The following is a 243,793-nucleotide window of genomic DNA, read 5'->3' as shown; positions in this document are numbered from 1 at the left end:
CCGGCACGAATCCAGGACTCCAAACAGGGACCAAGAGGCACTGAGGACAGGCCTGGCCTGTGCTGCCAGCTCCCGGTACTTCAGCTCTGCCTCCACAGCCAGCGCTGCCCAGGGAGGCACCTGCCTTCCAGCCCTGCAGCCTCAGGAACAAGGATGTGGGATGTTCACACCTTACACCCCATCTCTAAGGCACCACACACTCCTGATCGGGGGGAGACAGAGGAGCTTTCACTCGCATTAGCAGGAAAGACGAAACGGCGTGAGCGTGTTTGTTTTTTTCCCCTCGGCAGGTTTTGGCTCCCACGTCCGCCATGAGGAGAGGTCAGATTCATTCTCACCCTGTTTTCTGGGAAGAACTTTCTAACTCACTCGGGACATTTTCTTGACCCCACTAAGCTGTTTCAGCTCCACAGAACACACAACCAACAACCAACCACAAGAGTGATAGCTTCTTTTTTTAGAAACTGTAATAAGATGTCGAACTTTATTGTAAACCATTTTACAGTGTAAGTACATCATCTTCCCTTTCACTTCAAAAATGTGTTTCTGTGACTCATAACACCACAAATTGAACCACCTCCACTGGGAGGCCATGGTTTGCTCACATAGGTCTGACTCCTAACAAACTTCATGAAAAGAGAAACCAAATTAAAACAACCCACCCACCCCCTCAGGAGCTCAAAGGCCCTCCCCCAAGCAAAGCTCCTTGGAGCTACCAATGTTTTGCAGGGTAAAACAGACAGCTCTCTGCTCCTCGCTGGAAGTGTGTGACACTTCTAAAGGCCAGCCTTGCACCCTCCAGGGTGGCTGCTCTGGCTGATGGTAAGTTCCCAGAGTCATCAATGTTCACCTGGCTGCAAAACGGCCAGTGGATTGCCGTCTGGAGGGCAGAGTGAGATGCTGACACCTGCTGCTCCCTCCAGGCTCCTGGGGCAGCCTTCAGTCGGGGACTCTGGGCTGCAGCCTCTAGGCCCACGCTGCCAAGGGGAAGAAACAATTTGAATTTGAACCTTTACATATATTCCCTTTACAGGCATGGTCAACATTAACCCATGACTCCTTGTTGCCAGGAAGAGGCACAATTTAAAGCTTGAGGCTGGAGGCCACCAGCGTGCCTGAAGGCTAATTAGTGGGACTTCACATGGTAGGCCTTTGGACTGAACAGACCAAGAAGCCACTGTTGCCGGGGATCTCATCAACATTCCTCCTTGCTACTGACAACATCCACTGGCAGCCAAAGGGAAAATGGGCAATGGTGGTCTCCTTCATTCAGACGGTAGATGTGACAATTCTACTTCATCAGGTTACTTCCATCAGTTACAAGAAACTTGTTCCTGGCCTTGCCTTACAAGTTTCTATGAAAGGTGGCATGGGGTCCACCTTTGTCTGAGATCCAAATTCAGACAAACCAGATGGACAGCGCACAACATCCAGCTGGTGTTCTGTGGCGTCTCAAACATGACAACGCTTGTCTTAGGGCAGGTGAAGGGCTGCACCTCATAAGGCACCTTGGAGCAGTTGGAGAGAAAGCTTACCCCAGGGAGGGAGGCCAGCCGGGAATTAAGTCCTGGCCATGGCCCACCGTACCTACTATCTCGGGACAGTGCACCACAGAAAAGAACTCAGTAACCACAGGAGGCACTCCTGGGGGATACAAACTTTGTGCGTGTGAGTGTGCACAGAGGGTAAGGCCAAGCATGCCAACGATGCCCTGTATAACTAGACTCTGGTCAATGTCCATGCCCTAGGTAGCCAGCTACCACACAACTGCCACTCAGAGACTAAACTCCTTTGAAAATCAGGATACAGGGAGAAACCACCACTTGCGCACTACCTTAGTCCCCAAAACCTACTGCCCAGCAGGCACTGGGATAAGCAGATCATCTGGGATCTGTATAACCCAGTCTCTATCCTTCACAGCCTGTGTGTCTCCTGCCCACTGTTGCTAGTTTGGAAACATCAGGATCTGAAGACTGAAAGAAAAGCTCAGATTCTGGGCTCAGTGAGGTGCAGGAAACAGCTGTGACCACAGGTTATTAAAAACGAAAGGCAACGGGAGGACAAAGTAAGGCGAGTCAGCAATGCCTACCACCTACCAGGACCAGAGTCGGGCCTGGTCTTCCCAGTGCAGAGCTGCCCACTAACATAGCTGAAGGTTGGAGAGGGAAGAGCATGGGATGAGAATAGGGTGAAGGGACAGTGGAGATGGGCTGCAATCTCACCTTCCTCTCCTGTGGCCACTGGCACCCACCCAAGCAGAATCGCCGCCCATGGCAGTTCAGGTCCAGGTTCCTCTGGCCCTCCTGCTTCTGGACTCTTAGAGAATGACAGCTGAGAAGTCCTCTCCAAAGTTTGTGCCCTTACGACCCACACAGGTGGGACTGCAGGAGGCAGAGGATAGACCCAGGATGCCTGGTTTAACACTGTGGCTCACATGTCACAATTCAGACCCAACCTGCTTGACTGAAATACATTGTTATGTAGGTCTAAAAGGAAGGTTCTGGGTGGTGTGGGCTCCCTGCACTGATCTCACTTTCAGCTCGCAACTTCGCCATGAAGTTCTCTATTCCTAAACTTTCCGGCCAACCCTGGGCTGGGACAAAACACCGGGCTGCTTTGCCTTGCTGCTCCCACAGCAGGCAAGTACCTGGGTCAGCCCATTCCACTGCCGGGCAGCAGACTCCCAAAGCCACCGGGCCTATGCTCATTCTGAGGAGTGGGGGCCACAAGTTTAGAAAGAAGCACTTCGTCCTGCCTGTGGATGCAGACAGCGAGCTCACTCACCTCCACCTGCCCCGCCCCATGCCCAGCCACCCTGCTGCTCTGGAGGATGTAAACAACAGGATCTCATGGTCAGACAGGCGTTCTCTAGACTGCTGCATAAGACGAGTAGAGCAACACTAAGCTGACAGGCACGGGGTAGCCTGAGAGGATGCTCCCAGAGGTGGGTCCAGAGTCTGGCTCTGAAGTTTGCACCATGGGAGGCGGGGAGGCCAAGACTGCGCTTTAAACTTCAGATGTGGAGGTTCTGAAGAGATGCAGGGGACAAACAGGAGTGGCCTTGGAGTCTCAATTTCTCTGGACACAATATCCTCTTATGCTCCCTTTTCAGTCACATTTCACCAAGACTCTAACTTGCCAGCTGAAGTAAGTGCCAAGTGCTGCTGGGCTCTGGGCAGAGCCTGTTTCACCCTCACAGGCCCTGGATCCACATTTGGACCAGCTGCCTCCTGCTCAGGCCTGACCTCTACAGAACCACTGACTGGGTTTGCTGATTTCAGATAAGGGCCCACCTCCCTTCCTACTGGAATTATTTACCGCATCGGATCGCAGATTACCTAACGATATTCCAAATAAAAAAACTCCCAACTTTTTCCTCCCACCAGTTCACGTCCCATGAAAGGCAAACAAACCCATTTCTTTGGGGGTAAAAAAGAGCTTTTAAATACAATAGTATGAAAATATAACTTAAACATATAAAAGTCAACAGCATACGGAAGACTTAAAAATCTATGTTTTGCCCATTAGTCCCATAGGAAATAAACACATACTCAAAAAACGTTAACACTGTGACAGCTCATAAAACCAGCCATAGAAATCAATAGTTACAAAAGCCATTTCGAGTAAGAAAGTGTCACAGCTCCAACTTGGTCAATGAGTAACTCAGCCCCCAAACATTTTCCATCTTCACACTCCCCGCTGAAGCCCTGACGAGAAGCTCCACCCACGGTCCACGTGCAGGTAAGTCCTCAGCCTCAAGGCCACACGGCAAGACGCGGGACAGGGCTTCCGGGTCCCTCGCAACACCACCGGGACGACAACACAAACAGAACGCCTCGCTTGCATATTTGGTCAGTGTTTGTAGTGCAACTGAGAGGGGACCTCCAGCTGCCACGTGGAGCCGGCGGCCCCCCCTCCCCGGGTCACAGTATCTGGGAGCGGCCGAGGCCGCGGGAGGAGCGGAGGTAGAAGAGGGGCAGAGAGAGGAGGGGAGGGAAGACGCGGCCGAGCGACCCTCGGCTGACCGGTGGCCGGCCGCGGGCCCCCACCCGATCCTGGCTTGGGAATGCATCATACAGGCAGCCCGAAGCGGTGCTTCTTTTTCTTCGCAGGCTTCAGGGGCGTCAGTCTCCGGAGGTCCTCCTCCACGTCCGACTCCTCCATCTCGTCATCGGCTGAGATCAGGATCTGAGTGGTGGACAGGCATGGCCCTGAGTCACCGCCAGCGATGCCCTCTTCACCTGGCCACCCTGGACCCCCGTCTAGAACGCCAACCTGGCCAGGAGGCCTCAAGTGTCAAGTTGATTAACAGAGGGAGATGGGGAGGTCCCCCTTTACAGAGTGAGACGAGCTGTCCCTCGCCCGACCTTGTTTACACCACGTGCACCCCCACAGGTGCTAACACCAGTGCTGAGTGGACATGCCTCGCTGCTCCTGCTTCTCCATACAACCTCCGGCTGGGACCGAACCACCATCAGAGCAAACTTTGCATTAGGTCACACTGGCCAAAAAAGCCCAGTGTTGGCAATATGGAGTCCCAGGTCCTTGAAATTGGTTCAAATATAGCACAAGAGTACTGAAAAGTCCCTTTTTGAAAGGAAAACACCTGTGGGGCACACACAGCAGGGCCATTTCAGAGTGGCTGCTATGAGCCAACCTCACAAATTTCTGAAGACAAACAGGAGCCCTCTGCTCTTCTGAGCCCCTAGAACAACACAGCCACACAGCTAGGGCACCTGGAGCAGACAACATTCACTGCCCACCTGCCTGGCTGCTCAGGACTCAGAGCATCGGGGAAGGATGGGGACAGCCCAGGCCAAGATGGAGAGACCCAGAGCACAGCTGTACAGGGGAAGCTTATCCTCCTCCAGGGCAGGGTGCTCTCACTACCCTCCCTGCAGGGCTTCCTGCCCCCAGTCCTGGTCCCCTGATCGAACACTCTCTCTGGCTCCCTATAACCTGTACAAACGCATGCCCATTCCTTGCTCTGGATCACAAACCACCTAGCCCAGTTAGCTCAGATCTTGGCCTATAACCCACTTCCTGTCATGCTATCCTACCCTCCGGAATACATGCTACTCTGGCCACAGTGAATTTCACATTATTACCCAAACACCAAACCACAGGACCATGATGCCTCAGGAGCAGCTGCTTCTGCCTAAAACGCTGTTTGTCCTTCACAACATTCACCATGTTCTTACAACCCGACAGGCTGGCCTCATCAAGATTTGAGGGGACGCCTAGAGAAGAGGCGACTTCCCTGGTGGCTCAGACGATAAAGCGTCTGTCTACAATGTGGGAGACCTGGGTTCGATCCCTGGGTTGGGAAGTTCCCTGGAGAAGGAAATGGCAACCCACTCCAGTACTCTTGCCTAGAAAATCCCATGGATGGAGGAGCCTGGTGTCCATGGGGTCACAAAGAATCAGACACGACTGAGCGACTTCACTTTCAGCTAGAGAAGAGGCAGGCTTCCCCGATGTCTTCCACCTAGGTGGTTTTCAAAGCACTCTCCAGGATGCCCCAAGGGGCTAAACCAACTGTTTCAAGTTCTCACAGGGTTTTGTCAAAGCCTCAATCTCAAAATGGGCTTCCTTTGTGGCTCAGCTGGTAAAGAATCTGCCTGCAATGCGGGAAACCTGGGTTTGATCCCTGGGTTGGGAAGATCCCCTGGAGAAGGGAAAGGCTACCAACTCCAGTATTCTGGCCTGGAGAATCCCATGGACTATGTAGTCCGTGGGGTCACAAAGAGTTGGACACGACTGAGCGACTTTCACTTCACTTCACTTCAATCTCAAAATATATCACTGCCTGCTAAGATGGGCTATGCAGGCTGGCTGTCACCTCATCCACAAGTGTGAAGGCCTCTCCGAGAAGACATCCTCAGCCATTTCTGTCACCCACACCCATAGTGCCATGCACCTACGGGCCTGCCTTGGACATACAACCTTGTCTCCTGGCTCCTATTTATGGCCACCAATCTCCCTGAGGTCCAAATGTTTCAACTTAGGAAACCTGAAAATAAGGGGAGATGAGGTTCTCCCTGGGAGGCCTAGCTACCCCCACAGAAGTTTCCAGTCAGTTTAGCCAACACTTCCCTTGCTCTGGAGAGATGGGCAGGGATTCAAACGCCTTGATGCTTAAAGGACAACCACGCCCACTAGTCCTTGCCAGCTTCCCTGGAACAGTGCCTCTCCTCCCTTTCCTGTCTTGCTCCACCGATGGAGGGGCTGCTGGAAAAGGGCCACCCCTCACCAGACGCTTCAGCTCCCAGCCTGAGGAAGGACCAGGGGACAGCAGGAATGGGTCCCAGCTGGACGGGAGCTGTCAGCTTCCTCTCCCTCCCACTAGTGGGGCTGTGACTCAGCATTCAAGAGACGGCCACATTCGAACAGAGCAGACCCTTCCTGGGTCAGTGGCACGAGGGCTTAGCCCTACCTCAGACTCTGACTCCTCATGGGACGCGGCCCTTCGGTAGCGGACCTTGCTCCCGTTCCTTGAGTCCTGGTTGGCTCCTCTTTCTTCTAGCTTAGCTTTCGTCCTTCCCTTTCTCATGAGGAAATTGTCCACTACCCAAAACATCAGAGCCTATGGGAAGAAAAATGCAGGTCACTTTGGGATAACACACTTATGAAAGCAAAGGCAAGCAGCTCCCACACCCATCCTCCTCAGACCCGTTCCAGATCACAGCATTAAGAACTGGGGAGAGGAAGATATCATGCAGGCCCTTGCTCCCTCTCAGAAGTGAAGGAAGAGACTTCCAATCCCTGCGCCCTCTAAGAGTTTTGCTGCAAGGGGTTCTTGCTGATGACTGATGCACTCGGCAGAGCAGGGCCTGAGCCAAGGTCTCTGGACTCCTGGTAGGGGATCCTCCCCTGAGCGGAGTCGCTGGTCGGCACACCTACCACATCTGTCAGCCCCAGGTTCCTTTGCCATTTCTTTTCTTATTTCCTAATTTCTAGCCAGTGTGCTTGTGAGTTTTTCTAGGAGCCCTGCAGTCAGGAAGTTTCTCTAGGAGCCCTGCGGTCAGGAAGTTTCTCTAGGAGCCCTGAGGTCAGGAAAATTCCTGACAGTCTTCATTCCTAACGGTCTTAATCTAGAAGTCACTGTTACATATGTGGCAGTTCCCTGGTAGGGAGGGCACGACAAAGATCCCAGGACCCTCCACTTTGCACAGAGGCCCCGGAGCAGGATCTGCATGTTGAGGAAGTAATTCGGATGTTTCTAGGTCTGGGGTGGGGATGAGAGTTGGCAAATACTTGCATGGAGGCACCCAAGTGCTAGAAGGTGTTTTCTCTGTCAGAATTTTGAAAGGAACACGGGAAGGCATGGAGCAAACAGAGGTTATGAAATGCAATAAGGCACTGACATTGACAAAGAAGGGGACGATCAGCATGACGATGGCCAGCTTCAAGTCTGGGTTTTCAATGGGATTCAACAGGGCCACCTGTAAAGAGAAGCAGACTTAGTGAGGTTGGGGGAAGACCACAAAGATAGTTTCCGGGGGGGTGGGGAGCGGTAGGGAAATGGCCCATGAGGCCCTGAGAGGAGGCTTTGCTAAGACACTTCCCTCAGAGCCCTGATGAGAACCGCACCTCACACCCAGGGCCACACAGTCCCCAGACTTGACTGCCAACAAGGGACCCCTTTGGAGCCCACTAGGAGCAGGTAATCCTTGAGTAGCTTTCCCTTGCTGTGGAAGTGAGAAGTGTAGGGGGACTGGAGGCTGAAGCACTTTACAAAGCTGGCACAGGGTAGAGTGTGGGCTTCAGCAAGTTGGAAAGAGTGAGGCTGGTGGACAGTCATCACAGATACTAGCAATGAGGCGCCGACCACTTTCTAATGGAAATCCTGCACCCCAACCACCTCCTCAACAACAGCTCCCAAAAGCCTTAGTTTATTTTTTTAAAAAATAAAACTCGGCCACAAATAAAACCAAAGATCTGAGCTACTTTGGCTGGTTTCCTGTGGGCAGTGGAGTCTTATCTGCACAGCCCTGGGGCCAGAGGGCAGTGTTAGGAACCACAGGAACATATGACCAACCACTGCCTTTGCCACCAAAAGGCTTGATTAAACCACTGGCCAAGAGAGGTGAATGAGGAGGCACCTGCGGATGCAGAGAACATCTGCTGACAACACTTAACAGTTACCTGATGACGCAGGCAACTGCAGGGCAGGGACTGTATCTTCATGGGCTTTACATATGTCCAAGGCTTAATCTAGAGCAGATGTGTATAAGGGAGGTAGAAGGATGCTATATGAAAAAGTGACAAGTTACTGCTCTTGATACGTGGCCAGGAGCTGCCCCATCAGACCAAATCCAGGTACCTTCATGTAGTTAAAAAGAAAACCAATTTGGTTTCCCAACAGGGCTAGGGTGGGGATTGGGGAAGGGGGGAATACTGTCTTCCTTGACATCTCAAGGAGTTGGTAAAGAACGGAACAAGAGGCAAACCTTCTTCCACTGAAGTATTAGGAGGACGATGAAAACGACAGATTTTTCAAAAATCATGATCACGATGTAAAGGGCACATTGTCCAACCCAGGCTCCACACTGCAGAGGGTCTCCTGCAGGGAGAGAGGGCTTGGTCACTGAGTCGCCTCCACCCCCATCACCCACAGCTCCCATGAGCCCTGATCCCCGCCTCCAACCCACGAGCTCCTAAATGAGCCCTCCAGAGCTCCAAGAATCAGCTTGTCTTAAACAAACAAAAATCAGAGAATTCCTAATTTGGAGATACCAAAGTGGCCTTTCTTTCAGAGACTCTAAGATATAATTACAAGGCACTAAAGTTAGTAAGTGTCCATTGCTGGGGCTGAGAAAAGCTGGCTCTTTTTGTCCACTGGCAGCAGAAGCTGTGTTAAGCAAGACTGCTATTATTATCCATTGTTGATGTTTCCAGCGGCTGTGGTGCTATCCATCCTCTCCCCATCCATGAACGGGCTATGGTTTCTGAATCAGGAAGGCAGTAAACAACCTCTTTGTTTGCCTCTCACCCCTATCCCACTTCCGCCGCCATTCCCCACTCCCCCTCACTTTTCTGCTGCCCTTAGCCCTGCAAGTAAGAAACCTGACTCTGGGGGGTATTCAGATTCTGTCTAGGGGCACCCCAAAACACCTTGGACTGGGGACAAGGAAACAAAGAGAGAAGCCCCCCAGGTAAGGAGGCTGTGACAAACGTCTGTCTGTGATCCCGTCAGTCACTGTGCTTGAGAAACGGAAGAGGCCAGCAGTCCGTACTGGGGGACACTTGGCCCCTCAAGCGCCTCCAGAATGATTCAAAAGGGACTTGATGAAGGGTGGAGGACCCCTCCAGTGAACATCCTCCATCTTCAGTGACAGGGAGAACCCATGAGATGGGTCCCTGGGGAGCCACACACCTTCAGCGCAGGAGACCCGAGGCAGGAGGCGGGGAGGGGGGTGTGCCCCAGCCACTCGGGAAGCCCTGCTGGAGCTGCTTGATCACGGTGGCCAGGAGGGGGCTGGACAGTAACTTCAGGGGAGACAAAGGCCCTGATCCAGGCCCCCCGAGGGGTCTCTGGCTTCTGTTTCCACAGTGTCCGCAGAAATCCCTGTCTGGGGGTGGGTGCCAGCAGTCCCCAGGCCAACCCGCTGTGCTTGGTGGAGCCCCAGGGGAAGCCTTCCATAGCCGTAATGGATACAACCCCAGGTCATTCCCTTTTCTGGAAAATCTCGGGAGAAGTGCACAGAAAACATGCAGAAAGACCTCAGTGCGTCTCCTGCGGTGTCCTATTTACTCTCACTTCTGGGTAAGACACATCTGAGCCAAAAAGCCATTTCAGAAGCGCAATCTCTCCTAGATTTTTACTGGAGTTTTGTAATCCTTTCGGTAAACTATCTGACGTTATTGAGGAAAGTTCTCAAAAACAGCAGCTCAAAATACTTGGCTAAAAACTGTTCAATGAAATGGGGGACGGTCAGACAGAGCACTGGTAGGACAGACGAATGAAGTGAGACTAGTGTGTTTAAAAGTCAACAAGACAAGTGGCAACAAATTTAATATCAAACAAAAATCTGCTTGCATCATGCTCACCCCATTTGCTCTAAGTCTTAATGGCAACAGAAGAAGAAAATGCTTTTCCTCCTGTTGTCCTCACACTACACCCTGAATTTCACTGCTGAGTTTCAGAGTCACCCCCCTTAGCTGCAGCTGCCTTTTTTTCCTTCAATGTAGATGCTTGAATAAGAAAGTTTTAAAGCAAAAAAAGAAAAGTCACATGTGACCCCACTGTCACAGACCATGTCCCCTGAGCATCCAGCACATAGCCACATAACCACCAGCACACGCGCTGGTTTTTCTGATTTGTTTTATCTGAGAGTCTTTCTGGCATTCCCCACAGCCTCATCTTTCAAGGAGAGACAAGCCAGGCATTCTCGTGTGCCCTGCTTTTTATTACCACACTGGACACCCTCAGGTACTTGGGTGTTTTTGCTAGATTATTTCCTCAGGATAAATCATGGGAACGGGACCAAAAGGATGGAACTCATCTGTATGTAGAGAGGCTTCCAGAGGGAGGACTGGGACAGAGGCTGGTAGCAAAGCCCAAGCAACAGGTGCCTGAGAGACACAGACCGCTTCCAGGAATTCTGTCTAGGGAAGAGCAGCCTAGTCTTCAGACTGCGGACACCACCTCTCCCTGTACCTTGCCTTATCCCTCAGGGCTGCGTGGTCTATTCCCCACATCCCATGTTTTTCTTAGTAAGTTCACCTTCTTTTCTAGGGACCACAGGAATACCCAGAAAACAAGCCCCTCTCCTTCACTAGCCTAAGAAGAGAGCTCTGAGCCCTACTTGGAACTACTGCCTCAAGTGGACAGGCCAGTTAACAGGTACAGTAGGGAGAATAATGTCCACACCCTAACCCCCAGAACCTGAGATTATGCAACTACTGTGCAGAGGGGAGTTGAGGCTGCAAGTGCAATAACAGTGGCTAACCTAAGATGGGGAGAGCATCCTGGCCTATCCAGGTGGCCCAGTAATCACAAGGGCACTTAAGAGTGGAGAAGGTGTGAAAGGCCAGAGAGATATAATATGAGAAGAACTCAACCAGCAGTTGTGTGTATGTATGATCAGTTGCTCAGTCGTGTCCAACTCTTTGTGACCCCATGGACTCTAGCCAGCCAGTGTCCTCTGTCCATGGGATTTTCCAGGTAAGAATACTGGAGTGGGTTACCATTTCCTACTCCAGGGGATCTTCCTGATCCAGTTATCGAACTCAGGTCTCCTGCATTGCAGGAGGATTCTTTACCACTGTGCCACTTGGAAGCACTCAACCTGTGGTTACTGGCCCTGAAAATGAATGAAGTGGCTACAAGCTAAGAAATACAGTCACTGTCCAGAATCTGGATAAGGCCAGGAAACGGGTTCTCCTTGTAGAGACTCCAGAAGGAACTAGTCCTGCTGACAATCTGGCTTTAGTCCATGAGACCCTTTGTCAGACTTCTCCACTACAGACTGTAAAATAATATATTTGTGCTGTTTTAAGCCAATAATTTTGTAGTAATTTGTTACAGCAGCAAAAGAAAACATGCTAAAGCTGAAACTCCAGTACTTTGGCCACCTCATGCGAAGACTTGACTCATTGGAAAAGACTCTGATGCTGGGAGGGATTGGGGGCAGGAGGAGAAGGGGACGACAGAGGATGAGATGGCTGGATGGCATCACTGACTCGATGGATGTGAGTCTGAGTGAACTCTGGGAGTTGGTGATGGACAGGGAGGCCTGGCGTGCTGTGATTCATGGGGTCGCAAAGAGTCGGACACGACTGAGTGACTGAACTGAACTGAAGCCAATAATTTTGCAGTAATTTGTTACAGCAGCAAAAGAAAACAATAACAACAGGAACCAGGTAACTGAGAATAGCCACTATCCTTCCTCTGCCTGGGCAGGGAGGACCCAGATGCTCCTCGATAAATGGCAGCTTCACCTGGAAACACCCTGGCTTGAGGACTCTGGTTCCCAAAGGCGCAGGGGGTGGGATGACCCAAGGGCAGGGGTTGGGCATGTGGGTAGAGGAAGGTGGCACAGAAACAAGAGGCTCAAACAACCACTGCCACCTTCTTTCCATCTCTCTTAGGGATGCAAACAGAACACACTGGGAACAGGTGCAACCATAATGGCCCCCGTGTCGGGACCTGGCCTGGTGTCCACTCCCAGGCCACTGAGCAGCATGACTGGGTATGAGCAGCTCTCCCTAGCGCCGCTCAGCTACAGCTGACTTGAGAGTCCTGGCTTCCAGGAGGGATCTTAACAGCAGAGACGATCAGCAGAGCACTGTTCCTGGAGCTGGTGGGAAGATCGGGTATCCCCGTGTAGCAGCCAAGAGGCCCTCCAAGCTGTGCACTGCCTGGGTGAGCGTCACTCAACCCCTGTGGGTGCCCATCCTATAAATGAGGATGACGCCACTTTGGTCCATGTGCGCGTGGTCCACTTCTGTCCTCCATTCTAAGGAATCAATGATTTGGAGCTTCTCCACAGGGAAGACCCCGAGCCACAGGGGCACCCGCTGTGTGTCGGACACTATCTTAAGTCAGTGACTCATCAGGCGTCAAGTAACAAGGCTAAGAAAAGCCCTCCCCTGAGCTCACCTCCCGTCAATGGAGACAAACAATTACTTAAGATTTCTAGAAATACCCCAGGCACTCACGGCCAGCTCCACGAACTGGCTCTCCCTTTAAATGCCAGTCTCTTGTGGGTCCTCCCCATCTTGGCCCATGTGCCCCACACGACAAAGGCTCCACTGATGCCGTGCCCATGAATGGGAGCTCCTGGCCACAGACAGCAGGGCCCCCTGTGAAGGTGGGAGAGAGGTGGATCCCCAGAGCGGGGCAAGGATCAAAGAAGCCCCTCTTACCAGCAGCCCCTGAAGCCACATCCAGCTCTTTCTCTGGGGGTAGTAAGTAAAAGGTACCCCGTGTGCACTTGGAGCCAGCATGAGGGCAGCTTCCTACCAACACTGTATCCCCACGGTCTGACAAGATGGAGTGGGTCAACACTGTGCCAGTATCCACAGGCCACCTGTTCTAGGCTCTGTCTCTGTGAGGGAGGATGCCCCTACTGTCCCTGGCGACTGTACCTGCGGGATACCAGGTCGGGGGCCAACCCACGGTCAGGTGATGACAAGGTGAATTGGCCCTGGGGTTGGGGATAGACACTCCAGTCCTGACCTTGTGAGCTCCAGTAGTGGAATGGCCCAGTGACAGGACAAGTATGGACATGTAGCAGAAAAAAGAGCAGCTCCCAAACTGAGAGCCACCCCTGTCTCTCCAGCAAGGCAGGCCAGTGGGAAGCATGGCGGAGGAAGGTGGCCTTACAGCCCCACAGGTAGGGCTGCTGGTGCCCTCTGCTGGAGGAAGGCCCTGCCCCCTCCCTGTCTTGAGGGTGAACCCTATGGCTCCTGCCAGCAAGGCTGGGGACTTGGCAGTGAAGCAGGCACCTACCCACCTGCCTCACATAGGAGGATGGAGCTCAGGCTCCAGAACCAGCCTTTCCACCACACAGAGGACACAGCCACCGCTCCTGAACCTTCTCCAACCCAGCGGCCTGGAGGGCTGTACAGGGTAAGGAGCAGAGCCCCTCCAGGACGACCCCTCTACACCCCCGTCCGGTGTCCGTGCTACATTACCGTATTCGCCAAAACGCAGGGACTCCCACTGCTGCCATTCCACCAGGACGCTGACGGCGCGCACACCCACGTAGATGAGGAGCATGCCCACGGTGGCATCCAGGAGGAAGTTGATGAGGTACCTGTGAGGAGAGGACACGGCGCACCATCAGGAAGCACCACCTGGGGAGCAGCCACCAGGGAGCCAGGCCTCATGTGCTTCCTGGGTCAAGGTCAAGGCTGGGGACCCGGGCTTGTCTGGCCCTGCTCTGGGAGGGGGAGCCTCCATGCGGGGGAGGCTGTAGGGGTCACTTCAGGGAGCCCAGGAAGGCCTCCTACCCTAGGACAGTGCCCTGCTCAAGGAAGGTGGGAGAGCGACAAGAGACTCAAAAGACCTCAAGTATTCCTGCCAAACAGAGACTGGGAGAGAGTGACTGGGAGCAGCCACGAGGCTGGTAGGAAAATAGAACTTAATCGATAAAAATAGTTTGTTCCACGACTGCTCACTCCGTGAAGGCCCAGCCCTCCCAAGGCCCTGAGACAGGGCTGCTGCACAGAGCAGGGTAGGAAATGGCCTCTAGGGTTTCTCAGACCAGAAAGGTCAAGGCCATGTGCCCTCGCTCATCCCTATGCTTCAGGGCCTGCCACGGAGGCAAGCCCTAGCGAACACCTACGGAAAGGGCAAGATGATGCAGGAAGCAGAGAAGGTCAGAAGACCACGCCCACCCTGACCTCTTGTTCTTGTGGGCTCTGCTTCTATCTGTCCGACACACACCTCTTCCCTCACTTGGCCCCTTGCCCACTAGCCCTCCCCTGAGGGCCCCGAACACAGGCCCCAGCTCTCTAGACAGAACAGGAGACAAGCAGTCATGGCGTCAGGTGCCCTCCTGGATGCCACATAGCTTGGAAACCCCCAGAGAAGCTGCAGATACTACAGACTAACTGCGGCATTTCCAAGTTGAGAGGCTTGAGATACTTACGCAGCCCCACGCCCCTGCCCCAAGGCCTGGCCTCAATAACACGTGCAGTACTCTGAAACCCAAGGGAGCACATTGGAACCAGTGCCCTGGGGCGGCGGGAGAACCAGAGGGAGGGGACAACGGCCTTTTCCTCCTGCCTGCCTTTCCTCTTTAAAATCACAAGGGGTCACTCTCAGACCAGAGACTAGAGACGGCATATTGACTGCTTCCCAAGCAGTTTGTCCAAGGTCACACTGAGCTCTGGCCCTAGGCTAACGCTGCCCTCATGCTTAGACCACACTGGTTTCAAGCGGTTCTGACATCTGGGACCCATCCTGAAAATATCAAGAGTACTTGACACAGATGTATGTATTATTTCATTCATTCCCTCACCAACACTGATTCCAGCCTACTGTGTACCAGACCTTGGGAACACAGACAGGAAGCTCTAGACCCTCCCCTCAACACAGGCGAGACTGGCAGCCAACAGGGTATCCTGTGGGCCTCAGACCAGACTGGCTGGGTTCAAATTCCCACTCCATCACCCTTGAGCTGTGTGAACTCGATTAAGTTATAAAAATCTCTCTGCTTCAATTCTCTAACTGTAAACTGAGGATAATCAAAATATCCATATTGCAGGGCTGTTATGAGGATCCAATGAGTCAATATAGGTGAACAGAGTCTGCCACATAGTAGGTGTTACACAGATGTCTGTTAGAATGCTAGCCCCTGAGATATCACAAGGACCAAACTCCCACCCAGAACAGTACCCCCAGCACAGGGAACCCTTGTTGCCATCGGGAGCCTCGTCCTCCTTTGTTTTTAAGTTCTCCTCTCCCTGAACTGACTGGTTTCCCTTGTAGATATGCAAAAACCCAAGATGGCCGAGGTCCAGCCCAACTCTTCCCCCATCTATGAAGAGTCACAGGGCAAAGCAAGAATGGCAGGGCTGGAACAGATCCCACTCTGGCACTCACTCTTCCACAGGCCAGGTGCGTGCTCTCCTGCTCTGCCTGCCCAGTCTCTCCCCAACAGCTCCTCGAGCAACTGCTGGAGCTCCACATCTTTCCTAAGCTCTAACGACAATATCCTCTGATTGATAAGTGCCCCAGTGGCTTACAATGGTGCCTGTACCCATCACCTCATGAAACCTTCGCACTGATCCTGGGGATCTGGATGAAGAAACAGAGAAGTTGAGCCACCTTTCGACAGTGTGGCTTCCCAGCCAAGGGCTCTTTCCACAACACCTAACTCCATTTTGGGCCTCTCCTCCTCTGGCTGAGCACCTGAGATTTGTCAGCAGCTAACATCCCCTTCTCCATCCTGGCTGTGATTCAGTTTGTCAACGACCCACAATGACCACAGTGGGACCAGGAGATAGGGTTCCTCACCCCAAGGCCTCCAGGGTGAGCAGCTGGCTCTCAGTGTATCTCAGCCAACCAAGATGGTTTACCAGAGGATGACACAAGCTTGCTGCTGGGCTCGGGGACTGGAAGGACCAGGCCTTTTCCTAACCAACTCCCCTACAGATGATCCCCCTTCCAGTCCCCTGCTTTGGGACTACACCCAAACAGATGAGAACCTATACAGGTCTTCAGGAAAAACCCTGGGGAGGGAAGACTTTACAACTTCCTTCTGAGCCTGGACTTGGACTAAATCTCAGAATTGCATACTGTCACCAAACAAGAGAAGCTTAAAGGAATCTTCTAGTCAAGATGGTCTTAAATATATGCTAAATCTTTTGGCAAGGGACTCACCAGCCCTCCAGCCTGCTCTTCCTCAGAGGCACGGCAGGGCAGGGCTGGGGGGCATTCCAGGCAGAGGGCAGTGCAAGCAAAGGCACAGAGGAAGGAGACAGCTGGTGGGCTTGAGGACCACCAGGAGCAGACCAGCATGGCTGGCGCACCAAGTCTGAGCAAGAAAGGCAGCAGATGGAGCCAGGATAAGGCAGGGGAGCGACCTTTTCCATTCCATAGCACTGTTTGAGTGTTGTTAGCAAAGAGGTCAGGTGACGTGGCCCAACTGGGGCTTCAGGCAGATGACTCTGGGGGTTGTGTGGAAGGCACATTGACTGCACTGACGAGGCAGAACCACTCATGGACTTCAGGTCAGTGAGGTCAATGGTGGTCAACAATGGCTCTGACCCCGAGTGGCTGACATGACAGAGAAGCCCCTGTGTGTCTTGTCTCAGCACAGTCACTCCTTCCAAGCTGCTGTGCAAGGGCTGCTTGGAAATTGGGAGACATGAGGGCACTAGAAGGCCAAGGGACAGAACTTAGGTTGATAAGCAGAAAGCCAGTGCACAGGGCCACCATCACTGGGCAAAACCCTAACACCCAGCATGCACACAACGATCTCTCAGAGGGGAACAGGGGATGAAGGAGAGTTGCCCTCTCCCCAAGCCAGAGGGAACATGACCGGCAGCAGACGGAAAGGCATGGAGGGCCAGGCGATGTTCATAGTCAAATACAGTCCACTTACAGTGAACAAGGGTCCTCTTCGTTGAGATCTGCTAGGTATACATTTGCAAAATGGATGAACAGCATTCCTATGGCTTGTTTGGAAGTGTCTAAAAACCTGTACAAAACAGAATCAGCACTTGTTATCACTCTGACATGAGGGTAATATCCAATTTGGGGGAAACGTTAAGTCTGAAATAAGACAAAGCTGCTGGGGAGACCCCCAACCTTCCTTCCAATGACTAGTCCCCTCCTCTGGGGGCGCTAGTACTAACTAGGGCTTGGCCTTTCAGCTATCTTTCAAAACCACCAGTATCAGTGCAGCCCTGAAAGGCCGCTGACTGATAACAGATTTAAACACACAAAACACATTTAAAATATGTGTCTCTATCTTTTCATTTTTGTTACTTCAAAACAAAATGCTCGATCACAGCTTTGGATGAGGTCCAAGGTGCTTCTACTTTAAAGAGCCCCCAACTGATTTCATGCACAAACTCAATGACATGTGAGCTTAACAAGACTTGGATGAATCCGTACTGCTGCCAGAACCCTGAGCCACCTTCAGATGCTGCAGCTTAAACAATGGGTGGGACCCAGGTGGACATGTGTTCCTGTGAAGGGTCTGAGGATAGATATTTTAGGCTGTGAGAGTCATCGTACTCTGCATGACTATGCACTCTGCTGCTGCAGCGCAAGGGCAGCCAGGGTCACTAGCACCCCACTGACATTTTACTTGTGGAGACAGACAGTGGCCAGGTTGAGGCTGTGGGCTATAACTTGCCAATCCCGGCCTAGAGGAGAGGAGTTTTAGAAAAGAAAAAACAAGTTCTGTAGTCTCTGGGACACATGGCAGGAGCATGGTGGAGACAACATGGGCCCTCAGTCTCTCTTCAACCATGAGCACTTGGAGACCACTTGCAGTCCATGGCTGAGGGACCTCTGGATTGCGGCCGCTTCTCTCGGCCTTCTAGGCTGGGCCTTCAGAACTGGGCAGGCCACTGATGGGATGATGGGCATGGGACTCAGGGCTGGAATGGACCTTAGAGATTATCCAGACCAACCCTGCTACTGAGGCTTGAAAACCATTTCCTAAAATCATGGTAAAGTAGGAGCTGCCAAAGGGGACCATGTGGAAAACTCAGCTCCAGGTTCCCCCAGGCCCCCTGCCCAAGATAAATACTCAAGACTTGAGAGAAGATTATCAACATTCAGAAACAATGTATTGAAGATCAATCAAGAGTACGGCTAAAATGTTATTAAAGGGCCTTCACCATAGAGATTTCTCACAAGTTTCCTTCGGAGGGAAAGTTGCTATGGTTAGGATAGGCGCAAGAACGACAGCTTCTTGAGGGCATCATGTTGTCCTGAGGAGCTGCCTGTTGCCTTGTGAGGAATTTAGTTTTTTTGGAGTTTTGTCTTTGGAGGCTATGTCTGAGTATCTCACCAGCATATTTAGAAGGAAAAACTGCTGCCACAAAGTCATCCTAGGACTAAGAAAGACTATAGTTTTGATGCGAGGAGTATGTACACTGTACATTTGACTCATCTCCACGTTTAGATTACTTTTTTGCTTACACATAGCGAATTCAAGGATTTAACACAGTCCGTCGACAGGAAGAAGTAACTAACAAAGCCTGCAGTGTGGACGGACACATCTGTGTCATCTTCCATTTCCTAAAACTGGACAGCAGAGTGATGACAGAAGCACCACCATCTGGCTGTCACTAACCCTATCGTGGGCTCAACACTTACCTGGAGAAACAAAAGTACTATCATATTATACACAGCTCATGACGATAAACCGGACTAATGGATTTCAACACTTTATGCTACGTATAACTGGTCACATTCCACGCCCCCTCCCTCAAAAAAACTCAAAATAGTCAAAAGTATTCTAGGAATGAGTTAATATTTAAATACCCACCATATCCTCCATGGTCGTCTTTCATGCTTTGGTTCTCTGAAGCGTTTGACTAAAGGAAAAAAAAAGAGCAAATACTCAGTAGCTTGCCACAGTGATAAGGAAGCAAAGTGCATTTAATAAGCTGGGGATCCTCAGCACACTCAGTGTTCACATCACTGAGTCAGGGTACTTGCTCAGGCTTCCCTGGTGGCTCAGATGGTAAAGAATCTGCCTGCAATGCAGCAGACATGGGTTCGAACCCTGGGTCAGGAATATCCAGTGGAGAAGGGAATGGCAACCTACTCCAGTATTCTTGCCTGGAGAATTCCACGGACAGAGAAGCCTGACAGACTATAGTCCGTGGGGTCAAAAGGAGTCATGACTGAGTGATTAACACTTTAATACAGCAGGTAACCAGGAAGACAGGCTGAGCAGGAGCTAGAGAGGGAAGGGTCCTCAGTGCCAGGCCATGGAGCTTGGAATGAGTTCTGAGGAAAGGAAAACCTAAGGGAGAGAGCTAAACAGAGGCATAGACACAGAAAGACACAGAGGTGGAAAACCACCTCTGAATGGTGTAGATGGTGGGTTTCCGAGGGCAGGATGGACAAAGCAAAGCCCCAGGCAATAGGCAGGGGCCCTCCCAGCCCAGGACAGTGGGGGTGGTGTGCTCATTCACCAACAGCCTGACCACGATGGATGACAAAGGGCTCCCCAGACTGACATCTTGACCTCAGGCGGGTCTGCAGACACAACCGCTTATACAGACGGAAGCAAAAATGTTCTAAGTGTCCTGTCCTCCGCTGAAGCCTCAGGCAGACTATTTCCACAATGACTCTACTAAAACAAACAATGCAAGTGCCATGTGTGTGGGGTTTTCCTATACCAAGTACTGAGGAAGAAATAGACACGATGGTAGCAGGCAAGAATCGACTTCTGGCAGAGTCCCAGACTGCAATGAGGATGCACGAAGAGGAAGGAGGCAGCGAGGGAGAAACTGGTGCCGAATCAATAAGCCCTACTTCTCTAAATAAATACAGCCAGCCCCCAGTGTGCAAAGCAAGGACTACCTATCCACATAAAAGAAACTTCTGGTGTTTTTAGAGACATTTTGATAGACCAAAAAGCAAGTGAAATTGTGAGGAGCTCTGTCACCCCACTGACACATCTCAGATCTAAAACATCAACAAGGCCACAAAATCTGGAGTTTGAGGGAGGCCCAGAGGTTCCGTGAGCAACCTCCCGGCTCACTGAAGGGCTGGGGGCTCAGGAAAGAGAGGTGGACGGAGCTGGGCCAGGACAAGCTGTCTAGAGGGAAGGCCCACAGGCAGGGCTGGGGTACCTCCTGCTCATTTGCTTGGCTCCTCAGGGGAATCGGTCCCTAATAGCATAAAATAAGGGATGTTAAAACAACAAAAGAGAACACCCTCATTCTTGGGAGACATATGCTGAAGTACCAGAATGGGTGCAATTTACCTTCAAGTGGTTTAGGGGGAAATTATGTTATATATATTAATTATATATAATAGATACATTATAAATGGTATAATTTATAATGTGGAAGCCCTACATTATAATTATATATAATAAATAAAACAAATGTAAGTGATGATTCTATAGTAAGTATTTGTAATTCTATTGATATATAAAAAATAAAGAGAAAAAATAAATAAATAAAGAGAAGCAAATACCATGTTATGGGCCAAACTGTATTCCTCCTCTCACATGCCCAATTCTTGTGAAGAAGTCCTAACCTCCAGAACCCCAGAATGTGACTATTTGCAGATGGGACCTTAAAAGAGATAATAAAGGTAAGACGAGGTCACATGGGTGGGCCGTAATCCACCATGTCTGGTATCCTTAGAAGGAAAGGAGATATGGACACGCACAGACTGACAGGTGACCGTGAGAGGACACGGTGAGAAGACGGCTACCTTCAAGCCAAGGAGAGAGGCCTCGGGAGAAACGAAGCTGGCCAACATCTTGGCCTGAACTTTCACCCTCCAGAACTGTGAAGAAAAATGTTTGTTGTTTAATGCGCCCATTCTGTGGTAGTTTGTTCTGGCAGTCTTAGAACACCAACACATAGGGCAACACAGTAACTGGTAAACCTAGAGGAAGGACACTTCGGTACTCATGAAATCGTTAGACATTTTCCATGAGTCTAACATTTTCTGAAATAAAAAGTTGGGAGGAAAACACACTCTAGAAGAATGAACCAGTGCCTGCATTCAGAGGGCAATCTGGCATTAACTACCAAAACTGTTGATGCCCACAGTCCCTTAACCTGCAGTGCTTGGCCAGGTACATGCTGTACAAGTCTTACTGCAGCATGTGCCAAGATGCATAGGTCTTCACTGAAATACTGCCGTAACAAAAACCCAGGAAGAAGCCAACACCATCAATAAGGGGTCGAGTATATACATCACAGTACGACACAAAACCAGGCAGTTGCTAGAAACAAGGTATGTCTACATGGATTAATATGGAAAGAATAACAAATTATATTAACAAATAACAGAAGAGTATGCCTACCATGATTCTGTTTATATCCATGTTTTAAAAATATACATTTATGCTGATATAACACATGGGTTGCTTTTTTCCCCTAGGGTTAATGTTAAGTGACTGTTAACAAGGGCTCCCTTTGATGAAAGGAATTATGGATCAGGGAGTAGACTTTTTATATCATTCTGAATGGCTTAACACTCTTCCATGTTCATACTGCTTTCATTAAAAAAAAAAAAAAAGACAACCCTATCACAGACTTGTATTAATGCAGCAAAATGGGGAAAAGTGATGTGACTCATAGCTAGGTTCTGTGACAACAAAAGGGAGAGGAAGAGTATACGCAGGCCATCCATGCCTAGGAACAGTCTCACCCAGGAGCGCCCTCGGTGGGACGTACAGTGCATTCAGATTCTCCTGCTTTCTCTCTCTCCCTCTCCACCCCATTTCCCTAGAATATATCAGAGTCTAAAATACATGTATTTTAGACTCTGATATATTTAAGTAAATGAAGAAACATTAAGAAAGCTACTGCAGATCTAATTTGGACAAGAACAGAAGAACCCGTTCACCCATCCCTGTTTTATTGAGGGGCCTGCCATGTGAGAGGGCCAGTTGGCAGGAGATGAAATAAATAAAAATTTCCATCTTCCTTACACTCTAGTGGGGATAGAGGAGTAAACACACAGCATGTCAGATAGCAACAATAGAGAGCAGGAAAGAGGCAAAGGGCCTCTGAAGCGGGTGTGCAGGTGCGGCTGAGGAGGCCCAGCAGGTAAGCATCGCTCTCTGAGAATCACCCGTGTCTGCGAAAGAGCCATCAGGCAGAGGGCTGAGGCCAGGGACTGCAGGAGGTACAGGACACGAGGTCAGGTCTCCCAGGGTGAAGGCTCCCCTCTGCCCACAGTGACCAGTGGGCAGGAGCAGGGCAGCACGGCTGTGGCCCACAGTTCAACAGGCTCAGCCCCTGCTGTGCTGTGCTGAGCAGGGAGAGCAGGCAAAGACCATTATGAGAACCCAGGATGAGGCAGTGGTGGCATGGCCTGCTGGTAGCAGGAGAGGACGAGAGGCGGTGGGCTCCTGGCTGTTTATCTTCAACACTGAGCCGACAGGGTGGGGGGTGGGGGTGGCATGAGAGGAAGAAAACAGTCCAGGATGACTCCAGAGCTGGGAACTTACATGGTTCCACTGCACTTCTGGTTTCGGTTTGGGGGTGGTGAGAAATGGAAAACTGGGGAGACACATTTCTCTACAGGGAAGAGACAAAGAACTGCCTCTGAGTCCCTGATGGACGGTGAGAAAGGTAACCAGTCTCATGGACACAGACCTGCCTCCCACAGGGGTCTGGCAGCTGCCCCCTCAGAAGCTCCACAGAGTTTCTCAGGGACAGCCCTGGGACAATCCATCTTTTCTCAATTCCTAGTGCTCCTGCAGGATGGAGAAAACTCAGAGGGAGCAAGAGGCCAAAGCAGCATGCAATTCATCCTTTCCAGCATATCCACCAATATCCCCTGAGGCTGGAGGGCTAGTGGAGGGGAAGCAGGCAAACCTGAAGGGTAGGTCAAGCCCCTGATAAGAAGTGACACTGGAGTTGGAACCCAAGGTTGACAGAGCAGCACCTAACAGAGACCTTCGTGCGACAAGGGGCCATCAGGACACAGAGCCCTCACGGGCTCCCAAGCAGGCTGTCTTGCCTTTAAGCACACATATCCTGAAGACAGGCATGGGGCCCCATCTCCAGAAAAGCAGTAGGGGCCAAGAGCCAGAGAGATGGGCTGTGAGTCCTGTCTCTGCTACCAGTCATGTGACTTTACGTAAAAGGAAAAAGTTGAAGGGGGGCTGCTATGATCCAGGTTGATCCTCAATATCTGTGAATGTGACCTTACTTGGAAAAAGGGTCTTTGCAACCATAATTAAGTTAAAGATCTTGAGAAGAGATAATCCTGGATTATGCAGGGGGCCCTAAATCTGATTACAAGTACTCTTATGACAGAGGAGAAGATGGTCTTGTGAAGACAGGAGCCTGGAAACTTCGGAAGCCACCACAAGTGGAAGAGGCAAGGATTCTCCCCTAGAGGGGGTTGTGGTCCTGCCAACACACTGATTCTGACTTTGGGCTTCTAGGACTGTGAGACAATAAGTTTCTGTTACGTTAAGCCAAGAAGTTTGTGATTATTTGTTACGGCATTCCTAGAAAACTAACAAAGCAATTTTTAAACTTTTTCTCTTTCTTTTTTTGGCCATGCTGCATGGCTTGCTGGATCTTAGTTCCCCAATCAGGGATTGAACCTGGGGCCTTGGCAGTGAAAGAGTGGAATTCCCCTTACTTCTTAAAAAAAATTCAGATTTCAAAACACTCCCTTCCATCTGAAATCCCACTCCATTTCCCTTCTCAGGGCCAACCCCTGTCACCTGGGTCCTGTGGGTTCTTCCAAAGACGTGCTAGGTGAGAAGAAGATGGACAGATGTCTCTTTAAAGAGAGAGACAGATGGTCTCAGACTTCATAGAGTCAGATCCTCACGGCGCTCATTGAAAAGCACCCTGGAGCTTCACCTACTGTACACGTGGCTCCATCTCTTAGATTAGAAGTGATGTGGTATCCCCTGGCGTGGCTGTGTCATCTCTGAGTCTATTCTACAAGCACCACTGCAGCGAATGTCCAAGCCATGCGCTGTCTCTGCCTGTGTGGGTTCACTCCTAGGGGTGAACTTGTTGCGTCAAAGCTTATGTACAACTGACTCTGTCATACTGCCCTCCAGAGAGGCTACAGCAACTCATACAAGTGCCCATTTCCCCACAGCCCTGCCTGCACTGTGTATTATGAAACTTTTTGCTTTGACAGTGTGGTCACTGGAAGGCAGCCCCAGCATGGCTGCAGGGTGCACTCATGAGGGCACATGGGCTCCCAGGCATGCTCAAGTGGGGCTGGCAAGACTCCCACCTGCCCGCCTCTCTGCCCACCTGCTCTGCGCTTCAGCTCACACCCTCCCCTGAGAGGACCAGGGCACAGTGGTCACGCTTTAAAGTCTCATGCTTTTGGTGCCACACAACTGGAAGGCGGCAGGGGTGAGGGGATTCTGCCTGTTCACACAGGCAGCCTCGTCACTGCTCATGTAATGCTGTCATGTGGTTTCGCACACAGCTTTCTGAGTCAGCACCTAGAAGACACGGACTAGGCACCCCCTTTCCCCACCCTCCTTGGAGCCTTGCCCAGCTGATGCTCCAAGGACTCACCGGGTGCAGGAAGAGAGCTAGGATTCTATACAGGGCGTTTCATGTCACAGGAAGACATATGAGGTGGCACTAAAAGTCAAACCACAAGAATTGGAAGGGAAATAATTTCCACAGAGCAGCTATAGCTCTACTTAGAAACCGAGTAGTAAAAAGTACAACCATTTTGAAATTAAACCACACAATTTAAGAGAGATGTGTGGTCCAAGCCGGGCACAGCCTGAGTGAAGGAGAGTGAGAGGCATGTAAGGGGCAGTAAGAGGCTCCTGACTGCCAGGGGAAGAGAAAGCAGGGTTCAAGGCTGAACGACAATGGGGCAACCTGGGCTTCTGCAGACATGGTTCCCAGGAGGTGGCATTCCCCTGTGCCCCTCTTTATCTCATGGTACTTCCCAAACCAGCACGATGAGGGTATAAAATCACCCCTTGCTGTGAACACAGTACAGAAAGAGGCTCATGAACGGGGCAGGGTTCTTGGCAGAGAGCTTCTCTTGGCCAGGAAAATCCACTGAGGCAATTCAATTACAAAATAAAACATGTGGAATGTGTGTATTTTTATGACTGAAGTCATACTCTTAAAGCTGGAAGGTGATCACAGACCACAAAGTGACCACTTGAGGGTCTGGCATTTCACAAAGTGATACAACAGAAGACATCCTGGGCAGCGCCGTGTCACAGGCTATGGAAATCAGAGTCACAGGCTCTTCACTGGGACCACAAAATCACCAGTCCCTATGTGAGACCCTGGACCTCTGTGAGCAGGCTTCTACCCTCTGGGGTGGGGGAGCTCCAGAGACTGTGAGCTCATGCTTTCTTGTTCTTTCCTGGGGGCAAACACTCTCCTTCCAGTGACCTGAAGCCAGGAAAAAAATCCATAATTTTGAAGCCTTCTACCCAGTGACAGGCTGCTGACCAGGATGACACCTCTGACGGCCTCATTTCTCAAACTGTACCATGGCCTAGGGCCTCATGCGACACAGGCTTCCTGTCAAAGGTAACCGACTGTTTACTGGGACAAACAGCAAGCAGCCTCATCCCCAACTCCACAGCAAGCCCAGCAGCAAGGCAGGCCCACCAGTGCCAGCTGGGGATTGCTGAATAAACTAGGCAGTTTGAACTCTGAGTCACAGCCAGAAGGGTCCTGGTGGGGCCAACACCCTCAGCATAAAGGGTGAGGAAAATGGTGGGGGGAAGAGGTGATGTGTCCCAGATCACCAGGTCCTTAGCAGTGGAGCCGGGGTGAAATACAAGCCACCTAAGACAGGTGGCTCTTCAGTAACCTCAAACCAACTGCTGGTTCTAAGTGCCCAGGACCCCAATCCCAAAGGACAGAAACCCCTGGGGGTGGGGTGAGTAAATCCACCCTCACCAGCAGTCAAGGAAGAGCCCAGAAGTATGTCTGGACTTTCTCTAAATTATAAAAGATCACCCCAACAACTGAGCCTCTTTAACACCCCTTAGTGGTGTGAAAACCCCAAATGTACTCAGTGTCTTCTGGGCAGGGAGAAAAGTCCAGGAAGACACTGAGGAAGTCTGCTGTTTACCAGCCCCCCAACCCCCCTGGACCCTCTCTTTCTAAGGAAATCCCTTTGCTAGCATGTAGACTGCGTTATCAGCCTCCCCTGCAGCTGGGTGTGGCTGAGTGACCAAGTGCTAGTCTAGGACAGTTTAGTGGAGGTAATGGAATTCCAGCTGAGCTATTTCAAATCCTAAAAGATGATGCTGTGAAAGTGCTGCACTCAATATGCCAGCAAATTTGGAAAACTCAGCAGTGGCGACAGGCCTGGAAAAGTTCAGTTTTCATTCCAATCCCAAATGAAACAATGCCAAAGAATGCTCAAACTACTACACAATTGCATTCATCTCACACGCTAGCAAAGTAATGCTCAAAATTCTCCAAGCCAGGCTTCAACAGTATGTGAACCGTGAAATTCCAGATGTTCAAGCTGGATTTAGAAAAAGCAGAGGAACCAGAGATCAAATTGCCAACATCCGCTGGATCATCGAAAAAGAGAGTTTCAGAAAAACATCTATTTCTGCTTTACTGACTATGCCAAAGCCTTTGGCTGTGTGGATCACAACAAACTGTGGAAAATTCTGAAAGAGATGGGAATACCAGACCACCTGACCTGCCTCTTGAGAAATCTGTATGCAGGTCAGGAAGCAACAGTTAGAACTGGACATGGGACAACAGACTGGTTCCAAATCAGGAAAGGAGTACGTCCAGGCTGTATATCGTCACCCTGCTATTTTAACTTATATGCAGAGTACATCATGAGAAACGCTGAGCTGGAAGAAGCACAAGCTGGAATCAAGACTGCTGGGAGAAATATCAATAACCTCAGATATGCAGATGACACCATCCTTATGGCAGAAAGTGAAGAGGAACTAAAAAGCCTCTTGATGAAAGTAAAAGAGAAGAGTGAAAAAGTTGGCTTAAAGCCAACATTCAGAAAACTAAGATCATGGCATCTGGTCCCATCATGTCATAGCAAATAGATGGGGAAACAGTGACTATTTTTTTGAGCTCCAAAATCACTGCAGATGGTGACTGCAGCCATGAAATCAGAAGACGCTTACTCCTTGGAAGAAAAACTATGACCAACCTAGACAGCATATTAAAAAGCAGAGACACTACTTTGTCAACAAAGGTCTGCCTGGTCAAAGCTATGGTTTTTCAAAAAAAAAAAAAAGCTATGGTTTTTCCAGTGGTCATGTATGGATGTGAGTGTTGGACTATAAAGAAAGCTGAGTGCTGAAGAATTGATGCTTTTGAACTGTGGTGTTGGAGGAGACTCTTGAGAGTCCCTTGGACTAAAAGGAGATCCATCCAGTCCATCCTAAAGGAAATCAGTCCTGAATATTCATTGGAAGGACTGATGCTGAAGCTAAAACTCCAATACTTTGGTCACCTGATGGGAAGAACTGACTCATTTGAAAAGACCTTGATGCTGGGAAAGATTGAAGGTAGGAGAAGAAGGGGATGACAGAGGATGAGATGGTTGGATGGCAACATCGACCCAATGCACACGTGTTTCGGTAAACTTCAGGAGTTGGTGATGGACAGGGAGGCCTGGTGTGCTGCAGTCCACGGAGTCACAGACTCAGACACGAGTGAGCGACTGAACTGAACTGAACTGTGCCACCTTTCAAGGAGAAATGAAGAGGCAGGTGATTCTTACAGCAAGGAACTAAAGGCAGTCCATTCGGGGGCAAGTAACCTGAAATCTAGTCTCTGCTTTATTAAAAGTTTTAATATATGAAGCAAGTCACTTAACTCCTCTGGGTCTGAGCGTCCTCTGTTGTCGACTTCATAGGATCGACGTGAAAACAAAACAGCTGCAGTGGGCGAGTGGCGTGGCTGCCTCACTGCTACCTGCATCAGGCATTCAGTCCAGGGTTTCACATCACTACTTATCATCTTCGCGACAACGGTGAAGTGTATTATTCACATTTGACAGGTAAGGTCAGAGGGTCTGCTGAAGGTCCAAAGTGGCACAACCAGGGTGTGCGTCTACACCTGCCTCACTCCAGAGCCCATCTCCTGAGGACGCTGAATCCAAGACAACACTGGTTCTGGCAGGGCTGGACCACAAGGGCAGAGAGGGCCCTGGAGGCTCCCTGAGGTCAAGGACCATCTCCTGCCATCAATGTGTCCTTCTGACTCTGGTCCTCTTCCCATAAACACCCCCACACTGTGGCTGGAGTGAGCTGAGATGCCACGCCTTGCTTAAAACTTTCCAGAGTCCACCCTATCCCCCTCCCCTCAGGGAACACAACTGACTTTTCAAGCTGGTAACACCAGGTCCCCATGGTATGGCATCTCCCAACCTAGCTATTGCTCACACAGTCCCTTTGGTGTGGGAGGGCCCCCATATTTCTTCTCCTGGATAACTCTAAGATTTAGTTCAGACCACTCTAAGACATGCCTCCTTTGTAACTGAGCTAAGCCTCCTTCCTCCCTCTGGCTCCCCAAAGTCTCCTATGAACACCCTCAGATTAACACTTCACATGCAATGCTAAGGATCTGTTTCTCTCTCTCACTAGACAGTTAGTTAAGGAGGCAGACACCTCCTTAACTCATTTGTGTTTACATCCTCGCAGCCAGCCCAGCACCTAGAAGGAAGCAGGCACTGACCTGAACAGACGGAGCGGAACACACCGGGCTCTGTCATGGGCCAGAGGAAGTGACGGCTTAGCACTCAGCGTGCAAGCTCTGGGCTCAAAACCTCATGCCGGCAACTTAGGTGGGGCCAGAGAAAGCTCTTAACCTTCCTGGCCCTCAATCTGCCCCTCTATAAAATGGAAGAAATTGCAGCATTCACCTCACTAGAGCATTAGCAAGACAGTATTTAAAGCTGCTCTGTACTTAGCAGGTAGTGAGCACGTTGCAACAAGAAGGAGCAGAGGCACCACGGTCAGACGAAGATGTGCCTTCAGGTGCAGGCCCACCTGCGCACAGCAAGAAAGCACTCCTCCGCCTGCAAGCTGTGAATGCAGGGCCTCCCTAAAGTCTTTCTTTCCTCTTTTAGATAATAGATCATTGTGATAAGTTTGGAAACTAGAGAAAGTGAAATGACCTAAAATGCCATCATCTAAATAAAACTAAGATCATTAGCCATTGCATCACTGTACTTCCGGTTTCAAATCTCCTTCTGGCCTGCACTTCCCATGTGGGACCAGAACAAAGCTACAGCGGCTGCGGTTCCCTGGTCCACCAGCCTCCATCAGCCCCACAGGATGGCCACTGGAAGAACTCTCCAGACTTTGGTGCTCTGAAAGGTGAGCACCAAACAGCGGTGACAGGGACACCCTGCACAGAGCAGCAGGGCACAGCTCAGGATGGAGCAGCCCACAGACAGGCAGGGTTGGGCCTCCCGCCTCACCACAGACAGGCAGGGAACACAGGACATGCTCAGGAAACACCGAAGGACTGTCAGGAAAGAGGACTCCAGACCAACTTGAAAGGCTTTGAAGGTTACCGGGGAAAAGTCAAGTCTGGTTCTTGTCAAGACATCTCATGCTGCTCTTGGCTAAGGATGGGAAATGCACCGTGAAATCAACTAGGGGCTGCTGCAGAATTTCTTCTAGAGTTAGAGTGAGGAAAGAATTTGAATTGACACATCGCTGACTGATTCAAGCAACACCCTGGAATGAGACCCCCGTCATCACACTGTGACTCAGGAGGAAAAGCAGGTCAATGCGTCTGTCCCAAGGGCTGGCTGAGCAGGCGGTTGCAGTGAGGAGCACCATGGTCAGAGTTCAGCTGGGGGTGCTCACCCCACAGAGTGAGAGGCCTCTGATGAACTTGCATCCTCTCACCCAGAACCACTGCCAAGAGATGGGAGGGCAAGGGGACTGAGTGTCTTTTCAGTGATCCCGAGGGCCGCTGCCCTCTTCCCACAGCAGGCTCGCTGGGCCTCTGTGCAGCCCCTCCCCGAGCTGTCTACTCGGAACACAGGGCCTCAGGTCCTGGGTCTCTCTCAGTCCCCAAGCAACCTTACAGACTTACCTGCTTTACACCCCCACTCCTTCCACTGTCACTTGGGGAAGCAATACAGTCAACTTCTGCTGCCTCCCATCATATAGGGAGTGACTTGTAGGTGCCCTCATATACTCAAAATCCAGATATTTTAGGGGTGGAATTTCAGGTTGATGGAAGAGATATCTTTGAAAAGAGATCTTTTTAACAGCCCTCAGAAATCACACCCCAGGGGTGAACCCCAGCACCCCTTCAATCACATGATTCACAGAGAGGAGGCTGAATCAGCTGGGCCCAGTCAAGAACCCAGACTGGATCTGATCACTAAGACCAGTGAGCACCTTGTCAGAGCAGAAACCAATGCAAATGCTGCTGGGGGCCTGCAGAGCCTGCTGCTGCTGCTAAGTTGCTTCAGTTGTGTCCGACTCTGTGTGACCCCATAGATGGCAGCCCACCAGGATCCCCTGTCCCTGGGATTCTCAAGGCAAGAACACTGGAGTGGGTTGCCATTTCCTTCTCCAATGCATGCAAGTGAAAAGTGAAAGTGAAGTCACTCAGTCGTGTCCGACTTCTAGCGACCCCATGGACTGCAGCCTACCAGGCTCCTCCGTCCATGCAGGCTTGAGCCAAAGTTAACCTGCCCATGGCTGTGGGTTTCACAACCACCACTCCTGCCCCACCTCCTAGCCTTTACCTGGGACACAGGTGGCAAAGCAGCAGCTCCAAAGGCCACCAGCAATGTCTCTTTCTACATGTCCCACTTGAAAGTCACACTATTTTCCACAATAAGACTATTGCAGGGACTTCCCCGGTGGTCCAGTGGCTGGGACTCTGCACTTGAGCAACAAGGGGCCCCAGTTAAATTCCTGGTGGGGGAACTAGATCCCACATGCCGCAGCTAAAGATCCCACGTGCCGCAACAAAGACTGAAGATCACCCGTGCTGAAACAAGATTCCACGCAGACAATAAATTAATTAATTAAAAAAAAAAAGACTATTGTTTGTTGGTCTGTCCATCCATCCATCCATCCATCCTCCACAGAGCTCTTTGTGGAAGTCTCATAAATATATATAGTTAAACATAAAATTATGCCACTCTTCACCTAAAACTCCCATGGCAAACAAATCTGCCAAAAGTCAACTTTATACCTTAGAGCTGTGTACTTTAAAAGAATTTTAAAAACAACAAAACAAACACAAAGCCTTCCCACAGCAGAAGAATAAAACGCAGACTCCTTCTCAAGGCCCAGGGAATACATGACTCATGGCTCCACCTGACCTCCTCCCCTCATCCCCTCTGGCCATTCTGGCCTTCTCGCTACATACCACACTCACCAGGCTCCATCTTGCCACAGCTGTATTTTCAAAATATCTGGAACTCTCTTTGCCCAGTTTGCTCCCAGCTGGCCAAGTGTCAGTGCCCTCTCTTCCCAGTTTCCCGGTCCCCTCCTCGGAAGCCCCTGTTGGCCATCTCACCTGAGATGTGCACATCCTGTATTGCTCCTGTCCTTCAATCTCACGTTCCTGTTCCATTCTCTTCACAGCACTAATAGCTCTCATCTCAGAAATTCTTAGCGTTCTCCTGACTACTGTTGTTTTTTCTCCCAACTAGAAAGTAAGCTCTGTAAGACCAGGACCTTCTGCTCTGTTTATCCTCACATTTTTAGCACCCTGGCTAAAATGGTGCCTGGCTCCTAACAGGTTGCTACACAATATTTGTTGAACAAAGGAGTTCATCCAGTCTGTCACTTAAGACATAGTTATTGAGGACTGTCCAGGTTTCTATTTTTAATTCAGTAAGTTCCAAGAATTTGCACAATGAGTTCTTCCAGAGGACTAGTTTATAAACCATTAGTCCTGAAACAGGACCAAAATTGCTAAGCTTTTTCTTTGGCTTTGGACAAAGTAATCTGCCAGCAAGACTGCCAGAGGACACTACCCCTAAGCTTTCTTCCTTCTAACTAACCATGAAGCAGGATGAACCGGCCCGTCAAGGCCTCATATTTGGTCTTAGACCAAGAACCAGACACTCTGGGTTTGAAATCAGTTTAAGTGCTCATGAACACCTTTTGTAAGGACCCTTAACTCTTACTGGACTCTTACAAACAAAGCCTAGGTTCTACGCTATCTACCTTTAATCCTCCCAAGCAGTGGTTCTGCCAAAGGTTGAGAGAAAAGCGAGAGAATAAACTGTCTAGCAAATAAAAATGCTTAACCTTCTAAACATGGGGCCGCATTAGAAGCACAGCTTCCCTGGGATCAGGGTGGCTGTGCCATCTGCTAATGCTGATGATCTCGGCAGGGGTGGGAGAGTTCCATGGGGAACCACTGGATGGAAAGAAATGCCAACGGCTGATAAGCCCACAAGAAGATATGCAACCCAATAAGGCCGATTTTTAAAATGCATATTAATTATTCTTGCCCCAATTAGCAAAGATTGAAACATTTAGTGAGGATATTAGGACTCAGTTAAAGAGCAGAAAAAGTAAAGTAAATGGTACAATCACTAGGGAAATGTGGGGAAATGGAACTCTACTCTGTGAGCCAGTGTCCCTGGGAAGGTCTAGGGAAATCAGAGATTTGCTGTGACTGCACTGCTAACCAGATTTCTTGGCCAGGTACATTTATGAACTTCATTTAATCTCCTAGTGGACAAAGATGTGTGTTGTTTTCTATCAATTCACAGATCACTTACAAAGTTACAGCAGATGTTTTGGTAATTTCTGCTTTGATTTTAAATATTTATACACTGCGGCCCAGAAAATACACTTCTAGGATTTTCTTTTATAGCTACACTCACACTAATATCCAAAACCCTGTGCGAGAATGTATTGCCGTTTTGTCTGCAAGAGTGTAAGACTTAAGTGGTAAACGTCTATCAACAGGGGAGGGGTTACATGTAAGTTATACAATGGAATACAACAGTTAAAAAGTGAGGCAGAGATGGAACACTTGCAATGAATGAATTTTATGCTATGTAAATCACGCCACAATACAATTTCTAGTGGAGGTGATGGAATTCCAGCAGAGCTATTTCTAATCCTAAAAGATGATGCTGTGAAAGTACTGCACTCAATATGTCAGCAAATTTGGAAAACTCAGCAGTGACCACAGGGCTGGAAAAGGTCAGTCTTCATTCTAATCCCAAAGAATGGCAACACCAAGGAACGTTCAAGCTACTGCATAATTGCACTCATTTTACATGCAAGCAAGGTAATGCTCAAAATCCTTCAAGCGAGGCTTCAACAACTGGGCCCTGTACTATGCCTCCATTTTTCCTGAGATCTCATAAACTGTGCCTGGCCTTTCTGATCAGGAGCTGGTGTTGGCAAGCCTATTTCAAGTTAGAAACTGCATGATCAAGGCATGGTGATTCTCTGGGGTTGGTTTATGTTCTTCTAGACCTCTAGAGATGCCAAAGAATGTACAGACTATCATACATTTGTGCTCATTTTGCAAGCTAGTAAGGCTGTGCTCAAAATCCTTCAAGTTAGGCTTCTGTAGTACACAAACTGAGAACTTCCAGGTGTACAAGCTGGGTTGAGAAAAGGTAGAGGAACCACAGATCAAATTGCCAACATTCGGTGGATCATAGAGAAAGAAAGCAAGGGAAATACAGGAAAACATCTACTTCTGCTTCATTAACTACACTAAAACCTTTGACTTTGTGGATCACAAAAAAATGTGGAAAATCATGAAAGAGATGGGAATACCAGACCACTTTACCTGTCTCCTAAGAAACCTGTATGCAGGTCAAGAAGCAACAGTTAGAACCAGACATGGAACAACGGATGGGTTGCAAATTGGGAAACGACGTCAAGGCTGTATATTGTCACCCTGCTTATTTAACTTATATGCAGAGCACATCATGCGAAATGCTGGGCTGGATGATGCAGAAGCTGGAATCAAGACTGCCAGGAGAAATATCAACAACCTCAGATATGCAGATGATACCACTCTAATGGCAGAAAGCGAAAAGGAACTGAAGAGCCTCCTGATGAGGATGGAAGAGAAGAGTGAAAAAGCTGGCTTAAAACTCAGCATTCCAAAAACTAAGATCATGGCATCCAGACCCATCACTTCATGGCAAACAGATGGGGAAAAAGTGGAAGCAGTGACAGATTTTATTTTCTTGGGTTCTAAAATCACTGTGGATCATGACTGCAGCCTTGAAATTAAAAGATGCTTGTTCATTGGAAGAAAAGCTATGACAAACCTAGACAGTGTATTAAAAAGCAGAGGCATCACTTTGCTGACAAAGGTCTCTATAGTCAAAGCTATTGTTTTTCCAGCAGTCATGTATAGATGTGAGAACTGCACCATAAAGACAGCTGAGGCCAAAGAATTGATGCTTTTGAACTATGGTGCTGGAGAAGACCCTTGAGAGTCCCTTAAATAGCAAGGAGATTCAATCAGTCAATCCTAAAGGAAATCAACCCTGCATACTCATTGGAAGGACTGATGCTGAAGCTGAAGCTCCAATACTTTGGCCATCTGTGCAAAGAGCGGACTCAATGGAAAAGACCCTGACGCTGGGAAAGACTGAGGGCAGGAGGAGACAGAGGGGGGCGACAGAGGATAAAGATGGTTGGATGGTGTCACTGACTCAATGGACATGAGTTGAACAAACCCCAGAAGATGGTGAAGGACAGAGAAGCCTGGGGGAAAAAAGCAGTGACCATAATAGCAATGTGTCCTGTAAACCTGTTTTTATTTTAAAATTATATATACATATAGAAATTTGAAGGCGCACAATAAACTGTTACCATGGGTAGCTTTCTAGAGGATGGAATTGTAGGAAACTTCTGTTTTTTATACTACAAATTTCCATACTGTTTTCTTTACTTGTTTACAAAGAACATGTATTACTTTGTGATAAGAAAACAAAAAAAGGTCTAAAAACAACTGAGAAAAAAGCTTCTGTTACCAATAACAGTAATTTAAAAACAACAATAATACAATTTTGCATATTAGGTAATTTATAGCCTTCCTCAAACCCAACTTGTTCAGAAAATTTCCTTCTGACAGAAAAGCTTCCAGCTGGCAGGGCTTACTAGAGATGGGAAATATGTCACTTCAGTCCATTTAGTCCACTTCAACCAGGGGCAAGATCACTACTGCACTATTTACCATCCCTGGTGGATGATATGTGTCCCTGTGCTCCTGTGAGCCAGGCCAGGGCTCCCCTCACATCTGATGCTTACATGCATAAGTTAAAATAAAATGTTTATCGTATACATATACATTTTACAGGATTTCCCAGATTCTCTGCCTTTTAAAAATTAACCAATGAATAGCAATTCTGACTGTGCTGGAGAAGAGGCTTTTGACTGCATTAAAAGGACTGCACCTCATGGCTAATCAAAGAGAAAAAGGTGTGGCCCCAGAATCCGAATTTCTCAGAGGGAACATCTGCAGCCTGGGTCCAGTCCCACCAGGGAAGATGACCACTGGCCCATCATTGTTGGCACGGAAAGTTGTTTCAACACTGCCTCTGACAGTTGGAGGAGACACCCGCTTGCCCAACTGCTCAGTGATGAGCTGCAGACTACAGAGTGGGTGGGTTTTCATCCTTGTAATCCAAGGCTCCAAAATGATTCCAGCTGCTTAGGTGGTCCAAACGTGGCAGAGAACAGAGTATATAATGGATATACAGGGACGCTGTGTTCACATTTTGGGCCTGGAAGGAGAGGGTACAGGTACAGCTATACATCCACTCATGGAGAGTTAAACACAGAAGCTGAGGACGTGGCTCATTCAACCTTAAGAATCTCACTAGGAGGAAAACCCCAGTGTACTGTTTCACTCAAAGATGACTCCACTCGCCCTCTGGCCTTCTGCAGGTCAGATACGCTCAGGCCATTCCCTAGCAGTGGTGAAGTGGCCACCTGGCCCCCACCTCCCTCATCCAGCAGCCCCTGTGAACAGTTTGGAAGCTATGTGAGGGCGACTGGCCCAGGACAGGTTTACACCCCAAAGGGTCTCCAACCAAACCCCATCTCATCTTTGAAGAAAACAGCCTCGTCTACTAAACCCAACACGCGAGGCTTATTCACATGAGTTCCTACAAGTGTTTCTGGGAAAGCCTCATCAGGAATGGTATCATCATGGTCATCGTCAGAATACTAAAAAGAAAGTGAAGTCGCTCAGTCATGTCCGACTCTTTGCAACCCTATGGACTGTAGCCTACCAGGCTCCTCCATCCGTGGAATTTTCCAGGCAAGAATACTGGAGTGGGTTGCCATTTCCTTCTCCAGGGGATCTTTCCAACCCAGGGATCGAATCCGGGTCTCCCACATTGCAGACAGATGCTTTACCATCTGAGCCACCATGGACTGAAGGCGTGGGCTATGCCAACTGAACCATTTCTCACATCTACCCTGGAAGGACAGTATTATCCTATGTTTTAGATAAAGAAACTGAATCTCAGTGCAGTTAAGGAACTTGCTGAAATCTCACAGGCGACAAGCGGCAATCAGGTCCAGAATCCAGGCCACTGCTGACCTGTACCCCCACAAAACAAGCTCCAGCATCAGGACTGACTGGGCTTGGCCCCTTGGTATTAAATGCAAAGCTTGTGAAACACAAACCTCTATGTGTAATCCAGACAGCATTAACAAGTCAAGAACAGCCTCCAAAAAGAGTCTGCTCAGAAAATTTAAGAATAGGTAGAAAAATCATTCAAGAACTTTGTTCTATACTGATGGTAGCTAATAGTGCATATATTTATAATTCAAGCATTATCCAAAATTTCAAGGCTTACAGTTAAGAAGTCAACTCAAGTCTTAATGCAAGTGGAAACTGAGATTGGCTGACAAAGTTCATTGGTACAGAGAGGCCACAACAGGCCTCCTCTGACAAGCACTGTCCAAGGTTGGTTGCTCCTGCCACTGCTTGGCCTCCCACAGCACAGCCCCAGCAGCTACAGCTGGGAGTGGGAAAGCCCCAGGTCCCCTAGTGTGCGCAACATCGCTTCACCATCCCCACGGCCCTGCACCCCCTCCCCATGGCTCTGTGTTCCCCGGCTGTCAGCACCAAGTGGCACAGTTAGGAAGATATGTTCATAGACCAGAGAGGCTCCCAACGCCCAGGCAAGTGAGAGGCAGCACCGCTTTGTGACAGCACCACACATTTGCCCAGCAGAGGACTCTCCTCTGGAATGCACTGGGGCTACACCTTCTAACTTTATCGATGGAAGTGAACTGATAAGCACCCTGAGCAGAGAAATTAATAGAAGATCAGCACTTCTCTTGATACCACAGTTATAAACCAACGCTGAAGACCTTTTCCCTAGCTTCTCAACTCAGGGCAGCTGGCACGGAATCTTCTCTTTTTCAACAACATATGTTGTGTAACCAACAAGAGTCTGAGCAGAACGGAAGCAACAGAGTTCATTTTCTTAGTCCCAAAGTCTGGGAATCAGGTGTCAGAGCAGCAGAGAGCAGCTGAGGAAGCCTTAAATTTACAATAATAACCTGAATCCAAGGAGCCTTGGGACCATAAATAGAGAATTCATCCGTCTCCTATGAACTAACATATCTGTAAGTCCTCAGTGGCTGGCAGCACAAATCCCATCTAGAGAAGTCTGACAGATGCTTCAGGCACCTTGGGTTTCTCTCACAGCTATCTTCACCTCTTCCCCACTTGGGAACAACAGGTGGCCTGGGTAAAAGGATGGCGTGATAAATGAGAAGAGTGTATGCTAGTGAAGGGGGAGAGACAACATCAGTATACCAAACCCTCAGCACAGGGAGTGCCAGGCCACCCTAGGAAAGGCAAGTGTGGATCAAAGTTGTTGTTCAGTTATTCAGTCGTATCTGACTCATTGCCCATGGACTGCAGTGCGCCAGGCTTCTCTTTCACTAGCTCCTGGAGTTTGCTCAAACTCATGTTCATTGAGTTGGTGATGCCATCCAACCATCTCATTCTCTGTTTCCCTGTTCTCCTCCTGCCTTCAATCTTTCTCAGCATCAGGGTCTTTTCCAATGAGTCAGCTCTTCCCATCAGGTGGCCAAACTATTGGAGTTTCAGCTTCAGCAGCAGACCTTCCAATGAATATTTAGGATTCCTTTAGGACTGACTGGTTTGATCTCCTTACTGTCCAAGGGGCTCTCACAAGTCTTCTCCAGCACCAATTCAAAGGCATCAGTTCTTCAGCACTCAGTCTTCTTTATGATCCAGCTCTCGCATCCATATATGACTGCTGGAAAAACCATAGCTTTGACTACACAGACCTTTGTTGGCAAAGTGATGTCTCTGCTTTTTATGCTGCCTCTGCTTAATATGCTGTCTAGGTTTGTCATAACTTTCCTTCCAAGGAACAAGCATCTTTTAATTTCAAGGCTGCAGTCATAGTCCGCAGTGATTTTGGAACCCAAGAAAATAAAATCTGTCACTGCTTCCACTTTTTCCCCATCTGTTTGCCATGAAGTGATGGGTCTGGATGCCATGATCTTAGTTTTTGGAATGCTGAGTTTTAAGCCAGCTTTTTCACTCTTCTCTTTCATCCTCATCAGGAGGCTCTTCAGTTCCTTTTCGCTTTCTGCCATGAGAGTGGTGTCATCTGCATATCTGAGGTTGTTGATATTTCTCCTGGCAGTCTTGATTCCAGCTTCTGCATCATCCAGCCCAGCATTTCGCATGATGTGCTCTGCATATAAGTTAAATAAGCAGGGTGACAATATACAGCCTTGACGTCGTTTCCCAATTTGCAACCCATCCGTTGTTCCATGTCTGGTTCTAACTGTTGCTTCTTGACCTGCATACAGGTTTCTTAGGAGACAGGTAAAGTGGTCTGGTATTCCCATCTCTTTCATGATTTTCCACATTTTTTTGTGATCCACAAAGTCAAAGGTTTTAGTGTAGTTAATGAAGCAGAAGTAGATGTTTTCCTGTATTTCCCTTGCTTTCTTTCTCTATGATCCACCGAATGTTGGCAATTTGATCTGTGGTTCCTCTGCCTTTTCTAAACCCCATCTGGAAGTTCTTGGTTTGTGTACTGCTGAAGCCTAACTTGAAGGATTTTGAGCACAGCCTTACTAGCTTGCAAAATGAGCACAAATGTATGATAGTCTGTACATTCTTTGGCATCTCTAGAGGTCTAGAAGAACATAAACCAACCCCAGAGAATCACCATGCCTTGATCATGCAGTTTCTAACTTGAAATAGGCCTACCAACGCCAGTTCCTGATCAGAAAGGCCAGGCACAGTTTATGAGACCTTGGGAAAAATGGAGGCACAGTTTGGGCCTGACTACCTGTCCTCAGACAGCCCAACAATAGTGCTAGGAACATGGTTCCTCTGGGCTTGCTCCTCAACCAAGCTACCGGCAGGAGACTGAGCTAGGTGTCTCACCACACCTGACCCTGTGCAAGAAGAGCTAGAGGCTGACCTCTGATGTGGGTATTTAAGCACAGAACCCAGTCACTTGCTGAGGAAATGACCAAACAATGTGACCCAAGAACCAGGAAAGTGCCAACTGTGCCCAAGTACCTTCAGGGGCAAGGGAAGAGCAGGTGGCTTGGGAGAGACTGAGCACTCAGGGCAGCGAGCAAAAATTCTATACAAAGACTCTATGGAACAAAGCTCTGTACTATATACAAGCTAGAACTTGAGCACTTCCTTTCACTTAGCATTGAGATAACAGCCCCTTTTTAAAAGATGGAGAAAAAGAAAGATCCATCAACTGACTCCTTACAAAAAAGGAGCTGAGAAGTCTGAAAACATGTAGCAAGTCACCTGCACAGGATGAGCAGGCTCCATTTAAAAGATTAGCCCCTATTTGACTCCCACACATAACTCAAAGGCTCATTATATAGCAAATTAGTCTGAAATTCATCCTGTATCAACAATCTATATGGAACGCAGAAGTTCCAATTTCCTACCAGTTAAAATACAAGCAATGAGCAAAGAGGCTGGCTTGCTAAAGGTGAGGCAAACATAAGAATGTGAGCAGATCTCATTGTACAGATACTACGTTCTTTACAAACTGAAGGTATGTGGCAACCCTGTGTCGAACAAGTCTATCGGTGCCATTTTTCCAAGATTTGCTCCACTTCATGTTTCTGCGTCACATTTTGGTAATTCTCTTGATATTTCATATTTTAAAATTATTATTATATTTATTATGGTGACTTGTGATCAGTGACCTTTGATTTCACTGTTGCACCTGTTTTGGGGCACTACAAGCAGCACCCATATAAGATGGCAAACTAAATCCATAAATACAGTAGCTTCTGACGACTCCACCAACCAGCCATTCTCCTCCCTCTCTCCCTATCCCAAGGTCACAAAGACTTTCTCTTATGTTTTCTTCTAGAAGTGCTATAGTTTTCACTTCTACAATACATCTAGATCTGTGGTGCATTTCTACTCAATTTTTGTATATGGTATCAAGGCTTGTTTTTAAGTCATGTACCCTTTCTCTAGGGCTAAATAGGGCATGCTTTTTTTGAGGTCTCTACTGAACGCCCCCAGTGTTCAACAACGTCTCTCACTCTAACTGGAAAGAAAAACCTCCTGTCTTAAATAGTCCGGCTCATAGCTTCCCAGCAGTTCCTTGCTCTGCCTTTGAATTTTCACCTGCGCACACAGAGACTAACATCTATCAATAGAAAAGGACTTATGGGGACCTCTGAACAAATGTCTTGAGCTTTTCCTCTATGTAGCTCTTTTTTCTCCATATTGTCCCTGAAAATTCCAGCTGCTCTGGCTTCCTCAACTTTGTCTTCTCAACTCAGCAAGGCTGCTGGGCTCTGTTTGGGTTGTTCCTCGCTACTTTGAGACCTGGAAACTGCCTCCAGGAGAAAGCTGAGGGGGAGAACCAGAGGCTCACTTCATTATTTCCTTTCCCTCATGGTTCCTGAGCTACCCAATGTCCAATTTCTGCAAATAGTTGTTTCATATAGTATTTTGGTCTGTTTTCTGATTGCTTACCAAAATATAAGACGAGTTGTATACTGGTAGTCCCCTCACTGGCTAAAGCCTCTTCATCCACTGTTGCACAACTCAAGTGTTAAATTTATCCACATAAGATTCCTCTGGCTTCAATGATATGCCCTCTTGGATTTCAATCTCAAGAAGAAAAGCCTTTGGATTTTTCCTGGTCCATCTATCATGCCTAGAAAAAATAACTGCAATGATGCTCGCAGGGAAAAACCAAGCCTATGAGGGACAATGGGAACCAAATGATGTTGAAGAACTCCATACACAGAAGACATGGGAAGCCCAGAGGCTGGAGGAGCAGTGTCCCTGTGCCACGAACTGCATGGGAACACTGCACACTCACAGTGGGAAGCCCCACTGCTGGAGTAAGACCCACCAGGTCTGAATTCCAGTACCCCACCTGGTGACTGCCTTGCTGCTGCTGCTGCTAAGTCGCTTCAGTTGTGTTCGACTCTGTGCGACCCCATAGACGGCAGCCCACCAGGCTCCCCGTCCCTGGGATTCTATAGGCAAGAATACTGGAGTGGATTGCCATTTCCTTCTCCAATGCATGAAAGTGAAAAGTGAAAGTGAAAGTGAAGTCGTGTCCTACCCTCAGGGACCCCATGGACTGCAGCCTTCCAGGCTCCTCCATCCATGGGATTTTCCAGGCAAGAGTACTGGAGTGGGGTGCCATTGCCTTCTCCGACTGCCTTATCGTTAGATAATTCACTAGTTTCTCCAGGTATAAAATAGGGCATACATGAGTACCCACCTTATGTGGTTTTGTGAGAAGAAAATGAGTAAGGTATGTACTAGGGCTTGGCACATAATGAACAACCTATAAATGTGACTCAGTATTGCCACCAGGACTCTAACTGGCCAAAGCACCTTCAGAGCCTGTGGCACTTACCTCCCACCCAGGGGAGGCTTTACAAGAAAGACTGAAAACAGACCCTATATTTACATGGTCTCAAAGTATCTCACCACAATTTACTTAATTTACAAGCGGAAAATGTTACCTTCACAGTGGAGAGATCCGGAGGAACCACCTCACCCAAGGTGTCAGGTGTTGCCTTATTCCAATGCTGGGATAAACCAGCATCAGGTGCCAGAGGGTTTGATACACTGAGGAAGTCACAGAAATCCTTGGGGAATATTCCCTCCAAAAAACACATAACCTGGATGTAATCTTGAGAAAACATCAGACAAACCTAATCTAGGCCATTCTATAAAGTCACTGGCCTATACTCCTCAAAAGTACCAAGGCTAAGAAGATAAAGAAAGGCTAAGGAATGATTCCAGACTAGAGATGTGACAACTGAATCCAAAGTATGACTCTGGACCAGGGAAAAATAGCTATAAAGACAGTGTTCAGGCAATTTATAAAATCTGAATATGGACTGTGAATTGTTAATAGCATACTAATGTTACATTTCTCCAGCACTGACAAATTGTACCACAATTCTAAAAAAGAACATCTGTGTTTTTCTTAGAAAATGCATTCTAAACCATGTGGTGATTAGAGAAGAAAAAAATCTCAGTCTCCCCACCTCCTAGCTCTCTCTCTGACCAGATCCCAGTAGGGGACAAGTTTCGCCTTGGCCTTGAGCACCCAGCCAGGGCACCAGCACCTGCTTGGCAGCCAAGTCAGTCCAGCTCAGCTAGTGCCACGCAGAGACCTAACATGTACAGTACAGACTTATGTCCTGCAACTTCAAAGGAGAGCAGTATGGGCTAAGGTCAGGGAGCACCTATTAGAAGATGCAGAGAATGTGGCAAGGTGGAAGGAAGGAGAAAAGCATTTAGGGGAAAGAGGACTGTGAGTAAAGGGATGAAGCAGGAATGGGTCTGGCAGGTGTGGGGGCTGAGAGAAGAGCAGCAGGTGGCACTTTGCTGCAGCCCAGTGTTTGCTATCACGGCTGTGGTCCTTGGCCTGGACTACAGTGCAGACAGTGGTGGCTGGAATGTCTGCAGCACAGAAAGAGCTCAGAAAACAAAGATGGAGAAACAGGTCCAGGAGCCTGGCTGTCCTTCAAGATGTTACCTTAGTCCCAGGCAAAGGAGGACCCATAGTATAACACCACTGGCAGCCATGGCCAGTGGGAGCAAGAATCCAGGAGTTCCTGGTATGGTTCAACGGTTACCTGCTTTGAACAGGGTCAGACAGTGGCCTCTGGCCTCAGCTCTCCTCACCGTCACACCTCACATCACCACAGACCAAAATTCAGCCTGAGACATGTCCATGCTGGCCAGGCCTGAGAAGCTCCACTGCTGGGAGAACAAGAGCATTACAAAACAGCTGCACGCAGGACACTGCTCCATCTGCAGCAGTGGCCCTTGAACTCAGGCAGGTCCTTAGCAAGACTACAGTGCTCGTTGGACATTTCCTCGGAGAGTCTGACCTATTTGGCGTATTAGCAAATTATTTACCTAAACACACGGTGAGAAAAACAAATCACTATGTAATCTGCTAAGCCAGCTGAGGGGCAACTGAACATTCCTGTTTACTCTAATTTCAGGTAACAGAATTGGAATTTTTTTTTTTGCTAGTAACTGATGAGATGTCTTACAGAGAATCTGGGGACAAAATTATAAAAGCAGGCCTCTTGCCAGGAAAAAATACATGCATTTACGTCTCCCTACACTATGTCTTCAGGACTCCAATACCCACCCTCACCACCAGCCAGAGGTGCAGCAGAGCTGGAAATAGCAGATCTGCGGTCCTCAAGCCTGCTACCTGGAAACCACAGAAGCAAAGGCACGGCAGGCAGGAGCAGCACATTTGTGCTGCAAGGCATTCAAGGGAGCAATGAGTGAGTCTCCATTCCATGCGTGACCTCGATGGAACCACTTACAAATACTTTAGACCCAAACTTGCTGCCCAGATAGAAAACCTGTGCTCGTGCTCTGAGCCTGCCTGGGCCAAGACGCTCCCAGTGCATGTGGGGTTGGCAAGAGGTGCGTGTACGCTGCCAAGGTTCATCTCTTCCTGCAGGACTGCAGCCTGGCTTGTGTCATTTAATCCAGGTGTTGTGACCACCTCACCTCTCTGTCATTTTCATGTTATTAAGCAAAAAAGTCTTCTAAGAAAACAGAAAAGCCTGTGAAGAACACTGATGAGCTAAGATGTTGGATAAGTCCATGGACTAGAATATAAGCTGGGACTGGGAGGTGGGGGGTAAAGCATTTTGAGAAAGGTAAACATGTAAAAAACGTATGTGTCCCAAATAGAGAAAAGGCATTAGAGTTCTTGACACCTATCACTTGTTAATAGCAAAAGCCACAAACACTCAACATCAAGTCTTTACAAAGAATTTTAGAGCCAAGAAAACACTAGTTGAGCAACCCAGCCAGCTGAGCAACCCTTCCTCCGCCAAGGCCCTAAGTCACACCACACCCGAGGGCAGGCTGAGTCTTGCCAGCTCCTGCATCCTCTACCAGAAAAGCAGCTTGAGTGGAACCCGACTACGGCGCAAGACACCCTTTAGAATGAAGAGGATGCTCTAAATCAAAGGAAACACAGGGGAGGCCATGTCGCATCGACGGGGCTACAGTTAACTCTGGTGAGAAGCTTTTTCCTAATAGGCAAGCAGGTGATTTCAGGGGCTGGTGATCCCACTGCACCAGTGCAGGAGTTCCAGCATGTACTGAAGACTAGAATTCTCACAGGAGAGGTTTGTTAGCAAAGCCTAAGGTCACCACAGCCTGGGGCCCCACTCAGAGGGGCTAGAAGTTCCCAGGACTGGCCTACCCTCTGGGTCTCTGAGATCACCCCTGACAGCTGTCCACAACTGAGCCTGAACCAAAAATCCAGGGGTGAAGCATCTCCACTCTGTCTATCTGTGTGGAGTGCAGTGGACAGTCTACAGAAGCCAGTTACCAATAAGGAACTGTTTCCCTTATTAGGTAAAAGCAGTGTCTCCAGAGCCATGCGGCCTGCCTCTACCACTCACAGGCTGTGTGACCTTGGGCAGGTTACTTAACCTCCCGGTGACTCAGTTTCCTTACCTATGAGATGGAGACAATATCAGCACCCACCTCTCAAGATGACTGTGAGAACTAATCGGGTTAATTCACGATGCCTGGCACCGAGCAGGCCCAGCAGGTCTGCCCACATCATCGCAACACCTATCTCAGAAGGCACTGCCAACAGAACAGAGGGTTGGGAGAAGGTCACTAGGTCCTGTTTCTTCTCCTACAGCTCCAAAGACACAAACAGCAGACCTTCCCTGGGGGGACCCCATGAGATCTAAAAGGAATGTGATGAAACTGCTTTAAAGGTTCTCAAAGAAACAATCCAAAAGGAGCCTGAGGTGAATGCAGAACCTGACTTGCCACCCAATGATTTAATTCAAGACCCTTTTTAAGTGTAAGCTGTAGAAAATAGGCCTGAAAATGAAAAAAAAAAAGGCAGCTCTCTGGAACCCCTCCAAACGCACTGCCTCGTTTTCTGGGAGCCTCTGCCCCCACTATCTCCAGCCCCCAGAACCTATGGCCACGCCCGTGATCTCCTATCTGGACCTTGTTCTCACCATTCCCTGTGTATCCAGAGCCCCTCACCTCTCCTTCACCTTCAGTGTTGGGACCAAGCAGGTCTTCCTCAGGGACACTTCCCAAGGTCTCCTGGCAGAAACTCTCATCCCTCCTCTCAAGCCTGTTCAAACGTCAATAGCCCTCTTCACGCTGCACTGGGATGACCCACCAGGGCTCCCACAGTCCACTCCAGCTGTGAGCCCCTCAGGGACAGGGGACTAGGTCTCAGCTCTTCTTTGTCAAGGCAGCACCCAACACCACTCCTGGCACCCAGGTCTTTATTTAACAGATCCATTCTACTAGGGTCCACAGAGAGTCTGCTGAGTAATCCACAAACTGAACAAATGTAGTTAACAGGGGCAATTTTGCCCCCCACGGGTCAATGGCAGTATCTGGAGATATTTTGGGGCTGTCACAATGGGGTGGCGGTGGGGGAGCTACTGGCATCCAGTGGATTGAGGCTGGAGAGGCTGTTAAACATCCTACAATGCAGAGAACAGCCCCCCAAACCAAGAATTACCTGGCACAAGGTATCAATGGTGTCAAGTTGAAAAACCCTGGGTTAGATGGATAAATTCTGAGTAGTAGCATGAACTAAAACAGGTGTACAGACCACTTCTACATAACACGAAGAAAAGGATAACTCTTAAGGGTCATCCCCAACTCTTGTGATTATTAACTATTCTCCTTATAGTCATACAGCACCAGGGAAACAAATTCTGTGAAACCTTGAGGTTACCTGAAATCACCAATGGCCCTGGAAATCCCTCCTCACCAGTCACAGAATGGACTCATGTTCGGCTCCCCTGGGTCTCCGGGAGGCTGTGCCTCAGACGCTAGACCCTGATCCCAGGGTGGGCTCGCTATCCCAGCACAGCCAGGGAAACCCTTCACAAAGGCCCAGGCCAGAAAAGCAAACATAAGATGTAACTCAAATGTACATGAAAGGACTGGTAGGTCATTTCAAATTTACATGCTTCATGTTATCAACAGCCACAAAACAGTCCAAAGTTCCATATAATACTCTGGACATTAAGAAGAATTATTAAGAAAGAAACTCGGAATTATCCCAACAGGAAAAAAGAATGAGGTGAAGTAGACAGGGAAAGAGTAATTAGAAGCGTGCCTGTGGAAAGAAGGCAGGGGAAGTGGCTGAGAACTACTCGGGCCTGAGGGACCTGGCTCACATCTCAGCTCTGTACCTATGGACAGGGGCCCAGTGCTCCACACTTCACCTGCTCACTGTCCTTGGTTGCGAAGGGAAAACAACCAAGGTTCCTGTGCAGCACGTTAAGAGCTGAGCACAAAAGCCAGCACACTAGGGGCTCAGGAAAGAGCCAGCTGCAGGAATGCAGGCTCCAGTGGCCAGTGCCACCACCTGCTACCATGAGACCTGGGGCGATGAAGTCAGGGACTCTGACCTTGTCACCTGTAAATGGGCTGTCCCAATCCACCCACTGCCCACTCACGGCCCACGTGAGACTCCACAGGCAGAAACTCAAGAAGAAGAAGGAAGGAGATTATTACTTACACCAAAGCTACCCAGTCTGGATGCACGCTAACTTGCAACGAGCAATCACTGTGTTGGCTGGGTTACAATTTTTCACTACTGGTTCGTTCAGGTTTTACTACTAAAAGTTTGTTCAGGTTTTTCTGTATGCTCTTACAGGAAAAACTGAATGAATTTTTTGGCTGAACTGATTTCACACCGTTTAAAAGAGGGCTAAAGGTAAAGATGTTGAGTAAACAAGACAGAAAGGAAAATGTTTAACCTGATTCAGAAAACAAGTTATTTCAGCACTTGTGAGATGTTCTTAACTGAACTCTGAATGAGAACACTGTAATAACAATGAGGATTATGATACCCCCTCCCACTACAAAGGGCCCAACATGTGCCTGGCACTGATCCAGCTTCCTTACACACACTCTTTCTAATCCCCACGTTCCCAGAAAAATCATCCATCCCATCTTGCTGGGGAAGAAACCAAAGCTTCGAGATATATGTGGGCTGCTCAAGGGCAGTGAAAGTGAGTCACTCTGTCATGTCAACTCTGCGATCCAGGCCAGAACACTGGAGTGGGGAGCCTTTCCCTTCTCTGGGGATCTTCCCAACCCAGGGATCGAACCCAGGTCTCCTGCATTGCAGGCAGATTCTTTACCAACTGAGCCATCAGGGAAGCCCATAAAGACAGATTAAAAGAGGAGAATCCTGCAGAGAGGAGAATCCAGGGATCAAACCCAGGTCTCCTGCACTGCAGGCGGATTCTTTACCAGCTGAGCCACAAGGTTCCCTGATAGCTCAGTTGATAAAGAATCCACCTGCAATGCAGGAGACCCCAGTTTGATTCCTGGGTTGGGGAAATCAACTGCAGAAGAGATAGACAACCCACTCCAGTATTCTTAGGCTTTCCCTGTGGCTCAGCTGGTAAAGAATCCGCCCACAATGTGGGAGATCTGGGTTCGATCCATGGGTTGGGAAGATCCCCTGGAGAAGGGAAAAACTACCCACACCAGTATTCTGGCCCAGAGAATTCCATGGACTGTACAGTCCATGGGGTCTCAAAGAGTTGGACATGACTGAGCCACTTTCCCTTTTTCACTTCAAGGGCAGTATGTGGCAGAGGCAGGCATGAAAGCCACGTCAGATGGATTCCAGAGCCAGGGATCCTGCTATTTTTAACTATTTGTAAAATTTCTTCAACAGGAGACTTCATGGAAGTACTAAACTAATTGCAAAGGATTTTAAACAGCTCATTAAAGCAGCAGAGGCTTGACAGGCCCCTATAGGGCAACACGAAAAACAGAGGTATTTAAAAGGCTAAAAAGATGCATTTCATTACAACTCAGATTATCCCCTAATTCAGACAACTCCCTTTTGCCCCAATTTTACTCCAAACTGGTGAAGTTTCATTATAAATAAAAGAGTAGGGCTTCCCTGGTGGCTCAATGGTAAAGAATCTGCCTGTCAAGGCAGGAGACATGGGCTGGATCCCAGGTCTGGGAAGATCATACATACCTCAGAGCAACTAAGCTGGTGTGCCACAACTATTGAGCCTGTGCTCTAGAGGCCAGGTGCCGAAACTATTGAGCCCATGTGTCACAACTACTGAAGCCCGTGCTCCCTAGAGCCCAGGCTCTGCAACAAGAGAAGCCACGGCAATGAGAAGCCTAAGCACCACAACTAGAGAGTAACCCCTGCTTCCTGCAACTAGAGAAAAGCCCACACAGCAATGCAGATCATCATGGCCAAAAAAAATAAATAAATTTTTAAAAGGAGTAGATCACCATTATTGATAAATGCTACCAGATGAATCAGCATTTAGAAAACCAAAAACTTTCTAAAAATAATGACCCCCCCCACCCCTCAAAAGAAGCCCTCATCTTCCTTGATGCTAATGTTGGCCACACTTCTTTCCCCCTTGGATACAATACCAGCCTGTGACAGAATGCTCTTCCTGTGCCTTGGCTGACACTCCAGGTGCGGGGGAGCGGGGAACAGAAAGCGACATTATCGAGAGCGTGTTGGGTGACAGGCCCAGAGATGGCACCTTCACACATGAGCTTCAGCACCATTCTAGCCATCACTGAATTTCATTATTTTACCAGAAGTGAAGTGACCGGGGAACAGGATATCCACAAGATCTCTAAGCATTACCGCCACAGAGATAATATACTAACTGCAAAGGGGACAATGTACCCTACAAGGGAGGGAGCTAGAAACACGCCCTCTATGCCCAGTAACCTTATCACTAACCATGGGACTGCCTGATGTCATGTGTTGCCTGGTACCATGTAACATGAAGCATACAGCACTGCTCACACAGTGTTCTTGCTGCAAAGAAAAGTCATCATAAGCTAATGGTCCCACCACACCAAACTCAGGAAAAATAGGGGTCCAGGAAACCCCCCAAACACCTCAATGAGGTAACACCCAGACAACTCCAGAAGATGGGGTGCCATACACAACTGGCCAGGACTCTTCCAAAGGCAATGCAGTAAACAACAACAGAAAATTCATGTGTGTGTGTGTGTGTGTGTGTGTGTGTGTGTACGCATGCACACGTATAGGGGAGATTCTTTCAGCCTAAAAGTGACTTAAAATCATAACCAGGGACTTCACTGGTGGTCAAGTGGTTAAGAATCCACCTTGCAATGCAAGGGACACGGGTTCAATCCCTGGTAAGGGAACTAAGATTCTACATGCCTTGGAGCAACTAAGCCGGCAGCCAAATAAATGAATATTAAAAAAAAAACCCAAAACATAACCAGATGCAATGTGTGGACCTTGATCAGATCAGAGTTTTTGCAAAATCCCAGCTATAAGAGACCTGTGACAATGGAGGAATTTTTGTGTGTTTGTGTGAATACAGATTGGCTATTAGATGATCTTACAGGGTTATAAATTTTCACAGGTGTGATCATGAAACTGTGGTTATGAAGGCAACTGTCCTTATTTTTAGGAGACTCAACTGAAGCTTTTAGGGATAAAGTGTAATGCTGGCTTCAAGTTATTGTTAAATGTATCACCCCCTTTTCCCCAAAAACGTATAAAGAGATACAGTAAATGTGGCAAAAGGTGAACAATTTCTGAATCTGGGTGGAGGGCAGATATGCATTCATTGCATTATTGTCTTTTCTGTATATCTGACATTTTTTAAGATAAATATTGGAAAGGAGTGGGGAGGGGTGATCCCAGGGGAAGGCTGTCCCAACATGCGTATATCTGTACAGAACACACAGGGGGGTCAGCTTACTGCTTGACAGAATGGCAGGGACTCTTATGTGAGATCAAGATTTCAAAGCTGGGTAGACTAGTCTGTGATGTTACTTTGGACCTCAGGAAAAAAGCTATAATTTCTCAACGCCAGCAGTGTCCTCATAAAACACTGACACCTTCTCCTAACTGGCTAGTGCCCAAATCTGTCACATGAAAATAGGCAGGTAGGTTTATCCAAACTCTATAAATGCTTTTGTTAAAAGAGCAATCCTGTCTACACTTCAGCCAGGATTCTCATGGTGCACAGTGAAGGAGGCTTGAGTGGGCTTTGCACTTACAGGTCCTGAGAGTAAATAACCCTAGTGCCAACATACACATTGGTCAATAACGACCTTCAGCTGATGGCTGGGCCACTTGCTTGGGCCAGAACACACAAGGCAGCCCCAGAACTGCTCAGCTCTGCTGTGACTTAATTAAATCACAGACCATAGGTAAAGTCACCAAAACAAGAGGAACTGCTTAGCAGGTAGAGCATGGCAAAGGTCCCTCGTTTAAAGCAATTCCTTCTACTTCTACACCCAAGGCATTTCAGAAACACATCAGAAAACCCAGAGGGGGAAGGCCCTTTAAAAGCTTGTCTCTGAGTTTGTTGGGCTTTCCTTGCACACAGAAGGTACCTTCTCTGAAGCCTCTGGAAAGCTCACTACCTGAACAAGGGGATGCTGACACTGGCACACGCCTGTGGATGGTGGCTTGTATGTTTATGTAGCTTAAAGAATCAGCTATACGTATCAACTATCACATCAACTCCCAACTGCCTGGCCTGAGATGCCTGAAAAGCCCTACAGTGAGCCACGCGTCAGCATGAGAAATCCCCATGAGAATCAAAATCCTCTCCTGAGATATAAGAGGGTGTTCCTTCAGGTAAAAAACACAGCAAGTTGTAAATCGAGAAAAAAAGTGATTTGGGGGGTAGAAAAAGAAACATAGAAACAGTGGTCTGACAGTTCACTGAAATCAGGATGTGAAGGGATTGAAAACATTACAGCAAGGCAACTAGAGACTGAAAAGGAGAGAAAAAGTACCAAACATATACAGTCCAAGATTTGCTGCAAGACTTATGAAGGCCAGGTAACCATACTGTATACAGCCTGTCTAGCAGAGAAATAGGTCCATCCTATAGAACAAAGCTGATCCAACAGGAAAACAGAATAGCACCAGCCCTCAAAACTGGGAAGTTGTCAGAAGTGTCTTGAGTTCACCACACAGGAGGAAAGCACCAGGGGAAAATGATTGAACTCCAAAGAGGACAGGGGCTGTTAGTTTTGACTGCTGAGGACAGACGACTGGTATTAAAAATATGCTTGGGGACTTCCTGGGTGGTCCAGTGGTTGGAACTCTGCCCTTCCACTGCAGAGGGCACAGGTTTCATCCCTGTGCAGGTAACTAGGATCCCACATGTTGAATGGTGCCCCCTCTCCCTCCAAAAAAGAGAGATGAACTATATTTGAAGAAACTAATAATGAAATTGATAAAGAATGAGGTGGCCTCATCTCAACAAACCCAGACCTCCCTCAAAGGGTTACAAGATGAGCAGTCTTGTGGGAGCCTGGCACTCCTGACAGCAGCTGTGCTAGATTGAGGAACAGGTCTTGTGACCAGGAAGACAGCCAAACCCAAGCAGGAGAACCTCCTTGAGACCATCTCTTTCCCCTTCCTTTTCCCCAGCAAAGTTCATTTCAAAATGTAAAGCAGCTTCTAAATGACTCTTCCTACCTCTGCAAAATGGAAAAGCCCTACAGTTCTATTTCAATAGAACCAACAAGTTTAAGAGAGAAGAAAAGTACTTCCCTGTACTGGTCCTGGCCAGTGGGACTCTCCTCGGCCTGCTGTCTGTTTCTAGGTGGGGGGAAAAAGGCTCTCGATTCATGTCCATGCCTGTGTCCAGGGCACTCACAGCTCGAGCCTTTCCAACTCTTCTCCTCATTACCCCTACTCATCATTGTCCCAAGACCTACTACCCACTGCCACAAAGTTCCTCCATGTCTAGCTCACACTGAGCAAAAAAACCCCTACTTCTAGTCCTGCCTTTGCATTCGGAATATACCAACCACAGTGAGATGTGCACTTGTGCTCACACTGAAGATTAAGTACAGAAGTGTTTGTGTCCCTGAAGACTCACAGGGATAGTACTGTCACTCTGAACTTTCAACCTGGCACACTTCTCAGCTGTGAGCAACTGTGCCCTGTCATAATCACATTTCCCTCTCTGAATCACAAGTATCAAACCCCAGGGAATAAGCGGGGCCGTCAGTATCAATCAAACCCATGAAAACAGCCAGGGCTATGCTAAGAAAGGTTAGGGAACAAACCTAAGCCTAGAGTTCCAGCTGGAGGAGAGAGATTTGGGGAGAGGAGCGCAGACCCACACACAAAGTCTCGAACACATACACATACAGTTCATGCACTCAAGTCAGCAGCTGGTTTTGGCTAAGTCGTCACATATTATTACTGTGGGAACAAGTGGGTATTTGTTCAGCGGGGAAAATATAGCAAAGCAACTAGAGATTGAAAAGGAGAGAAAATGTAGCAAACATATACAATCCAGGACTTGCTGCTAGACTTATGATGGTCAGGCAACCAGAAAAAAGTAGTGTCCAAGAACAGCCTCTTCAGGGTTACTTAAAGCCTGGAAGAATTCACCCAAATAAGGAAGGCCTGCATCATAAACAAGCAAAGCTGCAACACCAGCAACTGGACTCCACAAGACACACACGGCTGCAGGCTCCTTCCCAGATGCTGAGGAGCACAGTTTTTGCAGGAACTTCCCATTCTACACACGTGAGTATAGTGGGGAAGTTTTGAGAAGTCATTTCGGAATGAATACCTCTGTAAAAAATAGTTATAACCCTTCCCTTCCCTGAAATGCAATCACACTTTAATAAAAGGAAGGACGTGCACTAAGGAAACATAACCCGTCACCAGTGGTACACTTGACAACAAGTTGGAACTTGCGGTTTTCCAGAGGGCCTATCTGGGACCACCTTCCTCATCATCAAACTCTCCAGGAAGGGCCCCTGATGATTTAGCACAGAAATTCTAAGACCTCCTCAGACCCTCTGAGGCTGCTTCTCTATTAAGTTTCTAAAGTTGCCCAAGTCTCACAGAAAGGAAGAATACTTGAAACAAACAAAAGTGGGCTGGGAAAGGGAACAGTCAGGGGAGACTTGAGATGCAACTTGATTAGGAAAGCTTGGGACAGAGATGGAAGAGGTGAGCCCGTTCAGGCAAAGGAGAGGAAAAAAAAGGAGATGCGGGGAAGGCAGTATGGGTGGGTCCTGCTCCAACCAAAACAGAAAATTAGGCTGAGGGAGAAGGGGAGATGGGGTAGGCAGTACTGGGAACGGAACGCACGAGCTAACAAGTCCGGTATTGCAAGGTGACAGGACAGGATTTACATGCAAACGGGAGATAGTAAATCCTGACGTAAAGGTGAAGAAAAAACAAAAAACTCAGTATCAGACTGGGGGATGGGGATTCAAAGTGTGAAGAGGAGGCTAAGAAGAGACTTTAAGAGGGGGCTGAAAGGAATATGCCACCTGCGGGTCATGGCCGTAGGCTGTCAAGTGAGGTAGCTTTAATTCGCGATGATACGGTTGCAGGGGGACATCTCAGAAGAGAGGCGTGCGTGGTGTGAAGAGAGGAGGAGTGACCCCTGACTAGAGGCTGACGCGATAAGATGAAGAACTCAGGACCCTGGGTCTGGGGCCAGAGCTCCCCGTTGTCTGGGAATGTCCAGCCTGGGCTCGCGCGAGTAAGGAACCTTCGTCAAAGGGCCCAAGGCCTGAACTCCTCAGACAGGAGGGTCCCGGAGGCCGGTGGGCCAGAAGCTTGAGGCGCAAGGCCTCAGGAAGGGCGGGGGTCCCGGACTCACGCATCAACGTGCTGAAGGCCACGACGCCGAGCAGCCCCTGCAGGAAGATGCCGAAACTGTGCATGAGCGCGCCGCTCTCGCAGCGGCCCGCTCCGGACGCGACTGTGGAGGGCGGCCCTCCCGTCAGTGAGTGGCTCGAGTTCCCGGCAGGGCCCTGCATAGCGGGCCTGGCGAGGGGCGCTGGGCGCCGCCGCCCGCCCGCCCGCCGGGCCTCCCAACCTGCTGGGGCCACGCCACCGAGCCCAGAGCCCCAAGTCCGAGCCCGGAGCCGGTACCTCAGCCCCGCGGCCGACTCAGCGCCGCGCGTAACGTGACGTCCGAGACCGCAGCTCCTGATTGGCCAGACCCGGCGTGGAGGCGGGCCTTGGCCGCTCCCGCTCTACCTCTCGAAGGGCGGGGCTCCGGTCGGCGAGGGGGGCGGTGTCTTGGGTCCTCACCACAGGTAGGACGGACCAGGTGAGGCGGGCTGCTCAAACCGGATTGAGAGTCCCACCCTGGACCCCGAGCTCCTGGTCCTGAGGGCAGAAGCAGGGAATTGCTATTGCTAAGTCACTTCAGTCGTGTCCGACTCTGTGTGACCCCATAGACGGCAGCCCACCAGGCTTCCCCATCCCTGGGATTCTCCAGGCAAGAACACTGGAGTGGGTTGCCATTTCCTTCTCCAATGCATGAAAGTGAAAAGTGAAAGTGAAGCCGCTCAGTTATGTTCGACCCTCAGCGACCCCATGGACTGCAGCCTTCCAGGCTCCTCCAACCACGGGCTTTTCCAGGCAAGAGTACTGGAGTGCGGTGCCATTGCCTTCTCCGAAGATCTAAAATCTTTTTTCCCCTCCAAGATAAACCCCTCACCCCTGAAGAATTTGTGAAAAAATAGTTCTGAATTCCTTCCTCAGATTCCGATTCAGTTGTTCTGAGAGGTAGCCAATAATCTGCATTTCGGCAAGCAGCATGGATTATTCTGAGGCAGGTCGTTGAGGAAAACTGATATTCAACCCACACGTTCGGCGTCCTACCTTTCTTGTTAGTACCAATATACTGGCCAAAGGTTGATCTTTTAAGATTATTTGGGGGGGGGGGGTGACGTGGACTGTTTTTTAAGTCTTTATTTAATGTTTTACAATATCGCTTGTTTTATGTTTTGGGTTTTTGGCCAGGAGGCGTGTGGTATCTTAGCTCCCCGACCAAGGATGGAACCTGTACCCCCTACATTGGAAGGTGAAGTGTTGACCACTGGAGAGTCAGGGAAGTCCCCAAGAGGCATAGCTTAAATTCATCAGTCAGGCCCCAATCCATTTTTTCCCCCATAAACATAATTTACATAGTCACTTTCAATCCAACTGCCTTCATATAGAAATATATGGGGTATATACTGTAAACATGTGAATATATCCCCATCTTGTTAATTTTGAACGTGATTCATAAAAGAAAACCAGGTTGCTGGTATTTTCAGTCTCCAGAGCCTCCCTCCACATAAACACATTTATTCTTATTCAACTCTGACTCCTTGGAACTTGCTCTCTTCCTCACCTAGGACCTCTAGCCCCCATTCTGTCATCTACCCTTCTCAGTCACATCTACCCTCTCAGTCACCTCTGGCTTTTCTCCAGACATCTCTTGGTGTTCTTAGGTCCCTGATCAGGATTGCATCCACTTAATGCCAATGTACACAGTATTATTCCAGTAGACATTGGGGTACATTTGTTGAACAATAAAAATCAAATCTAGGGAAATTTTCCCTTAAGATAGCCATCAAGAAATTTCAATTAAAAAAAAATCCAATTACATAAAACATTAAATGCTATCCAAAAGCTTTCTTGGTTAATAGGAATACTAACTTGATTATCTGGGGAACACAAATGCTAATTGGTTCCTTAGAAGCAATTCTCCAGCCCTTCTCTTAAAAAATGTACTTCCACACCTCTGTGCCTATACATAGCATTCTAGCTATACGGAACAGTTTCCTTTTCCCTGCGTCACGAACTGCTACCCATGCTTCATGCATCCAGATTACTTTGTGTGTGCTGGCTGCTCCACGGGAACTTTTCAGACTGCTAAATTTTTAGCAGTCTAGACTGCTAGACGGCTGTACACACCTCTCTCTTCCAGCTGAGTGTGAGCCTCTTGAGGGCAGGAACTGATTTTTATTCACACTTTTGAATCCAGTATAGTGCCTGGCACAGACAGCATGCAACAAAATGCTTTTTAAATTAAACTGATTTTTAATTTATAAAATTTAAAACTCTCCACAAGTATTGACCATGGGAAAATACAGAAAATTAAGAAAATAAACAGGTAAGGAAAAATTGCATTACCGTTGTCTTAAGTCTACGAAGGTCCCTTATGGGTATGTATGCTCAAGGTACAGTTCATGTTCAGAGAGAACCAAACAGTAGGATGTGAACTTAGAGCAGAAGAGACTGCAGCTGGGCATTTCAAGGAGATTACTGATCGCTTGAAGACACAGCTCAAGGGAAATTGCACAGAGAGCTGAAAAACGCACTTTTTGACAAAGCAGTGCTCTGCACATCCAGATGTGGAGGAATCCCAAGGCCAGTTGCTGCTGTACCAAGGCAAAAGTAAAGACCAACAAACAGTCTTCAGAGATCAGGAGCAGAGTCCCCAGTGACAGGAGCAAGCTCACTCTGGGAAATTCTACTCTCCCTATCTTTTCTGAACTGCAGTTAAAAAGCACCCAAATCCAGAGGGGAAAGGATCAGACGGCAGGAGAGACGGGGAGAATTCTGCAAAGGTTAATTTTATTGAAGCACGAACTTTCTCCTCCATTCAGAGATGATTCTCTGAGGTCCCACTGCAAAGTTCTGAAGGATTTACTCTGGTCAAACGCCTTCCTTGCTGTCAAAGGAAGTTAAATATATACCTTAAGACCTGTTTTAATTTTCTGACGACGACTTAAAACTGTCGTAATATACCACACATTTATATACACTTATTCACAAACCCCCCCCCCCCAAAAAACCCCACTGAGCAAAATATTCATCCAAAATAGTTATTTCTTAATCCCTTGAAGTTATACCATCAAATTTGATGGGAGTTATTTTAATAGGTATTCTTCCGCATATTTCTTAAATGTACTTTATCCTCAATGCATAACTTTTAAATTTAAGAGAAAAACAGCAAGAAGGAAGGACACAATGCAATATACATTTCATTTTGTTCCAAAGAAGCAGCTTAAAAAAAAGAAAAAAAAAAAAAAAAGGACAATATCCATTAAACAAACTGCATCAATTCCAATGAGTTAGTGTTAGAAAGAGGCCTAAGGACAGTGCTGGAACCAGCTGGAAGTCCCACCCTGGCAGGCCTCTGATTGTCTTCAGAGAGTATTCAACCAAAAAAAAAAGAAGAGGAGGAAAATAAACAAACACTTTAAAATCTCAAGAGAAACAGTCAAAGTCCACTTCCCTAGAGATTTCTTGCAAAAGAAGATAAGGAACTGCCCAGTTTTAACTATGTCTTAACTCTGTTATCTTCCTCAGTCATCTGCTTTGTGACTGGATTTGCCCCATGAAGCCTACCCTCATTCTTTCAACACTATTTGCACACATCCATTCTTCCTAGCTAGGCATAGTTAGATTAACTAAAACATGTAAAAACCCTTAGGAATGAGTTCCCACACATCTTGTGAACAGGCACACCTATTAGAAATGGTATTAAAGCTACATTTCACTAGTGAGTGTCATCCTTTGCCTCCCGAGAGCTCTGGGTCCCAGTTTTGCTGCTGGAGTTAAAGACGTGTCCAACAAGGCTGTGGCTTGTTTCCCTTTGAAGACAGTCCTTTGTGATAGGTCCTAGCACCAGGACAGACCCAAATGGTGTATCAAGTCAGAAGTGACAAAATGGAATGGAGTTTTAAGCCCTACTTCTCCATTCCTCCAACCCCTACTCCTGGTTTTGCTGGTTCTTGCAAAAATATTAAGACTTCTGAAATAGAAGAATGAAGAAAATTGACCTCCAGTGCACTTAGGGCCCATCAGCTTCTATACCTTCACCCCTAAGGCTCCCCTTAGAAACAGAACTACCTGTGAAAACTGAAACAGGTACAGAGGAAATCCCAGGCAAGCAGGCTTGGAACCAGATCCATCTGGACTGCGCTGGACTTTAGAACTTTTCTTCCAAAACTCCAAGTCCACAGGAGGCTCATTTAGATAAATTCAAATTTCTCAAGTATGCACATCCTCACACAATGGGAGAGAATCATAAAAATTCACTAGCAAAACACTGTAAAGTGAATAAAATCAAGGAAGAATTACACTTGCATGAAAGTGATTGATTTCTTTTGTTTTGCAGGAGCCTCTGTCCTACAGGGTTTCTGAGCCAGCATCATGACTATGACACATGCTTATTTACACTGGACCCAAAGACCAAAGACATTCAAATTTTTAAAGGGGGTACACAGTCCCCATTAAGATTTATACTTCATTTGTTAGTGCTGCCTTCTCCATCTTCAAAAGGCCAACTGATAACATTGAACACTTCTGAACTTCCACGTACATACACAACTACACAAAATCCCCAATATACACCACTGAAGTTCAAACCTGGTGTGTGTTTCCACTGTCAAGGCTATGCTCCTAACAACTCTCTCAGAGCATCTGTGGGCATCAATCAAACCAGCACACGGTGTCTTACAGCAAAGTCTTTGGTGATAGGTGCCAAGTATATGTAAGTGCCTATGATAGTTTTCCCAATGTCCCCATTTAGTTAAATCTCACCTACAGTTCCCTGATGTTCTGTGTGTGCCCCAGAGATACTTTTTGGCTTGAGGGAGGGGATGGTTCTGAATACTATCTAACCTGAGCCCTCCTAAAGCTTTCACTCTGTATTCAGGTGCTGTATTAGGGACAATTGGGATGAGAACAAATAAAATGTATTCAAGTCCTCAGGAAGCTTTGGTCCAATGCCCTTTCTCTCACAGTGAGAATAATTTTGCTTTCAGGAGAAGAAATATATAAACGTCAAGTTCTGAACTGGCATTCCACGTCTGCCTCTATCATAATTCAATAAATATTTACCCATGAAGCCCAACTCTTCCAGAGGTTGGTAACTACCTTTTTCTGACCTCATGTATGCTGGGTGCCACCTACATCACTAAAGAAAGGCAGACAGGACAAAAGTATCCTCCCACTCTATTAGTGCATTTCCTGCATTAGCCACCTCAATTCTGCTTCAACTGAGAGAGATGGAGGTAGGTAGTTTACAAATAAAAAATAGCATGAGTTCCCAGAAGCCCACCAAGTAAAGTCACAATGTCATAGCAAATCTTCACGGGTGGTAAAAGGTCTCCCTAACACAGTGACACTACAATAAGAGGTCTATGTTGGTTAATCAACTTCAAAGTCCAGAAGTATGATATAATCCATTCACCTGTTTCCAAGCTTGTCAACTCAGGATCAAAAATTGATGCTGGAAAACTTTCTGACTTTAGGGAGGCTATTGAGCCAGCTAAAGGTGAAATTTAAATAAATGCAGTCCCTCATAATGTACCTCTCACAAATTTAAGAGGTTGGTATCTTTAAAAAACAAAGTTCACATACCTATGGGCAATACACAAACATCTTACCGAACATGGTGAGCTATTATCAGGTTTAACATCTGTTTTAGAATCAAAAGAATCAGACGATCACTGCTGTCCAGTCCAGCCCCAGCAACATTGAGGCAAATGGAGTTTAACTGTATACTTTAAAAGCCCTTTTTATACTTTGAAGTGAAAGTCACTCAGTCATGTCCAACTCTTTGCCACCCCACAGACTATACAGTTCATGGAATTCCCCTGGCCAGAATACTGGAGTGGGTTGCCTTTTCCTTCTCCAAGAGACCTTCTCAATCCAGGGATCAAACCCAGGTCTCTCACATTGCGGGCGGATTCTTTACCAGCTGCGCCACAAGGGAAGCCCAAGAATACTGGAGTGGGTAGCCTATCCCTTCTCCAGTGGATCTTCCCGACACAGGAATTGAACCGGGGTCTCCTGCATTGCAGGCAGATTCTTTACCAACTGAGCTATCAGGGAAGCTTTTCCTACTTTAAAATTCCCAAATAATTATCCTCTCTTATGTGATATCTGGGAGGAGGGGCTGGGGGTATATCATGCTTCTTTACTGTAGTTGCCTGATAAACTATTATCTTGGTATGAGAATGCAAAACAATATTAACGAAAACCCTACTGACTTGTCCAGTTTAAAGTCAGCTTCTCTGTAGGAGAAAGCTGAGCTTGATTAATCATGGTGTAAACAGACAAGCTGGCTAGGGTCTGACTCTGATCAGAGACTGTACTTAGGTCCGTGCATTTCATCTTTCAGGGGCTCTGCCCTCTCACTTGTGAAGGGAGGTGTTTTAAATTCTATGGTTTCTGAAGAGGTCAAAAGAGAGATAATATATTCATTGTTACATTACATTTGGTAAATTCTCTCTTAGAAAATAAATACCACTTTCCTAAATAAGACAACAATGTTAATCAATTCCAGACTTTTCTATTCCAGTGATCTACTTCAAGGAACTCCTTGCCATAGTGTGTTGACTGCTACGCTCTCAGAAAATATTATGCAAGATACCTGCTCCCCAAACTTGATCTACTTAAGACTAATTGTTCCCAAGCATCCTACATATGCTTCTCTTGCAGTGGCACAGAATCAATCAAAACTTTAAAAACTGGATCTCCCAATACATTCAAACAGATTAATTTTACTTAAATCTTCTTTCCAGGTATAGCTGGTAGTAACCTAAGCAAAGAGTTGATGCTTTAATATAGGGTTTGGTTGGAGGGCTTGAACTCAAGTGGTTCATAAATTATCCAATAAAGAGAAGAGTCAGACTACAAAATGTTTGCCAAGGTCCAAAAAAAAAGGTGGAACAGCAGGGAAGAAAAGGAAAAAAAATCACAATCAGTTTAAATTTGTAACAAAATTACCTTATATTTGTATAACTGTTTAGAATTTACCCAGTTTGTCGTTTTAAAACATTTTCAAATCTTGAAGAGGAATGATTAGGTTATAAATTTGTAGGTAACTAGGATAATTAAAAAAAATAAAAACCATTCAGCAAAGCAAACCATTTAAAAGAAGCAACCTATGTATGTATCTTTCCTCATTCCTCATGGCAGAAACAGTACAGTAAATGCTATTCTTCTATTACAGCCAACAGCCAGTGCAATCATAAGTGAAAATTTTTCTGTTTAATGTCAAGTTGAGCTGGGTCAAAAGAAACAGTTAAAAGGAAACTGAGTTTTTGAGTGGGAACTGACTGTAGAATACATTCAATTTAAAGGTTCGATCAAAGAAAATGTAAATGTGACTTGTCAAAGATGTTTCTAGAATCCTTAACCATCTCTCAATCTTTATCCGGCCACTAAGAACATACTGTGACAGAAACTTGATGTTCTGCATCACTTCCCCCCTCCCCCAAAACGTATTTTCTCTTTTGTGCTTCTATACTATCTGTCTAGAGACACTGAGAAAAATGGGGAAATGGGCTTTACTGTGGGTCCAGGAAACACCTACTGATTTTTACCCAAGGTAAGGACTCTCAAAATGAAAGTTGGACAAACAACTGTAGAGAAAAGTAAATACAAAATAAAAGCTATGGAAGTCCCTCTGAGAACTAGTGGGGAGAGAGCAATTCAACTTAAAACAGCAACAGTCTTTGAGATATTACTTGAAACAGGCAGCCCAACCGAGGTTAGGATGGAAAGCGATGACAGTAGAGTTCTTAGATCAGTCAGTTAAGGAACTGGTGTGAGTGCCACACATTACTCTTAAGAAAGAAAACAGTGTCTTTTCCTCCAACTTCTGTCATAGTTTTAGTGTTCATGTAGAAATGGCATCATTTAAAAAAACCTCAGACAGGGCTACGAGCTCAATTATCAACAGAGGTAGTAAACAAAGGAACTCCTAAGAATAGATTTTAAAATGGATCAAAGTGTGACTGTACATTCAAAACCCTAGAGCCACATAATCATCCCCAAAATGAACCGTTTTAATTTAAAAAAGCTTTAAAACACATGACAATGAAGCACTGACGTGCCTGAGGCACAGTCCCAAATCAGTGCCGACTTAAAGCTATGTCCTCTCTTCCAAGAAAGAGAAAGCAGAGAACAAAGTTCCATCTACAATGGGAAGGAACAGAGAGAACAAAAAGAAAATCAAAAGGGTGCTTGCCAGCAGCCTTGATTATTCTTCGTTTCCAGGCCACACCAGTGGAAATGCTTATTCTTCTTTATATGAGTCTTTTCTTCACAATCTTTTTTTTTAAATTGCAATCTGATGAACAAGAGATGCCCACATTTTCACTGGTGGGAGAGCCACTTTTGTGCAGTTTTTGCTTCCTCAGCGTGGGTCCTCCTTCCCTGAAAGTGCAAAGAGAGCAAGCCGACACCTGCAGGCCCAGAGCCCTGGGACTATTTCAGCTCCACTTGTAGAGCAGGGCGAAGGATTTGCTGCATTTTGTGCTTCAAAGATACAGCCTACTTTGGTTGTCCTTCTCAGTTGGCAAACTGTTCATAAAAAGCGAACTTGATCCTCTCTATGTGATGGCAAAGTTTGATAGCAGGGCCCAGTTTTAAGTCCATGCACTCTTGAACAGTGGGAAGAGTAAGGAGCAATAGGGCCTGCCCATCAATTTCCTGTTAAAGCATAAAATACAAATTATCTGTGATTGCACATGAATGGCAACTCAACCATGACAGCCCTGGTTCACTTGGTTTTGTCAAAATCAGGGTCCCTGTGCTTTTCATTATTTGCTTTTAAATACCTCTCATGGTCCTCTTGGAGAAGGCAATGGCACCCCACTCCAGTACTCTTGCCTGGAAAATCCCATGGACGGAGGAGCCTGGTAGGCTGCAGTCCATGAGGTTGCTAAGAGTCGGACACAACTGAGCGACTTCACTTTCACTTTTCACTTGCATGCATTGGAGAAAGAAATGGCAACCCACTCCAGTGTTCTTGCCTGGAGAATCCCAGGGACGGGGGAGCCTGGTGGGCTGCCGTCTATGGGGTCGCACAGAGTCGACACGACTGAAGCGACTTAGCAGCAGCAGCAGCAGCAGCAGCATGGTCCTCTATACTAATGAATCTTCAGAATGAATAATAGAAGTTTTACCACAGGTAAGAATCTATTCTGTTCTGCAGAAATCCAGTAAACTAACTAGCCTTGTAATTGACAACTAAATGTGTCGAAAGAATCATCTTTTTAGAGGAACTTTCCTAAATCTGAAAGAAAATATTACCTATAAACTACAATGTTTTCCTGAGTTGGTGATGGACAGGGAGGCCTGGTGTGCTGCGATTCATGGGGTCGCAAAGAGTCGGACACGACTGAGCGACTGAACTGAACTGAACTGAGAAGATTTTCAAAGATGTTCAGTTGTGAATCTCCTCAATTATCAAAACAAAATTTATTTCACTGTTTGAGGTCACAGACTATTTCTGTTAGATCCTAACATATTATAGATGTTATTTATTTTTTAAAACAAGCAAATTGTTATTTTGGCATAAGAGGATAATTAAGTATAGCATGCTTGATTTTAAGTTATTTAATGGAGGATGCAAACAAATTCTTAGGAAAAATAAGACTGCAGTAACAATCTGCTTCAACTGTGAAGGAAGTCAGATAAATAACTTTTTATCACGTTTCTACTCCTAAACAGGGAAATAATTTTTTATGTTTGGATAGAAGTATTTTTCCTAAGACTTGTAAATAAATTGCTATTGCTATTGTATCCACAGTCCTTTGCTAAAGAGACGCATTACTAAAAACTAAAGGTCTCTGTGATACCTGGTCTAGGAATATTCTTGCTAACGGAGCACAGTCTGTGGATCGGATGAACCGCACAACGTCCGCCACACTCCACTTCAGGGGGTTACTGTCCAGGTGAAGCCTTTCAGCAACTTCAATCCTTATTTCCTTCATTTCCCACAACAAAAGCAAAACAAATGGTGTTAGAGCTACTTCATTCTAAGAAAGTCTCTACAGAAAGTCATAACCCTTTAAAAGGCAGAATTCAAAGTGCTTTTAGGACATGATTTCTCCCAGCAAATATGCAAAAGGTCCACACACATTAGGCACTGAGAAACTGTTTGTCTTTTATAATAAGAACTATCAATGGACAAGAATGTATCTCAAAGTTTCAATATAAATAATGTGGATAATTTAACAGTGGAAAATAGTTTTAAAATCTTCCATTTGTTCCTTGGTTTATTTTAGCTCACAGTCTGTCAGGGTGCAGAAGTGAATGGGCTGGTATTTCCAATAAGAGAAGGCTTATCTAAATTATCAGGAGAAATCATTGTTAACCACTTCTGTTCAAAGACTATATTTTACAAGCAATCCAAGTTTAAAACACTAACAACTTCCATTCTCATAATGTGCGTATGTGTTATATAATATGCATATATGAATCTACCAACAAAATGGTTTAACAGGAGCCAAAAAGATAAATACTTTATTTCTATAAAACCATATATATCATAAAAAATATCAAAAAGACAGTTTTCCCTAAACTAAATGACTAATAGACTGCTAATAAACTACCAATGAAACTTCTGTAACTTAAAATAAGCTGTCATTCTGAAGGACTTTCCTCCTGATAAGGGTTATTATTATTTGATCTCCAAATAATCCTTGAAATGCAAGGAAATCTGAATTTGGGATCTTTTAAAAAGAGACTCAGGAAATTCAACTGACTCCATATTGAAGTAAGTGTAATGCCAATATCATTCACCATTAGATTGTCAAGGGAAATTGTCAAGAGAGAAAAAAGAACACTGTAGTTTTAAAATGGGTACCTTTGGTGAAGGAGGTTTATTCTCATCATCAGAAAATGAAAAAGTGCGAAGTTCTCTTTTTCTTCTCTGTCTGTCTGGAGGCAGTGATGTAGATATCTCACTTTGGGTGGGGGAGGAGGAGCATGATTTTTTTTCTGACATTTCTGACTCTTCCTGGAGCTCATCCTGCTGCTCAGATGTACTGCCTTCACTTAGGGAATCGTCATCCCCTTCATCTGGGTCCTCCTCATCTTCACCCCCACTTCCCTAGAGGACAAGGGGAGACGTGTCACTGAAATTCCAGACAAATCAGTTCCTGGACCACAAAACCATCTTCCTTGGCTAGAGATTCGAATTTAAAAAAGACCTGCAGATATTCTTTCTGTTTGAACTGTAAAGCAGGGATCTCTTGGCTTAAAGACATTACTGGTGTATCACAGATCTCGTACCTGGGGAGAGCCTGCTGGTGTATTATCAACAGACGCAGAGGAGCGCTTCTTCTTATGAACAAAAACATTTTTTCGCCTCTTTCTCCTCTTACTCGCTTTTTTCAGGGCACATGCTAAGTTACTATGCCCACCAGGTGGTCTCCCAATTCTTTTATTTTTCTTCTTTCCGTAGTAGTGTGCTAAATGTGTATGACAAAGAAAAATGAAGTAGTTTTATTATTTTTGTGTACCTCAAACCACAAGAGATTCTACTATCATAGCACAAAATGGATAGAGTATTTAAGGTTAAATTCCATATAATGGAATAATCTTAACTGTGTAGATTCTGAATGCATAGTTCAATTAGTAACTGTCAAATGCATAAACCTAGATAATCCTATCAAGATGTAAAATATCCCCATCAATGGAGAAAGTTCCCATTGTCACTCCCTCATCAGTCCCCCTCACCAGAAGTAACCATGTCTAATTTCCCTCACTATAGGTTAGTTTTGCCTCATCTAAGGAATCATTCAGTAAGTACTTTTTCCAACAAGGCTCCTTTTCACTCAGCAGAATGTTTCTGAGTTGCATTTATGTTGTATGTGTGAGACGTTCATTTCTTTTCTTTTTTTTTTTATTTATTTTATTTTTATACTTTACATAATTGTATTAGTTTTGCCAAATATCAAAATGAATCCGCCACAGGTATACATGTGTTCCCCATTCTGAACCCTCCTCCCTCCTCCCTCCCCATACCATCCCTCTGGGTCGTCCCAGTGCACTAGCCCCAAGCATCCAGTATCGTGCTTCGAACCTGGACTGGAAATTTCTTCATATTGATGAATAGCATGCTATTGTGTGAATGTACTGGCTTATCTATTCTCCTGCCGACGGGCACCTGGCTGTTTCCAAGTTTTGGCAATTATTAGATTGCAGTGAACATTCTTGTACAAGGCTTTTAGTGGGCAGGTTTTCATTTTCCTTGGGTCAATACCTAGGAATGGAATTGCTGGATCATATGGTAGACATAGAAGAAACTGCCAAGTTTTCCAAGAGGGTTATATAATTTTACACTCCTACCAGCAACGTTCGAGAGATCGAGCTGCTCGGTTCACTGCTGCTGCTCAGTTCACTGCTGCCAATGTGTGGGACTGTCAGTCTTTTTTCATTTCAGCCAATCTAGTGGATACATAGTAATTTTTCATCATAGTTTAAACCTGCATTTCCCTGACAGCTAACGCTACTGGGCACATTTTCACGTGCTTTTGGCCACTTTTTTGGTGAAGTGCCTATTCAAGTCTTTTATTCACTTTTTAAAACAGTTTTCTCTGCTTATTTCATTTTTTAAAATTGAGATGTAATTCATATAACATAAAACCCACCATTTGTAAGTGTACATATTCAGTGGTTTTTAGACACAGATAAATCCACCACCACTAATTTCAGATTAATTCCTTTTTATTTATCTTATTTTTAAATTGAGATAAAATCACATGACAACTAAACATATAAATACATACAATTGAGTCCTGTTAATGTAGTCACAATGTTGTACAACTACCAGCTTTCTCCAGTTTTAAAACTTCTCCTTTTAGTGAGTTGTGAGTTTTAGTATATTCTGGAGACAAGTTCTCTGCTGGATGTGCGTACTAAGAACCTTTTCCCCTCTGTGCCGTTCAGGGATGCCAAAACAAACAAACAATGAGGTTTTTTCTTCAAGACTGTGCACTGTCTTTTCCTTTTATAAATACTATCATTAAAAGAACAAAAGGTTTAACTTTGTAGTGTTGAATGTATTAGTTTTTCCTTCAGGTTAGTTAGTGAATTCTGTGTCCTCTCTAAGCAACTTTTACCTAGCTCAAAATCTTGAGGTACTTTTCTTGTTTTCTTCTAGAAGCTTTATAGTTTTAGTTTTACAAGAGGTCTATGACATACCTTGAATTAATTTTTGTCTATAGTGAGGTGGAACCAAGGAGTTTTGTTTTTGCCTTTTCAATTTAGATGTCCAACTGTACCAGTGCCATTTGTTGAAAGAAATTCCTTTCCCATTAGTCATTTTTGTTGAAAATCTTGTAGCTACACGTTTGTCTCTCTTTCTGGACCCTCTATTCTGTCCCATCACTCGATTTGACTATTCTTTCATCAATACTACACTCTTGATTTCTATAGTTTATGGTAAAACTTGAAGTCAGAATAAGTCCTCCAACTTTATTCTTGTCAGAATTGTTATGACTATTTTTAGGTCCTCTGTATTTTCATATGAATTATAGAATGTAAAAATACTTCAAAAAATAACACATATATAGTTTAACTCTGAGCTATACATTAAAGTAATATCAAAATATAATGTAATTTTTCTAAATGAATACTAGAGAATATAAATCCATTTGATATTACTTAAATTACTAATTGGGAAAAATTATAAGGACTCCTAAAGTCTAGGCTAATTTCAATTATCTCATTGTGAAAAATAAATTCAGACAAAAAGTGTAACATAATCCAAATAATACCGAAGGCTCAAATTGGTGTGCTTAAAACATGTGCTTATATGAACAGTACATTTCACTTAGCTCCTAATCATTGCAATCTGCCTAACTAAGTACTGAATCTGACACAACAGTAATAAGCTAGACAAACCCCACTCTTAAGAAGTTTACATTCCAATAAATGTAAGTGGAAACAAGAAGGTGAGACTCTTATATGATTTTGTGATTCATATACTGATTAGAAAACCTGTCATGCTAAATATGGACCTCGGATAAGCAGCATCACCAGCATCTGGGATCTTGTTGGAAATGCAGACACTTAGGCCCCAGATACACCCTGAAGAATCAGAATCTCCACTTCACCAAGATCCTTAGGTGATTTGCCCACATGTAAAATTAAAGACGCACAAAATTAGAGTGCCTTAAGAGAAATCTTCAAGTTTAACAGGGTAAAATCCACCTCTATATTAATTCTCCTAAGTATACCAGGGCTTATAGGATTTAAGGAAAAGTAGGATCAGAATTTTGTCTCTGGGTACAATGCCTTGACAAGACTCCAAATTAAGATCTTCATTTTGGGGACCTCCTGGTGGTCTATGGGGTCACACAGAGTCAGACACGACTGAAGCGACTTAGCAGCAGCAGCAGCAGCAGCAGCAGCAGCTGGTGGTCCAGTGGCTAAGACTCAGAGCTCCCAATGCAGGGGGCCTGGGTTTGATCCCTGGTCAGAGAACTAGATCCTGCATGCTACAACTAAAGATCCTGTGTGCCACAGCTAAGATCCCGTGCAGCAAAATAAATCAATATTTTAAAATTTTCATTCTGTGTGATTTTTTCTTTTTGCAGCTTCACAAGGGAAAAGATAAGCAATGAGAGGTAGCAGGTGTTGTTACAACACACTCCTGCCTCTTCCCTCGAAGTCTGCATGGCTGGCTGCTTCCTTCAGGTTGTTATCTGCCAGGAAGTCTTCCTTGGCCACCTGTATGAACAACATCCCAACTGCTAGCCTTCCTCACTCTCCTGCTTTGCTTCATTTTTCTCCATAGCACTTCTGCTTTTTCACTTGTTTACTATCTGTATCCCACATTAAGATGTAAACTCAATGAGAAGGAATTTTTTTCTTTACATTTGTATCCCAGTGCTAGAACAGTAGTGGCACACAGTGGACACATAAATAGTTGCAGACTGTAAAAACGGATTATATATCCTATTAAAGGCAAAAGCTAACTTATACACCGTTTGTACATAAAAGTTGGCAAACTAGGGCCCATAGTCCACATGTGGCCATGGCCTGTTTTGGTTTACATTTTTAAAAGTGTTCTTTTAAAAAATGAAAATAAAACAGAAAAAGAATATGCAAAAGCATATTCTTCCCCACATCCATGCCACACAGAGTCTTTGTCCAGCTGCAGCTCCCGAAGGACATGACTGGGTTTATAAGCTGCGTTGATCAGTAAAGTGAGGACCTGAGCTCCATTTTTAAAGCAGAAATTTGGGTTGGGAAGGAGACAAGTAGAACATTAGAACCTTGCTATTCCCTAGAATGTCACCTAGGTGATTTAAGTCTAGTCATATTAAAATATGCAAAATATAGCCTAAAATATTATCTGGCCCTTTATACAGGATGTTTGTGTCCCTCAGCTATATCTGAATATCTGCAAAATTAAAAGTTTGCAGGAGATGAGGTATGGTCAGCTGCTATTAGTGAACAAATCTGAAAAAGTTGACTCACTATACTTAGTCTTTGTAAGAACAGAACAGTTCTCAGAACACTTATCCAGAACCATTCGTGGACCGAAGAGGTTAGGACAGCACTCCAGTTTGATACAGGTTTGCCGGCAGAATTCAGTCACCCGATCTGCTGTTTTCACTATCTCGACAGTAGCTCGATAGCTCTTTCCTTTGTATCTGCCATTGGAAGACATCAGACACCAAATATATTGGGCAAGTGATTCCACAGAGAAAAATCAAGTATATTAACAGACCTGAAAAATATTTTTGCTTCTTAGAGTATTATATGTCCCTTACAGTTTGAGGATTCTGAAAACAATGAGAAATTTATATTGTACTTAAATTTATAATCTAGTAAGCTGTGACAGCTAAAAGCTGAGTTTTTTAAATTAGCAAAATAAAGTTCCTGCTTTCTGTTTCTAAGTTTCAGGTCTTCAAATAATAACTTCTACACTACTAAAAAAACAGTGACTCTTACTGAGTCTTCCTTGATCCTGAAGCAGTGATACATGGGTATGAGCCACAGACCAATAAAACCAGCCAACTGCCCTACCCCCCCATCCATGACAAAATCAGGTCAGAAAACAAAAGCAAATGTTTACAAACTTTCACAGTAACTTGCCAAAGTAATTTTATGGCTCTTAAACCTGATAACAAAAAAGCTGTTCTTGCATTTTATATCTTCTAAATTCCTTATTTCCTGTAACTCACTTTTACTATATTTTATAATAGGATTGGCTCACAATAGGATGTCAACTTAAACAAAGAAAACAAAGCTGGTCCTTTACCACAGAGCTGAGGAAGGACTGCCCCAGGGAACAGAAGCACCCTAACTTTTTCTGCGGAAACACCCGTTGAGGATGAGTGAGAAAAAAGGGCGGAGGCGCCTACTCACTTGGCCTTGAGGACCTCCCCACATCCATGCCACACAGAGTCTTTGTCCAGCTGCAGCTCCCGAAGGACACGGCTGGGTTTATAGGCTGCATTGATCAGTAAAGTGAGGACCTGTGCTCCATTTTTAAGGCAGAAATTTGGGTTGGGAAAAAGCAAAGCAGACCATTAGAACCTTCCTATCCCCTAGAATGTCACCTAGGTGATTAAGTCTAGTCATATTAATTAATAAGCATTAACAAAATAATAGTACTGAAGATATGACAGTTGACCATAGTTGCAAGTAAGACAGTAATGAGACCCTCTTAAATATTCTAAACATTATGGTCAGAAAGGAATAGGCGCAACAAACCAAGAATTACTCTTAGCATATGCTTCCCAATCCTTTACCAGTCATGAGACACACAGAAGCTTCAGCCTCTCCAGACACAGCCTCGCCACCCTAAGGCCTGAAAGGTTTGATAACCTCACATCTGTTGCCTGGAGTGTGGCACGCTGGTGGGGAAGCACAAGCCCAGCAGGTATGTATGTAACTCTGTCATGGTCCCAGGTTAACGCCACACAGCCTCTCAGGCTTAGACACCTCTCATGGTCATGCATGAGGACCATGTGGGCTCTAACAGAAGACTTTTCTACAGTGACAGAGATGAACTGCCACGTGAAGAACTGCTCAACTGAATGTTCCCTATGGAGCAAAAAATATTCACATGCCTGGTTCATTGTTCAAGACACGAGAAATGTGAGTCACTTTTGATAAAACCTGAAGGTGTCACATCTATGGCATGCTGATCCTTGTCTAAATGAGTCTATGAGACAGCTGTGAAATTTCTTTAAGTTCTTATACTCTAGGCAGGAACCTTACCTCTCTGAGGACCAGGACACAGTTCCCGGGTCCCACACACTGAGGCAGCTCAGCGATCCTTCCTTTGTTAAGATATGGCCCTGAGAAGCAACGGTGGTTGAAGTATATCTTTGGACAGCAATATTTTCCATTAATCACAACTGAGAAATGAAGAAAAACAAATATTCAGAACAGAATGCTACCCTACGCTTCTAAAGCAAGATTACTGAAGAAAAAACCAGTATATCCACTATTATATAAAGTCAGGACTTATTTTGAAGCTTCACATGCAGTCTAAGTGTGAAATACCTTATACTTAACAAAAAGTATATTATAGGGCTATCACTCTGCTGAAATTGAATATCCTGATTTACTGCAGATTAACTCCTGGTTAGTGCAATATTGTTCCAGAGCCCCATGCTTCTATCACTACAGGAAGTGGAGGATTTACTTTGAGAACTCATGATAATTTCTGAAGACCAACTACTCAACAATCAGTTCTAGAATATTTCTAGACAGTGATGGTGAATATCCAGAACTACGGTTTGTCCCTTAAAACCACTGAACTATCCCAGGGACGGGGGAGCCTGGTGGGCTGCCGTCTATGGGGTCACACAGAGTCAGACACGACTGAAGTGACTTAGCACCAGTACACTGGCAGCCTCTGATGATGCAGGAGCCCTCCCATCACTGGGATTCTTCAGAGGGCTAAAAGCATGCTGCAACCCCATCTCTAAATTCTTCAGGTATTGTGGGGTGTAACTGGGCCTAGAGAACCCTCTGTTCAACTATTTTTTGTATGAATACTGTACTCCAATATAATGTTTTTTTAACCCCTCATATTGAGTAGTTGGCAATTCAGCTACTAAATATAAAAAAAAATTCAAAAACACTATAACATCTACTTTCAGACAACGCAAAGAGAAGCTCTTCTGATGACAGCCTTGTTAACCCAAAGGAAAAGTGTATGTAAACTGTCCAGTTTTTAAAAAATATTTATTTGTTTATATGGCTGCACTGCACCTTTGTTGCAGAATGCAGGATCTCTTTTAAGTTGCACATGTGAACTCCTAGTTGCACCATGTGGGATCTAGTTCGCTGACCAGGGACTGAACCCAGGCCCCTTGCGTTGGAAGCCCAGAGTCTTAGCCACTGGACCACTAGGAAAGTCCCTTGCCCAGTGCCGACAGCACCCAGCAGGACATAGTGTTCACACTCTAATTAAGAACACAGTCTTTTATTTATTTAGTTAGTTAATTTATTCGTAGGCCACGCTGCATGACTTGCAGGATTCTTCGTTTCTCAACCAGGGATTGAACCTGGGGCCACAGCAGTGAAAGCATGGAGTACTATCCACTGGACCACCAGGAAATTCCCAAAAACTCAGTCTTAGCACATGTAGGGGCCCACTTTTCCATTTGATCTCTGTCACCCAGGTCCCCTCTGGGGATGCACCCTGCTCCTGGAAATGCTGGCAGTTTACAGCTCTCAGCTGTGAGTCTATCCTGGAATCACCCTCAGTCTAGAACTGCCCCTCAGGAGGAGAGAGCTACCTGGCCCAAGGCCCCACCCCCTGTGAGGTGGGGAGGGAGGAAGAGCTCACTTCCATAGCTGACCACTGAGGGAACACTAGGGTATGGCCACCACACCTCTGCTAGCAACACTCAGCGGCTGCACCAGCTCCAGGGCTCCCTGTGGGGCTGGAAAGGAATGCTATTACAACTGCACTGTGCCTCAACTTCTCCCTCTGCCCAGTCCTGTGTCCTTCAAGTCTTCCCAGAAGCGTTCCCAAAAGCACTCCCCTGAAACTCCTACATGCAAATATCAATCTCAGGCTCTGCTTCCAAGGTAACTTGACCTACAACAAAACCCAAAGCAAAAAGACTTTGGCTATGATCACATGAGATATTAATATCTTAATTCTGTGGTTTTAGTGGGCATTAGAATGGTCAGTAATACAACAAAAATAAAGAAATGCACAGCCCTGATCCTCCATGATGTTACAAAAAGGCAGTGGGTAGAAGAGACAAAAGTGCAAGTTTTGAACTTGAGAAATATGAGTTCCCTTTCTCACCCTTTTACTATAAGCTGTGTGACCTCTCTGTGCTTTGGTTTCTTTCTGAGGCATTCACTGAATACCACCCAAAAGCTTAAGGTGTGCTAAAACACAGAGCCAAGATGCTACGTGTCATACAACCAGCAAGAGGGAGCCAAGGAGTCCTGGTCAACAGCTTGGCCTCCAACAAGGAGCCCTGTCTCATTTAACAGGTATTGCCTACAGGATGTTTTTCAGTGTTGCTGTCTGTCTGTCTGTTTTTGCAAAATATAGACAAAATATAGTGTGTATATCATATAAAGGTTTTAAAGAAAAATAAACATCTATCTTTCAACCACCCAGTTTAAAAAAAGAGCACAATCTGGAGAGCCTCAGGTTCTTTATGAAACTCAGGGATAATATATTGACCTCCAGAGCCTTTAACACTGCCAAGTGATCAGTAAATAACAGCTAAAATATTATAAACACACAGAAATACTAGCCTAAAGATAATTAGTAAACTGAGTATATCTTAAGACAGTTGTAACTCTTTAAAATCACAATTAAGAGATCCCTCTATGAAGCTACTCCAATAAACTTAAGTTATTTTTAGATAAAGTCCACTACAGGAAATTAAAGGTCATCTTTTCCTAAGACTGTCTGAACTTATACCTGAGTCTGTGGAGCTCAGCTCCTGATTCTTCAGACCCTCATGGACAGTCCTTGAGGATGGTATTCTGCATCAAGAAAAAGCAACAAAATGTAATGAGATAGTCTTTAAGGTCAATAAAATGTGAGGATTACTTTCCTTCAAATCTAAGAAGAAAGCAAATGTGGCAGACTGCAAAATCTGTAGCAAAAAGTGCTTCCTTGATCATACTTTTTTTAAAAAAAGCAATTGTTTTAAAAGCTATTTATATGTTCTAAGGGGAAAACAACAGTATGTAGACAGTGCTGTGATACTGCACATTCAAACGAACTTGCATTTATGTGAGCAGCAAACTACAGACTGCCTTGTGGGCCTCTCAAAACACAAGTAAACTGCAGATGATCTCTGCTTGACAGTGGTTTCACTTTATGATATTTCAACTTAATGAAGGTGCAAGAGCAATATGCATTCAGCAGAAACTATACTTTGACTTTTGATCTTTTCCCTGGCTAATGTTATGCGGGATGATCCACGATCCTGGGCAGCAAACCGTCAGCCAGGAGATCACAAGGTAAACAATCAATACACTTAAAACCATTCTGTTCTTTGCTTTCAGTAGAGCAGTCAATATATTAGTTGGGTGTTCCTTGTGGCGGATGATTCTTCCACCCTGGAGGCTAATATAAGTGTCCTGAGCATGTTTAAGTTAGGCAAAGCTACGATGTTTGGTAGGTTAAGGATGTAAAATGCATTTTTCAACTTATGATATTTTCAACTTACATTAGCTTTTTTGGGACATGATCCCAGTATAAGCTGAGGAAGATCTGTACTCATTTTTTTTTTAACAGATGAAGAACAGAAACATTTTTATGTTTCCTTCTTCTATTTAACATACTTTTTATTACTTACTGTTTTTCTGGTTGAACCACTGCAATTTTTCTCTGTTTGTGTACTGTACAAAGAAAAAAAAATCCATAAATAAATGTCAAGAAAAATACAAAGACAAAGGAAAGTTACATATGCATTAAGCTAATATTTGCTTACAGCTGACCCTTGAACAACATGAGTTTGAACTGCACGGGTCTCCTTATACAGGAACTTTTTCAACAGTAATTACTGTAGTACTGCACCATCTGAGGTTGGCCGGTTCCTCAGACGCAAAACTGCAGAGACAGAGGGCCAACTATGGGACATGTACAGCTACAGATTTTGGTATCCATGGCAGATCCTGGGACCAATCCCCTGTGTATACTGAGGGACAACTACACACAGTTTACTGGTCTTTAGTATATTCAGAGAGTTGGGCAATGATTACCACAATTGATTTGAGAATATTTTTATTATCTCAAAAAGAAACCTGGTACCCCATAGCAATCACCTCTTTATTTACCACCCCTGAGCCCTAGGCAACTACCAATCTACTTTTCCTCTCTCTAGATTTGCCTGTTCCTATAAATGGAATCATACAACGTGTGCTCTTTTGTGACTGGCTTTTACTTAGCATAATGTTCTCAGACTTCATCCACATTCTGGTGTGTATTAATACCTCATTCCTTTATATTTCAGACTACTCCACATTATGGAGATATAACATTTGTTTATCCATGCTTGAGCTGATGGACATTTGGACTGTTTCCAGCATGAACATTTGTGTACACGTTTTTCTGTGGATATATGTTTTCATTTCTCATGAGTATATAACTATATTTAATACTCTGAGGATCTGCCAGGCTGTTATCCAAAGCAGCTATACAATTTTATATCCTCTGGATATAAAATGAAGCTAGCTGGCCTAGGGAGGCATAAAAATATTACTTTGGCTTTCTGTATAAAGACATATCAATACGTATTTCTAGTATTTGCTACTTAAGTATACACAGAACTAGGTTTTAAAAACAGGTGACCTTTGAACAATGCAGGGGGTTAGAGTGCCAACCCCCATGCACTCAAAGATCCATGTATAAATTTACATTCCAGTCTCTGCAGGTGCAGTTCTTCACCCATAGATTCAACCAGCCAGGGCTCATGCAGTACTGACGTATATATTTATTGAAAAAACCATGTATAAGTAGACCCACACAGTTTAAATTCGTACTGTTCAAGGGTCAACTGTACTTTAAAGGAGGTTATTTTATGGTATACAAATACCTTTCAATATTTAAAAGTAAGGGGCAGGAACACTTTAGAGTTAGGTTACTAAACATGGGCACTTGCCTCTTGCTCAATCTCTTCCTCTCACAGTTGTTGGCTCTGATGGAAGCCAACTGCTGTGCTGTGAGCGTCCCCATGAAGCAACCCAAATGGGAAGAAACTAAGCCTCCAACTGACAGCCAGCAAGGAACAGAGGCCCTCAGCCTCGCAGCCCACAAGGAAATGAATTCTTGCCCACAAACATCTGAGTAAACTTGGAAGCACACCCTCCCCCAGTTGGGCCTTGAGATGACAAGAGCCCTCCTGACACCCTGAAATGTGGCCTCACCGGAGACTCGATGCTGAGGTCCCAGCAAAGTTGTGTCAGATTCCTAACCCATAGAAACTGTGAGATAATAAATGTTTTGTTGCAATGAATAATTTCCTAGGCAGGAACGGATAACCAGAATATAATTTTATTGTTCTCTCAAATGTCCAGATTCATCCTACTTGATAACAGCCAAACAACATACTATTTAACAATCAAACCTTCAACCCAGAAGTAGACAGTTACCTCGTGCTCGGCGAGGAGTGCTAAGGGGATGGCCATTGGTTTCACACCAGCCCAAAGGAAATATATCCATTGATTCCACATTCACAATAAATTCAGGTATGGGCTTCTTAGAACCTGTTTAGATTTAAAAAACAATTTTAAGACCACTGAATAGTTTCTTCATAAACTACTTCCTAGACAGTGTTCTAGTAGACAGTATCCAGTGTTCTACTGTTGCAAAGGACACAAAGTTTCTTTAGCAAGTTTCCTTTACAAAAGTCATACTTCTGCCCAGGTGGCATAGTGGTAAAGAATCCGCCTGCCAATGCAGGAGACACAAGCCCTTGGGTCGGGAAGAGTTACTGCAGTCGGCAGGAAATGGTAACCTGCCTCAGTATTCTTACCTAGAAAAGTCCATGGATAGAGGAGCCTGGTGGGCTACAGTCCATAGACTGGCAAAGAGTCAGACACGGCAGAGCAAATACACACATACTTTTTCATGTGCAACAAACATTTATAAAAGAGTAAACTGTCCCCCAATAATGATCAAAACGGGCAGTCAATGTACAGGGTGACCCTTAGTTAGGGAACAGCAAATAAGCTAGTAGAACTACTAGTAATATGCAGATGGTAGACAAATATGGTAGTGAATTCCATGAAATAACTGGAAAATAAAAGGCAAAAGTTATAGTTCTACTCATTTAAAAAACATCAGTTCTGGTACTCAGGCACAAGCCAGGAGGTAGAAAAGGTAGCTCAAATCAGAAACTGATAAAGACAAGTTGCTCAGAAGGGGCTGCATAAACATGTATACCTAATATGGTTCTTGATCCCTGTGTTAAACACTAACTCTGCAAACTGGGAACAACATAAGAACCGAGTCTGGCTATCCGGGTTGAATAATAATAATAAAAAAAAAATCCAGGCCAAACATAGTTAGTTGTAGAGATGAGTACTCATATACTACTTTCTGTTCACAAACCAGTTCCATCACTGAGTATTACTTTTAGTATAATATATCTTGTCAATTTCACATACTTTTTGGTACTTCTAGTTGGGGACAACCAAAGTATAATCTCTTGAATAAGCTGGTTATTAATGCTCAAGCTCATATATTTTGGTCATATCAAAATATATATTGTTTAATCTATATTTTCCCCTTCAAGAAAACAGGGGACCCTATAAGTGAAGGCTTTTATTCAAATTCATTTCCTAAAATTTGAAGGTCAAGGACAGGAAGACAACTTTTTAGGTCTTAAATTATAAATTAGAAGTCTCTGAACAAGAACCTTATTTAGTTAATCAATTAAGTTGAACAAGTCACATTACAGGGGTAAACAGGAAGGCAACGAAGAGTGTTCAGAGGAAGGCTTCTCAGGGGAGCTGACACTCACCCTCTAGCTGGAGCCACAGGTAGGAGCCTCTCACTGCAGTAATGGTGGCAACACACACTTCTTCAGGGAGAAGAGGGTTCACTGCCTCAAGCTTCATGTTCTCCTTAAATTCATGCTCAGAAATTGACTAGAAAATAAATTCATCAAATAACATACTCAATATTCACTCATGTGCTCATCTGAGAGATCTTTCCAAGTAACATTTAATCCCAGAGTAACTCCTCTATTCCACACCCCAGGATAACTGTCCCTTCCCCTCCCTAAAGAAGATGAGACTTATCCTCTAGGCAGTAAAACATCAGATCCCTGGGCAGGAGGACACAGGAACAGTTGAGGGTGTGCATGCTGTCCAAAACAGGGATTACCATACGGAATGCCAGGAGGCCCAGCCTCTGCCTCTATGTGCCATGCAATGGACTCAAAGAGACTTCTTATGTTAATATGACAAGCACAAGAAGGAACACATAAAGATATGGATTTAGCTTTCTCCAACAAATGGCCAGCCAGATCCTTCCCAACTGGGTAGTTCAAGATGGACAAGTGCTACCTACATGCTCAGAGCTTCCAATCAGCCTTTTCTTTTAGTCCCGATTTCTTAAATATAATGAAACAAATCCTACCGAGGAATTAACAGGTATCTAAAGATAATAAAGCTAGAGACAAAAACAGATAAAATAAGCAACTTGGAGAAACCAGATTATGCAAGAAGAATCATCACAAAAAAAGCAGGAGTAATTAACATCCTCTGAAAGATAAGAAACATTGCCACATCTTTAAAATAAGAATAGCATGTTATTAAAAACAAATATTCAGAGATAAGAAATAGGTTTTAAAAGTTAAAAATGTGATATCAGAGCTTCCCTAGTGGCTCAGTGATAAAGAATCCAGCTGCCAAAGCAGGAGACACAGGTTTGATCTCTGGTCTGGGAAAATCCCACAAACTGAGGAGCAACTAAGCCCATACACCACAACTATTAAGCCTTTGCTCTAGAACCCGAGAGCTGCAACTACCGACCATGTGTGCCCTGCAACAAGAGAAGTCACCACAACGAGAAACCTGTGCACGCAATAGAGAGCAGCCCCCACTTGCTGCATCGAGAGACAAGCCCATGCAACCCACCGAACACAGCCAAAAAGAAACTATTTTTTAAAATGTGATATCAAAAATTAAAAACTCAAAACAAGAGTTGAAACATAAAGTTTAGGAAATCTTCCAGAAAGCAAGGGAAAAAAGTCCTAAGAAGTAGGAAAGGTGCTGGGGAGGGGGCAGGCGGTGTGGGGGATTAGAGGCCTGATCCAGAGGGCCAACAAAATGAGAAATTTCAGAAGGAAAAAAGAGAAAGAGAAAAGGAATCAAAGAAGAGATTCAAGACAGCTTCCCAGCACAGAGAGGCAAAGGTCCAGAGAGAATCCGCTCTCCACGCACCAGCACATGGGTGAAGATGGGCCAAGCCATGGTTTCACATTGAAATGTAGTGACAAAAGAGATTCTATAATCTTCCAGGGACAGAGCAAAAGGCAGGTCATATATGAGAGACCAAGAATAAGAATGTCTTTTAACTTCTCAATACCAACACTGTAAGGTAGAAAACTTATTTAACTTACATTCAGAGTACATCATGAGAAATGCTGGACTGGATGAACCAAAGCTGTGATCAAGATTGCCAGGAGAAATATCAATAACCTCAGATATGCAGATGACACCACCCTTATGGCAGAAAGTGAAGAAGAACTAAAGAGCCTCTTGATGAAAGTGAAAGAGGAGAGTGAAAAAGTTGGCTTAAAACTCAACATTCAGAAAACTAAGATCATGGCATCCAGTCCCATCACTTCATGGCAAATAAATGGAAACAGTGACAGACTTTATTTTGGGGGGCTCCAAAAAGACTGCAGATGGTGACTACAGCCATAAAATTAAAAGATGCTTGCTCCTTGGAAGTAAAGTTATGACCAACCTAGACAGCATATTAAAAAGCACGGACATTATTTTGCCAACAAAGGTCTAGTCAAAGCTGTGTTTTTTCCAGTAGTCATGTATGGATGTGAGAGTTGGACTATAAATAAAGAAAGCTGAGTGCCAAAGAATTGATGTTTTTGAACTGTGGTGTTGGAGGAGACTTCTGAGAGTCCCTTGGACAGCAAGGAGATCAAACCAGTCCATCCTAAAGGAAATCAGTCCTGAATATTCATTAGAAGGACTGATGCTGAAGCTGAAACTCCATTACATTGGCCACCTGATGCAAAGAACTGACTCATCTGGAAAGACCCTGATGCTGGGAAATATTGAAGGCAGGAGGAGAAGGGGACAACAGAGGATGAGATGGTTGGATGGCATCACCGACTCAATGGACATGAGTTTGAGTAGGCTCCAGGAGTTGGTGACGGACATGGAAGCCTGGGGTGCTGCAGTTCACAGGGTCACAAAGAGTCGGACACGACTGAGCGACTGAACTGAACTGAAGGCAGAAAACAATTGATGCTTTCAAAATTCTACAATGAAATAACTTTCAGCCTAAAATTCCACACTGAGCCAAATGATGAGTCAAGTTAGCTGAGTGAAGATATTTTCAAACACAAAATGTCTACTAAAATTTATGTCTCTTGCATTGCATTTCAGGAAGCTTTTGAAAGACAGACTCCATCAAAAACAAGGGAGTAAACCAAAAAAAGGAGGCCATGAGATATACAAAACAGGAATTTCAAGTCCAAAGAAAAGGGAGAGGCAATTCCTTGGGACACAGAGAAGAGCAGTTTCCAGAATTAAAACTACACAGCAAGCCAAGAGAGTAACCTGTCTAGAAAGGGGTTGCTAAGAGGGGTGTCTCTTTAAAAAAAAATTTAAAAATGACAGATTTCCTGATGTGCAAACAGTTTTGAGAATCTACTGAATGGTGTGGGAAAAGGTAGTTTTATAACAAAGAAACAAAGAAAATTAAGCTATGAAAAACAAGGCAGTTATTAACTTGAGGACAAATTAAAAGAGAAAGCAATCATAAAATAATGCACTACTCATCAGGTGGGAAAGAGTGAAGGCAAAAGGAGAAGAGGGTGGCAGAGGATGAGACAGTTAGATAGCATCACCAATTCAATGGACAGGAATTTGAGCAAGCTCCGGGATGGCAAAGGACAGTGAAGCCTGGGATGCCGCAGTCTATGCAGGTGGCAGGGAGTTGGACTTGGTGACTGAACAACAACAATCTGTGAGTAACACTTAAATGTCCATGGTAACATAAATACTCAAATTCAGACTTAACCAAAAATTGTAAAATCACCCTAATAGGAAGAAGAAACAGGAAAGACAGAGGAGAAAAGTAGTAAAATAGCCAGATTACTCATTTATCATAATATAGAATCAAGAGACACATCTAAAATTAACTCAAAAGACAGCAGTGTATTATAAATAAAGAACTATAAATATGAGAATAACAGTGAGAAGAATAGGAAGTAAATACTTCTGGGAAGGGAAGCCATGGAAAGTTGGATAGAGTAAGAAATTACTGTTTTATGTCCTAAGCTTTTCACTGTTACTTGCCCTTGTTAACCATGAGTAAGTTTAACAATTTTCACCCCTTAATATTTCAACATATTTTCATATTTAATGGACTATCAAAATTAATCATAAACTAAAATTTTAAATTCATATAATTTCAGCTAATAAAAAAATAAACCAGTAAAACTGTTAAGCTAATTAAATTAACAAATTAACTTCTGCAGTAAATGAACTTTTCCTTGGACCATTTTATTACAAGCAACAAGAGGCTTTTCTGGGTTGCATGAGAGAACTGGCTTCAGAGTAAACATCACTACAGCGCAGGAAGGCAGCAGTCCCCCACAGCCCCGGAGCAGTGGCCCTGTGGGCACGGGATTCTCACCGGAGGGAAGCACCTCTGGGGAGCAGCTTCAGCACCACACTGTTTGAGGTAGTCGGCCCAGTCAAAGTCCTGGCCCTGGTAGCCTAGGCAGGGACAAAAGAGCAATGACTCACACTTCACGTGCTAGCCTGGCTTTACCTCTCTGCTGGTATCCACCCACGACTTGTAATTTCGCTAATTTGAGGACTTGATCATTTTAGAGGAAAAAACATCCTATCAAATCTAAAGTATTATTGATTTTTATAAAATAGAGCAACTCTGGAGAGAATTTTCAACTTTCACACTTCAAATCAAGCATTTATTTGAGCAGTATTTATGATTAGTTGTTGACAATTTAACAAAAGATTTTAAAACAGTTATGACTGAATTTGATCTGTGCTAATAATTCCAGTCTCATTATCCTTCTATTACGACTTAGGCGCTAAAGGAAAAGAGATAGCAAACAACCTACAGCACTGGTTAAATCAATGAAGACTTCTTTCATAAAGTTATTTCCTAAAACGTGTCGTAGCTACTACTAATACTCTCAACAGTTTCCTTTTCTACAAAATCTCAATGTTCCCATAACCTGAGTCATGAATTCATTTCACAAAAAAAAACTGAGCTTAATTCCTCGCTTCAGTCTACAGGGTTCTTGGCAGAAGCCCCTCTAAACCAACACCCTGACGGCACTGGCTCTGTGCCAGGAGCTGACTGAGCCCTGCTGCCCCGCTGGGTCTCTGCTTCTCTCTGGTCCCCGGAGTTCAGTGCCCCACAGGCACAGAGCAGGCTATAAGACTGCTCCAGCCTACAATGTGCAGCCAGCTCCTCTGCCCAGGTTCAGACTGGCACCGTATTTTCTCTGCCTCCACTTCAACTCCTGACAGTAAATCACCTGCCATTTTGAATTCAAAACCCACTACTTTCCTTCTATTTATAAAGACAGCTGCATTGTCTATAAAAATGCTGAGAGCGCTGATATCTTTAATACAAATGTTTTATCTTCTCACAAAAGACGGCAGACAGGATAAGGAATTTGGGGTGTTCAGAGCATTCACGCAAAGAACTTGCTCCTGAAGGTGTGTACCCCACCCCTTCCATCCTCACCAGGCAGGCACCCCCACTGTCTGGTCACTGATGAGGGAGACCCAGGGGGCTTCTGCTACTGTTTTCCCCTATTTGCTCATCGCAGGAACTGTCGTTCTCACTTTTGTTTCTCCAGTGACTAGTCCAAGGCCTGGCTCAACGCAAACATTCCACAAATGTTTGTTGGATAAATGAAGGCTGAACGGAAGACAAAGGTTCACAGTCTGTGACTCTTGTGAACAGAAAAGAACACTCCCAGTCCAGTGTTCCAGCAGTCACCATTTGGAAAGTGAAGATACATTTTACCAAGGACTTGCCAATAAAGTATAATACATCGCCAGTCAAATAATCTGACTTGCTGATATAAAAATCAGATAAACATATTATACTTCCAGATACTCTAAATTAAAATTTTTATTTCAGCTCAAATAAGTCATATTTAGTAGCCTTAATTAAAGGGTCAAAGGTTAAACTTTGCAAGGCTGCAAACATGAGGAAAATGAGCTGCTACTTTCCTACTTACAGCCTGAGTTCTACTCTTGACCAAAATCCTCCCTCTGAAGTCCAAAGCATCTCCCTTTAAGAGGAGGTCCAGAAACCGAACAGTCATCAATCCACCTCCTCACTCTGGCTCTCAGGCTGTTTCTTGTAAGCCAGCTCCCAAAGCTCATTGCATCCTACCCTCACCCCTACTGCCTCCCGACAGACACAGATGGAGGTTGCATGGAATCCTAGGTTGTCATGAAGATATTTATCTAAGTAGTAGGACATACTTTCCTAGTTTTCAAGCTTAATTTATGGGCTTCCCAGGTGGCTCAGTGGTAAAGAATCTGCTTGGCAAGCAAGAGACATGGGCTCAAACCCTGGGTCAGGAAGATCCCCTGGAGTAAAATGGCAAACTTTTATTCTTGCCTGGGAAATCCCATGGACAGAGGAGCCTGAGGGGCTACAGTCCACAGGCTTGCAGAGTCAACACAACTGAGCGACTAAGCATAGCACAGCAGCACAAGCTTAATTTGTAATATTTAAATATGTAGAAACTGGAATCTAGGTCTTTGTTTATACTTGTCTTGTGCCCCCAAACCACTAAGGACTGGACTGGGTGTGAGGAGGCGGGGGGACAAAAGATCCAGGTAAAGCCACCTGATAAATCTCATTTATCTCATAAATCTCATGATAAATCTCATTCCCAAGCAAACAAATGAGAAAAGAATGAATACACACCAGGAGGGGGGCTGATGTGTAAACCATTCTTCAGACTCCACTGCACAGGGAAAATACCAGGGCTGTCGGTGTGACACACGAAGGATCGCTGCCCACGATTCTCCAGTCGCAAATCATCCATTTCCACCAGAAAATACTTTTCATCAAAAACCTGTATGTATAATTTAACACACAAAATAGATAAACTTTTTTTGTGTACATATATACATACGTGTGCACATACACACATGCCATTTCTTTGGTGTAGCTAATAAACATGTTATAAAAGTTCGTAGCCACATTAATAGTGACGTTAAGTCTGTTTTAATACTACTACTAAGCACTCAATAAATCTTATCTTTATGTCAGTATTGTTTTAATCAAATGCTTTTCATGTAATATTAATTCAGTTTTAATCTTTCTAACAATCTAATGAGGTACCATTATCAATCCTATTTTGCAGAAAAGAAAACTGAGTTTAAAAAAGTTAGTAACTTGCACCATGTTACACAGACGGGTAGAAACAGAGCTTAGATTTAAATCCAAGTGTGTGAGCTGTGAACAAAACTTCGTTCAGACTTAGAGAGGAGTCAGCTACACTAGTTTATTAGATCAGATCCTAGCCTAGTTTCAAATACCAAAAAGAAGGTTTTATGAACCTCCCCTAGCTCCTTACCACCTACCATTCAGACTCCAGAAAGGACTTTCTGGCCCCATTGCAGGTTCAAGATCCCTTCTTGTTCTAAGAATTATCCTCTTCTGAGACAAGGAAAATTCAAATCTCAATAGGTCAGATGATTCAGCTTCCAAGTAACCACTCCTCTTGTCACACCTGACTTTTGGTTCTACTCTCAGTAAACGGACTTCTGCTCTACTCCTAAAACAAAATTCTCTGCCTTATGCATCAGTTCTCATAACCAGTAACTGGGCCTGTTACCATCACAGACAACCCGCCCTGTTCTTGTGCATACTCCTAACCAGAGCCTGTTTTCGTTAGTCTTCCAAAAGATTAAAAGTCTACGTCTGGAATCCATGGCTGGAACAACTCTACTTTCAATCTTGTGACACTAAAACCACTGTTTTCCACACACCTGTTCACCCAATGAGCCTGGCACCTAGTTGGACATTGATGACACTGCCTGCCTCCAAACTTTTCAGATACCATGGGCTACCTCCTGGTTAGATCTCCTCTAGTTATGGAGGACTGCCATAGGACACAGCTACGACTGCCCCCAAAGAATGTGCACCCCACTCCTCTGGTACCCAGGCTTTGGTTAACTGGGGCAACCAAGCTCTGAAAAAGGAATGCACCACAAAGAGTTGGACATTAGAAACGTAAGATGTGCACAGAACTAATTCTAACCTCACAGCTTAGGAGAAACAATGGATTGGATTAGCAGAGTCTAACGATCAAAACACCACCAATTTCCTAAAACAGCCACCCTAACAAGAATTCTTACCAAGATAGTTGCCTCCATTTTACCTTAACAACTGTAGCAGGAGAGATGCCAAAAGGAGACCAGGGGTCCACAGCTTCTAATTTCATATTTACAGAGAATGAGTGAGTGCCGATCACTCGCTTGTCCTGAAATGCAAAGGCCAAGAGGAAATAAAATATAGTATTTTCACATTTACTTTACGCTAACATATAGCTGAATACTACTCATTTTTTAAATTTTTTATTTACTTGCTTTTGGTTGTACTGGGTCTTGTTGCTGCCTACAGGCTTTCTCTAGCGGGGGCTACTCCTTGTTGTGGTGTGTGGGCTTCTCACTGTGGTAACTTCTTGTTATAGAGCATAGGCTCTAGGAACACAGGCCTCAGTAGTTCTAACATGCAGGCTCATTAGTTGTGGCTCCTGGGCTCTAGACTACAGGCTCAGTACTTGCAGTGCACAAGCTTGGTTGCTCCATGGCATGTGGGATCTTTCCAGAACAGGGATTGCACGCTTGTCTCCTGCATTGGCAGGTGGATTCTTATCCACTGCATCACCAGGGAAGTCCTGAAAACTACTCTTAATTAAAATAATGAAACTGTCCAGCTTCTATTAAATAATCTAGTCCTGTAATTATCTTCCTAGCCTAGAAAAAACTATTCAGGAAAAAAAGAAAACCAAAGGGAGCAAGCACTCCTACTCACTACATTTGGAACACAAGGACCATCCACAGAAAACAACAAGCTTATTTTAATACAAGTTAGGGCTATGTAGTTTAAAAGCAGAAGAGAAAAGACTCAGAATGCTTTAAGAGCATTCGGGAGAAAACCTAGACTACCTTCAGGTAAAAAGGAAGGATGATCATCACTCCAGCCTTGAAACCTCTTCGTCTCCTTCAGTCATCACAGCGCTCTCACTGACACCAGGGGTTATTTCACACTTTGCAGCTTCCTCATATTGCTGTACTCTACTGTGAGAAGACAAGTCCCTATCTACCACATTTTTGTTTTTACCTTAAACAAATAAGATGGTAATGGCTCTTCCTCCTCTTTGACTTTGGCCAAGATCTCTTGCCACTCAGCTTCATTTTTCAGATGTCTGATGGCTTTAGTTAAAACAAGACAGGATGCTTTAAGTGATCTGAGAACTTACAAATTTTATAACTGCTCTGAAATCATTCACATAAACAAAAAAGTCACTTTCCCCTGGGAAAAGGGAGGGGTTCAAGCCCACTTATACCATCTTTACTCAGAGCAGTCCTACTTAAACTTCAGTACCTTGTGTCCTCTGTTCAGAACCTGGGTAGTAGTTGAGTAAAAACACCTATCATGAGACCATAAGGATTACTCCAGTCCACAAAATAATACAACATCCAAATTGCGGTATATAATAATGAATGCGAGTGATTTCAACATTAACTCCTATTTTAATATTTTTTTTTAAAGTTTTTTATTTTTTTAAACTGGAATATCTTTAATCAATAATCCGCTTTGAACTCAAGACCTGTCCTACTCCTACGTCTATTTGAATGCTACTTAGAGAACTTTTCTTCAGTTTTGGTAAGGGGTCAGTATAACTTAGGGCAGAAGTCAGTAAAAGCTGGGGCAGAAGGTGTATCAGTATGTGTGGCAAATTACTAAGGCAACAAAGCTCCCCCCTCCAAAAAAAAAAAAAAGGCATTTACATATTCCATATACATTTGCAATACTTCTATTATGCAAATCAACAAAGGCTTTTGTAACATGCAGAATAATGTATTTTTCAGTCTCATTGATATTAATAAACAATAATGCCCAATATTAAAAGAAAAATGTTATATTGCTCCTCACCTGATGGGGGTTGAAGCTCATACCCTTGTTGAGCAGCCCAACCAACGTGATGAAGAAACGGATCCAAGTAATACAACCAATGTTCAACATTATCAGAACCCTCAAGTCCTTCATAACGCAGCTTCAGCCTTCCCCCAATGTTGTCTACCACAGTAACAATCCAAGTACTTAAAGAGTCCTGGAAAGCTTGACATTCCAGCCTGGAACCTGGAGCAATGAGATCTAAAGGATTCCTCCCGTTACGGAGCTACAGGTAAAAAAGCAAAATGATTTTATGAGAGGTAACATAATATTTTTAAAAGTCAAGTTTTAAATGAACTCAAACTAGCTTTTATATTCTTATCCATTCAAAGCTAGGGACACTGAACCGCCTAATATTAGACAAGTCTGTATAGTATTATTTCTGGTGATGTGAAAATATCTACCTTAAAGAAAATTTACTATAAAGCAATAGAACTATTCTAAAAGATTTCTATCTCTAGGACTATGCTACATAGTTTCATCTAGAAAGAATTTTTAAAATATCATCATTACTTAAGTCTTTGTAAAAGCCAAGTATGATCATCATTAAAAAAAAAAATCAAACATGACAAAAGTAAAAATCACCCACAACCCACCTCCAGGAAAGAACACGATAAATGCTTTGGCAAACACTCTGTGAGAATAGGTTTTTTACACCCAAGTCAACATCCATCCATGTCTTATCTTTTTCTCTCTCTTGTATTTTTTGAAAACTATATATTGTTTTTCAGTGTGTTTGTATCACTTAATATTTTATAGCTATCTTTCTATTACAGCACATACAAATCTTCCTCATTCTTTTAATCTGCTTTACTGATATTCTCTATTATACTTGGGCAGTAGTTTATCCACTTACATACTGATGGGATTTCAGTTATTTCTGATGTTTTACTCATTTCACAACAATGCTCTTACGAATAATAGAGTAAGTGTTTTGAATACACTCAACGAAAGGAAAAGTTTAATTCTCATTCTTTAGATATACTACTAAAAACTAGAAAAAAGAAATAAAAAAGGGTGATTTCAATATATCATGTCATCATTTCTTAATGTTCAAACTTAATTTTTTTCCTCCTAAGAACTGTTCTATGATAATTACATATTTATATATGTGCAAAAGAACACATGAACAAATAAAGGCACACATTCACAACTAAAGATAAAAATGGCTGAATCAAAGTCATTACAGAGCAGATTAATTCATTTATTCATATGTTACTGAGTGGTGAGCCAGACCCTGACTAAACGTAATTAAATGTGTCAGAGTACAGGCACACCTCTGAGATATTGCAGGTTCAGTTCCAGACTACAGCAATAAAGTAAATATAGAAATAAAGTGAACCAAACTAATTTTTTGGCTTCCTGGTATATATAAAAATTAAGTTTGTACTATAGTTAGTCTATTAAGTATGCAACAGCATTATGTCTAAAAAAACAATGCATAAACTTTAATTTAAAAATACAGAACAAAAAACTTAATACAATAGTTACATCAAAGATCACTGATTAGAGATCATACAAATATAATAATAATGAAAAAGTTTGAAACATTGTGAGAATTACCAAAATGTAATACAGAAACACAAAGTAAGCAAACACTGCTGGAAAAATAGTGCCAACAGACTTGCTCAAAGAAGGGTTGCCACAGAGCTTCAATTTGTAAAAACTGCAGTATCTGTAAAGCACAGTAAAGTGAAGCACAATAAATTGAGGTATGCGTGTATAAAATATAAAGATCACCTAGAAACAAATTCAACAATCAAGCTTAAAAGGGGAATTGTGAATGGATCACAGAATCAAATATATAAGAGTTAGAACTATAAAACATTCAGAATATAGGAGCAAACCTTTATGACCTTGAGTTAAGCAAAGCCTTCTTAAAGATTAAGACAAAAAAAGATAAATTGGATTACATCGAAATAAACTTTTGTTCTACAAACAATATCTTCAAGAAAGTGAAAAAACAATCTACAAAACAGGATAAAACATTTTAAAAATCATATATCTTGATCTAGACTTGTAATTTGAATTTATAAGTAACCCTTACAAGCCAATAATAAAAAGATAAATAGCCCAATTTTAAAATGAGCAGATACTTCTCCAAAAAAGAAGCACATAGAAGATTTTCAATATTACCAGTCATTAGGGAAATGCAACTCAAAGTGAGAAGCCATTTTACACACAATAGGACAGCTATAGCCAAAAACAGAACAACAGGTGTTGGTAAGGATGTAAAGACATTGGAACCTTCATAAACCACATTTCACATATGCTACAAACAATTTTGCTGGTATAACAGAGACAAAATGTAAATTAGAAACATCATAACCAATAAATTCATTTCACAAAAATAAGATTATCTATATTCACCAAAAAGCCCAAAAGCTACACTAATTTAAAAGAACTGCTGAAAGTAGGTAGGTAGTGCTGCAGGATCTTCTGGGAAAAAGAAAAGGGGTCTCTCAAGTCACCTGGTGTGGGAGTTACACATGTCCACACCAAAAGATTCAACCCTGGCTCAGTCCCAAGTGAGAGCTGAAAAAGGCCACATTTCCAAGCTGCGTGAAAGAATCTGGAAAACTATAGCGTTTTATGTGTTTGCAACCAATTAAAAAACATTCTAGGCTCTGAGCAAGCCACCAGTTTACAACCTCTGAGGTTAAGTTTACACCCTTAAGACCTACACCTGGGTTTGTAGTAGTAATGCTGAACTGACTCAGAGTGGTAAATAAGCAAGCCATTTTAAGATTCCCTGAAGAGGAACATTAGTTTTCCATCCTGATTCTGGAAGCAATAATACTCACGCCCTCTAGCAGTGGAACAGGAGGACTACATGCTCCGGTCAGGGTCTGCCGTAGAAACTCATCCCAGTCAGACACTTTATCTCTGATGCCTAGATGACGGAATCATACTGTCAGCCACGAAACACAAAGAAAGTAAACCACACAGAATACAGAAAACTAACTCTGTGAAAATGGTTTAGAGGTGCATTTAACTTTTTAATATGTAAGAGCCCAACATATTGATTCTTTGAGAGCTTAAAAATAATACTCCTGTAGATATGAGTTACTTCCTGGTTAGTTTTATCCAAAAAAAAAGGAGAACGGGCCCAACTCACTGTAAGTATCACTGTCAGTATAATGTTATTCAAAAATAAGCTACTTTTTTATTGTGGAAATTTTCAAACATACCGAAAAGTAGAGAAAATAATATAATGAATCCCCATGTATGGTAGTTTCAACAACTGCCTTTTATCCTTGTTCCCTTCATCCTATTCCGTTCTTTCTCCACAGGTAACTTTCCCCACAGGGACATACATTTAAATTACTGTATTTGAAAATCATTGAAATAGTTTTTCTATTTTGGGTAGTTAATTCACAAGCTCCAAACACAGATTTATTTGCATTTTTTAAAACTTTTTTTCACAAGTTATATAGAATATTTACATGGTTCAAAATTCAATTCTACAAAGTAAGTTACATTCAGAAAATCTGGCTTTTGTCTTTGTCCCCTTCATCCTATTCCCTCCTTTTCCTATAGGTAACTTTTTAAAATGGTGTGTTCCTTACTGCTATTCAACCATTGTTCAATTAAAAAAAGTATTCCTTCATTTTTAAAAAATGAAATTCACACACACATTCATATATCTTCTTCCTCCCTCATTCAATATGGATTTTTCTTTATTCATGTAACAAAGCATCTGGAGACCACTCCTTTGATGTATGTAGATAGACTGTTTCTTTTTCTTAATGACTGTACCTTCTGTCACTATGAAGTAGTCTTCTTTGGAAAGATGATATATATTGTTATACACACACAACAGAATATTACTCAGTTATAACAAAGAATGAAATAATGCCATCTGTAGCAACATGGTGGACCAAGAGATTAATCATGCTAAGTGACATAAGTCAAAGACAAATATCATATGATATCACTTTTACGTGGAATCTAAAAAATGGATACAAATGAACTTATTTACAAAACAGAAACAGACTCACAGACATAGAAAACAAACTTACAGTTATCAAAGGGGAGGGAGAGGGATAAATTAGGAGTTTGAGATTAACAGATATACATGAGCACACACAAAACAGAGAAACAACGAGGATCCACTGTACAGCACAGGGAACTATATTCAGTATCTTGCAATAACCTATATGGAAAAGAACCTAAAAAAGAATTTATATAATATGTATAACTGAATCACTCTGCTGAATACTTGAAACCAACACAACATTGTAAATCAACTATACTTCAATTAGAAAAATAACAATAAAATACCCTTCTTTGTCTCTTACAGTGCTTTCTGATCTGAATTCCACCTTTGTCAGATATCAAGACTGAGACTCCTGCTTTCTATTTGCACCTGGTCTACGTATCTTTGTCCATCCTTTTCTGTTTATTCTTTCAGAATATCTCCATTTACGTATGTTTCCTGTAATAGCACAGAAGTGGGTTTTACTTTGTGAGCCAACCTGAATTGTCTACTTTTAATAGAAGAGAAAGCCCATTAATTTATATATAATTTATTTATAAACATAATTTATTTACATTATCAAAGATATGGCCTCAATGCTGACTTATTGTTTAATATTACATAAATTACCTGTGTGGATCTATAGTCTTTCACTATGTGATATATTTTATTTAAATATATACTTTTTCTTTTTAAAATCTATCTTTTGGCACTTAGAAAAGTCTGTGGTTCTTTTTTCCTTCTGGTTATCTTTATACTATATCTTTATGTAACAATTCTAGTCCTCTTTAATTTTAGACTATTTTCTATTTCTTTTTTTTAACAAACAACGTTAAGTTAGCAATAACCTCCTTTTTCTCCTCTCTTTCAGCATCTCATTTCACTTAACAGCATTTTACTCCCAGTTCACACACGAAAGGTAATCAGTTAAATTATTAGGCAATAACCCCATTTTCAAAGAGGGAGGGAGGATGAATAAGCTTATACCACCATTCACCTGTTCTCTCCACTGTGGTCCCGTGTTTTTTACAGCTATACTGTATTTATGTTGTCTCTCTTATAACCATCTTTTAGCTTTAAATTCTATAGCCATATATACATTTCAGTTCAATTCAGTCGCTCAGTCGTGTCCGACTCTTTGCAACCCCATGAATCGCAGCACGCCAGGCCTCCCTGTCCATCACCAACTCCCGGAGTTCACTCAAACTCACGTCCATCGAGTTGGTGATGACATCCAGCCATCTCACCCTCTGTCGTCCCCTTCTCCTCCTGCCCCCAATCCCTCTCAGCATCAGGGTCTTTTCCAATGAGTCAACTCTTCACATGAGGTGACCAAAGTATTGGAGTTTCAGCTTTAGCATCAGTCCTTCCAATGAACACCCAGGACTTATCTCCTTTAGAATGGACTGGTTGAATCTCCTTGCAGTCCAAGGGACTCTCAAGAGTCATTTAGGGTTTCACTAACCATTGTCACACTAACATTTCTTCATTTGTTTGATTTTCTGTGGCTCATTCTCTAGTGGATTTCTTTGGAAGGGCTCATGGGAACAATATTCCCTGGGTCTCTACATATTCCTAACATGTGGCCTTTACACCTGAAGCTCAGTTTGGCTAAACATAAAATCTTGGCCTTGTATATTCTTTTACTGAATTTCTTAAATATGTTACCCTGTCATCTTTTGGCATAAAGCATGTTGTCGATCAGTCTGGTGACAATCTTGTTTTCTTAACTTTTCAAGAAACTTAAGTGTTTTTTGCCTAAATGATCAAGGGATCCATTTCTGCTTTAGAGTTTAATACACACCTTGATGTAGCTGTTCTCATTTGATTTCTCCATGTACATAGTGAAACCTTTCAATATGTATTTTTACATCCTATTTGATTTCCATAGTTTTCTTAAATTATAGTTTACAGTATTTTATTATTTCATTGCTTTGGTTCTTATCTTCAGGGACGTCTATTTTTGCCAACCTATATTATTTTCTCCAAGTCCTTTTTAATTCTTTTAATTAAAATTTTTTCTTCTTTTTCCTCTTCTCTTTCTGTTCCATTGCTCATGCTTGAGTCACTCCTGTTTTCATCTTAGTCTTCATTTCAACTATTTTTAAACTTCTAGTTCTTGTCTAACTTCTATTTTTTTTTTTCCAAATCTTCCTTTTCTCTAGTCAGTTCATTTTCTAATTTTTATAAATTTTATTTATGGTTTTCTCACTGCTCTATTGTAGTTACTATTTTCTTTTATCCTGTTTTGAAATGTTTTTGTCTGATACAGTGTTCACCTCTTTTGTGATTATGTTTCTCTGGAAGGATTTTATTCTTCCTTTTTGCCTTTTTTAAAAAATTATAACTTGACCTTGTATGAGACTTGACAGAAATCATTTCCTGTTGTTCATGTTTAAATGAGGTGATTTTGCTATACTCTTGAGATAGTGGGCCAGGTAACTTCATGTCTCCAGAACTTTCTCTTACATTGTTTTTTCACAGAATGTTAATGATCAGCTAGAAGCCCACAAAAACCCCAGGACTCTAAACACTCAGATCTTCATTTGTAAATATCATCCTTTAAAATACAAAAAAAAAAAAAAGAAAATCACCAGGGATTCCTAGAGAAATGGCTGATTTCAGGGTTGAGGCAGGGGAAAGTTTCCTGAATAAGAAACTATTCAAAGAATAATGGGAACATAGCAAGGGACACATCTGCCAGCTTGAAGAGGTGTCCACTGGCCAAATCTAGGACAGTGTGATCATCAAAATAAATAATGACAGCAAGGATCATAATCCACTGAGTAAGACTCATGAGTCTACACTGACATATATACATAAATACAGATGCATACACAAACGCATGTGTGTAAACAGGAGAAAAGGGAAAGCCCTTTCTGTAGTAGAAAGCCAATTATGAAATGTAGAAGGAATTAGAAAAAAACACTCGCTAAGCATTAGTAGTAACTGTTTCAGATAAAAATTACCAATGGATGCCAAAAATAGTGGGTGATGTTTAAAGACTAAAGAGATATTTACATAATTTTAAGGTATCTGCCCACAAGATACTAATTAAAAATGGTAAAAGTAATTTTACAGTGGAAAAATTTAGAATATATCAACTTAAGTGATGAAAGTTAATATCACAAGTTAGTGACCGGACAAATTAACAGCATGTTGTCTCCTAACATCATGCACCAGAAGGACACAGCATTACTTCTGCATTTTTTCCTACCAAATGTCCACAGTCTGAATGTAAGTAAACATCAGACAAACCTAAATTGTGACACATGCTAAAAAATAATTGGCCTATACTCCTCAAAAATGTCAACATCAAGGAAGACAAAGAAAGGTTAAGGAAACTAAAAAGATGACAGCCAAATATACTGAAATCTTGGACAAGGAAAAGATACGGGGAATAATGAATGTTTTGGATCCAAGACATAATGAACATTAGTGGGAAAACTGGCCCGTAACTTTCAAAGATGTCAAAGTCATGGAAGACTTTGGAACAAAAGACTAAGGAACTGCCCCAGATTAAAGGAATCTTTAGGAGACATGATAAATGAATGTAACAAATGACTTGGGATTTTCTTTTACTATAGGAACATTTTACTATAAAAACATTATTGATGAAAACAGAACAAGCTCTATAGATTAAACAACAGTATTATATCAAAGCTAATTTCCTGATTTTATTATTTTACTGTGTTCATCAATGTCCATTTTTAGAGGTGTATTCTCAAGAGTAAAAAGGAAAAAAAATAAAAAAGGCATTGTGTCTACAAGTGACTCTCAATGGTTCATTAAAAAGATACGTGTGTGTGTGTGTGTGTGTGAGTGAGAGAGAGAGAGAGAGAGAGAGAGAAAAGAGAGAGACAAAGACAGAGAGGGAAGAAAGGAGGATAAAGTAAATGTGGTACAATACCAACATTTGGGGAAAGCTGACAATAAGGCCCCAAGAATTTTCTATATTTTTGCAAATCTGAAATATTTCTGTAAATCTAAAATTATCAATATAACAAAATAAGAAGCTGGAAGAAAAGCATATGAGGTCTAAATTTTCTTAAGGCCATCTCTTTCCTTTTTCCATGTTTATATGACTCTTCTCTTCCTTTTGTCCTATTGTCTCTGTCCTGCTTAATTTGGATTCTACTCCCAGTAGGGCTCTTTCCTCAAAGGGAGCTTCAGCTGGTTTACTTTAAAAGCTCACAGGTCCCAGACTGTCTGAAGGTAATAGGAGGGAGGACAGTAAAATCAGAAAGAGAAACAACCTGGCCCAATGTACTCTAAGACAGCCAGACCTACAAGTTAAACTCAGAGAGCCTCACACACCCACAGGATGGTAAACAACTGATGCTCCCTATGAATGTCATAAAAGATTGAGGCTTATAAGGAGCACAGAAAATAATTTTTTCTAATGGAAATTTATATTATTCCTTATAAATATTCTCATTCAAAATACTAACCCAAAGAAGTTAGGAAGACTAATGTGCTTAGGAGATGTGAAAATCTTAAGACTGTGGACAGCCTAAATTTTCCTATATCAATACCACATCACATCTGGATATGACGTATCGCCATTACCTTCTGGGGCTTCGAGGGTCTTTTTATTCTGTTCACACCACCCAATGGGATAGAGGTCAGCTTTCCTGATGTCACACCAGAAGTCTGCTCTGCGATCCTCCCCGTAGCCATCGTAGCGGAGGAGGAGCAGCTGCTCACAGGTGGTAATGATGGTGGCAACCCAGTAGGTTTCAGGGTCAGTTTTCACAGCCACCTCCAGTTTCATCCCAGGAGCAAATCCATTTTGCAAACGTGTGTCCACCTGAACAGAGACATGTTATTAACCACCAGAAAAACATCTAATGAGTACTTCTTTGGCCAACATTCTTTAAGACTTACCATTCTAAAGCACTAAATGCAATAAAATCTTCTCAAGGGAAATCTGAGAAATTTCAGTTCTAACTCACAGGAGTAATCCAAACAAAAAAGGGACTAGCAATGCTGTTCGGTCCCATCAACCCTGAAGGAGCTTTAAGAGAAGTCAGTATTCCACGAAAGCTGTCTATCATGATTATAGAATATGCTTTCTATTAAATATACAGACCACTGAATGTTCACCATTTTAACAACCTTCAACACATTAAGATTTCAAGAGTGATTTCTTAATCATTCAAAAGAAGAAAATTCATGAAGCTAGAAAAAGTAAAGGACAAACAGAAGTTATATTGATAATAAATATGTATAATACATACCATACAGAGGGAGCCATATTTCCCAGTTTCCCTGAAACAGTCTGTGTTTACACCTGTTATCTCTGAATAATAACTAATAATGCCTCCTCTCTCTCTCAAAAGTGCCCTAATTTAAATGACAAATTATATAGTCACAAACGTTGCAGTCTGCAATTCTGAAAATCCTGTACGTATGTACTAAATAATGAGAGCCAGGTTTCTTACTGTGGGACAAAGAAGTGCATAAACCAAAATGCATAAATTCAAGTTAATCACGAGAAAAACCAAAGCCCAACTAAGAAACCTAAAACATTTAGGTTGGTGAAAAAGTAATTGCAGTTTTGGACCATGAATTTTAAATCATTATAACTAGGTTCAAACATATCTTTATTAATCAAAATAGGAATCATTAGAATCAACACATTTTTGCCAATGAGAAATAAGTTTGCTTATTCCTGTAGCACAAAAATCCATGCTTTGGGATTCAACAAACTCTTGGAAAGCATTTTCTGCCTCCTGCTGGTTGTAGAAGCATTTCCCCTGCAAAAAGTTGTCAAGATGTTTCAAGAAGTGGTAGTCGGTTGGCAAGCGGTCAGGTGAGTATGGCAGATGAGGCAAAATCTTCATAGCCCAATGCTAGTTGTGCGACGCGTGGTCAGGTGTTGTTGTGGAGGAGAATTTGTCCCATTCTGTTGACCAACACTAGTTGCAAGCATTGCAGTTTTCTGTGCAGTTCAGTTCAGTTGCTCAGTCGTGTTCGACCCTTGTGAGTCTTCAGTGCATCTCATCAACTGGCTGAGCATACTTCTCAGATGTAATGGTTTTGCCAGGATTCAGAAAGCTGTAATGATCAGACAGGCAGCAGTTCACCAAACAGTGACCATCACCTTTCTTGGGTGCAAGTTTGGATTTGGGAAGTGCTTTGGAGCTTCTCCTCAGTCCAGTCACTGCGTTGGTCATCACCGGTTGTCATATAAAATCCATTTTTCATCACACGTCACAATCCAATCAAGAAGTGGTTCACTATTGCATAGAATAAGAGAAGATGACACTTCAAAATGACGGTATTTTGATTTGTGGTCATCTCATGAGGTACCCACTTATCAAGCTTTTTCACCTTTCCAATTTGCTTCAAATGCCAAACGAATACAGAATGGTCAACATTGAAGTCCTCGGCAATTTCTTCTGTAGTTTTAAGAGGATGAGCTTTGATGATCCTCTCAATTGGTCATTGTCAACTTCCGATGGCCAGTCACTGAGGAGAGCAGTGGCTTAAAGCTCCTCATCTTTAAGGGTCTCATCTCCTTTGCAAAACTTCTTGAATCACTACTGCAATATACATTCGTTAGCAGTTTCTGGGCCAAATGTGTTGTTGATGTTGTGAGTTGTCTCCACCGCTTTATGACCCATTTTGAACTCGAATAAGAAAACTGCTCGAATCTGCCTTTCATCTAACATCATTTCCCTAGTTTAAAATGAATATAAAATAAACAGCAAATAATAAGTCACTAGCAAAAAAATATAAAGTGAGAAATGTGTATTAAAATGATGGTGTAACATAACCACATTAATAAAAGAATGTATTCTGATATCAAACAGCCAAGTTCAACAATGCAAGACCGCAATTATTTTTGTACCAACACAACTGAGCAACTTCACTTTAATTTTTCACTTTCATGCATTGGAGAAGGAAATGGCAACCCACTCCAGTGTTCTTGCCTGGAGAATCCCAGGGACGGGGGAGCTTGGCAGGCTGCCGTCTATGGGGTCGCACAGAGTCGGACACGACTGAAGTGACTTAGCTTAACTTAGCTTAATAACTAGTATATGATTTGCACTTCAAAAGTATCCACACCATGAAAGACAGAGAGAATGAGGAACTGTCATGCATTGGAGGAGCCCATGGAAACACAACAACTAAGTACAATGTGGCCATCATAACCACTGGGAAGTGAGGGGGCTTCTGCAAACGAGAAGCCAGAAAGGGAAAGTATACATCCTGTGTAAAACTTCATTTTTATTCTAATCACTAACCTGCTGTATTCCTGAAAGGTAATCACTATCCTAAATTATAACACTACAGTTTAACACTGCCTGTGTTTCAGCACTATGTGGGCAAAATTATGCAGTATGAATGCTTTTCTTGCCCAACACTGCTTATGAGATTCATTTGTGCTGTTGCACATAACAGTACTTGATCTCTTTTCACTCCTGTATAATGTTCCATTATACACATACGTCATAATTTATCCATTCTAATTCTTCTAGGAGAAGGCACTCTGGATAGTTCACAGTTTTGGAAGACTACTAATAACACTGTCATGATTATAAGAATAGATCCGTATGTCACTTGATGCATACCTACATGAGTTCTTAAAAAGATACGTCCAAGCTGTTTCCCAAAGTGGTTGCACCAATGTACTCTCCCAATAGCGTACAAGAAATCTTCTTGCTCCAACATTCTAACCAATATTACTGTATTTTCAGCTTTTTTCATTTTAACCATCTTGAAGCATGTATTATATTATCTTGCTGTGATTTTAATTTGTATTATTATTTATAGACTTGAGAATGTTTATATTTTATTAGCCACTTAAGACTTCTTCTGGGGAATGCCTAAATTTTTTGCCAACTTTTGACTCAGTATTCTAGATATCAGTTTGCTAATTACTTGTATTACAAATATCATTTTCTTGATAGTGTTGTCTGATAAATAGAAGTCATTAATTGCAATATACTCTGATCCATCAATATTTTTCCATTAAAAGGTTAATTAATTTTCTGTATTTTTAAACAAATTCTCCCTATCCCGAGAGGTCATAAGATATATCAATACTACTATATTATTTTCTAGAAGCCTTTCATATTGAGAACTAATATCCACCCTGAATTAATCTCTATCTGTGGTCTTAGATTGAGGTCAGGTTTTACTTATTTGAATCAGTTTGTCAATTTCTACCTAATTTTTTTTGGTGTTTGATTTGAGTTGCAGTAAATCTACAGATTTGTTTGGGAAGAACTGACATCTTTAAAACAATGAGTCTTCCATTATATGAACAAGGCATATTCCTTCATTTTAAGTTATTTCAATAAAGATTTGTGTCTCTTTGCAAATATCTGTTACATTTGATGTTTTTTATGTTATTGTAAATCACATCTTTCAGCTTCCATTTTTGTCTGTTACTAGTATATAGAAATATAATCTTTTTTTATATCTGTCTTGTATTTAAAAATCTTGCAAAAATTACTCATTAATTCTAATATAGTTGTACATTATTTTATATATTATTCATCTGCAAATAATGATTTTTTCCCCTTCCTTCTCAATTTTTAAACATTTTAATTGTTTTTCTTACCTTATTGTATTGGTTAGATCCTCCAATACAATTATCAAATAGGAATCATGTTAACCAGCATAATTTTTGTCTTCTTCCATAATAAAAAGAAATATGAATCATATTACTATTAATAGTTTTCTGTAGATTTTGTATATATACACATCATCAAATTAAGGACATTCTCATCTATAGATTGCTAAGAATTTTATCATAAGTGGATATGGAATTTTATCAATAATTTTCTTTATATATTGTGATAATAGTAAAAATTTTCTCCTTTACTCTACTACTATGGTGAATTATGCTGGTTTATTTTCAAATGTTAAGCTATCCTGCATTCCTGGAAAAAATCAACTTGTTATTAATCTATTATCCTTTTTAAATACAGGTACATTCAGTTTGGTATACAAAGTTTACTTTGTATGAAGCTATTTTTGCATCAGTCATTGTAAGTGACACATCTCTGTAATTTTCTCTTCTTGAATTATTAGGTTTGGTATCAAGATTGTGCTGATGTCTAAACAAACTGGTACCCTACAATTAATATAGGATCGAATGACTAGACAGAAAGGAAACAGAAGACTTAAACAAGATTATAAATCAACGAGACCTAATAGATGTAAAGAGAACACTACTCAGCAACAGGAGAATGCACATTCCTCTCAAATGAACATGGAACATTCTCCAGGACTGACCATATCAGGACAAAAATAAAAAATCATACAAAGTAACTTTTCTGATCACAATGGAATAAAACTTGAACTCAGTTACACAAGGAAAACTAAAAAATTCACAAATATGTGCATATTAAACACAGCTAGCCAACAGATCAAAAAAGAAATCACAAAGGAAATTAGAAAATTCTTTGAGACAAGTTATAACAAAAATTGGGCTTCCCCAATGGCTCAGATGGTAAAGAATCTGCCTGCAATATGGGAGAGAAGAAAGCAGCATCATAAAATACATCCAAAGCGTTCTGTTCTTCTTAACAAGACTAACCCTCAAGAAAAACTATTTCACTAGGTCCTAACCAACTACAGTGAACAGAACCTTACTGATCTAAGGTAAGGAAAATACCCAACTCCAGCCCCCTCTAGCCTCCAAAATAGGGGAAAGAATACACACAACTCAGGCTCACTAAAACACTGAGACCAAATCACAGGACTAGAGAATGCTTTTGCTCCCCTCGTACCTTACCACCACATTAAGAGGGCTCCTGTACAAAAGGTGAGGCAAAATAAACGACAGCAAAGTACCTTTTAGCCTCTCAACCCACAGCTAAAACGAACAGTAAAATCAGCCTAACTTTTATCTGGATAAACAGAAAACAATGAAAACTCATTTATTTCTTTTTTTTTTTACTCAGTATATTATTAACATATCCAGCTTTCAACAAAAACTTACAGAGCTACTGCAAGACAAAAAACACAGTTTGAATAGACAGAGCAGATATTAGAACCAAGCTCAGATATGGCAGAGATGTTATCATATCAGGAATTTAAAACTGATCCATACGATAAGGTCTCTAAATGAAAAAAGATCAAATGAAAAAAGATTTTCATTTTTTCTAAATGAAAAAGGATCAGGCAGTCAAGCAATATAGTCACCACTTACATGTTTAAAAGACCCGTAGGGAACTGCTGTGGACCCTGTCTCTTCTAGATAGTCTTCCCAGCTTAACTCCACTTCTTCCACTCCAGATCCAGCATCTGGAATTAAAACAAAACAACACAAAACAGGCAAGACCCAATTAGAGAAAACTCAAGATATAAAAATATAAACTTAGTAAACCTAACTTACAACTTACTTCACAAGTTAATTTACTTTACATCCAGGATAACTAAGTTTTCTTTTTAAATAGCAGTTTCCCTTAATGCACTGATTTGGGCTCCCCTGGGGGTTCAGAGATCCCCTTGGACTGCAAGGAGATCCAACCAGTCCATTCTGAAGGAGATCAGCCCTGGGATTTCTTTGGAAGGAATGATGCTAAAGCTGAAACTCCAGTACTTTGGCCACCTCATGCTAAGAGTTGACTCATTGGAAAAGACTCTGATGCTGGGAGGGATTGGGGGCAGGAGGAGAAGGGGACGACAGAGGATGAGATGGCTGGATGGCATCACCGACTCGATGGACGTGAGTCTGAGTGAACTCCGGGAGTTGGTGATGGACAGGGAGGCCTGGCGTGCTGCGATTCATGGGGTCGCAAAGAGTCAGACACAACTGAGCAACTGATCTGATCTGGGGGTTCAGATGGTAAAGAATCTGCCTGCAATGTGGGAGACCAGGGTTTGATCCCCGGGTTGGGAAGATCCCCTGGGGAAGAGAATGGCTACCCACTCTGGTATTCTTGTCTGGAGAATTCCATGGACAGAGGAGCCAGGTGGACTACAGTCCATGGGATCCTAAAGAGTTGGACATGACTGAGCAATTAACACTTTTATTTCCACTTAATGCACTGATTATGAATGAATCTCAACACCATAGAGTGTGACATGCTCTCTCCTGCTAGGATCCATTTGGGATTCGCCTAAATGGATCATATAAAGCTGGTGAGAGTGTAACTATTATAATAACTCTGGACCGTAAGTTGGTATCTAATTGCCAAGTATTTGAGATCTTTAATAGGCCTGTCAAACTTAAATTTTCAATCTCTTCTTCCTTAGTGTCCTCAAATTGAGTAAAAGATACCACTGGCTGATATTTTGGCTCAACCCAAAAACTGTGGAGTTATTCTTACTTTTTTCTCTTTCTTTCAATCTTACATTCAATTAATCAGAAAATTCTGTAGGTACTATCTTTAAAAATACCCCAAGTCTAATCACTTCCCACCATTTCTACTGCTCTAAGTGCAAGGTCTAACAACAATACCTTTCACCTTTTAATCATGCAATAAACCTAAAATCTCTGGGAGACTACAAAGGCCCTATATGATCTGACTCCTAGCTCCTGACCTTGCCACTGCATCCCCAACCAGCCTCTTGCTTGCTCACTGCACTCAAAGAACACTGAGGTTTGTTTGTTTGTTTACTTTCTAACCACGTTCTCTCCTCAAAGCCCCTAGGTTAGTTATTACCTCAGCTTAGGCTCATTCCCCTGTGTCATTCACAGCTTTACTTCATTCAGCCTCTACTCAAACACCTCTTCAGAAAGACCTTCCAGCAACCAGAAAGGCCTTCCATCAGTGCACATCTAAAGTAGAAGCCCCCAGCCTCTGCTTTCATTATCTTCAAGGCATTCATTCCTACCTCAAAGTATACCTTATGTCTTTTTATCTTCCCCACTCGACAACAAACTCTATGAAGACAGCAACGTTGTTTTGGAAAATGCTCTATTTCTGTCATAGCAGAGACTCAGCACATTTTTGCTGAGGGAGCAAAGATTCAAACACTTCATTGTAACCCAATCACCCCAATTCACATAAGCTGCTTAGAAGCAGGGCTTTATTCAGACTCGTTCCCACTGCCCATGCCTAACACTACCAGGTCTACGATAAACAGCTGCTGAATGAGTACACCCTTGGGGAGTCTATGTGTCACACAGACACAAGGAGGCAAGCAAACACAGGGACGCTCACCACAGTACTGTTTCTAACAGCAACAGACAGAAGCAATCAGTAGGAGAACAGATACATGATGGCAATCCTACAATGGAGCACTACTATGTAACAGCTGAAATGAATGAACGGATTGACATATAAATCTCAAAAAGAAAAAAAAAAAAAATCACATCAAGTAAAAAAAAAAAGCAGGTGCAGAATAAAAAGTACAAGATATAATTTAAGCCTCAAAACAAAACTCTGCAATATAATGTTTATAAATAACTGCATTTCAATAACCTTTGGGGATGGAGGGAAGCAAAGAAGGTTAGAAGAAAAGTAAGAGAGACTTAAACTGTATTATGTTTTATTAATTTAAAAAAATGGAACACATGAAAATGTGTTCAACATCATTCAGTTCAGTTGCTCAGTCGTGTCTGACTCTTTGCGACCCCATGAACCGCAGCACACCAGGCTTCCCTGTTCATCACCAACTCCCAGAGTCCACCCAAACCCATGTCCACTGACTCAGTGATGCCATCCAACCATCTCATCCTCTGTTGTCCCCTTCTCCTCCTGCCCTCAATCTTTCCCAGCATCAGGGTCTTTTCAAAGGAGTCAGCTCTTCACATCAGGTAGCCAAAGTATTGAAGTTTCAGCTTCAACATCAGTCCTACCAATGAACACCCAGGACTGATCTTCAATATCATTAAAGGCAAATCAAAACCACAAAGAGACACCACCTCATACTCATTAGGATGGCTATTATCAAAAAGCAGAAAATAAGCTTTGGCAAGGAAATGAGAAATTGGAATCTTTGTGCATTGCTGGTCTTGGAATAGAAAATGGTATAGTCAGTGTGGAAAATTTTTTGGTGGTTCCTCAAAACATTTTAAATATAATTACCATATGATCCAGCAATTTCACTTCTGGGTATATATCCGAAAGAATTGATAACAGGGACTCAAACAGGTATCTGTACATGAATGTTTAGAGCAGCAATACTCACAACAGCCAAAAGGTGGAAGTAACTGACCCAGGTATCCATCAACAAATGAATGGATAAACAAAATGTGGTATATGCATACAATGGAATATTATTCAGTCACAAAAAGGAAGGAAATTCTGAGACAGGCTACAAAATGTAGATGAACTATGAGAACATTACACTAAATAAGTCAAGCACAAAAGATCAAATATTGTATGTTTCCACTTACTTGAGGTAGAGTAGTCAAATTCATAGAGACAGAAACAAGAATGGGAGTTTCCAAGGACTGGGGGGGAGAGGGGAATGTGGAGTTAGTGTTTAATGGGTACAGAGTTCCAGTACAGGAAGATAAAAAAGTTTTGGAGATGGTGGTGTTAATGGTTGCACAACAATGTGAATGACCAGTATACCTGGTAAAAATGGTAAATTTTATGTTATGGATAATATACCACAATTTAAAAACATGAAAACAAATTTGGACAAAGTTAATTTATTATTTATTAATTTTAAATTCTGTATGGTAGGTACAGAAGTATTCCTTATATGTTTTCCATTCATTTCTATGTATTTGAAATTTTTCACTAGAAATAAAACAAATCAATAAAGATTTTATTGGGAGCATCCTGGAAGCATGAGTCAATAGAAAGCCAACTTCCATCACTAGAACATAACAAGGCTAGACAATTTGTATTCATGGTCCTTGGCAAGAACCCTAGCCCCTCAAGCAGCATGCTAATTAAAAAATAAATAAATAAACAGGAGCAATAAAAGCAACGAATTAAAGGACTAAAATCTCCCATACATCAAAAAAACTACCTAAAAACTGAGAAAAAACAAGACTAATTAATGATCTGATAAAAAAAATGAGCAAAATACATGAAAAGAGAATTTTTTGAATTGCAAATAGTCCTTAAACATATGGAAAGAGGTACAAAGTTACTCATTTTAAAAGAATGCAAATGAAAACTACACTGAGATATCAGATTGGAAAAAATTCTAAAAGTTTGACAACACACTTCATGGTGAGGCAAGTAATTAGGCAGGTAAAGTATAATGATACAACCCTGGTGAAAGGGGTTGTATTTTTGTTGGCAACAGCTAACAAAATTACATATGTATTTACCTTCTGATCCAGCAATCCCACTTCTAGGAATCTATCCCAAAGATATGCTGGCAAAAATACAAAAAGACGTATGTACAAGGCTATTCATTGTAGTACTATATATGTAATACCAAGACTGGAATTAATCCAAATGTCCATCAGTAAGGAACTGGGTGAATAAAATATAGTATATACATCCAACATTATACAGCTGTAAAAAGGAATGAGAACGATTTCCACATACTGATGTGGAATAATCCTCAGTACATATTAAGTCAAACAGCAAAACATAGAGCAGTTTTTCTTGTAGCTCTAATTTTTGCATAGGGTCAAAGAGATATGAATATATATGCAAATGCTCACATCTATCTTTTTACATTTTAAAAAATGAACAACAGGATAAAATGTAATAAACCTCTTTATATATGGAGAAGAATAAAAAGCATGAATTCTATCAACCTGAAAGTGGGAATGTTGTTATAAATATAATTTATATTTATAATTACGTATATTCTTTACACAATTTAGAAACATATTTAAATTAAAAATTCTAAAAACTGAAAATGAACTTAAACAAACACGCCTAATGGTTGGTGGAAAAACCACAAAGAAAACAGAATCCCTTTAAGTCATTATTAAAATACAGAATTCTGACTGCAAACCTGAGTGGAATATATTTAAAGACAAAACAATGAAATCTTAAACCACACACTACTATTCTATTGATATCTGGAATGTTGGTATTCTTGTTGTGAGAAAATTATATGAATATTATATAAATAAATAAGTTTAAATAAGGATAAAACAATTTAAACAAGTTTAAATGAGGATAAAAACAAATAAGTGATGATATTAAAGATTACAAAACAACACATTTTCAAAAGAAAAGATATAAAAATCAAAGAAAGAAAATCCCTGTAATTTTATAAAATTATTTATGAAATTATATAAAATTTATACAATTTTATAAAATTATAAATATCATATGAAGCCATCTGATTTTCTTTTCTCTTCAAAAGATGTGTATTTTGGGACTTTGCTGGCAGTCCAATGCTTGAGACTCCACACTTCCACTGCAGGGGGCTCAGGTTCGATCCCTAGTCATAGAACTAGGATCCCCCACATCGTGCATCAAACAAAAAAAATGATGTGTATTTTCCAGCTATGTTTATGGATGAGACCTAGAAGAAATGGCAAGCTACTATCAATGAGCACCCCAGCATCTGGGCTGTAGATTATAAACATCATGCTGCTGCTGCTGCTGCTAAGTCGCTTCAGTCGTGTCCGACTCTGTGTTACCCCACAGACGGCAGCCCACCAGGCTCCCCTGTCCCTGGGACTCTCCAGGCAAGAACACTGGAGTGGGTTGCCATTTCCTTCTCCAATGCATGAAAGTGGAAAGTGAAAGTGAAGTTGCTCAGTTGTGTCCGACTTAGCGACCCCATGGACTGCAGCCTACCAGGCTCCTCCGTCCATGGGATTTTCCAGGCAAGAGTACTGACTGGAGTGAGGTACCACTGCCTTCTCCGATAAACATCATATCCACTTAAAAAAAAAAAAAAGAGCTTCTCAGAGAAATGTCAGATTGCAAAGTTGGGGCAGGAAATGTACCGGAGGAACCTTGGAATCTTACTATGCCAGAAAGCAAGGACTAAAACTATCAGAGATATAATGACATCACATCCAAAGAACACAGGAACCAATCTGAAACAACTCTCACTGCTTGAGAATGGAATAATTTGATCATCAAATGAATGATGACAGCAACGGATTTAAATTCACACGTAATATATATACTGTATGAGTTAATGACAACATTTAAAACAAAAGAAAACAAATCAACTTCCTAAATAGCAAAGTGAATACCTTACTCTTTCAGAAAAGCAGCAAAAATACTGGCTAAACAATGAAACTTGACCATTTCAAAGTTCTGAAATTAACTGAAGGGGAAAAAAAAAAACAAAAAACCCCAAACTGAAAAGCATCTATTCAAGACAAGTTATTGAACCTCTGTCAGAAGAGTGGGATTGTGGCACTTTAAGTTGGACCTATTCCCATCTCTCATTCCTCCTCAGCTAAAAAAAGAAATTTTAGAACTGAAAATATAACCAAAAAAAAAAAAAAACCCTCCATAGATAAGCTCTATAAGCAGAATGGGGAGAACAAAGAATCACTAAAATTAAAGAGCAATAGAAAACACTTCAATTTAAACAACACAGAGAAAAAAATGAAAAGAGCCTCATAAAGCTGTGCAACAATAACAAAGATTTAACAAAAGTGTCTTCAGAGTTCCAAAAGAAGAGAAAGAACAAGGCAGTAAAAGTCCTAGAAGAAATAATGGCTGAAAATGTTTCAAATTTGTCAAAAGACATGAGCCTACAATTTTAAAAAGCTGAGAAAACCCCAAACAAGATAAACCCAAGGAAATCTGTCCACAGACACACAGAGTCAAATTGCTGAAAATGAAAGACACTAAATCTTGAAAGCAGCAAGAGAAACAGTACCTCTTCTAAGGGAAGTGACCAGAGACAGGGAAACTAATAATTTTATCACCAACCGACCTACACTAGAAAAATGGCTAAAGGAAATTCTATAAACAGAAGTGAAATGCTAGTAAAAGGAATCTTGGAAAATCAGGAATTAATAAAGAACAAAAAATAAAAATAGTGGAAAACATTATTATGAAACATTTTCCTTCTTCTCTTGAATTTTCTAAACTATATTTGACAGCTGAAGCCAAAAAAAAAATTTTTTTTTTGGCCATACCAGAAGGCATGTGGGATCTTAGTTCCCTGACCAGGGATGGAACCTGTAACACCCTGCATTGGAAGTGCAGTCTTAACCACTGAACAGCCAGGAAAGTTCCCCTAAATTTTAACAATATCTAATCTGGTTCTCAAAATATGTAGAGAAATATTTAAGACAAGTTTTATTATAAATAAGAGTAGGTAAGGAGATATAAAAAGCAGGTAAAATTTCTACACTTCACTCTAACAAAATGATAACATCAGCAGAATGGGATATGTTGCTTGCTATGCTAAGTCACTTCAGTTGTGTCCGACTCTGTGTGACCCCATAGACAGCAGCCCACCAGGCTTCCCCGTCCCTGGGATTCTCCAGGCAAGAACACTGGAGTGGGTTGCCATTTCCTTCTTCCAACGCATGAAAGTGAAAAGTGAAAGTGAAGTCGCTCAGTCGTGTCCAACCCTCAGTGACCCCATGGAACGCAGCCTACCAGGCTCCTCCATCCATGGGATTTTCCAGGCAAGAGTACTGGAGTGGGGTGCCATTGCCTTCTCCAATGGGATATGTTAGGTATATATAATACCTAGAGCAACCACTAAAAAAGCTACACAAAGAGATACACTCAAGAACAGTATACAGGGCTTCCTTGATGATAGATTGGTTAAGAATCTGCCTGCCAACTCAGGGGATATAGGTTCGATCCCTGCTCTAGGAAGATCCCACATGCCATGGGGCAACTAGGCCTGTGCGCCACAACTACCGACCCAGTGCTGTAGAGCCCGCAAGCCGCGATTTCTGAAGCCTGTGTGCCTAAAGGCTGTGCTATGCCACAAGAGAAGCCACCCCAATGACAAGCCAGTGCACTGCAACTAGAGTGTAGCCCCTGTACTCTGCAACTAGAGAAAGCCTGAAGGGCAACAAAGACTCCAGCAAACAAAATCTTTAAAAAAAAAAAAAAAAAAGAACACTGTAGAGACAAATCAAAACAAAATTCTAAAAACATTTTCAAGTATCCCACAGGAAGATAGGAAAAGGAACAAAAAATAGAGAAAACAAATGAACAAAACCGGCAGATGTTAAAAAAAAAAAAAAAAAAGGCACACATGAGCCTTAACATATCGACAATTACATTAACTGTAAATGGTCTAAACACACCAATTACAAGACTGAAAAAAAAATTTTAATGACTATATGGTTTTATAAGAAACGTACTTCAAATATAATGATTCACAGAGGTTGAAAGTGAAAGGATGAAAAGGATATACCATGGAAACATTAATAAAAAAAGAGTATGAATAGGTAAAATCTATCTCCAGTGTTCTTGCCTGGAGAATCCCAGGGATGGTGGAGCCTGATGGGCTGCTGTCTATGGGGCTGCACAGAGTTGGACACGACTGAAGCGACTTAGCAGCAGCAGCAGCATAGAGACAGAAAGTAGACATGATCTCCAGAGGCTGGATTAAGCAAGAAATAACTGCCAATGGTTTCTTCTGAGGAGTGATGAAAATGTTCTGGAATTAAGTAGTAGTGCTTGTGAATATACTAAAAACCACTGAATTGTATATTTTCAAATGGTAAATTTTACAGTATGTGAATTGTATCTCAAAAAAAAGTACTTCAATAAAGTTGTCAATTAAAAAGCAACAAACAATATGACTGATAAATGAGCCAAAACTACGATGCCATGGTACTGAAGACGATGTAGGGATGGCAAGTAAGAACCTGTTCAACATCACTAACCATTAGGGGAATGCAAAGTAAGACCAAGATGATCTGTTAATTTATCAGCACGACTTCAGTAAAAATAGTGACAATACCAAATGGCTGTGAGGATGTGAAGAAATCAGATCTCATACATTGCTGGAAAGAATGTATATGGTACAGCCACACTGGAAAGTAGCGGTGCTCCTGGGCATTTATCCCAGAAAAATGAAATCTTATGTATATGATTATTCATAGCAGCTTTATTCATAAAAGCCAAAAGCTGGAAGCAACCAAAATGTACTGCAACAGATGAATGGTTAACCAAACAGCAGTATATCCATGGAATACTACCAAGCAATAAAAGAGAACAGATTCCTGATATATTCAAGAATTTGGATGGATCTCAGGGGCATTATTTTGAGTGAAAAAAAGCCCATCTCAGAAAGTCACATACTGTGTGGTTCTACTTATGTAGCATTCTGGAAATGACAAAATTATAGATATGAAGAAATGATTAATGGTTACCTCGGGTTAGGGAATGCTGGGGAAGAGGAGTCGGTGTAACTGTAAAGGGGCAGTACAAAGGAGCTCTGTGTGGCGATGGAATAGTTCTGTATCTTGACTGAAGTGGCAGTTACAGGAATTTACACAAATCATAGAGAAATACATACATTTGATACATATATCAATTTCCCAGCTTTTATATTGCACTATACTTAAATGAGATGTCACTTACAGTAGAAGCTGTGTGATGGGTACATGAAGACTGTCAGAATCTTTGCAAGCTCCTATGAATTGATAATTACTTCAAAACAAATTACCTTTTTTTTTTAAACGAAGTCTGCTCATAAAAGTTATTTACTTTTTCAGCAAACAGGCTGAGCACCCCTGGTGCCAGGTACAAAGAAAGATAACTCGTATCTTCAAAGAGCTTCCCATTTAGTGGTAGAAAGATAAGCCTGACAATGTAACACAGGTGAGTAATGGAATTCTGCACTCCGAAAAACAGATTCCGCTCAGCAAAACCGATACCTGCATCAGTCTGCTGCTCCCCGTTCATTTCCACAGCACATGGGTAAGCTCCTCCCCACACAGAGGACAGGCCTTATGGTTATGCTACAATCTGAAGATTACTTGCAATTCTCAAGCATCTGTTCAATGGGCATCGAAGGGTCCAAGTGAAAGTGCTGAAAAATCAAAAAGAACACATTAACAGGCTGCAGTCCAGTGTTTACTCACTCATAAGACGCAACACTCTGGTGGGTTGAAACGGCAGATAAAAACACACTGGCAGCATAGATGTAATTAGAAACAAAAATTGACACCTTTTCTAATTCTGAAGGTATATGTGTGTGTGTGTAGACACAGAGAGAGCAAGCTATTAAGATCTTGATATCTAAAAATCACAACAAATAAACATATATATGTGAATCACTACCTCTTCAACTTAGATTATAATACTGAGCAGGTCTATCCACGAAAACTCCAATTCTTAATGAAGTTCTGGGGAATGGGGGAGGAGTTTAGCTTTCAAAGCTCTGTCTTAGTAAGATTCAGGATACAATGTATTATTTTATCTAGTTTCCCATCTCATTTACCTACAATATTATGCAGAACCAAAAAGTATGAACTATATTTGTCTACAATTACACTTACAAAAAAAGCACAATTCTTCCAAAATAAGCTCTGATATCATTTATTCTTCAAAAAAAAAAAAAAGAGTTTTATTGGGACATAACTCACATGCCAAAATGTTCCATTTTAAGTGTACAATTCAATTATCTTCAGTAAATTTACAGATTTGTGTAACCATCACTATACTCCAATTTTGGAATATTTCTATCCCTCTGGAAAAGAACTTCCTTCCCACCTGCAGTTCTTCCCTGTTCCATCCCCAGCCTCAGGCAACCACTGATCAACTTTCTGTCTCTAGAGATTTTGTCACTTCTGGACATGTCACAGCAATGGAATCATACAGTATGTGGTTTCTTGTATCTCGCTTCTTTCACTCAGCATGTTTTTGAGGCCCATCCATGCTGCACATGGATGAATCTATTTATTCCTGCTTTACTTACATGCAAAACAATCTCAGATACTGCCTTTACATATGCCTAATAGAGTAGAAAGAGGAAAGAAGCTGCTGCCCGAAGGCAGAATGTGAACAGACCAAAAGGACAACAATGCAGAAAACCGTAACGGTGGGACAGGAACTCAACAGCCACAGCTGCCTGTGATACCTACAAGAGCAAATACCTCTGCACCTGTCAACAAGATTCTGAATCTGTATTCGATCCCCAGGAATGGATTCTCATAAAAACCTTTTAAACAGATTCTAGCTCCAGCTCCACCCACGATAAATATGCTATCTTATACAGACTACATTATGTCCATTTTTTAAATCTGTAAAATGAGCATAACATCCTTTTCAGATTTTAAAACTAAATTTCCTACTGAGCATAGAGAAAATCTTAATAACTGTTAATACTACGGATATCCCATTTGAGGTAACTACCAGTTATCCAAAGTCCTTTCATACAACTTAAGCACTGAAACTCATACTTTCACAGATAGGAACAACTGAGTATAAACTTGGTAGTGAGATTTAAATCCTCTGAACAAGCTTTCTTCTCTCAGCTTCCTTTTCTACTCCAAGTCCAAAACATTTAAACTATATCATTCCACCTATAATTCATTCACTCCCCATATTTATGGAACACCAGTTCATTACCATCTACTATTCCAGGGGGTAAAGGTAAAGTAACCAAGAGAGACTTAGTTTCTGCATTCATGACACTTATTTTCAATAGGAGGAAGAAAATTTAAGCTAACAATTTAAAACAATTATTTAAAGTGCTAAGAAGGAAAAGCAGTGGGTGCTAAAACAGAACATAACGGCAGACCTAACCTAAAATAAGAGGACACTGACATGGTCCCTGGTTGGAGGCGGCGGGTGGGGGCTGGGGGGCGCTAAGGGAGATATTCAAGGTGATACTAAAGGTTGAGCGCTGAAGAATTGGTGCTTTCTAACTGGTGCGGGAGAAGACTCTTGTCTACTGGACAGCAAGGAGATCAGACCAGTCAATTCTAAAGGAGACCAACATTTCCTGATTATTCACTGTAAGGACTGATGGTGAAGTTCCAATACCTGTGGTCCCCTGATGTGAAGAAAGACTCATTGCAAAAGACTCTGATGGTGGGAAAGATTAAGAGCAGGAGGAGAAGGGGGTGACAGAGGATGAGATGGTTGGATGGCATCACCGACTCAATGGACATGAGTTCAAGCAAACTTCAGGAGATACTGAAGGACAGGGAACCCTGGTGTGCTGCAGTCCATGGGATTGCAAAGAGTTGGACATGACTGAATGATCAACAACAAAGGGGAAACTGCAGCGAGTCAAAAAGGACAGAAAAGAAAGTGTAGTCCAGGCACAGGGAGCAGCACACACAAAGGCTCTAAGGTAGGGAGGAACTGAGAGGAGGCCTCTGTGGCTGAAGCATCGGAACCAACCAGATAAGTGGCACACAAGGAAACTGGACAGGAAGAGAAGAAATAACACATATGATATTTACTGAGGATTTTCCATGTGTGGCTACTATCCAAAGCACTTAAACATACTAAGCCATTTAATACTCTCAACAACTGGACAAGGTAACCATAGCCACCATGAGGAAACAAGCACAGAATAAGCAGTACCTGCCAGTGTCCTACAGCTAGTAAGAAGGAAAATCAGGTTTCAAACCTAGCAAAGCATCCATATTCTAATTCCTCAAGCACTATACTATATACTACCTCTCAATGAGAAGCAATCAAGGGCTTCTTTAATTAAGTAGTGTGTGCATGCTCAGTCACTTCAGTCGTGTCCGACTGCGATCCTATGGAGGTAGCCTGCCAGGTTCCTCTGTCCTTGGAATTCTCCATAGAGTGCACTGCCGTGCCCTCCTCCAGGGGATATTCCAGACCCAGGGATCCAACTGAACTCAGGTCTTCCGCATTGCAGGCAGATTCTTTACCAGTTGAGCCACAAGGGAAGCCCAAGAATACTGGAGTGGGTAGCCTATTCCTTCTCCAGCAGATCTTTCCGACTCAGAAATTGAACTGGGGTCTCCTGCATTACAGATAGATTCTTTACCAGATGAGCTATCAGGGAAGCCGTTTTTAAGCAGAGAAAGGATCAAATCTGTTTTAAAAATGGTCACTCCGGAAAAAAAAAATCACTCTGGACCCAAAAAGAGAAACCATAAAGGAGACAAAAACATAAAAGTATCAAATTTCTAAATGGCAAAAGACACCATAAACAAAATTCAAAGATAAGAGAGTAGTTCTGAAGTTCTCATTACAAGAAAAAATTTTTTTCTATGTTTAGTGACAGATGTAACTAGATTTACTGCAGTAATCATTCACAATGTATACAAATATCAAATCATTGTGCTATGTGTCTGAAACTAATATAATGTTATGTCAATTAATATTCAATAAAAACAAAAGGACAGTTGAGATAGATGAAAATATTAGCAAATTGTAAGATAATGGATTAATTAATACAAGTTCCTATAATTCACCAAGAAAAAATAAAAATGGGCAAAATATTAAGTGATTAACTCACATTAAAAATCAGAGTTAAAACTTACAAAAATATGTCCAATCTCCTTAGTATTATCTGTAACAGTGAGAAACCAGAAACAGCCTGTAAAACCATCAAATGTGAAAGAGATGGCTACACATGTTATGAAACACCTACACTAGGAAATACTCTGTATCCATTAGAAGAATACAGGCAGATTTATAAAAGCATATGGGAGTGTCATGTTTACACCCAGTGGAAAAAAAGCAAGTGAAGGATAATTTATATTAACTTTAAAAAATCTTGTGTCCATTGTTTACTTGGCTATGTGACTTTCAACAAATGCCTTATTTGTGCCAATGATATCACTTATAAAAGTGGGGATTAACAGTATTGTACCTACCTCACTGGCTGATAAGATAAGTAGGATAAACCATGAAAAACATTTACCAGAGAGTTACATAGTAAATGCTGAGTTATGTTATGCAGTTGACAGTTTTAAGTTTCTACGGCAACAATTTAGTGGTCATCTCAACATATAGTCTTGAAACTTCGTCATGGGTCTGATACAACAAAATTTTCTGTCGGTTTACAAGGCTTTGCAGATAGCACCCTCTGCTTGCACTCATCAACTCTTGAAATACACCGCCATATTTTGGGAAGTGAGCCACAAAGTGCAATAATAATAATTATTATAAGTAAATCTTCAGAGCCAAAAAGATATGAGTTGGGGGAAATGCAACTCTTACGCAGGTGAAACTAAGAATACAAAATTTTAAAAATTGAGCTATAATTAACAAACAATATTAGGTAAGTTTCGGGTGTAGTGATTCAATTTTTTTATACAATATGAAATGATCATTGCAATAAGACCAGTTACCATCTGTCACCATGCAAAGCTGTGAAAAAGGATTGAGATTTTTTTCAATCTTAAAACATCACTTAGATTTTTAACCAATAAACAGTCAGTTCATAGTCTTAATAGGATCAAGAGAAATAAAGTGATGAAGCCTTTTGCTGTAGAACATCTGGCAGATCCTTCTCTTTATTGCTAGTCTGCTGTCTTTTCATGCAGTGAGGGGAAAAAAAAAAACAGTAAAATATCCAGGAGCTTGAAACATGTAAAAATTTAATTTACTTTTCATTTATTTCCTATTCATGTTAAATTATTTTATTGCCTTTATTTTATTACTGATTTTGGTATTAGAATTCCTCTTGTGGTGACCAGAATACATTAAGAGCTATTTATGTAAATAAGCTCCCATGAACTAACTAATCTGGATCTTGCTCATCTTATTTAAAATTATTTCAGTGAACTAAACAGGAGCCTATTACAGGAGATTCTAATAAAAGAGACTGAAGCCAAAGTATAGCTATTCTAAAATATGAAACACCTCTAAGAAATATAAATAACAATTTAAAAAGCAAAATTAATTGTACAAAACAAGCTCTGAAGTCAAACATACACAGGCACACAAAGGAAACAACAAAACCCAGGCAGAATAAAACTGGATTTAACTATTTCATTTTTAGTGATACATCAATGTAAAATAAAACCACCATGGGATACTTACTTTTTAATAGGTCTTTTAAAAGATCTAAAAGTCATCTGAACAACAAACAGCTACATGATGTTTCCCCTTCCCTTTATACTACTAGGCTCCACGATAATGCACTTGATTTTCAAGGCTAAGATTAAACATTGAGTAAGAATATTTATTGCAGAGAAAAGTTACAATAATGCCAGAGAGATTTCTATAGCTTAAGTCCTCAGCCAAATGATTTAACATGCTGGACACAACTTTTAAAACACTTTGGAAGGACAAAACTCAGTGTGACTATAAAGATATAACCTATTATATATGGTGGCTACAAGAAAATGTTTTAATTCAGTAAATATTTACCAGTTAAAAAGAAAATTCCCACTGAAATGTTTGAATTTGCATTCCTCTCCCTCAACTCAACAAATGGAAGGTCAGTAATAATTTCAAGTATGCTATAAATATGGTAACTGCAAACAATTCAGCAAATCAGATGCTCCATTGGGGGCAGATTTGCAAAGTTAAGCTTGCTCCCGACAGCAGATGCTAGTGGTGCAGTCACTATACTTTCGTCCCCCAACACGTGTAGATTTCAGTCTGTCTTTCACTCCCCACAATGGATATGATAATCTTCACTCCCTGACCTTGTGCACATCCTATCTGACAGGCTATGTAAATTAAATCTTACATCTGTCAAACGTCAATGTAACTTGATTATCAGGAGTAGAAAATTTCTATTGTTTCATTAAGTTGTTTGTTATTGTTGTTTTTCACCCACTGCTACATGTTGAACGAGGAACACAAAAATAAGTCTGTTAAGTTGACAAATCTTAGCCACTCAGATCATCTAAATTAAATTTGACACTAACTTAACTTTTCATGACTATGTAAACACAACACAGGGCATATCTACCTTAGTTGAACAAATCAATATTTATTAACTTACAAAAACAGTAAAAGCTTTCAACAAAAGCCACAACTCAGGAACACCCTAAGGTTCTGTGGAAGTCTGGATGGGATAAAGTTTGGGGGAGAATGGATACATGTATACGTACGGCTGAGTTTCTTTGCTGTCCCCCTGAAACTATCACAACAACACTGCTAATCAACTATACTTCAACATAAAATAAAAAGTTCATAAAAAGAGAAAAGAATACCCTAAAGAATACCCTTTTTTTAAAAGGTGCTCAACATCACATCATTAAGGACATGGATATCAAAAGCACAGTGAGCTCTCACAGCATACCTATTGGAATGGCTATCATCAAAAAGAAAAAAATAACAAGTGCTGGCAAAGATGTTGAGGACAGGAAACTGCTCTGCACTACTGGTGGGAATAAACACTGGTGCAGGCATGGTGTGGGCAGGAATCCCTTAGTAGAAACAAAGCAGCCCTCATAGTCAACTAGAGAGTCTGAAATGCTGTACTTGGGAGCAATCTCAAAAATGACAGGATGATCTCTCTTTGTTTCCAAGACAAACCATTCAATATCACAGTAATCCAAGTCTATGCCCCAACCACTAATGCTGAAGAAGCTGAAGTTGAATGGTTCCATGAAGACCTACAAGACTTTCTAGAACTAACACCAAAAAAAGTGTCCTTTTCATCATAGGGGGCTAGAAAGCAAAGTAGGAAGTCAAGAGACACCTGGAACAATGGGCAACTTTGGTCTTGGGAGTACCAAACGAAGCAGGGCAAAGGCTAACAGAGTTTTGCCAAGAGAACGCACTTGGCATAACAAACACCCTCTTCCAACAACACAAGAGACGACTCTACACGTGGACATCACCAAATAGTCAATACCTAAATCAGATTGATCATAATCTTTGCATCCCCAAATGCAGAACCTCTATATAGTCAGCAAAAATAAGACTGGGAGCTGACTACGGCTGAGATCATGAACTCCTTATTGCTAAATTCAGACTTATATTGAAGAAAATAGGGAAAACCACTAGACTATTCAGGTATGACTTAAATCAAATCCCTTATGATTATACAGTGGAAGTGACAAATAGATTCAAGGGATTAGATCTGATAGACAGAGTGCATGAAGAACTATGGATGGAGGTTCGTAACACTGTACAGGAGGCAGTGATCAAAACCATCCCCAAGAAGAAGAAATGCAAAAAGGAAAACTGGTTATCTGAGGAGGCTTTACAAACAAGTGAGAAAAGGAGCGAAGCAACAGGCAAAGGAAAAAAGGAAAGATATACCCATCTGAATGCAGAATTCCAAGGAGCACGGAGAGATAAGAAAGCCTTCCTAAGTAAACAATGCAAAGAAATAGAGGGAAAAAATAGAATGGGAAAAACTAGAGATTTCTTTAAAAAAATCAGAGCTATCAAGGGAACATTTCATGCAAAGACAGGCACAATAAAGGGCAGAAATGGGATGGACCTAAAGCAGAAGTAGAAGATATTAAGAAGAGGTGGCAAGAATACACAGAAGTACTATACAAAAAAGATCTTAATGACCCAGATAATCATGATGGTGTGATCACTCACCTAGAGCCAGACATCCTGGAATGAGAGGTCAAGTGGGCCTTAGGAAGCATTATTACAAACAAACCTAGTGGAATGGAGGTGATGGAATTCCAGCTGAGTTACTTCAAATCCTAAAAGATGATGCTGTGAAAGTGCTGCACTCAATACGCCAGCAAATTTGGAAAACTCAGCAGTGGCCACAGGACTGGAAAAGGTCAGTTTTCATTCCAATCCCAAAGAAAGGCAATGACAAAGAATGCTCAAACTACCGCACAACTGCACTCATCTCACACGCTAGTAAAGTAATGCTCAAAATTCTTTAATCTAGGCTTCAACAGTACGTGAACCAAGAACTTCCAGATGTTCAAGCTGGATTTAGAAAAGGCAGAAGAACCAGAGATCAAATTGCCAACATCCACTGGGTCACAGAAAAAGCAAGAGAATTCTGGAAAAACATCTATTTCTGCTTCATTGACTACACTAAAGCCTTTGACTGTATGGATCACAACAAACTATGGAAAATTCTGAAAGAGAATGGGAATACCAGACCCTTAGCTGCCTTCTGAGAAACCTGTATGCAGGTCAAGAAGCAACAGTTAGAACTGGACATGGAAGAACAGACTGGTTCCAAACTGGGAAAAGGAGTACGTCAAGTCTGTATATTGTCACACTGCTTATTTAACTTATATGCAAAGCACATCATGCGAAATGCCAGGCTGGAAGTACAAGCTGGAATCAAGATTGCCAGGAGAAATATCAATAACCTCAGATATGCAGATGACACCACCCTTATGGCAGAAAGCAGAGAACTAAAGAGCCTCTTGATGAAAGTGAAAGAAGAAAGTGAAAAAGTTGGCTTAAAGCTCAACATTCAAACAATGAAGATCATGGCATCTGGTCCCATCACTTCATGGCAAGTTATATGGGGAAACAACAGAAACAATGACAGACTTTATTTTCTTGGGCTCCAAAATGACTGCAGACAGTGACTGCAGCCATGAAATTAAAAGACGCTTGCTCTGAGGAAGAAAAGTTATGACCAATCTAGACAGCATATTAAAAAGTAGAGACATTAGTTTGCCAACAAAGGTCCATCTAGTCAAAGCTATGGTTTTTCCAGTAATCAAGTATGGATGTGAGAGTTTGACCATAAAGAAGGCTGAGTGCCGAAGAACTGATGTTTTTGAACTGTGGTGTTGGAGAAGACTCTTGAGAGTCCCTTGGACAGCAAGGAGATCCAACCAGTCAATCCTCAAGGACATCAGTCCTGAACATTCATTGGAAGGACTGATGCTAAAGCTGAAACTCCAATACTTTGCCTAATGTGAAGAACTGACTCATTGGAAAAGACCCTGATGCTTTGAAAGATTGGAGGCAGAAGGGGATGACGGAGGATGAGATGGTTGGATGGCATCACCGATTCAGTGGACATGAGTTTGAGTAAGCTTCCAGGAGATGGTGATGGACAGGGAAGCCTGGCTTGCTGCAGTCCATGGGGTCGCAAAGAGTTGGATACGACTGAACAACAAGGCACAGTATGAAAACAATATGTAGTTTCCTGAAAAATTGAAAAACAAAACTACCACATGATCCAGGAATTCCAGTTCTGGTATGTGAAGTGAAAAAAAATGAAAACACTAACGCAAAAAGATATCTTACACCCCCACATTCATTGTACCATTATTTACAATAGCTAAGATATGGAAGCAACCTAAGTGTCTATGGAGAGATGAAGAAGATATAGTGTATACACATGAACATATACAATTAAATCATTTTTGCAATACATATTTTGCACTGTATATGTATATATACATAAATTACAGTTTTATATTGGCTTAATATAATGTTATGTCAATTATATCTCAATCTTTTAAGAAGTCAAACTACCAGGTAATATTTTAAAAGGGTTATTTTGGTCTAACAATGAGAAATTTTTAAGTAAAATATGGCATAAGCATACAATCCCATGGACAGAGGAGCCTGGAAGGCTGCAGTTCATGGGGTCGCTGAGGGTCGGACACGACTGAGTGACTTCACTGTCACTTTTCACTTTCATGCATTGGAGAAGGAAATGGCAGCCCACTCCAGTGTTCTTGCCTGGAGAGTCCCATGGATGGGGGAGCCTGGTGGGCTGCCGTCTATGGGGTCGCACAGAGTCGGACACGACTGAAGTGACTTAGCAGCAGCATACAATCTATTACTACCTGACCATTAAAACTGTTAGAGAAAAGTTTTCCTTCCCAATTAAAATACCAATAAGGTATTTTATTCATCTTGATGAGCTAATTTTTAAATGCATGTAGAAGAGGAAATGTACAATCCAGCTACATTTTTGTAAAAGATGATACATGACGAAGCTAGTTCTTTCTATCAAAATATTAAAATAATGTGGTATTAGTGCAAGAAAAGACAAATACGTCAATAAAATAGACTGAGGTTGAGAGACAGATCCATTTATATGAGAGAATAGTTTGTGATACAATGGCATCTCATATCAATTGTGAAAGGACGAGCAAACTAATAAAGAAAAGGCTATTCATTTTGGGAAGAAAAAAATTAGACCCTTACTTCATGCTGCAACAAAAATAAATCTCAGGTGAATTAAAAGAGCAAAACATGAAAATTAAGACGCCAAACAAATTAAAAGCGAAACACAAGAGAATATGGTTATACAGACTTCCTTAATCAAGGAAGCTATAAAATGGATACTTGAGTACATAAACATTTAAAACTTCTGATTAGCAAAAAGATGCCATAAAACACTTCCAAAGCCATACTATAGACAAGAAGAAAATATTACCAGCTCTATAAATAATAGACAAAAAATTAATAGCCATAATTATAGAAAATACCTATAAATCAATAAAGATAAAAAAACAACCCTTACAGGGGTGAAACAGACACAAACAGGAGGTTTATAAAAGACATGCAAATGACTTATAAGCATATAAAATGTTTAACAGCTAAAATGAGGCATTTTTCACTCACAGATGGGCAAAGATATGAATGCTGCTATCACCAGTTACAGAGCACAAATGGATATGACTCTTAAAGAATTTTATTCCATCAAAGAATTTAACTTGCATTCTCTACTTCTGAGCAATTCAATTTCCAATATCAATTTCAGAAAACTATCCCCCCCCCCAAAAAAAAGGTAGCATAACAATTTCAAGGAAAGAGATTAAACTGTTCTCACTTTCAGAGCATAAACAGAGAAAACACCCCCATGGGTACAAAGTGTAAAAGCCTAATTGCATGCCTCAACAATGTTTGTAAGGAAAAATTGGAATCCTCAGTATCAATCAGTAAATTAGGGCACATCTGTAAGATGAGAGTTAAGAAGAACGAGCTAGTGTAATGGGTACAGAGTTTACGTTAGGAGTGATGAAAAGGTTTTGGGTGTAGATAGCAGTCTGTGTGTATGCACATTTATAAAACATACTCAAACATATTCAAAATTACATTATTTCTATAATATATATATTTCTTTATATATCTACAGATACCTTTAAAATGATCTGGAAGATCACATCCAAATCACTACCAGTGGTTACTTCTAGGAAAGTGAGATTCGGGAACAGGATAAAAGGAAATTTGTGCTTTATCTGCATTGAATAAAATTTTTTAAGAATGTATACTTCTATGACTTAAATTTTTATTTTAAGAAAAAAATGCATTTACTGATATGAAACGTTATTCATTCTTTCAACAAATGTTTACCAGAAACCCACTCTGTGTGAAGTCCTATCAAAATATTAGGGATCTATCAGTGAAGAACACTGCCAAAATCTCTGCCCTCATGAGGCGTATGTTTTAGTGGGAAAGAGAAAAAGTACACTATTTTTTCTAAATATGGTAAGTGACAGAGCTGGGCAGGGGAGACCCATAGGCTAAAAGTTACACAGGGTGGAGGGGGGCATCACTGAAAAGGTAACAATGGACAAAGACCTGAAGGACAAATGGAAGGAAAGCGTCTGACATGCAGAGGGAAAACCCAGAACCAAGACCTTAGAACGAGGGCATGTGAGCTGTGTTCTAAGACTAGCAAGGAAGCCAGGGTAGTAGAGGCCTCAAAAGCAAACAAGAGCAAAGGAAAAGCAAGAGAGTCATCTACTTCACACTGTTTGCCACACTCCCAGTCTCCTTTGTGACTGTCTCCCACCTATTCCTTAGGGAACCATGATATTTACCAGAACCCTACTCCTCTGGGGTGGGGGTGGCAGAACATACAGGTAATGCTGGTGGGAATGCAAAGTGGTGAAATCCCTTTAGAAAGCTGTCGGGCAGTTTTTGAAAATGTTAAAATACAGATTTACCATGAGACCTAGCAATTCCACTCCTTGGTATATACTCAAGAGGACTGAAAGCATATGTCTACACCAAAACTTGTAGATGAATGTACCCAGCAGCATTTTTCATAATGCCAAAAGGTGGAAACAAGCCAAATGTCCACCAGCTGATTAATGGATGAGTAAAACGTGAGCTATCTAACACAATGGAATATTATTTGGCCATAAAAAGGAACAAAGTACTAACACATGCCACGACACAGATAACCTAGAAAATACTGTGCCAAGTGAAAGCAGTCAAACACAAAAGGCCATACACTGTCTGCTTCCATTTATATGCAATGTACTGAATAAGCAAACCCATAATCCCATGGACTGTATGGTGCATGGGGTCACAAAGAGTCAGACACAACTGAGCACCTTTCACTTTCACATGACTCAGTTGGTAAAGAATCTGCCTGCAATGTGGGAGACCAGGGTTCAATCCCTGGGTCAAGAAGACCCCCTGGAGAAGGGATGGCAACCCATTCCAGTACTCCTGCCTGGAGAATTCCACAGGCAGAGGAGCCTGGTAGGCTACATCCATGGAGTTGCAGAGCTGGACAAGACTGAGAGACTTTCACTTCTATAGATCAGCAGTAGAGATACGAACCGCCATGGAATTGCTTTCTCAATTAATCAATAAATATCTACTGAATGCATACCATCTGCCACATATTGTGTTAGGTAAATAAACAGAGGGGGGAACCCTGCCCTCATGAATCTCCCAGTCCAGAGTTGGGAGAGAGAAAAACAAAGGGTATAGTATACGGAACAAAATGTTAGGAAGAAAATGAAGCAAGAAAGGACAGAGAGTACTATTTTCAAAAAGGTGATTAAGATCTTAGTTATGAGGTGACATGAGCCTACACCTGAGCAAAGGGAGGAAGTGGGTACCTGGGGAAGAACATTCCAGGCAGGAAAAAGATAAGTGCAAAGACCCTCAGTGAGACCTTGTGCAGGACACCTAAAGTCAATGCTGTTGCAGCACAATGATCAAGGCTGGGATGCTAGGAGAAGAGTTTACAAAGGTACCAGGGAGCCACATTACATATACACTTGTAGACTGATGTGAAGGTTTTAGTTTGGGGGAAGTCACTGGAAGATTTTGAGTAGAGACAGAGAGTTTGACCTTTAAAAAAAAAAGGTTATTCTGCAGCTATGTTGAGTGAAGTGAAGTGAAGTCACTCAGTTGAGTTCAACTCTTTGCAACCCCGTGGACTGTAGCCTGCCAGGCTCCTCCATCCATGGGATTTTCCAGGCAAGAATACTGGAGTGGGTTGCCATTTCCTTCTCCAGGGGATCTTCCCAACCCAGGGATCGAACCTGGGTCTCCCACACTGCAGGCAGACTCTTTACTGTTTCAGCCACCAGGAAAGCTATGTTGAGAAGAGACTGTCAAAGTTGTTACTTTGCTCAGATGAAGTTACAATTTATAAAGAAAATAGCTTATAAATTGGAAACACTTTAATAGTAATGATTATCCTTTTGTTGATTGAAAAAAAGTTCCCTAAACACTCAAAGAGTGAACCTTTAATATGAAGAAAGCAATCATTTTGCCCTATTTGCATTAAAACCCTCTGGATTTTTCTCCCTCAAACCACAAAGGAGCCTGGCGGGCTACAGTCCATGGGGTAGCACAGTCAGACATGACTGAGCCACCAAGCACAACATTGCTTAGATCAAAGACTTAGGTGTCAGCCTAGATAATGCTCTTTCTCTCATACCCCACATCCAGTCTCTAATTTACTCTTCTCAATGTTTTTGCTGCTCCTTACCTGGAGTTAGCCACCAACACCTCTCACCTGGATTATTCTAGCATCCTTTAAATTGGTCTTCCTGCTTCTGCTCCTTTGTCCATGAGGATTCTCCACGCAAGAATATTGGAGTGGGTTGCCATGCCCTTCTCCAGGGGATCTTCCGGACCCAGGAATCGAACTGGGGTCTCCTGAATTGCAAGCGATTCTTTACCAGCTGAACTACCAGGGAAGCCCCTAGAAAGGATGAAATTGCTACTTGGAGGAAAAACAGCCTAAAGGAAGAGTGGTTTGAGGGAGAAAAATCCAGAGGGTTTTAATGCAAATAGGGCAAAATGATTGCTTTCTTCATATTAAAGGTTCACTCTTTGAGTGTTTAGGGAACTTTTTTTCAATCAACAAAAGGATAATCATTACTATTAAAGTGTTTCCAATTTATAAGCTATTTTCTTTATAAATTGTAACTTCATCTGAGCAAAGTAACAACTCATTGTAACAGCCAGATAGATGGGTTCAATCCTTATTTTATACCTTGGAAACCTTCTTGTCACCTTCAATCCCACTCTTACAATTCACCTTTCTTTCTAGGTTTACTAATCATCCATGAAGGCACCTCCTCATACCCATTTAGTAATTTATGCTGTCCTGTTATCTTATTTTAAAACCTCAATTTCAATACCCACAAATTTTCCATTCAGTTCAGTTCAGTCGCTCAGTCGTGTCCGACTCTTTGTGACCCCGTGAATCGCAGCACGCCAGGCCTCCCTATCCATCACAAACTCCCGGAGTTCAATCAAACTCATGCCCATCGAGTCAGTGATGCCATCCAGCCATCTCATTCTCTATCGTCCCCTTCTCCTCCTGCTCCCAATCCCTCCCTGCATCAGGGTATTTTCCAATGAGTCAACTCTTCGCATGAGGTAGCCAAAGTATTAGAGTTTCAGCTTTAGCATCATTCCTTCCAATGAACACCCAGGACCGATCTCCTTTAGAATGAACTGGTTGGACCTCCTTGCAGTCCAAGGGACTCTCAAGAGTCTTCTCCAACACCACAGTTCAAAAGCGTCAATTCTTCGGCGCTCAGCTTTCTTCACAGTCCAACTCTCACATCCATACATGACCACTGGAAAAACCATAGCCTTGACTAGATGGACCTTTGTTGGCAAAGCAATGTCTCTGCTTTTGAATATGCTATCTAGGTTGGTCATAACTTTCCTTCCAAGGAGTAAGCATCTTTTAATTTGATGGCTGCAATCACCATCTGCAGTGATTTTGGAGCCCAAAAAAATAAAGTCTGACACCGTTTCCACTGTTTCCCCATGTATTTCCCATGAAGTGAGGGGACCAGATGCCATGATCTTAGTTTTCTGAATGTTGAGCTTTAAGCCAACTTTTTCACTCTCCTCTTTTACTGTCATCAAGAGGCTTTTTAGTTCCTCTTCAATTTCTGCCATAAAGGTGGTGCCATCTGCATATCTGAGGTTATTGATATTTTCCATTAAAGGCGCTTAAAATGTCAATTTTTCTAAGCTTTGCTTAAAGCACATCTTTCAAAAATTTCAGAGACAAATAATTTTTAAAAACTGAATCATACTATAAAGAGGTTGGAAATTTCATGCCAACCAATTTATAAATCCCTTTCATAGATGTAAGTATGGCCACTCTGCAGTCCTGTTTCCTCAGCAACTGCTAATTACTACCAGGATACTGAGCACGTACAAACCTTCAGCTACCAAGAATACTAAATCAAGGTTTTGAAACTATCTTTCATTGTACCAAAATATGACAGAAGCATTTAAAAATCATTTATTTATCCTTATATTATCTTGTAAGCTGCAGAAACAGCATATCTTCTAGAGCTTAAATATTATCACATTTTTCATTGATTACAGGCTTTAATACGGGAGCCAGTAGCACAAGCACAAGTTAAAATAGTCAATATGTCTTTACTCTGATTAAATAAAGAGGTACTTGATTCACCAACACAAACTGTCAAAATACACCACTTGCAATCATTTTATTAAAGGATTACAGGAAAAGACTGTCTGGTTACAGAAAGCCTGGAAACTATCTATCATTTCATGGTTGCTGTCTCTCAGCCTGCTCATGTCAAGTGACAGATCAGAAACTTCAACTCAACAAATGCCTGTTAGCTATCTATCTTTTTTTTAAAAAAGGGAAGAAGTAATATTTGAGTACCTACTACGTGTGTGCCCAACGCTTATTTGGTGTGTTATATGGTAAATAAAACACTGCCCAACATTACTTGGAAAACGTGTTAACTATTTTAAAACTATATCTTATTTAATCCTAACCAACCGTCTTCTTATCACATACATGATAACCTCATTTTACAGATGAGGAGACTGAGGTTCAGAGAAATTAAATAATCTGTCAATTTATACAGCTAGGAAACACCAGGAGCAGCATCTGAACCCTGGCCTGATTCCTGAGCTTGAACTCCCCTGGTTTTCCCAGCTTTTCCTGGAGCTCAGGATGACTGTGAGGTGTCTATCTCCTGCACCACAAAGCGATGGCCCTAAATAATTTACCTCTAGTCCTTCTGTTTATTCAATGTATTTAACTTCAAGATTCTTCACTGTTCTACTAGAATTGTAAGTAACCAGGCATCTGGATGGTACCTAGATAGGTGTTGCCATCAATGAATTTCTCTCAAAATGTTATTCTACTAGGTCCTTAACCAGGTAAATTCATATGAAAGAATAAAAGCCCGAAAACTCTGAATTAATGAACACATGAAAAAAGAAATACAATTTTCTTCTTTTTTAAAAACAATTGTATTTAATTTATTTACTTTTGGCTGCACGAGATACCAAGGGGACATTTCATGCAAAGATGAACTCGATAAAAGACAGAAATGGTATGGACCTAACAGAAGCAGAAGATACTAAGAGGTGGCAAGAATACACAGAACTGTACAAAAAAGATCTTCACGACCCAGATAATCGCGATGGTGTGATCATTGACCTAGAGCCAGACATCCTGGAATGTGAAGTCAAGTGGGCCTTAGAAAGCATCACTACGAACAAAGCTAGTGGAGGTGATGGAATTGCTGTGAAAGTGCTGCACTCAATATGCCAGCAAATTTGGAAAACTCAGCAGTGGCCACAGAACTGGAAAAGCTCAGTTTTCATTCCAATCCCAAAGAAAGGCAATGCCAAAGAATGCTCAAACTACTGCACATCTGCACTCATCTCACATGCTAGTAAAGTAATGCTCAAAATTCTCCAAGCCAGGCTTCAGCAATACGTGAACCGTGAAGTTCCTGATGTTCAAGCTGGTTTTAGAAAAGGCAGAGGAACCAGAGATCAAATTGCCAATATCCGCTGGATCATGGAAAAAGGAAGAGAGTTCCAGAAAGACATCTATTTCTGCTTTATTGACTATGCCAAAGCCTCTGACTGTGTGGATCACAACAAACTGTGGAAAATTCTGAAAGAGATGGGAATACCAGACCACCTGACCTGCCTCTTGAGAAACCTGTATGCTGGTCAGGAAGCAACAGTTAGAACTGGACATGGAACAATAGACTGGTTCCAAATAGGAAAAGGAGTACGTCAAGGTTGTATATTATCACCCTGCTTATTTAACTTCTCTGCAGAGTATATCATGAGAAACGCTGGACTGGAAGAAACACAAGCTGGAATCAAGACTGCCAGGAGAAATATCAATAACCTCAGACATGCAGATGATACCACCCTTATGGCAGAAAGTGAAGAGGAACTAAAAAGCCTCTTGATGAAAGTGAAAGAGGAGAGTGAAAAAGTTGGCTTAAAGCTCAACATTCAGAAAACGAAGATCATGGCATCCGGTCCCCTCACTTCATGGGAAACAGATGGGCAAACAGTGGAAACAGTGTCAGACTTTATTTTTCTGGGCTCCAAAATCACTGCAGATGGTGACTGAAGCCATGAAATTAAAAGACGCTTACTCCTTGGAAGGAAAGTTATGACCAACCTAGATAGTATATTCAAAAGCAGAGACACTGCTTTGCCAACAAAGGTCCATCTAGTCAAGGCTATGGTTTTTCCAGTGGTCATGTATGGATGTGAGTTGGACTGTGACGAAAGCTGAGCACCGAAGAATTGATGCTTTTGAACTGTGGTGTTGGAGAAGACTCTTGAGAGTACCCTGGACTGCAAGGAGATCCAACCAGTCCAGTTTGAAGGAGATCAGCCCTGGGATTTCTTTGGAAGGAATGATGCTAAAGCTGAAACTCCAGTACTTTGGCCACCTCATGCGAAGAGTTGACTCATTGGAAAAGACTCTGATGCTGGGAGGGTTTGGGGGCAGGAGGAGAAGGGGATGACAGAGGATGAGATGGCTGGAGGGCATCACTGACTCGATGGACGTGAGTCTGAGTCATCTCCGGGAGTTGGTGTTGACAGGGAGGCCTGGCGTGCTGCGATTCATGGGTTCACAAAGAGTCGGACACGACTGAGCGACTGAACTGAACTGAACTGAGTCTTCATTGCTGCACAGCCTTTCTCTAGTTGCAGCAAGCGAGGGCTAATCTTTGTTGAGGTGCCTGAGCTTCTCACTGTGTAGCATCTCTTGTTGCAGAGCACAGGCTCTAGGGCGTGAGGGCTTTAGTAGTTGCAGCACGTGGGCTGAGCAGTTGCAATGCATGGACTTAGATGTTGCAGTCCACAATCTGTGACCTTCCCGAATCAGGGATCGAGCCAATGTCTCCTGCATCGGCAGGCAGATTGCTTACTGCTGAGCCACCAGGGAAGTCATAATTTTCTTATTCTTTAAATGAACTTCCAAACAAGAGGATTTATGAGGCTTTTGCTTAAAGTGTTAAGATTGAAGTTTTTTCTCAAGTAGGTTTAAATCCCCACTTTACTCCTTTATATACCTAGAAACTAGCACTGTACAAAGGTAAGCCCAGTCCAATTCAATTCTCCAATTGTGCAATGGTCACAACTAGTACAGCCTAATGTCTTTTCCTCCATCTCTTCTTCCATGCCCTTATACCCACATTTGGTCACAGAATGGATTATGCTCAGTCAGTCTCATCCCATCCACTCTGTCAGATAATCATTGTGTTCTGATGTGGCCATGTGACCCAGTCCTGGCTCGAAAAGAAGAAAGAAAAAGTTTACTGGGGAGCTTCTGGGAACTATATTTTCATTCCTAATAAGAGACGCAAGATAGTTTCAAAATGTGTAGTCTTTGATATTAGGCACTGTTCACCTTGCACTGGGGACAGGCACAGCTGGGGTAGGCACACACATCCCACTACAGTGTGTACAGGCTATGTGTTCTACTTCTTTTCCAGCCCCTGCAGTGCTAGATATGGGCATGCACTAGAAAGTAAACTCCACAAGAACATGCACTGCTTCACTCAATTAGCTCCCAGTGGTCATGTGTGGTTGTGAGAGCTAGACTATAAAGAAGCAGAACACCAAAGAATTGATGCCTTCGAACTGTGGTGCTGGAGAAGACTCTTGAAAGTCCCTTGGACAGCAAGGAGATCAAACCAGTCAACCTTAAGGGAGATCAACCCTGAATATTCACTGGAAGGACAGATGCTGAAGCTGAAACTCCAATACTTTGGCCACCTGATGTGAACAGATGACTCATTTGAAAAGACCCCGATGCTGGGAAAGATTGAGGGCAGAAGGAGAAGAAGGTGTCAGAGGATGAGATGGCTGGACAGCATCACTGATGCAATGAACTTGGGCAAACTCCGGGAGATGGTGAGGGATAGGCAGGCCTGGCAAGCTGCAGTCTATGGGGTCACAAAGAGTCGGACTTGACTGGGCAACTCAACAACAAGGACAAATGTCTAGTACATGCCAGGCTCTGTCCTGGGCACCAGGGTAGAATAATGAACAAATCAGACATTAAAATTCCTAAGACACAGTTGGTACTCAATTAATATTTGCTGAATTAATGAACTACAAAGTTAAATGGTTAATTACTAAGATCAATTAATATTTGCTGAATTAATGAACTACAAAGTTAAATGGTTAATTACTGAAATAACACCTTGGTAGAATAAAATTATTTGGGGTTTTTTTCTTTTTAGAATACCTTCTTAAACTGTAAAATATTAAGTTTACTGAAACTATTATTTAGTCAGTTCAGTTCAGTTGCTCAGTCGTGTCCGACTCTTTGCAACCCCATGGACTGCAGCATGCCAGGCTTCCCTGTCCACCACCAACTCCCAGAGCCTACTCAGACTCAGGTCCCCTGAGTTGGTGATGCTATCCAACCATCTCATCCTCTGTTGTCCCCTTTTCCTCCCACCTTCAATCTTTCCCAGCATCAGGGTCTTTTCAAATGAGTCGGTTCTTCGCGTCAGGTGGCCAAAGTATTGGGAGTTTCAGCTTCAGCATCAGTCCTTCCAATGAATATTCAGGACTGATCTCCTTTAGGACTGACTGGTTGGATTTCCTTGAAGTCCAAGGGATTCTCAAGAGTGTTCTTGAGAACCACAGTTCAAAAGCATCAATTCTTTGGCACTCAGATTTGTTTATAGTCCAACTCTCACATCCATACATTACTACTGGAAAAAATAACTTTGACTAGACAAACTTTTGTTGGCAAAGTAATGTCTCTGCTTTTTAATATGCTGTCTAGATTGGTCATAGATTTTCTTCCTAGGACCAAGCGCCTTTCAATTTCATGGCTGAAGTCACCATCTGCAGTGATTCTGGAGCCCCCAGAAATAAAGTCTGTTTCCACTGTTTCCCCATCTATTTGCCATGAAGTGATGGAACCAGATGCCATTCGTTTTCTGAATGTTGAGTTTTATGCCAACTTTTTCACTCTCCTCTTTCACTTTCATCAAGAGACTCTAGTTCTTCGCTTTCTGCCATAGGGGTGGTGTCATCTACACATCTGAGGTTATTGATATTTCTCCCAGCAATCTTGATTCCAGCTTGTGCTTCTTCCAGCTCAGCGTTTCTCATGATGTACTCTGCATATAAGTTAAATAAGCAGGGTGACAGTATACAGCCTTGATGTACTCCTTTCCCGATTTGGAACCAGTCTGTTGTTCCATGTCCAGTATTAACTGTTGCTTCTTGACCTGCATACAGATTTCTCAGGAGGCAGGTCAGGTGGTCTGGTATTCCCATCTCTTTCAAAATTTTCCACAGTTTGTTGTGATCCATACAGTCAAATGCTTTAGCATAGTCCATAAAGCAAAAGTAGATGTTTTCCTGGAACTCTCTTGCTTTTTCAATGATCCAGGGGATGTTAGCAATTTGATTTATTCAGATAATGTTATCTATTGTACCTTTCGACAAAGTAGTTTTTGTTACACAGCTAAAATGTGTGTGTGTGTGTGTGTGTATATATATGATACCAGAGACTATTTAATAAGTATTGGTAGGTGTCATACTTATTATACGCAAACTGGAAAACTTCAGATTTCTCAAAAATATGAGTGTATAAAGTGGAAGAGAAAGTGTTCCTACATTATTAATTCTGCTATACCTCTTAAGGAGTATGTTTAAAGAGAACAGTAAGTACAGTGAAGTAGTCAATGAAGATTTAAGTCAAAATTTAAAATCTGATTTCTGGCTCCCGTAAGAAACAAAAACTATTGTGAGAGATTAAAAGGGAAAGTGGAGCTAGGAACAAAATCATGAATATTTTAAATTATTCATGGATTTTGGTATCCTTATTCCTCTATTCTCCCTCCAATTACCATCATCAAAAAGAATAGGTCACATGACTATAAAGTGGACATCTGGTAGGAATGGCCTAAAACTCCCAGCACTTGATCAAATTTACATTAAGAAACAAGGGAATCTGGCCAAAAGAAAGAGTAATACTTAAAAGAGATCATCGTGAAACCAGAGACACTAATACAGTTTAACTGTAAGAGTTCAGCTACAGACAGAAGATACCAAGTGCACACACACGTCAGGGAAAAAAAAAAAGGGACATCAGACCGGACCAAAACAAACCACTATCTGACAGTCCACATTTTTCTCACTCTAAATTCCTAGTTGCCTTCGATCTTACACTATATTTGCAAATTCTCTGGCTCCTGAACTGTTTAAAGTAACATAAAAGACAATCATATTTCATTAAAAGCCATCTATTCTCTTGAAGAGAATGAAAAATCAGCTGAAGCTGAATCAGTTCAGTCGCTCAGTCGTGTCCGACTCTTTGCGACCCCATGAATCGCAGCACGCCAGGCCTCCCTGTCCATCACCAACTCCCAGAGTTCACTCAGACTCACGTCCATCAAGTCAGTGATGCCATCCAGCCATCTTATCCTCTGTCGTCCCCTTCTCCTCCTGCCCCCAATCCCTCCCAGCATCAGAGTCTTTTCCAATGAGTCAACTCTTCGCATGAGGTGGCCAAAGTACTGGAGTTTCAGCTTTAGCATTATTCCTTCCAAAGAACACACAGGACTGATCTCCTTTAGGATGGACTGGTTGGACCTCCTTGCAGTCCAAGGTACTCTCAAGAGTCTTCTCCAAGACCACCGTTCAAAAGCATCAATTCTTCGGTGCTCAGCTTTCTTCACAGTCCAACTCTCACATCCATACATGACCACTGGAAAACCATAGCCTTGACTAGATGGACCTTTGTTGGCAAAGCAGTGTCTCTGCTTTTGAATATGCTGTCTAGGTTGGTCATAACTTTCCTTCCAAGGAGTAAGTGTCTTTTAATTTCATGGCTTCAGTCACCATCTGCAGTGATTTTGGAGCCCCCCAAAATAAAATCTGACACTGTTTCCACTGTTTGCCCATCTATTTCCCATGAAGTGAGGGGACCATATGCCATGATCTTCGTTTTCTGAATGTTGAGCTTTAAGCCAACTTTTTCACTCTCCTCTTTCACTTTCATCATGAGGCTTTAGTTCTTCACTTTCTGCCATAAGGGTGGTACATCTGCATGTCTGAGGTTATTGATATTTCTCCTGGCAGTCTTGATTCCAGCTTGTGTTTCTTCCAGTCCAGCGTTTCTCATGATGTACTCTGCAGAGAAGTTAAATAAGCAGGGTGACAATATACAGCCTTGACATACTCCTTTTCCTATTTGGAACCAGTCTATTGTTCCATGTCCAGTTCTAACTGTTGCTTCCTGACCTGCATACAGGTTTCTCAAGAGGCAGGACAGGTGGTCTGGTATTCCCATCTCTTTCGGAATTTTCCACAGTTTATTGTGATCCACACAGTCAAAGGCTTTGGCATAGTCAATAAAGCAGAAATAGATGTTTTTCTGGAACTCTCTTGCTTTTTCAATGATCCAAGTATACCTAAACATGTTCTACCCAAAGTTCGGCCCAACGAATATCTTGAAAAAGGTCACTGGGTAAAACCAAAAGAGGTGCCCAAAAAAGAATTCTTCTTTGACTTTGTGCCTTTGTCTCCATTAGTTGGGCGAATGCTTCTCTGAATAGTGAACTACAAAATTCACATGCTGGGGAATGGCAGGTAGTGAAATGATGGACCAGACTAACTATAAAAATGAGACCCAGCTTAAATTCACCACTTACTAAATCAGTTTCCTTATCTGTTAAATAGGGAATATATATATATGGTATATCATTTACACTTACAGAAGGTACCTAATGAATCCTGTCCGTTACATCAGAGATATGTTTCCATACAACCATGTCTTTCCAGCTAAGGAAGTTATAGGGGTCATAAATTGTAGAGACTACTGAACCTACACTACAACTTTCAAAAGCTCAGGAAGTTTTATAAAATATTTTCATTGGTTAATTTAGGCCTGTAAAAAAGGAGAAAATCAAGGTATATGAATAACCAACACCATATGAAAACTAACTAGACCGTTCTGATAAGAAAGCATGTGGCCTCAAAAGCAGACTAAGGGGCTGATAGATGCATGACCTGCTTGCTGTGTGGCTTGGGCAAGATACAGAATCAATTTATACCTCAGTAGGCTCTTCTGTAAAATGGAGATGTTAACAACAGCAGCTAGCCCATAAAGCTATTAATACTTTGATTATTCAATCAATTAGTACGTTTACAGTACAGTAAGTCCTCAAAGAATATTAGCTATTATTGCTTAACAAGCTATTATTGCTTCTTTTACTAGAATGAAGATACTCTTGGTTTCTAAAATGATTCCCAGACCATACAGAGTTGAAACTCTTTATTTTTCTTATTACATATACTCCAAACTCCTAGCAAAGTTATACAGTACACATTTTTTAAAATTATATTTATTAATTCTTTGATGGACTGGAATGATAGTGAGTTAGAGAACAGTCAAAAGGCTAAAAAAGAATCCGTGATAAACAGCCATCACCAAAAACCGCAGAATCAGTAGGAAAGCACACAAACAAAGCCTCTGCCTTAAGGGAGTAAGGAGGCTTCTGCCTCTCCCCAAGGCCTTCGAGAAGGGAACCAAGGGCAAGTTACAGTGATTGATGTCTTCAGACCTCTGGGAGTCTGTCTTTGTCCAATCTTTCACCAAACTTGAACTCCTACTCTTTCTCCTCAAAGCATTCAACAGAGGGCATGATTATAAGGCAGGATGCTTTGGGAAGTTTGCCGCTTTATTTTGTAACATTAAGCACACAGGTATTTGTAAAAGCTTTACATCAAACCCTACAGACTCCTGAACTATAATCACATGTGCTGTACAATTAATTCAATAGAATTTTTAAAAAGAACTTAAGGCCCTGAAAGATGATCAGTTGTAAATGCCAAGTAACTCTGGATAGGCTATAACCCCTCAAAGTCACTATATACACCCATACTGTTCTATCAGACAAAACCAGTCCCTCAAGGACACCTGCCAACTCCAGGGCAATGCTGATGTCCCTTGAGGAATCCCAGGGCAACAGCCTGACGGTGACTATCTACTACCAAACACTGGGTTGGGCCTTAAGGTTATGCTGCGGTCCACAAGCCTAAGAAGCATGCTGAACACTTAATAACAGTGATACAAGGAACAAGTATAAGTTATTTAGAAAAATCATAAATTATTTAGAAAATAAAATAAGTCTTTAGCAGCTTTAACAATAAGTGCCTCCAAAAAAAGAGGAAACCTCTAATCACTACTGGAGATAAGCTGCAAATATGTTAGATTTCCAAAATAACTCAGTGCGAAGTATTAAACAGGCATAAGAAGAACAACCAGCCTAAATTATGCTAACTAATGAGGAATCCAATTAAATTCATATGCAAGACGTAAAACCAAAACCTTAACTGGCAGAGCAGTCCACATACCTGTCTTTCTAGAGTTTAGCAGGAGGCCTGGCAGCCTGTTTGGTCAGTATTAGAACTAAGTTGTAGCTTGTTATTTGTTGTTCTCGACTTCAATACCCACATATATTAATATATACAATGAAACATCCTCTAAAAACTAGAAGTGCCTATGTGAAATATATAGAGATTTTTGGTTAAATCTCTACACCTTTTTAACAAAAACAATGCTTCCTCCCCCACTTTTCTATTCTTTCCCTAAAAATGTTATTTTTCCTGCCATTAAACTATTATTTAAATAAACCTAACTATGACAGAGGATGAGATTGGATAGATGGCATCACTGACTCAATGGACATGAGTTTGAGTAAACTCCAAGAGATACTGAATGACAGGGAATCCTGGCGTGCTGCAGTTAATGGAGCTGCAGAGTTGTTTGTTGACTGAACAACAACAAATCTGATACTAAAAAGATTGCCAATTTTCTAAGATTAGCATGTAGTTCAAAATTATCTACATAATAATCAATCTTTAACACCACTGACTATGCTATGCTAATTTTCATATTTTATAAGAAAAAAAAGTTTTTACAAAATATAAAATTTAAGTTTGAAACAGAGACAAGCACCTTAAGTCATCAAAAGAAGCCAACAAGTAAACTTCACTATTTTCCAATTAACAAAAGGTAGGCTAGGGTTAAATAACTGATTATTGATGTAGCTCTCAGAGGAAAACATTTTTAGCACCATCTATGAAAACTGTTTTGATTTACGATACAAAGGCTGGTGGGTTTTTTTAGGATGAGGGATGAGAGAGAGAGACAAAGTTATTATTTTAACTGTATTTAAACTGATCAGAAAATAAATGAACTAGCTGGTCAGAACACAGTCCCTCACTCAGGAAAAACATCATGAAGATAACCATTCAAAGCACACCCTATCAGTCATTAACAGGGCTTCTTCAGTATTTTCTTGTAAGATGTGAGATTATAAATACAGTATTATTCTCCATTAAAGTATAAAAGAGAACTCGATTCAGTTGTTTAAACTCACATTCAATTCTTCAAAAGTGATAATTTGAAGATTATCCCAGGTTTAGACATATCAAATAGGAAATTCACGCCCACAGATGACAGATGACAGATAGGATACTCAGTCCATCCTTGCTGACTTGGAACAAAATCCAATGCTGGAAGAGGCTTAATGTCAAATCTAACTACCCAAAAGTCATAAGCTAACTTCAAATTCCTCTCAGAGCAGTCTTAAAAAAAAAAATCAATAAGCTATTCAAGCACCAACCGTACTATTCTTGCCTGAATCTTTTAACAAATGTCAAACAAATTCAGACTGCCAGTTAGGAAAGAACCGCCTTAATGAAAAAGTCTTGTCAAGAAAGAGAGAGAGGAAAAGCCTTTCCTATTTTAACAAATATTATGATGAGAAGTAAACATCATACAATTTTGGCCTTGGGAATTTTGACATCAGCACACCTTGTAAAACATGTGAATAAATCTAATAAATAAAAATTACTACTGTGGGCTTACCTGGTCCACTTTGCAATTTTGGAGGGATATTGATGGAGCGAGGTGATATATGAAGAGAATAAAATACCTTTTCCACCTTATTCAAATGATGAGTAATGAAGTTCAGCATTTAAATATTTTTCCTTTTACTCATTTTTTCCAAACAATTAAATATTTTATGCTCACATCACTGTCTCATTTTCAAGCATCTGTTTAATGCCATCAGGAACCATACCTAGCACTATACTTTTACAATACTGACTGCCTGGGTGATCTTTTATTTAATCTTTCTTTGTCTCACTAAATAACTGTTATTAGTTAAGTCTAAAAGTTAGAAAAAAATCTCAACAGGTCACATCTAGTTCAATGACCTTCATAGTTTTGTGATTATACACCATTCTAATGCCCCAATATTTCCACAGATAACATCTCTTCATTAACCTATGTTGCTTCTCTACCAAGTCCTTCCCCATTTACTCCTAAGGAAGCTGTCTGTTCTGCATTGCAACACCATCAACGACAGTACAGAAAATTCCCATGAATACCATCTGTGACAATCTGTTCTACTTCTGAGCAGCTCCACCACACACTCTGTTATTGAACCACCCTCAAGTTCCAATGGCTTCTACCCAAAGGTGTTGCCCATTCAGAATGAGACTGCACCTTCACACGCACAAGAGCCCTTCACAGCTGGAAGATCCAACACTGCTTCCTAAGACAGGTCCTGGGCTCCCTCACCATCCCCGTCTTCCTCTGAAACACATTTCCATGTCTGTATTGCAACAGAATGTAAAAGAATTAAAACCTTCAAACAATTTTTATTTCACTTTACACAGTCTACCACTTACGTGACCAGGCAAAATATTTCAAAGTTAAGTTTGCTCAGTTAATTAGAGCTTGATCCTGAGACCTTGGTAATCAGTCTTGATGGAATAAAGAACTGTTCCTTTCTTCTTATATTTCTTTAAATTTAACCAATCATAGAACTAAACAGATGTATTTCCAAAGACCTACAGATTGCCAACAGATACCTGAAAAGATGTTCACCATCACTAATCATCACAAAAATGAAAAGCAAAACCATAATGACACCTCACACCTGCTGGGATAGCTATTATCAAAAAGTCAAGAGATAACAAGTGCTGGTGAGAATGTGAAGAAAAGGGAACCCCTGTACACTTGTTGCTGAGAATGTAATTTGTGTAGCTACTGCAGAAAACAGCCCGGGAATTCCTCAAAAAACTACCATACAATCCAGCAATTACACTTCTGAGTATAAGCCGAAGGTAACAAAGTCACTAAATCTGAGCTGATCAATTAGTACAGAAACTGTCCCCACCCCTGGCTCCATCCATTCACTTAGTTCTAACCACTGTAAGCATCTGCTACATATAGCTCCTATTAGGAGGTACATCTATTCACAAAACTCTAGAGTTACTGTGACAGTAGATTAGTATTTAAAACAGATACACTGACAGCCAAAAAAAAAAAAAAATCATCCCATTTGGGAAGAATGCTGAAAAAAGGGTTAATAACCAAGGTACAAAAGATGAAAAAAAAAAAAAGTAAAAACTCAATAGCATGTCAACTTTGTAACTTTTCTTATTTACACTTAAGATCAAGGAAAGAACAGAAAACCTTTTCATAACAATAAAGCAGCCTAAGAGACAGCAGTATCATAAATCAAAGCTGTTTTAAAAAAGGCAAGCAATTACTACATACTCTGCATAAAATACTATGCTGGAAAAAGGTAAGGTTAAGCTTGCCATGTTCTCTTATAAAGCATAATTCAGGATACATACAGTTTTTGCCTACAAAGAAGCCACAGAGAACACTTTTATACAGCGTTTCCAACAGGATTTGTTCATAAGCCATTAATGCAGAGACAGAGGAAGAAAAAAAAAACTTGCTTATTAGTTGAAACTCTGTCTGCCAAGTCATTTGGGAAATGATGCAGGAGGTAAAATACTTACCCCAAACGACTTGTTAATAACAAGAGTCACTGGATTTGTAACTAGAGATCATACACACCACTGGATAACAAAAAAGATGAGGACTTCTTTTAAAGAAAGCAATCCTGATGAAAGAATGGCAGAATCTCTAAAACAATCAATTAACAGATTTAAGTGCTGACCATCAGCAAACAGTTTATATCAACCACAAAACAAAAAACAACCTAAAAGGTCAAAGTGCCTGATAATGGAAGAATATAACAGCAAAGAAAAAACAATACTGCAAACAAGCAAGCAAAACCAAACCTGAATTAGACAGAGCTTCTAGATCCAACAGAGAAGTCATAGGAACATGGTAAACATCACGGTGACCTGACCATTACCTCACACACTGTACAGAAAAACTCAAAAGGAATCATAAAGCTAAATATAAGAGCTAAAACTTTAAAACATGTAAGAAAAACAAGAGAATATGTTTTTGACCTAGGTTGATAAAGATTTTTTAGATACGATGCCCAAAAAAGCACAAATGGTAAGAGAAAAATCAATAAATTTTGACTATATCAAAGTTTTAGTGTCTGTTACTCAAAGATTTCATTAAGAAAAAGAAAAGCCACAAACTGCAGGAAAAATATTTGCAAAATATGTTTGATAAAGGATTTATACATAAAAACGCTTATAATTCAGTAAACAATCCAATTTTTTTAATAGACAAAAGATGTGAAGTGACTCTTCAACAAAGATATATGAATGACAAGCATATGAAAACATACTCAACTTCATTAGTCATTAGGGAAATGCTAATTAAAATCTCAATGAAATATCATTACACGCCAACAAAGATTATTAAAGTGAAAGACTAACAATACCAAGTGTTAAGAATGGATGTGGAGAAACTGCAGCTCTCACACAACACTGGTACCAACGTGAAAGAATATAAAATGATACAGCCACTGTGAGAACAGCCTGGCAGTTCCTTGAAAAGCCAGATGCAGCAATTCCACTCATGGTATCTACCAAAGAGAAATGGAAATATATTCATACAAAGACATTTACAGAAGTGTTCATTGCCATAAACTAGAAACCACCCAAAGGTCCATCAATTAGTGAAAGGATAAACAAAATGTGGTATAGCTATACAATGGAACACTTCTCAGCAAAATACAAACGAACTACTAATACATGCATGATAGGAACGAATCTCAGAAACAACACAGTGAACGAAATAATGCCAGACACAAAAAGCTACATACTGACTGATTCCATTTACATGAAATGTGTAGAAGAGGGAAAACTGTAGAGAAAGAAGCAGATCAGTGGTTCCCTGGGGCCAGGACAGAGGCAAAGATTATCAGTAAATGGTCAAAAGATCATTTGGGGGATGATGGAAGTATTCTAAAACTAAGTTTCAACGATGGTTGCACAACTGTATAATCTTACTAAAACTTAACAAGCTGTTCACTTAAGGTATAAAATATGCTTCAATAAGACAATTTTTAAAAAGAATTAAGAGACCACTTGCAATGCACTGGGTCTTTTGGATCCTGCAAGCAAAATTTTAAATGTATTTATTGTGGTAAAATATGCATAACATAAATTTATCATTTTAATCACTGTTGAGTATAGTTCTATGGCATTATATACATTCACATTTTTGTGCAACACATTAAAAAAAATAATAGCATGTGTGAAACAATGAGAACTGAGCTGTACATGGATTTTAATGTTATTAAGAAAAAATACAGACTGATACTAGCATTGTGTTTATGTTTTAACAACAGAGTCCTTAACTTTTAGAAGCACATATAAAAATATTTATCAATGAAATGACTTCATATCTGGAATTCTTATAAAAATAATATTTGGAGTACAAGACAACCAAATGTAAAGCATGATCCTTAGCTAGATAATGGAAGGAAAAAAACTATGAAAGACATAGAGAAATGAGATGCTAACACGGAGAAATAAGATGCTAGCATTTTATCAATGCTAAATTCCCCAAATGTTGTAAGTGTATTGTAGGGAATGTGTGAAAATATCTTACTCTTAGAGTTGTAAGCTGAAGTATTAGAAGTGTCATGAGGTCTGCAATGAATTCTCAAATGTTTCAGGATTATATAAAATATTTTATGTATATATACACACATATATGTACATATAAATAAGAGAGGGAAAGCAAGTGGTGATTCTAAGGATTAAAAATGAGAACTTGAGTCTTAGAAAAAATGGTAATTGGTATGAGTTTATTGGAAAACAATGATATGACATCTTAAATACGAAGGACATTTATAAAAACAAAAAATATGCATACTCTTTGACTAAACTTCCCTTCTGGGAATTTATCTTCAAGAAACTCACTGAAGAGTGCAAGGAAAGAGAGGTATTTATTATAACATTGTAACAGTTAAACAAAAATTCAGAAACTATTCAAATACCTACCAATAAATATGTGGCTTGGTAAATAAAGGTAAACAGTTAAAATGGAAAAAAAAAATATGGGAGGAAGAAACAGGTGAGGGTATAGATGAAATACCACCGGCTGTGAATTAATCACTGCAGAAACAATCTTTGGACATCGGTATATGGATATTCATTTTACTGTTTTGTCTACTATTATACTCAAAATTCTCCAGAACAGAAAGGTTTTCTTAAAAAGAACCATACAAAATTTGAAGGACACAATTCTTTACAAGTGATAATCTGCCTCCTTTCTTTCCCAAATTAATAATATAAACATGGGTGAGTGGGTTCTCTACTACAGAAATGGGTGCTTAGAAATAATAAGGTTCCAGAAACCTTAATTTTTCTTAAATCCTCAGGTCATCCTGAACAGAAAAATCTCTCATTTTCAAACATCTTTAATCCCATACAAAGTGGATGCAGCTCGTATTGCTCTCATCAGCAAGCAGTTCTTCATTTCTAAAATAGGAGCAACACTGCTCCAGCTAAGGAAAGAAACAAGCACAGAAAAGAAAGCCATAATCTATTTTAACACGTGTTTTCTACAGGGTAGTCTAGTTTATACCTCTAAAGATTCAAACATGATCTGCACTATTGTGATAGTTCTGAACTATGACAGAAATAAGAGAATTATTATTTCAAGTGAACTCAGCATTCAGTACTTAAGATATCCTCATGTTTAATTTGCATAGAGCAAGTGCTTATTTAAGCACCTGCTAAAATGAACTATACTGAGGAACTGGATGCCTGTCCTGAGCACCCTAAATCCCAGTCTAAGACCAGTGACTGCCCCCGACTGAACTGCTGACAAATTCTTCACCCAGCGGCAGCAGCCTGCTAAACCTGGAGCACACATTTTCAAAACAGCCTCCTCTTTTTTCCAACAAGTAGTCTGGCATTTGGGAGAAGGAAATGGCAACCCACTCCAGTATTCTTGCCTGGAGAATTCCATGGACGGAGGAGCCTGGTGCACTGCTGTCCATGGGGTCGCACAGAGTCGGACACGACTGAAGTGACTTAGCATGCATGCATGCATTGGAGAAGGAAATGGCAACCCACTCCAGTATTCTTGCCTGGGGAATCCCAGGGACAGAGGAGCCTAGTGGGCTGCCATCTATGGGGTCACACAGAGTCAGACACGACTGAAGCGACTTAGCAGCAGCAGCAGTGTGGCATTCATGAAGTACCGAAGCAATGGGAAAAATACAATTCAAGTGAATTTAGTCAAGATTGTTATACACAGATTTTCAGTGGCTGGTTGTTCTTTGGGCTTTTTTTGGTCTTAACTCAAAATATTTTTACAAAATTATGGTATTTAAATTTTCATTTCAGAAACAGAGCTATTCTTTTTATATCTCAACTTCAAAAGAAAAAACTAAATAGGTTCTGCGTAACAGCCAACACCACAAGTCAAATGCTAATCTTCACATGGAAGAGAACTCAAAAGTAGTGATAATACCAATTATATTTTTAAAAATTTATCGAAGTATAGATTGTTGTGTTAGTTTCAGGTGTACAGCAAAGTGAATCAGTTACACATATACATATATCCATTCCTTTTCAGATTCCTTTCCCATAGAGACCATTACAGAGTACTGAGTAGGGTTCCTGTGCTTACAGTAGGTCGTTATTAGTTATCTATTTTATATATAGTGGTGTGTATATGTCAATCCCAATCTTACAATTTATCACCCCCAGTAACCATAGGTCTGTTTTCTACGTCTGTGACTCTTCTTGTTTTATAAATAAGTTCAATTGTACCTGTATTTTTAAGATTCCACATACAAGTAATATCATATTCCCAACAGGATATTCAATAGCATTAAGGAATTAACTGATTTTTACACATGATAAACACATTACAGTTTTTAAAAGTCATCATTGTAGTTATCATAAACACTGAACTATTTACAAAGTGATAAAATACACAAGTTTTTTTGTACAACAAAACAGTGAGGGAGGCAAAATTGTGTGTATCAGAGAAAAAAAAAGTATAGATTAAAAAAAACCAGCCCTATGTTGACAACTGTAGAAACCAAGCAGTGGGACTTTCTATGTATGTTTGAATATTGTCATAATGAAAAGTAAACCATAAAAAAAGTATAGTGATAATCAGCCTTCTTAGAGGCTACAAGAAAGCAGCAGCAACAGCATTAATTGCTTTAAACACAGAAATAAAAAGCGTGCATAGTAACTGATATCCTGATATTCGTGGATGCTACTACTCTGTAAAAACCTGCTGCATTCTCAGCAGCATGAGAGGCAACTCCCATGACTAATATCCCAAATTATATGACATCACCTCCAAAACAATTACATCCAAAATGCATTCTGTATTTTAGAGATCTTTCTGAAAATCAATACATGTATGTATTAACTAAAAGATCATCATTGCTATCTATGTCCAATTTCTGACCATTCTTTTCTTCAACAATCTATTCTTTCAACAGTAAATGTTGAAGCTGGAGTGGTAAGGGCCGGGGGGTTGGGGGGGGGGTGGGCGGGGAATGGTTCATCACTGAAAATCCATCTAGAATAATATGGAATTTTAACTCAAAAACATGTGATATCACCAATTATTAGATTACTTTCAGATACTACAACCTAAACTCATGGTTCCTCCTATTTTTTGTTCTGACAGCATGAAACACTTTTCCTTCATAGCATGCAGGGGCATTTTTTTTTTCTTTTTTAATAGAATGAATTGCTTGTAATGATGTAAGTAATTTCACTCTGGTTTTCATTTTTAATTAAGGTAGATAATTAAATGGCAGAGTCCTCAGATTTTGAGACACAACTTCTTTATCATTCATGTACAGATGAGAAATACTGGATCTTGTCTTGAGCCCATTTCAGCAGCACCAGCAGCCACTGACATCGCCTGGCACCCACTTGACACTAGCTAATACATCCATGTGCTAAGTTGAAGCAGTCTCTCCCTGGTACCAAAATGGGCCCTTCTTCTTGACAACAGTGTACTCACAGAACAAAGGTGTCCATCTTTTGCAGAGGCAAGGGACAAGTTAAGTCAGATGTGTTGTAACTTTTAACATAAAATTGGTACAGAGTAATAATTTTTTTGCAGTGCAAACTCAGTTGGTATTTTTGAAAAGTCAGACTTTGCTTTTGCCTTTAAATTCTTGGGAGCTGGGATGAATTAATCACTTTTCTTATCAAACAGAAAAAAATTTACATAAATATGGGCAATATAAACACATGCTAAATATGGTCCCTATATGCTGAGAGCATGTAATGCCATCTGGGAAAACCTAACAGCAACCTAAGAAGACAAAGGATGACTACCAAGTGCTCTGGAAAGACCACAACAGAAGCAAAGTGAAGGAAGGCCTTGGTTTGAACCAGGTCCAAAATGAGGAAGTAACTGTGAAAACTGAAGAAAATGAAGATAACTCCAGGCAGAAGGAAAAGAGCACAGGCACAGAGATGGAAAAGTGCAAAGTGTACCTGAGACACAGCAAATGACGATATGGTTTGGCTTATGGGCTTCAACACAAGTGACAAGACTAGTAAGCTAGGTTGATGCTAACCTGGACGCCTTATTGATCGAAGGTTTGGACTTCAACTTGAACAAAATATGGTAACACTCAACTTCTGAACAGGGTTAAGTGCCATGAAAGTAAATGGTGGTGGACATACAGAGAGATGGGCAGTGATGCTCAGGATGGAGTGGGGAAGAAGAGCCTAGAAGCTAGATCAGGGATGCTTACTTTAATGATTCTAAAAAGACCAGAAATACCAAAAGATAGAGTGACAGGAAAGAAACACTTCATTTATATAAGATATCTGCAGTTTACAAAAGACTTTCACTTAAATGAGCTCATTTTACCCTCAGAGCAATCTGTAAAGTAAAACATCTGTCACATTTCGTAAGAACTGCTGCTCAGGGCATTTCCTTGTATGACTGTCTGTCAGGCCATGTTTTTCTTTTTCATGACTATTCATCTCTTAACCAGTAGACAGCAAGCTCCTTGAGGTTATGCAGGAACCACTGATTTCTGATGCCCTAGAATTTCAGCTACATTACAAAGAGCCCTGCTCAGTACTTGATACCAGAAGCCATTCATTAAATAGATGATAGATGAGCAAGCAAATCACTGAAGAGCACGTTGATCCTCTTGTACCAATGACACTGAAATGTTTATTTTGTTTTGCTTTGTTTAATGTTTGCTCTGACAATGGAAAATTTTTGACAATTACAATACCTCTTTTTGGTAGTTCCTGGACAAGAACACCTCTTTTTCCCCCTGTGCAGGAGAAAAGAAACCTGCACAAAAGGGAAAATCGGTTCTCTGCCCCTTCACAGAAGCATCAGAAAGTCCCACTGAGTGACACTATCACTAAGGATACAAAAAAGGTTGACATTTGGTAGCTATTTTTTCAAAACTGTTCTATTTTCTTGAAGAATGGAATGAATACTAAGATTAATAACCAGGCATATGAGCACTTACAGTACCCAAGGTGAAAAACCCTGGCCTGGAACACTTGGTGACAGAAAGTGAGAAAATGTTCCAAACAATGACAGACACAGGTCAAAAAGGGAAAGAAGCCAGCCTGACGGGGCTTCCACTGGCCAAATCTGGGACAACTTACACACACAGTAACAAGACTGTAGCTCACTGAATAAAACAGAAAACCACAAGCCCATACTTATATAAACTAATAAATCAATAAATTTAAAAGTTTGACAAAGAATGGGATAGTTACATAGTTTCAAAGTACTTATTCACAAAATACTAATTAATTACAAATGGAAAGAGTAATTTATCAATGGGAAGCCTGGCATATGCCACCTTAAACAGCTGATCATCAAAAACAGGACAAATTGAAATCTACACCTCCTGAAAGGGTACATAAGACACAGCATTATTTCTGTGATGTTCCTGCCAAAGATATATAACCTGAGTTTAATCCTCAGAAAACATCAGAGAATCCCAAATTGAGGGTTACTCTATAATAGACCTATAATCTCCAAACATATCAAGATCATGAAAATCAAAAGAAAGGCTGAAGACAACAACTAAATGTGAAGCACGATTCCCTTGGATCCATTTGCTTTTATCCAAAAACAGGGACAGTGGGGAGGTGGGAGACTTTATTGGGGCAACTGGTCAAACATGAATGGAGTCTGAGGAGTATTGGATGGTAACAGTGTTCACTGTTAACTTTCCAGATATCGTGGTTACTCTGTCATTATGAAGAAGAACGTCCTCACTGTAGGAAGTAAAACATGAAGGTGTTCTGGAGTGACGGAACATCAGATGGACAATCTATGGCCAAGGATTCTGGATTGGGAAACCCTTTTCTCTACTGTACTTAGAGCTTTTCCCTGTTTTCAGTTGCCTCGCATTTTTAATAAATATTTTTAAATGATTGATTTTCTTTCCAAAATGAAAGTAATAAATATAATCTTAATACATACAAACGTATTCTTTCCAACAAAAATGTTCTGTCTGTAGGACGAGTACTAACCGAGTCTTGCATTGGATCACTAGGGAGGTAGGATGGAACAGTGTTGTACAGCAAAAAGAGAAAGCCAAAAAAAAGGTTTTCCACATCGAAAACTCGACTTCAAACTCCAGTTCATCACCTATGAATTTGTGGTTCTGGAAGATTTTTCACCCGTCTGGGTCTCAATCCCCTAATCTATAAAGTGGGAATACCATCTTTTTTACAGGGTGGCTCTGAGGATGAAATAAGATGGTACCTTTAAGAATGCCTTCTAGATTATAGATACTCAAAACTACTTCTCTCCCACTTCTAAGCAATCTATTTACAGGCTGCATCTAGTTAATAAGTTACATCTCAGTGAGCCTAAGAAGTAGGCTTCCTACTATTAAACAACTTTTCAGGTTAAAGGGATATTAAGGATCCTTTACTCCAATATCCTTGCTTTACAGATAAGGAAATGAGATCTTGGATTTAGGCAAGGCAAAAGGCAAACCATTCCCATCATGTCATCACTATAACACAGAAATTATCTAATCCCCAACTCTTTGCCCATTAGCATCCTCAGCAATTTACAATAATCCTGTCCATTCCCCCATCATCAGATCAGATCACATCAGTCACTCAGTCGTGTCTGACTCTTTGCGACCCCATGAATCGCAGCATGCCAGGCCTCCCTGTCCATCACCAACTCCCAGAGTTCACTCAGACTCACGTCCATCGAGTCAGTGATGCCATCCAGCCATCTCATTCTCTGTTGTCCCCTTCTCCTCCTGCCCCCAATCCCTCCCAGCATCAGAGTCTTTTCCAATGAGTCAATTCTTCGCATGAGGTGGCCAAAGTACTGGAGTTTCAGCTTTAGCATCATTCCTTCCAAAGAAATCCCAGGGCTGACCTCCTTCAGAATGGACTGGTTGGATCTCCCCCATCATAGTTCTTACTAAAAACCAGCAATGGTGTCAAATTTCTTTATCATTTAGTTTCTTTTTTTTTTTTCATTTTATTTTTATTTATTTATTTTTAATTTATTTTATTTTTAAACCTTACATAATTGTATTAGTTTTGCCAAATATCAAAATGAATCCACCACAGGTATACATGTGTTCCCCATCCTGAACCCTCCTCCCTCCTCCCTCCCCATACCATCCCTCTGGGTTGTCCCAGTGCACCAGCCCCAAGCATCCAGCATCGTGCATTGAACCTGGACTGGCATCTCGTTTCATACATGACATTTCACACGTTTCAATGCCATTCTCCCAAATCTTCCCACCCTCTCCCTCTCCCACAGAGTCCATAAGCCTGTTCTATACATCAGTGTCTCTTTTGCTGTCTCGTATACAGGGTTATCATTACCATCTTTCTAAATTCCATATATATGCGTTAGTATACTGTATTGGTGTTTTTCCTTCTGGCTTACTTCACTCTGTATAATAGGCTCCAGTTTCATCCACCTCATTAGAACTGATTCAAATGTATTCTTTTTAATGGCTGACTAATACTCCATTGTGTATATGTACCACAGCTTTCTTATCCATTCATCTGCTGATGGACATCTAGGTTGCTTCCATGTCCTGGCTATTATAAACAGTGCTGCGATGAACATTGGGGTACACGTGTCTCTTTCCCTTCTGGTTTCCTCAGTGTGTATGCCCAGCAGTGGGATTGCTGGATCATAAGGCAGTTCTATTTCCAGTTTTTTAAGGAATCTCCACACTGTTCTCCATAGTGGCTGTACTAGTTTGCATTCCCACCAACAGTGTAAGAGGGTTCCCTTTTCTCCACACCCTCTCCAGCATTTATTATTTGTAGACTTTTGGATTGGATTGCAAATTTCTTAAAATGTCTTCCTACCTTACATAGCTTCTTTTATTTCTACTCTTTAGAATAATTAAGGTTCTTTACCTGGAGTTCCAGGGTCTGTGAAGAGAATTCAGGGGTGCATGACTATGACTAAGCAGAAGTTTTTACTTCTCTTTTTCAGTTCAGTTTAGTTGCTCAGTCATGTCCGACTCTTTGCAACCCCATGAATCGTAGCACGCCAGGCCTCCCTGTCCATCACCAACTCCCGGAGTTTACCCAAACTCATGCCCATACAGTCAGTGATGCCATCCAGCCATCTCATCCTCTGTCATCCCCTTCTCCTCCTGCCCTCAATCCCTCCCAGTATCAGAGTCTTTTCCAATGAGTCAACTCTTCGCATGAGGTGGCCAAAGTATTGGAGTTTCAGCTTTAGCATCAGTCCTTCCAGATCTCCTTTAGAATGGACTAGTTGGATCTCCTTGCAGTCCAAGGGACTCTCAAGAGTCTTCTCCAACACCACAGTTCAAAAGCATCAATTCTTCGGCGCTCAGCCTTCTTCACAGTCCAACTCTCATATCCATATATGACCACTGGAAAAACCATAGCCTTGACTAGATGGACCTTTGTTGACAAAGTAATGTCTCTGCTTCTGAATACGCTATCTAGGTTGGTCATAACTTTCCTTCCAAGGAGTGTCTTTTAATTTCATGACTTCAGTCACCATCTGCAGTGATTTTGGAACCCAAAAAAATAAATTTGACACTGTTTACACTGTTTGCCCATCTGTTTCCCATGAAGTGAGGGGACCAGATGCCATGATCTTCGTTTTCTGAATGTTGAGCTTTAAGCCTTTCACTCTCCACTTTCACTTTCATCAAGAGGCTTTTTTTAGTTCTTCTTCACTTTCTGCCATAAGGGTGGTGTCATCTGCATATCTGAGGTTATTGATATTTCTCCCGGCAATCTTGATTCCAGCTTGTGCTTCTTCCAGCTCAGCGTTTCTCATGATGTACTCTGCAGAGAAGTTAAATAAGCAGGGTGACAATATACACAGCTTTGATGTACTCCTTTTCCTATTTGGAACCAGTCTGTTGTTCCGTGTCTAGTTCTAACTGTTGCTTCCTGACCTGCATACAGGTTTCTCAAGAGGCAGGTCAGGTGGTCTGATATTCCCATCTCTTTCAGAATTTCCACAGTTTATTGTGATCCATACAGTCAAAGGCTTTGGCATAGTCAATAAAGCAGAAATAGATGTTTTTCTGGAACTCTCTTCCTTTTTCCATGATCCAGCGGATGTTGGCAATTTGATCTCTGGTTCCTCTGCCTTTTCTAAAACCAGCTTGAACATCAGGAAGTTCACGGTTCACATATTGCTGAAGCCTGGCTTGGAGAATTTTGAGCAATACTTTACTAGCTTGTGAGATGAGTGCAGTTGTGCGGTAGTTTGAGCATTCTTAGGCATTGCCTTTCTTTGGGATTGGAATGAAAATTGACCTTTTCCAGTTCTGTGGCCACTGCTGAGTTTTCCAAATTTGCTGGCATATTGAGTGCAGCACTTTCACAGCATCATCTTTCAGGATTCGAAATAGCTCAACTGGAATTCCATCACCTCCACTAGTTTTGTTCGTAGTGATGCTTTCTAAGGCCCACTTGACTTCATATTCCAGGATGTCTGGCTCTAGGTCAGTGATTACACCACTGTGATTATCTTGGTTGTGAAGATCTTTTTTTACTGATCTCAAATGGAAATTTAAGATTTCCTTCAAATACGAGTACAGGCAACAAATCACAGCAATATTAACAGTAACTAACTGTGTCACCACAGAAAGAACACATATTTTTGTATTATATTACAGATGACGCAGATATATATAAAGATTTCCTTCAGGTCTTCCGCATTTCAGGCAGATTTGTTACAATCTGAGCCACCAAGGAAACTCATTTTATTTATTTAAAATCAGCAGTCTGAGCATGGTCAAAAGGCTTCACTAGCTTACAAAGTGAAGTGAAGTGAAAGTCGCTCAGTCGTGTCCGACTCTTTGCGACCCCATGTACAGTCCATGGAATTCTCCAGGTCAGAATACTGGAGTGGGTTGCCATTCCCTTCTCCAGGGGATCTTCCCAACCTAGGGATTGATTCCAGGTCTCCCACATTGCAGGCAGATCTTTACCAGCTGAGCCACCACAGAACCCCAGCTTACCAAAGGGGCACATGAGTACCTGAATATCAAAAAGCTTAAGAACCCCTGGGTTTGGACAACAAAGCTGTTAATCTGCTGAGAATCTGAGAGAAGAAAAGAGAAAAAAGTTTGGCTTTTAAACACATGAACCACTTATTTATTCAACAAATACTTGGTTCTTGTGCTGTACTGTGAAACAGCTACAAAGATAAAAAAAATACCCCTTTGCCTCTAACTAGTGGGAGAAGGCAATGGCAACCCACTCCAGTACTCTTGCCTGGAAAAGCCATGGACGGAGGAGCCTGGTAGGCTGCAGTCCATGGGGTCGCTCAGAGTCGGACACAACTGAGCAACTTCACTTTCACTTTTCACTTTCATGCATTGGAGAAGGAAACGGCAACCCACTCCAGTGTTCTTGCCTGGAGAATCCCAGGGACGGGGGAGCCTGGTGGGCTGCCGTCTATGGGGTCGCACAGAGTCGGACATGACTGAAGCGACTTAGCAGCAGCAGGAGCAGTGGGAAAGGAGAAAAAAACAAGTATCAAGGTGAGATGTCTTAAGGCCTAGAGCAGAAGGACAAAAGAAACCTTTGAACTCAGAGAAGAGGTTCTGTCTTCTCAGTAAACAACAAGGCACATTTGAGTAAAGGGAGAAGAATCAGAAATTCTTCTAGCTCTCGGTTGCTCCTACAGCCTGGAGCGCAGGGGGCTCCTGGCAGAACCTCCCTAGCCCAGGGGAAGGCAGAGTAAGCAGCTTTCAAGAGGGAGAAGCTGGGCAGTGACTGGACATAGCTACCTGACCAGGGAGACATAGCTCATGGATCCTGATCTAACCCTCTGTAGAACTGGTAGCCCCCTTCTATTACAGAGATGCTTTGGGAAAATTAATTACAGCAACGAGAACTGTTCTTAACTCTCTTTACGTAACTTAGATGGGAAAATGCACAAGGGGGTAAAGTGGAGCCATGTTTCAAAAGCAGATGACATTCACTTAATTTGTACAACCAAAATACAGTCTGTCTGGCTAATGACATTTTATTTATAGCACAGTATTGGCTTTACAGTAGCTGAGAAAATGGCAAATAAGTCTCTCTCTGTATACAGAACGTACCTTATAAAATATAGTGTTTAAATACCTGGCTCAAATTTTTCCCACTAAATTTTAACTCCACAATGTTCTTTATACAACATCAACAAAACAACACCAGGTAAAAGATACAAACCATGTGCGGGAAAGACCACCAACCTTATAAATATGTTTTATATCTTTATCTTTAGAACTGTTTTTCAATATTTACCAACGCAATCAGAAATCCACAGGTTTACGATGTGGGTTTCTCAACTTTTCTCGCAATTGACCTCCACCTACTACTGAGCACCTCCTCCATTCCCAGCACTGCACTAGGGATGGAAGATTGTGATACAAAGGTCGGTCCTGCCCTAAAGGATTTTACAGTTAGAGACAGAGCCACCGGGGGAATTTCTGAAATGCAAGATATTAGAAAATCAGCTGCACAGAGAAGGAAAAGTTCACCGTAAGTCAAGATAGCTACCAAAAATAAAGTGGCATGCAAGAGTAAAGAAACTTCATCTCAAAGGATAGAAGGAATCTTGGAAAGGTAGAGGAAAGAGTAGAAGACATTACTAGCAGGGCAAACAGGATGCAAGAGGCAGCAAGGCAGGCTCAGGGCTGGCAACACGTGTGTGTGTGTGTGTGTGTGTGTGTGTGTGTGTGAGAGTGTGTGAGTGTATTGGGGAAGCTGTGATTGCATGTAAGGTGGCAGGAGAGTTCAGTTTGCTGACGCACAGGACAAGGCCACACAGAAGGGTGTACATATACACAGAAAGTTACATACTACGCAAAAGGCACCAGGCAGGAAAGACTTGAAGAGTACTACATTTTAAAGTTTATCTGTTAGCTGACATATACATAGTTAAAGGATAATTAGGACTAGAGGTAGACCAGCAGAAAAGAGCCCAGGGATGAAAGGCTGAGGGCTTGACTCAGAGAAGCAGACCTCAGAACTGTGAGGAAAGACTAAACCTAACAGGACTTCCTGGTGATGCAGTGGTTAAAAATCTGGCTTCCAATGCAGGGAATGTCAGTTCAATCCTTGGTCAGGGAACTAAGATCCCACATGCCACGGGGTGCAGCCAAAAAGTAAGTTAATAAACAAAACTTTCCTTTAAAAAAATTTTTTTAATAAAAAACAAATATGAAAAGAAGTTCGCTGGAGAATGAAGACTGAGAAAAGGGCACTGGACTTGCCAACACAAAGATCACTGGCCACGTGTGAGAGCTGTGGCAGAAGCAGAGGCTGTGATGTGGGTGGCAGAGATGAGAATATGAAGATACAAAGTGAATGCAGTGAATGGGAAGCAACTGTATATTTAGGTATAAAATGAACAAGCAGCAAACAGACAAGATTTAATGACCCCTTAAAAGGGCAGCAACATCCAGCAGTTCTCACAATCCTTTGTTCACTGAAGGAATTAGGAAAACACTGCCCAGCAAATCCAAAAGTCAAAGGGTAGGGCCCATACTTCTTATTATTCAAGGTGCTAGAATTAAAGGAAAATGACAGATACATTTTAGTCTTTGCAAGCTCAATTCCATAACCAACTAACAGAGTTCAGCTATAAAGATAACAAATGAACATATACTGATTGTAACATATTCTACCTTCTTTCTAGCTGAAAAACATTGACTGCTAAGAGACCAATAACAAAAACACAGAGATTGTTAAGCTACAAAAAAATTACAAAGTATTTCACATACCTTTTTGAAATCCTAAACCATGTTTTTATAAAGAAAACATCAGCAAGGCTAATCACAATAATCTAGAAACTTCCTATAGGAACTGTAATGCTATAGAATTTGATTATAATGTTGGCAAAACTAGTTCAATGCAAAATAGTTTTTCATCTGTTTCCAGTGTTGAGCCTTACACAGAAATAGTCCCAGCCAACCATAAAACTTGCTAAATAACAATTTGCACATTAGCTTGTACTCAAAATAATAAAAGTACTCATTCAATCCTTCATCTGAAGAATAAGCTCTTCTACACAGGGGACCACAAGTAAAAGATAAAGTTAGAATGGGTAGAATGTGTCATCATTAACACAACTCTTGGTTTTAAATACGGATGAGATCAAAGCTGAACAGAGGCAGTGTTCCACTAAAATCCACTGTTTTAGAATTTCATAATACCAAACATAATTCAAGAACTACGCCACCAGATAAATTCTGGAAAATGGGTTCCTTATAGATTCTTAAATCCTTTCAAAGTGTAACAGTATTATAGAGTCATTAATTCAAGATGCAAACCTCATTTGTTACAAAGCATGACTTGATATCTTCTTAACTTACAGAAAAAAAAAGCAGTTTTCTCCATCAAGGGCATATTAATGATTTTCAACAAAAGAATGGAAAATAAAACATTGCATTTATTATCATTTCCTTGTGCCTCTGATCAGAAACATTCCTACAAACTACTATTGCAAATAAAGTACCTTTTGTTTTAGAATATAGTCATGACTTCTAAAAATCTTGTAAAGAATTTTTAATTACATATATACCTTGAAACAGCAAAAAATAAAAAATCAAGAATTGACCCCCAAAAAAGTAACCCCTAAGAATTAAGGGTGATTTTAAATTGCATCAGGACCTACCTGGCGGTCCAGTGGTAGGACTCCATGCTTCCACTGCAGAGGGCACGGGTTCAATCCCTGCCTAGGAATTAAGACCCTGCAAGCCCCTGCAGCAGACCTCCCCCACCACCACCAACCCCAAAAAAGACAAAGCAGATTCTGTCACAATCATACGTAAAGCTTTCACTAACTTCCTAAATAATACACTCCAAACTCCTTACCAGGATCCACAAGACCCTGTAAGATCTGGTCCCTACATACCACTCCATCTTCCTTCCAATCACACTCCCTCTGTTGGTTCCTAACCCACCTACCACAGACTCTTTCCTGAGGACTATCCCTCTGCCCAAGCTGCTTCTCACCCTTCACACTGTAAATCTCAAAGTCAGCAGTCCAGAAAGATTTTTTTCTCATCACCCTATTGAGTATGTCCTCATTTTATTCTCTAACATATCACTCAGCCTACCAGCAAGTACTTATCACAAATACCAGCTCCTATTTATTTCCTTTACTAGTTTATTATCCTCCTACTTTCCCACAATATAGGCATCCCTTTGTTTATGTTGTATCTACAATGCCAATAAATATTTGTAGAATGAGTAGCAGAAAGAAGAAATAAATCAAGGATGGAGGAAGGAGAGACAAGAAGGAAAAAAAAACATTTCCCATCTATATCCAAGTTTCCATCAGAGTTTTATAATACCAGATTTTTCCATGCTATAAGTGAAAGTAGAAGAGGTTCACTTTGGCTGAGCTGAGTGCAAGAGTAATATTTTACACACAACTTAACCAATTTGTAAAGAACATCTCTAACAGCAGTCTGTTTATTTTGTATTCAGTGCATTTCTATTGAAAGATCAAATTATTGCTTCTCTACAACTAGTCTCAGGAGTTAACTAGTGCACATTTCAATTTGCCAATGTAAACGAGGAGAAAATTTTGCTTAAAACACAATGCCAAAAGGAGAAAAACGTAATTATAAAATGCAAGCATTTTATGCCTAAATGCATTAGAAATGCCTCGAGAAGAACATGATGTTAATAAGGGGTGATTGGTAAATGGGACATATTATGTTATTATCTCTTTGTGTATATTTAAAATTTACCATAATACAAAGTAAAATAAATAAATGCCTCTAAGAAATCAAAACCAAGTAAGTACCTCTGGGTCACAGATACTTGCCTGGCTCAAGTACACTCTGTTGCCCACTGGAAACTTAATTTAAATGAATTGATAACAGTCTCTAAAGGTGTTTTCATAAGACATCAGCTCCTCAGAAGCGTCGGTGGGCCCTCCCACCAGCTTGGTGTCACAAGCTTCCAGCCCAGTACCTTTCTATGAGAGTTCTCCAACAACCACAGCTCAAAAACAGAAACTTTATGGAAGTGATAAAACCATTTAAAAGGGAGAAGTAGTGGAAGCATGCAGAAGGGGAAAATAAATGATTTTTGCTTTAATTTAAATACTTCTCTCCTAGAATCTGGATGAGGCAGTATTTCTTTCTAAAGAGCGCTTCAGATTCTGAAGGGGGCTCATACAGAAGACTAAATGCAAATCCACCAGAGGCCAGCATCCCTAGCTGCAGCAGCCCTCCTCTCCAGGCCTCCTCCATGACATCAGGTAAAATGTTGCTGCTGCTGCTGGTGGAGATGCTGATGTGAAGGCCTCATTTATCAAGTGGCACAAAGAACAGAAAAATGTAAGCTGCTCTGGTGGTAGCTTTTTTTTTTTTTTTTTTTTGCTGTAGAAAAATGATGGTCTTCAGGAAAACAAAAAAAACAGAAATTTATTTCTAGTTTGTTTGGATTGAAGAAAATAATTGTATTAGGAAAGTAAGGGACTGCAGCTAGTCACATTTTAAGACTGATTATATCCTTACAAGTGAATCCATAAACATAAGACAGATCCAAACTGGCACATGAAAGACTCATTTAGTTTTTAAGTAGCACAGGATCATCTTTTAAGAAAAATAATTAGCATTACAGAAATCCAAAATAACCTGATGAATGAAATAAGCTAGCATTTGAACATAAATTATTTAATTCCCCAAAAGCATGATAAATTATTCCCTGAAGATAACTTTTAACATTAAAAGCCCTGAGAATTTCAGGTTTTAACGAAAAAAAGGATGTGAATTTCATAAATAAATAAATTATAAAATTCCAAATCTATAAATGTAATCACTGCACTGGATTTCATTTTGTCTTTCGTTTTGAGGGCAGTAACTGGAAGTAGTAGTTTGTGACCTATCAGTGAGAGACCTCACACCCAAGGAACAGACATCAAACCTAAATCCCTCGGCCAACTTTAACTGGGGCCTAGAGAAGCAGGGAACTGGGCAAGACGAGCAAAAGTCCCACTTATTCCTACCATTTCCACTGTGATCTTCCTTCACATCTTGAGAGATTTAAATGCTGCCATCCGTAATCAAAAATAAGCTTATTAGTAACAGATTCAAGTCATAAATATTAACGAGCACCGAACATGAATATAGTTTGCAATAAAGTATATTTAGACCTTGGTACTGGAGAAGGCAATGGCACCCTACTCTAGTACTCTTGCCTGGAGAATCCAGGACAGAGGAGCCTGGTGGGCTGCCATCTATGGGGTCGCACAGAGTCGGACATGACTGACGCGACTTAGCAGCAGCAGCAACAGACCTTGGTACCCTTGTTCATAAGGCAGAAGAGGAGCAACAAGATGCTGGCAATGCGTCCTGGAGCGGGTGGGAGAGGTGAGAATGATCTGAGCAGCAAAGGGAGGAGGCACTCAGTCAAAGGTACCATAAACACAAGCCTGTCACCTCTTGGAATCTTAAGTGACAACAGGGCTCTGAGGAAGGACTATAATCAGAATAAGAGAGGCCACTGTGATCTTCTAGGTGACAGAGATCTAATCTGGGACACAATTGGGCCTAAACACAGATTTACTGAACTCACGGAAATGAGCACTTAATCACACTAAGAGATCACGGCCACAGTGAAGACATGTTTCCTGTCGTGTTCCATTTCAAGAGGCTGAGTTCAGTTTTGTGGTTCAACATATGGATGTGACTAGGCTAAGCTGGAATTTAATTCTTAGCTTTCTCATCTTTCACTCATGATCTCAGATCTTACCCCGTGTTATTAATTTAGTCTGTCCTACACCTAAGTGTATCTCCACACGTGAATTAAACAAACACCACCTGTGCTGGATACTTTACGTTGGTACGTGTCAGCCCCACACTTATCCTCCCAGACTCTCCCTGAATCCCACGCATGAATTTGCACGGCCAGCCCCCCTGACCATTGGCTCTCACTCCGCTCCGACAGCAGCCCTGGCAGGTGTATAGGTTTCTGCTCAGCTGTTAGTGAACTATAGCAGTATAAGTGGGAAAAGGTGGCGCGTGGATTCTGTGTAATACCATCTTCCCCTTTGCTCCTCCAGCCATTCCTTTTGTATCCAATTTCCAGAATTATAGCCGCCCCCTTTTTTAATGAAGTATACCTGATTTGTGCACAATGCTGTGCCAATCTGTGCAGTATAACAAAATGACTGTTAAACACAGAATCATAGCCCCCTTTTGACTGAAGACCTAGGAGAGGTTTATCGATGAGACATTGTCTGACAGCCTACCACATTCAGAATTTACACAATTCACAAACCAGGGTAGGAAGTTATGGTATGAAACATTCATCCATCCATCCAGTCAACAACTTACTGAGCACCTACTAAAGACAAGATCTAGTTTGAGGTGCTGGCGACACAACACAGACAAAAATCCCTGTCCTCAAAGAGCTAGCATTCAAACGAAGCAAAGAGATAATACAGAGGCTAGAGAAGTAAAACACACAGTGTTAGATAATAAATGCTAAGGAGAAAAAAATAAGCAGAGGCAGGGATATGAAATGTTGGAGGAGGAGTGAAATTTTCTTTTTTTCACTGAGGTATACTTGATTTACAATGTCAGGTAATTCACAGTGATTCACAATTTTTAAAAGTATAGTTAAAATAATATATAGTTAGTATATATTATTGCTAGTTTATAGTTAGTATAATATTGGCTATATTCCCTGTGCTGGGCAATATACCCTCATAGCTTACTTATTTTCTGCATAATAGTTTGTACCTCTTAATTTGTACCTACCTCTATCTTGCCCTACTCCATAACAGTTTCTATATCTGTAAGTCTATTTCTATTTTGTTATACTCACTAGTTTGTTTTATTTTTTAGATTCTACATATAAGAGGTATCATACAGTATTTGTCTTTCTCTGATGGACTTATTTCACTGGGCATAATAACAGGAGGGCTGAAATCAATCACACTGGTCACTGAGCTTATTTTTGGGGAAAGATCCCGAAAAAGTGAGAGAGCTAGTTATGCACACATCTGTACGAAGGCACTCCAGGCAAGAACACATGCAACACGTGCAAAGGCCCTTAGGAAGGAGTCCCCTGGGCTCGCTGGACAGCAGATAATGGGGAGGAAGTCCTAAAAAGTGGGAGGGCTAGGCCATGGGAGCCTTATGGGATAGGAAGAAAATTTGAGTGAAAGCAGGAAGTTCTGAGCAGAGTGACATCATCTGATTTACCTGTTAACAGAATCTCACTATATCACGGGCAGCCTGGAGCAGGCAAGGGCAGAAGGAGGGGAATCAGTTAGGAGGCTACCGTAATAATCCAAATGAGACGAGACGACAGGTAAGACCAAAGAAATGACAGTAAGGATGGTGAGCAGATTCCGAACGTATCTTTAACTCTTATCTGATTCTTAAAAAGTCAACAACAACAAAAAAGAATACCAAAAAAAAAAAAAAAAGTCAGGGGCTGGTCCCTGAATCTTGCTGAAATCCACATCAATAGAAACTCCTACCAACTGAGCATATAATTAGCCAAAGAAAACATAATAACTGCAAATTAACATTCAGCAATAGTCAATACAAGGAAAAACTAATGTATAACATGCCAGGGTTATAAAAATTTTAATAACTCAAAACAGCAAGTGACTCACATGGAAGAATTCAGCATAATAACCTCCCTCAGCAATTAAAGAGCAAATTAGGGGAACTCAACAGATAAAAAAGTAAAAAGTTTGGGGCCCACTGAGGAAATACTGTCATTTTTGCCAAGCTGCATGCTTATGGACACAAGTTAACAGTTTCCCTTCCCTTCCCATATCCCGACTGCTGCTCACTGCAGTTCCAGGCAGGTCCCAATGAGCCTGCCCACAGCTTAAGATATGACAAATCAATGGAGCTAGTTCTTTGCTGCTTCTGCTGTTCTCAAAGAAGGAGAGTGGGTGAGACCCTCACCAAAGTTAAACAACTTTAGGAGGAACTAGCACTAAAAGATTAAGGTTTAGAAAGAGATTTGAAAAGGAAAAGTCCAGGGTTCTTATTTTACACTGGGCCTTTTCTCCATTAAAAACAGAAATATTTTAAGTCTGAGAAAGTCTTACACTAACAATAACGATATATTAGTAAGTATTCAAAGATCACTCACTCCCTCACCTTTACTCCCACAAATATTATTCCACAAAATCTGTTTCTCAAAATAACACCCTACAAAAATGTTAGCCCCTTCACCCACCCCTGTCAAAGTATTTTCCACAGGAGGCACTCTGTACCTTTCCGACAGCTTTAAACACTAGCTATTTTGTGTGGCATCATCTTATGGTACTATAAACTCCTCAAGGGCAGGGAATTCCCTTATCTTTGCATTCCCTAAACTCCTGGCACCACCACTTTATACAGTCTGCTGAATAAATTTCTATGTCAATAGATCATGATACCTCCAATTCACTAGAAAGGAAAACACCAGAACTTTCTACTGCAGAAGTAACATTCCTGCCTCCAGGGAGGGGTAATGTCATTCTCATAAGGGAAGGAAATTCAGTGCCCATCATCTGCCTCAAGGCCAGCACCACTGACAGCCCTGGTGTGCACAAGGGCCAACCTCGAGTGCCTTTTTCACCTGAGAGGGCGTAAAAGCAGAACTCCTGTGTGAATTTACTGGGCATTATCTACAGGCAATTTGCTTGCTCTACAATCCTCTTCAAATCCTCTGACGTTAAAATAAGCCTTCAAACCATTTTCTTACACCTGTTCTTTAAACATTAAGTGGTGCAACTTGCCAGGCTTCCCTGTTGTTCACAATGCTATTCACAATACAAAGAACTTGACTAATCTTAATTGCCAATTTCTACACTTCTCAGATCACTTTCTGAAGGCACCTTATAAATGCACAAAAACTTGCTTTCTGCCACACTCTGTGATACTGTTTTTTTGCCACAATCCCAAGTCTACAAGTTGCATCCTTTTGTCTGCCTTCATGAGTCAAAACTACTCACTAGAACACAAAATAAACGGCAGAAAGAATGCCACAGCAAAGCAAACACACTTGATTCTGGAAAGCCCAATAATGCGCTTAGCAGCTCAAGTCCCTGCAGGGAAGGGCAGCCAAGCCTGTGGACCAGCAGCGCCCATCCACCCACCGCTGGCTGGGTGTGCACACCCTCTGTGCAAGCACTGACAGCCTCGGGTTAGGATATATTACAGTCAATTGTTACCCATCTTTTTTTCTGTTTGTTTTATTTACTTTTTAACTTAAGGATATTTGTTTTACAGAATTTTGCTGTGTTCTGCCAAATATCAACATAAATCAGCCATAGGTATACATATGTCCCCTCCTTCTTGGACCTCCCTCCCATCACCCTATTACCCATCCTTTGAGGACAATGCTTTAGAGGCAATGGCAATATGCAGAGGAGATACTCACGGTAGTATGAATGTATGCTCTAAGGGAATATTCTGAAGTTCTTCAGCAAAGGGATGAAAACTAAAAACTCAGATGATTGAAATATAATAACCACTCTAAGATTCAGCTACATAATGCCTCAAGATTCCAAATTCAGTTTCTTCAGAAGTTACTGTACTGGAACCAGAGCATTCTGTTTAAAATTTATCAAGTAGCTCAGATAAAAAGCAAATTAAAGAAAAAAGTTTAGCTGTCTACTGCCAATGAACAAAAGAATACAAAAAAAATTTCCAGCAACTTTCCTTGTGACCCAGCAGTTAAGAATCTGCCTTGCAATGCAGGGGATATGGGTTTGGTCTCTGGTCAGGCAACTAAATCTCCCAAGTGGGGCAGCTAAACCCAAGAGCTGCAACTAAGACCAACACAGTCAAGAAAATTTAAAAAGGTGTTTTTTAAAAAATTTCCAGAAAGTAAAATAATTTGTTAGTCGATCCATGCTGCTGTGATTTTCTCAAAACTAAAACACAAATATCATTTGATAATAAGCAGCACACACACAGGTCTTGGGCTTTAAAGGCATGATTAAGACCTCACAGTCTGTGGACATCTTCAGACACATCGGTCTCCCAAGACTCGGCTGGAAATTCTGTCCCCTCCACCCCTTCTATGCCACCAAAGGGGAAGGGGTGGCAAGGACTTCACCTCCAGCTCCCCTTACTCTACCACACCCAGTGCTGGTGAACAGTATTTATACAAATACTCGAACTCAGGGGGAAAAAATGCTTTCAGTATTAGAAAGCTGTCTTAATCCAAGCAAATTCAGTTATCATTAGTGCACAACGCTGTTTATAGCATAAAAAAATGGAAATAACCCAAAAGTATACAGAGAACTGTTTGAATAAATTACAGTGCATCTGTATAAACACATTACTAGGCAATCACTAAAAGAACAAGGCACAGTGCTGTGTACTTTGATATATCCAAGATATTTTAAATGAAAAGAGCACTATCAACTGATTTTTTAAGTGGGTGGGGAAATATGTATCTTTATACAAATAGAATTTTTCTGGCAGAAAACAAAAAAAAACTAGGAATAACAGTGACCTCCAGAGGGGACCAGGGGTCTTCCTTGGTGGTCCAGTGGTTAGCACTCGGGGCTTCACTGCATGGAGCGCACGCAGGTTTGATCCCTGGTTGGGAAACTAAGATCCCACAAACCATGCGGCATAGCCAAAAAAAAAAAAAAAAGATTAAGCATTGATACTTAAGTTTATGATTTGATAAAAATAGAGCAATGCAAGAAAAAGTGATGCCTATTAAAAGCCATCTCATTTTTCTTACCTATTTCTCAATTATTTGTGACAAAATTTGAGCTCAGTAAAATGTGTTGGTGGAAGAGTGGTATAGGAAAAGGTCCATTTTACCCATAGTAACTTTCAACTGTTTGCCACCATGCTAAAAGAATGTATATGTTCTCCTCAAACCAAGATGGAAAAATCCCTTACGTGTTTGGTGCCACAGTAATCCAAGTTTAAATGATTCAAATATACTAATAATCTGCAACTAAAATTGTTACATTTTATATGTTAGTATCACATACTAATTATGAGTAACCAGTTTTACAAAATATGTTTTTGTTTCTAACTTCAGGATTACCTGAAAGTCCAAATTTTCTAAACTCTCGCCAAAAATCAATTGAGTAAAAAACTAGAATACTAACTCATTTTCGTTTGTGCATGGAAGCAGGACAAAATATATCAAACAAAATATATTAAACAACAACAAAGAAACTTTTAATTTAAAAATTTGTTTAAAAAAACTTTTAATTAAGAACTAGAGGGCTTCTTTTCCTCCATAGCTTCAAAATTTCCAAAACTTTTCCATTTCCAAACAGGACTGAGGAGGGGGTGGGAGGGATTATAGGCAAAGTCTAAGTCTGGTCAACCCTATTTCCCTTCTGTGGATGCCTCCCCTGTTCTCAGGGACCCCCATTCCCATCCAGATACATCTTCATCTGCACTCCCACCACAGTAAGAACGTCGATTCAATTAACAATGGTGGGAGGACAGTGGATTCACTGGATTTTATTCTGCAGATCAACCTGGGCCTCATACACCTGCAAATAACAGGTTCTCACGAGGAACATGAGGGCAAAGGAAGTAGAATTGCCCTGTCCCATGCCCATAAAAAACCAGACTGGTAACTGCCTCTTTGGAACTACTTTCATGAAAAGAAGAGCAAATGACTGGAGCTAATGCCCTTCAATTTGATGTTTACTAATAGAAATGCATTTGTAAGGGCTTCCCTGGTGGCTAAGTGGTTGACAACCCACCTGCCAATGCAGGAGACAAAGGAGATGCAGCTTTGATCCCTGGGTCAGGGAAGATCTCCTGGAGAAGGGAATGGGAACCCACTCCAGAATTCTTGCAGGAGAATCCCACGGACAGAGGAGCCTGGCAGGCCACAATCCATAGGGTTGCAAAGAGCCAGACACAACTGAAGCGACTGAGCATACACACAGGCACACCACAGAACCTGATCTCTGCAAGAGAAGCCACTGGAATGAGAAGTCCAAGTACGACAACTAGAGAGTAGCCCCCTGCTCATCACAACTAAAGAAAAGTCCCAAGCAGCAATGAAGACCCAGCACAGTCAAAAATAAATAAAATTATTTTTTAAGAAAAGGAATGCGTTTGGTGAAGATCTAAAGATGAGCAGTTATCCTCAAAAAAGTGAAGTTATAAGTTAATGTGATTTAAAAAAAAAAAAAAGAAGTTGAAGAAAAAAGGAATTACGCTCACCTAGAAAAATAAACAGGCACTCCAGGCAGCAAAATATGACAAAGTATTGACTTCTTATAAAAAAATTCAGAACAGGCAGAACTAAACTATAACACTGTCCCCAAATCTCTGGAGTTTAAAAAAAAACTTTTTTTCTTAGATCATTTACAAGCTGGTTGTTTATTCACACCTCCACTCAACATACATATATTTGCTATGCACCATTCTTAGTACAGGGATGCCATGCTGATTAAAGGAACTGGTTCCTATCTTCACGGAGTTGACAACAGTAAACACAAGAACAGTGCATTAGTGCCCTGTTTGGTTTTCTCACAAGGAACAACAAGGAGAAACAGTCCTGGAGTAGGTTTTAATGTTCTCTACCTTGTGACTTTAAAGCAGTCAATGATAAATTAAATTTTTTAATTTAAGTATTAAAGTGAACTGAAAGTAAGATAATTTCATTAAGTGATAAGCACCATGAAGAAAAGCAAGCAGTAAAGAGACAGGAAAGCCAGGGGAGTGGAGGTAAGGATGTTGAGGGAAGGGTTCATGACTGAGCTAACCCCTCTGATGAAAAGGAACTAAATGTAACAAACTTTGCTGTACTTGGAGGGACAGAAAAGATGCATAGCGGATTGCGGAAAAGCAGGCAGAAAAGTGGCAGAGGTGGGCAAGGAACAAATTGCAAAGGGTATTACAGACCACAAGAGAAGTTTGGATTTTACTGTAATTGCTATAGAAAGCCAATGGCAGGCTTTAAACCAAGGAGTCACTAGATCAGATCTGATTAAACATCATAGCTTTTGTTTAGAATATAATACATTTTGGAGTAGAAACAAAGCTACAAATGGTGCTGCTGCAGTTTTGCCTCCATGCCTTTCCTCAGCTATAATGTATCTACTGTCTACTCTGCTATGTTGTATCCAGGGTACCAATGAGGAATAACAAGCTCTCTCACAGTCAGCTCTCAATCTGGTACAGACACTGAACAAGTAATTACATTTATAACATTCACAAGAGGAGAATATGCAGAAGGCTGAATGCCCAGGGCAAAGGGTAGTTAACCTGGCTTGGAGGCGTCCAGGAAGGAAAACTCCACAGGAAACTTGAGTCTTACAGGACAAACAAGAAATCTCCTTAGTGTCGTCCCCTAGACACAACAAAACCCCTGCTGGAACGTGAGAAAATTTAGGGGCTGCTGAAGACTTTCTTTTAAAGAATTTATATAGCATCATTAAGGTGGAATGGGGAAAAAAAGAGTTAACATAGAAAATATGCAACTGCTACTTCACAGGTATTGCTTACACACGATTTGTTAGGAACTTCAAAGGTACAAACTTCTAGTTGTAAGTCATGGAGATGTAATGTATAGCACAATGACTATAGTTAATATTATATTGCACATTTGAAAGTATCTAAAAGTCATCAGAGTGTATCTAAAAGTCATAAGAAAAAAATTTTGTAACTAGATATGGTGACAGATGTTAACTAGACATACTGTGATCATTTTACAATATATACAAATATCAAATGATCAGTTGTATACTTAAAACTAATGTAATGCTGTATATATCAATTATACCTCAATTTTAAAAGTTATTTAGAAAACCCTTCACTAGCATTTGGTTTTCCCACAACATTGAAAACACAGTAGTCTAAATGTCACTTCAACAAATGGGTCTGTGCTCTCCGTGTATATGTATGTATGTATGTATGTATGTGTGTGTGTGTGTATGCATGTGTGTTACCCACTGTGTACTGGGGTTAATCTTTTTTTGCAGCTTTTGAAGCCATTTTTATACTTAAACCAAGACAAGCTTTTATCGAAATTTTCAAACACAGAGGTTTTGAAAAAATTCCAAATTCTCTCCACTTAGATTCAAAAGTTATTAAAATTTTCCTGATTTGCTGTATTTTTCCATATATATGTGCATATGTATTTGCATATATATTTCCATATATATGTGCACGTATTACACATATACATATTTTATGAGCCATTTAAAAGTGCTGAAACATCATGATACCTCACCTTTAACTCTTCAGTTTGATTCTCCCAAGAAAAAGGACATTCTCATATATAGTCACAATGTCATTATCATACCTAAAAAAAAAAAAAAATTCCTTAATATCATCTATTAAGAAGTACACCGTTTTTAAAAGTTTTAAGTACAAAAGGTTTAGTTGGGAACTTTCGGAGAACCCTGGTGGCCTAGTAATTATGGTTTTGGGTTTTCACTGCCGGGATCCAGAGTCAGTCCCTGGTCGGGGAACTGAGCCCCCATAAGCTGCGTGGTGCAGCCAAAAAGAAAAGAGACAGAGAAACTTACTGAAGGAATGTATTTTAATAAAATGATTAATTTATTATTACTTGTATTTCATTATTTTTATTTCTAAAATGTAATAATGCTTTATAAAATTTCAGTTAAAAAGTCCAAATTTGAAGTAAATTTTTAAAATATTAAAAGAATAATTACAGTAGTCAAATAGGGCCAGAAGTATCAGATTGGTATATGCCAGACTGACATTTGAGGAGCCGTATGTTAGTGGAGGACACACTGGACATGCGGAGAAGAGGATGTGGGGAGGACCAGGGTCTGGCCAATGCTGGAGGGAGGGCACGTGTGAGAGGGGGCTGGGCTGGGCAGGTGACCAGACAAGCTCAAGGATTCTGTGCACATTCCTGAGGAGCCTGGACTTTACCCTGCTGGCAGCGGGATAAATTTATGTGATAAAATCAAGTTTGTTTAGAAAGAGCTATCTGTCCACAGTGTATCAGATGGATCAGAGAAGGGTGGGGTAAAGGGGATGGACAACCATTTGGAGGCAACAGAACACATTTTTAACTGCAAATGGTTAACATTTTGGTTATATATGTTGAACAAACCTGCTATACTGGCAAATGAACAAAACAAAAACAGTAAAACTAAACTAAGTTTACTTGCATGTTCATGTTGTAGAAGAGCAGCTTTAGAGAAAGATAAGAGTCAATAAACACTTCTGTAGAAGTTGAAAGGAACCCCTGGGCATTTCTGAGGTTTTCAGCATTTAAAGGAGCTGGCTCTTTTTACCACCTAGTTTCACTTTCCAAAGTGGCACTGCTTTTCCTTGGCAAGTTTCATCACAGCATTAATTTTATACTTACCAGTCACAAAATAAAACCAATGAGAAAGAGGCGGGGTGCAGCGCAGATAAAGCGGTTTTTGGACAAGCAGAGTACCCTCAGGCAGTCCTGAGCAACTAACTGCAGGGAGTTCCACTTAGAGAGGCCGAGAACCAGACACCAGCTCTGCCTCGGAGGAGGAGGAGGGCAGCATGGGGAGGCCTAAGTGGCAGGACAGGATGCTGGCCCTTCATTCCCCTTCCACCAGAACTCCAGTCTTTTCTTATTTTACATACTGGGCCTCCTGGAAAGATTTCACTTAACAAAGGGCCCCATAGCTTATAAAAATGTCTGAAAACCAAGAAGTCAGAACAGCACATTCTTAAGTCAAAGGTTGGTAATTTTCAATAAGAAGGCTCAGTTCCACAGGAAAGCTGTGGGGAGAAAAAAAGCTGTCAGGAGAAAAATTGGACACCATCACCAAAAAGGAAGGTAAAAAAAAAGAGACCTAGGCAGATGAGTCGGCTAGAGGAGTAGCTTTAAGGCAGACTAAGGAATTGTTTGGGACCTGTAGATTAAAGGGCCAGCGGAACTCCAAACTGGACAGGCCCAGAGAGACAGGATATATGGACCTGAAGCTCAGTAGAAAGGTTTAGGGGGGCACACAGGCTAGATGAAGTGGAAAGGTGGGGGGATCCCCCAAGGGAGGTGCAAACAGAGGAACAACAGAGGAGCTGCAAAGGTCACAGAAGGCAAAAAGAAAAAGGTCTGCCTCAAGTTAATACTGTGTGGAACCAGCCACAAATAGGGCCCCTTCAAGAGGAGACCCTGAATTCCAGGCGGTGTGTCCACAGCAAACGGGGCACAGGCTGGACTGATGGGGTGGTGCTCCAGAGAGCAGAAGCTGCAGAAGGGCAAAGGAACCAGGGTAGAGGGTACTGGCCAGGAAGCAAACAAAAGATTGGACAATGGGTCCAGGCCCAAAGGGGGTGAAACTCTTTGAGAGGAAAAGGAGGTCAAAGTAAGGTCAAAGATGAGACAGGGAGAGTAGGGAAGCCTCTCAAAGAGCTTGTGGAAAAAGAATACTACCACAGAACCTGAGATTTCAGTAGTATAGCTGCTTTCAAAAGAGCTCCTCTCAAAGTTAATAGGAAGCCAAAATCAGGGTAAAGGTCAAGGGGTGGGCGGGGAGGAGACTGTTTTCAGAATCCTGTTGTGCCTCAAAGCCCTGGACAGGGCTGCAAAAGTCCTGGAGCCCTCAAGCATTCACTGCAAGAAGGGAGAGCCACCCTACAAGGCAAGGCCAGAAGAGCCCCTCCAGCTCTCTGCGTCCCCTGTCACAGCTACTACTGGCAGCAGAGTCATTTAAAGTTTCTCTCAGTTCACCCAGGAACCCTTAAGGAAAACCAGATGCAGGTAACGCCAAACAGCAGATTCTGTTTGCCAGTCTGCATGTGGTATTACTTGTATTAATAATAATAAAAACTTTCGTACATTTCAAATGCAAATATGAACCATGACTGAGGATTAAAATCAACTTCAAAATGGAAACAAAATGAAAGTAATGAACATCAGCCCTACATTAAGAAATGCTCGGGCTTCCCTGGTGGCTCAGTGGTAAAGGGTTCACCTGCCAATGCAGGAGACTCGGGTTCAATCCCTGATCAGGGAAGATCCCACGTGCTGCAGGGCAACTGAGCCTACGTGCCGCAACTACTAAAGCCCAATACCCTAGAGCCTGCACACTGCAACTAGAGAAAAGCCTACACACCAACAAAGACCAGCACAGCCAAAAATAAAGAAGCCCTTCCCTGGTGGGTCAGACAGTAAAGAATCTGCCTATAATGCACAAGACCTGGATTCAATCCCTGGGACAGCAAGGAGAACAAACCAGTCAATCCTAAAAGAAATCAACCCTGAATATTCATTGGAAGGACTGATGCTGAAGCTCCAATACTTTGGTTACCTGATGCCACGAGCCGACTCATTGGAAAAGACCCTGATGCTGGGAAAGGTTGAGGGCAGGAGAAGAAGGGAGTGAAAGAAGATGAGATGGTTGGATGGCATCATCGACTCAATGGACATGAGTCTGAGCTAACTTCAGGAGATAGTGAAGGACAGGGAAGCCTAGGGTCTGTAGTCCACGGGGTCACAATTCCCCGATCATAAACGACCATGTTGTTGTTGTCTTCGTTGCTAAATTGTGGCTAACTCTTTTGCAACCGCGTGGACCGTAGCCCACCAGTTTCCTCTATGCATGGGATTTCCCAGGCAAGAATACTGGAGTGGGGTTGCCATTTTCCTCTCCAGGGAATCTTCATACCCAGGGATCAAACCCATGCCTCCTGTACTGGCAGGCTTCACTGAGCTATCAGGAAAGCCCATAAATGATAACAACAAAATACCCAAAGTTTTTCATATTTCTAGGTTTAGCTACTAGATCACCTACTCCTGCCCATTTTGCTCAATAATAAAAACAAAAAGTAATCAAAAGGAAACTACATTCCTGGAAAAAACAGCTACCTATTGTTTTTTTAAAGAAAATTATGTCTAACAGTGTAACTCTAGAAAACAACTAATCACTCTGATTTTCTTAAGAACTGAGCAGTTATTTAAAGCACCAAAAAAAAAAAAAAAAAATCAGGCTTCATAACATTCACTGTCACAAAGATAGTCAAAAGCACTCCTTGTCAAGAAGCAAGTTGGGGAGGAGGGGTGATGAAAAGATGCTCTAAAGTGTCCCCCCACCACCCTGGAACAAACAGTATTCAGGAAAGTCGCCCCATGTTTACTAATACAGGAATCAAAAATAACAGTAAAGACGTATATAGCCCCAGGAACTATATTCAGTATCTTATAATAACCTATGATGGAAAAGAATCTGCAAAGGAATATACACATACACACATACAGCTGAATCACTTTGCTGTACATGTGAAACTAACACAACAAATCAACTACACATCAATTAAAAATTGTAATAACAGTAAAGAAAACAATAATTTTTTAATTTATTTTCATTGGAGGCTAATTACTCTATGATATTGTGGTGGTTTTTGCCATACATTGATATAAATCAGCCACAGGTGTACATGTGTGTTAAAAAACACTTACATATGTTGGCTGTTGTTTAGTTGCTCAGTTGTTTAGCTATTCTGAAAGGGCTAACTGCTCAACTCATACTCTGTGCCCAACTTGCTTTCTATGACTGGACATCTGTATTTCTCAAATCCAGAGGTACAGTAATACAATAAAGCTAAAACATAAAATATAGAGCATTAATTATGTGGTATCATTATTATGTAAACTATTAAGCCTCTTTTAAATACTCAATTAGTTTTCCATTAATACAGAAATGAGACTGAAATACAGTTGAAACCTCAAATAACCAGAACAGCTAGGGAATGAGTCACAGAATAATCATGCCTCTCAGATACTCAAAGGCTTATTTACAACTTTAGAATGCATAAACTCTTTTGGTTAACTGTTCTGGACCAAACACTTGACTCAGACCAACACTGTGAACATCAGTGACTACACAGTAAGGGGGTATACGAAGACCCACAAAGCTCTGTCCTCATCCAAATGAAATCCAAGACTGTAGCAACCTTTGCTTTACACTTTCCCTGTCATCATATTCTGCTTCCATCCCTCTCGTTCCAATAACCATGTATGTCAGAACTATATCTAAGGAAAAGGTACCTGGTTCTCACAGTTCTGCTGGCACCTACCAAGTTCCTCCAAAGGAGGTAACAAGCCCTCATATACAGGGTTCCAGGACCTATTTTACCTGCTGTGGAAATGTATTTTGTCAAAAGGAAATTCTGATACATGTATTACAACACAGATGACCCTTGAGGACACTATGCTACAATGAAATAAACCACTCACAAGAAGACAGATACTGTAAAATTCCACCTATATGCGATAGCCAGACGGTCAAATTCACAGAGGCAGAAGCAGAACGCTGGTCACCAGGGGCTGCAGGGAGGCAGGAATGGGGAATTATTGTCAATAATACAGACTTTCAGTTTGGGAAGATGAAAAAGTTGCCAAAATGGACAGTGGTGATCACTGCACAACACTGTGAATGTTCTTAATGCCACTTAATTGTACCCATTAAAATGGCAAATTTTATGTTGTGTATATTTTATCACAACTTACAAAATTAAATATTTTTAAATTAATGTAAGTTTGCTTCCTTATTAATTACTGTGTTCTAGAAATGATATAGTCAGTGCATCTGTGTAATCATTGATCACCCCAAGGTTATTTTATAATGATATGAGTAAAAATAAGCCAAAGTGGCTTAAAATTATGATTCCAAAGTAACATACACTATGTTTAACACGGAAAATGCATGTTTTTTCAAGAAACATGAAAAAACATTTTTTTCAAAAACAAGAAAATTCTTGTTTTTTCAAACAAGAAAGAACACTAGCAAAAACTGAGACAAGAAAGCACTAGTCTGGATACCGAATGAACATGAAATTAACATGGAAAATTAGTGATAACTCACAGGTGGCCTTACCACTGAGCAAATATTACATAGCAGCCACATCAAATAAAAACTATTCTGGAAAAATATAGTAATTTGGAATTCAAATCGAAGTACTTGCTGGTTAACACATTAAACTTAATTTTTCAGCAGGAAAAATTCTTCAGGTATTTTAATTACTAAATTTCTCAGTCCTCTCATGTTGTCATTCCAGAAACAATCATCCTGTACTTGTAACTGCTGACAAACCACCCTCCATCTCTCATCTAAGACCCTCTCCAAATGTCATCTCATCCCAGAACTAACTTTCCCAGACCAAGCAGGTAACTGTCAACTGCCCGATCCACCCCAAATCAGTCTAGTAATTAACCTTTCTCCAGATTACGTAAAAAAGTCAGAAAGGAACCTGCATGCAGGATATACACCATGTTAGAAATGCCACCATGCAGTATTTATCCACAGTGCTTGGCTCTGAAGTTACTCAACCATCAAACCATGAAGTCAGCAGGGACCTAATACCTTTAGGATAATATATAGACAACATTTTTTTAATGATGTCCCTGAGCAATGATCTAAAGACAAAGAGAGGCAGTCTTCCCTGGCAGTCTTTGGCTAAGACTCCACTCCCAATGCAGGAGGTCCGGGTTCCATCTCTGGTCAAAGAACTAGATCCCACATGCCACAATTATGAGTACACATGCCCAAACTAAGACTCAGTGCAGCCAAATAAGTAAAAATGAAGATATATATGTATATAAAATATTTTAAAAATACAGAGAGCTGAATAAATTTATAAACATCCTCTTAAGTAAAAGAGACTAGAAAATAATTACAAATCTTTTGGTACCTTTGAGCAACAGGCAAAGGTTTACAATCAAATGTGTTAAAACCTCTACAGGAAAGTCATAATTTTTCTTTTAATAACCTGCCTTCTTATCCTCTCTCCCACCTCTGTAAAGCTTAAAAATGAACTTGTAACAACCTGACCACATCCTTTCTATTTTAAATATTTTCCAATGTTTAATTATTTGCCAATTCCATTTGAAGAAGTATAGAGTCATACCAAAATCCCACTCCCTGAAGTCTAATGGTTCAAAATCTTCCAGGTAACCAAAATCCCCAGAGAGCTTCACCCATTTAACAACTATGTACAAAAAGAAATATTTTTTTCAATTACAAAACATTCTAGTTAGAAAATAAAGTCTATTTACAGAAATAAAAGTACTCTCCCATAAGAAAGTTATACCATTTACTGATTACATGTCTTTTCATTCTCACTTAAATTATTCTGAAGCATTGGGTAACAGTCAAATAATTCCAGAAAGAAAAGTTTTAAGAATTTACAAGAGAGAAAAGCTTTAATAAAAAATATTTAGAATTTACAGTGTCTGCCTTACGTCTTCTGCTTTCTGGATGTATTCCTTTATTTAATGTGAACATGACAGCAAGTCGGGCTTCCCTAGTGGCTCAGACGGTAAAGCGTCTGTCTGCAATGCAGGAGACCTGGGTTCGATCCCTGGGTTGGGAAGATCCCCTGGAGAAGGAAACGGCAGCCCACTCCAGTATTCTTGCCTGGAAAATCCCATGGACCACGGAGCCTGGTAGGTTACAGTCCATGGGGGTCGCAAAGAGTCAGACACGACTGAGCAACTTCACTTCACTGACATGAAGTCATAATAAAAAGGCCAATGAAGTTTGGACAATTCAGCTTTTCTACAGACTTCAGAGAGTCAAAAGACAGCAGCTTCTACATCATCATTCTATAGTAAAGACCAGTCTAGTTACCACTGTGAAAGCAAAAGTACCCTAGAGAAGCAGCAAGATTATAGGCAAGAAAAGCACTTTTAAAGAGAAAAATCAGAGTTTACAGAACAATAAATAGCAAAGACGAATTCACTTTAATGTTTTCTCATTTTGTACCTCTTTAGTTACATCGCTCAAAAATTTAACAAATTTTAAGTTAAATATCTGATAGTGCAAAAACCAGGAAATCTAAAAAGAGCCACCAAAAAAAGGGAGGGAGGAAGGAAGAAAGGAGAAAAAAGGGTGGATCAATAATAACTAAGTGATAAATTACTTTCTTTGCTAATGATGCTATGAATCTTAGGGTAGCAAATTCAGCTTAGTTTTTGGCCAACTGTCTGACTCAGTCACAGAAAAACAGAATTATTCAGCAGAATCATCTCACAAAATAAAACCTTTGAACTTCGTGGACTATGCCCTATGCATCCCTACCACAGGACTTAGTTCTCAACTTGCTACAGCCTTGCAGTAAAAAACACAGACCTTCCTGAGAACTAACAAGAATTCAGTTACAACCTCTACCTCCTCTCCTTTAGCAACAGAAATAAGAAAGGGTACAAGAATATACTAAAAGGCATTTGGGAAAGATAAGTAAATTGCTGAAGTTCTTGCTTTAGTGGGAAACATAAAAGGCCCAACTTCCTAGGTCTAACACAAAAAGCAAAAACCAAACAAAAATTAAAAACCACCTGACATAATTTTTAGTTATCTTTTGTTTTTGCTTTCACTGCTAGAGTTTTAATGATCTGACAAACCAGGGGAATATCTTGCATATATAAATCAAGTTAACTGCTGTCATTTAAAAGGTTGTTAAAGCTTTATGCCCACATTCTTTAATTCAATGAACTTTTAAAAAATCAATTTTCATTTAATTTTCTCAGCAAATTCTAGGCTTTAAGGAACTGATTCATCTACTGACACTTAAACCTGACTTGTGGGAAAAGTTCATGATTCATCCTTTAAACCTACTGTCTGCAAATATATCTGCATTCCAAAAACGGGAAGTAGCAGATTGATACAGGGCCCATGTTCACAAGGACTCCCGGAACCACAGATCCCAACGTGCACAGTACTGCCTCAACTAAAAACTGACCTTCTGACTAAGAGGTCTCCCAGGTCAGAAATTTTAGTCATTTTAAATAGTATAAAAATGTAAAAATTGTTATAAAAAGCATGAGGATCATGGAGAAAATGACCATGACCCTAACTCCAGTTAACAGATGTGTTGTTTTTCAGTTTACTAATATTACCCCCATTCACCCCAAAAAGGGTTGTGCTGTAAAGCAAAACTCACCAGTGGTGATAGAAGTCAGTACAGTGTCACCCTGGGGGAGGGAAAGTGTTAACTGAAAAGGAGAAATGTAGAAAGAGCCCTTTGGGAAGCTAAAAATGCTCTATATCTTGATCTGAGTGTAGCTACCAGTGCATATACATATGAAAAAGTCACTGAACTCTATGTACATAAATTGAGATCTTATTATAAATTAGGCTTCAATAAATAAATGAATAAATATATAATTTTAAAACATATTAAAATGCATTTGTAACTATCTTTCCAGACAATGTTATATAAAATCATCCAAGATACAACTCTCAAGGTATTTTTTTCTGAATGTATTTTAATAGAGATGCAGGTTGTGAGTGAGAACTTCTTTGTAGAACCTTTCAAAGTACAAACCTAAATTTTTTTAATCTTTCTCTTTAGAAAGTCACCAAATTTCAGAACTGAAAGGACGCACAATGATCATCTATTCATCCACTAATTTTGCAAAGAAACAAAAACAAATCTGTAAAGAAACTTACCCAAGATAAGGCAGTAGTCAATGACAACAGTAGTAACAAAATTGTTTCCTGATCTGGGGCCACTCCCGTTTCCACCAAGCCGTTACTTTTCTGACATTGTAAACAAATCTCAACTCCGAATCTACCTGTGGCCTAGAAAGATTCTACATACCTTAAAATACCAGGCCAACAGGCCCCAAAGTGTACTCAAGAGTACACTCATCTTCCTTCCTCATCTCAAGACAGTCGACAAACGAACAAGTACGTTTTCAGGCATTTCACTTGCGATGCAATCAAGTGTGACATCTTAAAAATGTGGTTCCAGAGAAGAAGGCATTGCAGGGTTTGATAAAATCCATCTTATTACCTTTCCAATCTTTTTGATGGTTTCTTGGTTCTCAGGACTAAGTAGGGCTCACGAAACCTCGCTCGGGGCAGTCCACCCGCATGGCTTTGAGAGACCCGCTGGGAATATCCCCCACTAAATAAAAAGCCTGTCCTTGGCAAGGGTGTCCTACCCCACTGCCGGTGTATAACAAGACGTGCAGGTGACCTGTCCTTTACGGCTCAGTTTTAGACCCCAGTGAGCAGCTGACATTTTGTGAAAAACTTAACATACATCCTTTCCGCGGGAATGTATCTCCGTTCTCACAAGGCGTTTCTGCTCCCCACAAAGCAGGCCTGCCTTCTCAGGACACTCGGCTCGCCTCTCCAGTCTCCTTTTCAGGGTCCAAAACGAGACTTTAAGAACAGAAATCGAAACGGTCACGGACCTCTGGAGCGGCAGGTCCGCCTGGGGTCGGGCAGCGCGTTCCCGGCGAGCCCACGGCCCGCTCGATCGGCGCTGGGGAGGCCCGGCACACTCCGATACGCTGGCCCGAAGCAACCGGTTGCGGCGGCCGCTAGACGCTCAGCCATCGCGCCGCGGCCGCTTCGGCCCAGGGAAGTTCAGATCGCCGCGCGGGCGGCGCGTCCCCGGGTCCTGCTGCGGGTTCGCGCCCCGGGCCCGGAGCGAGCCCGGGGGGCGGGTCCGCGGGGGCTCGGCGGGCGGGAGCGCGGGACGCGCGGGGAGGGGCGCGCCAGGGGCCCAGCGCGCCGGGGAACTTGGGCGCCCGCGGTACCGCCGCCCGGCCACTTTCCTTTCACGCCCTGGGGTTGCCGCGCGCCGCGCGAGTCCGCCCGGGACTGCCGGCCGCCGCCGCCTCAGCGAGGCGCCCGGGCGCGCTCCTACCGCCCGGCCGGCAGCCGCGCGGGGCCGCGCCAGGCCGCGCGCGGCCGCCGCGCTCCCCCCGCCACCCCCGCGCCCCGCCCCCGCCCCCAACGTGCCGCCGCCGCCCGTTGGCGCCTCAGCCCGCGCGCCCGCCGCCCTCCGGCTCCCGGTGGATTTTCGTTGGCAAAGTTGCGCGGCCGCCTCGAGGGGGCCGCCGCGCGGTCCACCGCCCCGGCGCTGCCGCCGCCCCTTCAGGCCGCCGCGCGGGAAGGCCCAGCCGGCGGCCCCGCTTTTTTACCTGCCGGGAGTTTTCGCGCGCGCCCTCGCTCAATCGCTTGCTTTTCCCTTCTCGCGCTCGTTTTCTTTCTTTCTTTCCTTCTTTTCGTCCCCCCGCGCGGAAGCTTTTTCCGCTCGCGCCGCCCGCGCTTGCCCGCTCGCGCCCTCCTTCCTGCTGGGCTCCGCGGAGCGGGGCGGCCGGCAGCTCTCCCCGCCCCCCTCCACCCGCGCTCCGGCGGAGGCGGCGGCGGCGGCGGCGCTCCGCGCTCCGACTCATTCCAATATGGCACGGGCGCAGGGCGCATGCGCCCGCGCCCCCCCCCCCCCCATTCCGCGCTCCTCCCGGCAGCCCGCGCCCCTCGCGCGGCGCGCGTGGCGCCCCCCTGCCGGGCCTCTCCGGGCTAGCTCGATCGTCTTCCGGCCCAGCTGGGTCAGTACGGGAGACGAGGCGGCAGCAGACGGGGGTCCTGGGGGACCCGCGGCGGCAGCCGCCCCGGCCCCTCATGCCCCCAGCCCACAACTTACAGCTGACACCTCGAGGCCGTGGCGCAGAGCTAACGGCTGCGTCCCCATCTCCGACGGCGTTGCGGGCTGGCGCGGACTGGCCCCGACGGGAAGGCGCGCCCCAGGGACCCAGCGCCAACCGAGTCCCTGCTCCGACCCACGAGGGAAGAGCCCCTGCGCCTCACCTCGGGTTGAGGACGGAGTCCAGCGAACTTGGTGGCGTCCTGGTATCGTTTTTGGCGTCCGAGGTGAAGCGCGATGCTGTCGTCTGCATGTGACCGCCTCCGGCAAGATGGCATTAGCGGAGGAAAGGACAGAGCGACAACTGGATGCTAGATCGGCGCGTGTCGCCGCGGGAGAGGGCTGCGTCCGTCCGCCAGGCCCACGTCGGGGACCTTCCCGTGAGATCTGGAAAGCACCCAAGTGCCCCCTGTCTGCGAAGTCAGACCCTGGGCCCCCGGCGCACCGGGTGTCTCCGGGCTTCCGCAGGAGGCACCCTGTAAATCCTAGTTTTCCTGTCGCTCGGGGGCCCCAGCGAGGGGGCACAAGACGGCTGCCGAATTCCGGCGGGAGAGCAGGGGGCCCCGGGCTGGGACAGAAGTTCGAAGGTGGCTACAAGCCGGCCCCGAAACCCGAGGTGCACACAGGCGATTGTGTTCCCCGAGCTCGCCCCTTCCCCAGCGAGGGCAGGTGCCAGTGAGACACCCGGATCCCCACCTGCTTTGTAGAGTTCCCTGCACCACGGAAACCCTGGAGTGCCCGGATTCCCGGGCCCTGGGAGGAGGTCTCTGACAGGGCTCCGATGATTCCTGTCTTTCAGAAAGGAAGAGGCGCCCCCACAGCAAGAAGGAGGTCTAGGGTGCCGAATGCGGCTCAAGTCACTTCCCAATGACCTCAGCCACTGCGCTGGGAAATATTACCCTACTTCACAGACAATGTTGCTCAAAGTCACACCACTGGCTAGATTTGAATCTAGATTTTTTTTTTTTAAATGCCACTGAAGAGACAATATGACAACCAGGAAGAAAAGCAAAAAGAACGAAGTAGTATCCATAATACTACTACAAAATGCAACTTTTCAAACATGAAACCTTCCACCTATATGCAAGTCTTTACATAGTTGCAACCACACATCCTCTTTTGTGTTTGCTATCATCACTAACATTTTTGTTTTGTTCACAATTATTTTTCATGTGTGCAATTATCGTCATCCATTCACTCTGTCTCCTAATATTGCCTATTTTGTTCCCTGATAATTGTTTGCTAATATATCTCTTAGTTCAGCACTTAGACAAACTCCTGGCAGTTGAATAACCAGGTGGAAGGTTAAGAACAGCAGGATTATCTTAGCCCACAGTGCCACAGAGCTTTCCAAACAGCAGCCCCAACTCATTCTGCACCTGCCAAGAACAAATGTAAAGAGTTCAATACACATTTCTAAGTATTGGATGCCATCTTCTCTCCTCTTTTAGCAGTGTCTACTGGTAGTTCAAGGTTACTTCAGTATTTCTTAGGTGACTTTAAAATGTTTTTCCATGCATTTACTACCTAAATTTCCCTTTCTGTAAATGATCTATTCATACCCATTTGTCTTTTGGGGACTTGAACCTCTTCTAATTTTGAATAAGAAATTTTTATGTTGCAGATGCTACTCCTCTGTCATCAGTGATTCAAATATTTCCCAGTCCATTGTTCTTTTTTGTTTTATTCAATCTGCCATTCTGGTCCTTTTTGATATTTTTTAAAATTGCTTCAGTGCTGACAAAGTGAGCTTTATTCCATCCATCTGATAGTCTGCATTCTGCTAGTTTTCTAAAATTTTATTTTTAATTCTTTGGTGGTTATCCATGGCAAGTTTATTTTGCTGTGTGGGAGTAAAATATGGATTTTAAGTAACCACCGTCATCACCATGCAATCTTCATGCAATCTTCATGCAATCTTCATGCAATCACCACTTATTAAATAATTCTTCCCTTATCCTTTGCTTAGTAAAATCTACTTTCATGCTAGGCTATTGATTTTGGTTGGTCTACTTCTGAATTCTCCATTTCCTTTCATAGACTTTGGTTTAAGGAAATACCATGTGGAGTTAAATACTGGCTCTTTAAAATAGGTTCTCGCATCCGGCAGGGCTAGAATCCCCCCTCATAGGGCCTTCTTTCATTCAGACTTACCACTTGATATACAGAATGGTATAAATCCATACACATTCTAGGATCATCATACAGGAATTAAGAGTGCTCACTTTGGAGACAGGATCATCCAGCTTCAACACTCACCAGTCCTGTGACCTTGGCAAGTTGCTTATGACTCCCAGGCCTTAGGGTCTTGGTCTATAAAATGGGAATAAAAGTAACGTATGTCTCACAAGCTACATGATGCCTAGCACATAGTGTGTGTGTGTGTGTGTGTGTGTGTGTTTAACATAATATGTGTGTGTATAACATATATATTCATATATATACTCAGTAAATATCAGCTGTTGCTGATATTTGCAAAACATTGAGATTTTGCATAGGGTTACATTAAACCTATGAATTCATTTAAACAGATCAAATATTTCATAATATTTCATTTTCCCAACCAGGACATGTGCTATCTTGCCATTTATCCAAATATTTTAAAACTCAGAAGTGAGGTTCCTCATTGACTCCAGCCTCTCTCCGCTGCTCACCTTCATGACCCCTGAGGAACAGGAAGAGCAGAGAGCCACGAGGAACAGCATTTAGGAATCTGACGTGGGACTTCCCTGGTGGTCTGGTAGTTAAGAGTCCACCTGCCAATGCAAGGGACACAAGTTCCATCCTTGGTCTTCGAGAAACACACATGTCACTGGAGCAACTGAGCCCCTGTGCCACAAATCCTGAGTCTTCCGCCACTAGATACAGTCCACAAGCAGCGACAGAGACCCAACACAGCCAAAAATGAATAAATGAAAAAAAAAAAAAAAGTCTGGCTTGTGCAGGGCCTTGTGTAGGTGTGGGCATGTGTGAACATACAGGAAATCTTGACTCTTTGCAACATCCCCCAGCATAGGTCGTGGCATTCTCTTAAGGACAAAGAACAAAATGGGAGCTTCCAGATCACTCAGTGAGAGGCAGAGCTAGAACACAAACTAGGTGGGCCAGCTCCTCAACCCCTCTGCTGCTTGGAAATTCGGATGGTAGTTATTCACAGAGTCAGTGCTAGAGGAGCTGGAGGAAACTGACTTCTGATCATGGCACACCACTACTCAAAAGCCTCCCCTGGCTTCCTATTGCACTTTGAAAAAGTCAAAAGACATACTTTGGCCTCTGAAACTGGCTCTGGTCATCCTACAAACTCACCAGGACTACTCACCTGTCTTGCTTTTTGCAGTTCACCTGTACCTTTCCATCCCTAAAGTATGCCAAGGCCCTTCCCACCTCAGGACCCTTGCACACTCTGTTCCCACTGCCTGGGTTACTCTCCATCCCACCCCTCATGCACAGCCCTTCACATGGTTGGTACCATCTCATTGTTCCAGTATTTTTTAAGAAGGCGGTCTCCTTAGAGAAGTCTTCCTTGCCCACTTCACCTAAAAAGATTCTCTCTCCCCACAATTGGGGGTCAAGTTCAGATTGAGTCACTGCTTATGAGATGTACTATTTTAAATTTTAATTGAGTTTTATTTATTCATTTTTGGTGGTGCCATGTGACTTGCAGGATCCTAGTTCTCCAACCAGCAATTGATCTCAGGTCCCTAGCAGTGGAAGCATGGAGTCCTAACCACTGGACTGCCAGGGAAATTCCCCAATAATACGTCCTATATGGGACCCTTCATCTCTCTGGGCCTCAATTTCCTCATCTCTATAAAAATGCAAATAAAGACACCTATCTTGCTGGCTTCTAAGAATCCAAGACCATAAGGTTCATAAATACTCTTTGCCAACTAAGCAGAACAGAATTTTGAGAAATAATTGGCATAGTCCAAAGCCACCTCTTCCAGGAGGCCTCCCAAGATTTTCCCACTTCCTTCTCTGTCTACCTAAGGCACTAAGCTTGCTTTTCCCCAGTCACCTACCTTGGGAAGACCACAGGCTCCCTGACCCCATTTCCATCCTTGAGTGTCACAAGCCCTGGGATCCCTCTGTACCTCCACTGCCCTCTTTTCCCAATTCATGTAGGGGAAAAAATGAATTAGCACAATGTTGTCAATTTTATATTATTGGGCCATGCAGCTTCCCTAAACCTTTTGCCTCTTCAACTTATCTGCTAACAAGAGCTTAAGGGCACAGAATAGGCGACCAAGGACACTCAGTAATGCAGGGAAAACAAAGATGGCATTTATCTTTGGGGTGGTGAAATGCTAAAAATTTAGTGATGGTTGCATAATTTCATGATATACTAAAAACTACTGAACTGTAAACTTTATTTAAAAGGGTGAATTTTAGGTATGTGAGTAATGGTGGTGGTGGTTTAGTCACTAAGTCACGTTTGACCCTTGCACCCCCTTGGACTGTAGCCTCCAGGCTCCTCTGTCCATGGAATTTCCCAGGCAAGAATATTGGAGTGGGTTGCCATTTCCTTCTCCAGGGGATCTTCCTGACCCAAGGATAGAACTCACATTTCCTTCATTGGCAGATGAATTCTTTACCGACTGAGCCACCAGGGAAGCCCTTGTGAATACTATCTCAATTTAAAAGTTGAATGATTAAAGTTTGCAGTGACTGGTACCAAGGACAAAAGGTGCTTTCCTTGATCTGCACAATGAGGCTTTTTGCAATATTCTTTTCCTGGGGAGAGTATAACATGCATACAATAAAATGCACCCATTTTATAAGTGTGTAGTCTCTGAGTATTGACAGAGGCAACCACCACCACAATCAAGATACATAGAGTTCCATCACTCAGAAAGTTCCTTCTGTCCTCTTCCAGTGATTCCCCTGCCCACAGGCAACTACTGATCTAATTTCTATCTCCATAGTTAGTGTTGTCTGTTTCTTAAAAAATTTCATCATAGAGTAATACCCTTTTGTGTCTGTTTTGGAGATTCATCATGTTGTTACATGTATCAGAAGATTATTCCTTTTTTCCTCTGATGGTCAACTGCTCCTTTATTTCAGGTTAAATACCATTATTTTAATCACACAGAATGCCCAAGGAATGAAGATTCAGCACCTCTATTCTGCTGCTGCTGCTGCTGCATCACTTTAGTTGTGTCCGACTCTGTGGGACCCCATAGACGGCAGCCCACTAGGCTCCTCTGTCCCTGGGATTCTCCAGGCAAGAACACTGGAGTGGGTTGCCATTTCCTTCTCCATTGCATGAAAGTGAAAAGTGAAAGTGAAGTCGCTCAGTCGTGTCTGACTCCCAGCGACCCCATGGACTGCAGCCCACCAGGCTCCTCCGTCCATGGGATTTTCTAGGCAAAAGTACTGGAGTGGGGGGCCATTCTTCCAAACATCTTATCTGCATCAGTGAAGTTTTGAGCATACACCCTCCACTATGTTTATGTTTAAATCATTATTTTACACATACATAGTAGTCTATCTAGTAAAATATGACATGCATTATAAACATATACAATACATAAAAATTTTTAAAGGAAGAAGTAATGATAAGATAAATACTACTTTAAAATACTTTTCAGAGACTTCTATGGCAGCCCAGTGATTAAGACTCAGCACTTCCACTGCAGGGGACACAGATCTAGTCCCTGGTCAGGGAACTAAGATCCCACATGCTATGCGGCCAAATAAATCAGTTAATTTTAAAAGCACCATATATCTTTTTTTTTTTAAGTAAAATAAAAATAATTAAAAACATTAAATAATTTTCATTTTATCAATGGAGTATCATCACTTTGGTCCTCACAAAACAGTATTAAATTATTATTTTAACAATATTAAATAAATATATCATATTAAAAATAATAGCATTGTTTTAAAAAGGAATGAGATTAAGAATGCTTCTTTTTTTACATTGATGAAGTATAACTACATGTTTAATAATTCAATTAGTTTTGACATATGAATATATGTAGAAATCATGACAACAAAGAAAACAAATATTCTCCTCACCCACAAAAGTTTCTTCACATCTCTTTGTAATCCAGCCCTCCCTCTGCCAATATCCCCAGGCAGCCACTGATGTGCATTTGTTGCTACAGGTTAGACTGCATTTTCTAGAATTTTATATAAATGGAATTATATAGTTGGTAGTCTCATACAGCATAATGATTCTGAGGTTCCTCCACATTGTTACATGTAACAGTAGCTCATTCCTTTTTCTTACTGTATAGTATTCTATTGTGCAGATAGGCCACAATTTGTCTATCCATCCCTTTGTTGATTTGCATCCTTTCCAATTTATAGCTATTATGAATAACACAGTTATGAACATTCATGTGTAAGTCCATCTGTGGACGTCTGTTTTCAGTCCTCTTTGTTAACAGTATATATATTATGTAATAAATGTATTAGAAATATTCCTAATTATTAATTAGTAATGTAACATATGGGGCTTCCCAGGTGGCACTAGTGGTAAAAAACCTGCCTGCCAATGCAGGAGACAGAAGAGATGCTGGTTTGACCCCTGGGTTGGGAAGATCCCCTGGAGGAAGGCATGGCAACCCACTCCAGTTTTCTTGCCTGGAAAATCCATGGACAGAGGAGCCTGGTGGGCTACCATTCATAGGGTTGCAAAGAGTTGGACACAACTGAAGTGACTTAGCACAGGCACAATATAACATATGATCTATGAAAACATATAATAAAACAAAATGAAATACTAAATGTATAGGAATATGTATGTGTGATTTGAAATGTGTAATGTATAACATGTAAATTAAAATATATAATAAATGTCCCATCGGTCATACATATTAAAAAGTATATATAAATATATATAAAACACACACATACGTATATATGAATACAGAAACACTCATATGTACTTTTATCTAATGCGTATGTCTTTGATGGGACATTTAGTCTTCATTCCCTGTGGTCCTCTACCAACTTGTTCTGTATATCACATGAAAAAGAAGCAGTCACCCAGGCTTCACCCCAGCGAGACCAATTCCAAGACCTGGGGGTCCACGTTGGGGCTGAGGAGCTGGCATTTGGAAGCAGGACACCAAGGCTCACTATGCTGGCCGAGGGCTCCTGTATTTGGCTGCTTACAGCCTAGGAGCCAGAGGGGAATAGAGATTAGGGCCAACTCAGCCATAGAACATTCTCCAAGCCTGTTGTGGCCTCCTGGAGGATCAGAGGTGGGAGGTTCATGAAAGATAATGGTCACTGGGCCCTTGGAAGGGAATTAGGAGGGCAAGCCCACCAGGAGAGGAAAAAGTAAAGGGAGACATGACATGGGACCCTCCCAGCCTCTCCCCAAAGCCATCTGCTGGACTTGGGCAAGGGTGGCCTGCATCCTTCTGATGCCCCGTCTGCTCTCCACCCCCACCTGCTTGCCATAACTGGGGACCAGAGCTCCCTCCTGTCCCAAGCCTTCCATTGCACTCCTTGTTCTCTTCCCACGCTGCCATTTCCCACTCCCCCTTTTTTAAAATTAATATATGGCTTACATTCAATAACTATTAGGATATGGGTGTCAATCTATAAAACGTTAACAGGGACATTTACTATGTTTGTTTGATACCTGTTACAGCAACAGGGAAGCTTAATCTCCCTGATAAACAAGAGTCTTGCTTACCTGACTGGGCTTCCAGCCAGATGTTATGGTGCCACTTCTAGGCCCCCAACTTGGTTTCCGGCTAGTCAGCACTGGGTGGATTTGGGTGAAAAGAGATTTCTGCATAACACACACAACATCAGAGAAAATTCCAGTGGACCCTGCTCTACTCAGAAGCTTTGTACAAAAATGAAGTGTAGCCAATTGAATTCTAATTTTCTCATTACTTACTTTATGATTCCTGAGATGTGTGGTCTTCATTCCTGTTGGGTCTTGCTCCTAAGGCCTCTGGTTTCTGTTCTCCACTGTCTTCAGTCAGTTCTGGAGCACAAAACTGAGACAGTTACTTTTAACTTCCTGATATCAGTGACTTTATTCTTCAAATGTGGCTAGTAACATTTGGGCTGTTGAAAGTAGATCAACACACTCAAAGATGCCTAGAGGTTCTTTTCAGCTCTAAGATCTAGGATTGGGTTGTGAACACGATTGTGACTATTTCAGATAAGGAGCTTTCCAAGTGGCAGAGTCAGACTAAATCACTCACGAATTCCTCCTCTCACTGATGCTGGCTGTGTGCCTGCACAGGTGGGACCGAGGTGCCCACACAGATCTACTAAATGGCCAACCCAGAAATGCTCCCAGCTGAGTGAAGTCCTGGTTGGTTCAATGAAACGGGGTCCTAGAAAGGGCCTATCTCCAAAGAAGGAGGCCTGATTTCCTCTCCTGAGCTGGGAGCAGGAAATCAGGGTCTACTTGTCCCTTCTCTCCCAGAGCCTGGCTTTTCCTCTTGCAGGCTGGGGAGAGGGAGATGCTCTGCAGACCCTCCCAGTGCCTTTGTACTGGGCCCTCTAAAAGACTCAATATGGCAGCCAGGAGGCACTGCTGGAGACAGGCAACCTTAGCAGGTAGGGACAGGCTCTCTGCAGGTAGTAAACGTCTGTGCACCATTCTTGGCGAGACCCCAGCAACCAGAGGATTAAGTCAAAGCAGGCAAGTAAAAGCCTTGTGTGGTGCCCAGCTTGTAGGTGGTGCTTCCCACATGTGAGCTCCTTTCTCATCTGCTGGCTCCCACATCAGCCAGATCCTCCACTGCAGCAGGACTCTGGGTTCCCAGAGGACGCTGCCACCTCTAGAAGCCAGGCTCACTTATAGAAGGGAAATGGGGTGGTCTCCTTGAGGCAACCAAGCATCTCGAGCAGAGAAGCCTCCAAGATGAAGAAGTGGAATTCGCATCCACTGCTATCACCAGTTTCCTATCAAGCTAAACACACATTTACCCTGTGATCCAGTTTCTCCACTCTACGGTTAAATTTACCCAAGAGAAATAAAAACACACCCACACACAGATACTTGCACAAGAATATTCAGAGCAGCTCTATTCATAATAGACAAACTGGAAACAACCCAGATGCCTGTCAACAGCATAGATAACTTGTGGTATATCTACACAATGGAGTACTACTCAGCAATAAAAAGGAATGAACAAATGTTAGACACAGCAAAACTACTGAATCTAAAAAACTTCATGCTGATCAAAAGAAACTTCAGGACTACCCTAGTGGTCCACAGTACCTGGATCTTAGCTCCACTAAGACTCTGAGCTCCCAAAGCAGAGGGCCCAGGTTTGATCTCTGGTGTGGGAACTGGATCCCACATCTCACTCCCAACTGAGTTCACATGTCACAACTAAAAATCCCGCACACCATGAGGAATATTGAAGATCCCATGTGCCGCAATTAAAACATGGCACAGCCAAATAAATACATAAATATTTTTTAAAAGAAGCTAGACATAAAAAAAGAACATGCTATGTGGCTACATTTACTTGTTGCAGGACAGCAAAACTAATTTCTGATGATGGAGGTCAGAAGGCCATAGTAGTAGTTACTTCTTGGGTAGGAGCTAGTGACTGGGAGGGAATTTTCTGCAGTGACGAAACTTGTTCTGGTCACGGTTACATGGTGTCCAGATTAGTGCTCTTTACTGACTGTGACTTATTCCGCCATAGGAAAATAAGCCTCCAGGATACACTCCAAGATGAGGAGCCTCGGGTGAGCAGCTGTGAAGAAGCAAGCAGAGGTCCTGTGTCTGCACACAAGCCCTCCTTTCATCCAACCTATCCTGTAGGATCCTGGCTGGCAACTGATCCTCCTGATTCTGGTCTCAGTGACAACCGAATGTCGAGCCCACTGGCTGGTGAATGAGATCATACACATGTAAGCGGCAGCTTACAGCAGGGAGGCCTAGGAGGCAGATCACAGCCGGACGGACCACGTCATGCTCTCAAGTCAGCTGGGCCACCTGTCACCACCAGAGTCTGGGCTTTTCTGAGGCCCCAGGACTGCCTGGCTGCCAACCTTGCTGGCAAGGAGGGGCCCAGCCCAACCCCCTCCTAAGGGGTAACCCGGTTGCAGAAGATGTCAGGGACTGACCTTAACAGACCTTAGCCGCTGCACCCAATGTGGACTAACCTCATCTCTATTTTTTCCTGCCCTGTGTTCTCCCTAAGCTCAGCCTGTCCACTCCACCTTCCATCCTATCACCAGCCCTTCCTCAGACTTCCCCCTACCTGTTACCTTCTGAGCACTGGTTCTCTAGAAGAAATGACCCCAGGGGGCCCACACCCACATCTGTGGCAAGATATGGCTGTCTACCTGTGGAAAAACACAAACAACACCCACAGTCATGCACACACATGCTGGGAGGATCCACGGCAACAAGCGAGGACTTACAGATGTGCCCAGGTGCCTGAGGCTGTGCTGTGACAGCACTGGGCCTCTACTAACTGCTGGGCAATGTCTGGTCAGTGATTGCTTGTGGTCTCTTTCACATGTGTGTAGTCCTGTGCTAGGTGGTCTGTCCATGTGTGGATTCATTCAGTTCTCACCGCAACCCCATATGGCAGGTGGTGTTCTGTCTTCTTTACAGATGATGACATAGGAGTTCAGAGGAAAAGTCACTTTCCTGAGATTGTCCACTCAGATGCTCTCCAGTGTAACCCCAAAGCACTGCAGCCAGGCAGAAAGCCCATTCAGCCTCTGCCCCCTGCACTCTCTGTCTCCTCACCCTCCCCCAGATCAGGGGGTGGGGGTCTCCTTTGGTTGAAGAGAGATCGGCGCATCCCGAGAATGGGCTTTCCAACAGCCCATCAAATGGGCTTGCTCTCTTATTTCTCTGGGCTCTTGGTGGTTACTGGCGGGCAAATCCTCAGTGCTGTTTGTTAAGGGGTGAAGGAAAGCATGGAAGAGGCACGCTGAGCTCCCAAGGAGGCCTGGGAGAAACATCCAAGACAGGCCCAGGAGAGCCCCAAGCTTGGCACTTCCACCTCTCCCAGCACTTAGTTCAGTGGAATCCACGCTGGGCTCCCAGGACCCCACCTTCCCACTGGCCAAAGCACCTGCCTGCCTGTTGCCTCTCAACCTTCCATCCTGTGTCCTGCTTCACCCCATTTGCTAGAAGCAGGAAGTGAAGCCAGAGCTAGATTGGAATTTGTTCATCCAGAATAAGATGTCCAGGAAAGGTCAGTCTCTTCCAGGTGAATTGCTCTGGGGCAAGGCAGTTTGCCCCTAGTTTGAGCCTGAGCAGGGACCATGCCAGCTATACTCCCAGCCAGCCCTGCTGTCAGATGTCAGGAAGAAACCCGGGGCCAGGGTATAGTCCACGTCCAGCCTGGAGGAGAGGGCCCAGCAGGCCACTGACCTCCATCTCCAGGTCTCCTGGCCCCACGGAAGGAGCAGGGGTCAGGGAACTGCTTCAGGAGAGGTCCTACCAGACAGCTCCTGCCTTTAAGATATAAAGCTGTATATCTTAAATATAAACAAGAAATAAATTAGTAAGTAACAAATGAGATGCGGAGGTGCGGAGAAGGCAGTGGCACCCCACTCCAGTACTCTTGCCTGGGAACTCCCATGGATGGAGGAGCCTGGTAGGCTGCAGTCCATGGGGTCGCTAGGAGTCGGACACGACTGAGTGACTTCACTTTCACTTTCACTTTTATGCATTGGAGAAGGAAATGGCAACCCACTCCAGTGGTCTTACCTAGAGAATCCCAGGGATGGGGGAGCCTGGTGGGCTGCCATCTATGGAGTCGCACAGAGTTAAACACGACTGAAGTAACTTAGCAGCAGCAGCAGCAGTATAGTGGTGAGTATCCCCACCTGTTCAGAATTCCCCAGGTGGTGCAGTTGGTAAAGAATCCACCTGCCAATGTAGGAGATGCAAGAGATCCAGGTTTGACCCCTGGGTCAGGAAGATCCCCTGGAGAAAGAAATGGCAACCCACTCCAGTATTCTTGCCTAGGAAATCCCATGGATAGAGGAGTCTGGCAGGCTACAGTCCATGGAGTCACAAATGACTGAGCAACTGAGCTCGCATGCACGTTCATACTGCTTCTGGACACTGGACAAGATGAGTAATGAAAGAAATTCACACTGAAAGGAGATGTTTTATCCAAGTGTTGGTGTTATCCAAGTGTTAGTACAGCAGTCCTCTAATCCTGGGTGTGCGATGGGAGTGTTTGGAGGGTGATTTAGCTCAGCAAGTTCACTTCTCAGTGTCGCTCTGGAAGACCACAGAGGAGACTTGCAGGAGTTTGTCTGTGCTGGCAGTCTGTCCTGTGTCCACAGAGGAGGCTGGTGGACCTGTTCTAATTGCTCCTCTGCCACTCATATTCTAAGAAGGGGAGGGCAGACTCAGGACTGGCCTCTCAGGAGGTGAAAGCCTAAAGGCTCAGTGAGGGCTTGTGGGGTCTAGGGCCCAGGTGGAATTCTGATTAGTGCTCCAGCTTCTGCTGGACTGGACGAGCAGCCATTCAGCCTTTTGTGCCTGTGTCCAGGGCCTGCCTCGCCATTGTCTTGCAGGCTGTCCTGCTCACGAGTCCTTTGCAGGAAACACATGGGAGGGTCCTGCCCTCTAGTGGCCAACAGCAGTCAGGTCTCTCCTCTTGCATTCCGGACCTCAGAGCAGCCAACTGCCCCCACCAGCTTGTCCAGTGCCTGCTGCACAGGAACAAGTCCATTTTACAGGGGCTGAAACTGAGGCTGGTCCCAGGAGCTGGCTCAGCTATCTTAATCTCTGAGTACCTTTGACCCCTGAGGGCCCTGCTTCCAGACTCTGGGTAACCCAAGTCCTAGGGTCACAGGGTCTGTGTTCACTAAGAGGGAGGCCTGACGTGCCCAGGGGAGGGCCCTCACAGACCAGGTCGACAAAAGCACTGCAGGAGACAGGGAGAACCTCAGCTCCAGAATGGGGAGCGTGCCTGCCCAGGCTCCCCACGTACCCACGCCCCTGCTTCTCCCATCACAGCCTCTGTCATCAGGCCATGACCTGTGCCTGTCTGTGGGTGAGGGGAGCACCACAGGACTTGAGAACAGCCTAGGATTTGACACGACAGGTGCTTTGCCTCTGGACACCCCCATCTGTGCCCCAGGTGAAAGGAGGTAGGGACCTGGGGAAAGAGGGGGAACAGGGGAAGTCCCACCTCTCTAGGGAGGGCCTCAGCACCCTCTGTTCCTCAAGGGAGGCGCCAAGTGTGAAACCATCAACTTAAGCACGTCTTTCCAGGCCTCTACTGAACCATGGGTTAAGGCGGGGACCGAGTCATTCCCCCAGCCCCTCCATGCCTCTCCTGCCAGCCTCAGAGGCCTTCCCTTCATTCCTGAAGTCTGAAATGCTGAGTTGTGGCTCTGTGCCAGCTGCTGAGGATTCGGCATGAACAAGGTAGGCCTGCTTGGCCCTGGGGCAGCTGGTGCCCAAGGTAGGAGGTGGACAGTGACTGCACTAGCCCTCTGGAGAAAAGCAGGCAGCACACACCATGCCCACTCAGTCCCACCGAAGCCCCACAGAGACCCTGCGGCTCTGGGCAAGGGCCCATCCCAGGAAGCCTCCAGGTTCTGACAAGGACATCCAAGCTGCAGGCCCACCCCGACTCAGGCACACATTCCCTGCTCCCAATTAGCATGAATTGGACAGCAAGAGAATCCACAGGCCTTGTAGCAAAAGGAGTCAGGTCTGTGGGGGTCCCAGGGAGGCGGGCCCCCATCAGGGACCAGGTGAGCCAGGCCTGGGGCGGGTGGGCCCCGGGGTCCCCGCCTCTCTGAGGGGAGATCAAGTGACAGGGCCACATCTGCCAGGGACCTCAATGGTCCCTCTGGAAGACGGAACTGCCCCAAGCCTCAGCCTGGGGGAGGCTGGGGGAAGACTGGAGGATGGGGAGTCCGACAAACACCTCCCTCTGAGGCCATACTCCCAGCTCCTCACCCCGACCTGGCCTTTCTATTTCCTCTGCTCCCAGTCTTCACTGCGTATGTCATCCACTCACTCATTCATGAGTGCACTGTTCATGGACTCCTGACGAAGCCCTGGGGCCACAGAAATGGATGTGCAGCTGGTCAGCAGGGCCTCAGAGAGGAGTCTGAGTGCAGCTGCGGTTCCTAGTGCTCACCTCTTCCACTTGAGCATCTCCCTCTTCTATTGCTCACCCCTACACAGGCCTGGGCCCAGCTTGGCATAGACTATAGGGGGCAACCCGTCAGGAGGCTTCATCCCGTTCCTGGTGGAGAGTAGGAGGCTGGGCTGGCAGCGTAGTGTACTGGTGAGTGGACCAGCTCCACTCCCTCCTCCGTATGACTCTGGTTGGCGCTCTGGGTGAGGCTGTTGTTCCCTCGGTCATTCAGAAAGACTCAGAGGCTAGGCCAGCAAGGCCAGCTGTGTGCATGTCCCTGACCAGGCCTGAGGACACAGCACTGCTAGGAAGTCCTAGGATTGGGGGGGGGGGGCGGCAGGAGAAGGGGGCTCCAAGTCTGAGATGCTCTGAGGTGGGGCTGAAACATTCATGCTGAGCAACCTTGGACCCAGACCCCAGGGTGAAGGCCCTGAGTCAGCCAGCCCCCTTTACACCACCCACGGCTCAGGCCCTCGGGCCCGAGCTGGCGGGGTGGGAAGAAAGCAGCTGTGTCCAGCCTGACCCCCGCTCTCTAGAACATCCCACCAGGGAAGCAGAGGCTGGGCTCTGTCCCCTCCTTTCCCACCTGAGAGACCAACAGTCCTGGGCAACTTGGTGTCGCCATGACAACCACACTTTCTTCTTTCCTACTTAGCAGACCGATTGTGAGATGTCGATTAAGTCCTGGGGAGTTGTCTGTTTAGAAGGCATGTGGCTGCTTGGAGAGATCTACGCATCTTCTATTTCTCAAATGCCTCCTGATGGCTGAGGCTGGCGACATGTGTCCTGCACCAGTCCCAGTGTCCCGTGGTGGGGTCCGGCTGACCTGATTTCTGTCTGACGACACTCTGGGGTACAGCCTCAGGGGCGGATGGATGGTGGTCACTGGAAGCCCCAGATCATGCACAGGCCTCTTCTGTGTGAGGCACAGGGTTTTCCAGCAAGTGCTCTGGACTCAGAAGGCTCTCTGCCTACTCAGGTATGTGCTGTCTTTAGGGACTTGGTGCCACGGCTGGGAGTTGCCCATGTGTGAACAACTGGATGACCAGGTCCTCTGAAGCCCTTGGAACCACCGCAACCTCCAAGCCTTCCCTGCAGCTGAGCTTAGCTGACTGTGACCAGGAAAGGAAAGAAGCTGCTTCTGGTGCAGAGGGCGGGGGCTGGGGTCGGAGCTCAGGCCCCTAGTGAAGGAGACCTGGGGCGGTGGGAGACTGGCCTGTGATGAGGGGGCTGCTGGTGGCCAGGGGAGGCACACATCAGCCTGGCAGTGAGGTGAGGGCTGGTTTTGCCTCTTTTAAGAGGAGTCAGCCATGGGCAGTCAAAGAAGAGCGTGGACCCAGCTGTCGGTGGGCTTCTGGCTCAGCCTGGGACAGGGATGGACACAGACGCAGGGGAACTTGCCCGGAAGACCCACCTCTGTCCTCTGCAGTCGGGGCCGAGACCTCCATACCACATGCGGTCCTTTTTTCAGCCTCATTGCACAGCCCGTGGGATTTTAGTTTCTTGATCAGTGATTGAACCTGGGCCCACAGCAATGAAAGCGCTGTGTCCTAACTCTTGGGCCACCAGGGAATTCCCACCACGTGCAATCCTGTTGTGGATTAGACCCCTACCACGTGGTTCTGTTTACATGGTCCCCACCCCACTGGGCTGCAGCATCCTTGGGCGGGTGAGGGGGGTGGCAACTCTTGACCGTAACTGCATCTCCTGGGACAGACCCACATCTCTGCCGCCATCTTACTACTGTTCCTTAACTTCCCCGAGCCTTTTCCCTCTGGGGAAGGGAGGGGCCCACAGATGGGATGGTGAGAGTGGAAAAGGGGTGATGTGGGGCTCCCCAAGCAAGGTCTCCAGGGAAAACACAGAATCCGTGATACCTGTTGAGGTTAGTCATGTTGAGAAGAGCTTTATGGTATTTGCTCAGTTTTATGATTTTGTAGAGAAGAACATAAAGTATTTTTAAGAATGCAAATAATGAGATAATTAATAGTTTGACAATAATCAACAGATTATAGTAAAAAGGAAATAGGATACTACTTGGTTTAGCAGAAAACAATGTTTTTATAGTTTTAAACATGTAAACATGAATTTACCCCAAATCCTGACACTGGGAAGATGGGAAGTATGCAGAGAGCAGGCTGATTGTTCCATAAAAGGTCAATATTCTAAAGGGGAAACAATTAAGAAATAGTAACATAAGCAAATTACTTACAAATATGAAGGGAAATGAAGAAATGACCAAAAGAACTAAAATGATGAGCCAAGGAGTGGGTAGCTTGGGAGGGGGATGCAGAACTTGCTGTTTGGGGTTATCTTTCAAAACTGTGTACATGTGTTCTTTTGATCAAAAGAAAAACTGAAAATTATAATAGGTAGAGTTTAGACAGAGGCATGTTGAGGATGGAGAGGTAGACTAAATTGTCCAGGTCACAGAATTGAGAGACAGCTTAGCAGGAATCCATGGTCAGTTCTGGAATGACCTTGTCAAGACCATGGACTCCACCTATGGGCCAGTGGCTCACCAAGTGCCCTTGAAGGCTACCCAAATGGGCCTCTAGCCTAACAGGCTGCACCCCATGCCTCTGGGCAGGGAAACAAGGCCCAAAGCCACTTCCTTGAGGAGGCCACGTCACCCCAAGGGAGGAGTGGGAGCAGACGGTAGAGGTGCCTGCCTGGGTTGTTTCACTTCCTTTCTGTTTACTGGTAGCTTTAGCTCCCAAGTTTCCCGTCCAGCCAGGCTGATTAGTCAGATTCTCCAGGGGGAGGCCTGGGGCATCGTTGATTTTCCTGACACCTGGGGAAGCGGTTCCCTGTGCCTGGCACACTCCACTTGCAGCCGAGGAAGCAGTGGAGCCTGGAGTGGGCAAAGTGCAGACAAGGTCTCTGTGCCAGGATGTTCTCTACCATGTGGTTTTCAGTGCAGGGAATCCGGGGACAACTTAACTGGTACACCGTGCAGTAAAAGCAGAACAATGTAGAGGGCAGTGTGAACACGGGAAAATGTATGCACCACATGCCAACTACAGAGAGGCCATGGGAGGGCATTTCTGTCTACAGGGTACTGGCTGCCCCAGGACACTTTACAAGTTAATATAACAAATACCTGTTTAATACAATACATGATGCTGTCATGAAATAAGATCATTTGCCATCAGGAAGAACAATACGCGGAGATATTTTAGACTGTGATGACATCTTCTCTGGTCCCGTCTGAAGGCAGCCCCAGGCTCCAGCCTCGGAGCACTCAGGCCCACCAGCTCTCCCACTCTCCACTCAGCCCCAATTTGTGCTGCATGGGGGCTTCTCCTTGGCCCCCACCACGGTCCCAGAGCAACAGTGAGTAGGGATCAGAACCTTTTGTAGATGGAGAAGAAGATCTTTCAAGAAGACAGTGGCAGGTCTAGAATTAGAATGGGATTTCCAGGCTCTCTGCTTCTGTTGATTATCTGGATCAACAGCTGGTCCCTAGGGCCAAAACATCATCTCCCAAGCTGCAAAGGTAACCAGAAGCCTTGCCCACATGCCTTGGGGAGCATGGCCCACAGAGGGTGATGGGAATGAAGAGGCCTGGAGCACCGGGCTCTGTGGATCAGAACCAGCATACCCAGGTCACAGCCTTTTGAAGAGGAGCAGGAAGGAGAAAGCGGAAGGCCTGATGGACTCCCCACCACTCAGATATGACCCAGACACCAAGGTCAGCAGCCTTACTCCTTACTCAAGGATCAGGGCCAGACTCAGACGAGTCTGGTGTCTCCCTGCTCTGAGTCCCAACTGTGGGCAGAACACACTTCCTTGCTTACGAAAACCCCATCTTAACAGTAGCACTCAAGACAATACCCCCTCAGACTTCCCTGGTTGTCCAGTGGTTAAGACTCTGCACGTCCACTGCAGGGGGTACAAATCTGACCCCTGGTTGAGGAACTAAGATCACATATGCCACATGGCGTGGCCAAAAAAAATAATAATAAAAAAATAAGATTAGGGACTTCCCTGGTAGTTAAGAATCTGACTGGCAATGCAGGGAACACGGCTTCAATCCCTGGTCTGGGAAGATCCCACATGCCTCGGGGCAACTAAGACAGCAAGCCACAGCTAATGAGCTCACATGCTGCAACGACTGAGGCCCCTGTGCCCTGAAGCCCCCTTGCCCCACAATAAGGAGCCACGGCAGTGAGAAGCCCATGTGCTGCAACTAGACAGCAACCCCCACGCACAGCAACCAGAGAAAGCCCGTGCACCACAGTGAAGACCAAGGCAGCCAAATAAATAGTCACAATAAATAAAAAAGTTTAACAAGGGAGAAAACAGGTAAATTAAAAATAAGACAGCATCCTCTGTCCTAGGTTCTGGCCTTTCTCTTCCAGCTGCTTCCAGAAGGGGAAAGCCAGTTGGTCTGAACCTTGCATCCTTCATTACAGCCCAAAGAAGGAAAAAACAACAAGCAGGCTGATGGCAGAGGCAATGGCTGTTTTTGTTGCCTTTTCGGGGTGAGGAGGAGGAAGAACTCAAGTTTCAGATCAACTTTGATGAGTGGGTTCAAGGTGAGGACACTGGCAAATTGGAGACTGAGGCAGTGTGTGAGGGGGTGCGGGAGTGTCCTCATGGTCACCATGGCGAGGCCTAAAGCTGAGGCCAGGGGAGCCAGTGCCCTTGGCCGCCCACCCGCATGGCAGGACCAACTCGGACCCCTCCGTTTTCTTCAGAAGCTGCCGACAGCAGCTGGCCCTCCTTGGACAAAGCCACACTCTAGTCTATCACCAGGGGTCTTTTTTCTTTCTGCTTTAATCTGAAGCTGCAGGGAAATTTTAAACTACCAGCTGAGGCAATTTCTGAAATTGCTGAAAATCATTTAATAGGCTTTGCAAGCATCCCCTCTTACCAGGGGGGTGGGAGGGGCATGGGGCAGTTCAGGCTGAGCCTGAAAGAGGGCATTTGCTGGGCTCTCCCTGGAAACGATAGCTCTGCTTCCCCCAGCTGGGCCGCCGGAGCTTGGCTGGGAGTCAGAAGACCTTGGGCGGTCTCCCTGACCCATGCCCTCACGTTCTATGCTCCTCCAGGCAAGCTTGGCTGAAAAGGAGCTTTCGTTTCCTCTTCACCTGCAGCACTGCCTTCAAGAAAAGGGGAAAGAAATGTTGCCACTGCAGGAAAAAAGATTCAACCACATACATGTCTGTGGACTGGGCTTAGGTGGGGAGGAGGGAGTAGGTAGGGGTGAAGCAAACGTTCCCAGGGGCCACAGTTCCTCTGTGTTTGGTAGATTTATAATTCCAGTCACAGAACGAATGATGGACTGGTGGGGCACACCCTGCTTGTTGCTCCTCCATCCTTTCATGGATTCCCTGCCATACCCAATGAGGTGAGTGTTCTAATGCCCATTTTTAGACCAGTAAACTGAGGCACGTAGGCATGAACTACCTTGCTCAAGGTCATGTTTGAAGTGGTGCTGGGTCCATCTCCAAGACCCTTTCTGGAACCCCCACACAACCTGCCTTCCTAATTCTCAGGGGAGAAGGAAAATAGGGCTGCTGAAAGAAAGAGAAAGGAGTGTGACAGAGTCGACACGTGCAACTGAGCCTGACAGGGTGAGGCCCAGGAGGCAGAGAGGTGAGAAGGGGTGAAAGGCTGGAGGCCAGACAGCAGGTGCCGCGGGGCTCCAGAGCTCACCCTTAGAACCAGACAAGGCAGGAGCCAAGGAACAGGGATGGGCACGTGTTTACTAATGCCACGTGACTGGGATTTAGTGCCTTCTGGGTGTGACAGCACTGAAGAAAAGGGTTAAATCACCAGTATCTGTAATGTCCTTACTCCTTTCTTCTTTGCCAGCACAGCCATAGACAGGCCTGGAGTTGGGTCAACAGGAGCAAGGGTGGGGAGAAGAGAGCCTGGGCTGGGGTTAGAGTGGAGAGCATCAGGGGAGGACTGGCCGAGGGCGAGGAGCAGAAGAGAAAGATGGTAGAGAGGTGGGTACACAGGACATATAGGAAGCCTTGCTATGGGCTGTTTTCTCCGAAGCTTCCAGAGCTACATTTGACTGTCCGGCCTCTGTTTTCCTTCTATCCCCTCTGTGCCATGCCAGGTGGGTTAGTGACAGATGAGGAAACCAAGGCAAAGAGAGGCAAGATCTGCCTATGGTTACAAAGTGATGGAGTGGCTGAAGTCAGCCACCTTCCCACTCCTTGGTGATGTCACCTGAGTTCAAGGCCATCAACAGAGAGAGGACCATGGGGAAGAGACAACTGTTTCTTTGTAACACAACATAATTTGGGGCCAGATTTGTTTCTCCCTAACATCTGTTACTTATGCCAGTGGCTGTGCAAAACAATTACCTTAAATTCTTTAAGATGAGATGAAGACTGGGAAAGCGGGGGGAACTGTGGGAGAAAACGTCATGGAAGGTCAGGGAGGAGGTTTAAAACGTTCAAACTTGTGGATTTCAAACTGGACAGGGTTTCATTGTTTTAACAGAACTCCTCTTCCAAGCAAATTCTTAGGAGTAATCCCCAGTTTTCATTCCGATCAGAAGGGTGCTGCTCCAGTTGGCGTAGGAGCTGGAAGACCCCTCTGCCCTCTCAGGCGCTAGGTTATCAAAAGAGCTTAGATCTGGCCTTTGTGAACGAGTGAGGAATGGAGCCCAGAGGCTGATGGCACCTGCTATGTGCCACGGTTGGTAGAGTGAGGCTTGTTCAAGGCCACCCAGTGAGTTAGAAACAGGCAGCCAGGCTGGTGTATAACCATGGATGCGACCCCGTGGGCCGCTTAGAAAGCAAACTCTGCTCGTGTGCTTCAGAAGGCGGACATGACGCAAGCGGGCCTCCCTGGTGCTGATGCAGACGGGAGGGACCTCTGGGTGCTCCCCAAAGAGCCTGGCTCTCGGCCCTGTGTTTGCAGGGTTGCTGCAGGGAGAGCTGAGGGGAGGGGAGGTAAAGATGAGTGCCCCGCATGCTTGGGCATCTTGCCATCAGCCCCGCGTGATGTCACTCCAGGTTACAAAAGGAAAAAGGAAAAAAAGGAAAAGCCAGCAGCTCTTCCCCTCTATGCCCCACCCCCGAGCCTAACATCTGCACACCTGCAAGAACATCCTCTTGTCATTGGAGAGATGCCACTTAGGGACTCTCACAAGGCACGTCAGGAAGAAAGGAATCTTCGGCTCTAGTTCAGGAACATAAAAAAGGCGCTGTGCTAATCTGGTTTGTTCATAAAATTGTTGTCAATGCCCTGGGGGGAACAAAAAGGAAAGCTGTTTTAGCAACATTCCCTAGTTTGGTTGGGATTTGTGGAGGAAAACACCCCATTTCCCTCATAGTGACAATGTTTTGGTTCTCCTGCGTCCTCTGGCTCTCCCTGCCCGGCCGTGCCAGGCCCAGACGAGGGCACACCCAGAGACCAGGGAGAGTGAGCCGTTAACGCTGGGATTCGCAACAGGCGCCTATGGAGAGGGCCGTGGCTCCTGTGTCACCCAGAGTTGTCTCATAACTCTCCTTCTGAAAGAAGCCCTCTGGACCCCAAGTGCCACGCTCCCTGGTGTGACCTATTGTGATTTTCAGAAGGGAGTGCAGAGAAGTGAGTGAGGAGCTGTACTGAGTCACACTTTCATCGCAGACTCTCCTTCTCCCCCGCTCGACACGGCTGCGTGGAGGCCACACACTATTAGTTCCACATAATTGAAAAGTGTGTCAGGATCTCTCAGACATGAACCCAAAACATGCTGCTCAGTTGTCACCTCCAACGTGACTAATGCAGTCGTGTCTTAATTAGTCACTGCTCACTGTGCTGACAGCATCAGAGCCCCGTTCCAAGGCCCCAGGTTGTGATGCAGATGAGATTAAAGGACCGAGGCTTGCCAGGTTCTCAGGTCCTGTTCCCACCAGGCGGCCCCTGCCAAGCACACTGGTCAGACCAGGGCAGCACTGTGACCGTCAGTCAACAGCAGGGAGGGAGGTAATGAGACAAGTAAATGGTGGACTAGAGGATTCCCTCGTAAGTTGGTTGTTTCGTCACAGGCCCTCAGGCAGCTCCTCCAAGGCCGAAGTGGCAACTCTGGCTGAATCACACCACCCTCTCCAGCCCCTGCCCAGTGAGAGCTGATGGAACTGGGCACCCACCTGCCCCCAGGGTGGCCCCTCCGCTGGTTCACTTATGACCCTGTGCCCACAGTAGCCACCCTATGAAGATAACCTGGGCCAGTTCCTTTTCTCCTCAGGGGCTCTGCGTTCAGAACAGAGCTTATAGCCAAAAGGAGACTGTGGGCCCAGACTGTGGGAGAGAAGAAAGGTGGTGAAAGAGACTGCCTCATCAGTGGAAGAACGTGGAACATTGTTTTGGGTAGAAGGGAAGAGCAGTGAGTAAAATGCCAGTCCTGTCAGTCCGGGACACAGACGTCTCCATTGCAGGGCCGAGGGAACCAGCCCCTCTTTCCAAGTCGGGATCACCATCCAGTCACGTCCACCAAGGCAGGGAGAACCGTTTTGACGATGACTAAAAATGATTCACATACCTAAGGTACTTGCCCACCTTTCTTTCAAAATTTAAGAATTTTTTGTTTCGTTTTTGGAAGAAGTGATATGAAAGATCTTCACACAAATATGGAGAAAATAATTTACTCATTTTAAAATTGGAAAATTGACGTGAAACTAGCAATATGAATACACTGGTTTTTTTTTTTTTTTTAAAAAGGGCAGGAGGAAGGAGGTGCCCTGGTGAACTAGGTTGGTAAGTGGCAGCGGGTGGGGCAGAGCATACACACAGGAAACTGACATGAAACTAGCAATATATACCCAAGTTGTTGTTGTTGTTCTTGTTTTAAAAAGGCAGGAGGAAGGAGGTGCCCTGGTGAATCAGGCTGGTAAGTGGCAGGGGGTGAGGCAGAGCACACTGCCAGAGCCTGGAGTCACCACTAAAGAAGCTTTAAGTGGCACAGCAGCAGCCGCTGACGGAGGGACCTAACAGGCCAAACCCCACGTCACCAACACACATGTGGCCAGGGCAGCACAGAAAGACGAAATGCTGTCATTCTCACCATCAAAGGTTTCTGTTTCATAAATGGATGTGCTTTAGAGACTTGCTTCCATGGAGAGGTAGCCTCACTTATATTTTAAGTGGTACTTAAGGCCTGAAGTGTGATTTCCCCCCCAGTTCCTTCCTGGGTAATGTGGGGCGGCTCAGCACCCTTGAAGGCCAGCCCCTCCAGACCCAGGTGCAGCTCTAGGGGGCGGGGAAGCCCCAGAGCCAGTGGCCGGTCCCAGCTGTGCTGCAGGGAGCAACCGGGTGGAGAGAGAGACTATGGGCCACACGGGGCTTGCTGCCCAAGTGCTGGAGCCCAGGAGGCAGGTGTTAGTAGTGGGAAACACCCGTTTCCCAAAAGCCTGGGCTATGAGAACTCCTCTTTCTATAAATGAGGAAGCAGGCCACAGCAAAGAGCCCTGGGTGACCATCCCAGCTGGCCATCTCGCCAGAGGAGCTGGCCCTGCCTGGCGGCCAGCCTGGTGCTGACAGCACCACCTGGCTGGCTGTTTGGGGACGAGATGAGATGCGCCCTCGCTGTCAGATGCAGAGCTTCTCCAGGCAGAAAAGCAGAGTGGGAGCTGTGGAACTCACACTCCTAAGGAGCTAGGGAGCCAGTGATGCTACTCAGGCAAAGGTGGCTTTCTTCCTAGAGCTGGGCACAGATGCTGTGAACATGAGCAGAACTGGCCCTGGGCCCTGACTCGGGTGAGGATGACAGGGTAAGCCCCACGCCAGAGACGCAGATGCCAAAGGTCTGGAGGGGTCCTGGAAACCTACATTTCTGACTTGCAATCCAGGAGATTCTGAGGCAGGTGGTGTGAGGCCCACACTTCAAGTCTGGGGTTAAGTGGGACGGGGTCCTAGCAGAGAGAGGGGTGGTCAACCAGAAATTGTGAGGGCTGGAGGCTCATGTCTGTGTGTTCTAGAGAGCAAAGAAGTATTTGAGAGGGAGGGCTGCCTTCTCTATGTGCCACCTACCCTACCCCGTGGAGCAATCAGTCCTTCTGAGCTGGGCTGACCCTGCCTGACAACACAGGACCAGCCCCACGCTTCTGGAGGGCCTCTGACTGCTCAGTGACACCTTGCATTTAGCTACTGTCCCTGCAATTAATATAAAGCATTCTCTCTTTGACTAGATACACAGGTGTCCAAGTAACTGGATCCTAGTCTCAGGGTGTCTTTATCCTTGGCCTCTTGGCACTGGCTCTGGACCAGTGGATTTATTTTTACTTAACTAAAAACTTTTTTTTTTTAAATAAGTGGTTTATTTTGTATTGAAGTATAGCCAATTAACAATGCTGTGATAGTTTCAGGTGGAGAATGAAGAGACTAAGCCATGCCTATAATGTGTCCATTCTCCCTGGGTCACTGCATTTAAATTTGTGCACTTCAGGTAAACCACCATCTGATACCAGTTGCCCTGTTCTCTGGGTGTAAACACAGAAGGTTTGGGGACATCAGGGCTAGGTGATTATTAACTATCATCACCCAAGATATAGTTTGCGCATGGAGCTCCAAAGGCCATTACATCTAATTAATACATTAATGACATCAATTAATATATTAACAAGAAAAATGCCTTGCTGCCTGATAATAACACCTGGTGACCTCACCTGCTGGGTACAGGACCCAGAGGCAAGCCTTCACCTGGGCTCACTGTGGCCTGGAGGACCAGACCTGCAGGCCTGCCAGTCTTGTCCTGGAATTCAGGTGCACTGACCAGGGCCAGAAGTAAGGGGTCAGTGGGAAAGGGGCGTGATTCAGTGATACCTGCCATATAGAATTTACCTTATTTTATTCGAATGGAAGAAAGACACCTCTACTCAACTCTAGCTGTCATCTGTACAACCTCCTCATGAGAACTTACAGCCAACTGCAAAGTGGGCTTCCCTTCTGGGAACAAGATAGCTCACGAAGGATCACAGTGTCCTTTCTCCAGTGACCAGACCAGAGATGAGCTGGCTTGCCCCTGCTGTGACGGGAAGGCATGAGGTAGCCTTTGCAGGGACAGCCGTGAAGGGGACAGATGCTGACTCCGCCTGGCTAACTGCGGGAAATGTGATCTGAAAGCCTCTGTGTCTTCATTTCTTGGACTTCCCATTAACATTTCTCCTTCTCTAAAAATCCAGGTCACAGTGGGGAAAGCCACAACTCTGGGAGCAACTTTGTTGTATAACATCACAAAACACCACGTCTCCTTCATGCTTTTATAGCACGTGGTAAATACTCCTGTGGAGGGTCAAGTGGCTCTATCTGTCCTTCTGAGCTAGATGATTATTAACAGCTGACACCCAAGATAGAACATGTGGGACACAGAGTTCCTAAGGTCAATCACACCCAAGAGGAATTAATACATTACTCAAAAAGAAAAATGCCAATTACAACAAAATGGTGAAAAAAATAATTGTATCGATTTTAAAAGAATTTTTTGGTCTTCCCTTAAAAAGGGAACCCCTTGCTATCTGAAACCACAAATGGATGGTAAGTGGTCTGGTGGATCGCTCTGACGACTCACCTGCCTGGGTTGGTCTCACTGCACTGCAGACCCCTGGCCTGGCTCTCCTCCACGGAACACATGTTCTGCTCACAAGACCGCCCCACAGCTGGTCCAGGCGCCACAGGGCTTCCGCAAGGTCATGTCATTTTGTCAGCGAGTCTGGGCACGCCTAACTGAGTCCTAAGAAAGTGAATCAGCTTGGTTTCTGTGAGGAATGCTGTCCCGAGGGTCACTCCCAGACAGAGGGCCCCCACAGCGATGTGTGCCAGCCGGGCTAGCCAGCCCCGTTCACAGCAGAGGAACACCTGTGGAAAGAAACCATCGTCAGTCCCTGGCCCTCCAGCCATACCGCCTTCCTTTGGGGCAAGCCAGGGAGAGTGGGACTCTACTGCTCCAGCTTCGAATAAGGAAAAGCTGTGACAGCCATGGGCTAGGGTCTACTCTGTGCCCACAGGTACCACTGCTCAGTCATTTCACAAGATGCTGGCCTGAAGCTTAGGGGAAGGGGCACGAGGAAGCAAGTACTTGTCCAGCTGGTTCAGGCAGAACAGGAAGGGGATGTCTGGAACAAGGGAGACTGGACAGACTGCAAAAGCATGTGGTGTGAAGGCTATGGGGAGTCTCACCTCTGAAACAGCAGTAATGCCACCACTGAGGGCAAATGTCCCAAGGAGGACTGGTGACAGGAACAGGCCATCCAGAGGCCTGTGGGGGCTCTTCCGGTAGTAGCGGTAGATGAAGTAAAGGCTCTGCATGATCCGAATGCCCATGTTGAAGCAGTTGGCCAAGATGAAGCCCACGCTGCCACACCAACGGGTCAGGACATAGGATAACATCAGGAAGGAAGACGACAGGGCCAGCATTGTAAAATTGTACCTGGGGAGAAGAAGACAGGCAAAGCAGGGCAGTGGGTACCTCATCCCAAGGCAGGGCTGCTGCAAAGAAAGGGGCTGTGAACATGAATTCACCTCTGAGATCCCATGATCCAGGTGATTTTTACATCAAATGCTAAGTGGATAACATGGAAACGTCACTGTCCCCCTCAGCCCTGAATAGAAGAGTAAAAAAATGAACAATTCAATGTATTTATGGTGTTTAAGGATAATAACTGGTTAAGTGACACTTTGTAATCAAAACCCATAAAAATCCTGTTCAGCCTGCCTTAATGTGAGGCTCAAGAATATGACACGGGTTCATGGTTTCGTGTGGACAGGCACTGTGAGGGCTGTTGGGAATGTGCTGGTGGACAAACACAGGGCCGTTTCCCTGTGGAGCTTGGATCCATCTTACAGACAAGGAAACCAGGCCCAGAGAGGCTGAGGAATCTGCCTAAGGAGTGAACCAACAGCCCAACCTGACCCCTGGCCCCTAAACTGTAGCACTGCTTCCTTTGGGAAAGGCAGAAGCCCCGTAACCTTTGCCAGCAGATCTCACTCAAAGCAAGTGACCAGCTTCCATAACAGAATGAGAAGAGGGAGCAAGGCCTGGCCCACTGTCAGGGTTTCCCAGACTCTCACACATCCCTCCTTGGCTCTCCATCCACCTTTCTAGAGCTCTGTGGGTCCTGTGACTGGAGGGCTTACACCGTTCCTTTCACTTCTCTGATTCCATGGCAGTACATCACTTAGTTATCTTCAGTTTTCAGCTCTAGACTGAATCTCAGAAAAGATAAAAATCTTCCAAAAGGCTTGTGGTACAACCATGAACCAAATTCTCCAGCATCTGGTTTCTGCTGAGCACATAGCAGGCAATCTAAGTGTATAGTTGTTGAGGAAACCAAACCCCTTAGATCCCCAAGTTGTGTCAGCTGGTTAGGAAACCTCAGAGACCACCATTCAGCTTCTGCACAGGAAGGAGGGGTGGCAAGAATGCCACTGGGTCCCCCAAATGCCTGGGTCCTTGTCCTTTGGCTGACCAAGCCCAAGGTGCTATGGGAGATGTAATTATCGGAGTGTGTGTCATCAAGAACAAACACACACATACACACACACACCTACACTCTAACAGGGGACAGAGCTTTCATCTAGAATTCCAGACAAGTAATTAATTTGCTTCTTAGTCGACACAGTTTCTTTTTAATGAGTAATGGAAGTACAAGAGCCCATATCTTTACAGAGGAAGCATCTTCACTAATGCTAATCAATAATTAGAATGGCCAACTTTATAACAAGCCACAGAGGGTGGGCCAGTACTCTGACCAATTTTCCAAAAAGAAGATGATGTGTAATGTTTGGTTATTCTTCAGACTACAGGTTCATAAACTTTCATAACCTGTTGGGTCATGTTCACCCAACTCCAAGCAGAAGGGAAACAATGAATGAAACTGGTAGCTAATTCATGTTAACTCCAGCAGGGACAAGTCACAGTGTGGCTTCTTTGGTGTAGTCACTTGGGAGGCGCTAACAATGAGGACGTCTACTGTTTCTCATTAGAATAGGGCTCTGCAACTGTTGAACTTTGCAACACAAATCTATAGTCTTAAAGGCATTATCCACTTCAGGATAAAATAAGAATTTTAAAGATAAAATTAAAATTCCACTTTGTAAATCAGTGGGAAATTAGTCAGCAACAATGACTATTTTCTAAGGTTTGGTTAACATAAACAGGAAGTTATTTTTAATCAGGTTTATCAAAAGGTAAGCAACTGAAGTGTCCCCCAGTGGGTGCTGGCTGAAAACATCAAGGTACGGCCATGACAATGTGGCCTAGGTAACTACGTAGAGGACGGCACGGGTCTCTTATGTGCCTAGGCGAGAAGACGGCACTTGTCCTTCATTCAGTCAACAGTACGGAGTCCAGCTCCACATGGGGCACTCAAGGGCCGACAAGTCAGACAAAGGAGCTCTCAATCCTTGGCCTCTGCATCACTGTCCCCTCTGCCTGGAAGGTTCTAGCCCATCTATACATGGCAGACTCTTCCTGGTCATCGAGGCCTCAGCGTAATGCAACCTTCTCAGAAAGACCTCCCGATCTAAAAGGGCTCCCACTCTCACCCCATAACCCTGTTTTAGTTCTCCATGCTGCTGCTACTGCTAAGTCGCTTCAGTTGTGTCTGACTCTGTGCGACCCCATAGATGGCAGCCCATAGGCTCCACTGTCCCTGGGATTCTCCAGGCAAGAACACTGGAATGGGTTGCCATTTCCTTCTCCGATGCATGAAAGTGAAAAGTGAAAGTGAAGTCGCTCAGTCGTGTCCGACTCTTAGCGACCCCACGGACTGCAGCCTACCAGCCTCCTCCGCCCATGGGATTTTCCAGGCAAGAGTACTGGAGTGGGTGCCACTGCCTTCTCCGTTAGTTGTCCATAGAGCACAATGTTCTTATCTATTTACTTGTTTGCTGTCTGCTTCCCTTATTGTCAGCTACAGGAGAGCAGGGATCACGTCTGTTTTGTTCATGGCTGTACTCCTGGAGCTTAAAGCAATGTCTCTTAGAGAACAGATGCTCAAAAAAATTTGTCAAATGAACAAAAGAAAACGAGACAGGCTTAACAAAACACAACCAAGATTCTTCAATGGGGCATAATGTGAAGCCATCAATCTTCTATATAGATTATGAAGTTATTAACAACAAAGGAACTTGCAGCTCAAAGGACATTCTAATATTTCACATCCAACCAAATGCCTTATTTTTATTAAAAAACAAACAAATACTGATTAACCTGTAGTTCAGTAAGTAAAATAGATGAAAACTACTCAATTATACTACAAAAAAATCTTACTACAGTTTTATGTCTGGCTAAATTCATAGAAAGGAAAAAAAGCCTGGGGTCAGTGATGAGCTCAGGTGCTCCACGTGTTCAGAACAAGACTGGGGGTTGGGGCCAGGGGCCTAGACAAAAAGGGGGCTTCCACATTTAATACAAACTTGGAGATCATGCTTAAAACCACATTTTACTCCTAGGGGAAGTGAGTTACTTCAAATGAGAATATGGCTCTGTCTTTTCTCTATGTTGACGACTAATACAATGAAAATCATTTTCCAGATTTTAATATGCTGTCCAGGTCCCATTACAACTAACTTAAAAACCTGCTTCCTCTGGTTCAATGCAATGTAAGAGAAACCAAAGCAATCAGTCACTGTCTGTACTCCCTCATGATTTGTTGGAAGATAATATATTTTTAATGTTTTAAGCAGGCTTAGTCTTGTTTCTCCCTTTCAACATTAATGCTGCAATTATTTTAACAAAATTCCCTTCAAAGAGACAGATTCCTAGTCCAGAGTTCTTTCCAACACACTTCAGTGCCTTATTTAGTATGTTTTAAATTATATTTTAAAATTATTTCATGTTAGAAGCACCTTTCAAGTAAAAGCATAATATTTTCAAAATTAAACTTAGAGATCTTTTTATCCACTTTAAAAAAAAAAAAAAAGGACAGACTCAAAGCAGTGTATAGCTATAAATTTAACTGTCTGAAGTAAAAACCATGTCTAGACCACATTTGAGAACTATGGGTTGTGACCTAAAAGTGGGCTAGGAAATCAATTTAGAGCATCATGACATGGCAGTTTAAAAAACTGAAACAGAATTAAAAGCCATCATCAGTGTGTTCTGTACCTGGGTACTTGTTGCTTTGTGGAAGCCTCGTTTCAGTCACACCTAAATATGCACTGGGTCACAGTGTTCAACGCAGTTTTTACTCTGAAAGCTGGTCTGGGCCAGCAGTTCCTCAAGCCCTAGCTATCATCAGCGATCTCCTGGAGCTGACTCCTTGGCCCAAGCCCCTAAATTTCAGTTCAGCTGGTGTAGGAGAGGGCTAGAACTTCTGAGGGGAGTTTAATCAGTCTGGGCTGGGACCACTGCTCTACACTCCAGCTCTCAACTATGGTGTGGCCCACAGGTCACCAAACCTCTGAGACAGGCCACAGTGGGAAGCAAAGGCTGCTGTGAATGAGAGGAAGGGCTCCCCCCGTCTCTGAGGTATCCTTGCCCACCTCCCCGTACCCCACCAGGCCTCTGAGGGGTTTCAACAGCACTCAAGGCACTACAGAGGCAGCCTGAAACCCCCATGGGACCCAGACCTCAAGGGGCAAAGGGATAACGAGAGCCACTGGCCCCATTTCCTACTCCCACCCCCTCTCCTCTCTCTCCTTTGCCGCTAACAGTATTATCCTTCTTCTCAACTACATCCTACAGTGATGTCTTCAGATACTACCTTTCTACTTTTGGCGTTTGGGACACAAGAGATGAATGATCCTGGGTGTGGATCAGAGGCTCATACCAGAAGCTGACATCAGAATCATTGAGGAGCTTTAAAGAAAACATTTACATGCTCAGGGGCTACTGATTCTGTAGGTATGGTAGGAGAGAGAGTGGTGGGAGTCGAGTGGACAGGAATCTACATTTCTAACAAGCTCCATTGGGCAATTCTGACTCATAACCAGTATTAAGAACTACTGCTTGAAGCTCAGGGCAGAGGTCCCAACCTCAGGGTCAATGGACGGGAGAAAATGTGGCAAAACTTCTATGTGCACTTGAGTCTTTCTCTGAGGAGACATGTCACAGAGCCCTGAGATTGTCCATAAATCTGCTTTTTTAAAAAAATTTTTATTTCTTTATTGTTGGCCGTGTTGGGTCTTTGTTGCTATGCTCGTCCTACTCTCTGGTTGCGGTGCTGAAGCTTCTCGTTGTGGTGGCTTCTCTTGCTGTGGAGTATGGGCTCTAGGAGGCCCGGGCTCAGTACTTGTGGCTCATGGGCTTAGTTACTCCAAGGCATGGGGAATCTTCCCAGACCAGGGATCAAACCTGTGCCCCCTGCACTAGTAGGTGGATTCTTAACCACTGGACCATCAGGGAAATACCTGTAGACCTGCCTCTTGAGGAAGCTCCTGAGTAACCATCTGGAGCACTAGGCAAGGAGGTGGTGGAGGAGGGGGTCTTGTCTGGTGCCTGCCTCTGCCAACCAGGACTAACACAGCCCTTCAGGGCCTAGATTTTTCCCTTGACAAAGGGAGGCGAGGAACAGTGGCTGCTCCCCAGCCCTAGTGTGGAGAAGACTCACTGAATGGTGCCTGAGGAAAGCACCGCACTGCAGGCTCTAAAAGAGTTTTCTATAAATACATGTTCAGAATGAAAAGAAAGAAGCTACTTCATTTTGGCGGAAGGCCATGATTACAGGTGTGTCTTGAAGGTTACCCACCTGTCTACCTCCGCTTTGCTCATGGCAGCAAATGTGAAACACTCAGTCACTCCATTGATGGCAAGGAGGAGGACGTAAAGACAGTAGGCTCGCAGTAGGACAGGACCTGTAAGGGAACAACTGCTGAGATTCCAGAGCCCAAGGGGGAGGCCCCCGTGCATCCTCACATCGGCTGGGTGGCCAGAGAACACCAGAGGGGTCATGAGCCCTGCTGGTGTGGTCACTGGGCAGATGTGTGGTCCTAACTATCTGCAAGGACTCTGAGCATTCCAGCGCACTGACCAAAATAAACAGCTAAAAACAAATGGACAGTTAGGAATAGATATACAGATCTCTTGCTTAGCAACTAAAAGCTTATCTGGCCAGCAAACAAATCTCACTTTTTGAAACAGCATGAAGAAGCCTGCTAGTCTGAGCACTCAGGGACACTAGTGGCCCTGCAGGTGAAGACAAAGTCAGCTGAAGAAGCCCTGAAGAAGCCCAGGACTCAGGAGCAGCAGCACACTAAGGAAATAGAATACCCACAACTCTGCAGGGAGAATCAGAGTTCGTAAGGTTATTTTCTTCTAGGTTCTACAGCTAACTAACAAGCTTTGGGGAAATCTGCTAACAGAAGATCAGGAGCCTTAAAATGGAGTTGATCCCCTCTTTCTTGTTTTTTTTTTTCTGCTGTGCTATGTGGCTTGTGGGATCTTAGTTCCCTGACCAGGGATTGAACTCAGGCTGTCAGCAGTGAAAGTGTGGAGTTCTAACCTATAGGATGGGAATTCCCTGAGCCCCTCTTTTAAAAGGGCCATTACCGAGAGGCAGTCAAGCAGTTTCCAACAAAATAAACATGAATGCAACCTACGATCCAAAAATTCTACTCCTGGGTATACAACCAGTGGAAATAAATGCAAATGTTCACAAAAACACATGTACAAAAACATCTGTAGCAGCTTTATTCCTAACAGCCCAAAATGACCACAGACAGGAGAAAGGATAAACAACATATGGGCCATCCATACAAAGAAATACTTTTCAGCAAAAAATAAGAAGAAAAAAAAACTATTGATCCATGTGAAAACATGCATCAATCTCAAAAACTTCATACTGTGGGAAAGAAGCCAAACGTGAAAGGGCTTATACTGTATAATTTCATTTATACGAAATTCTTTTTAAAAGTAATACTAACCCATGGTGATAAGAAATCAGAGCAGTTCTTGCCGCTGAGGTACAGTGGGGCAGCTGGGTGGAAAGGGCCCTATGAGAACCTTCTGGGGTAACGGAAATGTTCTGTATCTTAATCTGGATATTGGTTACAAGGTGTAGACATTTGTCGAAACTCTTAAGAGTACAGTATTTTACTTTATGTAAATTAGACCTCAATAAAGAAAAAAAAGAAACCACTAAAAGAAAAGGGCAGGCCAGGGGGAGTTCCAGAGTCTCAGAATCTGAAACTTAGTCATGGCTATGAAAGCTGCTTAATATGAAAGGTCCCCGTGCCAAGGGGACACTAAATAGTTTCATGGCCATCAAAAATAACAAAAAGAAGCGATATGGTGGTGAGCTGTTGAGGAGGGGAGGCATTCTGTGGTCCTATGATTAGGTCTCAGTCTTCAGTGAGCTTTTGCCTCTGGACTGTGAACTTCACAAACATTTCCAAGTTTTTTTCTCCCCTCTCAGATGAGATAGGATTGCTAGATTAGACTGGAGTTGGGAATCAGCACACCTTACAGACACTGCATGCTTGGTTCCAGACCACTGCAATAGAGCAAATATTTTAATAAAGAAGGTCACATGAATTTTTTTGGCTTCTCAGTACATGTAAAAGTTATGACAACATACTGTATTGTATTAGTTGTGCAACAGCATTATGCCTTAAAAAAATGTAGTTACCTTAATTTAAAATAACTTATTGCTAAAAAATGCTACCCATTATCCGAGCCTTCAGCAAGCTGTAATCTTACTGGTGAAGGGGCTTGCCTGATGTTGGTGGTCTAATGGAGTTGATTTCATGGGACTGACTGGGTTCGTTTGATTTGATTTGGTTTGATCTGACTGGATAAAAAGAACTGCTCAGTAACAAGAGAATAGACTCTTGCATGATTTCAATACCTTTATCTCTGAAAGTTTTCCACTATGTTTGTCCCTGGATGTTTCAGGGTCTCCCAGTTTATGGTCTATGGGAACTTGAATAGAATTTGCATCCTACTATTGTGTGAAAAAGATAAAATGTTAAAAAAAAAAAAAAAAGAACTGTTTTAAATAGGCCTAGGAATGGGATAGTGAGCTATGGGTGAGGAGAAGCATTCTATGGTCCTATGATTAGGTCTCAATCTTCAGTGAGCACACCTCTGGATTGTGAACTTCCCAAGTATTTCTGAGTTTTTTTCTCCCCATTCAGGTCACGATGGCTAGATTAGACTGGAGTTGGGAACCAGCACACGTCAGAGATACTGTGGGTCAAACAACCAAAAACCAAAACAAAGACAAAAGGAGTACTAACAGAGTAGCGCTGATGGCCCTCTCTTGGGTTCCACATTTTCATCATGTCAGGTTGCATCTCATTCCCCCAAACTGCTGCAGAAGTAGCTTGGCCCCTGCCACAGCCGTGGGATGACTCCAGCAGAGGAGGCAGGGACTAGGGTCTGCCTGTGCTAGCTCGAGGCTATGCTCAGTGTGCTTCCTTCTTCTCTCCGTCCTCCTCTCTCTAGCAGAGAGGAGCGGGGCTCCTCTCACAACCTGCACCTCTCACTTGGTAACTGAAAGTTGATGCCACGTGGACAGCGCGCTGCTTTGCAAGGTGGAGAACACAAACACCGGCATGAAACGGTGATTCGAATAGAAGGGTTTTGAGTCAACTTTAGGGAAAGAGGTTGGAATTGGGGAACTTGCAGATGGAACCTTAAACTCTGGGTTGAGCTGAGTGGTAGTATGGGTTGAATTAAATTGCCCCCAAAAGTAACGTGATGGGAAAGAATCTGCCTGCAATGCAGGAGACCTGGGTTCGATCCCTGGGTTGGGAAGATTCCCCCTGGAGAAAGGCATGGCAATCCACTTCAGCATTCTTGCCTGGAGAATCCCCATGGACAGAGGGGCTGGTGGCCTACAGTCCACGGAGTCGCAAAGAGTCAGACGCAACTGAGTGACTAACACTTTCACAAAAGTAGTGTGAAGTCCTAATCACCAGTAACTTAAGAGTATGGTCTATTTGGAAATAGCATCTTTATAATAAGTTAAAATGAGGTCATCAGAATGGGCCCTAATCCATTATGATTGGTATCCTTATGAAAAGCAGAAGTTTGGGCACAGAGATAGTCACAGAGGGAAGATGATGTGAATACACACAGGGAGAGGACAGCCACGTGATGGGGGTAATGTATTTCCCAGCCAAAGACTGCCAGCCAACACCAGAAGCTGAGAGAGGTGAGGAATGAGGCCTCCTCTAGAGCTGCCACAGAGAGCAGAGCTCTGCTGGCTCCTGGATTTCAGACTTCTGCAGAACTGTGAGACCATCAATTTCTGTTCTTACAAGCCACTTAGTTCATGACACACTGTGATCCCAGCCCTATGAAACTAATATTAGGGGCCTGAGAAGAAAAAAAGATTTTTAAAAAGTGAAAAAGGAGACACTGCTTTGGGAAAGCAAGTGTTCTCCTTACTGGCTGCAAATAATAAGCTCTTCCTTCTCCAAAAAAGAAAAAAGTAAAAGAAAGGGCAAGACAGAAGCACCTAAGAGATGAATGTGAGAAGTCTCAGGGAGATTCATTGAATGTTTGTATTTTGATGGAAAAGCTAGATATGAGGAAAACGTCTGATCAAAGTCTCAGACCACTTCCACAGCCCCTAATTACACACAAGGCTGAGCCCAAGTACTGCAAAGCAAACCCTCAGTGCTCCACGGAAGTCTGCCTGCGCTGCAGCCAAGTCCCCCTTTAGGAAAGCAGCACTGCTGCTGCTGCTGCTGCCAAGTCGCTGCAGTCGTGTCAGACCCTGTGCGACCCCACAGACGGCAGCCCACCAGGCTCCCCCGTCCCTGGGATTCCCCAGGCAAGAACACTGGAGTGGGCTGCCATTTCCTCCTCCAATGCATGAAAGTGAAAAGTGAAAGTGAAGTCGCTCAGTCGTGTCCGACTCTTAGCGACCTCATGGACTGTAGCCTACCAGGCTCCTCCGTCCATGGGATTTTCCAGGCAAGAGTCCTGGAGTGGGGTGCCATCGCCTTCTCCAGGAAAGCAGCACAGAGGTCTCTAAAGGAGCCACTGCAGGTCTGGTCACAGGTGAGTCCACTTCACGGGCAAGGACAAAGGCAACATGCAACTGGGGCAACTGAGGACAGCAGCGCTGCAAGTTCCACTCAAAACTAAGTGGCGGGGCTGCGCCATGGAAAGTTCCTCATTCTTTTCTGATTCAGTAAGACTTTCTGGAGAAAGTCAATGTTCTGTGAGTATTTAAGGGAATAAAAAAAAGGCTGTGGCGAGGAGTACTGGGGCGCAGAGCAGCAGTGTTAATGTCTTTGGCACAGGAAAGGCATTTGGATTTGCAGCACTAGTCCGCAGAGTCAAGAAGAGGGCAACAAGAAGAGGCGTGGTGTGGAGACAGGGAAGGAAAGCCAGCAGGCACCCTGGGGAGACACACTCACCCTCCCAGAAGGCACACACAGCTGGAAATCTGGTCAAAATGAGAGGGAGCAGTGATGAGGAGACAGATGCTGGAAGACCTTGCTGGGGCAGGGATGTTGATGGAGGCCTGGGTCAGGCAAGAGACAAGGGTCCTAAAGATGCTGCAGTGACTAGAGCAAACCATACATCCTTTTCAGAGACTAAGGAACCAGACCATTCTCAAGATTCTTCTCTCTCTGAAGATGAGACCAAGAGAATATCTTATTGAGTCTAAAATGATTAATGACTTTGATATAAAACATCAGAGACATAATTCATTACCTTCATTTATCAAGTAACACTGACCCTTTTAGCTGACAAATCTATCATCGGTGCTCAAGACTGGCACCAGCATCTCACTTGAGTAAAAGGCCCACACAATGACAATAGTTTGTTGATATATCTTTAGTGATTAATGACTTAGGCAAGTGAATACTACGTTGATGGGACAGCCCTTCCCCTGTGGCACTGTCCTATGGCTGCATTACAAAGGCTGCTCCTTGGTGATTACCTTTCTAGAGGGGCAGAGCTGCTGTGAAATAGCCTGTCCTGCTCTCTGTGCACTGACTTGCTAATGGCTTCCTATAGTTGCCTGACCCAGGGCACTACAAACCACATCATTGGTTTCACAGCAGCTGTTTGTCCAAACCTAATGACCTTTGTTCTTGTGTAGAAACTCAGCCCTTCTTTTCCTAATACTAAATGTTTGGGCCCATTATAGTGGAGACAAAAACATGCCAGTGATCTTGCAGAATGGCATCTGAAAGGGCCATTTACATTTGAGACAGGGCATTAGAAAAAAGTCTTCAAGGATCTTGTCTAGTGATGTGAGGAATTAAAAACATCTTTGCTCAGCCCAAGAGGAAACACTCTAAGTGGATTGCTAGTCTGTGACCCAGTGCATCTTGAAACTGGTCAAGTCCCCAGGGCCCAGCGACACTGTGAGACACTCAGTGACCTGGGCACCAGGTGTTTCCAAGTTAGACACACTCAATACTTTTCTCTTTCAAAACCCAAGAGTCACTGGATTAAATATACCATTTTATTTGCTGAGATCAATTTCATTCTCTGCAAATGGCTCTGGGTTATCCTTCAGAGGCTTTTATGCATCAGGCCGTGAGATTTATGTGGCACTTACTGTCTTCAGATGTGTTTAGTACCAAATGGAGACTCATTAGAGCCTGCTCTCTGCCTTCCTCACTTACCCTACAGGGAGCACAGGGAAGCACTTGGCAAAACACATTTGAGGCCTGAAAGGAAAGCTAAGGATTCCTAACAACTTCTCCAAGTAAGGTTGTGGGGACTGATCAACCTGGTGCCAAAGCCCCAACTGCACCCTGAGCTGGTGTGACCTCAGGTGCCCCAGCCATCGGCAATCTTCCCTATACAGACACACATGTCAACCGTATCTAAATTTCATAAGACTCCTCTCCTTCAGTTGGGAAATTAGAACAGATCTGGAAAAAAACTCTGTGCATACCTGATCCTGAGCTAAGCATGGCCCCGCCATAGATGTCCAAAACCAGCTGAGAGTAAGCAAAGCCGAAAACAGTGATGGTCAGGCCGGTCAGCAGGGCCAGCTTTAGCAGGGACTCCAAAACCACGGCGGCCACAGCAACATCCTCCTGGGGCCGGGAGAGAAGGAAGGAAGTGGGATGAATCATGAGCTGGAGAGAAACCTCCCATCTGGCTTTCTCCCTTCGCTATTTCATGGATCACTCTTTCAACTGCTGAGAACCACTGCTGCTTTTCTACAGCCTGGGTTTGTTTCTACTCAATTAACAAATAGAGGAAAAAAGACAAAGTGTGCCTCCTTAAGAAAGCAGGGGAGGGTTAGTTTTTAACTCATTTAAGATAAATTGTCTCAAATGTTGCCTAGGAAACACTCACTTTCCCCTCTGACATTTATTCTCAAAGGGACAAGTTTTTACAGCACTAGCTAGCTTTGTCAGTGTGCTTCTCCTGACAAACAAGTCCAATTTCTGATGTTTCTGTAATTGACACTGAGAAAACATTCCTAAATCAGACTAAGAACCAGATTGGTTCATTTTGAAAAGATATTATGCATGAACTGTTGTCTGCAAAATATATTCTAAGACACATAAGAGGCTAACTAGTTTGCTTTTAATTCTAAGTCAGACATTTTCAATGATTCTAGGAAAAGGGAAGTTTCTACACACAAATACTTCTGGATTAAAATCTCTTCTGTTTTTACTGGCCAGACTACGTAGATTCTCAGGGTCAGAATGGAGCTCTGGGCACGTCACAGTCCTTAAGAAGCTAAACAACTGTTGTGATGAGCGAGACCAGATGCCCCGTGTTTTCCTCTCCATGCCCTCAATTAGTCTTGCCCCAGTCTCTGCATCCTTCGGCTCATCTTTGGTTCTTGAGAGTCTGAGGAGTGGGGAGGCAGCCTCATTCTTAAACCTTAGACCATAGGAAGGGGTCTGTGCTGCACTGGGGACAGCTATAGAGTTCTGAGAGGGCTGGGACAAAGAAAAGGTCACAGAGGACACAGGGTGAAAAGAAAGGGCTGACCAGGAGGAAAAGGAGAAGCTGGAAAGAAGAAGTGAGCTCAGGATCTTGCCATCATTCAGAATGTGAGAGGAGAATGAAAACTAGAAGAAAATTTCAGATCAAACAGAGGGAAACAGACAGCTCCTCATTTCTGTCTTGTTGATCCTGTACACTTGGAAGATGGGGACATGAAAACCAAGACTACCTGCTTCTGAAGCGTGGCGTCCTTTTCTCTTTCTAGCACCTTAGCAAAGAATATATAAAAACTCTCCTCTATTGGCTGGAAAAGTAATCTGGCCACAAGGGAGCCAAGATTATTCACTATATCATACACACCTACAAAACAAAAGAAAAAAAAGAAATAACAGTCTTACTGGTTTTTCTACTTGAATTTTTATAGCACTATAAACATTTTTTCTCATATAATTTTTTAGATTAAACTTTTTGAGATAATTATAGATCCACATGGAGTTGTAAGAAATAAAAGGGAGAACCATGTACGCTTTACCCAGTTCTCCCCAAATAGTAAATTCTTGAAAAGTTACAGCAAAAGATCACTGATATAAATTCAGTCAGGACACAGAACATTTGTATCACTAGTACTTTTTTATAACAGTCATAATGCCAAGTTGATTTTTTTCTGTTTTTATTTCTACTACTTAGGGATAGTATTCAAAAATAAATGTGAAAAAATATTAAGACCTATTTAGCCACACACATGGGCCAAATCTTCATGACTGTGATGACCTCCCTGTAACTCTGGCACCCTCTGACCCCCAAAATGAGCCCCAGAGCTCTGCAGAAAGCTGGGTAAGGACAGGGAATCCCAACAGAGAACTTGCTGCCCAAGATACACAGGAAGGAATAGTCAGATATACATTTATAAAGACCTACAATTTTCAATCTTCAGGATTCACTTTTTATAATCTTCAGATTTATTTTTTCATGAAATGTATCAAACTACAGGGGCTTCCCTGGTGGTCCAGTGGTTAAGAATCTGCCTTGTAATACAAGAGCCTGCGCTCTGCAACAAGAGAAGCCACTGAACTGAGAAGCCCGCACGCCACAACCAGTTCCTGCACACAGCAACAGATCCAGTGCAGCCAAAAATAAATAAGTAGATAGATATTTTAAAAAGAATCAAACTACTGAGGCAAACATTAGAAAGTGTCGTGAAGATAGCTCATCTTTAATTAAAACACTACAGAATTTCATCTTACCCTGATCCCCAAAATTTAACACGTTCAAGAATGTCATCACATATCGCTCGCCTGTAAATGGAAAAGAAAATAATTAGCATTTCAAATACACAGTATTTTCTTGCTTCCTTTTCTCTTATTGTCTATTGTCTCTTCCAGTTGGTAAATACTGTCAAAGCAGAAAAATTAGAAACTTGGTTAATGACATGGTCCTTGTCCTAATGTTGATTTAAAATAATCTCAAAATAATAACAATTTGGAAAGTGCTGGTGGCTTTATTGATAGCAAAGTTACAAACCAATTAAAAACAACAAAAATCAATAAAACCTGATACGTTTTCTTAAAAGTGTGAAGAGTTACAGAAATGTTAATAATAAAAATGATAATCTCAGGTTTTCAGGGAGGTCAGATAATCTGAGTGTAATTCTGTGAAATGAAAGGTCCATGATAAACTGCACAGACTCATCAGAAGTTTCCTCTCTGAGTGGAGAAAACTCTGTGGAGGCCAGCAATTCTCAGCAGTCCTAGTTCACAGTTCAAATCTAAGACAGTCTAACGCCTTCAAGGTAAAGACATTAGCCCTGAGCCCTATTCCCCACTTCCATGAATATTCTTATTATCCCTGAATGGGAAACACTGACCGCTATGGAGGAGGAGCACTGAGGAGGCCACAGCCCTGAAGGGCCAACTCTCTCCTCCTAAACACTTTCTTAAAGAAGAAAGCAGCATTAAGAGATGAGAATGTGATATTCTCTCAAGTCCCTCTCCCGATCCTTTCCTCCCTACAATGTCCCATTTTAGGCAGGGTGGTGGCAGGGACCTCTGCAGATCCTTCCAGGCATGGGCCCCCCAGTATCTCTGCTCTTCTCTAATCCATCCTCATCGATAACAGTTCCAGCTTTTGCAAATACAGATCTTAAGTCATCTCTTCTTTCACTCCTTTAAATGGCTCTATTGTGTTTGCAAAAAGTCCAAATGCCTTGGTTTTGCATTTGGGACCTTTTACAGGCTGACCTTTGCCAACAAAGGTCCATCTAGTTAAGGCTATGGTTTTTCCTGTGGTCATGTATGGATGTGAGAGTTGGGCTGTGAAGAAAGCTGAGTGCCGAAGAATTGATGCTTTTGAACTGTGGTGTTGGAGAAGACTCTTGAGAGTCCCTTGGACTGCAAGGAGATCCAACCAGTCTATTCTAAAGGAAATCAGTCCTGGGTGTTCATTGGAAGGACTGATGCTAAAGCTGAAACTCCAATACTTTGGTCACCTCATGTGAAGAGTTGACTCATTGGAAAAGACTCTGATGCTGGGAGGGGCAGGAGAAGAAGGGGACGACAGAGGATGAGATGGCTGGATGGCATCACCGACTCGATGGAAATGAGTTTGAGTGAACTCTGGGAGTTGGTGATGGACAGGGAGGCCTGGCGTGCTGTGATTCATGGGGTCGCAAAGAGTTGGACACGACTGGGCGACTGAACTGAACTGAAAGCTATCTTTTCAGCCTCCCTTCACCAGCCTCACCCCAACCCCCCACCATCACACTATCATCCTCTGCTACACCCTACATGGAGGTTTTCACCCCTCCAGCTCTTCTGAGTCAGGCTGGGCTGGTGCTCCCAGGCTCAGCTGTTGGTATCCTCACCACCTGCAATGGCTTTTCTGCAGGGACCTCCCTGGGTTCTGGCACAAAAGGCATCTCCCTCCCACATTCTGTCAGCTCCCTGAGGAACCATGTCTCGGTCATCTCCATGCCCCTGGCTGCCTAGCAGAGCTCCTGGAAATGAGAGCACTCAAGAGACGTCTGGAGAATGAGCTGTTTCCAAGTACACCCCTGTATCAGAGTTAACCACACAAATGCTTTAGTCTCTGCAGAGGGAATGAGCTCCTTGAAGCCATGTCCTGTTCCTCAGTCATCTGTATATTCTCAGCACATGACACACAGTGTTCAGGAAATGCGGGGGTAGAAGGTAACAGCACATATGTGTGTGTGAGTGTGTATATATACATGTGTATACACACACACACACATTTTTGCTATAACAACAAATGATTTTAAATTTTTTAGAGCTGTAGCTTTCAGAGAAAAAGAATCTAGGTGTCCTTGTCAGGCCCCTTCCTTATTTCACAGCCATGGAGAGGGAGGCCATAGGAAGTTCCTAAGGCCCTTTGCCAGCCAGGCCAGGATGAACCGAAGATGAAGCAGGCCCCCCTCGGGAGGCTCGAACGTGTGGCTGACAACCTGCCACATGACTAGCCACACATGACTAGCCACAGCAGTACAGACAACCAAGTTAGGGCCATTCCTAAACTCATTCAAACTGCCCTTTAAACTTTTGAAAGAAAAAAAAAAGTGCATTTAAGTAACTACCCATCCTCAAACTCCCTCCATTGTTTTGCCTGTTCTAACAATAATGTGAACTATCACAATATACAATTTCACTATAGCTACCTTTCTTTACCAAAAAATAATTGCTGTGGACTTCCCTGGTGGTCCAGTGGCTAAGGCTCTGTCCTCCCAAGGCAGGGAGTTTGGGTTTGATCCTTGGTCAGGGAACTAGATCCTACAAGCCACAGCTAAGACCCGGTGCAGAGAAATAAATATTTATAAAAACCCAAACCTTGCTGAATACGTATCAACGTTCCAGGCCTAGCAGGGTGTCAGGGAGACAGTGGTGAACAGCATGCTCCCTTGCTCTCAAGAGTTAAGGCACCTTCACTCAGCTCTCCGAAGGTTTCTGACCTTTACTTCCTCCAGAAGTCCTGTGAACAGTTTCACTTTTGTGATGGAAATGTTACGGCCTCAGGCTAGAAACAGGTGTTCTCAAAGCTCGGGGAGCCCTCAGGCACCTCCTAGTTCTATCTTTTAAACCACCAATGAGGGAAGTGAGGCTTGGGGCTTCCCTTTGGAAGTATAATGAAGAAAAGTAAAGAAGGTGGACAAAGAAAAACAACAAGATAGGAACAGTGATGTTTGTATTAGAATGCTAGAGTTTTAGGAAACTTTTTCCTATTTTCCAAAATTCTTGTAATGGGATTATATTATTTTTATAATTAAAAGATAGTTTCTGAAGACATTAAAAAACATGTTCAGTAATAGATACATACATGTATAGACACATGAAATTTATAGAGAGAAACTACTACCTTCAGCAGCTTATAGCTGCCTCCAATCTCATTCTTTGAAATAAAGCTGGGTATAAATACATACATATATATAAAATAAGATGTACTTTCAGCTTCTGGTTTGTCCTCTGCATTAGAGTTCTGTCACTGTTAAACTGGACAGTCCTAAGAAGTTGGAAGGTTGACCAAACTATCCCACCAGTGAATCTTATTGTTAAAGAAAATATATTTGACTTAACCCGAAATATTATCACGGCGACATGAAAAGAAATACTAGAAGCATTTCATGTTATTTTTTAATACTAATTCTTTGAAATCCAATATGTATTGAGTGCACTTACAGCTCATCTCAATTCCAAATGAGAAAAACTGGGTTCTTAAAAAGGTCACAAGGGGCTTTCCTGGTGGCTCAATGGTAAAGAATCTGTCTGCCAATGTGGGAGACACGGGTTCGATCCCTGATCCGTGAAGATCCCACATACTGTGGGGCAACTAAGTCCGTGTGCCACAACTACCGAGCCTGTGCTCTAGAGCCTGTGATCCGCAACAGGAGAAGCCACCACAAGGAGTCCGTGCACTGCAAATACAGAAAAGCCTGAGCAGCAGCGAAAGCCCAGCACGGCCAAAAGTAAACAAATTTTAAAAGGTATTTTTTTTAAAAAGCTCAGAGAAAGTGTATAAAATGTTCAGAAAATAAGATTATAGATAGAAGTGAAGTTGCTCAGTCATGTCCGACTCTTTGGGACCCCATGGACTGTAGCTCACCAGGCTCCTCCATCCATGGAATTTTCCAGGCAAGAAAGATTATAGATAGCTTTCTATATTTTCTAAACTTTCTGTAATTGATAGAATATTTCTATAATACAGTTATTATTACATATAATAATATATGTAATAATATTACATTATTATTCAGTGGGATTCTGGAATGAGACTCAGATTCAAAGTAAGTTGCTCCTAACTCTTGTAGGACCCTGCAGAAGTAATGTAACTTCACTGACGCTCAGTTTCCTCATCCATAATAAAAAGAACAATATCTTTCTTACAAGGCTGTGGGGAGATTTAAATTAGACAACTGAGGCATCACACTTAATAAATGCTAGTTTTCCTCTCCTTATTTAAAACCCTCCCAGCTCTGAGGCTCCTCTGACCCAGGGCCTCTAGGAAGCAGGTGGTCTGCATCTACGCAACCAGCAGTTCTGTAGAATTCCCCTCGCTGATACTTTGTGTGTGTTTGGTTTTGGTTTTGTGTGTTTTTGTTTTTTGGCCATGCCACATGGCATGTGGGATCTTAGTTTCCTGACCAGGGATCAAACACATGCTCCCTGCATGGAAGCTTGAAGTCTTAACCACTGGACAGCCAGGAAGTTCCCCGTCACTGATATTTCAGTTTCCTGACTGCTCAGAGCAACCTTTTACTTACCTTCTGTCAAAATCTGTTTCAGGAAAGACTGTTTGAAAAAACTCCAAGTCAATTTAGCCTCTTCCCAATTTACAAAAGCCTAGAAAAAAACAAAACAAAAAAACTCTAGGTATTGCAAGTCTAAGAATACAATAAATGTTACATGGGAGGCAAACTCAGTTTGGTCTCTAAATCCCAACTTGGATAGTCCCCACTAATTTTTCATTTACTGCTGCTGCTGCTGCTGCTAAGCTGCTTCAGTCGTGTCTGACTCTGTGCGACCCCACAGACAGCAGCCCACCAGGCTCCCCCGTCCCTGGGATTCTCCAGGCAAGAACACTGGAGTGGGTTGCCGTTTCCTTCTCCAATGCATGAAAGTGAAAAGTGAAAGTGAAGTCGCTCAGTCGTGTCCGACTCTAAGCGACCCCATGGACTGTAGCCCTCTAGGCTCCTCCATCCATGGGGTTTTCCAGGCAGGAGTACTGGAGTGCGGTGCCATCGCCTTCTCCATCATTTACTGCTAAGCACACAGAAAACATCCAACAAATACTGACAAAGAATTTATATTTCTAAATGTGAAGACAAAGGCTCTAGGTGGAAAAGCCTACCTGTGGGGCCTGCCCAAGATTCATTCACTGAGACCCCTAAAGAATTGTGCTGTCCCCTTGCTGCTGCCCTGGGAGTAAGCTGACCAATGGAAGATACACAATCACAGTCAGCTCTTCCCTTAAAAGACGTCTGAAGCATGCCGAGCTGCAAGACAAACTCTGCTCAATGTACTCCACATCTTAGTGCTCTACTTAGCCAACTTAGCCATTCAGGGTCCCTTCACATAGAGCATACGAATTTGGCTCATATATTTCAAAAGAAAGTAAGGCCTTCCAGATCAGTAAAGCCACAAAGAATTGGTATGACAGAGAAAACAAAACTTCTGATATGGCTCTTCTAAAACTCTCAGGGGAAGCACCCAAACAGCCCATTTCCTAAGGACAAGGAGGATAAGAAAGAAGCAAATGCTTAGGAAGGACAGAGGTCAACCTGTAAGAGACAGACAGGCAGCCTCGAAGCCGGAGAGCTGATTGCAAAATCTGAAGAAGGGCAGCTAGCTGGACAGGACTTCTTTGTTTCTACTTCCTCCTAATTCTTTCTGGGGCCCCTTGATCATGAAGGCAACCAAGGATTCCAGAATACTTGGTTTAGGTGTTAGGTTCTTAATCTCAAGGTACCTGCATTTTGAAAAGTTCTCATTAACTTAAACTGATGACTTTTCAAAGGTGGGATTTCAGGGGGCTCTTTAGGACGAAACAGGTGATTCATAAGGGCAAGCCCACCACATCTCTCCAAAATGTCAACTTTAGCTATGGAACCTGTCCCAGTCACATGGGCCCCTGATCTTGGCCCAAAGTCCACCTATGTAGTGGACATTGTATTTCTGTAGAAATATAATGCATGCCACAATATAGTTTTACATTTTCTAGCATCCTACAGTGATGAGTAAAGAAACTGGTAAAAGGCACTTTAAAATCTTTGATTAAACCTTAAATATTATCATGGCAACATGAAAAGAAATACTAGAAGCATTTCATATTATTTTTTATATTAGTTCTCTGAAATCCAATGTGCATTGAGGGCACTGACAGCTCAATTCCAAATGCTCTGCAGCCACATGTGGCTGTTGCTTACCATTTATGACAGAGCAAGTTTAGAGCACCACTTGAAACAAGGGTCATTTCCAGTCCTCAAATCTTATCACCCCTTGGTTTCAGAACCTTTCTTTCCTATTTGGAAGGTAGTTTTGAATCCTTCCAAACCACACTGACTTCAGTGCATCACTGGACCAGGAGCCAATGCCAGGGTAGCTATAGTCCAGGGGTAAATTTTCCTCATGAGAAGGAAATCAGTCCTGAATATTCATTGGAAGGACTGATGCTAAAGCTGAAACTCCAATACTTTGGCCACCTGATGTGAAGAACTAACTCACTAGAAAAGACCCTGATGCTGGGAAAGATTAAAGGCAAGAGAAGGGGATGACAGAGGATGAGATGGTTGGATGGCATCACTGACTCGATGGGCATGAGTTTAAGCAAGCTCCCAGAGCTGGTGATGGACAGGGAAACCTGGCGTGCTGCAGTCCATGGGGTAGCAAAGAGCTGGACACGACTAAGCGACTGAACGACTGAACTGAATGAACTGAGAAGGAAATTGAACATTCACTTTTCCCAGAACAGAGTGCCAGACCTCCCTACACCACTAGGGGGCACTGTGGACCATATCATTCTCTGATGACGTACACTGATCCTGCCCATAGCTGGCTTCCTGGAAGCCAGAGCACAGCACCTTCTCTCTCTTTCACACTCTGCTCTCTCCATGCCGGGTGGCCCTCTGGAGGGGCGAGGTGTGTGGTCTACAAAGTAGTAACTGTGCTCTTTTCAAAGGAAATGAACAGTTACAGTGTGTCCACAAGGCTTCTGTGAAGCCTACTTGCCAGTCAGGCTGTGATTTGGTTTGGGAGGGTGGCTGCTGCTGCTGCTAAGTTGCTTCAGTCGTGTCTGACTCTGTGCGACCCCATAGAGGGCAGCCCACCAGGCTCCCCCGTCCCTGGGATTCTCCAAGCAAGAACACTGGAGTGGGTTGCCAATTCCTTCTCCAAGCCCTTAAAAAAAAAAAAAAGTTCTTTAGGAGAGTGCTATCATGAGAGTGTATCTGATCTGCAAGCTCATACTTGAGCATTCCTTCCTCCTAATGCCTTCAGCTTAAATGGACCCACGGTTTAGAAGGAATGGCCACACTGCTTACTAACTGCAAAATGCTCATTAATGATAGAGAGGCAGGAAGTTTGAGCAGAGATTAGGTTTCTACTCAGAGGCATCTGCTAAGTGGTAGAAGAAGAAGTGCATTCTTAGGGATTTTACTGTTCTGAATGGATTTGTCACTTGGAAAGGTCAAAAGAGGCCCCTTCCACGAAATCTAGCTGAGCTGGTCTATCCAGCTGTGAATTTCTCTAGAATCCCCTGACCAACAAACCATTCCACTGCCTCCCTGTACTGATGGAGAAACTGAGGTACAGATGGCGAAAGGTGATGGGCAGTACCTCTGGAGAAGGTCTGGAATCACAACTCAGGGCTCACTGTATTTTACCCTAAGTTTTACTCTTCCACTTCCCAAACCCCTTTGACTTACAATGGTCCAACCAGCTGCATCTTTACCACACAGTCAAGAGTCACAGGGGACATGGTCCCGTCCCCTGCCCTCCATCACCTCCACACCCTACACGGCACTCCTCTCTCTCCCTCTTGCTGCAGGGCTGTTGACTGCCCTTTGTCCACACTCCCATTTCCACACACCCTCCTTTGTCCTCATCACTTGAAAAATGACATATGATTGCCACTGCCTTCTCCTGATCTTAAACCTTTTCTCTCCTCGTGGCAAGGGTTCAGGTTTTAGAGTTGAGCTCAGGGACTAGAACTCAAATTACAGCTCCTGACACTTTTTTTTTTTTACTTCACCAAGTGGCTTGCAGGACCTTAGTTCTCCAACCAAGGATCGAACCCATGCCCCCTGCAGTGGAAGCTGAGTCCTACCTACCAGACTGCCAGGGAATTCCCTACAGCTCCTGACTTACGGAGTACAAAGGCCATGGGCAAGATATTTAACTTTGCTAAGCCTCAGTTTTCTCACCTACAAAATGGGATAGGAAGTCCTATCTCAGGACTTCAGTGCAAATTCTGAGCGCAGGGACCCCACCCAGGGCACCTGGTACAGTGCTTAACACAGATGCTGCTCAGTACATGACAGCTGTGTTAAATTCCTCAGCTTTACCTGAATACTAGCTGATCTTGCATATTAAACCACTCAGAAGTATCAAAGAGTACAAAAGATGTAAACGGCAGCCATTATTTGAAGTGTCATTATTTTAAGGCTAAATAAATATCTTTAAAGAAGATGAAATTCTATAAGAGGAGGAAAGAAATCTCCTAATTTGGTCAAGTTGACAGTAAATGTAATTTGTTTGACCAGTTTTGTACAAAGGAGCCCCCAGGACAGAAAGCTGCTCCAGAGAGTCAAGTTAGGCTGGTGTAGGCACCCACTGCATTCAGATTCAGCTCACTTCTTTTCTTAAAAAAAAAACAAAAAACAAACAAAAAAAACCACTTAAATAATGAATTGCTCTACCTGGAGCCTCCCAATCTTTAAGTAAAACAAATAATTACTTTGGGCAATAAGCTAATTCCTTTTGGACGAATTCAGAGCATAGAGATTAAACACACAGACTAAGGTTTTTTTCACAAACAAAAGTTAGAAAGAAGTGGGCCCAAAGCCAGCTGTGTGATTTGGGGTGGATCACCTAACTCCTCTGAACCTGTTTTCTCATCTGTGAATTGGGAGACAACAGTATTTACCTCATAGGGTTACTATGAGGTTTAAGGACAGAAGCAAGTGCTTAGCCTAAGGCCAGGCACAGAGTAAGTATGCAGTCAATGGCAGTTATTACAAACAATTCTTTGACAAAGTTCAAATACTTCCACGGAACTCTGTAAGTCTTTAACAGGGGCCTCAGGGGTCGTGTAGACCAATAATCTCACCTTAAAAGTGAGGACCCCTGGGACTGTCCTGGAGGTCCAGTGGCTAAGACATCATGCTCCCAATGCAGGGGCCCTGGGTTCCATCTCTGGTCAGGGAACTAATTTGCATGCTGTAACTAAGACCTGAGACAGTCAAATAAATAATTTTTTTTTTTTAAGTGAGAACTCAGAGATCTGGAGACCTACTGCCTCCCAAATGCACAGGAAGCTCCTTGAAGCTAAGCAGTCACCGTCCTACGTGTTTGTATCCCAGAGAGCACCCAAGCAGGGGCTGGGCTCTGTCAGGAGGAGTGCTGCCACAGATTGATGGTACACTCGACCTTCTCATGCTCAGGCCTCTAACAGTATGAGCACGGGTACTTTCGTGACAGGTGGACAGATGAAGCCGCTGAACTCTCAGCAGTCAACAGTGTCCGCCTGGCTAGGATGCTCCAGCGGAGCTACTCCAGCTCTGAGCGCAGCAGTGAGGTGCTGGTGATGGTGTGGGCTGTCATTTATGGATGAGCACTCGTGCCAGGCCACAGCATTAAGCACCTTACGTGCCCCGTCTCATCTGGCTCTCACAACCACCTTAGGAGGGAGGTACTCTTACTTAGTGAAGGACAGGGGAGCCTCGTGTGCTGCAGTCCATGGGGTCGCTGAGTTGGACAGGCCTTAGCGACTGAACAATTCATTATGCCCATTTGCTATATAAGGAAACTGAAGGTCAGAGTTCTGAGCCCATTACAGGGTTAAGTACACACTTGTCCGACTCTTCCTCTTTTCTCTCTGCCTGTATTAACAGTGCAAAAGCTGCACTTGAAAATACTGCTGGGCACAGGCACTGGCCCAATACGACAAGTTGGCCAGGCCTGGTACAGGTGGGCCCTGGGGAATACTCGAGGAGAGGAACTTTTCTGTACTCTCAGATGCGCTCTGTGGGCAGGGAGCTCCAGGTAAGAGAAGAGATCTGGAGTCCTGATCCACTAAGCCTACAGATAAGGCACCATGGCATCCAAAAACTGTGATGCTGATTTAGGCGAAAGGTAAGATCAGAATGGAGAGCTCTCTTCTAACAAGAACATACATCGCTTTGTTACATCAGATCTGGTTTTTCTTGAAAAGTTGTACAACAAGATTCCTAACATTCTGAGACTTGAATTCCAAATACTTTATTACATTTTTCAAGTAATCATGGAAGAGCTTTAAGGAGAAGCCCAGCTGAAGCCTTACCTCAACTCAGTGAACCACCTCCAGTGAACAAACAAGTACGAGAAAAAGAGAAAGTGGATCAGCCCAGACGGAGCAGGTCACAGAGCCACCACACAGATGCAGTGTGGTAAAACACCACAGGCGTGACTCCTGGGCCGGAGACTCTAGCTCTGACCCCACAAGAGTCGGGAGATAAAAGTCAAATGGACCGAGAGTTGAAGTGTTGAGTAGAAAGAGATTATGCCTCCCTCCCACCCATCAGCCTCTGGAAGCCTCAACTGTGTACCTGGGGAAGCGGATCATCTGAGAGAGTGGCCTGACACTAGACAAAGGAACCCTGCAGGGGCCTTCGGTTACATCAGCACCTCCAGACTGCCCGTGCTGGAGGTCAGGCCCGGAAAAACCAAGAGACGGCAGCAGAACAGAGAGCGCGAGCGTGGGGTGAGAGCCTGCGTTCTGCTTCGAGTCACGCCTATCCGGCTCCTGGCCTCACTCTGACCCCCAGCCCGGGCAGGTATTTAGTTGCTAAGCCTCAGCTCTAATAATGTCAGCCCCAAAGAGTTGCTGTAACCATTAAATACAGTATGTAAATCATCTGGCACAGGGAGTGGCAGAGGGTTTCTCATCTGGGGGCAATTTTGCCCCCCAGGGGAGCATCTGGAGATATTTTTGCTTGTTACAACTGAGGGGTGGTAGTTACTGGCATCTAGTGGGTAAAGATCCAGAACGCCGCTATACATCCTACAATGCAAAGGACAGCCCCCACAACAAAAATTATGTGGCCCACCCTGGAGAATGAAATGGCAACCCACTCCAAATCCCAGAGACAGAGAGGCCTGGCGGGCTACAGTCCATGGGGCCACAAAAGAGTTGGACACGACTTAGCAACTGAACAACAAATATATATATATGTGCACATATACATTATGTATCTATAACTGAATCACTGTACCGTACACCTGAAACTAACACAACGTTATAAATTATCTACATTTCAATAAGTTTTTTTTAATTAAAAAGAAAAAATCATGCAACACAAATTGTCATTAGTGCCAAGATTTAGAAACCTTGGCTGAGCACATAACAGGCACTTCATAAACGTGAGTTATCAAATTATCTTTGTTACTGTAACTATAAACAATAAATTGTCATTTCTTTCCCTCAAGGATAACCAGCATCTGTGATTAAAATGATAAGAGACAAAATACATTACTTACTCTACTTCTTGTCATACTGGGTAACAGATTTGTCATGCGGGAGACAGGAAGAGCTTGTTGCTTGGCTGATTCTGGGGAGCCCAATACCTTTGCAAAGTAAATAACATAGCAAAGCACCAGAAGTGTAGTATAGAAAAGCTGAAACAAAGAAAACAGTGGGTTTTAATTACACTGTTTTAATGTAAGCATAATTAAGAAGGGGTTTTCCGGGTGGCTCACTGGTAAAGAATCCACCTGCCAATGCAGGAGATGAGGGTTCAATCTCTGGGTCCTAAAAATCTCCTGGAGAAGGAAATGGCAACCTACTCCAGGATTCTTGCCTGGGAAATCCCATGGACAGAGGAATCTGGCGGGCTACAAACTCAGCAACTAAACCACCACCACGACCACCATAACTAAGATGTGCCTCTAGATTTGACCTTAAAGGCCAGTCAAGAAATAGAACTGTCTTAATTAACTGTACTTTCTATTGAGCAATGACTCACCTTCTGGAAAACAGTACTAGTCACTAACACTCAGCTCCACTGCAGCATCTCTGGGGAAGGCATCACAACACTCCACCTGACTGGGAGAATAGTTCTTCCAGGCAGGCAGAACATAACTTCCATGACAGACACCCACTAGGGCAACCACGCAGCAACGTCAGATACGTTCTTAGAGACTTGTATCTGGCCAAAGGGACGGCTTTCCCACCTAGACAGCACACCGTGAGGATCCACGTGTCCTGGCTGTGCTAATATCCAGGGATGTGCCATCATCTAGGGCTGAGAATTTTCCACGAACCCTGGAAACCTGTGACATTATGATTAAAAAGCAGAATTGAGCTGCTGGCTCTCCTCTCTGCCCAGCGCATGGGCAGAGCAAGAGCTACCACAGGACTGGGAGGGAAGAGGAGACAAAAGGCCCCACAACTCCTCCCTCTTCCCATCTGAGACAGAAAGATGGCTTCTGGTGAGGAGCAGCAGCCTGGGGTTTTGTCTGCAGGTTGGGGAGAAGTATCCCAAGAACCCCTTTTTACAAGTTCCCTTCTTCACTCTCACCCTGAGAACAGCATTGCACAGTAGCTCAAGAAGGACTGGGATCTCCAGGCACCACTTTCAATCTGGAAATACCAAGGCTTATCGTGTAAAAAAGGCACACATCAAGGACTAAGAGGAGTCTGGATTTAGCAGGTGTAAGCCCTCTGCTTTCCAAACCCATCCACGCCTGAGGACAGACCTTCCACCTGCCCTCCTTCTTTCATGCCTCAAACCCTTTAAGACACAAGCAGTGCTGTGGGAGCCACGCCATCTAATGCCAACGTCCTCTGTAACAAGCACCTTTTCCAGCCCCCTTTCCTGCCTCTGTCACCTTCCCGCTGACCAGAGCCTGGGGAGGAGCAACAGTCTCTTCACAGAGTATCCTAACTACAGGATCCCTGCCACCCCTTTTAATTGAGGAAAAATTCACATAACATTGACCATTTTAATCATTTTACAGCATACAATGCAGTGGTTTTTAGTACATTCACAATGTTGTATAACCACCACCACTATCTAATTCCAGAACATTTTTCATCACTCTAAAAGGAAATTCTTGGCCCATTAAGCAGTCACTCTCCATTCTTCCATCCCCTGATAACCACTAATCTGCTTTCTGTCTCTATGGACTTACTCTGGACATTACATATTAATGGAATCATATAATGGGTGGCCTTTACTGCCTGGTTTCTTTCACTTAGCATAATGCTTTTTTTTTTTAACTTTACAATATTGTATTGGTTTTGCCATATATCAACATGAATCCACCACAGGTATATACGTGTTCCCCATCCTGAACCCTCCTCCCTCCTCCCTCCCCGTACCACCCCTCTGGGTCGTCCCAGTGCACCAGCCCCAGGCATCCAGTATCGTGCATCAAACCTGGACTGGCGACTCGTTTCATATATGATATTATACATGTTTCAGTGCCATTCTCCCAAATCATCCCACCCTCTCCCTCTCCCACAGAGTCCAAAAGACTGTTCTATACATCAGTGTCTGTTTTGCTGCCTCGTATACAGAGTATCCAGTATTCTTGCCTGGAGAATCCCAGGGATGGAGGAGCCTGGTGGACTGCCATCTATGGGGTTGCACAGAGTCGGACACGACTGAAGCGACTTAGCAGCAGCATACAGGGTTATTGTTACCATCTTTCTAAATTCCATATATATGCGTAGCATAATGCTTTCAAGGTTCATTTACATCGTAGCACATATCAGTATTTCATTTTTATGGCTGAATAATACTCTATAGATATACCATATTTTGTTTATCCATTCATCAACTGATGAACATTTGGTTGCTTCCACCTTTTGACTATTATGAATAGTATTACTACAAACATCTGTATACAAATTTTTGTTTGATCACCTGTCTTCAATTCTTTTGGGTTATATATCTAGGACTAGAATTGCCGGATTATGTGGCAGTTCTATATTTAACATTTTGGGGAACTGCTAAATTGTTTTCTAAAGCAGCTGCACCATGTTACATTTCTACCAGCAATGTATGAGTATTCCAATTTCTCCATATCTTCAACAACATTTGCTATTTCCTATCTTTTTGATAACTGCCATCCTAGAGGGTGCAAAACAGTATCTCATCGTGGTTTTGATTTACATCTGCCTAATGACTAAAGATGGAGAAGGCAATGGCAACCCACTCCAGTACTCTTGCCTGGAAAATCCCATGGACGGAGGGGCCTGGTGGGCTGCAGTCCATGGGGTCGCTAGGAGTCGGACACAACTGAGCGACTTCACTTTCACTTTTCACTTTTCACTTTCATGCATTGGAGGAGGAAATGGCAACCCACTCCAGTGTTCTTGCCTGGAGAATCCCAGGGACGGGGAGCCTGGTGGGCTGCCGTCTCTGGGGTCGCACAGAGTCGGACATGACTGAAGCGACTTAGCAGCAGCAGCAATGACTAATGATGCTGAGCATCTTTTCACGGGCTTATTTATATATCTTCTTTGGAGAAATATCTATTCAAGTCCTTGAGCCACTTCTTGGGTGGTTTGTCTTTTGTTATTGAATTGTGAGAGATCTTTATCATTCTGGCTGGCTAGGCTAAGTCGCTTCAGTTGTGTCCAACTCTGTGCGACCCTATAGACAGCAGCCCACCAGGCTCCCGAGTCCCTGGGATTCTCCAGGCAAGAGCACTGGAGTGGGTTGCCATTTCCTTCTCCAATGCATGAAAGTAAAGTGAAAGTGAAGTCGCTCAGTCGTGTCCAACTCTCAGCGACCCCATGGAGTGCAGCCTTCCAGGCTCCTCCATCCATGGGATTTTCCAGGCAAGAGTACTGGAGTGGGGTGCCATTGCCTTCTCCGCTTTATCATTCTAGACTGACTCTTTTTATTTGAGTCATGATGCCAAGGGTTGAGGGACCTGCTTCAGGAGGAACCGGGAGGCAAGCTGGAGAAAGGGGAATCCCAGCGCCATAGGTGGGGCTCCCCTGCTGATATGAGATGCTGTTAGCTCTTCAACCTCTCCCACAGAGACTGACAGACAATGTCCCAGAGAAGAACTTCCACAAGTCTTATGATAAGGATGCCAATAAAACTCAAACTCAGAACTGGCCTAGCTGACCTATGATCTATGACGTACCCTGGGTGGGAGCTACAACAATCAGAAAATCATAATGCAAGTACCTTTCCCAAGAAGAGTCAACCAATAACTGGGCATCTCTATGACCCTCCAATCCTATTAGGGAGAGTACATCACAAACAATGATGAACATTGAGAATGGCAGTTCTAGATCTAATAAACTGTGGCAAAATAATCAGAAGTAACATTTCTAAAACATGCAATTGTTGCAAGCTGCTTTTAGGAAGCAATTCTCATTCTTAATCTACAATTTTAAATCTAGCTCTTCTATGTTTCACAGAAATAGCAGCAGTTTTTGCCTAGGACACAGGAAAACATTTTCACATAAATCATTACTAAGAATTTTAACTTGCTTTCCAATATATTAAGAACAATTACAAATTAATTTCAACTATGAGATGGTCTGATAACTATTTGATCTTAGGTTTCATTTTTTAAATTAGCACCTATAGTCTAGCTATGGGGGGCTTCCCAGGTGTCTCAGTGGTAAAGAATCCACCTGCCAAGCAGGAGATATGGGTTCGATCTCTGGGTCCTGAAGATCCCCCGGAGAAGGAAATAGCAACCCACCCCAGTATTCTTGCCTGGAAAATTCCATGGACAGAGGAGCCTGGCAGGCTACAGTCCATGGGGTCACAAAGAGTCAGGGACATGACTTAGTGACTAAACAACAAAAACAACTCAACAACAACAACAACAAATAAGTTATATATTTAATAGAACTAGAAAGATGAATTAGAACTAGAGAATGGGATAGAATTGAAGCCAAAACTGCTAAAACTGAAAACATACCTCCTATGACTTGATTCACGCCCTCTGAATTAGGAGAGATTTCAATCTAAGTTTAAAAGAGGCTTGTCAGAGATTCCAGCTATTCTGAAAACAATTGATTGAAATTCAGGGAAAATAACAATTTGATTCCTACCCCACCCCCTTGCTGCTTTTTTTTCTCCTCCAGAAGACTGTCAGACAATCAAAGACCAGTTTGATACAGGCTTGCCCACTTCTGATCTAAAGAAGCTTTCATGTATGAGAACAAGCTTTCATGTTCCCCTCACAGTGGGGACATGTGGCCTTGGACAGACGTGGCAGCCAGAGGAGAAGCAGTGCCAAGACCATCTTTCTAGAACTTACAGCCTTCTCCACATGCATGAATACTGCACATGTAAACCATGCAGTAACAAGAACAAGAAGTAAAAAACAGATGGAGAAACAGAGATTATACAGAAGTTAATTTAAAAGTCATAACTCTTACCTGGGCCAAAGAGAAAATGTACAGCCCCCAGTGAGGCAACCACAGCACAAGAAGGGCTGTCAGGACACTCTTGAGGATTACTGACAGGCTCTCAGCAATCACCTGCAAACCCATAGTGAAGGGTATACTTTAGAGACATTATTAAAACTAAAGAGGCAAAGGAATCCCAGACAATCTTGGATAATGGTTACCCTGGTGGTAGGGGTGGGTGGGTAATATGGTTGGACACAGTATTTATAATGTTCTACTTTGGGACTTCCCTGGCAGTTCAGTGATTAAGGATTCACCTTCCAATGCAGTGGGTTTGATCCCTAGTAGGGGAGCTAAGATCCCACATGCCTTTTGGCCAAAAAACCAAACATAAAACAGAAGCAAAACTTTAACAAATTCAATAAAGACTTTAAAAATGGTCCACATTAAAAATTTTTGTAATTAAAAAAAAATACTGCTCTATTTCTTGGGTTGAGTAGTAGGTTCATGGATCTTAAAGATTTATATATATGCTATATACTATGTTGTTTTGTATGTATAGCTTCCCTGGTGGTGGTTCAGACAGTAAAGAATCTGCCTGCAGTGCAGGAGACCTGTGTTCGATCAGTGGTTTGGGAAGACACCCTATAGAAGGGAATGGCTACCCAAAACTAAAAACGGTCCCCATTAAAAATTTTTTTAATTAAAAAAAAAAAAATACTGCTCTATTTCTTGGGTTGGGTAGTAGGTTCAAGGATCTCTAAGATTTATATACTATATACTAAAATGTTTTGTATGTATCAAATAATACACTTTAAAAGATGAAAAGTTAATATTATTATACAATTAAATAGAATCACTAGGAAAACCTGAAAAACCTCTATGGCCCTCTTAAATTCTTATTTAAACTAGTAACTTCTCTATTAGCAAACCTGTTCTTCATTAATAGTGCAGCAGAGTTAAATTTCAACCAAGCCCATCTGACAAATCTCAAGTGAATGAACTAAACTGATCATGTTACCTTTTTTCAAATATATTTTACATGGAAATTTGAAGAGCATTCTCTCTTATAAAAACATTTTTAAAACACCACTCTTTCGTTTATTCTTCTCATTTCTCATTCACAGCAGAAAGCACACTGACCTTGAGCTTGACAAACATATGTGCTTGTGCCAAGACCCAGAAGGGCTCTCCCAGAAGTTCCACCACTGCTGAGAAGCCAAACACCACCACTCCAGTTCCATAGTGGGGGACGACGTGAGGATCAGGCACTTCAAGCAACTGTAGCCAGACCCAGCCCAGGAACAAGGACCAAAACACACCCAAAGGGACTCTAGAAAAGGGAAAAAAAATGTCTTTTAATATGCTAAATATAACAATAAAAATAAATATATATTAAAATAGTAACACTGAACAGAAAAGAAATATAGTCATGATAAAAACAGCTACCACTTATTCCGGCACTTACCACATGCCAGGCACTATGATTCAGCCCGTTCATCTCTCTGAGTCCTCACATATTACTCTGTCATTACCCCCACTCACAGATGAAGAAACTAAGGCTGACAGGCACTAGGTAGTTTGGCCAAGGTCTTATTAAACGGCTAGTCACGGGCAGAAGAAGGACTCGATCCCGACCTAACTCCAAAGCCTGCTCCTACCCACTGTGTTACACTGACTTACAACTCCCAGAAGCGCCTGCTGTTTTCACTTAGAATGACTAAAGGATGGTATAGAGCTGGTCTTACACTTCAAATAACTGGTAGTCCAGTGCACAGTCTCCCTTCAGGTGTGACCAGAAGGCTCTTTAGCATGACTGGGTGGCTAACGGTCATTCCTCTAATAAACTAATCACCTACCAGCCCTTACAACAGTCACCTCCATGAGGTAATAAAGAGTTATGCAAGGGAAGGACTGGGAAACCATTTGAACCACCAGCCCTCCCAGCAGGATCTAAACTGCAGAAGAGCCATTACAATTTTTAGCTGATATACTTGGTCCTCAAGAATAGTCTAAAAGGCTCAGAAGTGAAATCAACAAAACAAAATAGAGGAAAGATACAAAGAAACAATTCAAAGGCTTTCAAAAAATAATAAGTGGCTGTTAAAAGATCAGAAAACACTGTAAAGAGAAATGGTTAGGAATAAAAAAGATGGCACAGGCTCAGTGGGAATCAAAAAAGCAGAAACAACCTCTGTTGTTTCTGAGGCTGAAGCGGGTAGAAATGGGGCTAGAAACGTGGCATAGAAACCCCCACCCAAAGCCTTCTCCTGGCTCCTGACTGTCCTGAGAGAAACAGCCAGGGAAGCTCCTTCACACAGATGTCCTCCACTTCCTGCCCCATGCCAATGGCCCAGAAGTCCATTGCAAAACCCAAGCTGGAGACTATTCAGCTTTAGGCAAGAAATCTATTTAACTTCTCACACTTACTACACTTGCCTCCGTGAAACTGTCTGCGGCCAAAGCACAACTCACGTGAGCCACAGGAGGTTGAGAGTCTGGCTCCAGTCTCGCTGGGCGGCCCCACTCAGACATGCTCTACGGAAGGCCTCTCTGGCCAGGAAGATGGTGGTCGAGTAAAGCAGTGTTAGCCTATCAAGGAAAAGCAGAAATCAATAGGATGTGTAGTTTTTTCATAGAGACAACTTCGGGGATTTTCCAGCAACCGGGAGAAGGAAAGGTCTCAGTTATCTTGGTGGTGATATGGAGGAGCAATGGCTTCTTACAGAAGCCCCTTCCCCAACTAATTGGACCCACACAGTAACAGAGTTAGGAACCCAATAAGGGACATATGAGTGTGTGCCCACAGAGAGTTACGCCCAGGAGAGAAACTGCCATAGCGGTCCCCCCAGGCTGCAGCCTTTGTGCCTATGCAGAGGTGTGGCTCTGACCATAAGGAGGAAAAAAGGACAAGATATGACCCCACACAGAGGGCCTCCTGGCCACCTTGACACTGGTGACCTAATGGCCCCTGTGAAAGAAGTTGAGGCTCTCCTGGACAATCTCAATGCAGGCAACGAGGTTGGCAGCCATGACTGGGGCTGCTGTAACCCAGAGGAGCAAGGCCTGTCTGCATCGTTCCTGGAGGGCAGCACCTAGGTGGATCCTCCTGCACCTTAGCAAAGAGTAGCTATGGTGCCCTTTCCTCAGCAGGCAGTGACCTGGATGAAGCCAGAGTGGGGACGGCCCAGGGCAAAGGTACCTGAGGTTGCCCAAGGACCATCCTGCAACTCAGTGCGTCAGCCCAGATGAGACTGAACCGTAACTTAAGCAGGTGGACAGGCCAGACAAGGGCTGTCGGTGCAGGGATCTGGAAATCGGGAAGGCCAGCTGGGCAGAGGCCCAAACTGCTTTAAAGTCTGAGTACATGAGAGACCTTGGCCCTCTTCTTCCTGTTTTTACCTCAGCATTTCTCAAAGTATGGCCCCTACTTCAAAATCACCTGAAAAAACTGTCAAAGTGCAGTTCCCAGGCACCTCCTCAGCCCCACCTAGTGCAAAGCTCACCAGAGGATTCCTTTGCCCACCAAAGTTTGAGAGCATTCATTAAAGCTCCGAGAACAGCACCAAGAGCATATGTTCAGGAAGTATTATTATAGATGCAAAATGCTGTCTGGAACATACTGTCTTGTTTACCAGAATGTGAAGACACACCTGAGAACCTGAGCTATACTGAGCACGCACATCGCTTCATATACTTTCGTGTCATTTGTGAAGACAGAATATGTGTGGGTGTCCATGAACAGACAGGAGGAGAGTAGAAGAAACAGAATCTAAAAGACAAAGCAAGCTGGCTTTCTAAGAGCCTCCGAGGAACTGATGACAAGGACTCAGTTCTCATCCCACTGCCACTTTCCAATTATAAAATTCACTAAGGAGGGAGGGAAGGTGGCTGCTCTGGCCCTGCAATTACAAAGCACATCTTCACGATCTGCAGAACTCCTGCTTCCTTTGCTGTCAGCAGGACAAGAACACAGGATTATACCTGAGTTGGAGTTTGCAGTGAATTACTCCCACTCCTCTCCTGGGTTCTAAGAGCAGGCACAGCGGAAGAGCTGGCAGAGAAATGTGCATTTGGAGGCAGCTAATGGAAAACACACCATGGGTCCATTAAAAGCAACATCGCCCGCTCATCCCCCAAACCCCGCACGCTCCTCTTCTGCCCACTGCTAAAACACTCTGCTTCCGGTAAAGGTCCAGGCTTCTAGAATCTGAGGGTGACACACAGGTACAGTTTGAAGAAAACCCAACTTGGGATGTGAGCTGTGGACAACGCCAGGGTACACTCCTTCTTACCTGACATTCACTATGCCAACGATTTCCTTCGATAGGAAGCGAAGAATAAACGCATTCAAGACAAAGGTGATTAATCGAAACAACACCTACCAAAGAAAGACAAATACATAAGAATAAACTATATTAGGAAGGTTTACTTTGCTGAAATGAACACAAGATGGCTGTTCTTCTTAATGTAATGACATAAGAGGCTTTGTCAGAGAGATTCTTTCCAAAATGTTCAAGCGGTCTGTACTGCTTCTGAAATCTCATTCCTTGGGGTCTCTTGGCACTCGTGTGCCATGGTCAAAGAACCCAAGGTGCTTGGAAGTCTCCCTAGTTTACTGATAAGAAGAGGGAAGCCGTGACAGATTCACTGAATTTCTTCAGGTTCAAAGTCAGGCACTCCAGTGGGCAAAAAGGGAATTCTAGTTAGTGCTTCACAATGGCCCTCACTCCAACCTATTTAGAAAGAGCATGCGCTTAGCAAGTGGAAGTCTGCATGATATAGCAGACTTAGCAGGAATCATGGCGTCTAATGTCTCCTTCTTTTCTGCTTAGTAATACCTAAGGATCTGATACTGACGTTGAATCTCTTTCAACTTTAGTTTTGTCAATTAGGAAGCAGAAAAGGCTATATGCATTTACTGAATATTCGCCACTTTCCAGAGAGATGAAATATTTTTTAAACAACTGCAATAATATAAAACAGAGGGAAAAGGAAAACAGTCTAGCTAATGCCATTGGAAAAGGAAATGCCCCAAGATTTTCAAGCCTCTCAATTCAAAAAAACCACCTGAACAAAGAATTCTTCCCATGAGACAGAGAAAAACAGGTTGTGATTAAATGAGGTTGCCAAATGAGGATAATGGCTGGGGTGCAAGCCTCATTAAGTGACACCCCCTCTGCAACCTCGCAGCACCACAGGTGCAACTCAAGGGCACTCCAGTGCAAATGATGCAAATGACAGATCACTTCTGTGTCAAGCACTCTGAGTTACACATGAACAGTTATTATCTGGAAGATTCAACTGAAGTATGCCAATGGACCACAGTGATATTTCCCACAGTATATCTCTGGGAAAAGGTATGACCAAAAGGGACACTGCAGTCTAACATGGTCCCCAAAGTGTCACAAAGCAGCAAGGTCTCCAAAGCCAAGACATCACAATGTTAATCTTTATGGAGTCCAAGATGACCTTTTGAAAATCTCAGGAAAGCTCGGTAGCCTCTCCTGAGAAAGATGCAGGTACATACATAAGACACCAAATCCTGTATTCAGTTTTAGAGATTTGAAACAAATTCATGTAGCTCTTAACAGAAAAAGTTTTCTCAGCTCAGCATCTCAACTCACCATTTAGCTAAACTTGTCTTTGAATTTTTGTAAGCCTCAATTTTCATCCCCATCAAATGAGGCTATCTGTCTCACAGAGTTGATAACAAGGACCAAACAACACCATAGAAGTGAAAGCATTTTTGAAAAATGCATACAATAAAAGGAATTAATAATTTCACTATGGCTGGCTCAGAGTGAAGACAGGCAATAAACTCTCAAATTCTTGCAGAATAGAGTGTAATTGCAAAACTACTGTACCTCAAGTGCCTGCACTGTAATTTGAAAAAGCACACAAGATTGAATTAAAACACTCCAAAAAACCTAAACATTATGGCTATTACACACACACACACACACAGACTTCCTTCGTGGTCCAGTGGTTAAGACGCAACACTACCAGTGCAAGGCACATGGCTTCCATCCTTGGTTGGAGAACTAAGATCCCACATGCTGTGACCAAAAAAATAAATAACCACATAAACACATTTATGTTAACTTCAAAGTTATTGTTGCTAATAAACTTAATGTCTCAGGCCATATCCATACTTAATTGGCTTAAGTTAAGGTTTGAGCTAATGAAGCTGTAAGGTTGTTCACATTCCCCATATTTGCTCCATATTGTGGCCCTTCTTAGCAACATAGTCTTCATTTAACTTTGTAAAGGACTTAATAGTTTTTTCTAAAAAGCCCTTTCACACCTGTTAATTAGCTGAACCCTAAAAGCAACCAGGTAAATGCACAGGAAGCAAGTAAGTCTCAGATCAAAGGGTTTTGCCACACGAAAAGCAAATGACCCAGCCTGACCTTATGGCTAAGGCTATCAGACTCCTAGGCTAGTGGCTTTTCTGCTATGACTTGTTTTCTTTTTATGAAGCCAATCTCAGTAGTAAGATATCGTCAAAGGTTGAAGAATCAACATTATGGATAAAGTACTGAATTCAAACAGCTATCAATGTGCTGAAATAGAAAAGAAATACAACTAAGTAACTTGGGATTCACCTAATTTAGGGTTACATGAATAGCTAACTAAGTGCATATTTGTGCAAGGAATTCTACGTGCCTTACGTAACTCGTCTCATTTCACTCCTACAATAACCATTTTAAAAGTTTTTATTTTTTATTTTTTATTTTATTTATATTTTATTTTATTATTACCATAATAAAAACAGCTAAAATTTAGTAAGTATTTACAAAATGCCTAGTGACATTATGAGGTTGCATTATCATTCTCATTTAAGATGAGAAACTGATGACTGTAGAAGTCAAGAGATTTTCACCAAAGGCAGGCACTTAGCCAAGTGGCAAGGCCCTAACGTGAGCCCTGGTCTGCCTGATTCTTTCTCTCAACCTTCACGTGAAAAGCTGCTTCACTAAAATAAGGTGGAGAGTAGATTCAGGGCTTTTGTGAGTAAGGGTTGAAAGGCTCAAGGGCAAGACAGAGAAAAAATGAAACACATGAATGACCTGACTTCATGGCTAAATGACTTAGAATCACCAGGTTCTAGGGTTAAAAGAATCTTTACGACAACATTTGGATCAACTGGCATGTATCACATCTGACAGATGATAAAGATTAGGGCCAAGAAGAGTAAGTGATCTGTCCATGGTCATACTGCCGGAAGGAAGATGTAGTCAACATACTACTGTGTTAAGTAACAATTATCCATATAAGCCCAACCCAGTCTCACAGCAATCTTATGACCCAGGTACTGTTATTACTCCCATTTTATGAGGAGGAGTCTTGGGTCATGCAGCAAGCACATGATAGAACCAAGATTCCAAATCAGGCCTGTGTAAACCCAGGTCCCTGTTCTTAGCTATGCCATACTGTCTCTCTGAACTCAGTGGGGGTCAAAGTTTGAAAAAAATTGTTTGAGGTAAGGAGTGGGACATGGATAAAAACATAAACAAACAAACAAAAAAACCCTGCCTTAAAAAAAAAATATTCTAGAGCACCCAAGGCATCCCTCCCCTACAGCCATATGGGAAAAAGAATGCTCAAAGGGGAAAGTGATTTGTCTGCAGTCTCCCAGCTCTGGGCCCAGGTGTCCCCTCTCAGGCGCCACCGCCTCTTGCCAAACCCCTCCGTATTAGCTGTGTCCAAGCCGGAATAGGCTCTCAAGGGCCCGAGGGCCTCCCCGTGAACCCCGGCTGCAAGACGGGCTGGGGCCGGTCCCCCAGAGTACCTGAAGGAGCAGACCTGAGGAGGCCAACCGAGCCGCCTGGCCCAGCACCTCCCGGCTGCCCATAGCCTCGGCGCACGGGCTCTGTCATCAGGAAACGCCGCCGACAACCCACTTCGTCTCGAGAAGATGGCGTCACCGAGTGACTCGCTCGCTGATTAGCAGCTTTCGTACGGCGGAGGAGGGGCACTGGAAGATCTGGCCCTTTAAGGGGGCGGGAGTTGGGCTGTGTCAGTGTAGTTGCGCCGCCTCACCGCTCAGGTTTGTGTTAATGGGTGGTTTGTGTGTCTATCCCTCAGTTCAGTTCAGTTCAGTTCAGTCGCTCAGTCGTGTCCGACTCTTTGCGACCCCATGAATCGCAGCACGCCAGGCCTCCATGTCCATCACCAACTCCCGGAGTTCACTCAGACTCACATCCATCGAGTCGGTGATGCCATCCAGCCATCTCATCCTCTGTCGTCCCTTCTCCTCCTGCCCCCAATCCCTCCCAGCATCAGAGTCTTTTCCAATGAGTCAACTCTTCGCATGAGGTGGCCAAAGTACTGGAGTTTCAGCTTTAGCATCATTCCTTCCAAAGAACACCCAGGACCGATCTCCTTTAGAATGGACTGGTTGGATCTCCTTTGCAGTCCAAGGTACTCTCAAGAGTCTTCTCCAACACCACAGTTCAAAAGCATCAATTCTTCGGCGCTCAGCTTTCTTCATAGTCCAACTCTCACATCCATACATGACTACTGGAAAAACCATAGCCTTGACTAGACTGTCCTTTGTTGGCAAAGTAATGTCTCTGCTTTTCAATATGCTATCTAGGTTGGTCATAACTTTCCTTCCAAGGAGTAAGCGTCTTTTAATTTCATGGCTACAATCACCATCTGCAGTGATTTTGGAGCCCAAAAAAAGAAAGTCTGACACTGTTTCCACTGTTTCCCTGTCTATTTCCCATGAAGTGAGGGGACCAGATGCCATGATCTTCGTTTTCTGAATGTTGAGTTTTAAGCCAACTTTTTCACTCTCCTCTTTCACCTTCATCAAGAGGCTTTTTAGTTCCTCTTCACTTTCTGCCATAAGGGTGATGTCATCTGCATATCTGAGGTTAGTGATATTTCTCCCGGCAATCTTGATTCCAGCTTGTGTTTCTTCCAGCCCAGCGTTTCTCATGATGTACTCTGCATATAAGTTAAATAAGCAGGGTGACAATATACAGCCTTGACCTACTCCTTTTCCTATTTGGAACCAGTCTGTTGTTGCTTCCTGACCTGCATACAATTTCTCAAGAGGCAGATCAGGTGGTCTGGTATTCCCATCTCTTTCAGAATTTTCCACAGTTTATTGTGATCCACACAGTCAAAGGCTTTGGCATAGTCAATAAAGCAGAAATAGATGTCTTTCTGGAACTCTCTTGCTTTTTCGATGATCCAGCAGAGGTTGGCCATTTGATCTCTGGTTCCTCTGCCTTTTCTAAAAGCAGCTTGGACATCTGGAAGTTCACAGTTCACGTACTGCTGAAGCCTGGCTTGGAGAATTTTGAGCATTACTTTACTAGCTTGTGAGATGAGTGCAGTTGTGTGGTAGTTTGAGCATTCTTTGGCATTGCCTTTCTTTGGGATTGGAATGAAAACTGACCTTTTCCAGTCCTATGGCCACTGCTGAGTTTTCCACATTTGCTGGCATATTGAGTGCAGCACTTTCACAGCATCATCTTTCAGGATTTGAAAGAGCTCAACTGGAATTCCATCACCTCCACTAGCTTTGTT

At 43.3% G+C, this 243,793-nt stretch overlaps 3 protein-coding genes across 18 annotated transcripts; all 3 read right to left on the bottom strand.

Annotated features, from left to right (window-relative positions):
• Window positions 1–449: 449 nt before the first annotated feature.
• Window positions 450–54,579, bottom strand: STIMATE (STIM activating enhancer). Of its 2 annotated transcripts, XM_061396704.1 has the most exons (8): window positions 54,273–54,579; window positions 18,966–19,014; window positions 17,064–17,159; window positions 13,645–13,766; window positions 8,454–8,566; window positions 7,368–7,445; window positions 6,437–6,586; window positions 450–4,188 (listed from the first exon to the last, which is right to left on the bottom strand). In XM_061396704.1, the coding sequence occupies exons 1-8, from the start codon at window positions 54,430–54,432 to the stop codon at window positions 4,072–4,074; spliced, it is 885 nt and encodes a 294-aa protein (XP_061252688.1). In that variant the 5' UTR covers window positions 54,433–54,579; the 3' UTR covers window positions 450–4,071. The 2 variants fall into 2 exon arrangements, with proteins under 2 accessions (XP_061252688.1, XP_061252687.1); XM_061396703.1 differs by lacking the exon at window positions 450–4,188 and having other exon boundaries at window positions 6,494–7,445.
• Window positions 54,580–57,011: 2,432 nt separating this feature from the next.
• SFMBT1 (Scm like with four mbt domains 1) lies at window positions 57,012–178,060 on the bottom strand. Of its 13 annotated transcripts, XM_061396688.1 has the most exons (23): window positions 177,312–177,362; window positions 176,423–176,544; window positions 166,650–166,721; window positions 111,251–111,405; window positions 101,759–101,853; window positions 96,157–96,397; window positions 90,413–90,501; window positions 87,588–87,834; window positions 86,772–86,863; window positions 85,807–85,908; window positions 84,345–84,495; window positions 82,056–82,138; window positions 78,184–78,310; window positions 76,811–76,924; window positions 75,016–75,058; window positions 74,130–74,194; window positions 71,444–71,583; window positions 70,586–70,695; window positions 69,692–69,867; window positions 65,495–65,673; window positions 65,067–65,312; window positions 64,057–64,185; window positions 62,239–62,905 (listed from the first exon to the last, which is right to left on the bottom strand). In XM_061396688.1, the coding sequence occupies exons 4-23, from the start codon at window positions 111,276–111,278 to the stop codon at window positions 62,765–62,767; spliced, it is 2,598 nt and encodes an 865-aa protein (XP_061252672.1). In that variant the 5' UTR covers window positions 111,279–111,405; window positions 166,650–166,721; window positions 176,423–176,544; window positions 177,312–177,362; the 3' UTR covers window positions 62,239–62,764. The 13 variants fall into 13 exon arrangements, 12 of the variants coding, with proteins under 12 accessions (XP_061252671.1, XP_061252672.1, XP_061252678.1 ...); XM_061396694.1 differs by lacking the exons at window positions 176,423–176,544; window positions 177,312–177,362 and adding an exon at window positions 177,979–178,060; XM_061396689.1 differs by lacking the exon at window positions 176,423–176,544 and having other exon boundaries at window positions 177,312–177,399.
• A 15,709-nt stretch (window positions 178,061–193,769) lies between these two features.
• On the bottom strand, window positions 193,770–242,190 carry RFT1 (RFT1 homolog). Of its 3 annotated transcripts, XR_009732535.1 has the most exons (15): window positions 242,043–242,190; window positions 238,543–238,628; window positions 236,723–236,839; window positions 235,391–235,580; window positions 234,278–234,379; window positions 229,399–229,536; window positions 222,429–222,507; window positions 217,909–217,959; window positions 216,894–217,024; window positions 215,652–215,796; window positions 209,529–209,634; window positions 204,016–204,265; window positions 203,408–203,694; window positions 198,956–199,104; window positions 193,770–198,794 (listed from the first exon to the last, which is right to left on the bottom strand). XR_009732535.1 is itself a non-coding variant. In XM_061396685.1 (13 exons), exons 1-13 carry the CDS (start codon window positions 242,103–242,105, stop codon window positions 203,527–203,529), a joined length of 1,626 nt encoding a protein of 541 aa, XP_061252669.1. In that variant the 5' UTR covers window positions 242,106–242,190; the 3' UTR covers window positions 200,473–203,526. The 3 variants fall into 3 exon arrangements, 1 of the variants encoding a protein (XP_061252669.1); XR_009732534.1 differs by having other exon boundaries at window positions 193,770–199,104; XM_061396685.1 differs by lacking the exons at window positions 193,770–198,794; window positions 198,956–199,104 and having other exon boundaries at window positions 200,473–203,694.
• Window positions 242,191–243,793: the final 1,603 nt, after the last annotated feature.

Source organism: Bos javanicus, chromosome 22 (genome assembly GCF_032452875.1).
Source record: "Bos javanicus breed banteng chromosome 22, ARS-OSU_banteng_1.0, whole genome shotgun sequence".
In the NCBI taxonomy this organism is placed as follows: Eukaryota; Metazoa; Chordata; class Mammalia; order Artiodactyla; family Bovidae; genus Bos; species Bos javanicus.
Note: the sequence above shows the minus strand (reverse complement) of the source record. Positions and strands in the feature narration are given on the sequence as shown.

What these genes read in the sequence shown, in the direction of transcription:
- SFMBT1 (XM_061396686.1), bottom strand. Translation starts at nt 177,594, where the DNA reads ATGCGCCCTGCGCCCGTGCCATATTGGAATGAGTCGGAGCGCGGAGCG. An exon ending in CCTACGGGTCTTTTAAACAT is followed by an intron (nt 96,398 to 101,758) that starts GTAAGTGGTGAC and finishes GTCTCTGTTCAG; the next exon opens with GTGGACACACGTTTGCAAAA. An exon ending in GTGTCCTGGTCCTCAGAGAG is followed by an intron (nt 70,696 to 71,443) that starts GTAAGGTTCCTG and finishes AATGGAGCACAG; the next exon opens with GTCCTCACTTTACTGATCAA.
- RFT1 (XM_061396685.1), bottom strand. Translation starts at nt 242,105, where the DNA reads ATGGGCAGCCGGGAGGTGCTGGGCCAGGCGGCTCGGTTGGCCTCCTCA. An exon ending in GTTGGCATAGTGAATGTCAG is followed by an intron (nt 236,840 to 238,542) that starts GTAAGAAGGAGT and finishes TTTCCTTGATAG; the next exon opens with GCTAACACTGCTTTACTCGA. An exon ending in GAAACAGATTTTGACAGAAG is followed by an intron (nt 217,960 to 222,428) that starts GTAAGTAAAAGG and finishes TTCCATTTACAG; the next exon opens with GCGAGCGATATGTGATGACA.
- STIMATE (XM_061396703.1), bottom strand. Translation starts at nt 54,432, where the DNA reads ATGCAGGGCCCTGCCGGGAACTCGAGCCACTCACTGACGGGAGGGCCG. An exon ending in AGACGACCATGGAGGATATG is followed by an intron (nt 17,160 to 18,965) that starts GTGGGTATTTAA and finishes TGTTTTGTACAG; the next exon opens with GTTTTTAGACACTTCCAAAC. An exon ending in TAATACTTCAGTGGAAGAAG is followed by an intron (nt 7,446 to 8,453) that starts GTTTGCCTCTTG and finishes TTCTCTTTACAG; the next exon opens with GTGGCCCTGTTGAATCCCAT.